Genomic DNA, 288358 nt, shown 5'->3' on the forward strand with positions numbered 1-288358 from the left:
ACAGGGGCAGTGGGTGAGAGAAGAAGAAAGACAGGGCAGTGGGTGAGAGAGAGAGAGAAGACAGGACAGTGGGTGAGAGAAAGAAAGACAGGGGCATGGAGAGACAAACAATCACACAGTGGTCTAAGAGAAAACTGAATGGACCAAGAAAGACAATCACATGGGTGGAGAGAAAGACAGATACACTGAATGAGACCAAACAAGACAATCACATGGGTGAGGAGAGAGAAAGACAGACTGGACATGGACCAAGAAATCACATAGTGGTCTGAGAAAGCAAACAACTGAATGGACCAGCAAACAATCACATAGTGGTGAGAGCTAACTGAGAAAGACAGGGACAGTGGGTGAGAGAGAGACCAAACAATGGACAGTAGTGGAGAGAGAAAGACAACTGGAATGAGACCAAGAAAACAATCACATAGTGAGAGAGCTAAGAAAGACAAATGGACAGTGGGTGACATAGAGAAAGAGCAAACAATCACAGATGGACAGTGGGTGGAGAGAAAGACAGGGACAGTGAAACCAAAGACTAGGGACAGCTGAAACCAAACAATCACATAGTGAGAGAGAAAGCTAGGGAATGGGTGAAACAGAGTGAAAAAGACAGATGGACAGTGGGTGAGAAGAGAAAGACAGGGACATGTGACCAAGCAAGACAACAGACATAGTGAATGGAGAAAGACAACTGAATGAGACCAAACAAACAGGGGCAGTGGGTGAGAGAGAAAGACAGGGGCAGTGGGTGGAGAGACAAACAGATCAGGGGCATAGTGGTCTAAAGCTAACTGAATGGACCAAACAAACAATCACATAGTGGTCTAAGAGCTAACTGGACATGAGACAGAAAACAATCACAGTGGGTGAGAGAGAGACAAAAAGGGCTAACTGAATGGAGTGAGAAGAAAAGACATAGTGGGTCTAAGAGAATGAAAAAGACAAACAATCACATAGTGGAGAGAAAGACAACTGAAGAGAGACCAAACAAACAATCACAGAGTGGAAAGACAACTGAATGGAGAGAGAGAAAATCACAGTGGTCTAAAGGAAGACAGGGACAGTGGGTGACCAAGAAAACAATCAGTGGGTGAGTGGTCTAAAGACAACTGAATGGAGAAAAACAGGGACATAGTGAGAGAGAGAAAGACAGAACTGAATGAACCAAAAAACAATCACATAGTGGAGAGAGAAAGACTAACAGTGGGTGAAGAGACCAAACAGGGACAGTGGGTGAGAGAGAGAAAGACTAACTGGGTGAGAGAGAAAGCTAGGGAAGACTGAACCAAAAAGACAAACAATCACATAGTGGTCTAAACTAACTGACATGAGAACTAAGAAACACACAATCACATAGTGGTCTAAAGCTAACTGAATGAGACCAAAAAGACAATCACATGAGAGTGGAGAAAACAACTGGAATGGACCAAACAAACAATCACATGGGTGAGAGGTCTAAAGACAACTGGGTGAGACCAAACAAACAAAAGACAGTGGTCAAAGCTAACTGAATGGACCAAGACAAACAATCACATAGTGGTCTAAAGCTAACTGAATGAGACCAAACAAACAATCACATGGGTGGTCTAAAGACTAACAGTGGGTGAATGAGACCAAACAAACAATCACATAGTGGTCAGAACAAGACAACTGAATGAGAGAAACAAACAATCACATAGTGGTCTAAAGAAAGACTGAATGGGTGAGAGAAGACAAACAGGGGCACATAGTGGTCTAAAGACAACAGTGGGTGACCAAAGAAAGACATCACAGTAGTGGAGAGAGAAAGACAGATGGACAGTGGGTGAGAAGACAAACAATCACATAGTGGTCTAAAGAAAACTGAATGGACCAAACAAAAGACAGGACAGTGGTCTAAAGCTAGAAAACAGATGGACAAACAAGACAAGACAGATGGACAGTGGTGAAGACAGATGGACTGAATGGACCAAACAAACAGGGACAGTGGGTGAGAGAGAGAAAGACAGGGACTGAATGGACCAAGAGAAAGACAGGGACAGTGGGTGAGAAAGAAAACAGGACAGTGGGTGAAGAAGAAAGACAGGGACAGTGGGTGAGAGAGAGAAAGACAGGGACAGTGGGTGAGAAGAGAAAACAGGGACAAGACAAGACAGGGACAGTGAGTAACTGAGGAGAGAAAGACAGGGGCAGTGGGTGAGACCAGAGAAAGACAGGGGCAGTGGGTGAGAAGAGAGAGAAAGACAGGGACAGTGGGTGAGAGAGAGAGACAAAGACATAGGGCAAACAAACAGTGGGTGAGAGAATGGACAGGGGCAGTGGGTGAGAAGACAAAGACAGGGGCAGTGGGTGAGAGAGAGAGAAAGACAGGGGCAGTGGGTGAATGGAGAAGAAAGACAGGGGCAGTGGGTGAGAGAGAGAGAAAGACAGGGGCAGTGTGACCAGAGACAGAAAAGACAGGGGCAGTGGGTGAGAGAGAGAGAGAAAGACAGGGGCAGTGGGTGAGAGACAAGACAAAGACAGGGGCAGTGGGTGAGAAGAGAGAGAAAGACAGGGGCAGTGGGTGAGAGAAACAATCAGGGGCAGTGGGTGAAAGAGAGGGACAGGGGCAGTGGGTGAGAGAGAGATGAAAGACAGGGCAGTGGGTGAGAGATGGAGAAAGACAGAGAAAGACAGAGGGACAGTGGGTGAGAGAGAGAAAGACAGATGGACAGTGGGTGAGAGAGAGAAAGACAGATGGACAGTGGGTGAGAGAGAGAAAGACAGATGGACAGTGGGTGAGAGACAGAAAGACAGGGACAGTGGGTGAGAGAGAGAAAGACAGGGACAGTGGGTGAGAGAGAGAAAGACAGGGACAGTGGGTGAGAGAGAGAAAGACAGGGACAGTGGGTGAGAGACAGGGACAGTGGGTGAGAGGAGAAATGGACAGGGACAGTGGGTGAGAAAGACAGAGAAAGACAGGGGCAGTGGGTGAGAGACAGAAAGACCAAACAGGGACAGTGGGTGAGAGAGAGAAAGACAGGGCAGTGGGTGAGAGAGAGATGGACAGGGACAGTGGGTGAGAGACAGATGGACAGGGGCAGTGGGTGAGAGAGAGAAAGACAGGGACAGTGGGTGAGAGAGAGAGAAACAGGGCAGTGGGTGAGAGAGAGAGACAGACAGACAGGGGCAGTGGGTGAGAGAGAGAGAAAGACAGGGGCAGTGGGTGAGAGAGAGAAAGACACAGGGGACAGGGGCAGTGGGTGAGAGAGAGAAAGACAGGGGCAGTGGGTGAGAGAGAGAAAAAAGACAGGGCAGTGGGTGAGAGAGAGAGAAAAGACAGGGGCAGTGGGTGAGAGAGAGAGAAAGACAGGGGCAGTGGGTGAGAGAAAGACAGGGGCAGTGGGTGAGCTAGAGAGAAAGACAGGGACAGTGGGTGAGAGAGAGAGAAAGACAGGGACAGTGGGTGAGAGAGAGAAAGACAGATGGACAGTGGGTGGGTGAAAGACAGGGACAGTGGGTGAGAAGAGACAGACAGGGACAGTGGGTGAGGAGAAAGACAGGGACAGTGGGTGAGAGAAAGACAGATGGACAGTGGGTGAGAGAGAGAAAGACAGATGGACAGTGGGTGAGAGAGAGAAAGACAGATGGACAGTGGGTGAGAGAGAGAAAGACAGATGGACAGTGGTGAGAGAGAGAAAGACAGATGGACAGTGGGAGAGAGAGAGACAGATGGACAAGACAGATGAAAGACAGATGGACAGTGGGTGAGAGAGAGAAAGACAGATGGACAGTGGGTGAGAGAGAGAAAGACAGATGGACAGTGGGTGAGAGAGAGAAAGACAGATGGACAGTGGGTGAGAGAGAGAAAGACAGATGGACAGTGGGTGAGAGAGAGAAAGACAGATGGACAGTGGGTGAGAGAGAGAAAGACAGATGGACAGTGGGTGAGAGAGAGAAAGACAGGGACAGTGGGTGAGAGAGAGAAAGACAGGGACAGTGGGTGAGAGAGAGAAAGACAGGGACAGTGGGTGAGAGAGAGAAAGACAGGGACAGTGGGTGAGAGAGAGAAAGACAGGGACAGTGGGTGAGAGAGAGAAAGACAGGGACAGTGGGTGAGAGAGAGAGAAAGACAGGGACAGTGGGTGAGAGAGAGAAAGACAGGGACAGTGGGTGAGAGAGAGAAAGACAGGGACAGTGGGTGAGAGAGAGAGAGAAAGACAGGGACAGTGGGTGAGAGAGAGAGAAAGACAGGGGCAGTGGGTGAGAGAGAGAGAGAAAGACAGGGGCAGTGGGTGAGAGAGAGAGAGAAAGACAGGGGCAGTGGGTGAGAGAGAGAGAGAAAGACAGGGGCAGTGGGTGAGAGAGAGAGAAAAAGACAGGGGCAGTGGGTGAGAGAGAGAGAAAGACAGGGGCAGTGGGTGAGAGAGAGAGAAAGACAGGGGCAGTGGGTGAGAGAGAGAAAGACAGATAGACAGTGGGTGAGAGAAAGAAAGACAGGGACAGTGGGTGAGAGAGAGAAAGACAGATGGGTGAGAGAGAGAAAGACAGATGGGTGAGAGAGAGAAAGACAGGGACAGTGGGTGAGAGAGAGAAAGACAGGGACAGTGGGTGAGAGAGAGAAAGACAGGGACAGTGGGTGAGAGAGAGAAAGACAGATGGACAGTGGGTGAGAGAGAGAAAGACAGATGGACAGTGGGTGAAAGACAGATGGACAGAGAAAGACAGATGGACAGTGGGTGAGAGAGAGAAAGACAGGGACAGTGGGTGAGAGAGACAGGGACAGAAAGACAGGGACAGTGGGTGAGAGAGAGAAAGACAGGGACAGTGGGTGAGAGAGAGAGAAAGACAGGGACAGTGGGTGAGAGAGAGAAAGAAGACAGATGGACAGTGGGTGAGAGAGAGAAAGACAGATGGACAGTGGGTGAGAGAGAGAAAGACAGATGGACAGTGGGTGAGAGAGAGAAAGACAGGGACAGTGGGTGAGAGAGAAAGACAGGGACAGTGGGTGAGAGAGAGAAAGACAGACATGAGAGAGAGAAAGACAGGGACAGTGGGTGAGAGAGAGAAAGACAGGGACAGTGGGTGAGAGAAAGACAGGGACAGTGGGTGAGAGAGAAGAGAGAGAGAAAGACAGGGACAGTGGGTGAGAGAGAGAAAGACAGACAGATGGACAGTGGGTGAGAGAGAGAAAGACAGATGGACAGTGGGTGAGAGACCGAGAGAAAGACAGATGGACAGTGGGTGAGAGAGAAAGACAGATGGACAGTGGGTGAGAGAGAGAAAGACAGACAGGGACAGTGGGTGAGAGAGAGAGAAAGACAGATGGACAGTGGGTGAGAGAGAAAGACAGGGACAGTGGGTGAGAGACAGAAAGACAGGGACAGTGGGTGAGAGAGAGAAAGACAGGGACAGTGGGTGAGAGAGAGAAAGACAGGGACAGTGGGTGAGAGAGAGAAAGACAGGGACAGTGGGTGAGAGAGAGAGAAAGAGAGACAGGGACAGTGGGTGAGAGAGAAGACAGACAGACAGACAGGGACAGTGGGTGAGAGAGAGAGAAAGACAGATGGACAGTGGGTGAGAGAGAGAAAGACAGATGGACAGTGGGTGAGAGAGAGAAAGACAGGGACAGTGGGTGAGAGAGAGAAAGACAGGGACAGTGGGTGAGAGAGAGAAAGACAGGGACAGTGGGTGAGAGAGAGAAAGACAGGGACAGTGGGTGAGAGAGAGAAAAAGACACAGGGACAGTGGGTGAGAGAGAAAGACAGACAGACAGGGACAGTGGGTGAGAGAGGGAAAGACAGACAGGGACAGTGGGTGAGAGACCGAGAGAAAGACAGATGGACAGTGGGTGAGAGAGAAAGACAGATGGACAGTGGGTGAGAGACAGAAAGACAGACAGGGACAGTGGGTGAGAGACGAGAGAAAGACAGATGGACAGTGGGTGAGAGAGAAAGACAGGGACAGTGGGTGAGAGAGAAAGACAGGGACAGTGGGTGAGAGAGAGAAAGACAGGGACAGTGGGTGAGAGAGAGAAAGACAGATGGACAGTGGGTGAGAGAGAGAAAGACAGATGGACAGTGGGTGAGAGAGAGAAAGACAGATGGACAGTGGGTGAGAGAGAGAAAGACAGGGACAGTGGGTGAGAGAGAGAAAGACAGATGGACAGTGGGTGAGAGAGAGAAAGACAGGGACAGTGGGTGAGAGAGAGAGAAAGACAGGGACAGTGGGTGAGAGAGAGAGAAAGACAGATGGGCAGTGGGTGAGAGAGAGAGAGAAAGACAGGGACAGTGGGTGAGAGAGAGAAAGACAGGGACAGTGGGTGAGAGACAGAAAGGGACAGTGGGTGAGAGAGAGAGAAAGACAGGGGCAGTGGACAGTGGGTGAGAGAGAGAAAGACAGGGGCAGTGGGTGAGAGAGAGAGAAAGACAGGGGCAGTGGTGAGAGAAAAGACAGGGGCAGTGGGTGAGAGAGAGAGAAAGACAGGGGCAGTGGGTGAGAGAGAGAAAGACAGGGCAGTGGGTGAGAGAGAGAGAAAGACAGGGGCAGTGGGTGAGAGAGAGAAAGACAGATGGGTGAGAGAGAGAAAGACAGGGACAGTGGGTGAGAGAGAGAAAGACAGATGGACAGTGGGTGAGAGAGAGAAAGACAGGGACAGTGGGTGAGAGAGAGAAAGACAGGGCAGTGGGTGAGAGAGAGAAAGACAGGGGCAGTGGGTGAGAGAGAGAGAAAGACAGGGGCAGTGGGTGAGAGAGAGAGAAAGACAGGGGCAGTGGGTGAGAGAGAGAGAGAAAGACAGGGGCAGTGGGTGAGAGAGAGAGAAAGACAGGGACAGTGGGTGAGAGAGAGAGAAAGACAGGGACAGTGGGTGAGAGAGAGAAAGACAGGGACAGTGGGTGAGAGAGAGAAAGACAGGGACAGTGGGTGAGAGAGAGAAAGACAGGGACAGTGGGTGAGAGAGAGAAAGACAGATGGACAGTGGGTGAGAGAGAGAAAGACAGATGGACAGTGGGTGAGAGAGAGAAAGACAGATGGACAGTGGGTGAGAGAGAGAAAGACAGATGGACAGTGGGTGAGAGAGAGAAAGACAGATGGACAGTGGGTGAGAGAGAGAAAGACAGATGGACAGTGGGTGAGAGAGAGAAAGACAGATGGACAGTGGGTGAGAGAGAGAAAGACAGATGGACAGTGGGTGAGAGAGAAAGACAGGGACAGTGGGTGAGAGAGAAAGACAGGGACAGTGGGTGAGAGAGAGAAAGACAGGGACAGTGGGTGAGAGAGAAAGACAGGGACAGTGGGTGAGAGAGAGAAAGACAGGGACAGTGGGTGAGAGAGAGAAAGACAGGGACAGTGGGTGAGAGAGAGAAAGACAGGGACAGTGGGTGAGAGAGAGAAAGACAGATGGACAGTGGGTGAGACAGAGAAAGACAGATGGACAGTGGGTGAGAGAAGAAAGACAGATGGACAGTGGGTGAGAGAGAGAAAGACAGATGGGTGAGAGAGAGAAAGACAGATGGGTGAGAGAGAGAAAGACAGGGACAGTGGGTGAGAGAGAGAAAGACAGGGACAGTGGGTGAGAGAGAGAAAGACAGGGACAGTGGGTGAGAGAGAGAAAGACAGATGGACAGTGGGTGAGAGAGAGAAAGACAGATGGACAGTGGGTGAGAGAGAGAAAGACAGATGGACAGTGGGTGAGAGAGAGAAAGACAGATGGACAGTGGGTGAGAGAGAGAAAGACAGATGGACAGTGGGTGAGAGAGAGAAAGACAGGGACAGTGGGTGAGAGAGAGAAAGACAGGGACAGTGGGTGAGAGAGAGAAAGACAGGGACAGTGGGTGAGAGAGAGAAAGACAGGGACAGTGGGTGAGAGAGAGAGAAAGAGAGACGGACAGGGACAGTGGGTGAGAGAGAGAAAGACAGACAGACAGGGACAGTGGGTGAGAGAGGGAAAGACAGACAGGGACAGTGGGTGAGAGACCGAGAGAAAGACAGATGGACAGTGGGTGAGAGAGAAAGACAGATGGACAGTGGGTGAGAGAGGGAAAGACAGACAGGGACAGTGGGTGAGAGACCGAGAGAAAGACAGATGGACAGTGGGTGAGAGAGAAAGACAGATGGACAGTGGGTGAGAGAGAAAGACAGGGACAGTGGGTGAGAGAGGGAAAGACAGACAGGGACAGTGGGTGAGAGACCGAGAGAAAGACAGATGGACAGTGGGTGAGAGAGAAAGACAGATGGACAGTGGGTGAGAAAGACAGGGACAGTGGGTGAGAGAGAGAGAAAGACAGACGGACAGGGACAGTGGGTGAGAGACCGAGAGAAAGAGAAAATAAAGTAGTGAGACAGGCAGGCAGCACCTGGCTCCCTGAGTCCAGTAGAAACAGGAGGATCAGGACTCCTCTGACCCCCACTCCTACCCCTACAGGACATACAGCTGGGGGAGCTGGGGATGGAGGGAGGAGAGGGGACAGGGAGGAAGAAAGGAGATACAGAGAGGAGTAGATGAAAGAGTCAAAGAAGAGAGGACAGATTGAGAGAGAAAAAAAACATGCTCAGGCAGTTCTCAAAAGAACATACAGGTCCTATCTAGATGATGAGCCATTCTCCCTTCTATTTGATGAACGGTGTGACTGGCAAGACAGCTCATCAATGACAAGCTCTTCCAGACAGAGTCTCTTAGTTTTGTGAGCGGTGATTGGTTCAGGCAGCTGAGATGGGTTGGAGACAGAAAGAACTGTGCATTCAGCATTCCATTGTACACCTACAGTACAAATGACAGGGAGGCAATTCAATCTCTTACATACACTGCATTGCACATGCACTTTGTGTAATATGTCCTATGGTGTGTAATCACACACACACACACAAAATATCCCGCTCCAAGGCACCATTGGAGCTGTAGTTGAGGAAACCTGTGAACTCTTGTGGCCAGTTACTCATCATTGGCGAAGGCACAGACATAGAAGTGGAGGCGGAGGTATGGAGCTGAAGGACCAGGCCGAGAGGTGGAGTCGGGTAAGACACCTGAGAACCCTCACCTCCCCAACCCCATCCTGGGAAGTTTCCATGGGGGTCCCCCCCCCCAACGTACCCCCTCTGACACTCTCCTGACAGGCACACTGAAACACAGCCCCCTCTCTGCCTCTTCCCCCCCAGCACCTAGTCAGGTGCTGCAGCCCCAAGTCAGGTGCTGCAGCCCCAAGTCAGGTGCTGCAGTCCCAAGTCAGGTGCTGCAGTCCCAAGTCAGGTGCTGCAGTCCCAAGTCAGGTGCTGCAGCCCCAAGTCAGGTGCTGCAGCCCCAAGTCAGGTGCTGCAGCCCCAAGTCAGGTGCTGCAGTCCCAAGTCAGGTGCTGCAGTCCCAAGTCAGGTGCTGCAGCCCCAAGTCAGGTGCTGCAGCCCCAAGTCAGGTGCTGCAGCCCCAAGTCAGGTGCTGCAGCCCCAAGTCAGGTGCTGCAGCCCCAGAGGACGACTTGCTCTACTGTTACATTTCCCCACCAGAAGATTTTTAGTCCACCCTCTGGACCAGGGGTCCCGGGGACTCAGTAGCCAACCTCCAGAATTAAACTCTTCAAAAGGGAGAGGGGAGGTCTGCGCATGGCACTCCCATGGCTTGCTTCACGTGGACACAGGGAGTGACGGAATTGGAAACCTTTTTGGAGAGGGTGTTGGTCAGAACAGCGGCCCTGGCCTGTCCTTTCACCCTGGGCGTGGCGACCGGTGGGCAAGACGAGATCCTGAGGTCCATTGTCGTGCCAGTCCTCCGCCGCCATCGCCTCACGTTTCAGCATGGTAATGCACGGCCCCATGTCGCAAGGATCCGTACACAATTCCTGGAAAGCTGAAAATGGACCAGTTCTTCCAAGGCCTGCATATTGACCAGACACGGCACCCATTGATCATGACTGGGATGCTCAGGATCGACGTGTATGACAGCGTGTCCCAGTTCCCACCAACTTCACAAGGCCATTATAGAGTGGGAGAACAGTCCACAATCAACAGCCTGATCAGCTCTATGCCAAGGAGATGTCACACTGCATGAGGCAAATACTGACTGGTGTTCTGATCAACCGTAACAACAACAAACAAAAAAAGGTATCCGTGACCAATAGATGTGTTCTCAGTCACGTGAAATCCATAGATTATGGCCCAACACATTCTTCATTTGACTGGTTTTCTTAGATGAACTGTAACTCAGTAGCATCTTTGAAATGGTTGCATTTATATATATATTTGTTCGTTTATACACGTAGTTCATACATTCATGTTCAACAGCTTGTGTCAAAAGGTTCTGTACTGTAGGTAGGCCTGCTCTGTTCAATTATTCCAGTTTCTGCTACCAACACGTGTTCTGATTTCAAAAATCACTGGATCTGAACATTACATGTAAACAAAGCTCATTGTAAACAAAAAACAACATTTAATTGCAAGACTGAACCAAGCTCACATCAAGCGGTTTTAAATACAGCAACAAGAACAGTGAAGAGAAATATGAACCGTTCCCACAAGCAGTGTTTATACGCATCAGCATTTTAATGGGACAAAGCAAGAACATGTTGTAGCATCAACATAACCCCCAAAAACACCGCCTCGAAACACAAGGTCGGAAAATAACCTGACTTTATGAGCCGTTAATGATAATAGGTTGGTTCAAATGAAATTAACTCAAAATAAGGCAAAACAAGGGTCTCGACCAACGGTATTATTAAATCAACTCCATAGGGGGAACCAGTTCAAAATTCTGATCCGGTCAAGTTTTTTTTCCGTTTTTTTATAACTATTTACTACTTTATCATAGAAAAAAAGTTAAAAAGCAAAAAAAAAAAGTTCAATATTTAGGTTTTATACACAGAATAACTTTAAGTCTACATGACTTTTCGGTCTAGCTCATTTTGCAATGCTGTTCTCTCCTCACAGGCCCCTGGAAGAATCAAATGTTGTACTGTCCTTACATTGTCCTGAACCAGCATTAGACAGTGATGCTAATATGCCCACGTCTACTGTTAATGATCCCTTACCTCCGGGCCGCCAGTCAAAAAAAAACAAGCAAGCTTCCATAATTAACATGAGGTTTCTTCCCCCTCTAGACCTTGTCAGAACAGTTTAACAGACTGTTTGGTTATTTACATACAAAACAGTATAGTATGTAAGCCCTCCTAAAATAAACTTTTCAAAAGGAAAAATAAAGTGGAATGCAAAACAATTCAAAATACCTAGAATTTTTGTAACATCAAATTGTGTGAAAAGATAACTAAGAGTAATAGTATTGTGCAATATGTCTGCCTCGTAAAGAAAGAACAGTGGCAGTAATCCCTGCAATTGGTTTTTAGTTGAGATTGAAAATCGTATTTTAAAAAAATTCCACAGTTGATATCCATTTGATCAAAAAAAATAATTAAACGAAAAAAGGTTCTTACATTTCACATGATTCCACGGTGTCCTTGCTATAAACATTCCTTTAAAATGACAGTCCCGAAACAAAAACAGGCAAAGAGTCGTTCCTTAAACGATATCAGCAGTTGAAATTGTTCTTAAACAAACCAACAAGAAAAAGCAAATCCAAAAGAAGTCGCATTTTCTTGTTTACCGTGTATTTTATTTATTTAATAGTACTTTAATTAAAAATGGCATAGTCCTTTCTGATTCTTGAGTCAATCGATCTGACACGGAGCCAAAGACCTTTGTAAGGTATGTGTGTGTCTGTGTGGACATGGGTGTGTGTTTGTGTGCATATATCTATATGCATGTATCTTATATCCCAGGACTGGGAAACGCTCCGACCTCCGATGGATGACACACAAGCCTCATCTCCTCCTCCTTTAAACTTACATGTAAAAACCAGGATTGGGGGAACTGGACAGGAAGAGGTCACGCATCCCCGCCATAGAGTTCTTAAATGGTGTTGTAAAAGACGGGGAACATGTCCGCCCCGTGTGATCCCTGCGGTGGTGGTGGGAGGGTAGGAGGCCGACACTGAGCTGCCGGGCCGGCGTTGATCAGTGGGTGTGGTAGCCAGCGGTGCCCATGACCGACTGGTTGGCCAGCACCGCGCCGTTGACTCCGTGTCCAGGCTCCACCACGCCGCCATTACTGACCGCTCCAACGCCCGTCCACCCTGCACCCGCCTGTAAATGACTGCACACAGACAAGAGGTCAGAGGTCAGATGAACAACAACAAAGACTGCTCTTTGAGGGCGGCTGTCACTTCATAGTAGTCTCATCCTGACATCAGGGCTGCATTTCAATCCAACACTTTATTTTTGTTTACCCCTCTTCGGTACTTCATGAGTACTCACTTGAAGCCCTGCTGGTTCCAGGCCTGTCCGTAGACTCCGTAGGTCGGCACCTGCCACCCGTTGGGCACGTACTGGCCAATCTGCTGGGCGTTACCGTACCACTGGGCATACTGGCCGTAGGGCTGCGCTGCAAAGCCAATTTTGTTCGGCTGTGGAGACAACGCTTAGAGATCAACTATGTTTATCGGTTTCCCTTAGCAGGCCCACTTTGAACTCTCACACACATACACACAGTTGAAGTCATTAAAACTCGTTCTTCAACCACTCCACACATTTCTTGTTATCAAACTATAGTTTTGGCAAGTCAATTAGAACATCTACTTTGTGCATGAAACAAGTAATTTTTCCAACAATTGTTTACAGACAGATGATTTAACTTACAATTCACTATCAGAATTCCAGTGGGTAAGAAGTTTACATACATTAAGTTGACTGTGCCTTTAAACAGCTTGGAAAATTCCCGAAAATTATGTCATGGCTTTAGAAGCTTCTGATAGGCTAATTGACATCATTTGAGTCAATTGGAGGTGAACGTGTGGATATATTTCAAGGCCTACCATCAAGCTCAGTGCTTCTTTGCTTGACATCATTTGAAAATCAAAAGAAATCAGCCAAGAACCCAGAATAAAAAGTGTAGACCTCCACAAGTCTGTTCATCTGTACAAACAAGAGTTCGCAAGTATAAACACGTAGCCGTCAAACAGCTCAGGAAGGAGATGCGTTCCGTCTCCTAGAGATGAATGTACTTTGGTGTGAAAAGGTCAAATCAATCCCAGAACAGCAGCAAAGGACCTTGTGAAGATGCTGGAGGAAACGGGTATGAAAGTATCTATATCCACAGTAAAACGAGTCCAATATCGACATAACCTGAAAGGCCGCTCAGCAAGGAAGAAGCCACTGCTCCAAAACTGCCATAAAAAAGCCAGATTACAGTTTGCAACTGCACATGGGGACAAAGATCGTACTTTTTTGGAGAAATATCTTTTGGTCTGACGAAACGAAAATAGAACTGTTTGCCAATAATCACCCTCGTTGTGTTTGGCGGAAAAAGGGGGAGGCTTGCAAGCCGAAGAACACCATCCCATCCGTGAAGCACGGGGGTGGCAGCATCATGTTGTGGGGGTTCTTTGCTGCATGGGGGACTGGTGCACTTCAAAATAGATGGCATCATGAGGGAGGAAAATTATGTGGATATATTGAAGCAACATCTCAAGACATCAGTCAGGAAGTTAAAGCTTGGTCGCAAATGGGTCTTCCAAATGGACAATGACCCCAAGCATGCTTCCAAAGTACTGGCAAAATGGCTTAAGGACAACAAAGCCCTGGCCTCAATCCTATTGAAAATGTGTGAGCAGAACTGAAAAAGAGTGTGCGAGCAAGGAGGCCTACAAACCTGACTCAGTTACACCAGCTCTGTCACCAGAAATGGGGTAAAATTCACCAAACTTTTCACCAAACTTTTTGTGGGAAGCTTGTAGAAGGCTACACACGTTTAACCCAAGTTGAACAACTTAAAGGCAAGGCTACCAAATACTAATTGAGTGCATGTAAACTTCTGACCCACTGGCAATGTGATGAAAGAAATAAAATCTGAAATAAAAACACTACTATTATTCAGACATTTCACATTCTTAAAATAAAGTGGTGATCCTAACTGACCTAAGACAGGGAATTTTTACTAGGACGAAATGTCAGGAATTGTGGAAAAACTGAGTTTAAATGTATTTGGCTAAGGTGCATGTAAACTTCAACTGTATATATTATATACACATACACCTACACGTGTTATAACATACAATATACAGATATGTAATAGACAGTAATGGACGTTGTATGAGAAAGGGAGATGTTACCTGCGGTGTGAGCTGAGGCACCTGAACCTGCTGCATGGGGCTGACCATGTCTGTGGTCTCCTTCCCCCAGTAACACTTCACCACGTGGCCCTCTATGGACGTCCCGTTCACTGACACTATGGCGTGGGCCGCTCCCTCGTGGGAGTTGAACCTAAGCCAGGTAGAGACGTGCGAGGACAAGGGCGGAAGGAGACAAGGGTGAGACAAGGGTGAGACGGGGTCAGAGTGAGCAGTCACATGGCAATGACTGCAGTCCAACTGCAATAAGGGTCAATCTCAAAACACACTCTGAGTCTGTGGTCTTACCTCACAAACGAGTAGCCTTTGTCTGGGAAAACTCTGATCTCCATGATCTGACCGAAGGGGGTGAAGGTCTGCCTCATCAGTTGTTCTAAGGAGAAATAGAGGACAGTTATATACCCGCCAGTCCTATATTAAACACGATCACAGTGATACTGTAGAGAGGAGCGATACTAGTTATACAGTAGAGAGGAGAGATACTAGTGATACTGTAGAGGAGAGATACTAGTGATACTGTAGAGAGGAGAGATACTGTAGAGAGGAGAGATACTGTAGAGAGGAGAGATACTGTAGAGGAGAGATACTAGTGATACTGTAGAGAGGAGAGATACTGTAGAGAGGAGAGATACTGTAGAGAGGAGAGATACTAGAGAGAGAGATACTGTAGAGAGGAGAGATACTGTAGAGAGGAGAGATACTGTAGAGAGGAGAGATACTGTAGAGAGGAGAGATACTGTAGGAGAGATACTGTAGAGAGGAGAGATACTAGAGATACTGTAGAGAGGAGAGATACTAGTGATACTGTAGAGAGGAGAGATACTAGTGATACTGTAGAGAGGAGAGATACTAGTGATACTGTAGAGAGGAGAGATACTAGTGATACTGTAGAGAGGAGAGATACTAGTTATACTGTAGAGAGGAGAGATACTAGTGATACTGTAGAGAGGAGAGATACTGTAGAGAGGAGAGATACTGTAGAGAGGAGAGATACTGTAGAGAGGAGAGATACTAGTGATACTGTAGAGAGGAGAGATACTAGTGATACTGTAGAGAGGAGAGATACTGTAGAGAGGAGAGATACTAGTGATACTGTAGAGAGGAGAGATACTGTAGAGAGGAGAGATACTAGTGATACTGCAGAGAGGAGAGATACTGCAGAGAGGAGAGATACTGCAGAGAGGAGAGATACTGCAGAGAGGAGAGATACTGTAGAGAGGAGAGATACTGTAGAGAGGAGAGATACTAGTGATACTGTAGAGAGGAGAGATACTAGTGATACTGTAGAGAGGAGAGATACTAGTGATACTGTAGAGAGGAGAGATACTAGTGATACTGTAGAGAGGAGAGATACTGTAGAGAGGAGAGATACTAGTGATACTGTAGAGAGGAGAGATACTGTAGAGAGGAGAGATACTAGTGATACTGTAGAGAGGAGAGATACTAGTGATACTGTAGAGAGGAGAGATACTGTAGAGAGGAGAGATACTAGTGATACTGCAGAGAGGAGAGATACTGCAGAGAGGAGAGATACTGCAGAGAGGAGAGATACTGCAGAGAGGAGAGATACTGCAGAGAGGAGAGATACTGCAGAGAGGAGAGATACTGTAGAGAGGAGAGATACTGTAGAGAGGAGAGATACTGTAGAGAGGAGAGATACTAGTGATACTGTAGAGAGGAGAGATACTGTAGAGAGGAGAGATACTGTAGAGAGGAGAGATACTGTAGAGAGGAGAGATACTAGTGATACTGCAGAGAGGAGAGATACTGCAGAGAGGAGAGATACTGCAGAGAGGAGAGATACTGCAGAGAGGAGAGATACTGCAGAGAGGAGAGATACTGCAGAGAGGAGAGATACTGCAGAGAGGAGAGATACTGTAGAGAGGAGAGATACTGTAGAGAGGAGAGATACTAGTGATACTGTAGAGAGGAGTGATACTGTAGAGAGGAGAGATACTAGTTATACTGTAGAGAGGAGAGATACTGTAGAGAGGAGAGATACTAGTGATACTGTAGAGAGGAGATACTGTATAGAGGAGAGATACTAGTGATACTGTAGAGAGGAGAGATACTAGTGATACTGTAGAGAGGAGAGATACTGTAGAGAGGAGAGATACTGTAGAGAGGAGAGATACTAGTGATACTGCAGAGAGGAGAGATACTGCAGAGAGGAGAGATACTGCAGAGAGGAGAGATACTGTAGAGAGGAGAGATACTGTAGAGAGGAGAGATACTGTAGAGAGGAGAGATACTGTAGAGAGGAGAGATACTGTAGAGAGGAGAGATACTAGTGATACTGTAGAGAGGAGAGATACTGTAGAGAGGAGAGATACTGTAGAGAGGAGAGATACTGTAGAGAGGAGAGATACTGTAGAGAGGAGAGATACTAGTGATACTGTAGAGAGGAGAGATACTAGTGATACTGTAGAGAGGAGAGATACTAGTGATACTGTAGAGAGGAGAGATACTGCAGACAGGAGAGATACTGCAGAGAGGAGAGATACTGTAGAGAGGAGAGATACTGCAGAGAGGAGAGATACTGCAGAGAGGAGAGATACTGCAGAGAGGAGAGATACTAGTTATACTGTAGAGAGGAGAGATACTAGTTATACTGTAGAGAAGAGAGATACTAGGTTCTACTGTAGAGAAGAGATACTAGGTTATACTGTAGAGAAGAGATACTAGTTATACTGTAGAGAAGAGATACTAGTTATACTGTAGAGAGGAGAGATACTAGTTATACTGTAGAGAGGAGAGATACTAGTTATACTGTAGAGAGGAGAGATACTAGTGATACTGTAGAGGAGAGATACTAGTGATACTGTAGAGATACTAGTGATACTGTAGAGAGGAGAGATACTAGTGATACTGTAGAGAGGAGAGATACTAGTTATACTGTAGAGAGGAGAGATACTAGTGATACTGTAGAGAGGAGAGATACTAGTTATACTGTAGAGAGGAGAGATACTAGTTATACTGTAGAGAGGAGAGATACTAGTTATACTGTAGAGAGGAGAGATACTAGTGATACTGTAGAGAGGAGAGATACTAGTGATACTGTAGAGAGGAGAGACACTAGTGATACTGTAGAGAGGAGAGACACTAGTTATACTGTAGAGAGGAGAGATACTAGTGATACTGTAGAGAGGAGAGATACTGTAGAGAGAGAGATACTAGTGATACTGTAGAGAGGAGAGATACTAGTGATACTGTAGAGAGGAGAGATACTGCAGACAGAGATACTGCAGACAGAGATACTGCAGAGAGGAGAGATACTGTAGAGAGGAGAGATACTGCAGAGAGGAGAGATAATGTAGAGGAGAGATACTAGTTATACTGTAGAGAGGAGAGATACTAGTGATACTGTAGAGAGAGAGATACTAGGTAGAGAGAAGAGATACTAGTTATACTGTAGAGAAGAGATACTAGGTTATACTGTAGAGAGGAGAGATACTAGTTATACTGTAGAGAGAGAGATACTGTATAGAGGAGAGATACTAGTGATACTGTAGAGAGGAGAGATACTAGTGATACTGTAGAGGAGAGATACTAGTGATACTGTAGAGAGGAGAGATACTAGTGATACTGTAGAGGAGAGATACTGTGAGACTGTAGAGATACTAGTGATACTGTAGAGAGGAGAGATACTGTTATAGAGAGGAGAGATACTAGTGATACTGTAGAGAGGAGAGATACTAGTTATACTGGAGAGATACTGTAGAGAGGAGAGATACTGTAGAGAGGAGAGATACTAGTTATACTGTAGAGAGGAGAGATACTAGTTATACTGCAGAGGAGAGATACTAGTTATACTGCAGAGAGAGATACTAGTTATACTGTAGAGAGGAGAGATACTGTAGAGAGGAGAGATACTAGTGATACTGTAGAGGAGAGATACTAGTGATACTGTAGAGGAGAGATACTAGTGATACTGTAGAGAGGAGAGATACTGCAGAGAGGAGAGATACTGTAGAGAGGAGAGATACTAGTGATACTGTAGAGAGGAGAGATAGAGACAGGAGAGATACTGTAGAGAGGAGAGATACTGATAGAGAGGAGAGATACTAGTTATACTGTAGAGAGGAGAGATACTGTTATACTGAGAGGAGAGATACTAGTTATACTGTAGAGAGAGAGATACTTGTACTGTAGAGGAGAGATACTAGTTATACTGTAGAGAAGAGATACTAGTTATACTGTAGAGAAGAGATACTAGTTATACTGTAGAGAAGAGATACTAGTTGATACTGTAGAGATACTAGTTATACTGTAGAGATACTAGTGATACTGCAGAGACTAGAGATACTGCAGAGAGGAGAGATACTAGTTATACTGTAGAGAGGAGAGATACTAGTTATACTGTAGAGAGGAGAGATACTAGTTATACTGTAGAGAGGAGATACTAGTTATACTGTAGAGAGGAGAGATACTAGTTATACTGTAGAGGAGAGATACTAGTTATACTGTAGAGAGGAGAGATACTAGTTATACTGTAGAGAAGAGAGATACTAGTGATACTGTAGAGAGGAGAGATACTAGTGATACTGTAGAGAGGAGAGATACTGTAGAGAGGAGAGATACTAGTGATACTGTAGAGAGGAGAGATACTAGTGATACTGTAGAGAGGAGAGATACTGTAGAGAGGAGAGATACTGCAGAGAGGAGAGATACTGTAGAGAGGAGAGATACTGTAGAGAGGAGAGATACTAGTGATACTGTAGAGAGGAGAGATACTGCAGACAGGAGAGATACTGCAGAGAGGAGAGATACTGTAGAGAGGAGAGATACTAGTTATACAGAGAGGAGAGATACTAGTTATACAGAGAAGAGAGATACTAGGTTCAGAGAGAAGATATACTAGGTTATACTGTAGAGAAGAGATACTAGTTATACTGTAGAGAAGAGAGATACTAGTTATACTGTAGAGAAGAGATACTAGTTATACTGTAGAGGAAGAGATACTAGATACTTGATACTGTAGAGATACTAGTGATACTGTAGAGAGAGAGATACTTATACTGTAGAGAGGAGAGATACTAGTTATACTGTAGAGAGGAGAGATACTAGTTATACTGTAGAGAGGAGAGATACTAGTTATACTGTAGAGAGGAGAGATACTAGTGATACTGTAGAGATACTAGTGATACTGTAGAGAGGAGAGATACTAGTTATACTGTAGAGAGGAGAGATACTAGTTATACTGTAGCGAGGAGAGATACTAGTTATACTGTAGAGAGGAGAGATACTAGTTATACTGTAGAGAGGAGAGATACTAGTTATACTGTAGAGAGGAGAGATACTAGTTATACTGTAGCGAGGAGAGATACTTGTTATACTGTAGAGAGGAGAGATACTAGTTATACTGTAGCGAGGAGAGATACTAGTTATACTGTAGCGAGGAGAGATACTAGTTATACTGTAGAGAGGAGAGAGGGGCTTCTAGTTATACTGCAGTTAGAATAGTTTAGAATGTCATTGTTGGCTGTCGCGTTAAGATTTCCCTTCACTTGAACTAAGAGGCCTAGCCCGAACAATGAAAAACAGCCCCAGAACATTATTCCTCATCCTCCAAACTTTACAGTTGGCACTATGCATTGGGGCAGGTAGCGTTCTCCTGGCATCGGCCAAAACCAGTTCTTCCGTTGGACTGCCAGATGGTGTAGCGTGAGTCATCACTCCAGAGAACGTGTTTTCATTGCTCCAGAGTTGGCGGCAAGCATTACACCATTCCAGCCAAAGCTTGTAGATCCACTGTAGATTATTTCACATTGAAAATCACAGTAGCAGGGGGTTTAGAAACCATCACACCTACTCCATACCAGTTGGTGATCTTAGGCTTGTGTGCTGCTGCTCGGCCATGGAAACCCATTTCACGAAGCTTCCGATGAACAGTTCTTGTGCTGGCGTTGCTTCCAGAGGCAGCAACTGGGTAGTGAGTGTTACAGAGGATCTTTACACGCTACGCGCTTCAGGGGTCCCGCTCTGTGAGCTTGTCTGGCCTACCACTTCGCGGCTGAGCCGTGGTTACTTCGACGTTTCCACTTCACAATAACTACACTTACAGTTGACCGGGGCAGCTCTAGCAGGGCTGGAATTTGACAAACTGACTTGTTGGAAAGGTACCATCCTATGACGGTGCCACGTTGAAAGTCACTGAGCTCTTCAGTAAGGGCCATTCTTCGGTCATTGTTTGTCTATGGCGATTGCATGGCGGTGTGCTCGATTTCACACACCTCAGCAACAGTTGTGGCTGAAATAGTCGAAGCCACTAATTTGAAGGTGTGTCCACATACTTTTGGTCATGTAGTGAATGTAATGGGGAATTGATCAAAAGAAATAAACAAATGGCAAGAATAGGCTGGAAACAGCTGAGGAGTCTGGAGAGCAAGAGCGCATGCATATTGGAGAGAGATGCCTATAGGCTATATTCGCCACAAACCCCTCCCCCTTGAGTTGCGACTGCCACGCGCTCCCTATGAAAGACTTCTTCATTCGCCAATTGTCTCCAGTTCTATAAGAAAACCTTCTTTCATTGTCCAAAAGCACAAACGCATCATCATATTAGCAACCCATCCTAGTTTGTTGCATCTTTAGATTCACCCAAGTGTCTAACGGAGATGATCATCTCGGTCACATACCGCGTGCATCAGGTGCGCCCTTTCGAATAGTTTCCCCCTGTCGGCAAACCCTTCTGGTCACGTCGTCCATTTTCCTAAAGGAAACCCCCGGGGTAGTTCTATACCTGTAAGCCCTGCAGTGACTCCTCCACAGTAGACGGTACAGTTGCTGGGGCTGGACTGGTTCACTACCTCCTCAAACGACAGGTGCTTTGTGTTCGCTGCTCAACAAGTTGGGGAGGAATAGAAGATGCATTTAAAACTTCAATGACAATAGATGGACAATCTTTTTGTTGTTGTTGTTGTATTCAATAACCAACAGGTGTGTGCAGGTCATTCTTTGGAGCCGTGAGAGGGGTGTGTCTAACTCACTCTCGTAGGTGGCTTTGGGTGCAGGGGGCTTCCTGGTGGCCCAGTTGGTCCTGATCTGCCGTCCTCCCAACCACTGACCTCCCATCTGTTGGATGGCATTCTCTGCATCCTACACACACACACACACACACACACACACACAGTTCCAATATCCACAGACTTTATAAAGCATGGTGGTAGTAATCACGGTATAACCTAGAATCTAAACCTTATACAGAGTGGTATTTGCTTGGCTAAACATTGCTGGCTGTTGTTTAGGGGGGACAACAACAAAGGATTGGAGGCTCACACTCTTCGCGCCGACGATAATGATTTCTTACAAGCCACAAACAGCAGTAGGCCGAGGGTGGTGGGGGACACTCACCCATTTGTTGAAGAAGGACACAAAGCCATAGCCTTTAGATTTGCCAGTAGCCATGTCTTTCACCACCCGGGCATCACTACGAACAGACAGAAAAACACTGGTTGGCAAGACGAGAGCACAGAATCAATCCTACGGAGCAGTGTTTCCAGGGAGCATTTTCCTTGCCACCAGCTCCCTGGGTTTCTGTCCGGGGAGGCTGCAAAGCACTTGACAAGTAGGATTCTAAGAAGTTCGGTTGTGCATATTTGCTTCTTGAGAGATACGCGGAAAAAGATCTGTAGAGAACATATTTGACAGATGAATGCTGTGAGGACAGGTTGTTGTTCTCTTCTGTTCAATCACTACAGTCACAATCTTTGTAGTGTTTTGAATAAGCATAACCGAGATAATAACTTTGGGTAAGGAGAAGCAGAGAGAACACTCACGATATCCTCCCAAAGGGGGCGAAGGCAGCTTTGATGTCATCCGTGGTGATTTCAGGACTGAGGTCTCCGACGAAAACGTGGAAGTGATCTGAACACAGAATCATATGTATCATACGTTTTTTTTATATAGCCAACTCATTTTAGGCACCAATGCTAACAATTCTTGGAATATTCTTGGGATAACATAAATGTGCTCTGAATGCACCAAGCAGTCTAGCCCCCCCTCCCCCCCATGCGTTATACAGGCGCTACACTCCTTAAAAACAGTTGGGTATGGGCCGTGTCAAAGTATCAAGAGAGATCATGCTCACTGCTTGTGTCTTTCTTCTGGCTGCTAGGGGTTGTGGCCCAGTTCACTTTGACCTCCTGAAGAAAAGAAAGAAAGAGAAAGAGAGAGAGAAAGAGAGAGAGAGCCGGAAAGAGGGGTGAAAAGCGAGCCTTACTTGGACAGCACACGTGTCTGTCTGTTTGCCGATCAGAGGGCTTGTTGTAGTCACACAATGATAAGAGGGAAAGCCTGCTCACACTATGTCACAATTCAGTCTCACTGTCTAATCAATCAAATTTGGAACAAAACGTCTAGGAAGTTTTTTTAAAAAGGGTCCAAATAACAAGGGACTTACAAACAAGTGAATTTTACGAACTTGTATTACTCCTCAAATGGTCCTTCATTACCTGTTGAGGATAAAATATTTTCAACTGAATGTGTCTTTAGAGATATAGTATAGTTATTATCTGGATTCTTTATGCAAAGGAATTTGCAAAAGAACACATTGTACACAATAATAATAATTATAATAAAGACCGGCAGTGTAGAAGTAGAGGTTATTTGAAACAGGTTAATGGGGGGGCACTACTTAGAAAGATTACACAACCCAACCAGGTTTAAAGTCATGGGACGTGCTGCCAATACTAATTGGCTATGACTTCTCTTCTGAGCGTGAACCCGTTTACAGGGCGGCGTCCAGGGGCTCTGTCTACCAGCAGGAGCGACAACTCCGACCACAGAGGGTAAGGACAGAGGATGAGCTACAATCGAGGACGGCAGGGTCAGGGGAACGGCACAGAATCCGTAAAAAAAATTCAATCACTACCAAGCTACATTTTATAGTTAAATAACTCGAAACATTTTTTTGGGGGTATCCATAACATCTTATCAACAGGTGTTTCATACAGTGTTTGAATTCAAGTGCAATCCCTCCTCCACGCTCGTTCAGCATTTCCCCCCAGGCCAAAGGAACAAGACGTTTTACTTCCAGTGAGACATCGGCAGGCTTCAAACCTAAAACAAATGGCACCATCTAATTCAGTCAAATTACACCGCGTCAAATGTCCCTGTTAATTTGAGATTGGGGCCTGCAGTGTTTTTCTAATGTATATAGGACGCCATCTACGGAATATGTAGTATTCTCTAAAAACCAGAGCAGAATGGAGAAAGCTAGATTTTGGGGTGAAGAACATAGTACCCTATCGTTGGAAGACATCCTGCCACCCACTCAAACCGAACCTAAGTACCCTACAAAACCTCCTGATGTTGTGGTATTATTGACCAATCACAAAAAAAACCTTTCCATTCATGTCATACTTACTGAGGTTTAATGTAAATGGTTGGGGTTGAACGGACAACAGTGCGCAGTGCGATACCCATGATGCAATGTGATACCCAGTCAATGGGCCTCAGTCACTACCCCTAGACACTTCTCATAGGTCTGCCATAATGTTCGCACACATCAGACCTTTCCAGACCTGCATCAAGTCAAGTGTCTGGGGATAGGGGCTGATTTGAACTTGGCTTCAATTCCTTCCTCCTGTCTTTTGGCCAAACCTCCCCTCCCCAAGCCGACTCACCCTGTAGATACGATAGCTTACCTTACCCATTATTTTACGACCGTTCATGGCTGCGAGTGACGCGGCAGCGTGCCTGTGTTCGTAGAACTCCACAAAGCAGTAGGGGTCATTACCTGCCGTCTGGAGGGGGACAAGAACGGGGACTTTTTAACGTCACAACTGGGAATTTCATCCTACCATTGTAAAAAAGGTAGGCCTAGTTGAGTCTCCCTCCTTGCAATGTAAATGGGCAGCTCTAGCTAGCCCATGCAACTCCAACCCGTGACCATCCGTCATCATTAAGAGATTGGCCAAACAACACGTCTCTCTTCTATTTCGAGTGACAGACTCAGGATCCTAATATGAATCAATCCCAGAGGTAAGACTCACAGCAGTACAATGTGTTCTTAAAACAGGCTCCTGGCTAATATTGGTCACCGCTGTTGTCCTATTGGGCTAATCAGTCCTGGGGCTCATTCTGTGGGGTTTCAGATAAAGCAGCCTTGTATAGACATTCCTCTCCGTCATGTTCAACAGGGAATTGTGTGGTCACGTTTGTTTTCTTATAGACTCGACACATTACATTTCTGCAATGTTCTATGTGCTGCAGACCACTGAATAGGCCCCTAGTCATGGTCAACGTTTGAGTTGGCACAAAACTAGAGACATTTTTTTTTAAGCGGAGGTAATGCCCTCACTTTAATATAATGCTAATATTTTAAAATATTAAAAAAACAAACATTTTCTCCGGGTTTGTTCTAACTGAACATGGCGCAGCGTTAAGTCATTCTGAGCAGAATCATAGGGGAATCTGATTGGAGAAGGTTCATTCCCAGACAACAGAAAGGTTGATTTCTGACTCACATCTACTATCATTTTACAGCTCTTGCAGGGTCCGATCTGGCCGAACAGCTGCATGATGAGGGCTTCGGTCACATCCCGGGACAGGTTTCCCACATACCTGCAGCACAGTGACAACACATCAGCATGGACACCCTGGGCTCAGCTCAGCAAAAAGAAGAGAAATGGATGCTCCACTCAGCAGAAAATAAATAGACAAGGAAGTGTGGTTAAGAAGATCTGGATTTAAGGGGATGGTTCACCACCATCCACAATGTTGCTGAGGTGTGAAACCGTCTGGAATCGTTTGTTATTTTAGGGATGAACTGTTCCTTTAAACCACACTATTTTACCTCACAACTAACCATTTGGAAGAGGTTGTATTGAATGATTCCGTTTTACATTGGGTAAATCCATTTTAATTCAATTACTTTTGGCAGCATCCCTTTTGAACAAAACCGTGCACACATATTTGCTGAGTGTAGAAGTGCTCAGAAAGTGACTTTTTGGGTGGGACCTGAATGAAAATATTCAAGAGATAAAGGTGCTCAAAGTTGACAATGTTGCATACACCACCATACAGTGAAACATCCATGTCTTCATCACTGGAAAACATAAACGGTTGAGATTAGTATCATTTAAAAATCTTACAAACAGGGTTGTCAAATTATTTTAAAATCACATTTTATTGGCCACATACACCTGGTTAGCAGATGTTATTGCGAGTGTAGTGAAATGCTTGTACTTTTAGTTCCGACAGTGCAGCAATATCTAACAATTCCACAACCACTACCTAATACTAGAGGTCGACCAATTATGATTTTTCAACGCCGAAACCAATTATTGGAGGACCATAAAAGCCAATACCGATTTTTATTTATTTATAATAATGACAATTACAACAATACTGAATGAACACTTATTTTAACTTAATATAATACATCAATAAAATTCCATTTAGCCTCAAATAAATAATGAAACATGTTCAATTTGGTTTAAATAATGCAAAAACAAAGTGTTGGAGAAGTAAAAGTGCAATATGTGCCATGTAAAAAAGCTAACGTTTGAGTTCCTTGCTCAGAACATATGAAAGTTGGTGGTTCCTTTTAACATGAGACTTCAATATTCCAAGGTAAGAGGTTGTAGTTTGTAGTTAATATAGTATTTATAGGACTATTTCTCTCCATACCATTTGTATTTCATATACCTTTGACTATTGGATGTTCTTATAGGCACTATAGTATTGCCAGTGTAACAGTATAGCCTCCGTCCCTCTTCTCGCCCCTACCTGGGCTCGAACCAGGAACACATCGACAACAGCCACACTCTAAGCAGCGCTACCCATCGCTCCACAAAAGCCGCGGCCCTTGCAGAGAAAGTGGAATAACTACTCCAAGTCTCAGAGCGAGTGACGTTAGAAATGCTATACGCGCGCACTCAGCTAACTAGCTAGCCATTTCACATCGGTTACACCAGCCATAAACAGCGCTGTGCTTGCGAAGAGCTGCTGGCAAAACACACGAAAGTGCTGTTTGAATTAATGCTTACGAGCCTGCTGCTGCCTACCACCGCTCAGTCAGACTGCTCTAAAAAAATCATAGACTTGATTATAACATAATAACACACAGAAATACGAGCCGTTGGTCGAATCCAGAAACTACCGTTTCGAAAACAAAACGTTTATTATTTCAGTGAAATACAGAACCGTTCGGTATTTATCTAACGGGTGACATCCCTAAGTCTAAATATTTTGCCTAGTTAAATAAAGGTACAAAAAATAAAAATATGCGCCCAAAAATACAGATTTACAATTGTTATGAAAACTTGAAATCGGCCCCAATTAAAAATCGGCCATTCCGATTAAATCGGTCGACCTCTCCATAATACACACATAACTAAGTAAAGGGAAGGAATAATGTTTCATAGAAATTGTCATTTAACTTCAAGTATCTACAATCTTGTAAACTCCTAATTTTTACATAATCACATTTGTAACTTAGACCCAATTTTACATTGACGTTTTTTGTGATTTGCACGCCATTGGTTGAGACAGAACATGCTCTTGAATACAGGGTGGGTGTCATGTTTTCACTGATCAAAATGTTTAAATGTCAACTTTCAAACATGGTACCACAAAGATGGTTGGAGGTCCAAGCGTCAGAGAATGTTGACTTGAAATCGGAATATCTGTTTCAAATTATACTGTCAATCTTCTATAGGAAACCTATTGAAATCATATGAACACAGATACATGGTCATGTATATTCTAAGTTGCCATTCGACAGTGGGTGGACCGACAGTCATCTTTGTGGTAGTACTTACAAGTTATTTCAATAACAACTCAATTGTGTACCAGCTAAATTGCAGTGGTCTGAAGGGTCCATTCTATGAATTATATTTCTATGATTGAAATTACCCACTGTATTCAAGATCATGTTGTCTCAACACAAAAACACTAACATTTCAGATGTGAAATATGGTCTCTAAGCTACACTACAACATATACAAATATGAATTTGCTGATTGTGCAAGATATGCAGACATCATTATTAAAGTGGCATTAATAAAGTGACTAGGGATCCATTTGGCCACTAACAAACGGATCACTAGTCACTTTATTAATGCCACTTTAATAATGATGTTTACATATCTTGCACTACTCATCCCAGATGTATATACTGTATATACCATCCATTGCATCTCATGGCCCAGCCGTACATATTCCTCATTCCTTCCCTTAGATTTGTGTATATTAAGGTAGTGGTTGTGGAATTGTTAGATTATTTGTTACTTGCACTGTCAGAACAAGAAGCACAAGCATTTCGCTACACTCGCAATAACATCTGTTAACCAGGTGTATGTGGCCAATAAAATGGGATTTAAAAAAATAAAATGGGATTTACAGTGCTCTAGAGTGCGACTGTTTTACTCGCATATGCCCCTAATTACTTTGCTGTGCGACCTGGAATTTTAATTTAGGAGCACCAGTGTGCCTAGAAAAACAAAGGACTCCAGTGTCATTACCTCAAATATTTTTCATTGCATGCCTAAATATTTGTGCCCACCTACATTTTCCAACTTAGGCACATACCCTGTAAAAAAAATTAAAAAAACATCAGCATAGAGCCTTGGTTTACATGTTTTTAGATAATTGATCTTAAAGGTGTAAAAATATATTACTATTCAACAAAAAAAAATTATCAAAAAATTTAAATCAAAAGTTGAATGGTTTGTAAGTGTTTAAATGATATGGAACTAAACCGTTTCGTTCCAGTGATGAAGACATGGATGTGTGGAAGGCCATTCCCATCACCCACATTATAATTTTATTTTTTTATGACTAGGAGTTTTGAGATATAATTATGAGTTACTGACTTAATAAGTCATTATCATGAGATAGTAAGTCTGGATCATGGACATTGAACAGTCCTGCAGGGGCAATCTGGGATTCAAACAACAAAGCACATCCTCACCACTAAGAACGGGGCAGGAGAAATGTAGTCAACCATATACTACATAGACACAAGGACTTTCACATATGGATGCAAGTACTGACCACCCACGACATCAAAAGTACAGTTTTAACCATGTTTTGAAGCTAAACAGTATTTGTTTACAACTACATTGTTTAAAAAAAAACATGAGTAAAACAAGACTATTTTGGGTTCTGATGGGGTAAGACTGTTGCTCCCAGTCCCCTAACTTACACTCAAGGTCTGTCTATATGAACAACTTAAAAGTCAAAAAAAAAAAAGTCAAAAAAAATGTACCAATCCCAGTTTGCCCTTTTAAAAACAGATACTGTATAACTTCAAAAAGTGGTTAAAACTATAATTTCAGGGTCTTTGCGTCTATGTATTTGAGAACGGTTACGTTTCTCCCGCCCCATTCCTCAACTTAACCAAATAAAGTAGCAGGGAAATGCATTGTTATTGTTTCAATCCCAGACTATTCAATGTCCATGATCCAGACTTGCACATCTCATAATGACTTAGTATCTCAATTATGACTTACTACTAAAGCTGGATGATATGGCCTAAAAATCGTCGTTTTTTTTTTAAAGTTAGGGGCAATTCACCTTTCGGAAAGTATTCAGACCCCTCGACCATTTCCACATTATGTTCCAGCCTTATTCTAAAATGGATTAAATTGTTTTTGTCCCTCAATCTACACAAAAAAAAACATAATGACAAAGCAAAAACTGGTATGCAGAATATTTAACTTTATATTTAAAAAAAAAAAAAAACATTTACGCAAGTATTCATACCCTTTACTCAGTACTTTGAAACACCTTTGGCAGCGATTACTGCATTGAGTGTCCTTGAGTATGATGCTACAAGCTTGGCACACCTATATTTGAGGGTTTTCTCAAATTCTTCTGTGCTGATCTCAAGCTCTGTCAGGTTGGATGGGGAGCTTTGCTTGAGGTCTCTCCAGAGATGTTCGATCGGGTTCAAGTCTGGGTCACTCGAGAACATTCAGAGACTTGTCCCAAAGTCACTCCTGTGTTGTCTTGGCTATGCACTTAGGGCCGTTGTCCTGTTGGAAAATGAACCTTCACACCCAGTCGGAGGTCCTGAGCGCTCTTTGCTCCGTTCATCTTTGCCTCAATCCTGACTAGGTGTCCCAGTCCCTGACGTGGAAAAAAAATCCACACAGCATGATGCTGCCACCACGACTCACCGTAGGGATGGTGCCAGGTTTCAGATGTGACACTTGGCATTCAGGCCAAAGAGTTCTTGGTTACATCAGACCAGAGAATCTTGTTTCTCATGGTCTGAGAGTCCTTGAGGTACCTTTTGGCAAACTCCAAGGAGGGTTTCATGTGCATTTTACGAAGGAGTGGCTTCTGACTGGCCACTAACAAAGGCCTGATTGGTGGAGTGCTGCAGAGAAAGTTGTCCTTCTGGAAGGTTCTCCCATCTCCACAGAAGAACTCTAGAGCTCTGTTAGTGACCATCGGGTTCTTGGTCACCTCCCTGACCAAGGCCTTTCTCCCCCGACTGCACAGTTTGGCCAGGTGGCCAGCTCTAGTAAGAGTCTTGGTAGTTCCAAACTTCTTCCAATTAAGAATGAAGGAGGCCACTGTTCTTGGGGACCTTCAGTGCTGCAGAAATGTTTTGGTACACCTCCCCCAGATCTGTGCCTCGACACAATCCTGTCTCGGAGCTCTACGGACAATACTTTGACCTCGTGACTTGGTTTTTGCTCTGACATGCACTGTCAACCTTATATAACAGGTTTGCCATTCCAAATCATCTCCAATCAATTGAATTTAGCACAGGAGGACTCCAATCAAGTTGTAGAAACAGCTCAAGGATGATCAATGGAAACAGGATGCACCAGAGCTCAATTGAATCTCATAGCAAAGGGCCATACAGTACCAGTCAAAAGTTTGGACACCTACTCATTCAAGGGTTTCTTTAGTTTTACTATTTTCTACATTGTAGAATAGTGAAGACATCAAAACTATGAAACTATGACACATGGAATCATGTATTAACCAAAAAAAAGTGTAACCTACTTTGATTTATATGTTCTAGCTGTCTAGTCTGCAATGGGCATAAAAATAAGTCTTGCCAACTTGGATATGTTTGCTTGCTAACAAGGTAGAACAGTTGAACTGTTATGAATACACCCTTCTCTTCATCTCCAACTGTTTGAACAACAGTCTGTTCACTTTGTTTAGATGTTGAAATCAAGTGGCCCACCTGGATAAGAAGATACTTATTTCTCAGAATTAAAACTAGTTCCCAATTCCTTATATCAACATGTCTTTTTATTCTCATTGCAGACTAGACGGCTAGCACACTAGTCTGTGGCTAAAACGCTGCCAGTGGTACATGGTACTGCAATGCTTCGAGCAAAAGAACTGTGCATACACTTTCCACAATCATGTTCATTGTTACTCTAGTTTTAGTAGGGTCTGCTCTGTTCTACGTTTTGGGAGTTAACACATAAAAAGAGCATCATTATAAACGTTAAATTCTCATCCATTACAGTAAAATAATGTATCTAAGTGTTTCGGTGTGCATATAACTGATTCTGTTGGACCAAATCTCAAACACAAATAGCGACTTTAAGTTGATTGTTGTCAGAGAGGAAGAGGTCATCTTTCGTCGTTAGTTGTGAGTGACAGGTGGAGGGGCTTGGTGTCTGTGCGTGAAGGTGCACACCGGCACAGAAGGAGCGAAGACCAAAAAGACAGAACACTCAACAACAAAAAGTGTTTCTTGCGATACAGGCATTTGGCACATTGCACTAAAACATTCATTCGATAGACTTACTACCTCATAATTTTGTCTGATAATTTTTTTTTTTTGGGGGGGTGCCGGCTTCCATAGATGTGCTCAAAGTTGACATACCATGAGACCTTTATCTCCTGAACGTTTTGGCACACAGGTCCAAAAATCCACTTTCTGAAAACGTATTCTATGGGCAAACATGTATGTAAAGTGTTGTTTAAAATCAAAGTGGAGGTTGTCCAAAAAAAAAGTTATTGATTTCAAACGGATTTACCCATTTGGGATATTGGGAGTTCACGTAAAATGGATACCAGCCCAAGCAAGGCACGGTATAACCAGTGGCCACATGAAGAAGCCAACTGAGGTGATATTGAAACCAAGACGGGGATGCGCCATACAAAGAAGAAAAACAGTGAAGTAAAGTCAGCTGGGCTGTTTGGAAACAGTAAACACCCGACCGTATTTTACAGCCACTGTACATATTATTTGTAACATTGTCACACCTGAATTTACGTGACTGTAACAGCAACATAATACAGTAACATTCGCGGTTATAATTTCCTTGAGATAGTAACGTTAGGCGCCTATAGGCCTCAGAAACTAAAACTCGGCATCCGACAAGACTAGGCCACGCTTTCACATTGCATTACATGTATTATGTTCCTTAACTAACTAATAGGTACGTGCATTCGCTATCATTACATGGCAGTGTTTTAGTAACAACACCGACATACAAATGGTAGCTGACAAACCCCATTTGAATCTCAGATTTGTAGCGGTATGATGAACGGTAAGTTAGGGAACGTTGGTTAATTAAGTTAGCAAACCAACATAACACGGTCGTCTGATTGTTGGTGTACGCCGAGTAGTTAAAATGTAGCTAACTAGCCAATGTTAGCAGGTAGGTTATGATTTCACAGACATTGTAGAGTATGGCCACCGGTGTGGAAAGGTATCAGACTGATGACAACCGTATTGCTTCGCATAATACAGAAACTAGAGGCCCGACATGCTGCCGACAAGAGTTACCGTTAGTTAGCAAGCATGCTAGTCTTTCTCGAATAGCCGCTATTACCAAAATATACAACCATTAACAGTTAACTCCCGTAGTATAGGCTAAGAAGAACATCGCAATATCAATAAATGTTGAGATTTTAAAAAGGTGGCTTTCGAAATTATTGTGCAGTGGCAAAAGTGCTCGCAACAAAATACAGCCTTTGCTTTGTCTAATAAAAAAAAATGGACACGTCTGACATGTTGTTAACTAGCTAAGTTAGCCAGTGCGGCTGTCTCACAACTAGAAGACAGGAGGGTGGAGAACTGACTGACATGACTATTTCGGACCACATATTAAGAAAATGCAATTGATACATGCACGGCTACATGACGATACTTAAAATAAACGGTCAGTCGGCTCGTTCGCTTGCCGCTATTCATACATACAGGGTCTTGGGTTGTTCGTCGTCCATCATGTTTCCCGACGAGGTGTGAGATCGAACCCTGAGCGATAAATCCGCGCGTGTCACGTATTCTATGATGACCTTGGATTCGTTCTCCTTCCCCCTATTTTGCTGATGTCAACTGAACAATATCCCCGAAATGTTTTAATGTGCAGCAAATAGCTCCGCCGCCCCTGCTAACTTCAATGAACAATGGAAAGGCGACATAAGATGGCGGAGAAAGAGAGCGGATATACGGCTTCGCATGCGCACTGTGGCTTCGTTGAAAGCACTGGCGGAATGACCAAACTCATATTTGTGCTACAGATGGCATGGTTTACATTCGGTTTGATGTGCATCCAAAATGTAGGAGAAAATTGGGATAAAATGTACCAAAATGCTTGCGCCGCCCGGGAATCGAACCCGGATCGCAAGAATGGGAATCTTGCATGATACCACTACACCAGCGGCGCGATGCACTGTCCTACCTTTTTCTGTTAAAACATCAGTCTTTCCCGCGCGCTCTCAGGTGCGCGAACTGCGCCAGTCGCAGTCCTTTAGTTCACATGCAGCGTTCCATCACAATGTTTTACATAATCAAATAGGACATCAGTCACTTTTCTTATTCATAATTTATTTCAACATATGTATAAAAACAAATAAAATATCATTTAAAATAACCACACATTGGATTGGAAATATGGAGGTAGCCAGCATAGATATAAAACAGTTATATTTATAAGCCATTTAGCAGACGCTTTTATCCAAAGCGACTTACAGTCATGTGTGCATACATTCTACGTATGGGTGGTCCCGGGAATCGAACCCACTATCCTGGCGTTACAAGCGCCATGCTCTACCAACTGCGCTACAGAAGGACCACATATATCTTCTATGGTAGCCACACCATGCACTCTGATCCAATTATTTTAAAGGTGAACTATGCAGAAATCACTTCTCTATTTCCTGGTTGGTAAAATTCTAATAGTTTGCCTAATGTCAGTTTATGTGAAAAAACAAGCAAGTGTAGTGTATAGAGTCATTGTACCATTTAAACCACTATGAAATATATTTTCCATAACCACAAATATTGTATTTTCATCTGTTTGAAGCTGGTGTTCAAAACCGAAAGTAAAACTTAAGAATGGGAAGCATAGACATAACACACATAGAACAGGTATACTACTTCTGGGATGTGCTTTAAATGAAAATGACAGATCTATAACTCACATTTCTATGTGAATTTTGTAAGATCACACAAAAAGTTACATATTGCAGCTTTAAATCCTTGAGGGAGCCTGAATTGGCAGTGTACTGCACAAACATCTGGGAAAAGTGGAAGAAATGAACTGAAATTGCATTCAGGTCAAAAGTAGTGAACTACATGAGGGATAGGCCAGGGTGTCCATTCCTTTCAGACACAACCTAGTAGTCCCTCATCTAGGGCAGCTGTGGTGGACCTGGGCCCCTTGCTGCAGCTGGAAGGAGTACAGAGCCTGCAGAGGCTTCAACGGAACCCGGAGGAGACAGGAAGAGGAAATGATAAGTCACATACAGTGACAGGAGCACAGGGAAACACTCCCTGGACCTAGCCCTGTTCAGGAAGGTTGTTTGTAAAGCCCCGGCATCATGGTGTGGGTCTGTGGCGGCCTTATGCGCAGAAGGTTAAGGCTGCCCTCAGAACAGCCTGAATTCGTCAGGGAATGGACTCTACGTGCCACGGGGATGCTGGTCCATGTTGACTCCAATGCACTGGATGTCCTTTGAGTGGTGGATCATTCTTGATACACACAGGAAATTATTGAGTGTGAAAAATCCAGCAGCGTTGCAGTTCTTGACATTAACCAGCGAGTCTGGCACCTACTACCATACCCAGATCAAAGGCACTTCAATTTGTTGTCTTGCCCATTCACCCTGTGAACGGCAGACATACACAATATATGTCTCAATTGCCTCAAGGCTTAAAGATCCTTATTAACCTGTCTCCTTCAATGCACTAAAGAGGCCTTTCTACTGACACCAAAAGAAAGATGCCCAGGGTCCCTGCTCATCTGCATGAACGTGCCTTAGGCATGCTGCAAGGAGGCATGAGTACTGCAGATGTGGCCAGGGCAATAAATTGCAATGTCCATACTGCGAGACACCTAAGACAGCGGTACATGGAGACAGGACGGACAGCTGATCATCCTCACAGTGGCAGACCATGTGTAACAACACCTGCACAGGATCGGTACATCCGAACATCACACCTGCAGGACAGGTACAGGATGGTAACAACAACTGCACAAGTTACACCAGGAACGCACAATCCCTCCATCAATGCTTAGACTGTCCGCAATAGGCTAAGAGAGGCTGGACCTGAGGGCTTGTAGGCCTGATGGGCACTCACCCCAGACAGGACTGACAAAAAGTGCCCTTCGCTGACGAGTCATGGATTTGTCTCACCAAGGGTGATGGTCAGATTCGCGTTTATCATCGAAAGAATGAGTGTTACACCGAGGCCTGTACTCTGGAGCGGGATCGATTTGGAGGTGGAGGGTCCGTCATGGTCTGGGGCGATGTCATTGCAGGCAATCTCAACGCTGTGCGTTACAGGGAAGACATCCTCCTCCCTCATGTGGTACCCTTCCTGCAGGCTCATCCTGACAGGACCCTCCAGCATGACAAGCCATACTGCTCGTTCTGTGCTTGATTTCCTACAAGACAGGAATGTCAGTGTTCTGCCATGGCCAGCGAAGAGTCCAGATCTCAATCCTATTGAGCACGTCTGGGACCTGTTGGATCAGAGGGTGAGGGTAAGTGCTAGGGCCATTCCCCACAGAAATGTCCCCAGAAACTTGTAGGTGCCTTGGTGGAAGAGTGGGGTAACATCTCACAGCAAGAACTGGCAAATCTGGTGCAGTCCATGAGGTGGAGATGCACTACAGTTCTTAATGCAGCTGGTGGCCACTACATATACTGACTTTTACTTTTGATTTTGACCCCCCTTTGTTAAGGGACACATTATTCCATAGCTGTTAGTCACATGTCTATGGAACTTGTTCAGTTCATGTCTCAGTTGTTGTTTTTTGTTATGTTCATACAAATATTGACTTACTTGCTGAAAATAAACGCAGTTGACAGTGAGAGGACGTTTCTTTTTTTGCTGAGTTTATATACCTGAAAGCGCTTGATTTAGCTTGTAGTTTGCACTTTTGGGACTATTAAATTGGTTTCATTGTACTTAATCAATACTTCCCCAGTGTAAAGTACCCTGCGTCCATTATACTTACTTACCCTGGTTACATTGTACTAAATACATTGTGCCCTATTGGACTGTTGCAATTCCACCTCTTTGGGCTGGTTGAGAATGGTGTTTCTCAGGAAAATGTCTTTGGCCTGGCTCCAGGTGCTGTCGAGGATGATGATGATGATGATGATGATGATGATGATGATGATGATGATGTTGTGTCCCACTGTCCTCATGTCCTGGTCTCCCTGGTTCTGTTCTTCCCGTTTCAGGACTTGGTTCTGGACTAGCTCCTGGTCCTGGGTACAGGATCAGCATTCTGCTGTGTCTGCACACTGCAGCCACCGCAGCCAGACTGTTAAATAGTCCATCCAGTACCCTTCCCTGAACTTAGTCACTGTCCCTAGCCAACTACCACCCGGTTACTCACCCCTGCACATTAGAGGCTGCTGCCCTATGTACATAGACATAGTATTACTGGTCACTTTAATAATGGAACGCTGGTCACATAGTGTTTACATACTGTTTTACTAATTTCATATGTATATACTGTATTCTATTCAATGCCACTCTGACATTGCTCGTCCTAATATTTCTATATTTCTTAATTCCTTTCTTGTAAATTGTTAGATACTACTGCACTGTTTGAGCTAGGAACACAAGCATTTCACTACACCCGCAATAACATCTGCTCAAATCTCATCTTGTTAGAAGCAGCAGAATAGCAAAGACAGAGGGTACAGTTTGAAAACTCTGAGTGTGAGAATAGTTTGTGGTGAGAATGAATATCCTCCGGTGGCTAGCTAATCCTAAATATTCAACTATGATAACAAGCGTGGGTCAAGAAAACACAAACTCCCAGCCTCCCACTGAACTCACCAACATGTAGCCAGCACGGCTGACAGCTGCACTAGGGTCGGACAGGCTCCCTGTGTAGATTAAGACACCGGGGGAGCCAGCACGAGGTATGGCTCAGGAAACATAACTCAATCCAAAGAGGAGAAATGCAATGTACTCAGAATTGTCCCATTATCCCAACTGTTACACAAGAAGATTGACTGACTGCTCGTTTTTAAGTGAACTGTCACAACAGTAGCCACGGCAGTCATTATGGAATGGTTGAACAACAAAGGAGCTGATTGGCTGACGCTGCCATTCCAAAATTGGAAATCTTCGTCACCAGATAGCTGATGTTCTGAAAGAGCTGCAAAATATGGACCCCTACAAATCAGCCGGGCTAGACAATCTGGGCCCTCTCTTTCTAAAAAGATCTGCAGAAATGGTTGCAACCCCTATTACTAGCCTGTTCAACCTCTCTTTCGTATCGTCTGAGATTCCCAAAGATTGGAAAGCTGCCGCGGTCATCCCCCTCTTCAAAGGGGGTGACATTCTAGACCCAAACTGCTACAGACCTATATCTATCCTACCCTGTCTTTCTAAGGTCTTCGAAAGCCAAGTTAACAAACAGATGACTGACCAATTCGAATCCCACCATACCTTCTCCGCTATGCAATCTGGTTTCAGAGCTGGTCATGGGTGCACCTCAGCCACACTCAAGGTTCTAAAGGACATCATAACCGCCATCAATAAGAAACAATACTGTGCAGCCGTATTCATCGACCTGGCCAAGGCTTTCGACTCTGTCAATCACAACATTCTTATTGGCAGACTCGACAGCCTTGGTTTCTCAAATGATTGCCTCGCCTGGTTTACCAACTACTTCTCTGATAGAGTTCAGTGTGTCAAATCGGAGGGACTGTTATCTGGTCCTTTGACAGTCTCTATGGGTGTGCTACAGGGTTCAATTCTCGGACCGACTCTCTTTTCTGTATACATCAATGATGTTGCTCTTGCTGCTGGTGATTCTCTGATCCACCTCTATGCAGACGACAACATTCTGTATACTTCTGGCCCCTCCTTGGACACTGTGTTAACTAACCTCCAGACGAGCTTCAATGCCATACAACTCTCCTTCCGTGGCCTCCAACTGCTCTTAAACGCAAATAAAACAAAATGCATGCTATTCAATCGATCACTGCCCGCACCTGCCCGCCCGTCCAGACGGCTCTGACTTAGAATATGTGGACAACTACAAATAACTGGGTGTTTGGTTAGACTGTAAACTCTCATTCCAGACTCACATTAAGCATCTCCAATTCAAACTTAAATCTAGAATCGGCTTCCTATATCGCAACAAAGCATCCTTCACTCATGCTGCCAAACATACCCTCGTAAAACTGACCATCCTACCGATCCTCGACTTCGGTGATGTCATCTATAAAATAGCCTCCAACACTCTACTCAACAAACTGGATGCAGTCTATCACAGTGCCATCCGTTTTGTCACCAAAGCCCCATACACTACCCACCATTGCGACCTGTACGCTCTCGTTGGTTGGCCCTCGCTTCATACTCGTTGCCAAATCCACTGGCTACAGGTTATCTACAAGTCTCTGCTAGGTAAAGCCCCGCCTTATCTCAGTTCACTGGTCACCATAGCAGCACCCACTCGTAGCATGCGCTCCAGCAGATATATCTCACTGGTCACCCCCAAAGCCAATTCCTCCTTTGGTCGTCTTTCCTTCCAGTTCTCTGCTGCACATGACTGGAACGAATTGCAAAAATCTCTGAAGCTGGAGACTCACATCTCCCTCACTAGCTTTAAGCACCAGCTGTCAGAGCAGCTCACAGATCACTGCACCTGTACATAGCCCATCTGTAAACAGCCCATCTATCTACCTACCTCATCCCCATACTGGTATTTATTTATTTATTTTGTTCCTTTGCACCCCAGTCTCTCTACCTGCACATTCATCTTCTGCTGATCTACCATTCCAGTGTTTAATTGCTATATTGTAATTACTTCGCCACCATGGCCTATTTATTTCCTTAACTTACCTCATTTGCACTCACTGTATATAGACATTTTGTTTTCTTTTGTTCTACTTTATTATTGACTGTATGTTTTGTTTCCATGTGTAAATCTGTGTTGTTGTATGTGTCGAATTGCTACGCTTTATCTTGGCCAGGTCACAGTTGCAAATGAGAACTTGTTCTCAACTAGCCTACCTGGTTAAATAAAGGTGAAATAAAATAAAAATCAATAAAAAATAGCAAAATTAGTGCAGTTAGCTTGGAATCTATGGAGTATCTATGGAGCTTTGGAGTATTTTAAGGTCTTTGCGGTGTGAACACAAAGGAGATTGACTGTTGACACTGTTCAGAGGTGCTAAGTACTGTCGGCAGGCAAACGTGACAATCCTATCGTTGTGTCTGAGGTATTACAGCGACACAGTGTCAAGATGGGGGTTGTCATGCTCAACGCCAGTGACAATTATTTATAAGTGGAGGCAAGGGGTGGAATTTAGATCCCCCTCTCACACGCACACACACACGCGCACACGCACACGCACACACACCCTTCCTATTAAGTAGTGTGTCATTTTGTCGAATGATTTGAAATATGTCACCTTTGGAGGCTATCGCATGTGTATCTTGGCAACATTGGTATTTGCATTTAGTGAAAATTGTTTGTCAATTTCAGTTAATAGTTTATGTCACTCTAGTTGTTGGCGCTATCTGTTGTATGGTGAACTTTTTAGCTAGTGGTTACCCAGCCACTGACCATCACTGCCCCTATTTCTCAAACACACTCACAAAGCTATACCTCAACCAGCTACCATCCATCAACACAGAGGGGACTGGCTGATCTGGAGCAGCGGGTGTATTCCTCTCTTAGGCACAAAAGGAGAGGAACACACCTAGCACTTTATTTTACAGCACAGAAATGATCAGGTGTTTACTTAGACATTACATGATGAAATGGTAATAACCTAACAATTACTGCTCAATGGAGAATCTCCATTGAAAGTGCTTGTAAGTCCAGTAGTAGGCTTTATCTGGCCAAAAAAGGGGCCCAAAAGGTGTTATTGATTTAAAATGTAAAACAAACACTTATGCATGACAATATCCAGAAAAAAGGTGACATTCTGTCATTTTTGCATCAATACATAATTTGACCTCTCCATTCCAAATTGCTGTGGCATAATGCCAAGAAGACTAAAAAGACATTGTATTTTCCCCCTAAACTATAAGGGCACAAGGTGAGACCCAATTGCAGACACAGGAGGCAGATGGTAGAGCTCCGATATTTATTATAACAAAGGGAGTAGGCAAAGGCGGGTCGGGGACAGGCGAGAGTTCATAAACCAGGTCAGAGTCAAAACAGAACCAGACGATAGGCAGTCTCGAGGTCAGACCAGGCAGGGGTCAGAAACCAGATCCAAAACAGTACAAGGGGATAGGCAGGCTGGTAGTCAGAACAGGCAGAGTGGTCAGGCAGGTGGGTTCGTAGTCAGGACAGGCAAGAGTCGAAACCAGGAGGACTAGAAACAAACAAAGACTGGGAAAAATAGGAGCAAGGAAAACCGCTGGTTGACTTGGCAAACAAGACGAACTGGCACAGAGAGACAGGAAACACAGGGATATATATACACCGGGGATAGTGAACGACACCTGGAGGGATGGAGACAATCACAAGGACAGGTGAACCAGATCAGGGTGTGACACTGAACAAGGCTAAAGGAGGATGCATCTTCTGCTATCTTTGTCTGGTTCAGTCACTGTGGCAGGCATTAGGGCAGTAGCAGGTGGAGTAGCTGGGTCTGTGGGGGGCTCAGTGACACTCCCCTCACCAGCCACCTCAGAGGAAGACTCTGGGTCAGACAGTGGACGCTCATTTATGTCTGTGACGATGCCCTGTGTCTCGCTCCCAATTCCGTGGTATTCCCTTCTTCCACCACTTGAGGCTGAGGCGCTTCCTGCACTGTCTCTAAAACATTGTTCTTTTCTTTATCCAGTGATGGAATGTACCGATCATCGGATGGAGAGAACCTGGCGCTCGTCAGGAAGAAATCTGTCATGTCATGCTCAGACTCAGTGTGTGAGAAAAAGCTGTCCAGCGTATATGATTCCTGGGCCCAAGTTCTGAAGCCTTCCTCTACAGCTAGTTACCCTTCCAGCTCCACCACGGGAGTCTCATCCTTCAGGACAAACTTCTCCAGGTACCCACTGGCCTTCCAGTCTGAGTGTCTGCTGTGGAAAGACCACTCAGAGGTCATACTCTCTGTGTCTTCATACTTCACTCCTTCCTTGCTGCCTCCCGCCTCTTCATACAGGTCTGTGTAGCAGGTCGGTGCTGTTTAAGATGAGGGAAGACCATTTTTTATTTTTTTATGAGCATGGCCTTATTTCAGTTACAGCACATTCATATTCCATTTGCCCAGTTCAATGTAACAGTAATAGGTTTAGGCTACTACATGATACTCACATTTTCCCTATTCCCATCATGAGGTTGCTAGAACATAGACTGAATGAAAGTTTACAACGTAGGTGCACACAGGTCGAGATAAAAATTTGAGGTGACAGACAGTGACAGACAGTGACACATTCAATACCGCCTTGCACACCCTTGCCTGTATCTAGCTGATTTAGGGTGTAATCATTCGTCATGTTTACATATCACCACAGTCAGAGATTGGCACTAAGATAGAATGCGCTGTATTCCACCATAAGCAAACAAGAAAACACTCACCCAGAGGCGGCGCATCTCGTAGCCGGGGACTTTAATGCAGGGAAACTTAAATCAGTTTTACCAAATTTCTATCAGCATGTTAAATGGGCAACCAGAGGGGAAAGAACTCTGGAGCACCTATACTCCTCACACACAGAGATGCATACAAAAGCTCGCCCTCCATTTGGCAAATCTGACCATAATTCTATCCTCCTGATTCCTGCTTACAAGCAAAAATTAAAGCAGGAAGCACCAGTGACTAGATCAATAAAAAAGTGGTCAGATGAAACAGATGCTAAGCTACGGGACTGTTTTGCTAGCACAGACTGGAATACGTTACGGGATTCCTCTAATGGCATTGAGGAGTACACCACATCTGTCATTGGCTTCATCAATAAGTGCATCGATGACGTCGTCCGTCCCCACAGTACATTCCCCAACCAGAAGCCATGGATTACCGGCAGCATCGCACTGAGCTAAAGGCTTGAGTTGCCGCTGTCAAGGAGTGGAACTCTAACCCGGAAGCTTATAAGAAATCCCGCTATGTCCTCTGACGAACCATTAAACAGGCAAAGCGTCAATATAGGACTAAAATAGAGTCGCACTACACCGGGTCTGACGCTCGTCGGATGTGGCAGGGCCTCCAAACCGTTACAGACTACAAAGGGAAGCACAGCCGAGAGCTACAAAGAGAAGCACAGCCGAGTGACATGTGCCTACTGGACGAGCTAAACTACTTCTATGCTAGCTTTGAGGCAAATAACACTGAAACGTGCATAAGAGCACCAGCTGTAACGGAAGACTGTGTAATCACGCTCTCCGCTGCTGATGTGAGTAATACCTTTAGACAGGTCAACATTCACAAGGCCGCAGGGCCAGACAGATTACCAGGGTGTGTACTGCGAGCATGCGCTGACCAACTAGCAAGTGTCTTCACTGACATTTTCAACCTCTCCCTGTCCGAGTCTGTAATACCAACATGTTTTAAGCAGACCACCATAGTGTGCCAAAGAACACTAAGGTAACCTGCCTAAATGACTACTGACCCCTAGCACTCACGTCTGTAACCATGAAGTGCTTTGAAAGGCTGGTCATGGCTCACATCAATACCATTATCCCAGAAACCCTAGACCCACTCCAATTTGCATACCGCCCCAACAGATTCACAGATTTTATTTTACCTTTATTTAACTAGGCAAGTCAGTTAAGAACAAATTCTTATTTTCAATGACAGCCTAGGAACAGTGGGTTAACTGCCTGTTCAGGAGCTGAACGACAGATTTGTACCTTGTCAGCTCGGAGGTTTGAACTTGCAACCTTCCGGTTACTAGTCCAACGCTCTAAACACTAGGCTACCCTGCCGCCCCGATGATGCAGTGTCTATTGAACTCCACACTGCCCTTTCCACCTGGACAAAAAGAACACCTATGTGAGAATGCTATTCATTGACTACAGCTCAGCGTTCAACACCATAGTGCCCTCAAAGCTCATCAATAAGCTAAGGACCCTGGGACTAAACACCCCCCTCTGCAACTGGATCCTGGACTTCCAGACGGGTCGCCCCCATGTGATGAGGGTAGATAACAACACATCCGCCACGCTGATCCTCAACACAGGGGCCCTTCAAGGGTGCGTGCTCAGCCCCCTCCTGTGCTCCCTGTTCACTCATGACGGCCAGGCACGACTCCAACACGATAAAATTAGCCGATGACACAACAGGGATAGGCCTGATCACCGACAACAACGAGACAGCCTATAGGGAGGAGGTCAGAGACATGGCTGTGTGGTGCCAGGACAAAAACCTCTCCCTCAATGGGATCAAGACAAAGGAGATGATTGTGGACTACAGGAAAAAGACGAACGAGCACGCCCCCATTCTCATCGACGGAGCTGTAGTGGAGCAGGTTGAGAGCTTCAAGTTCCTTGGGTTTACCATGACAGTCGTGAAGTGGGCATGAGAAAACCTATTCCCCCTCAGGAGACTGAAAAGATTTGGCATGGGTCCTCAAATCCTCAAAAGATACTAGCTGCGCCATCAATACACTGTATTTCCGATGAATTTGATGTTATTTTAATGGATAAAAAAATGTGCTTTTCTTTCAAAAACTAGGACATTTCTAAGTGACCCCAAACTTTTGAAAGGTGGTGTATATATAAGCAGGTAACTGCCAAAGTAAAGGAAACACCAACAAAGTATTTTAATAGGGAATTGGGCCACCGTGAGCCGGCAGAACAGCTTCAATGCACCTTGTCATAGATTCTACAACTGTCTGGAACTCTATCAAAGGGATGTGACACCATTCTTCCGCGAGAAATTCTATAATTTGGTGTTTTGTTGATGGTGGCACCACACCAGAATCTCCCATAAGTGTTCAGTTGGGTTGAGATCTGGTGACTGAGATGGTCGTGGCATATGCTTTACGTCGTTTTCATGCTCATCAAACCATTCAGTGACCACTCGTGCCCTGTGGATGGGGGCATTGCCATGGCAGCCAAAATAATGGCCTGCCCAGCATTTTTATATATGACCCTAAGCATGATGGGATGTTAATTTCTTAATTAATCACACCTGTGTGGAAGCACCTGCTTTCAATATACTTTTTTTTTTTTTATTCATTTACAGAAGTGTTTCCAATATTTTGCCAATTACCTGTATATAGCCATGTTCCCTGCTCACTCTCTTCTCAGGTGGTAAATCAGATGTGAGGTGAGGATTGTAAGGGACAGGGCAGGAGAATGTTATGTTTCAGTGAAATTCCATTAGCACAAGGGCACCCTCAAAATCTGTGATTTATTTGAAGCGATGAACAGCCCGGGAACTATTTGATAACAGCCAGGTCCGGTAACAGTGTTTGATAATTAGATTGAGTCATCTGATAACACATCTGATAACAGACATGCCATATTGCATGCAAGCATCCTCTTGATGCCAAAGAGGGAATGGCAAGCATGCAACAAGCCCTTTAACACGGGTCTAAAACTAAAGGCCAATATGCCACTGTTGTCTGGTTGAAAAGAAAACAAGGTGAGGGGTGGGAATCGGAGTTCAATAACAGTAAATAGTCACACTGCAGTGGCCACATTTGCCACTGACATCCAATGTCCACAAGGTGTCCACCATCCATTGCACAATAATCTAACTGGAACAAGTCAGTGATGTGTACACTGCATCGATTATCATTCGGTGTATGCTTTTAATGTATACAGGGTAGGAGATCTGTGCAGTGTGCTGACTTAGTGGATGCTTTGGAAAGGTCATATCCATATATATAATGTAGGTCCGAATTCTCATCCAATCCATGGTCACAAAACATACCGCAATGAAAAACTTAAACGTAATATTGCATTACATGTTTATGGCAGGTTTATTATACGGCCCATAATAAACTGCAGGTTGCTACAATGGTAAGAGGTATAATACGAGTTTTTCCTCAGTCGCTAAGCGGAAATGACGGAACTATTTTATTGCGTCAGATTTCTAAGGATACGGTGACGTTGTGCGGAGAGGCGGCGTGATCACGTAGGGCCGATTTCATGCTTTCAGTGAACAGAACGAGAGGATGGGTTGAGAGAGGTGATGAATGGAGAGATCAGACACTACACAGACGGATGGAGAGAAAGGGAGGCGTTCGATGGAGCAAAGACTGGCCGTGATTTGACATTTAAAATCCCTGTCTGATGAATAAAATCAAGGAATTGGCTATTTTTCTTATTTGAACTTAATTCAGCATAGCATTTCATAGTCGGCCTTATTTGACCAGACGTTGAAGATGCCGGTAGCTGGTTTGGTCTGACTAGAGGAGACGATGGAGCCATGAGAATGTACCCAGTCTTTCCGCGAAAATAGATGGGAGATGAAACCTATTCGACATAAAAATTGATATTTTCCCCTGTAGCTAAAATGAGTTTAGTATTGCTGCAGATGTATGCGTTTTGATAAACTGCAGTAGGATAGCTGCTAGAGGAATTTTGATGGCACTTACGACGCCAGGGATTGAGCAACGAGTAACGTTACATTTCGGAACGTTGAACAGTCGGGCCTTTCAAAGTGAGAAGCAAGAATGAATGTTAAGCATTTTTCTCGCCCGAGGATAACTGCGGTGCACGCAGCTGGTCACATTTTGAGAGCGGTGTCATCTTTGGAGAGTAGCGAAATGCAAGTCAACGGAGAGGAGCGCCGTGCGGAGCTGTAATAGTAATACCCAAATCCGTCTAGAACCAAGTGGATGTTTTAAGCATTTTTTTTCCGCAGACGAGAAGATGGTGTGCTGCCAATATCAATGCAAGTGGTCCCTATTTTCCCTGCCTTTTTAAGTGTAAAAGGAGCTCGCGCTACTTTGGAATTAAGAAGTGTCAGTCACGTATGCGCGCCTCGGTAGCCAACGTTATTTTAGCTGCTATATCCTCCGTGCTTTAGCTTCCCATTGAGCATGATTGAAGAGTGCGTTTAATTTCGCTAACGTCAACACCGATGTTTTCGGTCGTCATGAATCCACCGACACGTTTGTTTGGGTGAACTTTGAACCAACACCCCATAGCGTAGAACAGACTAGCAAGACATGTCGGCGTGAAGGGAACCGCACTGACTGTCTCGAATCTCCTGTCAAGCCACAGACGTCAACAGCGCTGTGAAGAGCTGCTTATCGGAGAGGGGGAAAAAAAACACATTACCTAGATTGTTCACTCCGCCTTTTGGAGCTCTGCGCCCACGGACTGAATCCCTTCCCTTCGATTTAACAACCAAGCAAAATGGGGTACGTATCGCGCAATGTAGTGCCATTTAGTCTGTGCTAATCTTCCCTGGCAATAATTGTATTCATGGGTGTGTTATGATTTCTAAGAAGCTTGGTTTGTTTCGAGATAGATAAGTGGGGGTAGAAGGTTGACAGAAACAATACGCTGTTTGGCGACATGATTTACCTGACGTTGGGTTGCCTTGTGTTGATAGCCTCACCATCAGCCCATGGCCTGAGCTTTAGGTCATTTACATGTAAAAGGACCCAACATATGAAGTTCATAGGAGCATATCGATTTGGCAGGCAAATGAAAAAGTATTTATTTATTATCATGAAAAAAAAAAATGTGGCAGAGGTAATGGGTTTTATTTAAAGTCAAACAGAAATATGAATACGGAAGCTTGTTTCCCCCATCCAAACAATTCAGACCCCCGAGTTATGAGATTGTACTAAAACAAACATATACTGTATTTTAGTTTCTGATGGGGTAAGACCATTGCTCATGAGCCATTTTTAAGTTGCATTCTTCAAGAATCAATAGCTATATATTAAATGAAGTCCAAAAATGGGTGTACCAATCCCAGATTGTCCCTTTAATGGATTTAATTGAATTAAATCTGATGTCAACCAGATGTCATCAAACAGGCACCAACTCACATCAACAAAACATTGTCACCACAAACTCTCTTGCTCCCTCGCTCTCACTTGCACACAAACAATGTGAGATTACGTAAAGCCAATAAAACAATAGAAATATCTATATACAGTGTGTGCAAATGTAGTAGGATTAGGGCGGTAAAGGCAATAAATAGGCCATAGTGGCGAAATAATTACAGTTGAGCAATTAAACACTGGAGTGATAGATTTGCAGAAGATGAATGTGCAAGTAGAGATACTGGGGTGCAAAGGAGCTAAACAATATGGGGATGAGGTAGTTGGGTGGGCTATTTACAGATGTATACAGGTGCAATGATCGGTAAGCTGCTCTGACAGCTGATGCTTAAAGTTAGTGGGGGAGATATAAGACTCCGGCTTCAGTGATTTTTTGCAATTCATTCCAGTCATTGGCAGCAGAGAACTGGAAGGAAAGGCAGCCAAAGGAGGAGTTTGCTTTGGGGATGATCAGTGAAATATACCTGCTGGAGCGCGTGCTACGGGTGGGTGCTGCTATGGTGACCAGTGAGCTGAGATGAGGCAGGGCTTTACCTAGCAAAGACTTATAGATGACCTGGAGCCAGTGAGTTTGGAGACAAATATGAAGTGAGGGCCAGCCAATGAGAGCATACAGGTTGCAGTGGTGGGTAGTATATGGGGCTTTGGTTTTGAGGAAGCGTGCAATTGGCATGCTGACAGCAGGAATGTCCACCAGAGCTGTTTCCAGTTAATTTTATGTTAATTTCTCTACCATAAGCCACCTCCAACAGCGTTATAGAGCATTTGGCTGTATGTCTAACCGGTCTCACAACCACAGACTGTGTAACCACGCCAGCCCAGGACCTCCACATCCGGCTTCTTCACCTGCGGGATCATCTGAGACCAGCCATCGGACAGCTGATGAAACGGTGGGTTTAAACAACCGAAGAATTTCTGCACAAACTGTCCGATTACGTCTTAAGGAAGCTCGTCTGCGTGTTCGTCGTTCTCGCCAGGGTCTTGACCTGACTGCATTTCGGCTTGTAACTGACTTCAGTGGGCAAATGCTCACCTTCAATGACTACTGACACGCTGGAGAAGTGTGCTCTTTATGGATGAATCCCGGTTTCAACTGTACCAGGCAGATGGTAGACGGCGTGTATGGCGTTGTCTTGGCAAGTGGTTTGCTCAGATACTGCTTATGAAGGAGCCCCTTCAGCTTGAGCTCCTATATCACAGAGGGAGAGAGAGAGAGACTGTCACCATACAATCATGGAAGCCAACAGTGAATACAATGTTGAATGTAGCCAATCAGCGATCCTGATTCACAGCTAATTCACAAGGGGCACGTGCCAGCATGGCACTGACTGGTTGGCATTACTCCCTGGGACCAGCAGTAATCCATTGATGCAGTGGAAGGGGGCACCTCCTTACAACATACAAAATACACACAGTACTGATTACATTATAAATGGTGGTTTGGTGAATTCCAGGACAGATGGTATTTTGACCATTGACCAGGTCAAATGAGAGCAACCTGATTCAAGTGTCCTCCATTACCCTGAAGCGGGACTGGTGACTGGCCACTGCCTCATCCTTCAGTAATGGCTATGATATGGTAAGGGGATTCCCACAACCCTGCTGAACAAATCCACCAGGTCTTTTACATAGCCTGTGAATGAAATAAAATATCCTAAGTCAATCAACAGCAAACAATTTTTACTTTCTGTAGTTTGGAAGTAATGTATATGCTATTAAAGGGACTGTAACTACAGAATAGATTCAAGCCGGTGACGCTGACACTTACTATGCAACCAACTGTGTACGTTGCTGAATGCTTGCCGATACGTTTTGCTATTTGCTGCTACAGTTGGATGTTAACAAGGTAGCTAGTTAACTTGAGCTATGCACATCTTCCTCTGACATGCTACACCACTTTACATGTTAGCTTGATGTATTCAGCTAGCTACAATGTCATTCCCTTTTCATCTGTGGTATCATAGCTAGCCTTCATCTTCTTCTTTAAGGTTTTTATGGCAGACTACACTTATTGGTGCATTGCCGCCACTCGCTGTACGGGATATTGCGGGAAGAGAAGGGGGGGGGGGGGAACCCGACATAATATAAAAATAAAACACCCCACTCCTTCAGTCACAGTTCAAATGAGAAAAAAAGTTATATCAACACATTGACTGTAGTACTCGCGCTGCTAAAACACTCGACCACTGCTACTCCAACTTCCGGGATGTCTACAAGGCCCTCCCATGCCCTCCTTTTGACAAATCTGACCTTCCTATAGGCAGAAACTCAAACAGGAAGTACCTGTGCTAAGGACTATTCAACGCGGGTCTGACTATTCAGAATCCATGATTCAAGATTGCTTTGATCACGTAGACTGGGAAATGTTCTGGGTAGCCTAACATTGACAAATATACTGATAACGGTGACTGAGTTTATCAGGAGCTGTATAGGAGATATTGTGCCCACTGTGACTATTAAAACACCCTAACCAGAAACCGTGGATAGATGTCAGTATTCACGTAAAACTGAAAGCGCGAACCACCGCATTTAACCATGGCAAGGTGACTGGGAATATGGCAGAATACAAACGGTGTGTTTGTTATTCACTCCGCAAGGCAATCAAACAGGCAAAACATCAGAATAGGGACAAAGTGGAGTTGTAATTCACCGGCTCAGACACGAGACGTATGTGGCAGGGTCTACATACAATTCCGGACTACAAAAGACAAACCAGCTCTGTCGAGGACACACCGACGTCTTGCTTCCGGGACAAGCTAAACACCTTCACCCGCTTTGAGGATAAAACAGTGCCCGCTACCAAGGACTGTGGGCGGTGTGAGTAAGAAATTTAAGCGTGTTAACCCTCGCTAGGCTGCCGGCCCAGACGGCATTCCAAACCGCTTCCTCAGAGCATAGGCAGACGAGCTGTCTGGTGTGTTTACGGACATATTCAATCTCTTTCTATCCCAGTCTGCTGTCCCCACATGCTTCAAGATGGCCACCATTGTTCCTGTACCCAAGAAAACAAAGGTAACTCACTTCTGTCATCATGAAGTGCTTTGAGAAACTAGTCAAACTAGTCACCCTAGACCCACTTCAATTTGCTTACTGCACCAATAGATCCATAGATGATGCAATTTCCATCACACTGCACAATCCCATCTGGACAAGAGGAATACCTATGTAAGAATGCTGGATCCTGGACTAGGAAACAACACCTCCACGTCGTTGCTCCTCAACACTGGGGCCCCACAAGGGTGCGTACTCAGCCCCCTCATGTACTCCCCATTCACCAATGACTGCGTGGCCACGCACGCCTCCAACTCAATCATCAAGTTTGCAGATGACACAACAGTAGTAGGCTTGATTACCAACAATGATGAGACAACCTACAGGGAGGAGGTGAGGGCTCTGAGTGTGGTGCCAGGAAAATAACTTATCACTCAACATCAACAAAACAAAGGAGATGATCGTGGACTTCAGGAAACCGCAGAGGGACACCCTCCAATCCACATTGACGGGACCGCAGTGGAGAAGTTGGAAAGCTTCAAGTTCCTAGGCGTACATATCACTGACATTCTGAAATGGTACACCCTCACAGACAGTGTTGGGAAGGAGGCTGAAGAAATTTGGCTTGTCACCTAAAACCCTCAAACTTTTACAGATGCACAATCGAGAGCATCCTGTCGGGCTGTACCACCACCTGGTATGGCAGCTGTACTGCCCGCAACCACAGGGCTCTCCAGAGGGTGGTGCGAACTGCCCAACGCATCACCGTGGGCAAACTACATGCCCTCCAGGACACCTACTGCACCCGATGTCACAGGAAGGCCAAAAAGATTATCAAGGACAACAAGCAACTGAGCCACTGCCTGTTCACCCCGCTATCATCCAGAAGGCGAGGTCAGTACAGGAGCATCAAAGCTGGGACCGAGAGACTGAAAAACAGCTTCTATCGCAAGGCCATCAGGCTTAATAAATACTCATCTCATATGTACAGTGGGGCAAAAGTATTTAGTCAGCCACCAATTGTGCAAGTTCTCCCACTTAAAAAACATGAGGCCTGTAATTTTAATCATATGTACACTTCAACTATGACAGACAAAATGAGAAGAAAAAAAATCCAGAAAATCACATTGTAGGATTTTTTATGAATTTATTTGCAAATTATGGTGGAAAATATGTATTTGGTCACCTACAAACAAGCAAGATTTCTGGCTCTCACAGACCTGTAACTTCTTCTTTAAGAGGCTCCTCTGTCCTCCACTCGTTACCTGTACTAATGGCACCTGTTTGAACTTGTTATCAGTATAAAAGACACCGGTCCACAACCTCAAAGAGTCTGTCAAAGGAGCTGTCAAAGGACACCAGAAACAGAATTGTAGAACTGCACCAGGCTGAGAAGACTGAATCTGCTATAGGTACGCAGCTTGGTTTGAAGAAATCAACTGTGGGAGCAATTATTAGGAAATGGAAGACATAAGACCACTGATAATCTCCCTCGATCTGGGGCTCCACGCAAGATCTCACCCCGTGGGGTCAAAATGATCACAAGAACGGTGAGCAAAAATCCCAGAACCACACGGGGGGACCTAGTGAATGACCTGCAGAGAGCTGGGACCAAAGTAACAAAGCCTACCATCAGCAAGGGCATTGAAGATGAAATGTGGCTGGGTCTTTCTGCATGACAATGATCCCAAACACACCGCCCGGGCAAAGAAGGAGTGGCTTCGTAAGAAGCATTTCAAGGTCCTGGAGTGGCCTAGCCAGTCTCCAGATCTCAACCCCATAGAAAATCTTTGGAGGGAGTTGAAAGTCCATGTTGCCCAGCAACAGCCCCAAAACATCACTGCTCTAGAGGAGATCTGCATGGAGGATTGGGCCAAAATGTGAAAACCTTGAAGACTTACAGAAAACGTTTGACCTCTGTCATTGCCAACAAAGGGTATATAACAAAGTATTGAGAAACTTTTATTGACCAAATACTTATTTTCCACCATAATTTGCAAATAAATTCATAAAAAATCATACAATGTGATTTTTCTGGATTTTCTTTCTCATGTTGTCTGTCATAGTTGAAGTGTACCTATGATGAAAATTACAGGTCTCATCTTTTTAAGTGGGAGAACTTGCACTTGTACTGTATTCTATTTTACTGTATCTTAGTCTATGCTGCTCTGACATTGCTCGTCCATATATTCATACATTCTAAATTCCATTCCTTTTAGATTTGTATGTATTTGGTATATGTTGTGAAATTGTTGGATATTACTTGTTTGATATTAATGCACTGTCGGAGCTAGAAACAAGCATTTCGCTACACACGCAATAACATCTGCTAAACATGTATGTGACCAACAAATTTTGATTTGATCCCTAAACAGGCTCGTGCCTGCATCTGCTGCAAAATCCCCTAAAACGCCCAGCCTTACTCACAATGCCTATTTTCTCTGTTTGCTCTATGCGGTTGATAACCAATGAAATAAACGCTACAAAGTAGGGGTCGACTGATTATGATTTTTCAACACTGATACCGATTATTGGAGGACCAAAAAAAGCCGATACAGATTAATCGGCCAAATTATTATTTTTACTTTAAAAAAATATATTTTTGTAATAATGACAATTACAACAATACTGAATGAACACTTATTTTAACTTAATATAATACTTAAATAAAATCTAGTCTGAAATAATGAAACATGCCTAATTTGGTTTAAATAATGCAAAAACAAAGTGTTGGAGAAGAAGGTAAAAGTGCAATGTGCAATATGTGCCATGTAAAAAAGCTAACATTTAAGTTCCTTGCTCAGAACATGAGAACATATTAAAGTGGGTGTTCAATATTCCCAGTTCTTCAATATTCCAAGTTAAGAAGTTTTAGGTTGTAGTTATTATAGGAACTATGACGCGTCGACTATTTATCTCTATACCATTTGACTATTGGGTGTTCTAATAGGCTGACATTACTAATCTCGGGAGTTGATAGACTTGAAGTCATAAACAGCGCTGTAAAGCAAGCCTGCTACCGCCTACCACCGCTCAGTCAGACTGCTCTATCAAATCATAGACTTAATTATAATATAATAAACACAGATACCAGCCGTTGTTCATTACTATGGTAAAACCCGGAAACTATAATTTCGAAAACAAATGTTTATTCTTTCAGTGAAATACGGAACCGTTCCGTCTAAATATCGCTGTTACATTGCACAACTTTCAATGTTAAGTCATAATTACGTAAAATTCTGGCAAATTAGTTCGCAATGAGCCAGGGGGCCCAAACTGTTGCATATATCCTGACTCTGCGATGAACGCAAGAGAAGTGAGACAATTCCCCGAGTTAATATTGCCTGCTAACGTGAATTACTTTTAACTAAATATGCAGGATTAAAAAAATACTTCTGTGTATTGATTTTGAAGAAAGGCATTGATGTTTATGGTTAGGTACATTTCATGCAACGGTTGTGCTTTTTTCGCGAATGTGCTTTTGTGAAATCATCCCGTTTGGTGAAGTAGCCTGTGATTTGATGATAAATGAACAGGCAATGCAGAACAAGTTAGTTAACTACACATGGTTGATATAACTAGGTTAACTAGTGATTGTGAAGATTGATTGTTTTTATAAGAGAAGTTTAATGGTAGCTAGCAACTTGCACTCGCGTAACAGGTGGTCAGCCTGTCACGCAGTTTTCTCGTGGAATGCAATGTAATCGGCTTCCAAAAATGCCGATTACCGATTTGGTATAAAAACTTGAAATCAGCCCGAATTAAATCGGCCATGCCGATTATCGGTCGGCCTCTAATACAAAGTCCACTTTCTTCACATGCACCATGTCAGGATCCCTCTGTTGACAAGGAATATTATCTGGTGTCTCTACTCCTCCTACCATTTATTTATTCAACTTCACTCCTTTCTTCTCACCGCCTCCGCAGAAGAGACATGCTGGACGGCCCTTATTCTTACCACCTCCGTCTCCTTCAGCCTAACAGGACACTTCACAATTGCAGCATTTAGGCCCAGCTGGCAATCGATACCCCTCCCATCTACATCAGTGGATACTGCTGAGGGGAGCAAATGAAATGGCATCAAAAACATGGAAACCAAATGTAAAAAAATATATACACTGCTCAAAAAAATAAGGGGAACACTAAAATAACACATTCTCGATCCGAATGAGAGAAGTGGTCTGTGGTCACCACCTGCAGAACCACTCCTTTATTGGGGGTGTCTTTCTAATTGCCTATAATTTCCACCTGTTGTCTATTCCATTTTGCACAACAGCATGTGAAATTTATTGTCAATCAGTGTTGCTTCCTCAGTGGACAGTTTGATTTCACAGAAGTGTGATTGACTTGGAGTTACATTGTGTTGTTTAAGTGTTCCCTTTATTTTTTTGAGCAGTGTATATGTACAGTGGGGAGAACAAGTATTTGATACACTGCCGATTTTGCAGGTTTTCCTACTTACAAAGCATGTAGAGGTCTGTAATTTTTATCATAGGTACACTTCAACTGTGAGATGGAATCTAAAACAAAAATCCAGAAAATCACTTTGTATGATTTTTAAGTAATTAATTTGCATTTTATTGCATGACAAGTATTTGATCACCTACCAACCAGTAAGAATTCCGGCTCTCACAGACCTGTTAGTTTTTCTTTAAGAATCCCTCCTGTTCTCCACTCATTACCTGTATTAACTGAACATGTATGAACTCCTTACCTTTATAAAAGACCTGTTCAAACACTCAAACAAACAGACTCCAACCTCTCCATAATGGCCAAGACCAGAGAGCTGTGTAAGGACATCAGGGATACAATTCTAGACCTGCACAAGGCTGGGATGGGCTACAGGACAATAGGCAAGCAGCTTGGTGAGAAGGCAACAACTGTTGGCACAATTATTAGGAAATGGAAGAAGTTCAAGATGACAGTCAATCACCCTCGGTCTGGGGCTCCATGCAAGATCTCACCTCGTAGGGAATCAATGATCATGAGGAAGGTGAGGGATCAGCCCAGAACTACATGGCAGGTGGTCAGGACCTGGTCAATGACCTGAAGAGAGCTGGGACCACTGTCTCAAATAAAATTAGTAACACACTACGCCATCATGGATTAAAATCCTGCAGCGTACGCAAGGTCCCCCTGCTCAAGCCAGCGCATGTCTAGGCCCGTCTGATGTTAGCCAATGACCATCTGGATGATCCAGAGGAGGAATGGGAGAAGGTCATGTGGTCTGATGAGACAAATAGAGCTTTCTGGTCTAAACTCCACTCGACATGTTTGGAGGAAGAAGAAGGATGAGTACAACCCCAAGAACACCATCCCAACCGTGAAGCATGGAGGTGGAAACATCATTCTTTGGGTATACTTTTCTGCAAAAGGGACAGGACGACTGCACCATATTGAGGGGAGGATGGATGGGGCCATGTATGGCGAGATCTTGGCCAACAACCTCCTTCCCTCAGTAAGAGCATTGAAGATGGGTCATGGCTGGGTCTTCCAACATGACAACAACCCGAAACACACAGCCAGGGCAACTAAGGAGTGGCTCCATAAGAAGCATCTCAAGGTCCTGGAGTGGCCTAGCCAGTCTCCAAACCTGAACCCAATAGACAATCTTTGGAGGGAGCTGAAAGTCCGTATTGCCCAGCGACAGCCCCAATACTGAAGGATCTGGAGAAGGTCTGTATGGAGGAGTGGGCCAAAATCCCTGCTGCAGTGTGTGCAAACCTGGTCAAGAACTACAGGAAATGTATGATCACTGTAATTGCAAACAAAGGTTTCTGTACCAAATATTAAGTTCTGCTTTTCTGATGTATCAAATACTTATGTCATGCAATGAAATGCTAATTAATTACTTAAAAATCATAGAATGTGATTTTCTGGATTTTTGTTTTAGATTCCGTCTCTCACAGTTGAAGTGTACCTATGATACAAATTACAGACCTCTACATGCTTTGTAAGTAGGAAAACCTGCAAAATCGTCAGTGTATCAAACACTTGTTCTCCCCACTGTATGTGTGTGTCTATCTGTCCTCTGTTGCAATACTCAATACACTTAAGTTCCAAACTGCCTCTGGAAGCAACGTCAGCACAATAACGGTTTGTTGGGAGCTTCATGAAATGGGTTTCCTTGACCGTGCTGCCGCATACAAGCCCAAGATCATCATGCGCAATGCCAAGCATCGGCTGGAGTGGTGTAAAACTCGCCGCCATTGGACTCTGGAGCTGTTGAAACGCTTTCTCTGGTGTGATGAATCACCCTTCACCATCGGGCAATCTGACGGATGAATCTGGGTTTGGATGCCAGACAAATGCTACCTGCCCGAATGCATAGTGCCAACTGTAAAGTTTGGTGAAGGAGGAATAATAGTCTGGGGCTGTTTTTCATGGTTCAGGGTCCTTAATTCCAGTGAAGGGCAATCTTAACACTACAGCATACAATGACGTTCTATACGATTCTGTACTTCCAACTTTGTGGCAACTGGTTGGGGAAGGCCCTTTCCTGTTTCAACACGACATTGCCCCCGTCCACAAAGCGAGGTCCATACAGAAATGGTTTGTCTTGATTGGGGTGGAAGAACTTGGCTGGCCTTCTCAGAGCCCTGACCTCAACCCCATCGAACACCTTTGGTATAAATTGGAACGTCGACAGCGAGCCAGACCTAATCGCCCAACATCAGTGCCCGACCTCACTAATGCTTTTGTGGCTGAATGGAAGCAAGTCCCCGCAGCAATGTTCCAACATCTAGTGAAAAGCCTTTCCAGAAGAGTGGAGGATGTTATAGCGGCAAAGGGGAGACCAACTCCATATTAATGCCCATGATTTTGAAATGAGATATTCGACGAGCAGGTGTCCAAATCCTTTTGGTCATGTAGTGTATATCCTTTGCATAACAGGACACATTCCTATCCTATATCTTCTTGAAGCGCAGAGTACGCTCCTTCTGTTCCATAGATACACAAAACCCTTACTCAGAACCAAAAAATAATCAGAACTTTGCTTGGATTTCTTATTTCCTTTTGTAATCCAATTCTTCTCACTCTCATCTCCACCCGACACACCATCTGATTCATCCACTTCTGCCATTTTCTCCGTCCAGACAGTTTGTTCCAAGAAGACCCCACTGGACATTGTTATTGATCTTCTCATAGCTAGCCTGGCTCGCTAACATGATCAAATAATGTTGTATAACCAAAAGTAGCTACTAGCTAGCTAGTACCAGCTATCTACTTAGCTAACGTACTCACCAACACCAGTGGTTTGACGGTTTTCAATCCGTTTCTGGCAATATTGTTGAAATGCATTGGAAGTTTGTGCAAACTTTATGGAAGCCCATTTTCACTCCTATTTGTTGAGTGAAATGTGCGTGCGCTGCATCCATATGCAGACTTGACGACAAAATGTCCACTTGGCAGCTGGGAGCATACCACGTGTTGTCTATGGGCAATTTGGGCATCGTTGGAAAAAATGAGTATGTAAATAATAAGTCGTGACAAACTCACTTACAAAACTCAGTTTGGGCGAGACTCACTATGACAAATGATCCTATTCATATTTTGTGGTCAATTTTGACACGAACGTTTCTGACTCATATTGATGCCACATACGCCGTTTAAAACCAGAGGAGTTGGTTTTAAGGGGCAGTTGGCCTTTAAACTTTGAAATCAATGTTTTTTGTTGTTGTTTAGCATACATTTTTAAAGTGGCCCTGCACAATTCCTTTGCAGTGGAATTGCCCTGTAGCTTCCAAATGCCCACTGAACAATTGATCAAACCGCGGTTACTCCTGGTGAATAGGCTACTCCTCCCTTTTTTTTTTCTAGTTTTCTAAGATTATACACATAGACATATGGCTTTAAGTGTTATGTGTTTTGATTCAATACATTTGTGCAGTGTTTTCCCATAAGTGCCAGCTACCGGCTAAACAGCAGTTAACAGGCTCATTGTAAGCCGGCTACTGTTCCACTTCATAAATTTAACTAGGCTCCTTTCAATTTAAAAGTTTAAATTTGCTAGTCAAAAGTCTGTATGGCCTTTCCCTGCGAGAATGAACGTTATCATCGTCTAGTGATCTATTGATAGGACAGGTGCCTGTCTGCTGTCTGTCCCGCCTCTCGGTACCTGTGGTTTTTTTGTTGTTGAGCCCTGTGTTTGACTGCAGTCAAATTTCTTTTCACGGATGGGGGAGAACATGCTTTTTCATCGTCTCCTGTGAGTGAATTTACACGTGTCATGTAAGTGGTAACGATGAGTTGAAATCCACTTAATTCTTGTTTTGTGGCACATTCATGTATTCTCTTTGGCGTTTTCCTAGGCCTATAGCCAGCCACGGAGTCGGTTTGACGACGGAACAGCTTGTGTTGACTAGTTTATAAAAGGTGTCGAACTGACTGAATAAATCAATCTCCTATATCCCTTTTGATATTCGTAAATGTTACACAGGAGTCATGTCCATGGTATCACATCGGTACAAGTAAACCAAAGATCTTGTTTGCATTTTCCTAGGATTCGAAGCCCATGTCGAGATTTGCCAGTGACTGCTAAAGTGACTCGTTGGTGTAGCCTAGTGGTTCGTAGTTCGTGAACGAACAGCTCTTTTTGATCAAGAGAGCCATTCATTTGGCTCCCTAATGTGCATACTGGAAGGCTACTACTGCACAATATATTTACTTAAGTTGTTGCCACAGTGAACTCAATTGAAAGAGTAGACTATTTAGTTTCGTGACGTAGTCACAATCTACCACCTTTCCTCAGTCTCGCCCACGTTGATTGACAGGTCTGAAACCCTACCAACTGTGTGACTCACAAACATCCTGCCGCCTCCCCTGACAATTCCAAAGGACACATTGGTTTGCTTACCCTAAGTGTCCACAGCAGCAGAGCCAATAAAATACATAATTTGAATAACAAACACTTGTGGCAATTCATATCTTGCATGTAAATATGTAGGCCTACATACTGATTTCTTACATTTTCAATACCACAACTAATTTGACCAATCTGGGAGGTAAAGTTAAAGTATTCAGTAGTTTAGCTGTGTATTTCAGGTGGAACCAAGGCCATATAATGTACCAGAAGCCACCAAAATAGAGCTTGTTCGAGGAAGATAATAATACATCTATGTGGTATCATTGGAAAGTGATAATCTTATCCACGACTGGAGTGATGGCCTTGTGACACTGTCTCCATTGAAATGGATCAATTAATTCATACATTTGTCTAATATTTGTTCCGGTGGCTAAGCAAAAGCTAAGAACTACTGTAGAATGAGGCTGTCATACCCGGACATAATATACTTTCTGAAGATACACTACCGGTCAAAAGTTTTAGAACAGCTACTCTTTCAAGGGTTTTTCTTTGTTTTTACTCTGTTCTACATTGCAGAATAATAGTGAAGGCATCAACACTTTGAAATAACACTAATGGAACCATGTAGTAACCAAAAAAGTGTTAAATCAAAATATATTTGAGATTCTTCAAATAACCACCCTTTACCTTGATGACAGCTTTGCACATGCTTGTCATTCTCTCAACCAGCTTCACCTGGAATGCGTTTCCAACAGTTTTGAAGGAGTACCCACATATGCTGAGCACTTGTTGGCTGCTTTTCCTTCACTCTGCGTTACGACTCCCAAACCATCTCAATTTGGTTGATGTCGGGGGATTGTGGAGGCCAGGTCATCTGATGCAGCACTCCATCACTCTCCTTCTTGGTCAAATAACCCTTACACAGCCTGGAGGTGTGTTGGGTCATTGTCCTGTTGAAAAACAAATGGTAGTCACAATAAGCCCAGACCACAGTGCTTTCAGAAAGTATTCACACCCCTTGACTTTTTGTTGTTGTGTTACAGCCTGAATTGAACATGGATTAAATTGAAATTGTGTATCACTGGCCTCCACACAATACCCCACAATGTCCAAGTGGAATTATGTTTTTAGAAATGTGTACAAATTTATTATGGGCTGAAACGTCTTGAGTCAATACAGTTGAAGTCATAAGTTTACACCTTAGCCAAAGGTACAAAGATGACATCCATCCTGTTTGCAATAAGGCACTAAAGTAAAACTACAACAATTGTGGCAAATAAATTAGCTTTATGTCCTGAATGCAAAGCGTTATGTTTGGGGCAAATCCAACACATCAGTACCACTTTTAATATTTTCAAGCAAGGGTGGTGGCTGCATCATGTTATGGGTATGCTTGTCAATCTTGAGCTAAGCATGGGCAATATCCTAGAGGAAAACCTGGTTCAGTCTGCTTCCCAACAGACACTGGGAGACAGTAACCTGAGATTTTTTTTTGATTGAATCCATTTTGAATTCAGGCTGTAACACAAGAAAATGTGGAATAAGTCAGTACATTCTGAAGGCACTGTACTGATACCAGAAAATAACCCAGAAGTCATTAAGTTAAATGACAGTTCAGACTAATCATGGGAATATGGAATACCCATCGCAGAGGCCCCTGTTATCTTATGTAGCCTTAACTATGCCTGATGCATCTGCCTATAGCTACACGGCAGACTGGGATAAATAGGGACTAAATTCGACTTTATATGACCAACTTTGATTTTAGGGTGAACTGTGACGAACCCATAAAGAGCCTAACTAAAAAGAGCCCGACAAAAACAAAAAGTAAAATAAAATGTGTCTTTCTTCAAAGTGTGCCCTCTTCTTAAATTAGGCCTGTCTGAGAGTTGGCTGCTACAGCGTTTTAGTGCAAGGCTTCTGTTCTGCGTAACGAATGAATGAATGTAAACCAGCCTGAAACTTGGCACCTCAGCAGCCTAAAGTACTCTCTGGAGGTGTCATAAACAGTCAGATATATTGGATTAATAATAATTATTATACCGTAGTTGTATTGATATAGTGAGGTGACGAGTGTGTTCTAATTTCGTATGTTGGCATAACTTTCTTACTATTCTGGAGGGTAAAGTGTTCCACGAATGATTCCTCAAACTATGATTCCTCCATCATCAACGGAACTAAATTCACATTGTCTGCCCTTATCTGGTTCAGCTACTTCAACCCAAACCTTATTATGTTGTTCATATGTGCAGAAGTATGTCAGTGCTGCCTGTCCTGCCTTTTTTTAAAACCTTCCCTCCTGTCCTCAGACTGAGTAGAAATGATCTCCAAATCCTCTCATCGTACAGGGTGCCAGTGTTGGACAAGGCAGTTACTGTCAGACGCTAAGTGAATGGTCAGAGTCGGGAGCACTTTGTTTTGAAAACCCCACTGTGTCCTTACTGAAAACGGACATCACAACCAGACTTACCACAGCTACACTAGGCATAGCCAAGGTCCTTCCTGGCTCCTGCCCTGTGTCAATCATCTTACCCATGGCTAATGCCGGTCTGAAGCTGAGGATGCCGAATGGTGCACTTTTAGAAGCATAAAAGTACAGTTTCATTGACGAAACGGGAAGAGATTGCACTGTGAAGGTATTAAGAAGGAAACCTCCGAGCAGATCCCTCCTGACTACTACCCATGGCAGTGTCCCCCAGGGGTCGAACACTCAACTACAGGTGGTGGAATTAAGAGCGAGAGTGTCATATTTCAATACAGGATTTGCCCCAGACTTTTCTTTTTCCATCTATGCTGGCTGGCACCCGTGTCTCGCTGGGCCATGGCTCCGGCGGACCGGATTTCACCTGGGGCCGAAGCCAGGCCACTGGTCCTATTCAGCTACTATTTACATAACAATGGCTAACTGAACTTAACACCTTCTGATCAAGCGACTGTCTTGATGCTGCAGAGGCTGTTGATTCTGCTCTCCCCCAGGTCCTAGCGTCACTCCTAATAGAAACACAATTACACTGGAGCGTACAGTAACAGAAAAACACTGGCGACACGCCGGTGTGGGGGTAAGTCTCCATGGAAATGCGACATTATTGGAGGAAAGCCAGACATCTTCACTGGGCTCCAGCTGTCAATACTCCACTGACCCTGAGCAAACGACAGGAGAGATGGAGAGAGCGAGAGAGACTATCGGGAGAGAGAGAGAGATCAGATGAGTCCACACAAACTACCCGCCGTGTGTGTGTGTGTGTGTGTGTGTGTGTGTGTGTGTGTGTGTGTGTGTGTGTGTGTGTGTGTGTGTGTGTGTGTGTGTGTGTGTGTGTGTGTGTGTGTGTGTCACCAGAACCACACAGATCACAAACCGGGCCTTAGCATATGGGTATTTTAAACCAGAGGTTGTGCCAATGTCTTCAGCCTGTGTATCCACAGGCCAGGCCTTAGCCTGTCATATGGGTATTTTAAACCGCAGGCTGCGCCAAGCAAAGCCCCATACTCTCCCTCTGTGAGTGGGTTTATCGTGTATGGGACATGCTGCCTTGTGATTGGCTTAGAGAGCATGTGGGAGGGAGAGAGGGGGTTGGAGGATGCTAGCAGCTCCTGACCGGCCCTGAGTCATGTGGACGTTGCCTTGGCAACCAGGCAGCAGCTACATTTGTAATGCAGGGATATTGCAACCCGTCTTTAACACAGCCACACTGCCTAGTGCAGATGATCAGATCTCGCAATTTCCTTGGAGAAGTGTTTCAACATCTCAGGAAGCCCATTTAATATGATCTAGTAATCCTGTTCATATGTGCCGTATGACTTTTCTAAATATGACCAGGATTTCTGAAGGCAACTTCAGAAAATAGCCAGGGAGTGAATGATGTGGACATCCGGCTCGATAAGGATTTAGTGTGAAAGGGATTCTAAACGGTGGTAACTGGACTGCTGATTTGATTACATCGTCTGTGGTCAAGATTCCTCTGGTACAGCTCCCGTCATTGAGCTTTGCATGCCACAAAACTGACAAGAGGCCCTCGCACGAAAACACACACCTGGGCACTGATGGATAGATAACAGGGAGAGTCTGCTTCAGGAGGAAGTGGGTGTAATGGCAATTGATGCCGGTATGTTGAGTCTCTGTATGAAAACAAGTTGTGGACTCTTGAGTGTTCAGTGAGTTGAAACATTAAGGACAACAGAGAGACGTGGCGATGGGGAAAAGGGTAATGAAGGCCATGGGTTCGTACCCAGAACGACACGTCAATATTATATTTCCATTGGCTCTACATTACTGCTCACGGACCTTCCATACACAGCCTGACTCCACTGTAGCTGTGCTCTGCAGTCTGATCTAGTGTGAGTCATAAAGTAGAGTTAACAGTCCACCCTCCCATCACATATCACCACTCTGATTACACCAGTCTGTGTTAAATGACAGGCTGCCAAACCCCCACCATTCCACTCTGCTAACTTAATTAACTAGTTAAAACAGGGAGGCGAACATTCACGCTGTCCTACAGAAGAAGCCTGGTATGCCGTGAGAATGAGACCCGCTCTGAGCCACCGCCGAGCAATTAATTGGGCTTTCCCCTGCAGACTTCTCTTCTCACCCAGCAGATAGTCATCGAAGGACCGAATCGCTATGAAATGAGACCCGTTTTTAAAGGCACAACGCCTGGCTGCCATACTGGAGGCTTCATTTGTGGGGGTTTTATTGCAGACACAAGAATCTGAGCTATAATAGTGTTTGTCTTTGTTGAGTGACTGCTGGCTTGGACGGTGAGGCTGAGCTGTGTGAAAGTTCCAGAGGGGAGGAGAGACCCTGAGGCTTGCAAGCCCAGGATGAGCTCACTTTGGCCAGGCCAGGGCTGCTCCCCAGGGGCACTCTCACTCATGGTTCAGTCAACTTAGTCCAACCAGGTTTTTTTTTTTTTTTCAATGCCAAGTATATTTTTTATTTTTATGTCAGTGTTCATTAGAGAGGACTATAGATGGAAATCACAACCCGAATGTGTCTCAAACTGTTACTCTTGACTGCTTCTCAACCTCTGGTCTGTGGATCTGCACCCATCCCTCAGATTGTCTGACACTATCAAGTTGTATTTGTCACATGCGCTGAATACAAGTGTGGACTTCACTGGGAAATGCTTACTTATGAGCCCTTCCCCAACAATGCAGTTAGAAAGTATGAAAATGAACAAATAAAGAAACCTAATAAAACAACAATAACGAGGCTATGTACAAGGAGTACCGGTACCAGGTTAGTGCACTGCGTTACGAGGTAATTGGGATGATTGATTGAGGTAATATTGTACATGTTAGGTAGGGGGTGAAAAGCAGAAAGTCTTGGTATCCGTTACAAAGTCTGCTCTCAATAGTGAGTTTTAATGTAAGCGGCTCTACAAGAAGAATCGTGGCGTTGCCGCTCCAGTCAAGGCTAACGTGAGGAGAAAGGGGATGTACAGCTGAATGCATTCAACTGAAATGTGTCTTCCGCGTTTAACTCGACCTCTGAATCAGAGAGTGCCATAATCGACATCCACGTCTTCGTCGCCCGGGGAGCAGTGGGTTGACTGCCTTGCTCAGGGGCAGAACAAAATCTATTTTTTTTTTTACCTTGTCTGCTCGGGGATTCGATCGCTCTAACCACTATGGTTACCTGCCGAGTAGCCTACAGCTAAGACTGGCAGATTTGGTAGGCGGTTTGAGTTGAGCTGATTTTGTAGGGATGACTGATACTACACCAGGACGAGGAAGTCATTATGCTTTGCATGTTGTGATCATCATCCGTGGGTAACCAAAGGATGCAGGGACATTACGCCATGTCCCAAAGGACAGACGGACACAAGCCTGGCGCTTTCCTGTTTTTAGTATGCTGGCAAACTGGCCAGCAGAGTTCAGGCGTTGGCCTGTCATACGCACATGACAACCGTGTCGTCCCCGTAGAGAAGCTCTCCTGTTTGATCGTCAACACAGTGATAATATCCACTGGCTTGTTGTTTTTTCAACAGTGTTTGTTTTACCTCAAAACAAGGTTTTCATTACAAACAACAACACCATGTTTTGGTATTTTTCCCTTCATTCAACCAGAAAGGCTTTGTGTGTGTGTGTGTGTGTGTGTGTGTGTGTGTGTGTGTGTGTGTGTGTGTGTGTGTATGTGTGTATGTGTATGTGTTGGTACTATGTCCGTGCTTTCTTAACTGGGGCTCCTGCTCCTCACTTCTCTCTTATCGAGGAGAATACATTCAAATGGCTCGTGATTGAGGTGCAGTTTGCTGCCATGATGAAATGCGATCCATAATAAAACAAGTTAGGCCTCTACATCTCCTAACAGAACCAATTATGACAACAATGTGGTCTTTCATGTCCAGAGGTTTTAATTTTTTTAATACTAGTTCAGTTTTACACAGGGGTCTCGAAGAGTGCAGTCACATTATCTGAAATGAACACTTGCTCTCTTTTCTTCTAGCTCTCTCTGTTCCTCTCCATCTCACTCTTCATCATGCTCTTAATATACACTGAGTATACAAAGCATTAGGTAAACCTGCTCTTTCCATGACATAGACTGACCAGGTGAATCCAGGTGAAAGCTATGATCCCTTATCGATGTCACGTGTTAAATCCACTTCAATCAGTGTAGACAATTTTCATTGTTGGACATTTTTTAAACACCAGGAAATCAGTGATTTTTTTCATTTATTTTCTTCCCAAGTATTCCCACCCCAATAAAGAGACACGTGGTCGTATACAAATGTGAGCAAGGTTTGAAATTATTATGTTTTAGTCAAATATTTGCAGTCTACAAATTTGTCATCCTTGAGACAATTGAGACATAGAATGTGTGCCATTCAGAGGGTATTGAAGTTCCTTTGAACGGCGTATGGTAGTAGGTGCCAGGCACACCGGTTTGATTGTGTCAAGAACTGCACCGCTGCAGGGTTTTTCACCCTCGACAGTTTCCTGTGTGTATCAAGAATGGTCCACTTCCCAAAAGAGCATCCAGCCAACTTGCCACTCGATGTTGGAACATTGCTATGGGGACTTGCTTCCATTCAAACACAAGAGCATTAGTGAGGTCGGGCACTGATGTTGGGCAATTAGGGCTGGCTCGCTGTCTGTGGTCCAGTTTATCCCAAAGGTGTTCGATGGGGTTAAGGTCAGGGCTCTGTGCAGTCCAGTCATGGTTGTTCCACACAGATCTCGACAAACCATTTCTGTATGGACCTCGCTTTGTGTACTGGGACATTGTCGTGCTGAAACAGGAAAGGGCCTTCCCCAAACAGTTGCCACATAGTTGAAAGCACCGAAATTTTCTAGAATATCATTGTTTGCTGTAGCGTTAAGATTTCCCTTCGCTGGAACTAAGGGGCCTCGCCCGAACCATGAAAAACAACCCCAGACCATTATTCCTCCTCCACCAAACTTTACAGTTGGCACTATGCATTGGGGCAGGTAGCGTTCTCCTGGCATCCGCCAAACCCAGATTCGTCCTTTGGACTGCCTGGTGGTGAAGTGTGATTCATCACTCCAGAGAACGCGTTTCCACTGCTCCCGAGTTGGCGGCGAGCTTTACACCACTCTAGCCGACGCTTGGCATTGCTCATGGTGATGTTAGGCTTGTGTGTGGCTGCTCGGCCATGGAAACCCATTTCTAAAAGCTCCCGACGAACAGTTATTGTTCTGACGTTGCTTCCAGAGGCAGTTTGGAACTCGGTAGTGGGTGTTGCAACCAAGGACATACGATATTTACACGCTTCAGCACTGTGCTGCCCCATTCTGTGAGCTTGTGTGGCCTACCACTTCGCGGCTGAGCCGTTGTTGCTCCTAGACGTTTCCACTTCACAATAACAGTACTTACAGTTGACCCGGGCAGCTCTAGCAGGGCAGAAATTTGACCAAATGACTTGTTGGAAAGGTGGCGTCCTATGACGGTACCACGTTGAAAGTCACTGAGCTCTTCAGTAAGGCCATTCTACTGCCAATGTTTGTCTATGGAGATTGCATGGGTGTGTGCTCGATTTTATACACCTGTCAACAACAGGTGTGACTGAAATGGCCAAATCCACTTATTTGAAGGGGTGACCACATACTTTTGTATATGTAGTGTATGTTATGTTTGGAAGCGGGGCAGGGCCACAGGGTCTGGCGAGTTGTCTGATCTGTGTATGTGGGCCCAGGTACTCCCAGGTCACTTCTTCTGTTATATCACGTTACCGTACTTCAGCTTTACTCATATGGACATCTGCCCCCTGCTGGACTGTTTGCATAACCACATTCACTCATTCACTTGGGAGATATGTAACAGAGGTGGTTTTGTGAACCAGACTTGCATTAGCTCCCAGGCCTAATGCCGAGGCTTTCGCTCAGCGGGCTAACACGGTCCTATGGTGCGTAGGAGACCCAGATTAAAACCAAGTCAATCACAAACATAACAGTAATGGCCTTTATCCTTGTAATCTGTATTGTCCTTTTTCTGTGTAAAAGCTCCACCTTACTTTTAACTATGGCAGAATCAGTGCTCAGCCTTCATACCTTAAATTGGCCATATTTCCCCCATTCTCCTGTGTGTAGTAGGGGGTGTGGTGATGGAGGAGCGATGTGTGTCTGTGTGTGGGCTCTCGTTGTTCATCCATCTTCTTAAAAGTGGAGGGAAATGTGCATATCTGCCTTCACTTCGGTTGCTTTTAAAACTGCGGAATATCTGCCTTATCTTATCACCACCCACCCACACACACACACACACGCGCACACACACACATACACAAGTTCGTTTAACTGTCCTTGTGGGGACCAAACAATTGATTCCCATTCAAAATCCTATTTTCCCTTAACCTAATCCCAACCCCCTAAATCTTAACCTAACCCTAACTTCTAAACCTAACCATAATTGTAAACCTTAAACCTAACCCTTAAGCCTAAAATAGCCTTACAAAGTACTGAGTAAAGGGTCTGAACACTTGCCTGTGTGTGTGTTTGGTTTTACTATCCTTTTGGGGACCGGCGAAATGTCTGAATTCTGCTTGTTTTACTGTCATTTTGAGGACTTCTGGTCCCCACAAGGATAGTAAAACCAAACACACACACACAGGCAAGTGTTCAGACCCTTTACTCAGTACTTTGTTGAAGCACCTTTGGCAGCGATTACAGCCTCGAGTCTTCTTGGGTATGGTGCTACAAGCTTAGCACACCTGTATTTGGGGAGTTTCTCCCATGCTTCTCTGCAGATCCTTTCAAGCTCTGTCAGGTTGGATGGCTATTTTCAGGTCTCTCCAGAGATGTTAGATCGGGCTCAAGTCCGGACTCTGGCTGGGCCACTCAAGGACATTCAGGGACTTGTCCCGAAACCACTCCTGTGTTGTCTTGGCTGTGTGCTTAGGGCCATTGTCCTGTTGGAATGTGAACCTTCACCCCAGTCTGAGCTCCTGAGTGCTCTGGAGCAGGTTTTCATCAAGGATCTCTCTGTACTTTGCTCTGCTCATCTTTCCCTCGATCCTGACTAGTCTCCCAGTCCCTGCTGCTGAAAAACATCCCCACAGCATGATGCTGCCACCACCATGCTGCAGCATACGGATGGTATTGGCCAGGTGATGAGTGGTGCCTGGTTTCCTCCAGATGTGATGCTTGTTATTCAGGCTAAAGAGTTGAATCTTGGTTTCATCAGACCCAGAGAATATTGTATCGCATGGTCTGAGAGTCCTTTAGGTGCTTTTTGGCAAACTCCAAGTGGGAGTTTGTGTGCCTTTTACTGAGGGGTGGCTACCGTCTGGTCATTCTACCATAAAGGCCTGATTGGTGGAGTGCTGCAGAGATGGTTATCCTTCTGGAAGGTTCTCACATCTCCACAGAGGAACTGGATCCCTGTCAGAATGACCATCGGGTTCTTGGTCACCTCCCTGACCAAGGTCCTTCACCCTCGATTGCTCAGTTTGTCAGGGTGGCCAGCTCTAGCAAGAGTCTTGGTGGTTCCGAACTTCTTCCATTTTAATAATGATGCAGGCCTCTGTGTTCTTGGTGACCTTCAATGCTGCAGAAATATTTTGGTACCCAGATCTTTGCCTCCACACATCATGGCTTGGAGCTCTACAGACATTTCCTTCGACCTCATGGCTTGGTTTTTGCTCTGACATGCACCGTCAACTGTGGGAACTTATATAGACAGGTGTGTGCCTTTTTCAAATCCTGTCCAATCAATTGAATTTACCAGAGGCGGACTCCAATCAAGTTGTAGAAACATCTCAAAGATGATCAATGGAAACAGGATGCATCTGAGCTCAATTTCAAGTCTCACAGCAAAGAATCCGAATACATATGTAAATAAGGTATTTCTGTCTTCTATAAACATGTTTTCACTTTTTCATTATGGGATGTTGTCTGTAGATTGATGAGGAAACACATTTATTCAAGGCTGTAACACAACACAATGTGGAAAAGGTGAAGGGGTCTGAAAACTTTCCAAATGCACTGTATGTTTACATTGCCATAGCAAGTGAAATATATAATCAACAAAAGTGAAATAAACGATGTAAAATGTACAGTAAACATTACACTCACAGAAGTTCCAAAAGAATAAAGACATTTCAAATACCATATTATGTTTATATACAGTGTTGTAACAATGTGCAAATAGTTAAAGTACAAAAGGGAAAATAAATCAGCATAAATATTGGTTGTATTTATACTGGTGTTTGTTCTTCACTGGTTGACCTTTTCTCGTGGCAACAGGTCACTAATCTTGCTGCTGTGATGGCACACTGTGGAATTTCACCCAGTAGATACGGGAGTTTATCAAAATTGGGTTTTGATAAATCTGAGGGAAATATGTGTCTCTAATATGGTCATACATTTGGCACGCGGTTAGGAAGTGCAGCTCAGTTTCCACCTCATTTTGTGGGCATTGAGCACATAGCCTGTCTTCTCTTGAGAACCAAGTTTGCCTACGGCAGCCTTTCTCAATAGCAAGGCTATGCTCACTGAGCCTGTACATAGTCAAAGCTTTCCTTAAGTTTGGGTCAGTCACAGTGGTCAGGTATTCTGCCGCTGTGTACTCTCTGTTTAGGGCCAAATACCATTCTCGTTTTGTTCCTTCTTTCCAATGTGTCAAGTAATTATCTTTTTGTTTTCTCATGATTTGGTTGGGTCTAATTGTGTTGCTGTCCTGGGGTTCTGTTTGTGTTTGTGAACAGAGCCCCAGGACCAGCTTGCTCAGGGGCCTCGTTTCCAGATAGATGCCATCTATCTCTCTGTAGGTGATGGCTTGTTATGGAAGGTTTGGGAATCTTCAATTACATTGCGCTGATTTCTGACGTGCTTTTCCTTTTTCCGTAGTCTATTTCTGTATTGTTTTAGTGATTCAACATAGTGAAGTCGTAGACTCAGGTTTTCTGGGTCTCTCTGTTTGTGGTTGGACAGGTTTCTCAATTTCTTTCTTAGGTTTTTGTGTTCTTCATCAAACCATTTGTCATTATTGTTAATTTTCTTCAGTTTTCTGTTTGAAATGTTTAGATTTGACAGGGAAGCTGAGAGGTCAAATATACTGTTTAGGTTTTCTACTACCAAGTTTACACCTTCTGGACATAGATACTTTTGTACCTGTTTCCTCCAACATCTTCACAAGGTCCTTTGCTGTTGTTCTGGGATTGACTTGCGCTTTTCACACCAAAGTACGTTCATCTCTAGGAGACAGAACGCGTCTCCTTCCTGAGCGGTATAATGGCTGCGTGGTCCCATGGTGTTTATACTTACGTACTATTGTTTGTACAGATGAACGTGGTACCTTCAGGCGTTTGGAAATTGCCACCCAAGGATGAACCAGACTTGTGGGGGTCTACAATTTTTTTTCTGAGGTCTTGGCTGATTTCTTTTGATTTTCCCATGTCAAGCAAATGCATCCACAGGTACACCTCCAATTGACTCAAATGATGTCAATTAGCTGACCCACGGGAATTGTGATACAGTGAAATATTCTGTCTGTAAACAATTGTTGGAAATTTTCTTGTGTCATGCACAAAGTCGATATCCTAACCGACTTGCCAAAACTATAGTTTGTTAACAAGAAATGTGTGGAGTGGTTGAAAAGCGAGTTTTAACAAGAAATGTGTGGAGTGGTTGAAAAGCGAGTTTTAACAAGAAATGTGTGGAGTGGTTGAAAAGCGAGTTTTAATGACTCCAACCTAAGTGTATGTAAACTTCCGAGCTGAAGGAGTTGTGACCAGTTTTTTTTCCGTTATATTGTCATAGTTGTGCCTAGAGGGGCATATGGGGGAGGGAATGCTGTCACCTCCAGGCAGGTGTTTGTCCCCCTGTGTGCTGAGGGTGTCAGGTTCTTGTGCGGTTCTGGCATTTAGGTCCCCACAGACTAGTACATGTCCCTGGGCCTGGAAATGATTGATTTCCCCCTCCAGGATGGAGGAGCTGTCTTGCTTAAGGTATGGGGATTCTAGTTGGGGGGTATATGTAGCACACAGGAGAACATTTTCCTCTGTTAAGATCATTTCCTTTTGAATTTCAAGCCAAATGTAAAATGTTCCTGTTTTGATTAATTTAATTAAGTGAGTTAGGTCTGCTCTATACCAAATTAGCACACCCTCTGAGTCCCTTCCCTGTTTCACACCTGGCAGTTTGATGGATGGGACTACCAGCTCTCTGTAACCTAGAGGGCAACCAGTCTTGTTTCTTGTAGGATGACAATGTCTGTATTTTTATTTGATGAAGTCCAGGTTCCTGCTCTTTAGGCTAAAGGCAGATGACCTCAGGCCTTGTATATTCCAGGATGAGATAGTGAAGGCTTTGTGTTCCATAAAGTGGCCAATGTTGTTGGTCATGTGATTTGGCCTAAGGCCAGTAAGTGTGAGCAGAGCCTGCTGAGCATCTGGAGCATCTGGTATACATGCCATTGGCTTGGGTTAGTGTTAGTGGCTTGGGTTACTGTTTGCCTGCTCACGGCCTGGGCATTTATGTGACTTGTTGAGGCCCTCCTCATGCCCTGGAGTGGGGGGCATGGGGAGGGCAGGAGGGGCATAGGTCTTATCTGAGGTGGCCTAAATGGAGTATGGGCATGATTGACTTGGGGGGGGGTTGATTGACTGACTGGGATGTGGCTGGTGGTGGTGTGGTCTGGATGTGTAGGTCCTCTAGGCGTGGGTCCTCTATGTGTAGGTCCGGGGGGGGTCTTGCTGGTCTGGGCGTGGTGTCTAATCTGCTCCTGTGTGAAGTGTTGGGGCTGCGTTTGAGAGCGATGTCCTTTAGCGTCCGGGCTAAGGTGGGCACTGCTGCCTTGTATAGGTGGACCTGGTTATAAAGGCTGTTCAAGTCCAGGGTGGAGTGGTGGGCCAGGTAAACATTTGGTTCTGAGGCACAGTCATGGGAAATACTTGCATTTTTACCTGATGTTTGGTAGCAGGGTGGAAGTCTTTTTGTGGTAGCAGGGTGGATATAACCACTTGTGCATTGGGGAAAGTGGAAGAAGCTTTTTCAATCATTCTCCTGAGTGCTGTGGCCACCCTTTCCTGCTTTGTTCTCAGATCGTTTGTGCCTGTGTGTATTATTATGTGGCTGGGTGAACCTAGTTGGTCTTCAGACAGAAGGTCTAGGGCACACTGGGTGTTTGGACACCAAACTTTAGACACTCTTGTATATATTTTCCGTTTGAGTCCATAAGGATCACAATCTGTGTCTTGTGTATATCCTCAGTGGGTGTGAGGGGGTTGTAAGGAGGGCTATCAGGGTGGCACAGCCCCGGGGGGTGGGATCCCTTGGGCTTGGGGTTCTTCATTTGTCTGTCCCGCTGTGTTATCGACGTGGTCTTGGTTGGACGGTTCTGCTGTGGTGTTGAGACATTTGTCGTGGGCTGTTCTGCCGGCTTCTCTGCGGGGGTGGCCACCTCTCTAATGGGTTGTTCTCTGTCACATGCCATCCCCCTCAACCTCTCCTCCAGCAGTCTGATCCTCTCCTCTAGTGCTCTGTTCTTATCCTGCTCTTTCTCCTGTTGATGGTGTCTCACCACAGTCCAGATATGTCTCTCTCCACCTCCAGCTCTCCAGGTCTAGTTAAGGGGGTGTTGTTGTGCTGGACTGTTGTCTGAGTCTGTGCTGACTGGAGTGTAATCAACTGCTGTTCCAGCTCCACCTGCCTTACCTCCAGCTGGGTGAATTTATCCCGCATTTCAATGAGTACTCTGTGATTGGAGGTTGACTTCCCGCTTTGGGATGCTCGTCTGTGGGTAGAGGTCTGGTCTGACCCGCTCGGGGTCTGGGTATTTTTCTCAAGAGAGAGCTTCTCCTGCTGAGCTGATTCTTTGATTAGGTGAAAGTCCAGCTGAAACTGTTTGTGGTTGCCCTGTACCAATACTGTGTCCTGAGTCCTGAGTTTCCACCCATCGTGGAGGGGTAGTGTGTTAATATAGCACTGTGCCATGCCAGGGAATAATCTGTATGGAAGATACGGTTGCTTATGTTCCCATTTTTTATAATAGTTACCAAAAGTGTCTTGATTTTCCATATGTAGCTTCATTTTTTACTCTTTTCTTGTCTTATTATTCTTTACATACAGTGGGTCATGTATTTTAATTACCTCTGAACAGCGAGAGGGTGCATCTAGAGCCTCTCCATTTGGTTGGGACTCTATTGCCATTGTTGGGCTCAAGGGCTTTGACACCTCTCGTTTCACACGTCAGTGCTAATTGAAGTTGTAGTTATTTGTCCTACCAAGCTTGGTAGCCTTAGCATTCAGTCCTTATAAAGTCAAATACACTGCTAACAAAAACAACAACACAATGTAACTCCCAAGTCAATCACACTTCTGTGAAATCAAACTGTCCACTTAGGAAGCAACACTGATTGACAATACATTTCACATGCTGTTGTGCAAATAGAATAGAAAACAGGTGGAAATTATAGGCAATTAAACAAGACACCCCCAATAAAGGAGTGGTTCTGCAGGTGGTGACCACAGACCACTTCTCAGTTCCTATGCTTCCTGGCTGATGTTTTGGTCACTTTTGAATGCTGGCGGTGCTTTCACTCTAGTGGTAGCATGAGACGGAGTCTACAACCCACACAAGTGGCTCAGGTAGTGCAGCTCATCCAGGATGGCACATCAATGCGAGCTGTGGCAAGAAGGTTTGCTGTGTCTGTCAGCATAGTGTCCAGAGCATGGAGGCGCTACCAGGAGACAGGCCAGTACATCAGGAGATGTGGAGGAGGCCGTAGGAGGGCAACAACCCAGCAGCAGGACCGCTACCTCTGCCTTTGTGCAAGGAGGAGCAGAAGGAGCACTGCCAGAGCCCTGCAAAATGACCTCCAGCAGGACACAAATGTGCATTTGTCTGCTCAAACGGCCAGAAACAGACTCCATGAGGGTGGTATGAGGGCCCGACGTCCACAGGTGGGGGTTGTGCTTACAGCCCAACACCGTGCAGGACGTTTGGCATTTGATTGATTGGCAAATTCGCCACTGGCGCCCTGTGCTCTTCACAGATGAAAGCAGGTTCACACTGAGCACATGTGACAGACGTGACAGAGTCTGGAGACGCCGTGGAGAACGTTCTGCTGCCTGCAGCATAACCGGTTTGGCGGTGGGTCAGTCATGGTGTGGGGTGGCATTTCTTTGGGGGGCCGCACAACCCTCCATGTGCTTGCCAGAGGTAGCCTGACTGCCATTAGGTACTGAGATGAGATCCTCAGACCCCTTGTGAGACCATATGCTGGTGCGGTTGGCCCTGGGTTCCTCCTAATGCAAGACAATGCTAGACCTCATGTGGCTGGAGTGTGTCAGCAGTTCCTGCAAGAGGAAGGCATTGATGCTATGGACTGGCCCGCCCGTTCCCCAGACCTGAATCCAATTGAGCACATCTGGGACCTCATGTCTCGCTCCCTCCACCAACGCCACGTTGCACCACAGACTGTCCAGGAGTTGGCGGATGCTTTAGTCCAGGTCTGGGAGGAGATCCCTCAGGAGACCATCCGCCACCTCATCAGGAGCATGCCCAGGCATTGTAGGGAGGTCATACAGGCACGTGGAGGCCACACACAACTGAGCCTCATTTTGACTTGTTTTAAGGACATTACATCAAAGTTGGATCAGCCTGTAGTGTGGTTTTCCACTTTAATTTTGAGTGTGACTCCAAATCCAGACCTCCATGGGTTGATAAATTTGATTTCCATTGATAATTTTTGTGTGATTTTGTTGTCAGCACATTCAACTATGTAAAGAAAAAAGTATTTAATAAGAATATTTCATTCATTCAGATCTAGGATGTGTTATTTTTTTGAGCAGTGTATATCATTGTAATGTACTTTTCTTCTTGGCTTTTGAAAGTGAAAAATAGTTTCGGACTAAGCATTACTCACTCAGTTCCAGGTTGGATGGTGGTTTTCAGGTTTGTGTTTGATTGACAGAGCATTTGATGTTTAGTTTGGGAATCATAATCCTTGGGTGTAGGAAACATTCCAGGTAATTCCGTTCAAAATCAGGTTGTAGGTTTGGACTTTTGATTTGGAGTGAAGGTTATGTTGTTTACGGTAGAATCCTGCATATGTGCCTGCCAAAAAAATCCAAGTTTGTCTGTCTATTTTTTTTAAAACATGCAAAAAAATGTGGGAGCTCATCTGCTCATGACCTGTCTGTCTGTCTGTCTGTCTGTCTGTCTGTCTGTCTGTCTGTCTGTCTGTCTGTCTGTCTGTCTGTCTGTCTCTGTCTCTGTCTCTGTCTCTGTCTCTGTCTCTGTCTCTGTCTCTGTCTCTGTCTGTCCCTCACCCCCCCCCCCCTCTATCTCTCATAGAGGGGGACAATAGAGATAATAGAATTCACCCAGTACTCAGTCTTTCTCCCTCTGACTCAGCAGTTTCCCCTCTCTGTCTCTGTCAATTCAATGTGCTTTATTGGCATGACGTAAACAATGTACAGATTGCCAAAGCTTACTTTGGATATTTACAATATTAAAATAATTAGAATCAAAATTGTCAATGGGACAACAGTAACAACAATAACCAAGGGTCAAAATAACATTAACCATAGAGGACATGTGCAGGTTGGTTGGTCAGTCAGACACTGTCCCTCATCTTACGGCAGGCAGCAATGTAGTGAAGTACGCTGCCAACCCACAGCTCTGTGTCCTCCCTCGACAGGACAGGTAGGTTTCCTCATCAGAGACGTCTTTGAAACCTTGAATAAGACTTTCAAATTTGGGGAAATGAAACAAATAGTTTTATATTTCTGACACTTTGTCAGGAAATGCAGCGCCGTCTCAGGTTCTGCGGTGGTCGCCTTTCCTCTGCGTCTCTCTCTCTCTCTCTCTCTCTCTCATCCTCTGAGTACCACACGGAGACCAACAATCCAGTCCGCTTCTATGGGTTGAACGTACATGCTACTTTCCTGTACATTATATCAAAGTAAAAAAGAGGCACTTTAACATTGAATCATTTTCATCAGGCAGCTTTAACAGTTTAAATGGCCCTGTACTGGGAATGCATCATCTTTAATGACCCACTTCTCTATCATCTTAGCAGGGGCACATTAGCTGCAATGAATAGACTAGTGGAACATCATTTATCCCTGTTGCCCCTGTTTTACTACCTTAATGTACCCAGCAAGTCAGTTTGATTAACGTAAACGTAACGTCCATTCGTTTCTAGGAAATGATTTCTGTCTGTGGCGAGGTGATGTTTGTCTTTCTCCTGCTGGGATTAAAACTCCTTGCTAATGTTAATTGAGGTCCATCTGGATTGAAGAGAATGCACATCCATACTGGAACTGAAGTGTGTGTGTGTGTTTTCTCCCCTCCCAGTCATGGCCAGTGCAGTGCGCTGCAGGAGAGTGTGAATAATGGATGTTTCGTCGAGATCTCTGGAGGCTGTGTGTGTGTCTCTCACCTACCACACACGCTCCACACTCCTACCTCAGCCCTCACACACTCCCAGCACTTTTGTTTCGCATGGCTCAGGGTGGTGAGTTTAATTCCCGTGTATATGCAGACTCTCCCACTCGCTCTCTCCCTCTCCCCTGCAGAGAGCAGCCTATCTTCAGTACGAGGGCCCATGTCTTCCAGATCGACCCCACCACCAAGAAGAACTGGGTTCCCACCAGTAAACACGCCGTCACAGTCTCCTACTTCTACGACAGCACGCGCAACGTCTACCGCATCATCAGCCTCGACGGCTCCAAGGTGTGTGTGTGTTAAAGATTTGTAATTAGGAAAGGGAAGATATTAGAGGTTGCACGTGGTTCCCCTCTCAGCAAAGGTGATTTTATGGGGAGCGAATTAGAGGTGGCACCAGGCTGGCTGGGCTGGTGCCACCTCAGGCTCTGGGCTGGTAGAACTATAGATCAGTTAGAATCAATCATGGATTGATTTACGTGAAACATGTGCTTGTGTACTCTACTCCCTCTTCCCCTTCACAAATATTTAATCGTCCCCTCGCCCACGGACACGGACAGAACCAGAAATTGAGCTGCAGTCTCACTCAACACACACCCCCTACATTTCCCACCAGTGTGTGTGTGTGTGTGTGTGTGTGTGTGTGTGTGTGTGTGTGTGTGTGTGTGTTTCCATGGCCAACGGTAGCAGCAGCAGTAGCAGCAGAGCCCGTGGTTGGTAATGGCGTGGGGGCGTTGTAGCCTGTTATGTTCTGTACGTCATAACAACGATTATTTTTGTCTTCAGAGGGGTGCAGGGGAGGAGGAACTATTTCAGCACCGCAACGGTTATGTAATGCTCACCACACACACACACACACACACACACACACACACACACACACACACACACACACACACACACACACACACACACACACACAGAGTCCTCTGCTTCTCTCTCCACTGCTGTGTATGTGACCCTTGGTGGTGTGGAGCTACTGTAGCCAGCTAGCGAGTGGGTGAACTCAACTGTGGGGTTACCGTTACTGTGCTGTGTTAAGCTTGAAACAGCAGGGAGAGGGTGGGCTGCACAGTGGCGCTGGCTACCTGCCTGCCGCTCTAGGATACACTCATCATTAACATCAACACAAGCCCACTGTGAGACACGCATAGACAAACACGGAATTTCACACACACACACAACTTTCCGTAGAAAGTACATGCAGTAGTCCCTCTGTCCTGGCGCCAGGCCTGGTTCTAAAGGGGCAGTTGAAATGGGCTTTCTTGCATTGGAATTATATTCTGCTTATATCACACTGTACCACAGTAAACATAACGTTCACATGCAGAGACTCTGAGACCATTGAGTGCTTTTTGATGTGGCGGGTTGGCGCGGAATCTGTAGGTCATCTCTGCTGCGCTGTATCAGCACGGTGGACAGCACCCTACACATTAAAGCGAGGCCGGTAGTAATGAATATAGGCTACAAGATGGATAGGCTGTTTTGTAATAGGCGAATTACCCCTATGTGAATGCAGCCATACACACAGCTACCAAAAATAATGCAAACTAAACGCTGAAAGTAGTAGCCTACATATTCATGCACGCCAACAAAAACACTGAGTAGCAGTTTGGCTTCGAATAACGCCAGCCTATCAAAAACACTGAGTAGCAGTTTGGCTTTGAATAACGCCAGCCTATCAAAAACACTGAGTGGCAGTTTAGGCTGGCGTTATTCGAAGCCATCAAAAACACTGAGTAGCAGTTTGGCTTTGAATAACGCCAGCCTATCAAAAACACTGAGTAGCAGTGTTCGCTTCGAATAACGGCAGCCTATCAAAAACACTGAGTAGCAGTGTTGGCTTCGAATAACGGCAGCCTATCAAAAACACTGAGTGGCAGTTTGGCTTTGAATAACGCCAGCCTATCAAAAACACTGAGTAGCAGTGTTCGCTTCGAATAACGGCAGCCTATCAAAAACACTGAGTGGCAGTGTTGGCTTCGAATAACGCCAGCCTATCAAAAACACTGAGTAGCAGTGTTGGCTTCGAATAATGGCAGCCTATCAAAAACACGCTTCCAATACGTGCAGTTCTATTTAAAACCACAGAAACCAATATGAAACCATCATAGAATGTATCTATTTCTATGATGAACCGATATGTAGCTATACCCAGGGGTGTCATTTGGAAATCATTTTGCCATTCCGTACCCTGTCTATACCACCTAGATCTCTATAAAACCCAACCAGCTACACATGTAAAGTGTTGGTCTCATGTTTCGTGAGCTGAAATAAAAGATCCCCAAAAATGTTCCATATGCACAGAAAGCTGATTTCTCTCACATGTTGTACACAAATGTGTTTTACGGCCCTGTTCGTGAGCATTTCTCCTTTGCCAAGATAATCCATCCACATCCGGCTTCTTCACCTGCGGGATCAACTGAGACCAGCCACCCGGACAGCTGATGAAACTGTGGGGTTGCACTACCGAATAATTTCTGCACAAACTGTCAGAAACCGTCTCAGGGAAGCTCATCTGAGTGCTCGTCATGACCCGATTGCACTTCGTCACCGACTTCAGTGGGCAAGTGCTCACCTTCAATGATCCACGCCTCTACCTTTTTTAAAGGTATCTGTGACCAACAGATGCAAATCTGTATTCCCAGTCATGTGAAATCCATAGATTAGGGCCTAATGAATTTATTTCAATTGACTGATTTCCTTATATGAACGGTAACTCTGTAAAATCTTTTAATTCGTTGCGTTTTTATGTTTTTGTTCAGTCTAGATTATTTTTTAAAAACCTTTTTCAGAAGAGTTGCAGCCTCCTTGATCATTCCAATCTCCCCGAAATATTTTTGTAAGATCCACCCTCAAATGCCAGTCGGATTAGTTGAGCTTTCCTTTGCAGCCTCCTTGATCATTCCAAGGATGATTAGTTGAGCTTTCCTTTGCAGCCTCCTTGATCATTCCAAGGATGATTAGTTGAGCTTTCCTTTGCAGCCTCCTTGATCATTCCAAGGATGATTAGTTGAGCTTTCCTTTGCAGCCTCCTTGATCATTCCAAGGATGATTAGTTGAGCTTTCCTTTGCAGCCTCCTTGATCATTCCAAGGATGATTAGTTGAGCTTTCCTTTGCAGCCTCCTTGATCATTCCAAGGATGATTAGTTGAGCTTTCCTTTGCAGCCTCCTTGATCATTCCAAGGATGATTAGTTGAGCTTTCCTTTGCAGCCTCCTTGATCATTCCAAGGATGATTAGTTGAGCTTTCCTTTGCAGCCTCCTTGATCATTCCAAGGATGATTAGTTGAGCTTTCCTTGGGTGAAGCATGTTTCTTCTGTACTGACTGAACACATTTGTCAAAGTGGAAAAGTGAATTCTCGCAGTGTGCGATTTCAGTCTGCAAAAACTGGCAAGCGATACTAAACTCAGCTGCCACCAAATCAGTTTTGCTTAGATCCAGCAGTGGTTTCACTTTCCCCCCCCCCACATCTAGAAAGTCATGGTTCTCTGGGTCAAGGGCACACAGGGCCTCCACCAGTTGGCTGTTGCTTTCGCTGAATCATTCGGACATTTCACCAGTGACAGTATCCGACGTGCTGAAGACCAGTCTTTTACACTCAGTCTCTTCTCCTCTGTCCTGCCGGCCTACTGTACTGTCTGACACACATTGCTGGAGATTTGTACGTGCATATCGTCGTCGTTTGCTTGGAGCTGGAGGAGCGTCAGTGCCACTTGGCCACTGTGCCCAAATGGCTTGGAACTCGCTGTCACACCTCAGCTTCTAGATGCTCTCCAACGCACTGCGGACCTCTTTGACTCCAGTGTAAAGATCAGTTGCTTTTGCCTGGAGTCTTTTGTTTGGAGGATGGAGAAGACTGAGGATTCTGTGCACCATGGTGGCTTCAAACTTACAGCCAGGGTTCCGTCACCGCCTTCAGAAGTCCTTTAGCCTCGAGTCTTAATGCTGTGTTGTAAGAACACGTGCATTCGCTGCCAACTTCACAATGCTGTCACAAGTTTTAAAAACCACTGACAATGTAGCCAGGTGTCCCCTCCTCATTTCTGATATCCATCCTGGCAGTGGCAGATTAGCTGATTCGAGCTAGCTAAATAGGCTAAGGCTAATAACACTAATGCTTTTTACAGCTAGCTAAGAAGCTATCTAAAATCTGTAGGCGTGAGACAGAGTGGAGGGAAGCATCTTCAACGGTAAACTTGACCCCACACCTCCCACCCTCTCCCTCACCCACTACCCTCACCCCTCTCCCCAGTCAATGTGGATGACACACCACACACACACACACACACACACACAGCCAGGCACAGATAGCTAATTCATATTCAGTCGTTACTGTTGCTGTAGGCAACCATCCAGAATACAAGCCCACTCATCTTAGACAAATGGGCTTCTACATAAAATGATCAGCATTGCTTTTGTGACTCATATAACTCTTCTTCCTTTCCCAGGCAATCATCAACAGCACCATCACCCCCAACATGACCTTCACCAAGACCTCCCAGAAGTTTGGCCAGTGGGCCGACAGCCGAGCCAACACCGTCTACGGTCTAGGCTTCTCCTCAGAGAACAACCTGCTCAAGGTACACACACACACACACACACACAGCTAGCACACATTGTATTTGTCATGTGCACAGTTTTACAGCAGGTATAAAAGGTGCAGTAAAATGCTTGTGTGCTAGCTCCCTCAGAATTGCATTACAATAAGCAATAATCAATATCAATAATAGTCCATTCAAATAAAAAAATAAGTAATAGAAGAGGTATTATGCAAATTAATAGCCCGATATGTACACAATATGATATACAGAATAGGTAGCACATTCACTATGTCAAGTACTGTAATTACAATATAGGGGATAGTGGGGTACGTTGAGCCACCCTTGTTTCTAGGAAACTATACACAAAATGAATAATTTGACCAAGTATTTAGGAAGAGGTCAGTTCATGGAGTCTGTGAAGGAAGAAACCTCTTGAGAAAAGTGGTAAGCAAGTTAGGTCCAAAACCTTTTCTATAGCTATGCTTGTATCTAAACCAAAGTAGATCATCATTTTAAGATCATTTTCAGTTGGCATTCCATAAGCTTCAATATGAGGTCCTAAAAGTGCATCCTTCTAGCTGTGTGGGCTAATATAGTCAAAATGTTTCACTTGGGGTAAGTTCAGCCAATGGTTGAGCTAATGGCAAGTGTTTTCTTCTCGGGCATAAGGCAAGGCATTATTGCTGGGATACGAGGTAACAGCAGGGCCTGGCCCATGTTAGAAGTGTTAAAAAAAAAAAGCTAAGTGTGTTTTAGGTGTTAAAACTGTGTAACCTTTTCACACATGCCAACACGCCGATGTGATCGTTCTACAGTGGTCCCTGTAGCATACGATCAAACCTGTGTGATTAGAACACTTATTTAGAATGTCCAGTTTTGGAATGACACAACAACCAGCATTCGAGCTGGCCACACTGTTTACTTCAGAAACATTTAGCACAAACACAGTCCTTACGTAGTTATGTCCAGAATGTGAGCAGTTTATTTTTGGATGCAATGTTCAGACATTCACCGAAGTAGCTACAGCATAACACCATCATCCAAACAGGATAAATGTAGGCTACATTCGTCCTAGAGTTTACCAGATTGACATAACACAAGCGGTCATATTTGTATAACTCTCGGCTGACATAAAGTACAGTATGAATTAGCTAATAGCAATTGCTATTTACAATTAATCACATCGCGGGTGAAATAACTGAGTAAAACACTTTCTCGAAATCTAAAGTTGGTCCGACGATGGGTAGTTTCCGCGCGCCGCCATGCTTGTTTTTTTCCGCATCAACCAAAGATAATAAGAGGAGACAAGATGAGTTTGGTCTGTTTGCAATATGCATGTTGAAGGGGGTGTGTCGTCTACGATCATCCACTTCCCTTCATTCACTTCCGCAAATGTACTCGAAAGATGAGTGAACCATTCCTTCACCTCATTACAACCTCTTTGGTCTGACAGATTACGTGACACCTAGAATGCATTGTATAATGTCAGCAAACATGGCACCACACATAGCTGGCCAATATCGTAGCTCATTATAATCGGTACAACCTTCAAAAAAGTGTTTTACACACATCATAGGTGTCCATTACAATATATGCAATAATCGGAATGCATTATTTGTCACCAGTAATTGAAAACATGTGAATAAAACTGTAAATACATTATGCTCTATACATGTATACAGTGAGGCAAAAAAGTATTTAGTCAGCCACCAATTGTGCAAGTTCTCCCACTTAAAAAGATGAGAGAGGCCTGTAATTTTCATCTTAGGTACACTTCAACTATGACAGACAAAATTAGAGAAAAAAATCCAGAAAATCACATTGTAGGATTTTTAATGAATTTATTTGCAAATTATGGTGGAAATGTGCAAATAAATGTTTTGCCCCACTGTACATACTGTATGCGCCTACAGTAGATACGACAACACGATATACAGAAAATAAGGAACTTACTTTGATAGGAACGCACACATGTACAAAGTTATTATGTATTAGAAAAACAACAAGGAAGGCAAAGCGAACAGCAGCAAGAAAATGTTCCAATTCTTGCAAGACTGCGCAAATATATCAAACATGAGTGAAGCGCGGTGGGCTCTTTTCGAAGAGAGAAGTTTATCCGGCTCAGTAAAGCCTCAAACATAAATAGTCCAAAACGCAGAAATGGGCTACTTCTGTGTGAATTTTTACATTTTTTAATTTCACCTTTATTTAACCAGGTAGGCAAGTTGAGAACAACTTCTCATTTACAATTGCGACCTGGCCAAGATAAAGCAAAGCAGTTCGACACATACAATGACACAGAGTTACACATGGAGTAAAACAAACATACAGTCGATAATACAGTAGAAAAATAAGTATATACAATGTGAGCAAGTGAGGTGAGATAAGGGAGGTAAAGGCAAAAAAAGGCCATGGTGGCAAAGTAAATACAATATAGCAAGTAAAACACTGGAATGGTAGATTTGCAGTGGAAGAATGTGCAAGTAGAGATATAAATAATGTGGTGCAAAGGAGCAAAATAAATAAATAAATTAATGACTAGGAACACACCTCAATTCAATCTGTTGTTAGAAAATACAACTTGTTAAATCCGTTAGAGATATTTGGAACCCTACTCCACTATTTAAATATATTTAGTCCTACCTCAGGTCAAAAATGGGACACCACCACTTAACACACCCTGTAACTCTTCTGATGTCAAGTCTTGCACACCCAAATACCTCTCTGCAGCTGCCACCACAACCTCAATTCTCTGTGACTTACTTTCCATCCCTGCAGTTCAGTTGATAACCATCGTTAGAAACGCAAAAAAAAATCCAATCTTACTGAAACATACAGTACCAGTCAAAAGTTTGGACACAGCTACTCATTCAAGGGTTTTTCTTTATTTTCACTATTTTTTACATTGTAGAATAATAGTGACGACATCAAAACTGTGGAAGAACACATATCATGTCATGTAGTATATCGTGTAGTAACCAAAAAAGTGTTAAATTAATCATAATATATTTTATATTTGAGATTCTTCAAAGTAGCCAAACTTTGCCTTGATGACAGCTTTGCACACTCTTGGAATTCTCTCAAACAGCTTCACCTGGAATGCTTTTCCAACAGTCTTGAAGGAGTTCCCACATATGCTGAGCACTTGTTGGCTGCTTTTCCTTCACCCTGCGGTCCAACTCATCCCAAACCATCTCAATTGGGTTGAGGTCGGGTGATGGTGGAGGCCAGGTCATCTGATGCAGCGCTCCATCACGCTCCTTCTTGATCAAATAGCCCTTACACAGCCTGGAGGTGTGTTGGATCATTGTCCTGTTGAAAAACAAATGATAGTCCCACTAAGCGCAAACCAGATGGGATGGCGTATCTCTGCAGAATGTTGTGGTAGCCATGCTGGTTAAGTGTGCCTTGAATTCTAAATAAATCACTGACGGTGTCACCGGCAAAGCACCCCCACACCATCACACCTCCTCCTCCATGCTTCACAGTGGGAACCACACGTTCACTTACTCTGCATCTCATAAAGACATGGCAGTTGGAACCAAAAACCTAATTTGGACTCATCAGGCCAAAGGACAGATTTCCACCGGTCTAATGTCCATTGCTCGTGTTTCTTGGCCCAAGAAAGTCTCTTCTTCTTATTGGTGTCCTTTAGTAGGGGTTTCTTTGCAGAAATTTGACCATGAAGGCCTAATTCACGCAGTCTCCTCTGAACAGTTGATGTTGAGATGTGTCTTTTATTTTAACTCTGTGAAGCATTTATTTGGGCTGCAATTTCTGAGGCTGGTAACTTTAATGAACGTATCCTCTGCAGCAGAGGTAACTCTGGGTCTTCCTTTCCTGTGGCGGTCCTCATGAGAGCCAGTTTCATCAGAGCACTTGATGAGTTTTGCGACTGCAAATTTTCCACACTGACTGACCTTCATGTCTTAAAGTAATGATGGACTGTCGTTTCTCTTTGCTTTTCTGAACTGTTCATAATTTGGACTTGGTCTTTTACCAAATAGGGCTACCTTGTCACAACACAACTGATTGGCTCAAATGCATTACTACATGATTTCATGTGTTATTTCATAGTTTTGATGTATTCACTATTATTTTACAATGTAGAAAATAGAGAAAAACCCTTGAATGAGTAGGTGTGTCCAAGCTGTTGACTGGCACTGTGTATGACTTGCTGGCCTATCCCTCTGTACTGGTACAGATCTACTACTCACACCACTCCTCTCAGGATCCCTCCCCCTTGACCCATCGTTCTCTCCTTTCTTCCCTGCCTCAGCATATGACAACTTCTGCACTACCTGCCTATCTCGCACCAGACATTTCTGATCCCCAGCCCCATGGGCACCCCTACAATTAACACATACCACTACTTTCCCCAATGCTACACATTCCTTTGTCTCATGCTCTTCTGCACACTTCTCACACCTAGGAACCTCCCTCATAGACATTGCTGCCACATGCCCATAAGCTTGACACCTGTAACAACATAATATATTCGGCACAAAAGCTCGTACAGGATAAACTTATATATCCTAACATCGGGCAAAGAATCAAAACTCAAAATGGCAGACAACTCTTCTGTTCCACCACTCACGCCACCCTGTCTGTGTCTCGCCAAACGACGTCTCACCACCGGGAATGTCTCACCACCGGGAATGTCTCACCACCGGGAATGTCTCACCACCGGGAATGTCTCACCACCGGGAATGTCTCACCACCGGGAATGTCTCACCACCGGGAATGTCTCACCACCGGGAATGTCTCACCACCGGGAATGTCTCACCACCGGGAATGTCTCACCACCGGGAATGTCTCACCACCGGGAATGTTCCCCTTCATTTGGTCAACTTTTACATGTCCCACTATCCCAGTAATCACTTCTTTCAATGGCGCCCTCTTCTTGAGAGTGAAACAATTGACATTTCTCGCGTTTGTTTAACCTGGAGCGTCTTCTACCTCAGACCAGCAGAAACACAAACAATTACCACCCTCTTCCTCCCTCTCTCTCTCTTAAACCTCCTCTGCCTCTCTTTTTCCCTCCATTCCTCCTCCGTATTCCAAGTATACATCTCCTTATGATAATACTGCACTTCTCCTGATATACATCTTGTTCATGCCTTTAAATCGGCTTTCACAATCTTCGTACAATCAGCACGAACCCCTTAGGATGTATCGCTCAACAGTGCATCCCACTTATAAAGCAGCTGCTTCGTCTTGATGTTCTTCTTCATCAAAAGCTACCACAACGCTTTTCCATTTCAAACAAGCGCGCTCTTCCAACCACCATCCACCGTCTCACTTCATGTGCTTGATACCCCCCACCGTAAATTATGTATGTCTATGCTTTATACAATTTAGGCACCTGATCTGAGCCAAAGGGAAGACGAGGCATCTACCACTATCAGATTAGGGGGGGTTGGCAGGCAATGTAGCCCATGTTTTGTTTTTTTTATCCCCAGTTTGGTGCTGAAATCACCCACTAAATTAACTTGTCATTTTTTGCAGATTGTGTTTGAGCTAGTAATGTATCAAAATTATTTTTGACAAATTAGCTATGACAATTTTTGGATTTCACCCCCATCTCAAAATCAAATGGTTTTGACTGTTTGGATGTTATTAGTGAGCTTCTTTCTTCCTCCCACTTTGGCCATGCAGTGAGTGATGGGACGTCCGTCTCTTTTTACTGACTCAAATCTTTTCGACTTGTTCAGACAAAAGAACAAATCTTTCAACTAATTTCACTATTTTGTGTCGGCAATGCCCAGAGCATGACCCTCTACCGGGGAATGATGAACTGAAAACTTGAAAGTGTCATGATTCTACAAAACTCTTGTTCACCATATGGGGCTTATTGGAGTGGTCATTTGAGACTAAGATTTGTCAAAGTGCGCTTTAAACAATGTACCTTTTCTTGATTGCTTGGCATACAAATACAATTATTTCTTGATACATTTTAAACGAGGTCTAGTTGTGGCCAGGACTAGATTGTGAGCGACTCATGACGTGAGAGTGTTAAGTACAATAATGTTTTGCGAACTGCAGCACCCCAAACGATTTAGTTTTCAAGTTTGTTTAGCAGAGGCTGTGTATGTTTTGGTTCTACAAAGCTGTGTTTATATGTTTATATAGGACAGCCTGTTGGTGGTTGGAGCACCTCTCTGGAGCCGCTGAGCCGGAGGAGAGTGTATCAATCCTGCTACAGCTTTTTATAGTCCCGTACCCCGTCAAACATTCGACCTCCAGCTGCGTACCCCCTCTAGCACCAGGGTCGGCGCACTCTCACGTTGTTTTTTTGCCATCATTGTAAACATGCCACACACTTTTTAACCATATCTACATGTACATACTACCTCAATCAGCCTGACTAACCGGTGTCTGTATGTAGCCTCGCTACTTTTATAGCCTTTACTGTATATAACATGTCTTTTTACTGTTGTTTTATATCTTTACCTACCTATTGTTCACCTAATATCTTTTTTGCACTATTGGTTAGAGCCTGTAAGTAAGCATTTCACTGTAAGGTTGTATTCGGCGCACGTGACAAATAAACTTTGATTTGACACACACACACACACACACACACACACACACACACACACACACACACACACACACACACACACACACACACACACACACACACACACACACACACACACACACACACACACACACACACACACACACACACACACACACACACACACACACACACACACACACACACACACACACACACACACACACACACACACACACACACACACACACACACACACACACACACACACACACACACACACACACACACACACACACACACACACACACACACACTGTACGATACACTCATTCTTATGTTTTAATAAGTGTGCGTTTTTGTCACAACCTGGTTGGTGGGAAGTGACAAAGCGCTCTTATAGGTCCAGGGCACAAATAATAATAATAATAATAATCAGTAATTTTGCTATTTTATTTAACCATCTTACATATAAAACCTTATTTGTTCATCGAAAATTGTGAATAGCTCACCAGAGGTTGATGAGAAGGGTGTGCTTGAAAGGATGCACACAACTCTGCACTGTTGGGTTGTATTGGAGAGAGTCTCAGTTTTAAATCATTTTCCACCCACAGTCTGTGCCTGTATTTAGTTTTCATGCTAGTGAGGGCCGGGAATCCACTCTCACATAGTTACGTGGTTGCAAAGGGCATCAGTGTCTTAACAGCGAGATTTGCCAAGGCAGGATACTCTGAGTGCAGCCCTATCCAGACATCTGACAGTGGCTATTTTCACAGAGCTGCTTGTTGCAATTTCCATGAGGCTCTCTTGTTCAGATATCGGTAAGTGGACTGGAGGCAGGGCATGAAAGGGATAACAAATCCAGTTTGTGTCATCTGTTTCGGGAAAGTACCTGCGTAATTGTGCACTCAACTCTCTCAGGTGCATCTGTGTGTTGTCCTTGTTACTGCAGACCGAGAAGAGCTCCAACTTCTTAGGCATAGCCTCAATTTTGTCCCGCACATTGAATATAGTTGCAGAGAGTCCCTGTAATCCTAGATTCAGATTATTTAGGCGAGTAAAAACATCACCCAGGTGGGCCAGTCGTGTGAGAAACTCGTCATCATGCAAGCGGTCAGACAAGTGAAAATGATGGTCAGTAAAGAAACCTTTAAGCTCGTCTCTCAATTTAAAAATGTGTCAATAATTTGCCACTTGGTAACCAGCGCACTTGTGTGTGTATTATTATTATTTTTTCAGAGGGTGGATCAGCTTTTAATATTGCAGATAGATTGTTGCTCCCATCAATGTAACTGTCTGCATCATTTCCAATCCCCCATATATTTTTGGGATATATATATACACACACACACACACACACACACACACACACACACACACACACACACACACACACACACACACACACACACACACACACACACACACACACACACACACACACACACACACACACACACACACACAGTGGGGAGAACAAGTATTTGATACACTGACGATTTTGCAGGTTTTCCTACTTACAAAGCATGTAGAGGTCTGTAATTTGTATCATAGGTACACTTCAACTGTGAGAGACGGAATCTAAAACAAAAATCCAGAAAATCACATTCTATGGTTTTTAAGTAATTAATTTGCATTTTATTGCATGACATAAGTATTTGATACATCAGAAAAGCAGAACTTAATATTTGGTACAGAAACCTTTGTTTGCAATTACAGAGATCATACTTTTCCTGACCAGGTTTGCAGACACTGCAGCAGGGATTTTGGCACACTCCTCCATACAGACCTTCTCCAGACTCAGATTCCAGACTCAGATTCTCAACAGTTGCACCATCCCAGAGCCCAACTCAAGAAAGGTCTTGATTTACGAATGCATATATAGTATACTGTATGAGAAGGCCTGCAAGACTGAGCAGAGAAATGGGGAGATTTGATTAACCATCGTCACATCCTGATGGAGGTCCGATATACCCCCTTACCCCTTACCCCTTACCCTGAAACACCCACACACGGTCTCTCGTAGTAACCATATTCCCAAGCGTCTCCATGCAGTCAGACCTTTGATTTTGTGCCACCATGACCACAATAATATGCCCCATCGCTGAATGTCCGAGTGTGACCCCCCTCCCCATGGGTTACTGCAGCTAGTGTTGCCAGCACTGCCACTACCTGGGTGGGGGCACCCCACCGGAATCCCCACCGGCTAGGTACAAGGTCATCAAGGTTCTCATTAGCAGCTTTGAGAATGACCTTGTATATCATGCTCTCCCATCAGGGGGCTTTGGCTTTGCAGGACCAACCCTGCCAGTTAGGCTCATAAACTTGAGGGGGCAGTGCTGCTCTAAGTCTCTGACAACATTTTGGCTGCATACAGACCGCTTACAGCAGGTCCATAAAACAGATAGGGACTTCTTAGTATCTGGGTCGTTCAGGTGGGAGTCTAGGGTAAAGGGTTGTGGACCGTTCCATCAATATAGGACCATAAAGAAATACATTAGATGCATAATTGATTTTTAAAAATGTAGTTCCCCATGATAGGACAATAAATCAATTAGATGTATAATTTATTTTAAAATGCTGTTCCACCATGATAGGACAATATATAAATAAGATTTATAATTTGTTTATAAAATGTACATCCCTCATCTGCACAACATTGAAAGCTCTCTCACAACCCCTGCTCACAGAAATACATTGGTTCTGGGGTATACAACCATTTCCTTTCTCACTCACTCAATGCCACACTTTCCCAAACACCAAAAAACACACACCACACCATCCATCTCAATACATCCACACATACCCACATACTGTGCCTTCTGTCTGCTGTTATTATCTCCACCATGCTGAATTAGTGCTTTTGTGTTCCAATTAGTTATTTGAAGATAGATTGTATTTTTAGTATTAATGCAGTCCATAACAGGGCTAGAATTGTGTCATTATTTGCCTCCTCTGAGAACTTTGTAATTATTAGAAGAGCCTTGGAGTAGCCTTTGTGTCTCTGAACAACTGGTTATCAATATACAGTTCGTCGACTACGAGAGCTACGCGTTTCCCTTTCAATCGATTCTCCGTGAAGATTGGATGCAGAACTTTGCGCCGTTCTGCAATTTCCTTCGGGAACTGGTCATACATGCCTATTTTCGTGCCAACAAGTATTTTACCCAGGCTTTTAACCATTATTTCTGTCTTTAAAGAAAGCAAATTTGGCAACGATTTGGTCGTTTATACCTCTGCACTCTCTGTCCGAAGTGGTGTACACGTTCGAGTTGGACTTTGTCGATAGCTTTGCTTGGGATCTGAAGCGCTGTAAGGAGGAACTCTCTAACTACAGATTCAGGAGCTTCTCTTTCTTTCTCTTGGATACCTGTAAGTAGCAGATTCTCTCTCATGGATCTAGTCTGTATGTCAAGGCTTCTCTCAGAATGTTCTCCTTTTTAAAGGTCATTAACTTCGGTTTCAATCTTATTGACTGTCCCTTTTTAGCTTGTTTGTCTTTCTCCAATGTCGCAGCTTCTTTGTCACTCATCTCGAGGCCTTCAACTCATTTATATCCTTACCGACTAGTTCAAGTATGCCCAGTTTGTCATTTATTGATTTTTAACAGATCGGTTTCGACCTTTACCATTCCGGGTAGTGAAAAGATGAACACGTCTGTGTGTGTAGAAGAGTCACGTTTTGGTTTTGAAATAGTTCCCCTGTCTTACTCTCAGTCATGTTTTTGGTGTTGCTTGTTTTTGTAATATTTTTCGATACATTTCTCTCGTCTTATGATTTGTTTTGTGGTGTTTTTAGATTGAAGGTTATTACTCACCAGATTGTGTAGTGCTCATATTTAGTCTAACTTACCAATATTGAATATTACGTGTTTATCTTGAGGTGGTCTACATACCTGCGTTCAGTCCGCAATCTTCCTTCTAGGCAGGTAGATTCTGGGAGCTCTTCTGTATGTTGTAAAAGCGTTACATGGTCGCTGCCCATGTCATTGCATAGTGCAGAAAATACACAAGAGTTCAGGGGCCTTGCTTTAAATCCAATCAAAGTTTATTTATCACGTGCACCGAATACAACAGGTGTAGACTTCACAGTGAAATGCTTACTTACAGGCTCTAACCAATAGTGCAAAAAAAGGTGTTAGGTGAACAATAGGTAAGTAAAGAAATAAACAGTAAAAAGAGGCTATATGCAGTAGCGAGGCTATAAAAGTAGCGAGAGACAGCGCTTAGTCAGGCTGATTTGAGGTAGTATGTACATGTAGATATGGTTAAAGTGACTATGCGTATATGATGAACAGAGAGTAGCAGTAGCGTAAAAACTTTTAACAAAGTTAAGGAATTTCACTGTAGTGCCTAAAACGTCTTTCAAGCTGCCAGGCATCCCTTTGGCAGCAAGAGCCTCTCGGTGGATGCTGCAGTGGCGTCGGGAGCAACTGCTTGCGTTACCATTCCACTATGTCTCCCTGTCATGGCTTTTGCGCCATCAGTAAGGATACCAACACATCTTGACCACCAACGTCCATTTGATGACACAAAGCTGTCCAGTACTTTAAAAAATATCCTCTCATGTTGTCCTGGTTTCCAGTGGTTTGCAGAAGAGGATGTCTTCCTTAATTGACCCCACATAAACGTAACGGACTTATACCAGGAGCTGTGCCAGGCCGGCCACGTCTGTTGACTCATCCAGCAGTAACGCATATAATTGACTGGCTTGGATGCCAAGCAGTAATTGTTTCAAAACATCTTCTGCCATGTCACTGATGCATCGTGGAACAGTGTTGTTTGATGAAGGCATTGTCTGTATAGTTTTTTGGGCCTTTTCCCCCAGCATTGTTCCAGCCATATCCGCAGCAGCAGGAAGAATGAAGTCCTCTACTATAGTATGGTGCTTGCCTGTCCTAGCCACTCGGTAGCTCACCATAAAATATGTTTCTAGCCCCTTTTTATTAATGGTATCTGTTGCTTTCATACATGTCTTACTACCCGAAAGTCGCCTTATTTCTCGCTCAAAAAACTCCCGTGGCTTATTTTCCAAATTGGCATGTTTTTTCTTTCTTCTAAATGTCTGTGCAAGAGGGAAGATTTCATCGAGTTGTGAGATGGTACTTTTGCACATATAACACACTGTGGCTAAGGAAAGGCACTACTCCCAGTATAAATGAACCCCAAATCAATGTAGTTCTCATCATATGTGCACCTCTTTGATGGTCTGTTGTTCGGTGCTTTCCCGGATAAGGGGGCAGTAGCTCTTCGGCTACATCATATTCACAACTGTCAGTGTCCATGCTAGCTGGGCTAACAACAAATGTAGAATTACTGATGTTAGCATTGGATGTGCTCGTGGAAGCAGAACAACTTGTCGACAGGTGCAGGTGTAGTACTGCTGGTAGTAGCAGTACTTCCAGTAGAGCTGGTATGTGTCTCTATGGACACGGGCCTTACTTAAAAAAAAACATTTATCCATTTTCGAGCAAACGGAATGAGCAGCAGCTACGATTGGCTACGTACGGACCGTTAGTGGAATTCCCGCGAGAGAGTAACGGTTAATGTGTCAAGTTCTAACCATAGTTCTTTTGTGTTTTCCTTGTTTTAGTGTTGGTCAGGACGTGAGCTGGGTGGGCATTCTATGTTGTGTGTCTGGTTTGTCTATTTCTATGTTTGGCCTGATATGGTTCTCAATCAGAGGCAGGTGTTAGTCATTGTCTCTGATTGGGAACCATATTTAGGTAGCCTGTTTTGTGTTGTGTTTTGTGGGTGGTAGTTTCCTGTCTTTGTGTTCGCTGCACCAGATAGGGCTGTTTCGGTTTTTCCACATTTATTGTTTTGTAGTTTGTTAATGTTAAGTTTCTCTTATTAAAGAACCATGAACTTTAAACACGCTGCGTTTTGGTCTGCCTCTCCTTCCCAGGAAGAAAACTGTTACATAATGTGATTTGCATGTTAATTATTTCTCTAGGCTCCCTGTATTTGACATTGTTTTGTTTCGCTGAACACCAGATGGTTTCATTTTATTTTTGGCAGTGAAATGAGGCTACTCAGGCGAGAGAAAAAAACGAACCCAAATGTATATCCCCGTTGGAAAATATAAATGGACTGTTATAAAAATTTAAAAAAGTAAAGCGCATTTTTATTTGGCGTACCCCGACGGCATTGAGAATACCCCAGTTTGAGAATACCCCAGTTTGAGAATACCCCAGTTTGAGAATACCCCAGTTTGAGAATACCCCAGTTTGAGAATAACCCAGTTTGAGAATACCCGTGCTATAGGACTCATTGCAGCCAGCGGGTCAAATGAACAAGTCACTGAGAAAAACTAATCATGACTCTCGACCCAAGAAAACGACTCCAAAAAAGAGGGAAACGTAGCGGTCTTCTGGTCAGACTCCGAACAAGGGCACATCGCGCACCACTCCCCAGCATTCTTCTTGCCAATGTCCAGTCTCTTGACAACAAGGTTGACGAAATCCGAGCAAGGGTAGCATTCCAGAGGGACATCAGAGACTGCAACGTTCTCTGCTTCATGGAAACATGGCTTACTGGGAAGACGCTATCCGATGCGGTGCAGCCAATGGGTTTCTCCACGCATCGCGCCGACAGAAACAAACATCTTTCTGGTAAGAAGAGTGGCGGGGGCGTATGCCTCATGACTAACGAGACATGGTGTGATGAAGGAAACATACAGGAACTCAAATCCTTCTGTTCACATGATTTAGAATTCCTCACAATCAAATGTAGACCGCATTATCTTCCAAGAGAATTCTCTTCGATTATAATCACAGCCGTATATATCCCCCCCCAAGCAGACACATCGATGGCTCTGAACGAACTTTATTTAACTCTTTGCAAACTGGAAACCATTTATCCGGAGGCTGCATTCATTGTAGCTGGGGATTTTAACAAAGCTAATCTGAAAACAAGACTCCCTAAATTTTATCAGCATATCGATTGCGCAACCAGGGGTGGTAAAACCCTGGATCATTGTTACTCTAACTTCCGCGACGCATATAAGGCCCTGCCCCGCCCCCCTTTCGGAAAAGCTGACCAAGCTGACCATTTTGTTGATCCCTGCCTACAGACAGAAACTAAAACAAGAGGCTCCCACGCTGAGGTCTGTCCAACGCTGGTCAGACCAAGCTGACTCCACCCTCCAAGACTGCTTCCATCACGTGGACTGGGACATGTTTCGTATTGCGTCAAATAAAAATATTGACGAATACGCTGATTCGGTGTGCGAGTTCATTAGAACGTGCGTCGAAGATGTCGTTCCCATAGCAAAGATAAAAACATTCCCTAACCAGAAACCGTGGATTGATGGCAGCATTCGCGTGAAACTGAAAGCGCGAACCACTGCTTTTAATCAGGGCAAGGTGTCTGGCAACATGACTGAATACAAACAGTGCAGCTATTCCCTCCGCAAGGCTATTAAACAAGCTAAGCGTCAGTACAGAGACAAAGTGGAATCTCAATTCAACGGCTCAGACACAAGAGGCATGTGGCAGGGTCTACAGTCAATCACGGACTACAAGAAGAAACCCAGCCCAGTCACGGACCAGGATGTCTTGCTCCCAGGCAGACTAAATAACTTTTTTGCCCGCTTTGAGGACAATACAGTGCCACTGACACGGCCTGCAACGAAAACATGCGGTCTCTCCTTCACTGCAGCCGAGGTGAGTAAGACATTTAAACGTGTTAACCCTCGCAAGGCTGCAGGCCCAGACGGCATCCCCAGCCGCGCCCTCAGAGCATGCGCAGACCAGCTGGCCGGTGTGTTTACGGACATATTCAATCAATCCCTATACCAGTCTGCTGTTCCCACATGCTTCAAGAGGGCCACCATTGTTCCTGTTCCCAAGAAAGCTAAGATAACTGAGCTAAACGACTACCGCCCCGTAGCACTCACTTCCGTCATCATGAAGTGCTTTGAGAGACTAGTCAAGGACCATATCACCTCCACCCTACCTGACACCCTAGACCCACTCCAATTTGCTTACCGCCCAAATAGGTCCACAGACGATGCAATCTCAACCACACTGCACACTGCCCTAACCCACCTGGACAAGAGGAATACCTATGTGAGAATGCTGTTCATCGACTACAGCTCGGCATTCAACACCATAGTACCCTCCAAGCTCGTCATCAAGCTCGAGACCCTGGGTCTCGACCCCGCCCTGTGCAACTGGGTACTGGACTTCCTGACGGGCCGCCCCCAGGTGGTGAGGGTAGGCAACAACATCTCCTCCCCGCTGATCCTCAACACGGGGCCCCACAAGGGTGCGTTCTGAGCCCTCTCCTGTACTCCCTGTTCACCCACGACTGCGTGGCCACGCACGCCTCCAACTCAATCATCAAGTTTGCGGACGACACAACAGTGGTAGGCTTGATTACCAACAACGACGAGACGGCCTACAGGGAGGAGGTGAGGGCCCTCGGAGTGTGGTGTCAGGAAAATAACCTCACACTCAACGTCAACAAAACCTAAGGACATGATTGTGGACTTCAGGAAACAGCAGAGGGAACACCCCCCTATCCACATCGATGGAACAGTAGTGGAGAGGGTAGCTAGTTTTAAGTTCCTCGGCATACACATCACAGACAAACTGAATTGGTCCACTCACACTGACAGCGTCGTGAAGAAGGCGCAGCAGCGCCTATTCAACCTCAGGAGGCTGAAGAAATTCGGCTTGTCACCAAAAGCACTCACAAACTTCTACAGATGCACAATCGAGAGCATCCTGGCGGGCTGTATCACCGCCTGGTACGGCAACTGCTCGACCCTCAACCGTAAGGCTCTCCAGAGGGTAGTGAGGTCTGCACAACGCATCACCGGGGGCAAACTACCTGCCCTCCAGGACACCTACACCACCCGATGTTACAGGAAGGCCATAAAGATCATCAAGGACATCAACCACCCGAACTACTGCCTGTTCACCCCGCTATCATCCAGAAGGCGAGGTCAGTACAGGTGCATCAAAGCTGGGACCGAGAGACTGAAAAACAGCTTCTATCTCAAGGCCATCAGACTGTTAAACAGCCACCACTAACATTGAGTGGCTGCTGCCAACACACTGTCATTGACACTGACCCAACTCCAGCCACTTTAATAATGGGAATTGATGGGAAATGATGTAAATATATCACTAGCCACTTTAAACAATGCTACCTTATATAATGTTACTTACCCTACATTATTCATCTCATATGCATACGTATATACTGTACTCTACATCATCGACTACATCCTTATGTAATACATGTATCACTAGCCACTTTAACTATGCCACTTTGTTTACTTTGTCTACATACTCATCTCATATGTATATACTGTACTCGATACCATCTACTGTAGGCTGCTCTGTACCATCACTCATTCATATATCCTTATGTACATATTCTTTATCCCCTTACACTGTGTATAAGACAGTAGTTTTGGAATTGTTAGTTAGATTACTTGTTGGTTATCACTGCATTGTCGGAACTAGAAGCACAAGCGTTTCGCTACACTCGCATTAACATCTGCTAACCATGTGTATGTGACAAATAACATTTGATTTGAGTCAGTAAAAATAGTAGTTCAAACAGGACGTATCGTTTGCGAACTGCACATCACTACACGCAGTGTGCCTCACAAAAGTGATTCCTCATTATGAAATCATCAAGTTGAACGTGTATATCTAAAAATGACCATATGCACTGATAGTTTAAGGCAAAACTATTACCTGGACAATCTAAATCAAATCTATTGTAAGCCCCGTTCAGCATGTATAGCCAGATGAGAGTTGTGTCTCCGTTAGCTCACTTTTTTATACCGGTAAAATACCATTTTCAACAGTGCATAGATAACAATAACCTAGAACATGACGTGGGTTGTCACTCATCTAATGAAGCCTAATATTGCGCAAGATATTTTAGCATTTGAATGCTGAAGGTGCCGCGCAGATGTGAAAGATCAGGAACAGGCCGACTACATCTCGCGAAGCTGGGCACAGTGCGCAGTTTGACACTGAAGATGTCACAAAAGGTGAGGTATTTTTTGGGATGGTAGAGAGAAAGTAATATGAGCAAAACCATGTTATTGAATCTGCGATTTGTAACGTTTCAATACATTTTTTGACCGATGCATGCTACATTAGGATCGGTTTGGGACCGACGCAGTCATATCCTAAACATTTGAAACCATCACATCCGTACTATATTTCCCTTGACTGAGTGATGCTGAATGTTAAAAATGGCTCAACTTACCACTCATATACTAGAGCAGCTGTGTGTGTTCTTGTGGGTGGTTATGTGTGTGTGCTTGTGTGTAATAGTCACTAAGGTCTGTGCAGACTGAGAGACCGATAGGGTTAGCTGTTTTGCATTCTGATGGCCTGGTGGTAGAAGCTGTCTCGGAGCCTGTTGTTCCGAGGTACTGTTGTCTTGTCGGCAAACTTAATGATGGTGTTTGAGTCATGGCCACGCAGTCATGGGTGTACAGGGAATACAGAAGGGGTCTGAGCACACACCCCTGGGGGCCCCCATGTTGAAAGTCACCATGGGGGAGGTTGTCGTTGCCTATGCTCACCGCCTGCGGTCTGCGTGTCAGGAAGTCCAGGATTCAGTTGCAGAGAGAGGAGTTCAGCGATGAGCTTTGGAGGGACTGTGTTGAAAACTGAACTGTAGCCGATGAATCGTATTCTCACAGAAGGTATTCCTCTTGTCCAGGTCCATGGGGGAGGTTGTTGTTGCCTGTGGTCTGCGTATTCCTCTTGTCCAGGTGGGATCAAAGCACTTCATGATGACATAAGTTAGTGCTACAGGGCGATTAGTCATTTAGGCAGGTTACCTTTGTTTACTTGGATACAGGGACAATAGAGCTCGCCAGCGTGTCGTCCTAAAACCAGGAAATGAGTTACCTCTGGTTCGTTCAGCCTTCCCTATGGGGAAAGTTTAATGAGGAAAGAATAGGGTTTTTAGGATAAACACCCCCCAAAAAGTTCTGAGGTTAACACAGGCTTAGGAGATCTTCTATGTTTTGTTCTGTGAGATATCAGTCAGTTAACATGACCTTTATGAATTATGACGCCTTCGTGTGCTTATTTTCTCATTATATAAATGCTTCAAAGTTCACAAAAAGTTTCGCTGATGAAGATCACAGAACAAAACGTATAAGATCTCCTAAGCCTGTGTTTACCACAGACCTTATTTTCTGCGTAGGAAAAATCCTACTGAAACGCCATTCATTTCACCATAGGCTTTGTCCAACGAACCTTGGCGGAGTTGGTGCCTACAAAAAGACGCCATTACTATTTCTGTCTATGGTGGACGTCCTGAAGCATGTGGGGGATCACAGACTTGGACAGGGAGACACATACGCAAGCTTGCGCTCACAAACACGCGTGTGCGTACAGACACACACACATCACAAACACACGGACTGGTTTAGTCAGTTTGGTCTGTGTCTTTTGTGGTTCTTTCACAGTTTGCAGAGAAGTTTGCTGAGTTTAAAGAGGCAGCTCGGTTAGCCAAGGAGAAATCCCAGGAGAAGATGGAACTCACCAGCACCCCTTCTCAGGTAATCCCAACCACAAACACCCCTAATCCTAACCCCATCCTCATGGTGTCTTTGGACCAGGATAACCCTTCCCTTATATATTTTATTTATTTATTTTTACCGGAAAACACTGGGAGTGAATGGACCTTAAATGATATAAGTATCATAGGAAGCGATTGGAAACACGACCCTGCAAAAGCGTCAAGTCCCCTGGATGAGACGTTAAACTGATTCCTAATGGGAGTGTACGTGGTCAAAACTCCCATAGCAAGAGTAGTGTGTTCACTCCAGTTTCCTGCCTAAACTCCCAACCTGGCCACCCAACCACCCCCAGCTTTCAATTGGCTCATTCAAACCCATCTCTTCTCCCCTGCAACTCTTTCCCAGGTCGCTGCAGTTAAAAAGAATGTGCTCCCAGTACCTCCCAAAGTACCTGTAAGAAAGAAGGTCAAATTAAATCAAAATCATTGTCATCTGACCCCAGTCTCAGATAACCCTCCTGCGTCGCCTCCTACCCCAGTCCAGCGTTGACACCTCCATCTTCCACCCAACCCCAGGCTAACACACTCCAGCCCTTCAGGGGGTCTCCCCAGAATATTGTCACGGCAGTATCTTATAAAAATGGATGTACCGTATATATTTAAACCAGAATTGAACATGGTGTTGAATGGCACTGTTCCACTCTTTGGGGAGAACCCTGCCCTCCGCCGTGGATTAACAACCCCTCTCTCTCTCCCATCCTAATATCAGATTAACACCCAGATTAACATCTCAGTCTCAGATGAACGCTCCTATCTCCCAATGTCAGATATTTATGCTCCCATAAAGTGATGTTTCAGGCTCACTTAAAAACACAGTCCTACTCACTTGGAAAAAAACCTAAATGTGACATCACTTTCTGTGGAGTATGAATCATTTTTGCAGATATTCTCTCCACATTACACCAGTCTTTTCTTTACCCAGCGCATGAGAACATACAACAACAGTTTATGGGTATTTTTGTTCCTTTAACCTTCTGGTTTACGTCATTCCAGGAGTCGGCCACCGGCGACCTGCAGTCACCTTTGACCCCGGAGAGCATCAACGGCACTGATGACGAGAGGGGCACCACCCCCGAAACGCCGCAGTACCTCCCCGAGCCCCGCGCCGAGCCGTCTCAGAACCAACTGCCCTTCTCTCACAGGTAAGAACCAGGCTCTAAAACTGGGGGCAGGAGTAGGGTGCCAAGCCCAAAGAGAGTGCACCTTATTGGGCAACGCACGGTCGGACAGTGGACGAAGGCTGAAGAAATGAACACATTCAGTTCTGTGGAAATGTTAAGCTAACACCAATTTAATTACAAAAACTGTCTTCCAATTCCCTCATTTAAAATTCCCTCATCTTCCTCTGTTACACGCTGAACAGACGCAGTGCTCCCATGTTCAGCCTGGTAATGGGGGGGTGGGGGGTTTAACTGTCCACTGGGACCTCTCTTTAGAGTGATGGTTTAAAGTGAAATTGGCACAGCAGCAGTACCGTGCGTGCGGTTCGCCCGGCCAGGCCTTGGATGTGTCTATTTATCCATCTCTTATTCATGTGGTCCCAGAGCCCCTGGACAGCAGTAAAGCATTACAGTAAAACACTGTGTGGCTCTGATTTAATTATGAATTACTCAATGAATGGAAATGCATTTGGTCCCCCCAGCTCTCCATATTCACTATACGTGGTTCCCCTTATGTGACCTCTGCCCTCTGAGCTTGGTAATGCTGATGAACAGGAAGTTGACCGTGTATCATTTGTACATTGCTGCTGGAATGGTTTAGTTTTCTACCCAGGAGTCAAATGATAGCATTTCTATTCTTCAGGGAGACAATTATGACGTTTTATCAGAGATGGAGTGTTAATCTTGTGGTCTTAAGACCACTCAAGACTACAAAAAAAAGCATTCATGTCCTGGTCTAAATCAGTCTGGATCTTGGTCTCCACTCATGGTCACCTAAACACTTCTGAAGTTTATGGTTGGCTGTCTGTCTGTCCCCAGTTCGTCCAGTATAAACAAGCACTGGGAGGCCGAGCTGGCAGCCCTGAAGGGCAACAATGCCAAGCTGACAGCAGCTCTGCTGGAGTCCACAGCCAATGTCAAACAGTGGAAACAACAACTGGCTGCTTACCAGGAGGAGGCTGAGAGACTACATACACGCGTAAGACTGACTAACTTTATAGAATACACATCTGGCTGCTTACCAGGAGGAGGCTGAGAGACTACATATACATGTAAGACTGACTAACTTTATAGAATACACAACTGGCTGCTTACCAGGAGGAGGCTGAGAGACTACATACACATGTAAGACTGACTAACTTTATAGAATACACAACTGGCTGCTTACCAGGAGGAGGCTGAGAGACTACATACACATACATGTAAGACTGACTAACTTTATAGAATACACAACTGGCTGCTTACCAGGAGGAGGCTGAGAGACTACATACACATGTAAGACTGACTAACTTTATAGAATACACAACTGGCTGCTTACCAGGAGGAGGCTGAGAGACTACATACACATGTAAGACTGACTAACTTTATAAAGTAATAGAGAGAGAATACACAAATGGCTAAGATACATTAACTATACAAACTAGTAAGACTGAGTTTATAAATGGGTAGAAGAGTAGACCTGGTTTTCAATACATGTGTATTTGATGATCTGTTATTTAAATACTTATTTTCTGTTTTTTTTTATTTTTTATTTTTTTTTATAATATGGCCCGAATCAACAACTTGTATTGGAACTTTTTGAAAGTATTTTCAAATACTTATTTTTCAAATTATTTCCAAATGCTTGCGAGTGTTTTTGAGTCAGTGTATTTGACTCTTATTAAATACATGCCAATACTTTCCAAGTGTATTTTCAAATACATTCCAATATTCAACTACTTGCCTTTACAAATAAAACATATCGGAATACTTACTTCGAAGTGCAATGTGAACGTAATTGAGATATTAGAAATAGAATTGGAGCCCAGGTCTGTAATACAGAGAGGCTGAACAAACGGATCAGAATGGTTACACAAAGAACATTTAAAAAAAAATGTCAAACAAATGTATGATTACCCACACTGTGTATGTCCTCAGGTGACAGAGCTGGAGTGTGTGAGTGGTCAGATGACCGTCATCAAATCCCAGAAGACTGAGCTCAACCAGACGATAGAAGAACTGGAGTCGGCATTGAAGTCCAAGGAGGAGGTAAGGAGTGTGTGTGCGCAAGTGCTTGTGGCATGTAAACTGCATTTGTGTGAGGGAGAAACGCATACATGTAAGCCCTGTGTCTTTAGAGCCATTCCAGTATCCCTGCACATTGTACGTTTGGTACTGGCACTGACCCTGTATGTAGCTTACATTCTCCTGTTTTTTTGTCTTTTTGTTGGTTAAACTATTTTGATATTGAATACTGCACTGTTGGGAAGGGCTTGCAAGATAAGCGTTTCACTGTACTTGTGCATGTGACAAATACAACTTGAAACTTGTAAATGTATCTTTTCCCTCCCTGCAGGAACTGGAGAGGCTGAAAGAGGAAGTGGAGAGCGCCAATGAGTTCCAGACTCAAAAGGAATCACTAACACAGAAACTGCAGGCGAGACGAATGAACACACCACACTGGGCCTTTACACACCTGTTCTCTTTCAGTCAGTCAGCTTCGGTACAACATAGTGTGGGCAGTGGCACTCTCGTGACTTCAGTTGAAGGATCTAAAATTACACCTGACAAGGCCAATGAAATCTGCGCCTCGCTGGAAGCCCCGCCTTCCACAGGAGATAAGCTTGAGGCATCAGATTCATTGATTCAATTATTCCTCTCTTCACCTCGGTGGTGACAGGAACGATTCACGCTGCCAAAACAAACATTTGGAACACGGGACTGTCTTATGTTGCACTAACTAAACGGTCCCTTAGCGGTTGAGCGTGCTCATCCCTTCGATAATGATTGGAGAAAAAATTGATACAGTTACATATCGGGATATTCTTTTTGACGATATATCGTATAGTTTTGACAATATTACAATATCATTTTTGTGCTTGTTGGCTGTACCTGCACAAAAACTTTGGCATAGCTTGTTCTCCATCTTTCTAAATGGGAAACCAATTTGTTTCAGCACTTTTATTTCCATGACTGATCAAAACTCGTTTTCTCTCATGGCTCTCTCTTGTCCCTCTGCAGCAGACAAACAGTGCCTTCAGGAAGTATTCATAGGCTTTGACTGTATTTTTAAGTAGATTTACCTCAAAACTGCAACTCGGCCACTCGGGAACATTCACCGTCTTCTTGGTAAGCAACTCCAGTGTAGATTTGTCCTTGTATTTTGTCCTGCTGAAAGGGGAATCAATCTCTTTCTGGTGGAAAGCAGACTGAACTAGATTTTCCTCTATGATTTTACCTGCACTTAGCGCCATTCCATTTCTTTATTATCCGGATAGTCTCCCCTCTCCTTAACGACAAGCATACCCATAACATGATTCAGCTACCACTATGCTTGAAAATACGGAGAGTGGTACTCAGTAATGTGCTGTGTTGGATTTGCCCCAAACATAACACTTTTTATTCAGGACAAATAGTAAATTGCTTTGCCAATTTTTTTGGAGTATTACTTTAGTGCCTTGTTGCAGACAGGATGCAGGTTTTGGAGAACAATAAATATTCTGTACAGGCTTCCTTCTTTTCACTCTGTCAATTAGGTTAGTATTGTGGAGTAAATACAATGTTGTTGATCCTCAGTTTTCTCCTATCACAGCCATTAAACTCTATAACTGTTTTAAAGTCCCCATTTGCCTCATGGTGAACTCCCTGACCGGTTTCCTTCCTCTCCGGCAACTGAGTTAGGAAGCACGTCTGTATCTTTGTAGTGACTGTGTATTGACACCATCCAAAGTGTAATTAATAACATCACCATGCTCAAATGGGTATTCATTCTGTTTTTTTTTAAACGAACATTTTTTATCCACCCTTCTTTGCGAGGTATTGGAAAACCCCCCTTAGCTACGTATACTAAATAAAAGAGAGACCCAATTCCACCGTTAGACGGGTTAAAATTAAAAAGCAGACACTGAATTTCCCTTTTGAGCATTATGAAGTTATTAATTACACTTTGGATGGTGTATCAATACACCGTCACTACAAAGATACAGGCGTCATTCCTAACTCAGTTGCCGGAGAGGAAGGAAACCGCTCAGGGAGTTCACCATGAGGCCAATGGTGACTTTAAAACAGTTACAGAGCTTATTGGCTTTAATAGGAGAAAACTGAGGATTGCCAACGACATTGTATATACTCCACAATACTAACCTAAATGACAGAGGGAAAAGTAGAAAGCCTGTACAGAATACAAAATATTCTAAAACATGCATCCTGTTTGCAGCAAGGTACTAAAGTAATACATTTTTGTCTTGAAAACTAAGTGTTATGTTTGTGGAAAATCCAATTACGGAATACTACTCTCAATATTTTCAAGACCGGAAAATGGTTGTCTAGCAATGATCAACAACCAATTTGACAGAGCTTGAATAATTTTGAAAAGAGTAGTGGGCAAAAGTTGCACAATCAGGTGTGGAAAGCTCTTAGAAACGTACCCAGAAAGATTCACTGCTGTAGGTAGGTATCGACTTAGGGGTGTGAATACTTGCAGTACCAGTCAAAAGTTTGGACACACCTACTCATTCAAGGGTTTTTCTTTATTTTACTATTTTCTACATTGTAGAATAATATGGAATACATCAAAACTATGGAATAACACATATGGAATCATGTAGTAACCAAAACAATTGTTAAATCAAAATATATTTTAGATTCTTCAAAGTAGCCAGCCACCCTTTTCCTTGAACCAGCTTCACCTGGAATGCTTTTCCAACAGTCTTGAAGGAGTTCCCACATATGATGAGCACTTGTTGGCTGCTTTTCCTTCACTCTGTGGTACAACTCATCCCAAACCATCTCAATTGGGTTGAGGATGGATGATTGTGGAGGCCAGGTCATCTGATGCAGCACCCCATTCTTCTGATGCAGCACCCCATTCTTCTCCTTCTTGGTCAAATAGCCCTTACACGGCCTGGAGCTGTGGGACATTGATGGAATATTTTCCTAACCCAAAGAAAACTGAACCCATGAATGTTCTAGCAATGTTCCCCTGAAACTTGCCTAGAACATTCATATCTTATGTTCTGAGAACATGGCAACCAGATGGGATGGCTTATCGCTGCAGAATGCTGTGGTAGCCATGCTGGTTAAGTGTGCCTTGAATTATAAATACAGTTGAGGTCATTATAAATTGTTTTGCAAACACTCCACAAATGTTTTGTTAACTTACTATAGTTTTGGCAAGTCAGTTAGTGCAGGACACAAGTAATTTTTTCCAACAATTGTTTACAGATGGATTATTTCACTTATAATTCACTGTATCACAATTCCAGTGGGTCAGAGGTTTACATACACTAAGTTGACTGTGCCTATAAACAACTAGGACAATTCCAGAAAATTATGTCATGGCTTTAAAAGCTTCTGATATGCTAATTTACATCATTTGAATCAATTTGAAGTGTGCCTGTGGATGTATTTCAAGGCCTACCTTCAAACTCTGTGCCTCTTTGATTGACATCATTGGAAAATCAAAAGAAATCCACCAAGACCTCAGAAAACAATTGTAGACCTCCACAAGTCTGGTTCATCCTTGGGAGCAATTTCAAAACGCCTGAAGGTACCACGTTCATCTGTACAAACAATAGTACGCAAGTATAAACACCATGGGACCACACAGCCGTCATATTGCTCAGGAACGAGATACATTCTGTCTCCTAGAGATGAACGTCATTTGGTGTGACGAGTGCAAAACAATCCCAGAACAACAGCAAAGGACCTTGTGAAGATGCTGGAGAAAACGGGTGCAAAAGTATCTGTATCCACAGTAAAATGAGTCCTATATCGACATAACCTGAGGGGCCGCTCAGCAAGGAAGAAGCCACTGCTCCAAAACGGCCATAAAAAAGCCAGACTACGGTTTGCAACTGCACATGGGGACAAAGATCATACTTTTTGGAGAAATGTCCTCTGGTTTGATGAAACAAAAATAGAACTGTTTGGCCACAATGACCATCGTTATGTTTGGAGGAAAAAGGGAGGCTTGCAAACCGAAGAACACCATCCCAACCGTGAAGCGTGGGGGTCGCAGCATCATGTTGTGGGGGTGCTTTGCTGCAGGAGGGACTGGTGCATTTCACAAAATAGATGGCATCAAGAGGGAGGAAAATGATGTGGATATATTGAAGCAACATCTCAAGATATCAGTCAAGAAGTAAAAAGCTTGGTCCCAAATGGGTCTTCCAAATGGACAATGACTGTGTGCGTGCGAGCAAGGAGGCCTACAAACCTGACTCATTTACACCAGCTCTGTCATGAGGAATGGGCCAAAATGCACCCAACTTATTGTGGGAAGCTTGTGGAAGGCTACTCAAAACGTTTGACCCAAGTTAAACAATTTAAAGGCAATGCTACCAAATACTAATTGAGTGTATGTAAACTTCTGACCAGCTGGGAATGTGATGAAATAAATAAAAGCTGAAATAAATCCTTCTCAATACTATTATACTGACATTTCACATTCTTAAAATAAAGTGGTGGTCCTAATTTACCTAAGACGGGGATTTTTTACTCTGATTAAATGTCAGGAATTGTGAAATACTGAGTTTTTAAATGTATTTGGCTAAGGTGTATGCAAACTTCCGACTTCAATTATAAATCACTGACAGTGTCACCAGCTAAGCACCATCACACTACCTCCTCCATGCTTCAGGGTGGGAACCACATATGCGGAGATCGTTCATTCACCTTCTCTGCGTCTCACAAAGACACGGCAGTTGGAACCAAAAATGTAAAATTTGGACTCATTAAAGGACAGATTTCCACCGGTCTAATGTCCATTGCTCGTGTTTCTTGGCCCAAGCAAGTCTCTTCTTATTGGTGTCCTTTAGTAGTGGTTTCTTTGCAGAAATTCAACCATGAAGGCCTGATTCACGCAGTCCCCTCTGAACAGTTTGGGCTGCAATTTCTGAGGCTGGTAATTCTAATGAACTTATCCTCTGCAACAGAGGTAACTCTGAGTCTTCCATTCCTGTGGCGGTCCTCATGAGAGCCAGTTTCATCATAGCACTTTATGGTTTTTGCAACTGCAAATTTTCCACACTGACTGACCTTCATGTCTTAAAGTAATGATGGACTGTCGCTTCTCTTTGCTTATTTGAGCCATAATTTGGACTTGAGCTATTATTTTGATTGGTTTAACACTTTTTTTCGGTTATTACATGATTCCATATGTGTTATTTCATTGCTTTGATGTCTTCACTAGAAAATAGTAAAAATAAAGAAAATGATAGCGGTTTTGCTGGGTCTATTTTTAATGCGTACGGGTCCAGCGCTGGGTGCCAGCCGGTCCCCGGCTAAAACCGTGGCAGGCTCGCTGTGACAGAAGTACCATCAAGGGGCACTGCCAATCGGGGTACGTCACTGATTGCCGGAGTCCGTGAACACAGCCTGGCCCGGGTTCCAGGCAAACCTTGGCGCATAAACACAGTTGTGTCAACTCAAAGTTCCACAGTGTTCACGGGTACCAAATGTGTTGCGTCTCCCACACGTGGGTTCAATAAAGTGTCCCTTCTCCACGTTCAGACACATGGTGGTCGAAACCCAAAAATATCCCATCTCTTCCAGTCCACAAGATGGCGTAGCGCCCCTTCAGATGCCACTTGACAGGAGGCTTGCTGTCTGCTCTGACCAATGGCGTGCATGCACAGTGTTGCTCTGGATCATGCGAACGGTGATGTCGGGTTACAGGCTACAATTTATTGGCCGCCCCTCACGCTCCTGGGGCGTCATCACGTCGACTGTTCCCAAGGCCTTGGTGTCCGTTTTGGGGGAGGCAATATCCTGCCGTCTCCAGACGCGGGCAATCCGAGTGGTTTCTTTGTCGGATCCAGGACGGCTGGTACAGACGGTATTTCCTTTCTTCGAAAAGGGGTCGGGACTTCTCAGCTAACAACAAACATTCCCACAACTTTAGAGAACATTCCCGTAGTTCCCATTAGGTCATTAACTAAAATCTTCATAGGAATGTTCCTGGGATGTGCAATAAATATGTCCAAGAGACCATTCCCGTAATGTCCAATTGTAACCGATGTGAAATGGCTAGCTAGTTAGCGGTGGTGTGCGCTAATAGCGTTTCAATCGGTGACATCACTCGCTCTGAGACCTTGAAGTAGTTGTTCCCCTTGCGCTGCAAGGGCCGCGGCTTTTGTGGAGCGATGGGTAACGCTGCTTCGAGGGTGACTGTTGACGTGTGCAGAGCGTCCCTGGTTCGCGTCCAGGTCGGGGAGAGGGGACGGACGTAAAGTCTATACTGTTACACAAAGTAACTTACCCAGAACGTAGTTACTATGTTCTCAGAACTTATGACATGAATGTTCTAGACACGTTTCATGGGAAGGTTGCAAGAACATTCATGTGTCCAGTTTTCTGTTGGGTTAGGAAAACATTCCATCAATGTCCCACCAAATGTACACAGAACATGGTTGCCATGTTCTCGGAACATAAGATATGAATGTTCTAGACACGTTTCATGGGACCGTTGATGGGATATTCTCCCCACCCTCGGAAAACTGGACACGTGAATGTTCTCGCAACGTTCTCATGAATCGCGTCTCGAACATGAATATGTTATGTTCTGAGAATATGGCAATCATGTTCTGTGTATACTGTTCACTGAAGGAGGGAAACGAGGTACAACACCGACATGAACCCGCTTCGGCCCATCCCGGTGCAAGGTGAAGAGCCGTGTTAAATTAAAGGAATGAATCCGAGCCTGACGCTTATCACCTGGGGAATGCAGGGCTTCCAGCAAGGCACAGATTTCATTGGCCTTGTCAGGCGTGATTTTAGATCCCTCAACTGAAGTCGCGAGAGTGCGACGCCCCCCATAGTATGTTGTACCTCGTTCCCCTCCTTCAGGGAACAGTAGTTATAATCATAATGTTACGTTTTCACTGGAACGAGTGAGTGTTTTATGAATGTGTGTGTGTGCACATGTTAACACCTGCCCCCCCCCCTCCACTCCCAGGAGACGGAGGAGAGGAACCAGACGTTGGAAGCTCAGCTGGTGGAGTTAGAGCAGCGTCTGGAGGGCAGTCAGCTGGAGAGAGAGGCCTTCAGGAAGAGTCTGCGCACCCTGCTGGAGCTGCTGGACGGGAAGATCTTTGAGCTGACAGAACTCCGAGACAGCCTGGCCAGACTCATTGAGGGCAGCAGCAGCTAGAGGAGAGAAGTGCTCCCCCTGGTGGAGCTTCAGTACTCCTACACCATCACCACCATTATAACAACACAGTGATGGGAGAATATTGCTAGTCAGTGCACAAAGGCACTGCACGGAAATATTCACTCTGTTATTACTACACATATAGTCATTATGCTCCACTCTACTGAAAACGTGCACATTGGTAGTAAATAGATAGACTTGCTCGCTTGGATTTAGTTTTGGCTAATGTTCACAACGTGCATAATGCTGGTACACCTGTATACTGTATGCACATACACTCACTCAATTCACAGAGATCCTGTTGAGGCTTTGCTTACACCCTGCCTTTCCTGCCTTCCATCTCTTCTTCTCCCTCCCTGTGGAATGTTCTTTACGCTCTGACTACAAACTGCTCAAATATTTACAATGCATTCAGAAAGTATTCAGACCCCTTGATTATTTCCACATTTTGTTACGTTACAGCCTTATAAAAAATTTAAAAATAATTTCGCCATCGATCTACACGCAATACTCCATAATGACAAAGCCAAAAAAGTTTTTTTTGCAAAAAAAAATGAATATCACAATTACGTAAGTATTCAGACCCTTTCTCAGTACTTTGTTGAAGCACCTTCAAATTGGGTATGACACTACAAGCTTGGCACACCTGTATTTGGCGAGTTTCTCCCATTATTCTCTGCAGATCCTCTCAAGCTCTGTCAGGTTGGATGGGGAGGGTCACTACGCAGCTATTTTCAGGTCTCCAGAGATGTTCGAGCCCAGGTTCAAGTCCAGGCTCTCGCTGGGCCACTCAAGGACATTCAGACTTGTCCCGAAACAACTCCTGCGTTGTCTTGGCTGTGTGCTTAGGTCCGTTGTCCTGTTGGAAGATGAACCTTCGGCCCAGTCTGAGGTTCTGAGCGCTCTTGAGCGGATTTACATCAAGGGTCTCTCTGTACTTTGCTACAATCATCTTTCTTTTGATCCTGACTAGTCTCCCAGTACCTGCCGCTGAAAAACATCCCCACAGCATGATGCTGCCACCACCACGCTTCACTGTAGTGATGGTGCCAGGTTTCCTCCAGACTTCAAGTGCGCTGTCATGTGCTTTTACTGAGGAGAGACTTCTGTCTGGCAACTCTACCATAAAGGCCTGATTGGTGGAGTGCTGCAGAGACGGTTGTCCTTCTAGAAGGTTCTCCCATCTCCACATAGGCACTGTGGAGCTCTGTCAGAGTGACCATCGGGTTCTCCCTGACCAAGGCCCTCCTCCCCTGATTGCTCAGTTTGGCAGGGCGGCCAGCTCTAGGAAGAGTCTTGGGGACCTTCAATGCAGGCACTGTGTTCTTAGAGACCTTCAATGCAGCAGACATTTTGTGGTACCCTTTCCCAGATCTGTGCCTCAACACAATCCTGTCTCGGAGCTCTACGGACAGTTCCTTTGACCTCATGGCTTGGTTTTGCTTTGACCTGCACTGTCAACTGTGGGACCTTATATAGACAGGGGTGTGCCTTTCCAAATCATGTCCAATCAATTGAATTTACCACAGGTGGACTCCAAGTTGTAGAAACATCTGAAAGATGATGCACCTGAGGTTAATTTTGAGTCTCATAGCAAAGGATCTGAATACGTATGTAAATTCTGTTTTTTATATTTAATACATTTGCAAAATTTGTCAATCTTTTTTTCGCTTTGTTATTATGGGTTATTGTGGGTAGATTGATGAGTAACATTTTTTATATAATCCATTTTAGAATAAGGCTGTAACGTAACAACATGTGGAAAAAGCCAAGGGGCCTGAATACTCTTGACTAGCATTCCATAGGAGGGGATGTTGAATATGGTTATTTTGCTTCAGGGTTGTCTTCCATCACAGACTTTGAACAGGTACAAGGAAACGCTCATTTTCTACATTTTATTTGGTGCAAAGTTCAGTTCAGTCATCCAGTCGCTCGCTGGTGGATGTTTTGCTATTATTGTTTACTCTTCACTGTCGTCCGCCACACATTCAGGTCTGTTTTTGAACTATTCTTATTCCGTTATTACTACTATTGCTCTGTTTACTATGGAGATATCAATGTCAGCCAAAAGGACGATCAGATGTCATGGAAATGGAGTCAGACTCACTGGTCTTTACAGCGTTTCACTGGACTCTATGGCCGTTCCCTCTGAGGCCCCATCTGACACTGGACTAAGGGTCAGAGGTCAGACAGATGACCTCCCAGTCACTTTATTAAATGCTCCCAATGTCCTCCCTCCTATCACAATGTTACCATGGAGATTGAAGAAGAATCTGGCATATTGTCCGAGATTGAGAACAGATCTTGCTTGGACAACCTTCTATACTAAATGAGCAATACAAAGAGGGAGCATCCAGAAGAAAAATAAACATGTTGAAGTCTCACTTTCAGGTATTTTCCTCTTCTTCTGGGAAATGTAAGGAGAGACAACGCTACTTCAGACGCTGGGGTTTGGCTCAGCAGCGACTACAAGTCTTTCCTTTCTATTCACTTTTTATTACAAATACTAATATAACACATTTATAGTCTTGTGAAAATGGAATTGTGTTTGGGTGAATCCAAAACAATGATTTTTTTTCTTCTTTATTTCCCCTCCCCTTGTTTCTGTTGCGACTTGGAAGTGCAATGATTGATTGGTTCATGGTGTTCCCTTTATTTATTATTCCAGATATATTATAACCACAGATTTTAACGAGAATTGTATCAAACAAAGATGTTTGTCACTTACTCTTGTTTTTTTTTATGTCTGATATGTGGGTATCAAGGTTGGTTGTTTTTTTTTAGGTATGAGAAAGACTGGCAATATGTTTGAACTATTTAAAAAGCTAATGGATTTATAGTAATTTGTGCAGGTGAGGTTTGCAGAGACTTTCTTTCCTTTTGCCAAAATATTTTCCTGTACAGAATGTGAATTTAGTTGACGTTGCCTTTGGTACAAATATGGATCAATGGTAACTAACTACGGTACTTTTGTGGGATTTACTATTGCCAAAAATCTGTGATAATGTATAAAAAATTCTAACTATATGTGAAGAACACTATTTAAAGGTCAACTTTGGGCACGAAAAGTGGTCAGACACGGCCCCTTTCTCAAACAGAAATGGGGTGTGCCTTTGGTGGTTCGTTGATGTGTCGTGCGCTGCGACCGGTTTGTTTTGGATGGAAGCTGTAGAGATTGGTAAGAAATGGCACTTCTTTAGCCAAATATCTTATTCATCCAATTATTTACGTTTTTAAGCATTGACCTGGTATGATGGCGCAGTGATCAGTTATACAGTTTAAAGCCATTATTTTTCAGTTTTTGCCCAACGTCGACCTTTAAGGGCTTGTTGTTGGTTCTAGTATCTTTGGGAGACTTAAATGGGGTGTCTGGGTGAGTTGGCTTTATAGCGTTTCATTTATGATCTGTACTTCTACAGTTTGAAAGGAGAGAAACATTTGAGTAATCATTTTAAATGTTGATTATGCCACATGCTTAAACACAATTGTAATTTTCAGTTTATAGTAAAATAAAATAAAAACAATTTAAACAAATGAGGGTTGTGTAATATTTTCCCCATTTTCACTCATCTGAATGTTGCTCGTTTCTTTGGTTGTCTAATCTGTACATTCTTCTCTGTAGAGACCAGTTAAGATCCCATGCAGTCCTGTTGCTTGTATAAAATCACATCCACTTACTGCCTAAAGGGGTTCATCTGGCAGTATTTTTATGAATGACTATTTGTGGTTGACGTGGATGTGCTAGGCCCAACAGAAGGCTGGCTGGTTTGGCCAAACGCTGAGTTCTAATGGCTCTGTGATGCCAAGTCAAAGAACAGGACAGGGAGACATTTTGGTACTTTGTTTTATTTTGAAGGGAAAAAATAACTGGGATATATATAAAGCAGTTAGGAATGCGATGACGGGAAAAGACGAGTCAAATGCAAAAAAAAAGCACATTAAAGTGTGGTATTGCTTTATAAATCCTTAAAACAAAAGTTACTCAATAAATATGTTTTTAAGCATGCCAATGTATTTTCAGGATGTACACTTGATTACATTATAATACATTTTTCAGTTTAATATTGCACTTATCTAGTGACAGATTCATCTTCAAATCAGAACAGGCCAGCCACATGCATAAGGTCATAGGTCAAACTGTAGAGTTAGCTGAAGACAGAAATAAGATTAGATGGCTAAAAATGGAAACTAATAATACATTTGGATTATACAAAGATATGTATAAAAGAAAACATACATAAATACAATGATGAAAATGAGTGATTTCCCAACAGATATACATACTGTAAAAACCTGTCTACCGAGAACATGAGACAGGACGAGGAGGGCATCTCATAACTAAAATGACTGCCTCTAGACTCCTAAACTTCTCTCCATCTGCACTAAGTGGAAAGCTAATTCCACTGAGTCATTCCACTATGTTGCTGTCACCTACCCACGCGTTATAGATCAGTGCAGATGGAGAGGAGACGAGGAACCCACTTCATACTGAGACGCAGCCAGAGATCTGGATGCTGCAGAAAGTCACATGATTGGATTTTGACCACTTGCCATAAAGACACAGCATGAGCTCCATATGCTCAGTCCACTAACTCACTGAGGTTAGTTACCACACCACTGGTGGATTCAGTGAGGTAAACACACAGATAGAAATATGATGAATGGAGCTGACAGGATCCCTATTCTATGACAGACAATCATATCAGCACCATACATTTCTATGTGACTGTTTTTCAAGACCACTGAAGATGGTGCTGGAAAAATACAGTACTACGACCTTTGACCTGGCCAAACAATTTGGACAGCAGTTGTGCACTCTCAGTCCTTCAGTTCCTAACAGTACAGCATTCTTTCTTCATTGTGTCCTTCATACAGTGCAAGAATCGTTTCAGTTTTGACAACTCTTAGATATAAAAACGGATAAAATAGTCAAACGTAGATAAAAACATGAAGCGACTCCTGGTAAAACCGCTACTAGTGGACTCGCTTGGAAAATAATAGCAGTAAAAACAAGGCAGTAAAAAAAAAAAACACTCCTTTCGAAATAAAAATGACCGTAAAAGGTAAAAGCACACTTAAAAAATGTCAACAGAAACAACACACTTCATGAATATTAATATGGTATATGGAATGAATGACACCTGTGTAGAGCTGGATACTTCGGCTGGCTGTCAGGGCTCCGATCTTACAGAGAACATCATCATGACTTCTCAACCCCAATACCAGGGGTGGCCAAGCGCACCCATGTGGGTGCAAGCTTTTGTTCCAGCCAAGCAATAACACACCTTATTCTGCAGGGGGTTGAAGAAAACGCTCAATCCTGTCACATGTAAAAGCAAACGCACCACAGCAACCTACAGTTCAACTCTCCAACCTCATAGTTCAGTCTACATACGGGATCCCAGAACCCCAGCTTTCTAGTCGGTGCACTGACAAGGGGCCCTTATTCCCCCACTTGGTACAGGACAATGAAGGAATATCATTTCCATAGTGACTTCCATCACAAGGATCTCAATGTGCTTGACTTGGGATAGAGCAGGAGGAGCACAACATAGAAAAGCAGGAGGAAAGGCTAGTGGTCCATTTCAAAGACGAGAAGAAACTGTAAGAAAAAGTTACTTCTGACCTATTTTCTGAAGAAAAAAAAGATCAGGAAACATCTCACCGCTTTCTGGGTCTGTCCGTGTGGAGCCAGAAATAGTAGATAGTAGCAGGCTGAGATCAAAGGTCAGAGTCCCAGTCGGTGCAGGGCAGGCCCTCGTCCTCAGACTCGGACTCAGGCGAAGCCTCCTTGATGCGTCTCAGGGCTTCGTGGATGGAGCGGGTCAGAGCGTCGGCAGAGTGGGGGAACGAGCCCTTGGGGTGCCGCTGCTGGTCCGGTCGCGTCCGCACCTTCCTCAGCCTAACGCCCTGCCTGATCTGGGCCAGGATGTTGTTGCTCTCGTCATCGTCTGGATCGGGGGCTAGGACCCGGAGCTCTGCCTTCCGCAGGTGGAAGCTGCCTCGCTTGAGGGAGTTCAGGACCTCGTCCATAGGGGAACTCGCTGTACAGATGGGAGAATGGAACCATGTCAGAGGAAAAATCTAGTCAATTTCTCATTCAGAAATATTCCTTTAAAATACATTATTAGTAATAGTATGTTGTCATGACTCACCTCTCCTCCACTGTGAGGAGTCCAGTGAGGCGGTCTTCTTCAGTTTCTTCCTGGCTGTCTGCAGCTGACTGCTGTCAAAGAACCGTGGGGAGAAAGGAGCCAGAGGGAGAGGCTCTGAATCCAACCCAGCCTTGGACTGCCGAACTGGGCTAGTAGGGTGAGCTTGCTCCCCTCCTTCACTGGAGAGGTCCTCTAAGGAGGGAGGGGGTGGAGGAGGAGGAGGTGGTGGAGGTGCAGAGGACGGGAGCGCTGAGAGAGGAGTTAGAGAGGAGGGGGCAGAGAGAGGCCCAGTGGCACCACCTAGCAGGGTTAGAGACACACTCTGGTGACCACAGGCATCAGAGGAAGGGGCAGAGAGCTCTGAGAGGTCAGCGGTGTCTGTCTGGACGCTGGCAGCTAGGGTCTCAGGCCTCCCCGCAGGGGAGAGGGGGGAGGAGGAGATGGTTTTCTTCCGGGACTGGCTGTGAGACATGAGCAGTCTGCTGGACTTCAGAGTCACCTGACCAGGGAAACGCTGCAACAGACAGAACCAACAGTTACAACATGACCCGAGTCTAAACACAGCATGAGAGTTTGAGTGTTCTTCAGAGGTAGCGGCGACCTCACCTGTTTGAAGCTGCGTAGTCTGTCCAGAGTTCTTGATCTATCCAGACTCATTTTGGTGTTACTCCTCTCCTCCTCCTCTTCCTCCTGCTCCTCCCCTCGCTACGGAGAAACACAGATAGGATGAAGAACAATACTCACCATCATCCCTGTTATACTGAATCAACACAAACGGGACTCCTTGAAAACACGCCACTTCGATACAGTTATGACCAGAAGTGACTTTTCGCAGAAGGTTAGGAAAGCATCTTCGCTAACCCTAACCCTTTTCCTAAACTTAACCTAATTCTCCTAACCTGCCACATTAATTATCCTAACCTGCTACGCAAGTTCTCCTAACCTGCCACATACGTCACATACAGTTGAAGTCAGAAGTTTACATACTTTAAATGTATTTGGCTCAGGTGTAAGTATTTCACAATTCCTGACATTTAATCCTAGTAAAAATTCCCTGTCTTAGGTCAGTTAGGATCACCACTTTATTTTAAGAATGTGAAATGTCAGAATAATAGTAGAGAATGATTTATTTCAGCTTTTATTTCTTTCATCGCATTCCCAGTGGGTCAGAAGTTTACATACAGTCATGGCCAAAAGTTTTGAGAATGACACAAATATTATATTCCGCAAAGTTTGCTGTTTCAGCATCTTTAGATATTTTTGTCAGATGTTACTATGGAACATTGACGTATAATTACAAGCATTTCATAAGTGTCAAAGGCTTTTATTGACAATTACATGAAGTTGATGCAAAGAGTCAATATTTGCAGTGTTGACCCTTTTTCAAGACCTCTGCAATCCTCCCTGGCATGCTGTCAATTAACTTCTGAGCAACATCCTGACTGATGGCAGCCCATTCTTGCATAATCAATGCTTGGAGTTTGTCAGAATTTGTGGGTTTCTGTTTGTCCACCCGTCTCTTGAGGATTGACCACAAGTTCTCAATGGGATAAAGGTCGGGTTGTGGGTTCCTAAGCCATGGACCCAAAATATCAATGTTTTGTTCCTCGAGCCACTTAGTTATCACTTTTACCTTATGGCAAGGTGCTCCATCATGCTGGAAAATGCATTGTTTGTCACCAAACTGTTCCTGGATGGTTGGGAGAAGTTGCTCTCTGATGATGTATTGGTACCATTCTCTATTCATAGCTGTGTTCTTAGGCAAAATTATGAGTGAGCCCACTCCCTTGGCTGAGAAGCAACCCCACACAAGAATGGTCTCAGGATGCTTTACTGTTGTATGCTTTACCACAGGACTGATGGTAGTGCTCACCTTGTCTTCTGTGGTCCTTCTGTGGCTCAGTTGGTAGAGCATGGCGCTTGTAACGCCAGGGTAGTGGGTTCGATTCCCGGGACCACCCATACGTAGAATGTATGCACACATGACTGTAAGTCGCTTTGGATAAAAGCGTCAGCTAAATGGCATATATTATTATTATATTATTCTCCGGACAAGCTTTTTTCCAGATGCCCCAAACAATCGGAAAGGGGATTCATCAGTGAAAAATGACTTTACCCCAGTCCTCGGCAGTCCAATCCATGTACCTTTCGCAAAATATCAGTCTGTCCCTGATGTTTTTCCTGAAGAGAAGTGGCTCCTTTGCTGCCCTTCTTGACACCAGGCCATCCTCCAAAAGTCTTCGCCTCACTGTGCGTGCAGATGCACCCACACCTGCCTGCTGCCATTCCTGAGCAAGCTCTGTACTGGTGGCGCCCCGATCCCGCAGCCGAATCAACTTTAGGAGACGGTCCTGGCGCTTGCTGGACTTTCTTGGGTGTCCTGAAGCCTTCTTCACAACAATTTAACCGCTCTCCATGAAGTTCTTGATGATCCGATAAATGGTTGATTTAGGTGCAATCTTACTGGCAGCAATATCCTTGCCTGTGAAGCCCTTTTTGTGCAAATCAATGATGACGGCATGTGTTTCCTTGCAGGTAACCATGATTGACAGAGGAAGAACAATGATTCCAAGCACCACCCTCCTTTTGAAGCTTCCAGTCTGTTATTCGAACTCAATCAGCATGACAGAGTGATCTCCAGCCTTGTCCTCGTCAACACTCACACCTGTGTTAACAAGAGAATCAATCAGCTGGTCCATTTGTGGCAGGGCTGAAATGCAGTGGAAATGTTTTTGGGGATTCAGTTCATTTGCATGGCAAAGGACATTGCAAATAATTGCAATTCATCTGATCAATCTTCGTAACATTCTGGAGTATATGCAAATTGCCATCATACAGACTTGGTGAAAATTAATATTTGTGTCATTCTCAAAACTTTTGGCCATGACTGTACACTCAATTAGTATTTGGTAGCATTGCCTTTGAATTGTTTAACTTGGGTCAAACATTTCGGGTAGCCTTCCACAAGCTTCCCACAATAAGTTGGGTGAATTTTGGACAATTCCTCCTGACAGAGCTGGTGTAACTGAGTCAGGTTTGTAGGCCTCCTTGCTCGCACACTCTTTTTCAGTTCTGCCCACACATTTGCTATAGGATTGAAGTCAGGGCTTTGTGATGGCGACTCCAATACCTTGACTTTGTTGTCCTTAAGCCATTTTGCCACAACTTTGGAAGTATGCTTGGGGTCATTGTCCATTTGGAAGACCCATTTGCGACCAAGCTTTAACTCCCTGACTGATGTCTTGAGATGTTGCTTCAATATATCCACATAATTTTCCTCCCTCATGAAGTGCACCAATCCCTCCTGCAACAAAGAACCCCCACAACATGATGCTGCCACCACCGTGCTTCACGGTTGGGATGTTGTTCTTCGGTTTGCAAACCTCACCCTTTTTCCACAAACATGACAATGGTCATTATGGCCAAACAGTTCTATTTTTGTTTCATCAGACCAGAGGACATTTCTCCAAAAAGCATGATCTTTGTCCCGATGTGCAGTTGCAAAACGTCGTCTGGCTTTTTATGGCGGTTTTGGAGCAGTGGCTTCTTCCTTGCTGAGCAGCCTTTCAGGTTATGTCAATATAGGACTCGTTTAACTGTGGATATAGATAATTTTGTACCTGTTTCCTCCAGCATCTTCCCAAGTTCCTTTGCTGTTGCTCTGGGATTGATTTGCACTTTTCGCACCACAGTACGTTCATCTCTAGGAGACAGAACGCATCTCCTTCCTGAGCGGTATGACAGCTGTGTGGTCCCATGGTGTTTATACTTGTGTACTATTGTTTGTACAGATGAACGTGGTGCCTTCAGGCGTTTGGAAATTGCTCCCAAGGATGAACCAGACTTGTGGAGGTCTACAATTTTTTTCCTGAGGTCTTGGCTGATTTCTTTTGATTTTCCCATGATGTCAAGCAAAGAGGCACTGAGTTTGAAGGTAGGCCTTGAAATACATCCACAGGTACACCTCCAATTGGCTCAAATTATGTCAATTAAAAGCTTCTAAAGCCATGACATCATTTCTCTGGAATTTTCCAAGCTGTTTAAAGGCACAGTCGACTTATGTAAACTTCTGACCCACTGGAATTGTGATACAGTGACTGATAAGTGAAATGGGCGGCAGGGTAGCCTAGTGGTTAGAGCGTTGGACTAGTAACCGGAAGGTTGCAAGTTCAAACCCCCGAGCTGACAAGGTACAAATCTGTCGTTCTGCCCCTGAACAGGCAGTTAACCCACTGTTCCTAGGCCGTCATTGAAAGTAAGAATTTGTTCTTAACTGACTTGCCTGGTTAAAGAAAGCTAAAAAAAATAATAATAATCAAAAATGGCTGTAAACAATTGTTGGAAAAATTACTTGTGTCATGCACAAAGTAGATGTCCTAACAGCATTTGGAATTTTGGATGAAAAGCGTGCCCAAATTAAACTGCCTGCTACTCAGGCCGAGAAGCTAGGATATGCATATAATTAGTAGATTTGGATAGAAACGCTCTAAAAAGTTTCCAAAACTGTTAAAAATAGTGTCTGTGAGTATAATAGAACTGATATGGCAGGCGAAAACCAGAGGAAAATCCAACCAGGAAGTACTATTATTTTGAAAGGCTGTTTTTCCATTGAAAGCCTATCCACCATACAAAGACTTAGGACCCAGTTCACGGTATCTGTGGCTTCTTCTACATGTGGCCAGTCTTTAGGCATTGTTTCAGGCTTTTACTCTGAAAAATGAGGGAGATATAGCACTTTCAATGAGTGGACAGTGGAAATTTCCAGCCATGAGCCCAGCGCGTGATCGGGAGTGCGCATTTCTTATTTACCTTTTTTCTTTTTCTTTTGTCCGATTGAAATATTATTGATTATTTATGACAAAAACAACATGAGGATTGATTTTAAACATCGTTTGACATGTTTCTACGAACTTTTATTGTACTTTTTAAAAACCTTTCGTCTGGATGTTGTGAGCGCGCATTGTGCCTTTGGATTACTGATCTGAGGTTTTTGGACATAAAGATGGACATTATCAAACAAAACTAACATTTATTGTCTAGACCTGGGAATGCCACCAGATGAAGATCATCAAAGGTAAGTGATTAATTTTAATGACTTTTGTGACACCTCTCCTTGGCTGGAAAATGGCTGTATGGTTTTCTGTGGCTAGGCGCTGACCAAACATAATCGCATGGTGTGCCTTTGCCGTAAAGCCTTTTTGAAATCTGACACAGCGGTTGCATTAAGGAGAAGTTTATCTTTAATCGTATGTTAAACCCTTGTATCTTTCATCAATGTTTATGATGAGTATTTCTGTAATTTGATGTGAATCTCTGCACTTTCAACAGATGTTTGTTTGAGACAATGATTACTGTACATAATGCGCCAATTTCAACTGAGGTTTTTGGACATAAAGATGAACTTTATCGAACAAAACACACATTTATTTTGTAACATGAAGTCCTGTGAGTGCCATCTGATGAAGATCATCAAAGGTTAGTGATTAATTTAATCGCTATTTCTGACTTTTGTGAGCCCTCTCCTTGGCTGGACAATGGCTGTATGGTTTTCTGTGACTAGGCGCTGACCTAACATAATCAGATGGTGTGCTTTCACCGTAAAGCCTTTTTGAAATCGGACACTGTGGTTGGATTTACAAGAAGTTTATCTTTAAAGTGGTGTATAATACTTGTATGTTTGAGGAATAATTATGGGATTTCTGTTGTTTTGAATTTGGCGCCCTGCAATTTCACTTGCTGTTGTTGAGGTGGGGCGCTACCGTCCCACTGGTGCCAGAGAGGTTAACAAGAAATTTGCGGAGTGGTTAAAAAACAAGTTTTAATGACTCAAACCTGAGCGTACGAAAACTTCCGACTTCAACTGTAGCTATATCGAAGTGGCGAGTTTATAGGGAATCTCAAACACAAACACTAATGAAAGACAACGTACCTGTTGCAGCGCTTGATGTGATGTCTGGTCGTCCTGACTACCCTGTCGTTGCTGTATCTTCTGGTTGTGGTTGACGATACAGATCTCCTGGTTTTAGGTAAAAAATACATATTAGAGCCAAAACATTACATTATTGGTTTTCTGCTTCCTTTTTGTTCTCGGGGCAGGCTTTCATGGCTTTGATTGGTTAGCAAGTCCAGAGGTAAGCGTGTGATTGGTTGCTAATTACCTTTTTGTTCTTAAGGTAGACCTTCTTGGTGGTGATGCGTCCCCTGCGTGCCTCTAGCTGTCTGGTCCTCTGCTGCAGCTGGCTAAACTCGTCTCGGAGGGACGGAGGGGGAGCTGAGGGTTCCTCCACCCCCTGCATGGCATCAGGACTCTCATACGCATCATAATACACCACCTCGTCCTGGCGCTCTGTGGGAGAGAGGACACAGAGAGGATCACTGTTTAGTACAGTAGGCCACAGTCTTTCTACAGAGGCTCTGGAGCTGAGCGGTTATAACAGGCAGAAGTGTTGATTAACAGCAACAGGTATATGTGTATAGTAGTGTTGTCACGATATCTGTATCGCGATACTAGGAAGTAAGGAAGCAAAGGAAACAAAACATGAAGTGGACTAAATTTCATGAAGAAAACAGAAAAAATGACCTTGTGTTGTCGCCCAGAGTCACATTTGTTTATTTGATGAGCTCAATATTTTACAAAAGTAGGTTTTAAAGGACCATAGAGTTAAGTGCTGAAGTGCTGACTTGCTGCACCCTCGACAACTACTGTGATTATTATTATTTGACCATGCTGGTCATTTATGAACATTTGAACATCTTGGCCATGTTCTGTTATAACCTCCACCCGGCACAGCCAGAAGAGGATTGGCCACCCCTCATAGCCTGGTTCCTCTCTAGGTTTCTTCCTAGGTTTTGGCCTTTCTAGGGAGATTTTCCTAGCCACTGTGCTTCTACACCTGCATTGCTTGCTGTTTGGGGTTTTAGGCTGGGTTTCTGTACAGCACTTTGAGATATCAGCTGATGTACGAAGGGCTATACAAATACTTTTGATTTGAAGTCTGCTTTGTGTTTTCGTTTTCGACAAGGAAAATCTGGTACTGTAGTATGGCTATTGTATAATATTATTGTCCACCAGTGATCTGTCTGCGTAGACCTGTGCGCTGGCCATTAAGCAGCAGTTCCTAGTCTGAATGTTCGTTAGCAGCAACAGGTATAACGTGTGTAGTATTACCAGTGATCTGTCTGCGTAGACTCGTGAGCTGGGCATTGAGCAGCAGTTCCTCACAGCGCAGCACCTCAGCCTGGATGTCATAGAGCTGCAGCTGGAGCTCATAGTACAGCGCCTCCATCTGGTCCAACCGCAACATGGCATCCTCTCCCTCCTGCAGGTTTTGCATCTGAGACACCCAGAGAGAGAGAAAGAGATGGTCAGAAAGACAGAGTATTGTGTACCTAGGGTAGCTGGTGTGCGTTGAGATATCTGGTGTAAAATGGCTGCCGTGGCATTGGTGGTGGATGAGGAGTGACTCCCCAATACAATGTGCTTTGAGAGTCTGGAAAAGTGCTATAGCATTAGTAGTACCTCCGGTTTCAGGCTGTTTCCTCTGCTCCAGTCAGATCTCCTTTATTACTTTTATAACAGTAGTAGTATAGTAGTAGTGCTGTAGTAGTGCTGTAGTAGTACTGTAGTAGTGGTAGTGGTGGTAGTAGTAGTAGTAGTACCTCCTGTTTCAGGCCATGTTTCCTCTGCTCCAGTTAGATCACCTTTATTACTTTTATAACAGTAGTAGTATAGTAGTAGTACTGTAGTAGTGGTAGTAGCAGTAGTAGTAGTACCTCCTGTTTCAGGCCATGTTTCCTCTGCTCCAGTCAGATCTCCTTTATTACTTTTATAACAGTAGTAGTATTGTAGTAGTACTGTAGTAGTGGTAGTAGTAGTACCTCCTGTTTCAGGCCATGTTTCCTCTGCTCCAGTTAGATCACCTTTATTACTTTTATAACAGTAGTAGTATAGTAGTAGTACTGTAGTAGTGGTAGTAGCAGTAGTAGTAGTACCTCCTGTTTCAGGCCATGTTTCCTCTGCTCCAGTCAGATCTCCTTTATTACTTTTATAACAGTAGTAGTATTGTAGTAGTACTGTAGTAGTGGTAGTAGTAGTACCTCCTGTTTCAGGCCATGTTTCCTCTGCTCCAGTCAGATCTCCTTTATTACTTTTATAACAGTAGTAGTATTGTAGTAGTACTGTAGTAGTGGTAGTAGTAGTACCTCCTGTTTCAGGCCATGTTTCCTCTGCTCCAGGCAGATCTCCTTGGCCCTCATCAGCTGCAGTGTTTCCTTGGACACGGCGTACTGCAGACGCTCCATGCGGTCCACGGCTGCAGCCCACGCCGCCTTACCAAACTTCCTCTGGTCCACACGCATCCGCTCGTAAACCGCTGGAACACAAACAGATTTTTTTTTTTTTAAATACAAAGGCCCAAAGGTAGACAAAATATGTTTGAGGTTTTAACCCGAGTGTGAGCCAGTTGATTGTTGGGTTAAGGTGATTGGGGGAAGAGTTTAGACAAAGCAATTTAAAGCATGGAGATTCGGGTCTGACTCGGAGGGAGTGCCGGTATAATAGTCTGTCTATAGGCGATGCATAGCTCTGGAGTTTGCCTCTACAGAGTGTTGTGTGTGTAACTTACCTTTCTGAGCCCTGGCGGTGGTCTCGAAGAACTTGACGGTGAGATCCTGTATGGAGAGGACGGCAGCGTGAGCCTTTCTCGTCCACTCCTCATCCTCCCTCCTCAGCCCCTCCACGCGACGAGGCCCCAGACGCTCCGTCTCCAGGGAGATCTGACCCAGAGGGGACACAGGTCAACAGGGGTCACGCAAAGGTCAAATCAACTCCATTCTTTTTGTTTGTCTAAGATTTTATTTGACATAAACAATGAATTAAAAAACATACACATACAAACAAATATATCATACAAACATCACTCCTGCCGAGACCCACTAGCCCCCATATCCAGTAGCCTTATATCCTTTTTGCCACAAACTGCACAATTTACCTTCTCTCCATCGCCGCGCTCTTTCAATTCTTAAATAATAAAGCATTTGACCTTTCCATTGCATGAACGGCAGAGGATTGGCAATTTTTTGGGGGTACAAGTGTTTTTTAAAAGGTAAATCGATGAGAAGAGTACTGTCCAACCCATCGGGTAGCTCGCTGCCCCCTCATATGTCATGTCTTGGAATATACAGACAGATGAATTAAAAGCACATTTACATTGCAATACCTCTGACACCCATCTTTCTAACTCCGACCCATGGCTTTGGAATTTTGTAACATTCCCAGAAGGCATTAATTATTTACTCATTATAGTTTTACACTTCAGACATGACTGCAATGGTGCTGTAGAATTTGAGAATTTTGTCTCTTGTATAATACATTCGATACATTCATTTATACTGGATTAAGCGTACATTTTCATGAACTGTAATTGTGTCAGTTATGTTCAAGCATTTCCTCCATCTTGTGCCAACGTCAGTTATTTTTAAGTCTTGGTTCCAGTAGTTTATATTTTTTTCTAAAGAGATTGTCAGTTGGATATTCTCTCTGCAAGGTTTTGCATAATCTTCCCTGTCATATGAACATCATTTTCGGACTCAAATACGATTCCCTCAAGGTTGCTCTGGTGTCCAAAAGATTTAAAATCAACATTTGGTGATATAAAACTTCCCAGTTGGATCTATTTTAAAATATCTACTCAAATTGCTTTTTAAAGCTGTAATGGGAATAAATGTATTTCCTGTCACCAAGTCATTTATGGTTTCTATGCCTTTAGTTTACCATGTGGGCCAACTTATCGATGAATTCTGAAAAGCTATCCAGCGATAGTTCCATAAGGTTGTGTTTTTAGGAAGTGATATTTGTTCTTGTAGAATATGTTTAATTTCCTATGAAGTTGTTAATGTTCTTATCTTTATCTTTTGAAAATAGACACGTGAAACGATTCTGCAGACGAGCATTTTCAATATTTACCCATTGTTCCTCTATAGTGTATTTAACGTTATGTCACAAGTAAAAGCCCTGGGTGGCGAGTTGATACAATTCCAAGTCTGGAAGGTGAAAACCACCCTCTGACTTAGGAAGAAGTAAAACGTTCCTTTTAAATCTATGAATTTGATTTGCCCATATAAAGTCTGTTATAACTGAGTATACTTTTTAAAGAATGTTTTCGGTGGGGTAATTGGTATTACTGAAAATAAATACAAAAACTTTAGCAGCCACACCATTCTAAAAGAAGTTTATTTTACCTGAAAGATTTACAGAAATATTATTCCATTTAATTAGATCTGCTTTCATAGTGTTGAGTCATTTTTTGTAGTCTACTTAAAGGAATGCTGCAGATCTGGGAGTTATTGTTTTTCCCGGTTGCCATTATTTTGAATTTGTCCATGTTAATTTTATAACCTTCCAGGTGAATCAACAGCCTGATCAACTCTATGCGAAGGAGATGTGTCGCGCTGCATGAGGCAAATGGTGGTCACACCAGATACTGACTGGTTTTCTGATCCAAGGCCCTAGCTTTTTTTCTTTTCTTTTTTTGTTGGTATTTGTGACCAACAGATGCATAGCTGTATTCCCAGTCATGTGAAATCCATAGATTAGGGCCTAATGAATTTATTTCAATTGATTGATGTCCTTTTATGAACTGTAACTCAACAAAATCTTTAAAAATATTGCCTGTTTGTTCAGTGTATTATATCATTCAAGTATATTTTTGCTTTAGGACATCTATACAATATTTGTATTGAATGTTGTAACGTCTGCTTCCAACTCACACTCTCAAACACGTAGATCCTCTAAACGCAGCCCACTTTCCAGCTCACACTCTCAAACTCATAGATCCCCTGAAAGCAGCTCACTCTCCAGATCCCAATCACCTGAATTCTAATCACCTGTTCACACACCTGTATGTCATTATCACACACGATTTAGTTCAGTTCTTTATACCCCATCACTGTGAGGTATTGTTTGTTTTGTGACACTTCTTTCGTAGCTCTGTTTTTCCCGTGATTTACTTCTCCTGTGTATGATAGTTTTTGCCTGCCTCACTAACGACGCCTTTTGCCTATTCCCTGCATGTACTTTAGGATTTCCTGTTATCTACCTATTGCCTGATCTCCCGGATGACGTTACTAGCCTTTTCCCTGCCTGTACTGTTGCCCTTTTGGACCCCCTGTGTGTGACCCCCTGCCTGCCCCTGGACCCAGCTACCTGCCTCCTCCTGTGGTCCTGTACAATAAACAGCTGCTGCTCCCTGCGCTTGAAACCAGCTCTCTGTCTCCCGTCGTGTTCAATACAAGTGTATTATTTCAGCTGGAAAGTTGAATAGAAATGGCAATTCCAGACAATCAAAAGTGTTTTCGGGCATTATTAATATATTGTTTTATTGTTTTGCATATTGTATTAAACTGAAACATGTTCATGTCTATTTTTATCACGTCTTTTAAGACTTTTGCTTATAAGATTTATAATTTTATTGTTACAATTTATTCAACTTATGGGTCTAACTTCTTTGGGACTGGGGGGCAGTATTGAGTAGCTTAGATAAGATGCCCAGAGTAAACTAGGTGCTACTCAGGCCCAAAAGCTAGAATGTGCATAATATAGATTTGGATAGAAAACACTGAAGTTTTTAAAACTGTTTCAATGATGTCTGTGAGTATAACGGCAGGCAAAAACCTGAGAAAAAAATCCAACCAGGAAGTGGGAAATCTGAAGTTTGTCATTTTTCAAGTCACTGCCTATTGAATATACAGTGTCTATGGGGTCATCTTGCACTTCCTAAGGCTTCCACTAGATGTCAACAGTCTTTGGAACCTTGTTTGAGGCTTCTACTGTGAAGGGGGAGAGAAAGAGAGCTGTTTCAGCTAAGTGTCATGCCATGAGCTGATAACTTGCGCTCCCGTGAGAGGTAGCTGCGTTCCATTGCATTTCTAAAGACAAAGGAATTCTCCGGTTGGAACATTAGTGAAGATTTATGTTAAAAACATCCTGAAGATTGATTCTATACATCGTTTGACATGTTTCTACAAACTGTAATGTAACTTTTTTGACATTTCGTCTGAACAAGTGATCGTGCATTATGCATTTGGATTACTGGGCTAAACGTTCGAACAAAAAGGGGGTATTTGGACATAAATGATGGACTTTATCGAACAAAACAAACATTTATTCTGTAACATGAAGTCCTGTGAGTGCCATCTGAGGAAGATCATCAAAGGTTAGTGATTAATGTAATCGCCATTTCTGATTTTTGTGAGCCCTCTCCTTGACTGGAAAATGGCTGTATGGTTTTCTGTGACTAGGTGCTGACCTAACAATCGTTTGGTGTGCTTTCGGCGTAACGCCTATTTGAAATCAGACACTGTGGCTGGATTTACAAGAAGTTTATCTTTAAAATGGTGTAAAATACTTGTATGTTTGAGAAATTTTAATTATGGGATTTCTGTTGTTTTGAATTTGGCGCCCTGCAATTTCACTGGCAGTTGGCGAGGTGGGACGCTACCGTCCCACATATCCCAGAGAAGTTATTAATCAGCAGGGGACTCTCCAGATTTGAATATAACTGTTTGATGCAGTGAACTAGGAAGTACTGAATTAAGCGACGTGTGTTGTCATTTGTGTACATAGGGGGCTACTTTGTCCAAATGGTTGAATAGAATTCTACGGGAAAACCATCCATTCCTGGTGCTTTTCTCCGTGCGAAAATTTTAACAGCAATTCAGATTTATTCTTGGGTGATATCTGTTTTTTATGAAAAAATGTTGTATGCTGATAGTTGCTGCAGAGTTAGAGTCTTAGATGGCTATAGTTCCTGTGGGCTGTTTAATTCTGATTTATATACATTTTCATAATAACTTGTGATTAAATTGCATTGTTGCTTTAAATTACTGCTTCTGTATCTTTATCTTGTAAAATTATAACTGGTTTAACATTTATTAGTTTTGTGAGAGCTGCGAGATATTTCCCAGGTTTATTTACCATTAAGTAGTTATTTGAGTTTAACCTTTTATTTTCTTCTTCACCTTGTAAATACTTTTTATGGGATACTTTTTATGGGATACTTTTTAAGATAGAAAGAAAGAAAAAAAATACAAAAAAAATACTAAACAAAATTGAACTTTTAGCGATGATGTGATGGTGTGAGATTATAATTCCCCTAATGTACGCCTTAAAGGCATCCCAAATTATATTGGGGGTCGGCTTTTTTCTGTCCTCTATGTCCATATTTGTAAGGGTTTACATTTTATCGTCTTAAGTTTTGAATCAAGTTCTGGTATAGAAGACTCACTCTGTTCATTCTCCAAATTCTGTTGCTAAATGTATTTTACATTGGTGTAATTAAGCATGATACTAGAGAATGATTCGACATCACCATTTCATGATTTGTTGGAAATAAAAAATGTCAATTCTTGAATAGCTCTTCTTACTTTGAGAAAAAAAGGAACAGTATTTTGTAGTCTGCCTCTTTGGAGACTCCCTAAATGTGCCTTTTTTATTACTATGTCTGTCAATCTTATCGAACGTGAAAAACAGCTTCTATCTCAAGGCTAAATAGTCATCACTGGACGGGTACCACCCGGCTACTCAACCCTGCACCTTAGAGGCTGATGCCCTATACACAGTTGAAGCCGGAAGTTTTCATACACCTTAGCCAAATACATTTAAACTCAGTTTTTCACAATTACTGACATTTAATCCGAGTTAAAATTCACTGTATTAGGTCAGGTAAGATCACCACTTTATTTTAAGAATGTGAAATGTGAGAATAATATCAGAGAGAATAATTTTTTCAGCTTTTCATCACATTCCTAGTGGGTCAGAAATTTACATACACTCAATTAGTATTAGGTAGCCTTCCACAAGCTTTCCACAATAAATTGGGTGAATTTTGGTCCATTCCTCCTGACAGAGCTGGTGTAACTGAGTCAGGTTTGTAGGCCTCCTGGCTCGCACACGTTTTTTCAGTTTTTCCACACATTGTCTATAGGATTGAGGTCAGGGCTTTGTGATGGCCACTCCAATACCTTGACTTTGTTGTCCTTAAACCATTTTTCCACACCTTTGGAAGTATACTTGAGGTCATTGTCCATTTGGAAGACCCATTTGCGACCAAGCTTTAACTTCCTGCCTGATGTCTTGAGATGTTGCTTCAATATATATACACAACATGATCCCACTGGATTTGTGATACAATGAATTATAAGTGAAATAATCTGTCTGTAAACAATTGTTGGAAAAATGACTTGTGTCACGCACAAAGTAGATGTCCTAACCGACTTGCCAAAACTATAGTTTGTTAAAACAAGAAATTTGTGGAGTGGTTGAAAATCGAATTTTAAATGACTCCAACCTAAACATATGTATGTAAACTTCCGACTTCAACTGTATATCTACAGAAGTAAAAACAGATCTTGGTTCTGTTGCCTTTGAGTGTTTGTATAATAACCTACTGATTCCGTGAGCACCAAGCCTCACCCAACATGTCAGATAAATCTTTGCTATGCGCCGCTTGCTCCTTACCTTCGTTTTCTTGATCTCCAGTATCGTCAAATGTCTTCCACACATTCGACTTCCTCCTGAGCAACCAAACATTCCCCCGTTTTGAGTTTATTTGTCATCTGCATCCCATTGGCTGTCATGTATTACAGTGACCCTGGTCATTGGTGACTCTTATTACCCGTAGTATTAGACTTAAAACGAATCATCCAGCGATCATACACTGTTTACCAGGGGGCAGGGCTACCGACGTTAAGGCTAATCTGAAGATGGTGCTGGCTAAAGCTAAAACTGGAGAGTGTAGAGAGTATAGGGATATTGTTATCCACGTTGGCACCAACGATGTTAGGATGAAACAGTCAGAGGTCACCAAGCGCAACATAACTTCAGCGTGTAAATCAGCTAGAACGATGTGTCGGCATCGAGTAATTGTCTCTGGCCCCCTCCCAGTTAGGGGGGGAGTGATGAGCTCTACAGCAGTCTCACACCTCAATCGCTGGTTGAAAACTGTTTTCTGTAGCTCCCAAAATATAGAATTTATAGATAATTGGCCCTCTTTCTGGGACTCACCCACAAACAGGACCAAACCTGGCCTGTTGAGGAGTGACGGACTCCATCCTAGCTGGAGGGGTGCTCTTATCTTATTGACGAACATAGACAGGGCTTTAACTCCCCTAGCTCCACAATGAAATAGGGTGCAGGCCAGGCAGCAGGCTGTTAGCCAGCCTGCCAGCTCAGTAGAGTCTGCCATTAGCACAGTCAGTGTAGTCAGCTCAACTATCCCCATTGGGACAGTGTCTGTGCCTAGACTTAGGTTGGGCAAAACTAAACATGGCAGTGTTCGCCTTAGCAATATCACTGGAATAAAGACCTCCTCCATTCCTGACATTATTGAAAGAGATTGTGATACCTCACATCTCAAAATAGGGCTACTTAATGTTAGATCCCTCACTTCCAATGCAGTTATGGTCAATGAACGAATCACTGATCATAATCTTGATGTGATTGGCCTGACTGAAACATGGTTTAAGCCTGATGGATTTACTGTGTTAAATGAGGCCTCATCTCCTGGTTAAACTCCTGGTTAAACTAGTGACCATATCCCCCGCGCATCCCCCAAAGGCGGAGGTGTTGCTAACATTTCTGATAGCAAATTTCAATTTACCAACAACAAAAAAATGACATTTTTGTAGCCTCTATGTAGCCTCGTCAATCACTTTTCATAGCTACTGTTTACAGGCCTCCTGGGCCATATGCAGCGTTTCTCATGGAGTTCCCTGAACTCCTTTCGGACCTTGTAGTCATGGCAGATAATAATGACATTTTTGGTGACTAATATTCACGTGGAAAAGTCCACAGACCCACTCCAAAAGGCTTTCGGAGCCATCATCGACTCGGTGGGTTCTGTCCAACATGTCTCTGGACCTACTCATTGCCACAGTCACACTCTGGACCTAGTTTTGTCCCGTGGAATAAATGTTGTGGATCTTAATGTTTTTCCTCATAATCCTGGACTATCGGACCACCATTTTATTATTTTTGCAATCAAAACAAATAATCTGCTCAGACCCAAACCAAGGATCATCAAAAGTCGTGCTATAAATTCTCAGACAACACAAAGATTCCTAGATGCCCTTCTAGACTCCCTCCGCCTACCCAAGGACGTCAAAGTACAAAAATCAGTTAACCACCTAACTGAGGAACTCAATTTAACTTTGTGCAATACCCTAGATGCAGTTGCACCCCTAAAAACAAAAAAACATTTGTCACAAGAAACTAGCTCCCTGGTATATAGTAAAATACCTGAGCTCTGGAACGGAAATGGCGCAACACAAAACTGGAAGTCTTCCGACTAGCTTGGAAAGACAGTACCATGCAGTATCGAAGAGCCCTCACCGCTGCTCGATCACCCTGTTTTACCAACATTATTGAGGAAAATAAGAACAATCCAAAATATATTTTTGATACTGTTGCAAAGCTAACTAAAAAGCAGCATTCCCCATGAGAGGATGGCTTTCACTTCAGCAGTGATAAATTCATTAACTTCTTTGAGGAAAAGATCATCATCAATAGAAAGCAAATTACAGACTCCTCTTTAATTAAGGCAAGGGCTGATTTCAAGGTTTTACTGCTAACCTACAACGCATTACATGGACTTGCTACTACCCATCTTTCTGATTTGGTCCTGCCGTACATACCTACACATACGCTACGGTCACAAGACGCAGGCCTCCTTACTGTCCCTAGAATTTCTAAACAAACAGCTGGAGGCAGGGCTTTCTCCTATAGAGCTCCAATGTGAGAGACGCAGACTCTGTCTCAACCTTTAAGTCTTTATTGAAGACTCATCTCTTCAGTATGATTAAGTGAAGTCTGGCCCAGGAGTTTGAAGGTGAACGGAAAACCACTGGAGCAACGAACCGCCATTGCTGTCTCTGCCTTGTGGTCCTTCTGTGGCTCAGTTGGTAGAGCATGGCGCTTGTAACGCCAGGGTAGTGGGTTCGATTTCCGGGACCACCCATACGTAGAATGTATGCACACATGACTGTAAGTCGCTTTGGATAAAAGCGTCAGCTAAATGGCATATATTATTATTATTATTATATTATTATTATTATTATTATTATTATATATTATCTGCCTGGCCTGTTCCCCTCTCTCCACTGGGATTCTCTGCCTCTAACCCTGTTACAGGGGCTGAGTCACTGGCTTATTGGTGCTCTTCCATGCTGTCCCTGGGAGGGGTACATCACTTGAGTGGGTTGAGTCATTGACGTGATCTTCCTGTCTGCCCCCTTGGGTTGTGTCATGGCGGAGATCTTTATGGGCTATACTCGGCCTTGTCTCAGGATGGTAAGTTGGTGGTTGAAGATATCCCTCTAGTGGTGTGGGGGCTGTGCCTTGGCAAAGTGGGTGTGGTTATATTCTGCCTGTTTGCCACTGTCCGGGGGTATCATCGGATGGAGCCACAGTGTCACCTGACCACTCCTGTCTCAGCCTCCAGTATATATGCTGCAGTAGTTTATGTGTCGGGGGGGCTAGGGTTAGTCTGTTATATCTGGAGTATTTCTCCTGTCTTACCCAGTGTCCTGTGTGAATTTAAGTATGCTCTCTCTAGCTCTCTCTTTCTTTCTTTCTCTCGGAGGACCTGAGCCCTAGGACCATGCCTCAGGATTATCTGGCCTGATGACTCCTTGTTGTCCCCAGTCCACCTGGCCATGCTGCTGCTCCAGTTTCAACTGTTCTGCATGCGGTTATGGAATCCTGACCTGTTCACCGGACGTGCTACCTCCCAGACCTGCTGTTTTCAACTCTCTAGAGACAGCAGGAGCGGTAGAGATACTTTGAATGATCAGCTATGAAAAGCCAACTGACATTTACTCCTGAGGTGCTGACTTGCTGCACCCTCGACATCCACTGTGATTATTATTATTTTGACCCTGCTGGTCACCTATGAACATTTGAACATCTTGGCCATGTTCTGTTGTAATCTCTGCCTAACACAGCCAGAAGAGGACTGGCCACCCCTCATAGCCTGGTTCCTCTCTAGGTTTCTTCCTAGGTTCGGGCCTTTCTAGGGAGTTTTTCCTAGCCACCGTGCTTCTACACCTGCATTGCTTGCTGTTTGGGGTTTTAGGCTGGGTTTCTGTACAGCACTTTGAGATATCAGCTGATGTAAGAAGGGCTTTATAAATAAATTTGATTTCCCCCCAGCTTCAGCAACATGGACAGGGCGATAAACACTGTTGATGTTCTGTGGTGGTCGCTGCAGCAGGGAGGACAGAGAAACACAACGGGTGCTAGCCACACAGTCACTCGCTGTTATTTATTTTTTAACACAGCACAGCATGTCTGAGCACGGCCCAGCACAATCAAATTAACTAAGGTCGGACTCCATCTTTAGTCATTTGCGTGTCTTAATTATTGAGATGTAATGAGTGGAAGCCCCACGCACACCTCAGTAAAGTGCCTTCCCAGCAACCCATCCCAATCCACCGGATATAGCCCCTCTCCATCAACCACCATTAAATCTTAATTGTAATGACAAAGAAGGAATAATAATGATTTGACATCCTTAATCTGTCCAGTACGGTTATTCATTTAAAAATATATAACTACATTGTAGTATAATAAAGTCCTTCCTTCTCGCTCTCTCTCCACCACCCCCTCCCTGTTCTCCCCCATTTATCCCACCCAAGCCAAGCTTATTCCCACCTCCCATCTTTAACACGATGGTGTTCTCCGTTTTGCTCGACAACCCCCACAAGTGTCTTGGAACTCGTCTGAAGTCGGTACAACCGATCTGCCAACTTCTGTCTGTAGCGTCCGAATAGTTTCGGCAACACACTAATATGGTTCATCTGTGCAAAGGTGAGACCCTCGCAAACATGTCAGTTGTTTTGCTCTAGGACACACAAATAGCAAAATAATCTTGGTATTACCTTCTTAACCTCTTCAACCTATGGGGGCGCTATGTCATTATTGGATTTTTAAAAAACGTGCCCGTTTTAAGCGCAATATTTTGTCACGAAAAGATGCTCGACTATGCATATAATTGCCAGCTTTGGAAAGAAAACACTCGGACGTTTTCAAAACTGCAAAGATATTATCTGCGAGTGCCCCAGAACTGATCTTACAGGCGAAACCAAGATGAAACTTCAAACAGGAAATGAGCAGGATTTTTGACGCTCTGTTTACTATCGTCTCCTTATATGGCTGTGAATATGCTGTGAACGAGCTTATGCGCTCTGCCGTTCGTCCAAGATGTCTGCAGCATTGTGACGTATTTGTAGGCATATCATTGGAAGATTGGCCTTAAGAGACTACATTTGCCACGGGGCCGTCCGGTGTCCTTTGTCTAAATTGGTGCGTAATTCCCAGTGGCAATCATTTTACCATGCGATACAGAAGGAGACGCATACTTCCAGGAACGATACATCATTGAAGAGATATGTGAAAAACACCTTGAGGATTGGTTCTAAACAACTTATGCCATGTTTCAGTCGATATTATGGAGTTAATTTGGAAAAAAGTTTGGCGTTTGGATAACAGAATCTTCGTTTTTTTTTGGTAGCCAAACGTGACGCACCAAACGAACCGATTTCTCCTGCACAAAAAATCTTTCAGGAAAAACTGAACATTCGCTATCTAACTGAGAGTCTCTTCATTGAAAACATCCGAAGTTCTTCAAAGGTAAATTATTTATTAAATGTTTTTGCGAAAATTTTGCCTGCTAATGCTAACGCTAAATGCTAATGCTAAATGCTAACGCTAAATTGCTATGGTAGAGAAGCATATTTTTTTAAATCTGAGATGACAGTGTTGTTAACAAAAGGCTAAGCTTGAGAGCTAGCATATTGATTTCATTTCATTTGCGATTTTCATGAATAGTTAACGTTGCGTTATGGTAATGGTTATCGTAATGGGCTTGAGGCTGTAGTCATGATACCGGATCCGGGTTGGCTCGACGCAAGAAGTTAAAGCAATTCCATATAGCTTAATAGAACGCCACTGTTCACATTTCCATAAACGTAAACATTTCCATAAACGTATTTCCTTTCAAATAGTATCAATAATATGCATATCCTTGCGTCAGGTCCTGAGCTACAGGCAGTTAGATTTGGGTATGTCATTTTAGGCAAAAATGTAAAAAATGTAGAAAATAAATAAAAAAGGGTCCGATCCTTGAGAGGCAAATAAATAGTAGAACCCCCCCCCCCCCGAGGGGTTAGACTCTTATGGGCACCTCAAATCACCTGGCATCATGTAGTACCAATGTTTAACAGCAGGCGGTGCAGTGGTGCAAGTCAGGGACATAGAGCTACATGCCTGGATGTGTTTACTGTACTACTAACCCAGTGTCCTCCTTTGTTTTCTTTTCATAGCCGTGGGACATTCTCTATGCATAAGAGGACCTGATTTAACCCAACCTACTGAGGCAATGGCAATCGAGTGTTCCAGTGTCTCACTTCTCAGGCTTAGTCCTATACATGGAAGTGACTTGGGTCTGTTACACCGTCTTTGTAGCTAGCTAACCAGCCCTGGATAAGCCCTGGGTGAGTTAGTAAGACAGCTGATCATTGTTCTAGGTGTGTTTAGACTAGACGGCAGCAGCTGGAACAGATTGTACAGTGAGAGTAGCTTACTTCCTAAGGACACACACACCCCCCCCCCACTACATACATACACTCACATGTCAGCCTAATATCTCAATGCAAAACAGATGTGTCTGTATGAGCGCCCACACGCACGCACACACACAGTAATCAACAGCATGCCTCACAGAACCTGAGTGGTTTAAATCAACCAACAAACTGGATGTTTAGTGTCTGTGCGAGGGAGGAAGAGAAAGAGTGTGAGTTAGATAGAGGAAGGAGAGAGAGAGAGAGAGAAAAGAGAGAGAGAGAGAGAGAGAGAGAGAGAGAGAGAGAGAGAGAGAGAGAGAGAGAGAGAGAGAGAGAGAGAGAGAGAGAGAGAGAGAAATAGTGTGTGTGTTAAGAGGCAGAGAAGGCTAGATGAGGAGAAAGACGTAACTCAGTCAGTCACACAACGTTAGACATGACCTTAGTGCGGAGGTTTCCATTCTCCAATAGAGAGGGCATATTGGCCCGCTACACAAATGATTTTGAATGATTGTAACATCTGGGCCTAGCACAGCTCCTACCCAGCAGACGAGTCACACATCCTGCTCTATGGAACTATGAAACACCCTAACAATGAGGAGGTCCATCATATCTACGTGGAATAGAGACATAATGTAAACACTACTAGTCTCTCCCCAGTGGCGCAGCGGGCCACGCCCAGGAGACGGCACACAATTGGTTAAGCGAGCAGTGTTTCAAGAACCAGTGCGGCTTGGCGGGGTCGTTGTTTCTGAGGACACATGGTCTTAACCTTCGGCTCGCCCGAGTCCGTACGAGAGTTGCAACGATGGGACAAGAGTAACTATCAACTAGATATCATGAAATTGGGTAAAAGTACAACAAAACACTTTTTTTTTTACTACTAGTATCACTTCACAGTGGGAATGTCTTTGACAGGGGCTGTTGACAAAATGTAAAATATGCCATTTCTAGTATGCCATTGTTCTCCGTTTCCCTGATACTGTGGTTGACTCAGTGTTTCCCCTATATGCGCCACTAAATTGTTGCCGCCACTGCAAAACAATTATATACAGTATACACATTTCTGCCGAGACATGATTTTAAGATCAGTGACACCAACGACTGTATATATGAATGGACAAAAGCCATAGATCACGTGACATTCCTATGTAATGGCTCAATAGCGCATTGAAGCCAAATGAAGTTGGTTAAGATGGCGTCTCAAGGAGATAACATGCGCAGTTTGAGCTACGCCAGGAGGTGATGTTGCAGGCTTGTTCAGTGCTGCCCCCTCTCATTAAGGAATTTGGTTCTTGTTAGGTGTCCTTGCAGTGAAAAGGCTATATGTGAGAAATAAGTATGAATAGAACACAGTATTGGAATAGAATGTTGCTGAGAATTGAACAATGAGATAAGAATAGTGAATGCGATGGTGCCAGAGTGCCTTAGTGGTGTCCTCTGGCCAGTCTGCCACCTGGTCCAGTAACCCCCCCCCCAACCCCCCACCCCCTTTCTTCTGTCACTTCCTGGTTGCTGTGCTGTGTCATGGTCTCATCTCAGACGCGACACCCTATACAGCCATGACCTAACCCTACACCACTAAATTATACACACACTGACACTGCCTCTCTCTGCATACAGTAACAGTACTACACCTCCATCCTTCTGTCCATCTTTCCACACCTCCTCTACAGCCCACTCTGTAATCTGCAGCTCCAGACAGCTGGTGTCAGAGTGAGTGAGGCAGGAATAACAGCCTGGTCTGTTCTCAAGGCCAGGGGGCCACAGGCTGAAATAACTACAGAGATGGACCAGTGTCACAGTTCTTATCACAGCCTTCTATCACCTACGGGAGTGAGGAACGTCACCACATGCGCAAACACACGCGCGCACACACTTTTTATCATACACGCCTTTTAGGTTCTACCTACTAACTACCTATGGTACTTAGCCACCATTTCATAAGTTACAGAAGCAACATGACTTATTAATGTATGCCCTTTGAACCTGGCTGTAACAGAATACCCATGCTGCATCACTCTGACACAAGATAGGGCTGACCCACAATGCATCATTCATCCTATACCTGCTCTCCTTTGTCCCGGACACTCATCCACTTCATCCCTTCATTAATCTATTCATCTGTTCCCTCTTTCGCCTGTTCCTTTTGGCATGTTGACAGGGTTCTGCCCAGGGGTGGGCAACTCCAGTGCTCGTGGGACGCAGTGTGTGCATGTTTTTGTTCCAGCCCAGCTCTAACATATGTCGAAATTGCAGACCATGTTTGGTTGATGACTTGAATTAGGTGAGGTAGTGCTGGGCTTGAACAAAAGCCTGCATGGACTGCAGGGTTCTCGGGTTGAGTTCTATCCAGATTTTCATATCGTCAGACCGCCCATCGCTCATCCCGGGATTTACGGTATTACCGGTTTAGTACACAAGAGGGAGCCAAATAGACACACAAAAAAGCCAATTGGGCATCTACAAGAAAGCTAACAAAATGAGCACAAATAATAGCGAATTTCCATGAAGGCTGCTAGCTAAATATGCTAACGAGCATAAATCAAAATAAATGAATTGCAAAGACAGGCAATCCAGCTCATAAAGCTATACATATATATAGGTAAGAGCTACTGAATGTAATATTTTGTGAGTTACAAGCGAATGTGAACAAGAGACATTGTGCAAATGAACAGAGTTTTGACGCATGCTAGTCTGAAGGAAGAACAGTACTGGCTCTGGAGAAGCATGTGTACACGCTGTGTCTGTGTGGAGCCTGGAGTTGCTAGGGCAACAGCTCTGAGAGAGCAGCTCTGCCTGCTCTGCTCGGAGAAGAGAGGAGCAGATGGGTCGAGAAAAGCGCATCAAGATGGCAGTGTCAGCTGTACAGATTTCTCAAACATCGCAGAAAGCTAACACTATATGATGCCCCGTCTCCTTATTAATTCACCCACTTAGCAAGTTAAACTTGGGGGTCACGTTAATGCAGAATTCTGCGTTTTTCCCGCTGATTTTTTTTTTTTAGCTTGCTGGGTTTTGTAAACGCAAAAGCATCTTATTGTAATTTTTGCTGGGTTTAGTTGCACTTCTCCACTCAGACGAGAATTCACGAACGGGCAGAATAATTCTTCGCAAAACATTAGGAGTAAAAAAAATCCTTGGTTTTCATTGTAAGCTCATTTACTTGTGTGGCTGCCAGCCAAATAGTTTTGCACCTCTGTTGTCATCCGATGAAAATGTAGCTATTTTCTGACAAATGTGTTGCACAAATGTATTTTCTGTGAAGGAAAACTATATTTGCACGACCCTGATCACTCCATTGCTGCAAAATAAAACAGATAAAACGCAACCCGTCAATACACATTTGAACTCACCTGCTCCCGTTTCCCCCCCCCCCGTTGTGCTATTTACAAACAAACACGTGACTGACGCAACTGTTCTGGGGAACTGCGGTAAGCTTCATAATGTAAAATAATGTGACAAGTGAAATGAAGAACGCAATTTGCTTCATCTCCTAACAAATTGGACAAGTTGACTGCAAGTATTTACTTAGAAAGCAGTTACAAGTCTAAAAACGTATTGAAAAACTTCAAAGAAATAGTTTCAACGGTATAGAAAAACCATCCGTGGCTATTTCCAAATACCCCGGCATATGGCATTCCGCCCAAGCCTACGGGGTTCCCACCCCTAGTTCAGAAGGTTCCAGAAAGAAAATAACCATGTGAAATGGATACTGTTCCCAAATTCTCATCGTAAGAGTATATCTCCCGTCTACTCGTACAAGCTAAATAACGGTGCATTCGGAAAGTATCCCGTTTTATTTCATCCTTTTTTAGAATAAGGCTGTAACGTTAACAAAATGTGGGAAAAGTCCAGAGGTCTGAATATCTTCCGAATGCACTGTATAGCTTAACCCATTGTCAGCTCCTCCCTTCTAAAAAAGGTGACAGGATTCATTTACACCTTCCACTAGGTCCTAGGACAATTGGCATCAGTGCAGTATGTGTGTGTGTGTGTGTTCACACTCCCAGGAGGTAAGAGGAGGCTATAACTTTATCAGGTTCTCATCTCCTTTGGGGCACTGATAGTAGTCTATTGAAAGACTACCTAGCCTACCCTCATCTGTCCACGTGACAATTCTCGCCTCACCTTACTCGCAACATTTACCCACTTGAACATCAAGGACAATGCAGAGCACATGCAAATACCCTATCTTTCCCCTTTCTCCTCTCCCTCGCCCTTTCCTCGCTCATCCTTCCTCTCAGTGACACACTCCTACTCCCAGCTGTATAATGTAGGGCTGTTCTACTGACTCATCAGTTTTATGAGAAAACAAGCAACATCCAAACGACCGACCAACTGACTGGCCCGTCTGATATTTGGGTTAATTTGCATACAGCTTTGTTTCCAGCCGTTGGTTTCCCCTCAGGGCAACAGGTGGTTGAGCTGAATCACAATCATAGCATCAAACAGACCTACTGACCAACTATCCTAGACGGATCTCCTTAGCTCACAAAATAGCAAAGCTTAGGGAACATTTTGCTGTTGTCTTCAGGAATAAGAACAAGCGTGTGGAAACAGTGGACATGAAGTAATAGGACTGGGAATTGCCAGGGGCTTCGTGATACGATATCATCATACCTCGGTGCTGATACGACATGTGATTTTTACAAGTCTATGTATTGCGACTCGATATTGTGATTTCATGTTTCACACATATTGTTCTCTCTGCAACCCAGTAGGCAGGCAGGATTACTGAGCCATATCATTGCTCCAGGTTCTGGACATCTGGCAGGCATACTAGAGGAGAGCAGATCAGTGGAGCAGCTTTGACCATACTGGCAGGATTATCAAACAAGCCCAGAGACTAGATCTCTCCTTCATGTTTCACAGTGTTGGAAGGCTTAATAAGCGAGCCCAGACACAGCGAGCAACGACGAGAGGATTAAGGATTAAGACACCCTAGATGCCGATTCAAGATCAGTTCATAATTTCCCCCCCTAATGGTTTGTGTTAGGGTTTCAAAAGGTAAACTGATCCTACATCTGTACCTACCGGGAACCAGGTCCTATCCGAAGTTCATAATGCTGCATTGTGTTCTGAAGAAACTCCACTCACACACAGTCGTGTGTGTGTGTGTGTGTGTGTGTGTGTGTGTGTGTGTGTGTGTGTGTGTGTGTGTGTGTGTGTGTGTGTGTGTGTGTGTGTGTGTGTGTGTGTCATCAACACAGCACCACAGACAGGCATGCTGGGTAAGGAATGTGGTGTGGGGAAAAGGCAAATAGTGGGAAATCACCCCCAACGCCATGACTACGAGCTACAGACTGGACCCTCACAAGAGATGACTGAAATAACACACAACCCTCACTAACACAACAGCCTCAGAGAGAGTGAACGAGAAGGGAAGGAGAGAGGGGAGAGTGAGAGGAGAGGTGTCTGCTGAGACTGCAGTATTCCAGGCTGGTCTGGTTTAGAGGCTGAGTACAAACTGCTGTACTAATACTGTAGGTTAAGCTGCTCTGGGCAGGGAGGCAGGAGGACTGAAGGGGGGGAAAGCCTCTCTAGCTGATCTGATCCTCTACCCCCCCCCCAACCCCCATACACACACGACTGCCCATCATATTGTGGGAAGAGTTTAGCCTTCACCACAGCTCTAGAATCAGCTTAGCCATTAGAGAAGGAACAACTTAAAACTCACCTGTCATTTATTGCACTTCCACATTCATGTCACTCCCGCTATCTCTGCCGTGTAGTCCAGTTACCCACCAGGAGCTAACCCTAATGTCATTAGATAGGACTTAAGAAATACTGGGTATTAGAGTGTATGCTGCTGTCTGTCAAAGGGCTTTAGGCCCACTGCTCCGCTAACCTTGACCGTAGCCCAGACTGCCAGAGACAGCTAATGTGTGTGTGTATGTATACAGTGCGTGTATGTGTGTATACAGTGCGTGTGTGTGTACAGTGTGTGTGTATACAGTGCTTCTACTCCCAAGCCATAAAACTGCTGAACAACTAATCAAATGGCCACCCAGACTATATACATTGAGCCCCCCTGTTTTTATACTGTCGCTACTTGCTGTTAACTATCTACTTTACAAATGACCTGAACTAACCTGTACCCCTGCACATTGACCTGTATACAGCCTCCTTATTGTTATGTACATTTATTCTGTTCTATTTTTCATTGATTAGATTTTATTTATTTTTTACTTTAGTTTATTTAGTCAATGTTTTATCAACTATTTCTTGAACTGCATTGTTAGTTAAGGGCTTGTAAGTAGGCATTTCTACACCTGTCGTATTCGGCGGCATGTGACAAATACAATTGGATTGGATTTGTTACCTTGATCTGCTGTTTGCGCAGCATGGCCAGTTCTCTCATGTCTCTGAAGGGCTGCAGTAGGTAGTGGTAGAGTTGTGTTGTAGCCTCCAGTAACTCTCCATAGGCCTCGTCCTCCTCTGGATACACCTGCAGCAGCTCCACCATACTCTCCATGGCCCGGTGCCTCTCCAGCAGCTACAGAAAACAAAATAATTTAGCAATTCAGAAAAACATCAAAGCAACTAAAATAATTAAACCATTTACAGCATCATGGCAGAGTTAGGAGGATTCGGTCGGCCTAGACGGCTAGGCCTGTACCAAAGAAAGAAAGTAGGGAACATGGTTTGAAGAACGTGTGTTTCTTCTGTGCTTCTGAATAAGGTGCTATAGGAGAGGTGCTACTAACGTTCAGGAATAGCTAACATTTTTGAGACTAGTAGCAGCGTTGATTCACAGGAGTGACTAGATCAGTGTGTGTGTGTGTGTGTAGTGGCCCCAGTCTCAGCCCAGACTCCAGACCATTTGATGATGGCTGCCTCAACAGAAAGCTCTTTCAACATCTGGAGAAAAAAATTACAATACGTATTTACCAAATGTTACAGTACCGGTAAAATGAGAAGGTTTGAGTATTTGTGCAGTCAGTGCATAAGCATGATAATGTGCGTGTGTGTGTGTGTGTGTGTGTGTGTGTGTGTGTGTGTGTGTGTGTGAGGTGTAATTGCTCACAAATACACGTTTCGGTATGTATTGTGGTTTTAGGGTCATGGTTTGGTTTCGGTACAGCGGGAAAATGAAATGCCAACAGTTACTGTAGTTAAAGACTAAATTAAGTGTTGGTAATTCCTGACTCCATATAAAGATCATTAGTCATATAATGCCTGGTGAGAGCACCATCAGGATTAACACTTTGGATTTTCTTAAATGAAAACACATGATTACTCATTAACAACAACACTAAAATCAAGTAGAAAATGCCTGTGAAATCAATATGTAAACAGGGCTCAGACATTTATAGGCCTATGCTATGTTTTCTTACAAAGAGAAAAATATGTGCACTTCTGTGTCTCTAATAAAGGGCCGTGTCTGTAGCGCTTCAAAATATACTGAATAAAAATATAAACGCAACACGTAAAGTGTTGGTTCCATGTTTCATGAGCTGAAATAAAAGATCCCAGATATGTTCAATACGCACAAAAAGCATATTTCTCTCAAATTCTGTGCACACATTTGTTGACATCCCTGTTAGTGAGCATTTCTCCTTTGCCAAGATAATCCAACCACCTGACAGATGTGGCATGATTATTAATTACACAGGTGCACCTTGTGCTGGGAAAAATAAAAGGCCACTCTGAAATGTGCAGTTTTGTCACACAACACAATGCCACAGATGTCTCAAGTTGAAGGAGAGTGCAAATGCCATGCTGATTGCAGGAATATCTACCAGAGCTGTTGTCAGAGAATTTAAAGTTAATTTCTCTACCACAGGCCACCTCCAACAGTGTTTTACAGAATTTGGCAGTATGATCAACCAGCCTCACAACCGCAAACCACGTGTAACCACGCCAGCATAGGCTCTCCACGTCGGGCTTCTTCATCTGCGGGATCATCTGAGACCAGCCACCCAGATAGCTGATGAAACTGTGTTTGCACAACTGAAGAATTTCCACAGAAACTGTCTTAGGGAAACTCATCTGCGTGCTCGTCGTCTAGGATCTTGACCTGACTGCAGTTCTGCGTTGTAACTGACCTCAGTGAGAAAATGCTCACCTTCGATTGCCACTGGCACGCTGAAGAAGTGTGCTCTTCACAGATTAATCCCAGTTTCAACTGTACCGGGCAGATGGCAGACAGCGTGTATGGCGCCGTGTAGACGAGAGGTTTTCTGATGTCAATGTTGTAAACAGAGTGCCCCATGGTGGCGATGAGGTTGTGGTATGGACAGTCATAAGCTACGGGCAATTAACACAATTGCATTTTATCTATGGCGATTTGAATGCACAGAGATACAGTGACGAGATCCTCAGGTCCATTGTCGTGCCATTCATCCGGCACCATCACCTCATGTTTCAGCATGATAATGCATGGCCCCATGTCGGATCTATACACATTTCCTGGAAGTTGAAAATGTCCCAGTTCTTCCATGGCCTACATACTCACCCATTGAGCATGTCACCCATGGACCATGTTTGGGATGCCCTGGATCGACGTGTACCAGTGTGTTCCAGTTCCCGCCAAAATATCTAGCAACTTCCAACAGCCCTTGAGGAGGAGTGGGACAATATTCCACAGGCCACAATCAACAGCCTGATCAACTCTATGAGAAGGAGAGGTGTCACACTGCATAAGGCAAATAAATGGTGGTCACACCAGATACTGACTGGTTTTCGGATCCACGTCCCTACCTTATGTTTTAAGGCATCTGTAACAAACCGATGCATATCTGTATTCCCAGTCATGTGAAATCCATAGATTGTGGCTAATGAATTTACTTCTTATTTCCTTATTAGAACTAAATCAGTCATATCTTTGAAATTGTTGCATGTTGCGTTTATATTTTCTGTTCTGTTCACCGTATATAGAGTGGGTACTAACGGTTTACTGAAATGGGTGCGAGAGGGCATAACGTGGTGCTAAAACCCTCTATTCTGCTCAACCATCAAGAATGGGCGCATTTCCACGGCTATAAACATGCGTATCGCTCTTCTAATTTGTTTGGCCCGGTCAGATGGGAGACAGTGTTGCAGATGGGAGACGGTGTTGTGTTGTTGTTTTTTTGGCGTTTCCGTCTTGCTCCGGTAGCAGGAATACTGGTGTGATGTCGTCGTAAATATGTCAACATGTTTGAGGCGTTGGCAGCTACATAGGCTATTCTCGTTGAACAGTGGAGACATACTCTCTCTGTCCATTGTCGCTGTAATCTACAGGGAAGCCGAAATGGTCCCAAACTGGAGATTAAATCAACGGGTGGAGAATCCTCCCGGTTTACAATCCCACCACTCGCCATCATACAGAACTAGTTCCCGGCTGCGCCTCGCAAAAAGACAGTTTGAAATGAGCCCGTTAAGATTCAGCTTTTGTTGACAACGTGAGCATACCCTGAAGAAAAAAAAGTCCACTCAGCTTTACTCGAGGCATACAATGTAGCATAGGCATTGCCTATAGCCCTAGCGTTTTTAATTGTCAGGTATTTTATTCAGGTTCAGTGCAGACCGAACCGAGGTCCCCTTACTGAACAGTTCAGAGAGAATACGTGTACCGTTACACCCCTAGTGTGTAGGTGTGTGGCCATATCATAACAATCCATTCAATATAAATTAGAAAGAGAAAACCAGCAACTGCTGCTGATACAGAACATACTGTATGTCTAGGAGTCCAGACAACTATAGCATTGTTTCCCTGATAACACTATCAAAGTAACCATTGTCCACACCTCACAACCATCAAATTAATCATGTACTAGCCTAGGAACCACTCGCTTCATTCAGTACAACTCTCCTTAAGTTCTCCCAGGGATAACATTGAATGCGTAAATGTATAACCAGCCTATCTAAGCAGTGAATAGCCTGAGCAGTACTCTTCTGCTCTGTCTGGCGTGGATTGAAAACAGTGGAGGAGCTGTAGATGGGATGAATAGGGGCTCTTATTTGTTAACCCTAGCCAGGCTTTCCATAGCCACGCGCACACACAGAGAGACACAAGTCCACTCTAGGGACCAGAGGCTAGAGACAGACACTGTTCCATTCAGCTCCAACACTGCTCCTACTGTTAACCCTAGCCAGGCTTTCCATAGCCACGCGCACACACAGAGAGACACAAGTCCACTCTAGGGACCAGAGGCTAGAGACAGACACTGTTCGATTCAGCTCCAACACTGCTCCTACTGTTAACCCTAGCCAGGCTTTCCATAGTCACACGCACACACAGAGAGACACAAGTCCACTCTAGGGACCAGAGGCTAGAGACAGACACTGTTCCATTCAGCTCCAACACTGCTCCTACTGTTAACCCTAGCCAGGCTTTCCATAGCCACGCGCACACACAGAGAGACACAAGTCCACTCTAGGGACCAGAGGCTAGAGACAGACACTGTTCGATTCAGCTCCAACACTGCTCCTACTGTTAACCCTAGCCAGGCTTTCCATAGTCACACGCACACACAGAGAGACACAAGTCCACTCTAGGGACCAGAGGCTAGAGACAGACACTGTTCGATTCAGCTCCAACACTGCTCCTACTGTTAACCCTAGCCAGGCTTTCCATAGCCACGCGCACACACAGAGAGACACAAGTCCACTCTAGGGACCAGAGGCTAGAGACAGACACTGTTCGATTCAGCTCCAACACTGCTCCTACTGTTAACCCTAGCCAGGCTTTCCATAGCCACGCGCACACACAGAGAGACACAAGTCCACTCTAGGGACCAGAGGCTAGAGACAGACACTGTTCCATTCAGCTTCAACACTGCTCCTACTGTTAACCCTAGCCAGGCTTTCCATAGCCACGCGCACACACAGAGAGACACAAGTCCACTCTAGGGACCAGAGGCTAGAGACAGACACTGTTCGATTCAGCTCCAACACTGCTCCTACTGTTAACCCTAGCCAGGCTTTCCATAGCCACGCGCACACACAGAGAGACACAAGTCCACTCTAGGGACCAGAGGCTAGAGACAGACACTGTTCGATTCAGCTCCAACACTGCTCCTACTGTTAACCCTAGCCAGGCTTTCCATAGCCACGCGCACACACAGAGAGACACAAGTCCACTCTAGGGACCAGAGGCTAGAGACAGACACTGTTCGATTCAGCTCCAACACTGCTCCTGCTGTTTACCTTGGCCAGGCATCTCCATGGTAACCACAGACAGGCCAGCCCTGCACTAGTTGACTGTCTACCCCTGCAGCTGCTGAGAGCTCCAGAGAAACACCTTAGCTACTGTAAGTGTGGGTTGGCTGAGAGGGAGAGAGCTACAGTAGCAGCATAGCTGATTTAGTAGGAAGGTACAAGTTGCCCATAGGCACAAATGACCAAATCCTGTCAGTGGGAACAATGCAACCTCCGGGGCAAGAATGGAAAATGTTGTCTGTTGAGTGACATCATTTCCTGTGACCTCTGACCCAGGTGTGATTAAGGCAGGAGGCAGCTGAGTGTAATTACAGCCCTGGGAGCACTCCCGACCATGTTTGTGTTTGTGTGTGGTACTTGATCTCAGGTCAGTGCTAACATTATCATCACAGGGATTGGCTATCTCTTCTCGACGTACAGCTCTGATTGGCTGGGGGGGGGATATCCGTTCTAGGCCTATTATCAAACCGAACTCTTCCAGTCCGTCAGTGTGAAATCTGCCTTGTCTTGCTATAGTGTGATGCCAGTAGGCCCGGCAGGCAGGAAACACCTTTCCTATGAAGGGAAACACCAGTCCTGTCTTTCAAAGAACACATCCCTTTTTGAGTTAAGCTGTCAGCTATTTATGAGTTACATAAAATGAGTCCGCCATTACAAAATTATTCGTAAGGGAACAAGGCTGCAACACCTTCCACAGAGCTGTGTGTGTGTTTGACTTTAACAACATACACTGTATTGTATTCATCATTTCACTAGCTGTATATGGGTGTACACTCCTCTACGTATGTATTTGGACAGAGATGCTAAAATGTTACATTTGGATATATACTCCAACATTTTGGATTTCAGATCAAATGTTTCATCTGAGGTGACCGTTTGGAATGTAACATTTTATTTTAGGGTATTTTCCATCCGATTTGCCATTTAGAAATCAAAGCACTTTATACAGTTGAAGTCAGAAGTGTACATACACCTCAGTCAAATACATTTTATCTCAGTTTTTCACCATTCCTGACATTTAATCTTCATAAGAATTTCCTGTTTTTAGGTCAGTTAAGATCACCACTTTATTTTAAGAATGTATAATAGTATAGAGAATAATTTACTTCAGCTTTTATTACTATCATCACATTCCCAGTCGGTCAGAAGTTTACATACACTCAATTAGTATTTGGAAGCATTGCCTTTAAATTGTTTAACTTGGGTTAAACGTTTTGGGTAGCCTTCCACAAGCTCCCCGCAATAGGCCTCCTTGCTCGCACACGCTTTTTCAGTTCTGCCCACAAATGTTCCATAGGATTGAGGTCAGGGCTTTGTGATGGCCACTCCAATACCCTGACTTTGTTGTACTTAAACAGCTTGGAAATTTCCAGAAAACGATGTCATGGCTATAGAAGCCTCTGATAAGCTAATTGACAATTGGAGTCAATTGGAGGTGTACCTGTGGATGTATTTCAAGGCCTACCTCCAAACTCAGTGCCTGTTTGACATCATGGGAAAATCCACCAAGACCTCAGAAAAAAATTGTAGACCTCCACAAGTCTGGTTCATCCTTGGGAGCAATTTCCAAATGCCTGAAGGTACTACGTTCATCTGTACAAACAATAGTACGCAAGTATAAACACCATGGGACCACGCAGCCGTCATACCGCTCAGGAAGGCGACGCGTTCTGTCCCCTAGAGATGAACGTACTGTGGTGCGAAAAGTGCAACAGCAATGGACCCTATGAAGATGCTGGAGGAAACCGGTACAAAAGTATCTATATCCACAGTAAAACGAGTCCTATATCGACATAACCTGAAGGCCGATAGGCAAGGAAGAAGCCACTGCTCCAAAACCGCCATAAAAAACCCAGACTACGGTTTGCAACTGCACATGGGGACAAAGATCGTTCTTTTTGGAGAAATGTCCACTGGTCTGATGAAACAAAAACAGAACTTTCTGGCCATAATGACCATCGTTATGTTTGGAGGGAAAAGGGGGAGCCTTGCAAGCCGAAGAACACCATCCCAACCGTGAAGCACGGGGGTGGCAGCATCATGTTGTGGGGGATGCTTTGCTGCATTAGGGACTGGTGCACTTCACAAAATAGATGGCGTCATGAGGGTGGAAAATTATGTGGATATATTGAAGCAACATCTCAAGACATCAGTCAGGAAGTTAAAGCTTGGTCGCAAATGGGTCTTCCAAATGAACAATGACCCCAAGCATACTTCCAAAGTTGTGGTAAAATGGCTTAACAAGAAATTTGTGGAGTGGTTGAAAAGAGTTTAAATGACTCCAATCTAGGTGTATGTAAACTTCCGACTTCAACTGAATATCTAGTCTCCCCCGTTTGAAGATGTCATAAGTATTTAGATACATTTCACTTATAGTGTATTAAAGCTAGAGGTCGACCGATTATGATTTTTCAAAGCCGATACCGATTATTGGAGGACCATAAAAGCCGATATCGATTAATCGACCAATTTGTTTTACATTTATTTGTAATAATGACAATTACAACAATACTGAATGAACATTTTAACTTAATATAATAAATCAATAAAATCAATTTAGCCTCAAGTAAATAATGAAACATGTTCAATTTGGTTTAAATAATGCAAAAACAAAGTGTTGGAGAAGAAAGTAAAAGTGCAATATGTGCCATGTAAGAAAGCTAATGTTTAAGTTCCTTCCAGAACATATGAAAGCTGGTGGTTCCTTTTAACATGAGTCTTCAATATTCACAGGTAAGAAGTTTTAGGTTGTAGTTATTATAGGAATTATAGGACTATTTCCCTCTATACCATTTGTATTTCATTAACCTTTGACTATTGGATGTTCTTATCGGCACTTTAGTATTGCCAGTGTAACTTCCGTCCTTCTCCTCGCTCCTCCCTGGGCTCGAACCAGCAACACAACGACGCAGCGCGCGCTAACTAGCTAGCCATTTCACTTCAGTTACACGAGCCTCATCTCAGGAGTTGATAGGCTTGAAGTCATAAACAGCGCAATGCTTCACGCACAACGAAGAGCTGCTGGCAAAACGCACAAAAGTGCTGTTTGAATGAACGTTTACACGCCTGCTTCTGCCTACCACTGCTCAGTCAGTAGGAAAGAGTGCCTCCTACTGGCCCTCCAACACCACTTCCAGCAGCATCTGGTCTCCCATCCAGGAACTGACCAGGACCAACCCTGCTTAGCTTCAGAAGCAAGCCAGCAGTGGTATGTATGCAGGGTGGTATGCTGCTGGATGGGAGACCAGATGCTGCTGGAAGTGGTGCTGGAGGGCCAGTAGGAGGCACTCTTTCCTCTGGTCTAAAAAAATATCCCAATGCCCTAGGGCAGTGATTGGGGACACTACCCTGTGTAGGGTGCCGTCTTTCGGTAGATAACATGTATTGTGATGTAGCATGTCAGGGGAAGATGTGCATAGCTCACATTAGCTAGATAAGTTTCTAATAACAGCTAACTGTAGCCCATTGACCTTTAGGGGGTCAATACAGAGCAGGTACCTGAATACTAGCACAAAATGTAAAATCCTCAAGTTGTTACGGGAAACCTGTGCTGCTATGTCAACAGAACTGACTATCATCACATCATTAGAAGCCTACTGTTGACAGAGCTAGATCAAGCAATCAAAATCAATGTCATATGCGCAAAATACCTTGAAATGCTTACATACACGCCTTTTCCCAACAATGCAGAGTAAAAATAGTAGCACAATAGATAATAATAACAAGACTATATGCAAGAAGTACCGGTACCGAATCAATGTGCAGGGGTATGAGGCAGCTGAGGTAATATGTACATGTAATCAGGACGGAAAATAAACAGAGTAGCAGCAGCGTATGTGAAGTGTAAAAGTGTGTGTGGCATCAATATCCGCGGGTGAGTGTAAGAAGTGTGTGTGACCGTGTGTAAGTAAACACAGCAAAAAAAGAAACGTCCTCTCACTGTCAACTGCATTTATTTTCAGCAAACTTAACATGTGTAAATATTTGTATGAACATAACAAGATTCAAGAACTGAGACACAGACTGAACAACTTCCACAGACATGAGACTAACAGAAAATTGAATAATGTGTCCCTGGACAAAGGGGGGGTCAATATCAAAAGTCAATGCAGCTGGTGGCCACACCAGATACTAAGTACTGCAATGCATCTCCTCCTCATGGACTGCACCAGATTTGCCAGTTCTTGCTGTGAGATGTTACTCCACTCTTCTACCAAGGCACCTGCAAGTTCCCAGATATTTCTGGGGGAATGGCCATGGCCCTAGCCCTCAGATCCAACAGGTCCCATATGTGCTCAATGGGATTGAGATACGGGCTCTTCGCTGGCCATGGCAGAACACTGACATTCCTGTCTTGCAGGAAATCACACAGAGAACGAGCAGTATGGCTGGTGGCATTGTCATGCTGGAGAGTCATGTCAGGATGAACCTGCAGGAAGGGTACCACATGAGGGAGGAGGACGTCTTCCCTGTAACGCACAGTGTAGAGATTGCCTGCAATGACAACAAACTCAGTCCGATGATGCTTTGACACACCTCCCCAGACCATGACGGACCCTCCACCTCCAAATTGATCCCGCTCCAGAGTACAAGCCTCGGTGTAACGCTCATCCCTTCGTCCATTAACGCGAATCTGACCATCACCCCTGGTGAGACAACCATGACTCGTCAGCGAAGAGCACTTTTTGCCAGTCCTGTCTAGTCCAGCGACGGTTTGAGTTTGTACTCATAGGCGACGTTGTTGCTGATGATGTCTGGTGAGGACCTGCCTTACAACAGGCCTACAAGCCCTCAGTCCAGTCTCTCTCAGCCTGTTGCGGACAGTCTGAGCATTGATGGAGGGATTGTGCATTCCTGGTGTAACTTGGGCAGTTGTTGTTAACATCCTGTACCTGTCCCGCAGGTGTGATGTTCGGATATACCGATCCTGTGCAGGTGTTGTTACACATGGTCTGCCACTGTGAGGACGATCAGCTGTCCGTCCTGTCTCCCTGTAGCGCTGTCTTTAGGCGTTTCTCACTAAGGACATTGCAATTTATTGCCCCGGCCACATCTGCAGTCCTCGTGCCTCCTTGCAGCATGCCTAAGGCACATTCACGTATATAAGCAGGGACCCTGTGCATCTTTCTTTTGGTGTTTTTCAGAGTCAGTAGAAAGGCCGCTTCAGTGTCCTAAGTTGTCATAACTCTGACCTTAATTGCCTCTAAGCTGTTAGTGTCTTAACGACCGTTCCACAGGTGCATGTTCATTAATTGTTTATGGTTCATTGAACAAGCATGGGAAACAGTGTTAAAACCCTTTACAATGAAGATCTGTGAGGTTATTCGGATTTTACGAATTATCTTTGAAAGACAGGGTCCTGAAAAAGGGACATTTCTTTTTTTGCTGAGTTTGTGTGAGTGTGTGGGTAGAGTCCAGTGAGTGTGCATAAAGTCAGTGCAAGAGAGTTCATGCAAAAAAGGGTCAATGCAAATACTCTGGGTTGCTATTTGATGAACTATTCAGTAGTCTTATGGCTTGGTGGTAGAAGCTGTTCAGGAGCCTTTCGGTCCCAGACTTAGCGCTCCGGTGACATTTGTCGTGAGGTAGCAGAGTGAATGGCTTAGCTGGCTGGGATCTTTGACAATTTTCCAGGCTTCCTCTGACACCGCCTGGTAAAGAGGTCCTGGATGGCAGGGAGCTCGGCTCCAGTGATGTACTCTGTAGTGTCTTGCAGTCGGATGCTAAGCGGTGATGCAGTCAGTCAAAATGCTGGTGCAGCTCTAGAACTTTTTGAGGATTTGAGGGCCCATGCCAAATGTTGTCAGCCTCCTGAGGGGGAAGAGATGTTGTCATGCCTTGTTTACGACTGTGTTGGTGTATGTGGACCAAGTTAATTCCTCAGTGATGCGGACAGAGGAACTTCAAGCTCTTTAACCGCTCCACTACAGCGCTGTCAATGTGAATGGGGGCGTGCTTGGCCGTCCGTTTCCACGATCAGCTCCTTTGTCTTGCTGACATTGAGGGAGAGGTTGTTGTCACTAATCTCCTCCCTATAGGCTGTCACATCGTCATCGATGATCAGGCCTACCACCGTTGTGTCATCAGCAAACTTAGTGATGTGTTGGAGTCATGCGTGGCCATGCAGTCATGGGTGAACAAGGAGTACAGGAGGGGACTGATCATGCACCCCTGAGGGGCCCCCGTGTTAAGGGTCAGCGTGGCGGATGTGTTTTTGCTTACCCTCACCACTTGCGGACGGCCCATCAGGATCCAGTTGCAGAGTGGGGGTGCTCATTCCCAGGGTCCTGAGCTCAGTGATGAGCAAAGAGGGCACTATGGTGTTGAACATGGAGATATAGTCAATGAACAGCATTCTCACATAGGTGTTCCTCTTACTCAGGTTGGATTGGCAGTGTGGAGTGCAATAGAGATAGCATCATCTGTTGGTCTGTTGGGGCGGTATGCAAATTGTAGTGGGTCCAGTGGGTCTGGTATGATGGTGTTGATGTGAGCCATGACCCGCCTTTCATGGCTACAGATGTTAGTGCTACAAGGCGATAGTCATATACACTGGTTACCTTGGCATTCTTGGGCACAGGAACTATGGTGGTCTGCTTGAAACATGTAGATTACAGACTGGGTTAGGGAGAGGTGAAAATGTCAGTGAAGACACTTGCCAGCTGGTCAGCGCATGCTCTGAGTACAAGTCCTGGTAATCCGTCTGGCCCTGCAGCCTTGTGAATGTTAACCTGCTTAAGGTCTTACATTAGCTACTGAGAGCGAGATCACACAGCCGTCGAGAACAGCTGGTGCTTTCGTGCATGGTTCAGTGTTGCTAGCCTCAAACCAAGCATAGAAGTTATTTAGCTCATCTGTTCGGCTTGTGTCACTGGGCGATTTTTGTCCTGTATTGATGCTTTTCCTGTTTTCATGGCTTGTAGGGTGATTTTTTATAAGTGTCCGGATTAGTGTCCCGCTCCTTGAAAGGGGCAGCTCTAGCCTTTAGCTCAGTGTGAATATTGCCTGTAATCCATGACTTATGGTTGGGATATGTACATACAGTCACTGGGGGAACAACTTGTTACTGAAGCCGGTGACTGATTTGGTAAACTCTTCAATGTTATCGGATGAATCCCGGAATATATTCCAGCTTTATCGGACCACTTCCGTAATTGAAAGAGTCACTGGTACCTCCTGTTTGAGTTTTTGCTTGTAAGCAGGAATCAGGAGGATACAGTTATGGTCAGATTTGCCGAAGGGAGGGCAGGGGATGCTTTACTCTGTGTGTGGAGTAAAGGTGGTCTAGAGTTGTCGCCTCTGGTTGCACAGGGAAGCTGGATTTCAAAATATAGAGACTTCCTTAACTTCTTCGAGATAGGGGGCGCTCTTTTAATTTTTGGATAAAAAACGTTCCCGTTTTAAACAAGATATTTTGTCACGAAAAGATGCTCGACTATGCATGTAATTGACAGCTTTGGAAAGAAAAAAACTCTGACGTTTCGAAAACTGCAAAGATATTATCTGTGAGTGCCCCAGAACTAATGCTACAGGCGAAACCAAGATGAAGTTTCAAACAGGAAATGCCCCAGATTCTGAAGGCGCTGTGTTCCAATGTCTCCTTATATGGCTGTGAATGCGCCAGGAATGAGCCTACCCTTTCTGTCGTTTCTCCAAGGTGTCTGCAGCATTGTGACGTATTTGTAGGCATATCATTGGAAGATTGACCATAAGAGACTACATTTACCAGGTATCCGCCCGGTGTCCTGTGTCGAAATTATTGCGTAATATCTAGGTCCATGCGCGTTCCATTTCTTCAGAAGAGAAAGTCAACTGCCACAAAGGATGTATCATCGATAGATATGTGAAAAACACCTTGAGGATTGATTCTAAACATCGTTTGCCATGTTTCTGTTGATATTATGGAGTTAATTTGGAAAAAAGTTCGCATTTTAATGACTTTTAAAAAATTAAAAAAACCTTGGCCCCATTTAATGTGGTTCACCTTTATCAATCGGTTGAAGTGGCGCATGGATATATTTTTCCATTTTCAGTGATCAGATTTTCCTGCACTTTTCGATGAAACGCACATTCTGTTATAGTCACAGCCGTGATTTAACCAGTTTTATAAACGTCTGAGTGTTTTCTATCCACACATACTAATCATATGCATATACTATATTCCCGGCATGAGTACCAGGGCGCTGAAATGTTGCTCGATTTTTAACAGAATGTTCGAAAAAGTAGAGGGTCGGCTTAAGAGGTTAACAAAAGGCTAAGCTTGAGAGCAAATAGATTTATTTCATTTCATTTGCGATTTTCATGAATAGTTAACGGTGCGTTATGCTAATGAGCTTGCGGATAGATTTACACAATCCTGGATACAGGTTTTTTTCGTGGCTAAACGTGACGCAGAAAACGGAGCGATTTGTCCTAAACAAATAATCTTTCAGGAAAAACTGAACATTTGCTATCTAACTGAGAGTCTCCTCATTGAAAACATCTGAAGTTCTTCAAAGGTAAATGATTTTATTTGAATGCTTTTCTGGTTTTTGTGAAAATGTTGCCTGCTGAATGCTAACGCTAAATGCTACGCTAGCTATCAATACTGTTACACAAATGCTTGTTTTGCTATGGTTGAGAAGCATATTTTGAAAATCTGAGATGACAGTGTTGTTTACAAAAGGCTAAGCTTGAGAGCTAGCATATTGATTTCATTTCATTTGCGATTTTCATGAATAGTTAACGTTGCGTTATGGTAATGGAATTGAGGCTGTAGTCACGATCCCGGATCCGGGATGGCTCGACGCAAGAAGTTAACATTAGAGATTGCGCACCAGCTGTTGTTAACCTCTCTAGGGTAGGGGGCAGCATTTGGAATTTTGGATGAAAAGCATGCCCAAATTAAACCGCCTACTACTCAGGCCCAGAAGATATGATATGTATATAAGTAGATTTGGTTGTAGATTTGGATATAAAAAAAACTGTAAAGTTTCCAAAACTGTTAAAATAGTGTCTGTGAGTATAACAGAACTGATTTGGCAGGAGAAAACCTGAGAAATATCCATTCAGGAAGTTTATATTTTTTTGTGGTTTTGTAGTTCTATTCAATGCCATTTCAGTATCCATTGACTTAGGACTCAATTTGCAGTTCCTATGCCTCCCACTAGATGTCAACAGAAATGGTTTCAGGCTTGTATTCTTATAAATGAGGGAGCAAGACCAGCCTGAATGAGTGGACCCTGACGTGTCACAGAGCTTTTTCATGCGCAATCCCGAGAGAGTGCATTTCTTGTTTACCTTTTATATTGACAACGTTATTGTCCGGTTGAAATATTAGATAATTTAGGCTAAAAACAACCTGAGGATTGAATATAAACATCGCTTGACATGTTTCTATGAACTTTACGAATACAATTTTGATTTTTTTGTCTGCCTGTTTTGACTGCGTTTGAGCCTGTGGAATTCTGAAGAAAATGTGCAAAACAAATGGAGGTTTTTGAATATAAAGACACTTTATCGAACAAAAGGAACATTTGAGTAAATTAATATCTTCTGAGTGCCACCATATGAAGATCATCAAAGGTAAGGGATTCATTTTTCTCTCTATTTCTGAGTTGTGTAACGCTTCTGCTTGGCTGGTTACTGTTTGTAATAATTTGTCAACTGGGCTGTTCTGGGCTAGGTATTCTTTCGCCGAAAAGCATGTTATAAATCTGACACCGTGATTGGATTAACATTAAATGAATCTTTAAACCTATGTAAAATATGATTTGTTTTCTGAATTTTTATAATAAGGATTTCTGTTTTTGAATTTGGAGCTCTGCAATCTCACTGGATGTTGGACAGATGGGACGTTAGCGTCCCACATACCCTAGAAAGGTTACCCTAGAAAGGTAACCGTACCTGACGGTGCTGTACATTATTGACGGCACATAGAAAACCTAGGTAGATGTATATTATCCATGACCTTGTTCAAGAGGACAGATCAATAAATTATTAATTTATCCACAATTTTTGATAGTACTACGACTATGGAGGGCGGGCAAGAGAGGAGCGCTAGAGATTTTTTCTTCTCGACCAAGTCCTCTGATTGGTTCAGCTCCAACTTCACACAGTTGAGTGCAAAAACCACAAAGTGCCAACTAGATGCCTATTTTTGCATATTTTATGATAGTTTTTATTTTATGGCAGCCATGTTAAGGGTTCATACACATTTTGACAAGTCTCTGAATGTCCTTGAATGGCCCAGGCAGAGCCTGGACTTAAACCTGATTAAACATCTCTGGAGAGACCTGAAAATAGCTGTGCCGCAACGCTCCCCATCCAACCTGACAGAGCTTGAGAAGATCTGCAGAGAAGAATGGGATAACCTCCCCAAATACAGGTGTTCCAAGCTTGTAGCATCATACCCATGAAGACTCGATGATGTAATTAATAGCTGCCAAAAGGTGCTGTGTATTTTATTGTACTGATCAACAACATATGCATAGAAGTAGCTTATTTCTTCAAGTGCACACTGTCTCTTTAAACAGTAATGATGTCATTTATGAGGAAAAAGGGGGGCAGTTTGCTGAGGCAATAGACCATCTTTGGAATTGATGTGAGAGAGAGAGAACAATTATGTGAATTAATAAAGTTTTGGTGGCAATTAGCTTTGAAATCAGCATATTTTGCATTATCACAAACACGGTACTAGGGTAGTGAATTGATGCTGGCTTCAGCTGTACGCTAGCAAGGATAGTTAGCCTACCAAGCTGGAAGCTACCGGTATCTTTTTGCATTGTAATGTATTCTAGCCTGTATGGACATTGTTTTGCGAACAATAATGAACATTTTCAACATTTCTACATGCCGTGTCGCATTATTCAAGTGTGTTATTCAGAAGTTTCGGTATACTGTGCAACACTAGTGCGCATAGTCTTTAGTTGTTTTAAAGGAATTACCCAAAATGATACTTTTTTTCAGCTCAGATTTACTCAAGGCATACAACACAGCGCACGCATAACCTAGTGTTTATTTTGTAAAAATATATATTTTTTAATGTATGTATTTGGGTTCAGTGTGGCCCAAACTTGGTCCCTGTACCGAATGGTTCGGTACGAATATGTGTACTATTACACCCCTATTAAATACCTTTTAGAAATATAGGACAGATTCGCTCTGACTCGACAGGGCTAAAACCCATAGCAACCAACCCGAGCTGTCTCTCTACACTCACGTCAAAAACACTCCACAGACAAGGTCTGAAAAGGGTTAGGATAGCTATCGAAGCTGTATCTTGGGCTGTGCAGATGTAAAAACTTCTCAGACTGAGTGGGGTGTGTAGGACTGGGAGCGAGGGAGGTTTGCCGTAATTACAGGAGTCTCGATGACTTTTACAGACTGGGAGTGTCCATCTTACTGTAAACCCTTTCTATGACAAACTAATGTTACTCTGACTCAAAACTCGGATCAAACTTTAAATCCCAGAGAAAGTAGACTTTTTGTTTTAATTCGGTACAGATAACCTCTGGTAATAACGTTCAAACTAATAGACTATAAAATCCTTCTTTGAATTTTACATGTTGTAGCCTACTTTTGAAGTCCCATGTTATTTTTGACAAGTGCTATTGATGTTCTGATGGTTATGTTTAGGCAAATATCTGGATCAAAGTGTATGAAGCCAAAGACAAGTTTCCATATTGTGTGTGGACATTGAACAAGACTATTGCTCTATTCATTATATTCCATAAATGCTTAGCACAGTGTTGCTCTCTCTTCTCAAGCAGTGCATCCCACAACAATCATTTTACATAGTGCAGGCAGGCAGACAGGCAGGGCAGAGGTTGAGATAAGGACACAGTGAGTTAACCCAGTGATTCTCTGACTCGTATCCCAGCTGGTCCTATGGCCTTCTCACTATCAGCATGGAGGCCTGCACAAAGTCAGTGACTGTCTCCCCTCAATGACATCATCACCCAATGACTGACAGAGGTTGGAGCTCAATCAACTGTGACATTCTCATCATAGCCCACAGCCTCAGTCAGAGGAAGCTATTGTGTGTCCATTGAGTTTCTGCTCTCTTACTCCCCTCTGTCCTTGGCCTTCACCACCAACCCACACTACTAATATACAATGGCCTCCTCTCCCTGTTTCCTCCTCTTTTACTGCACTGTATTCAGAGAGGAGTTCTCTTTGTCCTACTCTGTGAGATGTCTGTCTGGCCTGTCGTGAATTATTATTAGGTGTGGTGTGCATTCTCTTGGGCCACGAACCACTGGCTACAGCTCAAGCAAAATCAACCCATGGAATCCCCCGAAAGAAAACACAAAAAAAACATGCTCGAGCACACAGGCAACACACGATTACGCTCAAATTGTATTATGTTTGTGGCAGAGGATGTGATGTCAGTTTCAGCAACCTCCACACACACCTGCCAGTACCTACAATATGAAAACACAGTGTGTCTCCCTCTCCCCATCTCTCTGAGGAGGAAACACCTTACGGAGTCAAACCAGGTCACCACAGCAACAGGGAATCACACACGGTCTCCAGTAATAGACTCATTTGCTATAAGGATGCACATTTCAGTCAATTTTGCTACCAACTAACTGAACCTCATTAACCGGTAAAATGACGTGGCCAACAAAAAACACTATCAGAGATTTGTATATATAATGACGAGATGCTTATGTTTCCAGCCTAACAATTGGAGTCGTACCAAGGCGATAAGGCGGGCGACAAGCTTAGGCCCAAAATAACTTTATTTGCAGGAAAACACAGCTTTAATGTGAGCAGACCTAATGTGAACAGGTCCATATCTGACAGAGTTGAACATCTGTTAGAAACTTGGAAAGAGGAGGACTCTAATAGCAACTACTATGATGGGTATCTAATATGACTAGGATTGTGCCTTTGGCGTCTGGACAATGGAAGAAAGTTGATATGAAAATCAATAGGACAAGAAAGAAATGGCATGAGGAAGTCTTTATAAAATAACTGCCTCCACATTTCTATGGTTGGATTTTGGCCAGGCTACTTTGAAGCAAGGTAAGACATGCCTCGTTATCTGAAGTGAAGTAAACCGTTCAGGTTTCAAACAATTATACTGCCTCAAGATCACGTTGCAAAGTGGTGGGTGACGCGCTGATAGTCAATGGTAGGCAGGCTATAGCCTATGCAGCCGAATGGCGAATGGGTGGAGCACGTTACGAGTTGAAAATGAGAAATAAAAATAGCTCCTTTTTAAATCGTGGCCACCAAAGTTAACACACGATTTCATTTAGAATTGTTATTTGTTGCGCAATGACTGGGCTTCACTCCAGTAGCCTACAGGCTTATTGAGGAGCTACTTTCGCACTGTCTGACAGGTGGTAGGCTATTCCGCTCTTCAAACTAGGGTATGCTGTGCGCGTGTGATAAATAAAACACATGACGTCTAACAAAAATACACACACGCCAATTGAATTCCACAAAATGATGCAAACTAACCTATAGACTGATAAGCATTATAAATGTATTTTTGATGGCTAACCGATTTACATTCCTAATTGCTATCCTCATCCTGCCATCATTCTTATCCAGGTTTCTCCATCATATAAAAGGCTGGGAATTGGCAGGGACCTCACGATACAAAATTCTCACGATACTTAGTAGGGATGCAGGACATATCGGTGAACACATCGGATGTCTAGTTTAACGGCCGATGTGCAAAACCGATGTCAAAGCTGACGTGCATACCTACATAACGAAGGTACATGACGTAATGACGCCACGTAGCATTCCTAAACTAGCCCACCACCGTCTGCTGTGTGGTTCGAGCAGTCAACAAGTCAAACAGTCATTTGAAAGAATAACACATTTTCAGCGAGACAACTCAAAGGCGAAATCCTTTAAAGCCAAGATAATGGAATTCATTGCCCTTGACAATCAACCGTTCTTTGTCCTGGGTGATGTTGGCTTTCACGGCTTTCGCCGACTGGTCGAGCATCGGTTACACTACCAGGTGCGCTATTTTTCCGATGTTGCCCTACCGGAGTTACGCAGTAATAGCATTACTGCTATTAGGTTCACGGCATTCATACTATGGAACGCCGTTTGGGTCTTTGCGTGTCAAAAAAGATACAGTAGCACTGTCAAAGCTGTGCAAAAAAGTCTGGAAATAAAAGTGCTGAAAACTAATTGGATCCCTATTAAAAAAGAAGATGGAGAACAGGCGATGAAGAAAAAAAATATGGAATTTGGTGCAGGTACATTCCACTAGCACAAAAAATGATCTTGCAATATTGTCAAAATTACGTTATGATAGGCATATGGTAAAAAAAAAAATCATATCCCGATATGTAACTGTATAGACCCCCCCCCCCCCCCCACTCTTCATATAACACAATTCAGTCCAGGTTTAGACAACACGCTATTTCAAGGGAATCATTTGTTTATTACCCTGTAACGGGACAGGATGGCTGTGATGTAGCCTACTGTAAACAACCTAGTCCTCATAAACCAGAGCTGAGTGTGAGAGAAAGCCAAGGCAATAGCCTGCTTGTTTTTATGAATAACATTGAGAGTAACAGTGATTCTTAAATACTCTTATCCTCACTTGTTAGTTATGACCTGACTTAGCCCCGTCCTAGCCTGCCCAGCTGCTCTGTGGTCTCTGACTCAAACAATCACACAATGACAGAGAGATGAGAAGACAAAGAAAAAAGGGATGGAGAGATAAAGGGAGAGCAATAGATAGAGGAAGGCACAGATTGTTGATTGTCCTTTCTTTGGTCCCTTGTTTGGAACTTTTGGTGTTATCATTCAAATTCTCACTCTCAAATCGCATTTGCTGAAACTCCATGACTCCAGTGTGGAGGATTCCCTACCCCATTATCCAACAGTAACAATGAACTCCTCTCCCCTAAAACAGCCAAATGGAGTGTCAGGGCAGGGGCCAGATCATATTACAGGCCTGGGACTGAGGCTTGTAGAGCAACAGATGGTTGCTCTGAGGCTACATAAAAACAAAGGGAAAGGTGGAGAAAGAGAGGGAGGAGAGGGAGAGACGACCATGTGGTCGAGTGCCCCTGACATGCACTTTGGACCTCATCAGCCAATGGAAACAATGTGTGTGTTTGTGTGTGTGTGTGTGTGTGTGTGTGTGTTTGTGTGTGTGTGTGTGTGTGTGTTCAAAGTACAGGCCTGCATGTGCATTTAAGCTGGACTGGGAAACAAAGTGATCAACATGTTCCTTGTATAGTAATGCCAGATTAACAAAATAATAACAGTAAAGAGTGTCAGGAATTTCTCCAGGCATTTTCCTACATGTGGAACAATAACTATTATTCATTGTGAGACTCAGAATGTCTGCTGGTGGTATGATGGCATCAAATCAATTATCTTGTTATTTAATGTTGAATGTCAACAATTTTCTAGTGTTTATCTGAACCATAATCTGGGTTTACAGGAGACGCTGAACATGGAGATTCTACTTTAAGCCCAGAAAGCAGCCGTTCAACTTGCCATTCAGCAGCATGTCAAGCTGTATGTGCTTCCCAAAAAAGGTTTAAATAAAAAGTTACATGCTTTGTTAGAAAATAATATAAGTATGGTTTTTGACCAAGTGCGCATGCACCAAATCCACCTTTTCTGCACCTACTGCCATACTAGCATTGGAATTAAAATACACTAAATAAAGCCTATCTAGAAATATACAATCACTGTAAAAACATACGCTATATGGTATACTTATATAAAATATTATTGCATTACGTGTAGTGCGGGAGAAACAACAAATTAATATGACGTTCATACACTTATATTACCGTCTATTTTTTAATAAGTACCAAACTTATTTTGACATTATTAAGCTTGAAAAGCTGGTGAACGGCAAGTTGAATGGCTTCTTCCTGGGCTTAAAGGAGAATCGCCATATTCAACGTCTCCTGTGAAACCAGATTCTGGTTCAGTGTTTATCATGCTGAGCAGTAGAAGATTAATGTAGCTACTCTTGCCATGTTATTTTTGTCTGGAGACTAGCCATTCCCCATAAACACTTGAGTGCCGGGAGATTGGTGTGTGGTTGAATTTACTTACCTCTTGGAGCCGTTTCTTGGCCCGCTGGAGAGCCTCCTCATATCCCTTCTGTCTCAGCTCACTCAAACTCTCATAGTACTCTTCTGTGTCATCACTCTCTGTAAATAGCACCTGGGCAAGAATCTTCCAGCCGCAGGTGTCCAGAGCATGGCCCAGGTACACCTGTAGTTGGTAACACAGAGCGTCTGTCTCCCGTTGAGATACCTCAGGGGCCCCAAATAGCACCGTCCACATGCCTGACTGCTCCTCGGGGAAAGGGGGCAGACAGGGCTCCAGGTCCGAGTTGACAGCGCAGAGCTGGGCGTGGGCTGCCCGCACGTCCTGGAAGGCGAACAGACCTGCCCAGCTGTAGCCCTCTCGGCTGCTATCAGACTCCTCTCCGTCGCCATCGTCCGAGGAGCGAGGCAACCCAGAGACATCCGCTGGTTCCAAGACCTCGATGTCGGTCATCTTAGAGGGCACGATGTCCCACGACCCTAACGTAAGTGTTTTGATAACACACTCGGCTGGCCTTGATGAGGAACCTACCGCGGCTGTATTCTCTCGAATGGGGCTCTTTGTCGGACTTTTCCCTTTCGGTTTGACATTAGATCTAACTTTAATCAATGCGGAGATGTCATCTTTTCTTTTGGTGGGACTTTTTAGTGGAGTTTTGCGTTTGTCTGCCTCGGGCGCTAGTGTGGCGGGGGATGCGAGGTCGCATTCGACGTCTTCCAAGAGCGAATCCCGAAACGCAGATCGTTTCTGTACTGTTCTATTGTGGCAGGTTATGGCGAACTTTCCCTCGATCTCGTTCCAAGCGACGATAAAAACGAATTTGTGTCTTTCCTTTTCGTCGAAAACATTTGGTCGAACGGCCACCCAGTCCGACTCTACAGAATCCTCCATCATGAATGACATCTCATCCAGCCAGTAAAAACGGAGCTAAAGAGCTCACACACGAATACCGGTACCCCTTATCACAGTGAGGCTAAAAAGAGGCTAAAAAGACTAGCTAACCGAGAGGAATACAACAACCAAAAACGTGTCTCGCTTTGTTTAGAAGCTTGGAGAGTTGATTAGCTACCCTCTGAACGTTGCGCAGAATTCTCTCAAATCAAACGTCAAGTTGAAGATATGCCCGTTAAATTGCTCGACTAACGTTACACCCATAAGAACCAAACAGCCACGAACGGCGTAAGAGTCGAATTATTATTGTTAGTTGCCAGGCTTGTCATCGCTTCCACCTGGCTCGCTCACCTGTCTGCTACATTCGTTGTCTGGCTCCCTTTGTGCGACTAACGTTACAGACAATCAATGCAGAGAGCCGCGGTTCCCATCGACGTCAAGAGAGGAGGATCTGTTTACAAGCAGTAAACGCCAGAGAGATGCGTGCAGTCGAATTCGGGGGAGGACTTTTATGAACAAAACACCCCTTCGGAAATACTGTTTTTACCGTGTCGGAGATGTTGTTAGTCTAAAGACAGTCGGGTGATATTGTCCAGGAACTGTCCCTTTGTTCGGTGACGACAAATGTGTTGTTGTTTCGATGTGCCATCTTTCCCTCTTTCCAACGTTTTTCTTCGAACTGCGAATTAATATGACGTGGTTCTGCACGAGGAGCGTAAACATCTGCACGTGGGACACGCAGTGGACGTGGTGACGCAGAATTAAGAAAAAAAAGTCAACGTACAAATCCCTATTTCATTTAATCAAACCACTGTTAATAGAACCCTTTATTAATGTGTTATAAATACATAATACAATTAGTAACAGTTGCATCCCCTGGCAAGCAATCATTTGTTGTCATGACAATATATATGCTTTTTTTTTACTGATCTATTTTTTACTTTACAGTTATTTTTCTTAAAACTGCGTTGTTGGTTAAGGGCTTGTAAGTAAGCATTTCACTGAGGCCTACACCTGTTGTATTCGGCGCATGTGACAAATAACATTTGATTTGATAACACTTTCACTCTATAATAAGTCAATGTAGCCTATAGGCCTACATTGAACAAATACGTAAAATAACAAAGGCACTATGACATAAAAGAGTCATATCAAGTATGGTGGTGATTATTTGGGTGTCTGAGCTGTGTGTTAGATAGGTACATACCGTCTATAGATCGGTTTTGCATTGACTTCAGACCATTTGTTGCCAGTGACAGAGTCAGCCAAATGGTTAGGTTACTCCCACTTGATTTATTGAGGAGTCTCCATTCAACAGCAGTTGTATTTCTTTATTTGGGGGGTATTTAAATGAGAGAGGTTTCCACCTATCTTTTCGCCCCCTTCTTCTTTGGTCACAAGGCTACCAGTGTATCTATGTACACTGATGGCTCAACATTATACACGTCAGCTACCACAAAGTGAAATCACTGCAACACTTAACAAAGAGTTGCAGTCCATTTTAGAATGGGTGAAAAGTAATAAGCTACTCCTAAATATATCAAAAAACTGAAAGGATTGTATTTGGGACAAATCAGTTGCGAAGCCCTAAACTTCATCTAAATCTTGTACTGAATAATGTGGCAATTGAGCAAGTTGAGTGTAAACTGAAATGGTCAAAACATATTGACGTAATGGTGACTGGGGAGAGGTCTGTCCGTGATAAAGCGCTGCTCTGCTGTTTTGACATCACAATCAACAAAACAAGTCCTACAGGCCCTGGTTTTATCACACCTGAACTACTGCCCAGTTACAGTCATAGCCAAAAATATTGGCACCCTTGCACTTATTTCAAGTAACTCACAATTTCCCCTAAAAATGAGATTAACCAAAGTATTTGGTCTCCACAATTTTTTTTTCACTGTTAATATTACAGAACCTTTCTTTTGAATTCAGAACTGAATATATCCATTTAAATAAGAAAATAAACAGAAATGGCATTGACAAAATTACTGACACCCTTGACTTAATATTTGGTAGCACTGCCTTTGGTCAAAATAACTGCAATCAAGTGCCTCTGTACTGGCAGTTTGGCCTGGTCCTCTTGTGCAAACTGCTACAGTTCTCCCAGATTTGAAGGGTGCCTTCTCCCAACTGCTGTTTTCACAACTCTCCACAAGTTTAATGGGATTTAGGTCCGGACTCATTGCTGGCCACGTCAGAACAGTCATGAACCATTCCTGGGTGTTTTTTTAAAGTGTTTTTGGGGTCATTGTCCTGCTGGAAGACCCATGACCTTCGACGGAGAACCAGCTTTCTGACACTTGGTCTGACATAGCACTCCAAAATGACTTGGTATTCTCCTGATTTCATGATGCCAAGCACACGTTCAAGGTACCCAGTGCCAGTGGCAGCAAAGCAACTACAAAACATCACTGGTACCTCGTCCATGTTTGACTGTACGGAAGGTGATCTTTAGGTCTCATCTGTCCACAGGACATTCTCTCAGAAGGATTTTGGCATGTTCAGGTGTGTTTTGACAAATTGCAGTCATGTCACGCTGTATAATGATAGGAGACAGGCGGAGGAATACGTATAAGGTTTTTTTATTTCTCCACCCAAACTAAAGTACGTCATGAAAACGTCATGAAAACGACAGGGACTAAGCCCAAAACAAACGTGTGTGTTTGTTTTGGGCTTAGTCCCTGTTGTATATATATACAGTGCCTTGCGAAAGTATTCGGCCCCCTTGAACTTTGCGACCTTTTGCCACATTTCAGGCTTCAAACATAAAGATATAAAACTGTATTTTTTTGTGAAGAATCAACAACAAGTGGGACACAATCATGAAGTGGAACGGCATTTATTGGATATTTCAAACTTTTTTAACAAATAAAAAACTGAAAAATTGGGCGAACCCCTGCTTGAAATCTAATTATTTCTAACTACTTCTAGAAGGTGACAATAATATTGTCTGAGCCATTTTAGGATTTATTTTTGGAATAAGCTAACATTTAGTAAATGATTCAGAGGTTTTTGTTTTGTTCAACTGCAAAGCAAAGACATACAGTTGAAGTTGGAAGATTACATACACTTAGGTTGGAGTGATTAACTCGTTTTTCAACCACTCCACAAATGTCTTGTTAACAAACTATAGGTTTTTTTGCAAGTCGGTTAGGACATCTACTTTGTGCGTGACACAAGTAATTTTTCCAACAATTGTTTACAGATGGGATATAGATATTACGCTATTTCACTTATAATTCACTGTATCACAATTCCAGTGGGTCAGAAGTTTACATACACTAAGTTGACTGTGCCTTTAAAAAGCTTGGAAAATTCCAGAAAATGATGTCATGGCTTTAGAAGCTTCTGAGAGGTACCTGTGGATGTATTTCAAGGCCTACCTTCAAACTCAGTGCCTCTTTGCTTGACATCATGGGAAAATCAAATTAAATCAGCCAAGACCTCAGAAAAAAATGGTAGACCTCCACAGGTCTGGTTCATCCTTGGGAGCAATTTCCATACACCTGAAGGTACCACGTTTATCTGTACAAACAATAGTATGCAAGTAAAACACCATGGGACCACGCAGCCATCATGCCGCTCAGGAAGGAGACGCGTTCTGTCTCCTAGAGATGAATGTACTTTGGTGCGAAAAGTGCAAATCAATCCCAGAACAACAGCAAAGGACCTTGTGAAGATGCTGGAGGAAACAGGTACAAAATTATCTATATCCACAGTTTAACGAGTCCTATATCTGAATGGCCGCTCAGCAAGGAAGAAGCCACTGCTCCAAAACCAACATAAAAAACCCAGACTATGGTTCGCAGCTACACATGGGGACAAAGATAGTACTTTTTTGGAGAAATGTCCTCTGGTCTGACGAAACGAAAATAGAATTGTTTGCCAATAATGACCATCATTATGTTTGGAGGAAAAGGGGGAGCCTTGCAAACTGAAGAACACCATCCCAACCGTGACGCACAGGGGTGGCAGCATCATGTTGTGGGGATGCTTTGCTGCAAGAGGGACTGGTGCACTTCACAAAATAGATGGCATCATGGAGGTAGAAAATTGTGTGGATATATTGAAGCAACATCTCAAGAGTTCAGTCAAGAAGTTAAAGCTTGGTCAAGTATACTTCCAAAGTTGTGGCAAAATGGTTTAAGGACAACAAAGTCAAGGTATTGGAGTGGCCATCACAAAGCCCTGACCTCAATCCCATAGAACATTTGTGGGCAGAACTGAAAAAGTGTTTGTTTGCAAGGAGGCCGACAAACCTGACTCAGTTACACCAGCTCTGTTCGGAGGAATGGGCAAAAAAATCACCCAATTTATTGTGGGAAGCTTGTGGAAGGCTACCCGAAATGTTTGACCCAAGTTAAACAATTTAAAGGCAGTGCGACCAAATACTAATTGAGTGTGTGTAAACTTCTGACCGACTGGGAATGTAAATGAAAGAAATAAAAGCTGAAATAAATCATTCTCTCTACTATTATTCTGACATTTCATATTCTTAAAATAAAGTGGTGATCCTAACTGACCTATGACAGGGAATTTTTACTAGGATTAAATGTCAGGAATTGTGAAAAACTGAGTTTAAATGTATTTGGCTGAGGTGTATGTAAACTTCCGACTTCAACTGTACATGTGGATACCAAAATATGTTTCCATTTCAACAGTTTTCTGGAAGAAATGGTGCATTATTTTTTTTAAATGCAAGGGTGCCAATACTTTTGGCCATGGCTGTATACGGTCAAGTGCCAGAACAGAACAGCGCGGCTGGCCATTAAATTTACACTGAGGGCTAATAATAACATGCATGACAATCTCTCCTGGCTCAAAGTGGAGGAGCGATTGACTACATCACTACTTGTCTTTGTGAGAGGTATTGACTTGTTGAAAGCATCGAACTGTCTGTTCAAACTGCTAACACACAGCTCAGACACCCTTACATTCCCCACGAGAGCAGATCAGCACGTGCTGGTCATTAAATTTACACTGAGGGCTAATAATATCATGCATGTCAATCTCTCCTGGCTGAAAGTAGAGGAGAGATTGACTGCATCACTACTTGTCTTGGTGAGAGGTATTGACTTGTTGAAAGCATCGAACTGTCTGTTCAAACAGCTAACACACGGCTCAGACACCCATACGTACCCCACGAGACATGCCACCAGGGGTCTCTTCACATTCCCCAAGTCCAGAACCGACTCTGGGAATTGCACAGTACTATATAGAGCCACGACTACATGGAACTCTCTTCCACATCAAGTATATCAAGCTATCAGTCAAATCAGGTTGAAACAGACAAAACAACACCTCACGGCACAACGCAAACTGTGAAGAGACCACAGGAGGCTGCTGAAGGGAGAACGGCTCATAATAATGGCCGGAACGGAGCAAATGGAATTTGATACGAATCCACTAATTCCACTCCAGCCGTTACCACGAGCCCGTTCTCCCCAATTAAGGTGCTACCAACCTCCTGTGGAAGAGACACACATACGCACACGCACTCTAAAATAGACACACACACACACTCTAAAATAGACACACACACACACACTCTAAAATAGACACACACACACACTCTAAAATAGACACACACACACTCTAAAATAGACACACACACACTCTAAAATAGACCCACACACACTCTAAAATAGACGCACACACACTCTAAAATAGATCGCACACACACTCTAAAATAGACACACACACACTCTAAAATAGACGCACACACACATTGTATTATTGTAAATGTTATATTGTACATTTTTATAACCGAGTAATAATGTAATAGTGTATTGAATTATGTATTGTTTCATTTAGGATGTAGGCTGCTGCTGTTGTTTTGTTGTGATGTAATTGTTATATTCCTGTTTGGACCCCGGGAGGCATAGGAATACTAATAAATAGTGAAAGTACTACAATACATTTAGTAAGTCATGAATTAATTATTTTGTACTTGTTTTTGCCTTTGTTTGATACAGTCAGTATTAGTTATGATGATACAACAGTAGCCTCCTGGGGATGAAAGTGGGCCAGATCAGATGGCACAACACTGACACCTACAGATTGTGGTTTATTACAAAGTAGGATATTACAAGGTGATTTACATTTTGTCCACTTGATGGCATACTTTGCTTGTAAAATGTATGCTGCCAAACTGTTTAAGTTTAAACCAAGCAGTCACACTATGGCTGTGTAAACCAAGGGGTGTCAAACATTCCACAGAGGGACAGTTTTTGTTTTTTCCTTTCAATTAAGACCTAGTCAACCAGGTGAGGGGAATTCCTAACTATTTATTGACCTTAAGTCATAAAGTAAGTATAAGGGAGGAGCGAAAATCTGCAGACACTCTGCACTCCATGGAATGTGTTTGACATGTGCTGTATGTGAATGGACAAAGCCATTGATCACTTGACACCATTCATTGCTATGTGAAGACTCATTAGCGCCACAGATGATCCATTATATTTGTCACACCCTGATCTGTTTTACCTGTCCTTGTGTTTGTCGCCACCCCCTTCCAGGTATCACCCGTCTTCCCCATTATCCCCTGTGTTTTTATACCTATGTTCTCTCTCTGTTGCCAGTTCGTTTTGTTTGTGGAACCTACCAGCGTTTGTTCCCCTGCTCCTGCCTGTTTCTTGCTCCTGTTTTCTAGTCCCTCCCGGTTTTGACTGTTCTGCTTTCACTGACCCTGAACTTGCCTGCCGTTCTGGACCTTGCCCCACCTCACTGGATTATTGACCCCTGCCTGCCTTTGACCTGTCGTTTGCCTGCCCATGTATTAGAAATAACTTTTGTTTCTTCGACACTGTCTACATCTGGGTCATACCTGAAACGGGATAGTACGAACTGGCCATGACTGACCCAGCAGACTCTGACCAGCTCCGCAATGCCCTCTCCTCCCAGGGAGCCACCATTGAAAGGCATGAGGAGTTGCTTCGCGGTCTTATGGAAGGGTTCCAGACCTTGGCCGAATGCCACGACCAAGCATTGAACACATCGCTGGAGCAATTTCGTGGGTTGTCTACTATGCAGCCTACCACGACGGTAACCTCCCAGCCCCTCAGCAACCCTGCTGTTAGCAGCGCCGTCACCCCGGTTTCCCAGGAACCCTGCTTACCTCCCTCGGAGCACTTTGATAGAGTTGGGCACCTCTCGGGTGTTTCTCGCTCAGTGTCCCTCATCATCAAGCTGCAGTCCTACTCCTTCATCACGTTGATGTCTAGGAGGGCTCTCGCCTGGGCTACGGCAGTATGGGAACAACAACCGGCCGTATGCTCCAGTCTGGAGTAGTTCATGGCAGAGGTAAAGAAGGTTTTCGATGCTCTATTGTCCGGGAGAGAGGTTGCCTAGAAAATACTCCAGCTTCTGCAAAGCTCTCTCTCCCGCACTCCATGCATCGCTACCTGTTACCTCTCACCTCCTCGGCCTTCTAGCCGCTCCAGGGGGCCACCGTGTTCTCCAAGTTGGACCTATGGAACGCCTACCATCTGGTGCGGATACGGGACGGGGAAGAGTGGAAGACTGCCTTCAACATGACCAGCGGCCATTACGAGTACCTAGTCATGCCCTTTGGCCTTACCTAAGCCCCTGCTATGATCCAGGATATGGTTAATGATGTTCTCGTCTTGTCCCGCTCCACCCAAGAACACGTGCTCCACATCCGACAGGTTCTCCAATGCCTCCTGGATAAGAGCAGAGAAGTGTGAAATCCATCTCTTCACCATCCCCATTCTGGGTTACATCATTGCTGCAGGGAGCATACATATGGATCCTGGGAAGGTGAGAGCAGTGGTGGGTTGGCCCCAGCCTACATCCAGAGTACAGCTGCATAGCGGAGAAGGTACGGTGGGATTCGATATGGTCGGTGATCTGTTTATTAACTTTGCTTTCGAAGACCTTAGAAAGGCAGTGTAGGATAGATATTGGTCTGTGACAGTTTGGGTCTAGAGTGTCACCCCCTTTGAAGAAGGGGATGACTGCGGCAGCTTTCCAATCTTTGGGGGTCTTTGGTAGGAGGTGCTCTTATTCTCCACTTTACAGTGTTCAAGAACTTTTTGGAGTTTGTGCTACAGGATGCAAATGTCTGTTTGAAAAAGCTAGCCTTTGCGTTCCTAACTTCTGTGAAAAGTTGCATATCGCAGGGGATATTCAATGCTAATTCAGTACGCCACAGGATGTTTTTGTGCTGGTCAAGGGCAGTCAGGTCTGGAGTGAACCAAGGGCTATATCTGTTCCTGGTTCTACATTTTTTGAATGGGGCGTGTTTATTTAAGATGGTGAGGAAAGCACTTTTAAAGTGAAAAAAATATAGAGAATGGAATCTTCTGTGTGTGAATTTTAAATAATCAGTTCAAGGACATATGTTTTATTTACACAAAGATTGACCATGAAGATAGTAATTTTTCCATTCACAATAATGGGGGGGATCCTGTTTTCGGCAAACAACGCCTGCAGTTCCACTGTCGGCCTTGAACTTCCGTGGCTTCAATGAGAGGGGGGGAGCCGCTTTCCCCTGGTGTAAAAGCAGGCTTTAATGACACAGTTAGGTAGAGAATGCCTACCCTGTAATATTGCAGATAACAAAAATATCAACATTCTGAAAACTAAAAGAGGAATGTTTGCCTTTGTGAATGAATTGTGTAGGTGACCTATAAGAATATTGTAGGCTTGATGAAATCGTGCAGGAAAACGTATATAGATGTCCCTGTCAGAAGTCAAGGCAACTGCTGTAATTCAGGAATTTCTCTTATCATGCAGGAAAAAGGATCTTGCACATCCCAGGTAAATTACTGCAGGATCTGTAGGAACAGAATTTACAGAATGTTTGATATTCCTGCAGGACTTGGGCTGCATTTACACAGACAGCCCAATTCTGGCTGTAACGCAGGGCGGAGCAGGTGAACCCAAGTGTAGACTCAGACGAGGGGACAGGGATAAGGTAGCTAAGGTATTTATTGAAAAGCGGGAGGGAGTGGGGGTGGGGTGCAGGCCAGGTAGCAGGGAACCAGGAACTGAGGAAAGCGGAGTAAGGGCAGGGTAAGCAGGTCTGGAGCGGAATCCAAGGAAGCAGTAGAGTGGGGGTCCAGGGCAGGGAAGCATGGCTGACGAGACGAGGGACTGGAGAAAGGGAACAGAGTCAGAGCAGCCGGAATTGTAGCAGAGAGAAAAGCAGCGTCAGGCTAGGGAAAAACAGGCACAGCGGGATAAGATCTATGCAGGAACAAGCGGCTAGACCCGCAGACTGACTGAGCAGAGACTACAAACTGACAGTGTGGAAGTCGCAGGGCTGAGTATTTGTAGAGGCCTTGATCATGGAACAGGTTGCAGCTGGTGGTGATCTGCTCCACCTCTAGCACACCTGTCTCCACACACAATTACATACACAGAGAGGGAGAGAGCACTGGGGGAGTGGTGACAGGTTAGGGAGACAGGATGAGAAGTAGAGGGCGTGGCAGGAGCAGATGTAACGCTGCCATTCATTGGTCTTTTGACTAATCAGATCTGAAAAGATCTGACTTATGTAATTGGTCCAAATACCAATTAGTGGACAACATATCAGAATTGGGCTGCCTGTGTAAATGCAGCCAAAGTCATTCCTGCAGGGTCAGGGTCAGGTAAATTCTTGCAGGAATCCAACAGAACCTGCAGGATTATTGAAAAGTCTTGCAGGACTTTTTTGTAAGGGTAGAATGACAGTGAAATAGCTTTTTCGTACTCATTTGGATTGTACTTTGAAGCTATTTCGTTGTCATTTCAGAAACATTTACAATAATGTTTTGGAAATAAATCAATTCAGATTTTGCTGCGATTGTCTTTATTTCAATAGTTTTATCTTGATATTCTTTGTATGTAAAGTACTTTGGAGATTGAGGTTTCAAAACACAGGATACCCCACACAATGAAGAAATGTCATCACATACAAGGTCAAGTGGAAGTTTATTGAATCAAACTACAGTTATGAAGTCAACTTTCATTTGGTATAGATCATTTTTTTGGCACTAGATGTAACTAGGCTATGCTACATTCTTTACTAGCTATTTAACATTGTGGTCACAGTAGTTTCGGTAACACGCTTTCACTGTTATTTCTAATCTTATGCGTTTCAATAGTCACAAGATCAGCAGCACACTCTGGAGGTATGTGGGACGCACCACCGGGGGCAATGTTTTGGTTTGTTTGTTTAACTCACAGTACGGATCAACGGCTCGACGATTGCTGTCACATTATATTTGAGTAAGGCACATATCAAGTTTGAAATCCAGTTATTTAGAAATTAGATGCATATATACCATAATCACTTTAGAATGATGACAGAAGAGAATTACAATGAAGCTATACCATCTAGAGATGCTGCAAATCTGAATGAAATCATAAGAATAACATTTGGTTCACAAGAAGATGGTCCTAGAAATCAAAACAGAACAATAAGACTTCCATCTAATTATTTTTGATATGTAAACTTCTTTAAAAAGGGAATGTGTGAGAGTTCTCCCCTCTGCCTTTATCAAACCACAACACACCACTCCTTCGGAGTGCACGCCACTCCTTCGGTTTTCCTCCAGGGGGCTCCACCTCCCTCTCCTACCCCAGGAGGAGTGCTCAGTGGCTGGCCTTGGCCTTCTCAAACAGGGGCTTGAGCTCTTCCTGGCTGGTGGCCTCTTTGTGCTGCATCAGGTCGGCATGGCCCTTGGTGACACCCCAGCTATCAGGGGTGGACATGGAGGGACACCTGGGACGGCCGGATGCTGGCTTCAACTTCTCCCAGTAGTCACGGCGAGCCCTGGGGGAGAGAGAAGAACGGAGGGGGAAGGGAGAGGTGGGGGATTGAAAATGTAAAATGTCAAATGTATACTCCGGACATGGGAGTAATAAGCTGGTAATAAAATGGTACAGTAATATGTCTAACCTCATGTATCTTACAGTAACCATTTAAGTTAAGTAACTTAACTTTTGCGATTTTGGACTAGAGTCATATAAGGACACTCTTTGTGGTTCTTGGTATCTAACTCATTTGTACCCGTGTTGTGTATACGGTCTCCTTACCTGGCACGGACCCATGGCTTGGTGTGCATCTCCAGACCAGCACCCCAGTTACCGTGCTTCTCTGAGGCAGCGGGCAGGCAGCCTCTTTCTGTGGCCAGCTCCTCAGCCACAGCCCTGATGTGGTAGGGCTCGAAGCCGCAGCAGCCGCCGATGAAACGGATGCCAACGTTGAAGGCCTCCCTGGCGTACTTATGCATGTCCCACCTGGTCAGAATCCTGGGTTCCAGACCTGGGGGAGAGGCAGACATGCAGTCAGAGAGAGGGAGTTGGAAAAGGGAAGAGAAATTAGGAGAAAGGAAGGAGGAAAGAGAAACAGAGAAAGACGACCTAGTGGGCAGGAGAGAGAGATGGCGATGGAGATCTGTGTACGTACCGAAGGGGAACTCTGGCAGGTCGATGAATCCCTGGCAGTTGCAGTCAGGGGTGTGGAAGGCCAGAGGCTGGACCATGTAGTGGGCTTTCAGCCCCGCCTTCTCCACACCCTCCTTCATCATTTTCACCGTATTCACACAGGTCATGGGGTCAAAGTGACAGTTGATACCCACAATATTGGCTCCTATTGGCAGAGAGAGAGAGAGTGTGTGTGTATATAAACTCACTGTCAACTGCGTTTATGTTCAGCAAACTTAACATGTGTAAATATTTGTATGAACATAAGATTCAACAACTGAGACATAAACTTCACAAGTTCCACAGACATGTGACTAACAGAAATGGAATAATGTGTCCCTGAACAAAGGGGGGGTTCACAAGTCAGTATCTGGTGTGGCCACCAGCTGCATTAAGTACTGCAGTGCGTCTCCTCCACATGGACTGTACCAGCTTTGCCAGTTCTTGCTGTGAGATGTTACCCCACTCTTCCACTAGGCATCTGCAAGTTCCCAGACATTTCTGGGGGAAATGGACCTCACCCTCAGATCCAACAGGTCCCAGACGTGCTCAATGGGATTGAGATCAGGGCTCGTCGCTGGCCATGGCAGAACACTGACATTCCTGTCTTGCTGGAAATCACACACAGAACGAGCAGTATGGCTGGTGGCATTGTCATGCTGGAGGGTCATGTCAGGATGAGCCTGCAGGAAGGGTACCACATGAGGGAGGAGGATGTCTTCCCTGTAACGCACAGCGTTGAGATTGCCTGCTATGACAACAAGCTCAGTCCGATGATGCTTTGACACACCTCCCCAGACCATGACGGACCCTCCACCTCCAAATTGATCCCGCTCCAGAGTACAGGCCTCGGTGTAACGCTCATTCCTTCGACGATAAACGTGAATCCGACCATCACCCCTGGTGAGACAAAACCCTGACTTGTCAGTGAAGAGCACTTTTTGCCAGTCCTGTCTGGTCCAGCGACGGTGGCTTTGTGGCCATAGGAGACGTTGTTGCTGGTGATGTCTGGTGAGGACCTGCCTTACAACAGGCCAACAAGCCCTCAGTCCAGCCTCGCTCTGCCTATTGCGAACAGTCTAAGCATATATATATATATATATAAATGAAGTCCCATACCAGCTTTGACCAGCCGGACGGCACAGTCTCCAGGGCTGATTCCGTTGAGGTCTCCGTCAGGGCCGATACACAGAGAGGCACACACTGGCTTGCCGGAGGTCTTCAGCACCTGCACGGCCCACTCTGCCTCCTCCACATGCTCAAAGTACTGCACAAACACACGGGGTAAAAAAAGTGACAACCCAAGCAATACAGAAACCAGCATTGTCCAAGTGAAGATCCGTTGCACGTAGAATCGGTCAGGTCAAAAATCAGATTTACGGTATCAGTATGCCATGTGGGCAAGAAGTGGATCTACTATATGTGCGTACATCATGCCATTCCTACCTCTGCAATCATGAAATCCACGTTTTTCTTGACGAAGACATCGAGCTGCCTCTTGAAGATGCCCTTGACCTCGTCCTCGCACTTGCAGCTCAAGTAAGAGGGGGTCTGGGAGACCCCGCCCGCCACCATCGCGTCGCCCTCATTGGCCACCTCCCTGGCCAGGTCACAGGCGGCCTCGTTGATTTGTGTGCCCTGGTGTCAATCAAGTATTGATGAGTGTACAACCCTATTGATGTAGTTTGAGGTAGCCTACAATGGTTGTGTTCCCCTGCTCAGACGTTGCATGCGTCAACCAATGTTTCAGTGTCACGTGATTGACTGACAGATTGCTATAACATACGACGTGATTAGCTGATACAACAAAATACCTAACCAGGCGTTGTAAGATCTGGCAGGCATCAGCAACGCCTGGGCAGAGGAACACACCCAATGTCTTCTACATCACCATTGTGAAACCTGCCAAGTAGGTTCAACACCAAGTTGGGAAATAAATCAGTGCTGAACAGAAGAACAGGCGTCGAGAGATTTATAGGAAACCTGATTTATAGATGGAATAATTATTTTTATAAACTCTTATCCCATTCAGTCATTGAAAAATCTTGCTTAGAAATGCATGGCCAAACTGTAACAGTAGAATGGGGTCTGGCATTCTTATTTCTTCCTCTTGGTGAGTTTTCCCAACAGCTGCAGACGGATACTCACGGTGAAGCGCTGAGCGTTACCCCTGTTCTCCAGTTTATCGTCGCTGGCGTAGAAGGTGAAAGTCTGCATGACATTTGACCCCGCCCGCAGGAATTCTCGGTGCAGCTGTCTCACTGGAAACGAGAAGAGTAAGTGTCACTCACTCATATGGCTATTTGCTGAGTATTTACAACTTCGCGACTTCACGCTCTCTCAACTTCATCTGGTTGAAAAATGTGCGTCTGATGGACAAGTTGGAGAGGCTTCGCTAAACTAAATGCTATGTAGGCTAGCCTATGACTGGTGCACAGGGTCCAGGGAGCCAAAGATTAGATATTGTTTACCAGCCTCGGGGTGCTCGGCGGCAGCCTCGGGAGTCCAGGGACCCGCCTTCACATAGCCCCTCTTCTCCAGGGCGAAGACGAAACCTCCATCCCCAATAACAATCTCGCCTGCATCCAGGCGCTCCAGAATGTTCTGCACAAACATTGCATAATTATCTCTCCATTTTACAAGTATGAAATATGCACCTGCAATAAATGCGTAAAAAGCTCCCTGAATAACATACGCAACGGGTAGACGATTGCATTGTTTCCCAAACTGGGTCCTGGGGACACCAATGGGAGAACATCGCACCCCATGGGGTCCCGAGGACCGTGTTCAGGAAACGCTGATCTAAGGTTATATAATACAGTTGTAGTAGAAGTCAGACCATTCTGTTAACTAAAGTAAATGAAGCATGCACAATGGATTTTTATTAATATATTGTACCAAACAAGACCAAGGGGTTCAGATGAAGTTAGAACTAAAATAAGCATTTTGATCCCTATAATAACATACTCTAAACACCAAAGCAATACATACATTAGCACATCTGCAATAGTTCTGCAAAAGGCTAAGTGTATTATGCAATAGGCACGCATGCCTTTACAGCCATAATGATGGTCATAAGTCTTGACTTACTCTCTTAGCTCCAGCTGGTGCCATGATCATTGGTGATTGCACTTGTACTTGAGACACTCCTTCTCAAACACAGGCTTCCTCTAGATTTGGAGAGGGTTTGATACCGTGATCCGTTTGCCTTTATATGCCGAAGGAGGGGTGTGGTGTGCACTGATGTCACTAACAGTCACACAGATCCGCCTGCTCCTGCTTGTTAAATAATCTATTTTTCTCTGCATCTACAGTGTATTCGAAAAGTATTCAGACCCCTTCACTTTTTTACAGCCTTATTCTAAAATGGAAAAAAAATGTAAGACAGAAATACCTTATTTCTGTCATAAAGCCCTTTCACTACATGAACAACAAAAAAGAACCAAATTCCTCATTGAGAGGGGGGAGCACTGAGCAACCTCACTTACTGGAGTAGTTCAAACTGAGCATGTTATGTCTCCATGAGAGGCCATCTTAACCGACTTCATTTGGCTTCAATGCGCTATTGAGCCATTACATAGGAATGAATGGTGTTACGTGATCAATGGCTTTGTCCAATCATATATACAGTCGTTGGTGTCACTCTGATCTTAAAATCGTGTCTCGGCAGAAAAGTGTATACAGTGCATTCGGAAAAGTATTCAGACCCCTTCCTTTTTTCACATTCTGTTACAATACAAATGTTACGAGGTTAGCATGTTTTTTTGCGGCATGATCTTTGTGCATCTGTATCTTTCTCACTCATTATTATTCTCGATTCATTCATGATTATCCGTAAACATGATAGCATCCACATGAATGTAGAAGTGTTCAGAAACATATTGGAATCTTATTTACAATAAAAGTAAATAATGACACAATATCAGGAACAGTGGAGATCTGCCTTATGTTAGTGTTGTGCTCTTGGTTTTGTTGTTTTATTAAAATGTTTCACCTTCTTCTGACACACCGCCCCGTCATTACAGAATACCAACTCAAAATATGGAAGCAGCAGGACAAACCGGACATCTCCCAGATGATCGATGAACAAGGTCGTCTTCGTCAACACCATGATCAGCTGGCTCAACTGGGGACGGCCATGGAAGATGTTCTCAGCAGTCTACAACGTCTCAACAGTGGAGGATATTCTAGAGCCAGTCTACCCAAGGAGTCAGCACACCAGCCCATCCAGCAACCCGCTCAGGTCAGTCATGCCCGTCTATCCCTCCTGGAGAAATAAGACGGGACAACATCCAAATGCCGTGGCTTCCTCCTTCAGTGCTCCCTCTATTTTGCTAATCAAATGGGAGCCCCCACATCCGAGAGGTCTAAGGTTACCACGGTTATTTCTCTGCCGACTGGGCGGGCATTGGAATGGGCTACGGCCATCTGGGAGAGAGGAGAGTAGGAGCTTGAGTCTTATGAGGGGTTCATGGCTCTGTTTAAATGTATTTTTGATCATCCCGCGGAGGGCAGAGATGGTGGTGAGCATCTACTTCAGCTCCAGCAGGGGAATCAGATGGCTGCTGAGTATACGCTTACCTTCCGGACAGTAGCAGCTTCCAGTGGATGGAATGAGCCGACGCTGAGCACGTTATTTAGAAGAGGTCTGCGCAAGGAGGCCCAGACGGAACTGGCCTGCCGAGATGACAATATCACCCTGGACGCACTCATTGCGATGGCCATCTGTCTGGATAACCTCCCCTACATCGCTTCTCTCCATCCTTCGGGGAGTGTTCGGGATCAGAGCCTGAACCCATGGAGGTAGGGGTCACACGCCTTCCTGTGGAAGAACGACTCAAATGGATACAGCTGGGGCTCTGTCCGTTCTGCGGCCAGGGAAGGCACACGTGCCAGCGGTGTCCATTACTTCAGTATCCGGGATCCACTACAACAGAGGGATGGTCACGTGATGTTACATCCCCTGGACCAGGAGTGAGTATTCCATCTACTGCTCTTCCTGTTAGACTCATTTTAGTACCCATCACTCTGGCTGACTGTCCCTCATGCCCTGTGTCTACAGCTTTAGTGGATTCCGGTGGCGCGGGGAACTTTATGGATCGGACCCTTGCCTCCTCTCGCAATATTACTACCTACCTGCTCTCCTCTCCTTTTCCGGTTCAAGGTCTCGACTGTCGACCTCTAGGATCCGGAACCATCACACACATCACCCAACCACTCACCCGCACCGTGGAGCCCAATCACCAGGAAAACATCCCCTTCTTCATCACCAGTTCACAAGATCATCCTCTGCCTACCTTGGCTTCAGCTCCATAACCCTACCATCTCATGGTCGAGGATGAGAATCACCGTCTGGTCACCTGAATTCCGGAAGACCTGCTTCCCTGTCCCCTGTGGTTCCACATCGGTTGAGAGTCCTGTGGTTGCCCTCCAGCCCAACATCCCAAAGAAATATCAGTATCTAAAGGGAGGTATTCTCCAAGACCCGCACTACCTGTCTCCCTCCTCATCGCCCCTGGGACTGTGCCATTGACCTGTTTTCCAGTGCTACACCTCCGCGCAGATGCAACTACCATCTGTTGGTGGCTGAGACCCAGGCCATGGAGGTCAACATTCAAGAGGCACTCCTACAGGGTTTCATCCACAGGTCCATGTCCCCTGCATCGGCTGGTTTATTCTTAGGGGGCCAAGGGAGGATTACGTCCTTGTATCGATTAATGTGACATCACCACGAAGTATCGGTATCCTCTCCTGCTGGTGCCATCAGCCATTGAGCAGCTCCATGGGGCCTGGTTCTTCACCAAACTGGACCTGGGAGTGCCTACAATCTCATTCGCATCCGGGAGGGGGATGAGTGGAAGATGGCGCTCGGCACGATGTCTGGTCAATACGAGCACCGTCACTGCCCCTCTCACCTCCCTCCTCAAGGGTGGGTTGGCCTGCAGCAGCCGACGAGGCCTTTCGTCTCCTCAAGTGGTGTTTCACCACCGCCCCCTTGCTGAAACACCCAGATCCCATGCTACCTTTTGTGGTTGAGGTGGACGCATCGGAGGTAGGTGTGGGGGGATTTTGTCACAAAGTGTGTCCTTGTGCGTTCTTCTCCAAGAAACTGTCCCAGGGAGGAATTACGACACCGGCGATCGGGAGCTCTTGGCGGTGAAGTTGGCACTAGAGGAGTGGAGACACTGGCTGGAGGGCGCCAAGGAAACATTCGTCATCCTCACCAACCATCGGAACCTTGCACATATGGACAGCGAGGATAATGAATCTGCACATAGCCAGTTGGGCCCTCTTCTTCACCAGGTTCAACTTCACGCTGACCTATCGCCTAGTTTCTAAGAACATCAAGGCCGATGCCCTGTCCCGTATCTACAAGAGAGAGGGTCTTGTCCAGAGGGCACGCATAATCCCATCCTCCCGTGGTTCGTGGGTCCAGTGATCTAGGACGTAGAAGCCATTTGCCAGGCTCTAGAGAGGGAGCCCGTACCCCGGAATTGTCCTCCCGCGTGCATCTACGTTCCCACAGGGGTAAGGGATTGGCTGCTGACCTGGGCACACACATCTATGTTCCCACAGGGGTAAGGGATCGGCAGCTGACCTGGGCACACACATCTACGTTCCCACAGGGGTAAGGGATTGGCTGCTGACCTGGGCACACACATCTACGTTCCCACAGGGGTAAGGGATTGGCAGCTGACCTGGGCACACATATCTACGTTCCCACAGGGGTAAGGGATTGGCTGCCGACCTGGGCACACACATCTACGTTCCCACAGGGCTAAGGGATTGGCTGCTGACCTGGGCACACAGCTGTCGTCGCTGGACATCCAGGGATTACTCGCACCATCCATTCCCTCACTGAGAAATACTGGTGGCCCACCTTGGTGTAGGATGTTAAGCGGTATGTCAACTCCTGTTCCGTGTGTGCTCAAACCAAGTCCCCTTGGAATGCTCCAGTAGGGAAGCTCAAGCCGCATCCCGTGCCTCAGCGACCTTGGTCCCATCTATCCATTGACTTTGTTACTGATCTTCCCCCTTCTGATGGTTTCATCCCCATTCTGGTGGTAGTGGGTAGATTTTCCAAGTCATGTCGTTTAATCCCTCTTCCTGGTCTCCCCACTGCTCTCAAGGTCACTCTTCCAGCAGGTCTTCTGGCATTAAGGCCTTTCAGAGGACCTCGTCTCGGACCGTGGCCCCCAATTCACATCCCGAGAATGGAGGGCCTTCTTAAAGAAGCTTGGGGTCACTGTTAACCTCACATCCGGGTATTGGCCTCAGTCTAACGGGCAGGTGGAGAGGACGAATGAGGAGCTGGGGATGTTCCCGAGGAGTCACTGTCAGGACGGGCCGGGTAAGTGGGCACGTTTCCTTCCTTGGGCAGAGTTCGCCCAGAACTCTCTACTTCACTCCTTCACTGGGTTGACCTCCTTCTAGTGTGTTTTGGGTTACCAGCCGGCCCTGGCCCAGTGGTCCTCAGGCCAGACCAAGGCTCCTGTGGTAGATGAGGGGTTCCGGAGCATGGAGGAAGTGTGGAACAATGCGCACATGAGACTACAGCGCGTGTCCATCGTCAGAAGGAACAGGCAGACCGTCACCGCAATGAAACCCCGGTGATCCATCCTGGGGATTGTGTCTGGCTCTATACCAGGGATCTCCCACTCTACCTGCCCTGCAAGAAACTGAGCCCCCGGTTTGTGGGGCCGTTCAAGGTTCTCCGGAGGGTCAATGAGGTGAAATACAGGACACAATTACCCCCTCACTGCCGTATCTCACCCCTTTTCCATGTTTCCCTTCTCAAGCCGGTGGTTCCTGGTCCCCCACAGCTGACGCTGTCCCCCACGACACACCTCCACCCCCCCTGGACATCGAGGGGGGCCCGGCGTACGCTGTTAGATCCCTATTGGACTCCTGACGTCGTGGGGGTCAGCTCCAGTATCTGGTGGACTGGGAGGGTATGGCCCAGAGGAGCGGTGTTGGGTTCCGGTGGAAGACATTCTGGACCCAAACATCCTCCGCGATTTCCACCTTTGGCGCCCGGACCGACCCGCTCCTCGCCCTTGGGGTCGTCCCCCTGGTTGGCATACGACGCCAGAGTACGAACCACCGGTCCTGGGATTCATCATTACGCACACCTAGCACTCATCATTATGCGCACATGTTAATATTATGATTCACACCTGGACTCCATTACCTTCATAATTTCCTCCCCTTTATGTCACTCTCCCATGTTCACTCACCAGTTGGTATTGTTCTTGTGTATTGGCATTCTGCCATATGTTAGTGTCCTGTTCCTGGTTTTGTTGTTTTATTTAAACTTTTAACCTGCACCTGCTTCTGACTCAACACCCCATCATTACAGTATAGAGACAAAGTGGAGTTGCAATTCAACGGCTTAGACACGAGACGTATGTGGCAGGGTCTACAGACAATCACGGAATACAAGACAAGCTAAACACCTTCTTTGCCCGCTTTGAGGATAACACAGTGCCACAGACACGGCCCGCTACCAAGGACTGTGGGCTCCCCTTCTCCGTGGCCGATGTGAGTAAGACATTTTAATTTTTTTGTGTGTTAGGTTTCATGCATATTTTGGAAGTTAACAAAGTGTGTTTTGTGTTCTTTTATTTTTATTGTCAGAACTCTCTCACCTTGCATCCATTTTTTGTATTCTTCCATGCAACCCTTTTGTAATTGAACCCTCGCAAGGCTGTCGGCCCAGACGGCATCCCTAGACACGTCCTCAGAGCATGTTCAGACCAGATGGCTGGTGTGTTTACGGACATATTCAATCTCTCCCTACACCAGTCTGCTGTCCCCACATGCTTCAAGATGGCCACCATTGTTCCTGTACCCAAGAAAGCTTTGAGAGACTAGTAAAGGATAATATCACCTCCACCTTACCCGTCATCCTAGACCCACTTCAATTTGCTTACCGCCCCAATAGATCTACAGACAATGCAATCACCATCACACTGCCCTATCCCATCTAGACAAGAGCAATACATATGTAAGAATTCTGTTAATTGACTATAGCTCAGCATTCAACAACATAGTCCCCTCCAAGCTCATCATTAACCTCGAGGCCCTGGGACTGAACTCCGCCGTGTGCAACTGGGTCCTGGACTTCCTGACGGGCCGCCCCCAGGTGGTGAAGGTAGAAAACATCACCTCCACTCCGCTGATCCTCAACACTGGGGCCCCACAAGGTGAATGCTCAGTCCCATCCTGTACTCCCTGTTCACCCATGACTGCATGGCCAAGCACACCCAATCATCAAGTTTGCAGATGACACAACAGTAGTAAGCTTGATTAGCAACAATTACGAGACAGGGAGGAGGTGAGGGCTCTGGGATTGTGGTGCCAGGAAAGCAACTTCTCACTCAATGTCAACAAAACAAAGATGATCATGGACTTCAGGAAACAGCAGAGGGAGCACTCCAATATCCACAGACGGGACCACAGTGGAGAAGGTGGAAAGCGTCAAGTTCCTTGACGTACACATCACTGACAAACTGAAATGGTCACCCACACAGACAGCGTGGTGAAGAAGGCGCAGCAGTGCCTCTTCAACCTCAATTTGGCTTGTCACCTAAAACCCTCAAACTTTTACAGATGCACAATCGGGAGCATCCTGTCGGGCTGTATCACCCCTTGGTACGGCAACTGCACCGCCCGCGGTCTGCCAAACGCATCACCGGGGGCAAACTACCTGTCCTTCAGGACACCTACTGCACCCGGTGTCACAGGAAGGCCAACAAGATCATCAAGGACAACAACCACCTGAGACACTGCCTGTTCACCCTGCTATCATCCAGAAGACGAGGTCAGTACAGGTGCATCAAAGCTGGGACGAGAGACTGAAAACAGCTTCTATCTCAAGGCCATCAGACTGTTAAACAGCCATCACTAGCATAGAGGCTGCTGCCTACAGTCATGGCCAAAAGCTTTGAAAATGACACAAATATTCATTTTCAAAGTCTGCTGCCTCAGTGTCTTTAGGTATTTTTGTCAGATGTTACTATGGAACTGAAGTATAATTACAGCTATTGTCAAAGGCTTTTATTGACAATTACATGAAGTTGATGCAAAGAGTCAATATTTGCAGTGTTGACCCTTCTTTTTCAAGACCTCTGCAATCCACCCTGGCATGCTGTCAATTAACTTCTGGGCCACATCCTGATGGTTGCCCATTCTTGCATAATCAATGTTTGGAGTTTGTCAGAATTTGTGGGTTTTTGTATGTCCACCCGCCTCTTGAGGATTGACCACAAATTCTCAATGGGATTAAGGTCTGGGCAGTTTCCTGGCCATGGACCCAAAATATTGATGTTTTGTTCACCAAGCCACTTAGTTATCACTTTTTCCTTATGGCACGGTGCTCCACCATGCTGGAAAAGGCATTGTTCGCCACTAAACTGTTCCTGGATGGTTGGGAGAAGTTGCTCACTAAGGATGTGTTGGCACCATTCTTTATTCATGGCTTTGTTCTTAGGCAAAATTGTGTGAGCCCACTCCCCTGGCTGAGAAGCAACCCCACACATGAATGGTCTTAGGATGCTTTACTGTTGTATGCTTTTACCACAGGACTGATGGTAGCGCTCACCTTGTCTTCTCCGGACAAGCTTTTTTCCAGATGCCCCAAACAATTGGAAAGGGGATTCATCAGGGAAAATGACTTTACCCCAGTCCTCAGCAGTCCAATCCCTGTACCTTTTGCAGAATATCAGTCTGTCCCTGATGTTTTTCCTGGAGAGAAGTGGCTTGCTTCTTTGCTGCCCTTCTTGACACCAGGCCAACCTCCAAAAGTCTTCGCCTCACTGTGCGTGCAGATGTACTCGCACATGCCTGCTGCCATTCCTGAGCAAGCTCTGTACTGGTGGTGCCCCGATCCCGCAGCTGAATCAACTTTAGGAGACGGTCCTGGCGCTTGCTGGACTTTCTTCACAACAATTGAACCGCTCTCCTTGAAGTTCTTGATGATCCGATAAGTGGTTGATTTAGGTGCAATCTTACTGGCAGCAATATCCTTGCCTTTGAAGCTCTTTTTGTGCAAAGCAATGATGACGGCACGTGTTTCCTTGCAGGTAACCATGATTGACAGAGGAAGAACAATGACTCCAAGCACCATCCTCCTTTTGAAGCTTCCAGTCTGTTATTCGAACTCAATCAGCATAACAGAGTGATCTCCAGCCTTGTCCTCGTCAACACTCACACCTGTGTTAACGAGAGAATCACTGACATGATGTCATTTTGATCCTTTTGTGGCAGGGCTGAAATGCAGTGGAAATGTTTTTGGGGGGATTCAGTTCATTTGCATGGCAAAGAGGGACTTTGCAATTAATTGCAATTCATCTGATCACTCTTCGTAACATTCTGGATTATATGCAAATTGCCATCATACAAACTGAGGCAGCAGACTTTGTGAAAATGTATATTTGTGTCATTCTCAAAACTTTTGCCCACCACTGTATATACAGTACATAGACTTGAAATCACAGTCCACAATAAATGGAACACTAGTCACTTTAATAATGTTTACATATTTTGCAATACCCATCTCATATGTATATACTGTATCTTATTCTATGCCACTCTGACATTGCTCCTCCATATTTTTTTATTTTCTTATTTCCATTCCTTTACTAGATTTATCTGTATTGGATATATGTTGTGTAACTGTTAGATATTACTGCACTGTCGGAGCTAGAAGCACAAGCATTTCACTACACCCGCAAAAACATCTGCTAAACACTTGTATGTGACCACTAAATAATGATTTGATTTGACTTGACATCCTTTATGTTATGTACTCAGTAGTTCCCTCAGGTCTTCTGGCTTTTTAACTATCCCAAAGCCTAGAACCGAGAGGCAGCTTTGAGTTACTATGCCCCCAGCCTCTGGAATAGCCTGCCTGTCACGTCTACTCCAACTCTCCGGTGCTCGACGTCGCTGGTTTACTAATCACGGACTCTGACAACTATTATTACGTGCCCCACCGCCTCATCATGAGACACACCTGGACTCCAACACTTCACTGATTACCTCCCTTATATCTTTCACTCCCTTGGTTTCATTCCCCAGGAAATATTGGTTGTGTTTTATGTCCAGACGCAACTCTTGTTTTTGTACCGTTCCATGTTCATTGCATTATTAAACTCACCAGCTGCACCTGCTTCTCGACTCCCAGCATCTATGTTACAATGACAGAGAATCTGGGGGGCAAAACTGTGGACATATTTACAAGATCTTAAAACAACTTTTTAACTTTTCTTTTTTTGTTCAGTTTTTGTCAATCTTTAGTTTTTATCCTCTTATGTTTTGTGTTGTAAATATTTCAGTTTTTGTTTTAATTTGTACTTTCCTGTGAAACACAGTGTTAGAAGTTAGAAGGTTATTGTATTTCAAAAGTTACATTGAATTGTGTTTGGTTGTGAACGGGACCAAGTATCAACGTTTCAATGAGATTAACCTTCCTGGATAGTTCCGTCTGGGCCATTGACTTAGTGTGGTTTTCATTTCTAGTTTGTCTACAAATTAATATGCACTATGTTGGATATATGTTGCATTCACGTCTCCATCTCAACCAAAAATCCAAGTTAAAGAATAGCACTAAATCAAAAGCAAATCATACTTTTAAATGCACTTCAAAACAAAGTTTGATTTGGTCGAATTCTTTAACTCCAATTTTAGGCTAGCTTTTCAAGCAGAAATTTGCTTCCTACAACACAAACTCAAAAGAGTTCTGGGACACTAAAGTCCATGGAGGATAAGAACACCTCCTCACAGCTGCCCACTGCACTGAAGATGGGAAACACTGTCACCACCGATAAATCCACTATAATTGAGAATTTCAATAAGCATTTTTCTACGACTGGCCATGCTTTCCACCTGGCTACCCCTACCCCGGACAACTGCACTGCACCCCCCACAGCAACTCGTCCAAGCCTTCCCCATTTCTCCTTCTCCCAAATCCAGTCAGGTGATGTTCTGAAAGAGCTGCAAAATCTGGACCCCTACAAATCAGCCGGGCTAGACAATCTGGACCCTTTCTTTCCAAAATTGTTGCCACTCCTATTACTTGCCTGTTCAACCTCTCTTTCGTGTAGACTAAGATTCCAAAAGATTGGAAAGCAGCTGCGGTCATCCCCCTCTTCAAAGGGGGACACACTCTTGACCCAAACTGCTACAGACCTACAGTATATCTATCCTACCCTGCCTTTCTAAGGTCTTCGAAAGCCAGGTCAACAAACAGATTACCGACCATTTATAATCCCACCATACCTTCGCCGCTATGCAATCTGGTTTCAGAGCTGGTCATGGGTGCACCTCAGCCACGCTCAAGGTCCTAAACGATATCTTAACCGCCATCGATAAGAAACAATACTGTGCAGCCGTATTCCTTGACCTGGCCAAGGCTTTCGACCGAATGATTGCCTCGTCTGGTTCACCAACCACTTCTCTGATAGAGTTCAGTGTGTCAAATTGGAGGGCCTGTTGTCCAGGCCTCTGGCAGTTTCTATGGGGGTGCCACAGGGTTCAATTCTTGGACCGACTCTCTTCTCTGTATACATTAATGATGTCATTCTTGCTGCTGGTGAGTCTCTGATCCACCTCTACGCAGACAACACCATTCTGTATACTTCTGGCCCTTCTTTGGACACTGTGTTAACAACCCTCCAGGCGAGCTTTAATGCCATACAACTCTCTTTCCGTGGCCTCCAATTGCTCTTAAATACAAGTAAAACTAAATGCATGCTCTTCAACTGATTGCTACCTGCCCGCCTGTCCAACATCACTACTCTGGACGGTTCTGACTTAGAATATGTGGACAATTACAAATACCTAGGTGTCTGATTAGACTGTAAACTCTCCTTCCAGACTCACATCAAACATCTCCAATCCAAAGTTAAATTTAGAATTGGCTTCCTATTTCGCAAAACAAAGCATCCTTCACTCATGCTGCCAAACATACCCCTGTAAAACTGACCATCCTACCGATCCTCGACTTCGGCGATGTCATTTACAAAATAGCCTCCAATACCTTACACAATAAATTGGATGCAGTCTATCACAGTGCAATCCGTTTTGTCAGCAAAGCCCCATATACTCACCACCACTGCGACCTGTACGCTTTCGTTGGCTGGCCCTCGCTTCATACTCGTCGCCAAACCCACTGGCTCCAGGTCATCTACAAGACCCTGCTAGGTAAAATCCCCCCTTATCTCAGCTCGCTGGTCACCATAGCAGCACCCACCTGTAGCACACGCTCCAGCAGGTATATCTCTCTAGTCACCCCCAAAACCAATTCTTCCTTTGGCCGCCTCTCCTTCCAGTTCTCTGCTGCCAATGACTGGAACTAACTACAAAAATCTCTGAAAATGGAAACACTTATCTCCCTCACTAGCTTTAAGCACCAGCTGTCAGAGCAGCTCACAGATTACTGCACCTGTACATAGCCCATCTATAATTTAGCCCAAACATCTACCTCTCCCCCTACTTTATTTATTTTGCTCCTTTGCACCCCATTATTTCTATCTCTACTTTGCACTTTCTTCCACTGCAAATCTACCATTCCAGTGTTTTACTTGCTATATTGTATTTACTTTGCCACCATGGATTTTTTTTTTGTTGTCTTCACCTCCCTTATCTCACCTCATTTGCTCACATCGTATATAGACTTGTTTATACTGTATTATTGACTGTATGTTTGTTTTGCTCCATGTTTAACTGTGTTGTTTTATGTGTCGAACTGCTTTGCTTTATCTTGGCCAGTTCGCAACTGTAAATGAGAACTTGTTCTCAACTTGCCTACCTGGTTAAATAAAGGTGAAATAAAAATCAAATAAAAAGCCATTTGCAGACAAACAGGAATTAACTAAATCAATGGCACAGATGGAACTATTCAAGCAGAAGATACATCTCCTTCAAATGTTGATATTTGGTTGCGTTGACAACCAAACACAACTCAATATCACTATTATGTAATTACACTTGAAATAAACTAAATTGAAACCCTAGGTTTATATGTATATTTGAGTTGTATCCTAAATAGCTGTTTATGATTTCGCAAATGCTATATAGGCCCAAATGGCATCATTGATGAAAGTGATAAAGTAGCCTACTATGGTTCCATTTCATTTACTCTGTTAAACCTACCCTTTGGAATGACTTCGATAGCACCAGGTCCCACCACAATCATTCTCACGATAGCACTTTGGTAATAGCCAGTGACATATATCAAAGGTAAGCAGGGCTGGGCTTTGTTAAAACCCTGGATGGGAGACCAAAGGATTGCTGTAGATACATTTAAGTATTGTCACGCCCTGGTCTAAGTATTTTGTGTTTTTCTTCATGTATTGGGTCAGGCCAGGGTGTGGCATGGAGTTTTTGTTTTGTGGTGTGTTTTGTCTTGGGGTTTTGGTGTGTATGTATTTGGGATTGTAGCTAGTGGGGTTATCTAGCAAAGTCTATGACTGTCTGGAGTGGTTCTCAATCAGAGGCAGGTGCTTATCGTTGTCTCTGATTGGGAACCATATTTAGGCAGCCATATTCTTTGAGTTTGTCGTGGGAGATCGTCCTGAGTGTCTTGATGTCCTTGGTTGATGTTAGTTGACACATGTATAGGCTGTTTTCGGTTTTCGTTTCGTTTATTGTTTTGTAGTGTTCGTGTTTAGTCGTGTTTACGTTTGTTTAAATAAACATGGATTGCAATCGACACGCTGCAGTTTGGTCCGACTCTCCTTCACCACACCTAGAAAACCGTGACAGAATCACCCACCGTAAACGGACCAAGCAGCGTGTCAACAGGCAGGAGCAGCCCAAAGAGGAGCTGCGTATTAAGGATTTCTGGACATGGAAGGAAATCCTTGACGGAAGAGGACCCTGGGCTACACCAGGGGAGTGTAGCCGCCCAAAGGTGCAGCAGGAGAAGAGGAAACAGGAGCAGCCCAAAGAGGAGTACAGTATGGACTATACTCCTTGGGAGGAGACAGGTGGGCGGTCGACCCAGGGAGAGTGCCGGAGCCCGCCTGGGATTCGATGGAGCAGTGCGCGGAAGGTTACAGGAGAATGAGGTTGGCGAAGCAAGCACGACGGCGCAGACGGAAGCCCGGAAATCAGCCCCAAAAATGTATTGGGGGGGGGGGCTTACAGGGAGTATGGCAAGGCCAGGTAGGAGACCTGCGCAAACTCACTGTGCTTACCGGGGGGCTAGAGAGACCGGGCAGGCACCGTGTTATGCAGTGGTGCGCACGGTGTCCCCAGTGCGGGTGCATAGCCCGGTGCGGTATATTCCAGCTCCGCATATCGGCCGGGCTAGATTGAGCGTCGAGCCAAATGCCATGAAGCCGGCTCTACGCATCTGATCCCCAGTGCTTCTCCTTGGGCCGGCTTACATGGCACCAGCCTTGCGCTCGGTGTCTCCGGTTCGCCTACATAGCCCAGTATGGGCTATTCCACCTCGCCGCACTGGCAGGGCGACCGAGAGTATTCAACCAGGTAAGGTTGGGCAGGCTCGGTGCTCAAGAGCTCCAGTGCGCCTGCACGGTCCGGTCTATCCAGTACCACCTCCACACCCCAGCCCTCCGGTAGCAGCTCCCCGCACCAGGCTTCCTGTGCGTATCCTCGGCCCAGTACCACCAGTGCCAGCACCACGCATCAGGCCTATAGTGCGCCTCGCCTCTCCTGCGCTGCCGGGGTCTCCCGCCCGTCCGGCGCCGCTGCCGGGGTCTCCCGCCCGTCCGGCGCCGCTGCCGGGGTCTCCCGCCCGTCCGGCGCCGCTGCCGGGGTCTCCCGCCCGTCCGGCGCCGCTGCCGGAGCCCCTCAGCCCAGAGGCGCCAGAGCCCCTCTGCCCAGCGCCGCCAGTCTGCCCAGCGCCGCCAGTCTGCCCAGCGTCGCCAGTCTGTCAGGATCAGTTAGATCCACCAGTCAGCCAGGATCCACCAGTCTGCCAGGATCCCCCAGAAGTGCCAGTCAGCCAGGATCCGCCAGTCAGCCAGGAGTCAGCCAGGATCCGCCAGTCAGCCAGGATCCGCCAGTCAGCCAGGATCTGCCAGATCTGCTTGTCAGCCAGGATCCGCCAGTCAGCCAGGATCTGCCAGATCTGCTAGTCAGCCAGGATCCGCCAGAAGTGCCCATCGGCCAGGATCCGCCAGTCGGCCAGGATCCGCCAGTCGGCCAGGATCCGCCAGTCGGCCAGGATCCGCCAGTCGGCCAGGATCTGCCGGAACCACCAGCAAGCCAGGATCTGGTAGATCCATCAACCTGCCTGAGCTTCCTCTCACTCCCGAGCTTCCTCTCACTCCCGAGCTTCCTCTCACTCCCGAGCTTCCTCTCACTCCCGAGCTTTCTCTCACTCCCGAGCTTCCCCTCAGTCCCGAGCTGTCCTTCAGTCCCGAGCTGTCCTTCAGTCCCGAGCTGTCCTTCAGTCCCGAGCTGTCCTTCAGTCCCGATCTGCTCCTCAGTCCCGATCTGCTCCTCAGTCCAGTGGGGTTCTGGGTGAGGACTACTAGGCCATGGTCGGCGGCGAGGGTGGTCTATCCAGGGACGCGAGGGGACTAAGACATTGACTGAGTGGGTTCCACGTCCTGCGCCGGAGCCGCCACCATGGACAGACGCCCACCCGGACCCTCCCTATTGTTTTGAGGTGCGTTCGGGAGTCCGCACCTTAGGGGGGTTCTGTCACACCCTGGTCTAAGTATTTTGTGTTTTTCTTCATGTATTGGGTCAGGCCAGGGTGTGGCATGGAGTTTTTGTATTGTGGTGTGTTTTGTCTTGGGGTTTTGGTGTGTATGTATTTGGGATTGTAGCTAGTGGGATTATCTAGCAAAGTCTATGGCTGTCTGGAGTGGTTCTCAATCAGAGGCAGGTGCTTATCGTTGTCTCTGATTGGGAACCATATTTAGGCAGCCATATTCTTTGAGTTTGTCGTGGGTGATTGTCCTGAGTGTCTTGATGTCCTTGTTTGATGTTAGTTGACACATGTATAGGCTGTTTTCGGTTTTCATTTCGTTTATTGTTTTGTAGTGTTCGTGTTTACGTTTGTTTAAATAAACATGGATCGCAATCGACACGCTGCAGTTTGGTCCGACTCTCCTTCACCACACCTAGAAAACCGTGACAAGTATTTCACTTTTCCACTTAAGAGTCCGAGTCACAATACGTAGAAAAAATGTTGTTGAAACAACGTTGATTCAAACAGTTTGTTCCCAATAGAGTGTTGCATTTCCCTCCTGGGGTATGTCATGTCCGAATTGTGCACAACAGGGTCAATTCTCTTCAAGATATTTTCGACTTAGTCACACAACGACTCCACACATCTTTAGCTGTATTGAAATGGATTCAAATCTCCCTCCTCCCAGGGACAGTCACACGGTCCTGGGGAAGATGTGGAAGGACACGGCTGAGACTGTGATCATCGAAGGGGGCTGTGTGGGAGTCAGTGTAGCCTATCACCTGGCCAAGGCTGGACAGAAGGATGTGGTTCTGCTGGAGAAGTCTGAACATACTGCTGGAATCACCGAGCACGCTGTAGGTCAACAACAAGAGATCTAGGATCAACTTGCCTGTCTCAAAACCTAATCTCATATGATGGGGAAAAAAAGACAGAACTGACCTGGGAACAACAAATGGCTTCAGAGGGTTTTTATGGATCGAGTCTGGTGTTAAACATATTGATTGATGGTCTGACACCTAGCACATGGCACAACAGCCACAGCAAAACCCCCAACAACACTTTTGCGTAACATTTGGAAAGGATTCAAAACACATGCTGCATTTCCACTGCAGCCCCGTTTCGACCGGAGACATTCCTCCACTACTACAGCAGTTAGCATGGCAACAGAGTTTTCACATTTCTCCTCATTAGAATGAAGTGTTATTACACACACTATCAGAGGGATATTCAACATGGCGAGACCGCAGTGAGAGACCCCACTCAAGATATTTACATTTTAATTTGAGCCATTGAGCAGACGCTCTTATCCAGAGCAACTTTACAGCTACCGGGAAGAGCCTAAGATACTACAGACATATCAGATAGTCCACTCGGCAGAAGGAGAGGTTGAGATTTCCAAGAAGTAGATGGAGGCATGTAAGAAGATCTGAGTTATGGTAGCTGTCAAAGACAGCTGCTGTCAAAAGAACCAGGCCTAGGTGGTTCTGCCGAGGAACTGATGGCCTAGGTCTGCCTCTTATCACCCTCAAAACAACTTCATCCTGTATAGCAGGGTTCTCCAACTGGCGAATTTGGTGAACATAAAAGACTTAAAAAACACCAGCAAATCGACTCCAAGTGATTGTAATTTTGGACATCTGTTCCACAGTATTCCCACCCATAACAAGGGATAAACTATGTGATCGCATACAAATGTAAGCTAGGTTTGAAATAATTATTTGTGAGTCAAATATTGTATCTGTTTGGGCTTCTTGCTGTCAATTTGCAGTCTACAAATGATTTGTAATTCGGTTCCCGGCCCCCTGACTCAAACAAATCAGTCGGCGGCTGAATCTAGTTGATGATCCCTGCTGTAGAGGTTAGTCTACATGCGATAGTAAACATGCTGCTCAAATGTCTTCCTTAGTAGTCTTATCTAACTTCTTCTCCATACTCCTTGACTTATTCCACATTTTGTTGTGCCTGAATTCAAAATGGATTACAGATTTTTTTTTTTTAAATCAACCGTCTACACACGTTTTAAAAAATTTTTTCTACATTTGTTGACAATGAAATACCTCATTTACATAACTATTCCCGTTCCTAAGTCAATGCTTTTTTAGAGAGCTAAAGGATGTAACTTGAAACCCCCCCGGACACTGTGGATTTGTAGTGTTTGACCAGTGCGGTAATGACACACACACACACACACACACACACACACACACACACACACACACACAGCCGTCTGAGAGTCTATCTGGGTGTTCAGTTACTACACCCCTTTTAAAACCACTCCTCCAGGACTTATTTTAACCTCGTTCTTCTACTGTGAAATGAGCCCACTGCTTTTGTGGTTGAGGTTTTTTTCCATTCTGAGAACAGTGTTTGGATTTGCTGGTATGATAATTACGATGGGAGCACTCACTGTCAGGTTTTCTGTTGTTTCCAGCCTCCCTCTCTATACATAACCTTGGGGAGTTCATATCTTTCATTACAATACAAATCTCTCTCGAACCCTCGGGTCAACCTCATCTCTCCTGTAGTGGGTGGGTGAGTTGTGTAAAGTTATTTTATTTATTTTTTATAACCTTTATTTTATTTTATAACCTTTATATGTGACCTTTATAACCTTTATTTCACTAGGCAAGTCAGTTAAGAACAAATTCTTATTTACAATGACGGCCTACACCGGCCAAACTCAGATGGCGCTGGGCCAATTGTGCACCATGGGACTCCCAGGGTGTCTGTAGTGACGCCTCAAGCACTGAGATGCAGTGCCTTGGACCGCTGCACCACTCGGGAGCCCTAAGTGTGGTGGGATTTGGGGGTTTAACCCTTGACATGCAGGTCAGGGAAGGGTACGTGATTTATGTTTGCTGGAGCTGTGGTCTGCAGAAATAACTCCATGTGAAAGCAGATCCTAAAGTGCTGCTGCAGCATTCCTCACAGACTCCATTCTCTCCAACGCTCCCTCCCTTTACTCTCACCCTATTCCATCTCTCTCTCCTTCCACTGTCTCACACTCACCCCATTCCATCTCTCTCTCCTTCCACTCTCACACTCACCCCATTCCATCTCTCTCTCCTTCCACTGTCTCACACTCACCCCATTCCATCTCTCTCCTTCCACTCACTCTCCCCATTCCCTTGTTTGACTCCCAACCACCTCTACCTCCCCCACATACCCTAATCCCTCCATTTACGCTCTCCTCGGCTCCTTCCCTTTACTCTCTCCTCGGCTCCTTCCCTCCCTCTCTATCAACTCTTCTTTCCTCCAACTTCAAACTCCCTGCTTGCCCTCCTCTCTCTCTCTCTCTCTCTTACCCCTTTTTCTAAACCCTTCAATTTTTCCTCCCTCTCATTGACTCTCGTCTTCTCTCCCAACCCCACTTGCCAGGCCTCGTCATCCCAAACGTTTCCTCTTTTGCTGCCCATCTCCTCTCTCTTTCTTCTTGGTCGCTGGTGACCAAGCCTGCTCACGGAGAGCTACTGGGTGTGCCGGCTGTTGCTTATGCTCCAACCCTGCTCTAACACAGTGGATTGAACAAATCAATGTCCCCAGGAGCAGCTGCTCCAGGGCTGGAGTAAAGTCCTGTATCCAGTCTTTTTATCTTCTCCTCCCCCACCTTCAAAACATGACACTCCCTCTTCCTGAAACCGTTTGGCACCTTGACCAATGAGAATCCCCCAGAGTAAGGTCAGGGGCTGCGGTTCTAGGAATGTGTCTCCCCCCCGAAGGATCGGTTTCACCATGTGGGCCGACCTACAAATGGAACCAAAAGGAGAACGGGCCGCTGAGACAACCAGTGAAAGGCCTCCACACAGAACCTCCTCAAATCACAGGTGAAACCTGTTATTCCTAAGTGGGAGCTATATGTACTGTGAACAGAAAATGGACAGTACTGTTTCACAGAGAGAGAGAGAAACAGTCTCTGGCCTTTAGAAATTATTTAGCTTACCACGCCATCACTGGTGCTCATAAATAAGGAGGAAAGGGAGTGAGTGCGTTAGTTATTTTACTGCTGCTCTTCAATTATTTGTCACTTAAAATTTTTACTTCACGTATTTTTCTTAAAACTGCGTTGTTGGTTAAAGGGCGTGTAAGTGAGCATTTCACTGTTGTATTCGGTGCATGCGAATACAAAAATGCGATTTTGATTTGGTTAGTTAACAGGTGCGTTGGGTGTACGTACTGTGGATATATGGGTAAGCCCAGATGTAAAGCCCCATTGGAAATGGATCAGAGTCAATTCATTGGAGGTTACTCCTGGGAGGGTTTGTGAATGACCTTGTGTGTATCCTGCTACAGTGAGCTGATAAACATGTGTGCTATCTACTCGGACCCCCCAGCAGCTCTGCTCTGGTCCTAACTGGCCATAGCCTACAGAAATAGGGAAAGGCAACCTTTTAAAAAAAGGTAGAGAGAGTATGTATCCCTCTGAGCTAAACATTTTTTAACAAAGCTGAAGTTATAATGCAGAACTCTGCTCAATTTGAGAGATACGCTGTAAAGCAGTATATATATAAAATGAGTGATTATATCAGACTTGCATACTCTGCCGTTACTCTACGTGTAACGGATGTGAAACGGCTAGCTTAGCGCGCTAAATAGCGTTTCAATCAGTGACGTCACTTGCTCTGAGACCTTGAAGTAGTAGTTCCCCTTGCTCTGCAAGGGCCGCGGCTTTTGTGGAGCGATGGGTAATGATGCTTCGTGGGTGACTGTTGTTGATGTGTGCAGAGGGTCCCTGGTTCGCACCCGGGTATGGGCGAGGGGACGGTCTGAAGTTATACGGTTACATACGCATACTCTACCATTACTCTACGCATACTCTACCTTTACTCTACGCATACTCTACCGTCACTCTACCGTCACTCTACGCATACTCTACCGCTACTCTACGCATACTCTACCGTTACTCTACGCATACTCTACCGTCACTCTACCGTCACTCTACGCATACTCTACCGCTACTCTACGCATACTCTACCGCTACTCTACGCATACTCTACGCATACTCTACCGATTCTCTACAGTTACTCTACGCATACTCTACCGTCACTCTACGCATACTCTACCGTCACTCTACGCATACTCTACCGCTACTCTACGCATACTCTACCGCTACTCTACGCATACTCTACCGTTACTCTACGCATACTCTACCGCTACTCTCTACGCATACTCTACCGTTACTCTACGCATACTCTACCGCTACTCTACCGCTACTCTACCGTTACTCTACGCATACTCTACGCATACTCTACCGCTACTCTACGCATACTCTACCGTTACTCTACGCATACTCTACGCATACTCTACCGTTACTCTACGCATACTCTACCGCTACTCTACGCATACTCTACCGTCACTCTACGCATACTCTACCGTCACTCTACGCATACTCTACCGTCACTCTACGCATACTCTACCGTCACTCTACGCATACTCTACCGTCACTCTACGCATACTCTACCGTCACTCTACGCATACTCTACCGTCACTCTACGCATACTCTACCGTCACTCTACCGTCACTCTACGCATACTCTATCGTCACTCTACGCATACTCTATCGTCACTCTACGCATACTCTATCGTCACTCTACGCATACTCTATCGTCACTCTACGCATACTCTACCGTCACTCTACGCATACTCTACCGTTACTCTACGCGTACTCTACCGCTACTCTACGCGTACTCTACCGTTAATCTACGCATACTCTACCGCCACTCTACGCATACTCTACGCATACTCTACCGCTACTCTACGCATACTCTACCGCTACTCTACGCATACTCTACCGCTACTCTACGCATACTCTACCGCTACTCTACGCATACTCTACCGCTACTCTACGCATACTCTACGCATACTCTACGCATACTCTACGCATACTCTACGCATACTCTACGCATACTCTACGCATACTCTACCGTTGCTCTACGCATACTCTACCGTCACTCTACGCATACTCTACCGTCACTCTACGCATACTCTACCGTCACTCTACGCATACTCTACCGTCACTCTACGCATACTCTACCGCACATATGTCAGAGTCAAGGCCCGCGGGCCACATCCGGCCCGCGAGAAGGTTTTTTACGGCCCCTGGGATGATCTTGATTTATTATTAGAACCGGCCCGCAGACCGCAGCAAGCCGGCAGCCCGCAGATCTTTTACACGCACCAATACTACATTTCCCACAATGCAACGGTGACGCACCGAGCAGTAGGCTGCTTCATTTCAATATTTATTGGCACAGTAGTTGTCAGCATCACAGTAAAATTAACTTTCAGATACCCATCAAAAATGGCAAAACGGAAGGTGGACACTGAGAACCGGGGTTTCAAACAAGGTGGGAGTCGGAGTATTTGTTCACGGAGGTAGCTGGAAAACCTGTGTGTCTTCTGTGTGGAGAAAGTGTGGCGGTACTGAAAGAGTATAATCTGAGACGACATTATGAAACGAAACACGCGGACAAAAACAAGAATATGGACATGGAACAAAGGCTACAAAAGGCAGAGGAATTAAAACGAGGCCTCAAATCTCGACAGGCTCTGTTCAAAAAAGCCAAATCACAAGGCCAGGCTGCTGTCAAGGCCAGTTTTATTTTGGCAGAAGAGATCGCTAAATCAGCCCGGCCATTTACGGAGGGGGATTTCATCAAAAACTGCATGATTAAAGTTTGTGACGAAGTTTGCCCAGAAAAAAGGCAACTCTTTTTAAATGTGAGTCTGAGCAGAAACACCATTGCCGAGAGAGTAGACCAGTTGTCCATCAATCTAAAAGAGCAGCTTGTGAAAAAGGGAAAAGATTTCATTGCATATTCCTTGGCTGTGGATGAGAGCACCGACATTTCTGACATTGCCCAGTTGTCAATTTTCATCCGCGGAGTGGACTCCAGCCTAAGCGTGACAGAGGAGTTTTTGGCTTTACGTCCTATGCATGGCACAACTACGGGGCATGATTTGTATGAAGAGGTGTCAAGATGTGTAAATGAGATGGAGCTGCCTTGGGAAAAACTCGTGGGTTTGACAACCGACGGAGCACCTGCGATGTGTGGACACAGGAGCGGACTGGTGGCGAAGATACGGGAAAAGATGCAAGAGGAAAACGCGACAGGTGAGCTGACAGCTTATCATTGTATCATACACCAGGAAGCGTTGTGCGGTAAAGCCTTGAAAATGGAGCATGTAATGAGCATCATCACGCGCACAGTTAACTTTATCAGAGCCAAAGGTTTGAATCACCGCCAGTTCAAGGCATTTCTGACGGAGTTAGAAACGGAGCATGGTGATTTGCCTTATCACACAGAGGTGCGATGGCTAAGCCAGGGAAAGGTGCTTCAAAGATGTTTCGAGCTTCGTGAGGAGATTTGTCTGTTCTTGGACAGCAAAGGGAAAGACACAACACAACTCCGAGACGAAATGTTTCTGTGTGAAATGGCTTTTCTGTGTGACATTACGAGTCATCTGAATGCAATGAACTTGCAGCTGCAGGGTCGGGATCGTGTCATCTCTGATATGTACAGTACAGTGAAGGCATTTAAAACCAAACTGACTCTGTGGGAGACGCAGATGCGGAAAGAAAATTTGAGCCACTTTCCCAGCTGCCAGACCATGAAAGAGAAGCTCTCTACCAGTGCGTTCCCGAGCGCACAGTTGGCTGATAAAATAGGTATGCTTGCCGCTGACTTTCGACGCCGATTTGCTGACTTTGAAGCACAAAAAAGCAGGTTGGAACTGCTCGGTAACCCATTTGCTGTTGACGTGGAAAGCTCACCACCAAACCTCCAAATGGAGTTGATTGACCTCCAATGCAATGATGCACTGAGGGCAAAATATGCGGCAGTGGGTGCTGCGGAGTTCGCCCGTTTCCTCCCGACACAATGCCCCAGCTGCGCATCCAGGCTGCTCAAACGTTGTCTATGTTTGGCAGCACATACCTGTGTGAACAACTGTTTTCTTTGATGAACTTGAACAAAACATCACACAGAAGTCGACTTACTGCTGAACACCTCCACTCAATTCTGAGGATTTCCTCAGCTCAGAGCCTTACCCCGAACATTGATGAACTTGTGGAAAAGATGGGACACCACCAAGTATCACCCTCAACCTCAAACAAGTGAACATTACTGTGCAATCACATATTTAGAGTTTTTACTCAGTTCAAGTTTAAAAGTTAAAGTTTAATATTTGTTTTCACTGCATGTTACTTCTCCTTAAACAAAGTGTTGTTTTTGATTAATAGATTTTTGCACTTTATTTTATTGTATTTCAATCCAATTATATTTTAAAAATATTTCAGTTGAGTGGATGATAGAAAATTGCTATTATTGTTTTTTTCTTTGAAGTAAATTTAGCCCACTTTTGCTAAAATAGAAAATATAGGCTACTGATGGTGCCTTGAATACCGGTTTCTTTCATTTAATGTTCATGTTATGGGGATTTTTATATAAAGGAAATTTGTCTTTTGTGTCTGTTGAAAATTAAAGATTACTGACAGAGCCATAAGAAAATATTGCTTTATTTATCTGATCATATTGGAATATATTTGTTAGGTTTTCAGTAGGTTCAATTAGGTTCACTAGACTATATGCGTCATTTAAAAAATTTTCAATGAACATTCGAACAGTCCGGCCCTCGGCTTGTAGCTAAATTTTTTATTTGGCCCTCCGTCCATTTGACTTTGACACCCCTGCTCTACCGTCACTCTACGCATACTCTATCGTCACTCTACGCATACTCTATCGTCACTCTACGCATACTCTACCGTCACTCTACGCATACTCTACCGTTACTCTACGCGTACTCTACCGCTACTCTACGCATACTCTACCGTTAATCTACGCATACTCTACCGCCACTCTACGCATACTCTACCGCTACTCTACGCATACTCTACCGCTACTCTACGCATACTCTACCGCTACTCTACGCATACTCTACCGCTACTCTACGCATACTCTACGCATACTCTACGCATACTCTACCGCTGCTCTACGCATACTCTACCGTTGCTCTACGCATACTCTACGCATACTCTACCGTTACTCTACGCATACTCTACCGTTACTCTACGCATACTCTACCGTTACTCTACGCATACTCTACCGTTACTCTACGCATACTCTACCGTTACTCTACGCATACTCTACCGTTACTCTACGCATACTCTACCGTTACTCTACGCATACTCTACCGTTACTCTTTTCCCTACTTGTACCTCAAGTATTTATGTACTTGACGCGGGGTGGTGAGGAACAGCTGCAACTCCGCAGAAAGTGGCAGAAGTCAACAAGTGGGGTTATGTGACATTTCTTTCAGCTGTCACCACAACTGGTTCCTGCAGGCCGTTACCAGCCTGTGCTCTGTAGGGACAAACAGCTGTAGTGTCAGCAGGGGTAATGGTGTGTGTGTTTGTCTGTGTGCAGAGGGAGGGCAGCTGACTCTTGCCCCGGAAATCAGAATATTGATCGGGCAAGAGGCTCGTAGCAACAGGCTTCCTCTACTGGTTAGTGGTCAGTCTACTGTGCACAGAGGCTATGCCATACATTATTTTAATGAATCTTTTATTTCATTTGTAAAAGTGTCTTTTTAAATCTTTGTGTTACAGTATATGAGTAAATGTATATACATGTTATGTAGGACTATGTGTTGACTGGGTTTGCGCTTGTCACGGTCAAGCAATAGTTCAGGTACTGCAGTGAGTAAATGTTCAGTTTTAGGGGGTATCCATGTCCCTGTGGATGTAGTGGCTGGTCGGTTTCCTTCCCTTTTAGAATGTTACGGAGTAGGAACATTCGTGTTTGTGCCAGTGTTTCGGTGGGGGAGCTAACAAGCAGGGAGACAGTTAAATGCTTAAGTGCTCCCAAGAAAAGCGTTAACGCACCTAAAATGTTGGTTTGCACGCTGCCATTAAACCCCAAAAGAAGAAGGCCTTAGAAAGAGTGGTCAGAAAACCCAAACATCAGATCGGATCAGATTGCATTATCACCAACAGCCAGGTGTTGGAATCTCAGCTGACCTCCTGAAATAGCTCCTAGAAAATGAAGTCCTTTGTAAATGAAGCCTTTGATGAAGTTTAAAACAAGACTAACCTTCTATGCAGTGTAACTCGATGTTCACTCTAAAGTGAATCAGCTGGTAGAACAGGGGGTCTCCTATCTTTGTCTTAAGATGTGGAGTCATAGTGTTGGAGCCACAGACAGACAGATAATTGTGTTAGTGTTAACTTTGACGGGCCCTTAACACCATGCCTCAGTCTGGAATGGTATCCTCTTCTCTATATAGGACACTACTTTTGGCCAGAGCCCCATGGTTTTTGCCAAAAGTAGTGCACCATCTAGGGAATATGGTATCATTTCAGACACAACCATGTCTAAGTGTCATAGAGTACACCATAGTACTGTAATAACAGTCGTGTTTTTACTCGACCCATCTACCGGCTTTCATACTCTGCATCTGAGATTCTACTAATTCTACAATTTTACGGCCATCTTCCGCTCCATTTCTGTCATTATCATTGCACAATCTGTGGGACCCAGCTGGCTATTTTGATCTGAGAAAGTGAAGGCTGGGTTAGTATTAGGCAGAAAGAGTCGGTGTGTGTGTGAGGCTCTGTTCTTAAACTTGTTTCGCTTTCCTTGCGGTGGAGACCGGGGCAGTTCAAGGATGGCTGTTTACACCCTACTGGCGTCTTTCTCCATACTCCTGTGTCTGCTTCCTGGTCTCCTCAAAACATCTATGCTAACCTAACCTAGGAGGCGTCAAATGAACACTTGAGCAGGATACCCCATATTCTGGTCATGACGAGGGGGAAACAGAAGGAGTTAAGATGGAATGTCGCCGTGTTTATTTTCCGCATGGAAACATCTTCAGAGAGCAAGCGAACACGTGCCGTAGCTAGCTGCTCACCAAATATTAGCTAGCTAGTTAGTTATATTATAGTTAGTTATATTATATCACCAAATATTAGCTAGCTAGTTATCTATAATGACATCAACAAAATTGGTATGTAGTGTCTTCATCTTGAAGAAAGACTGGCGCTATTTTTAGGCATCTGCTATGTTTCACTGGGGTGGGGACTGGAAACAGCAAGGCGCACGTCCAAAAGCGGAAGTCGCGTCACAGGCTCTCCTTCCTTTCCCCTGAAAAAAAACTGGATGTTTCTGGTTTCTATTGACCCCACTGAAGGTGCACCTTTTCAGACCATGAAATAATTACTTTGATTGGTCTATAGGAATCTGGGCCCGGGAAATTGGCCAGCTGATTGGCTTTGAGCACCCCACTAAAAATCAAATCAAATTTTATTTGTCACATACACATGGTTAGCAGATGTTAATGCGAGTGTAGCGAAATGCTTGTGCTTCTAGTTCCGACAATGCAGTGATAACCAACAAGTAATCTAACTAACAATTCCAAAACTACTGTCTTATACACAGTGTAAGGGGATAAGGAATATGTACATAAGGATATATGAATGAGTGATGGTACAGAGCAGCATACAGTAGATGGTATCGAGTACAGTATATACATATGAGAGATGAGTATGTAGACAAAGTAAACAAAGTGGCATAGTTAAAGTGGCTAGTGATACATGTATTACATAAGGATGCAGTCGATGATGTAGAGTACAGTATATACGTATGCATATGAGATGAATAATGTAGGGTAAGTAACATTATATAAGGTAGCATTGTTTAAAGTGGCTAGTGATATATTTACATCATTTCCCATCAATTCCCATTATTAAAGTGGCTGGAGTTGGGTCAGTGTCAATGACAGTGTGTTGGCAGCAGCCACTCAATGTTAGTGGTGGCTGTTTAACAGTCTGATGGCCTTGAGATAGAAGCTGTTTTTCAGCTGTTTTTCAGTCTCTCGGTCCCAGCTTTGATGCACCTGTACTGACCTCGCCTTCTGGATGATAGCGGGGTGAACAGTCAGTGGTTCGGGTGGTTGATGTCCTTGATGATCTTTATGGCCTTCCTGTAACATCGGGTGGTGTAGGTGTCCTGGAGGGCAGGTAGTTTGCCCCCGGTGATGCGTTGTGCAGACCTCACTACCCTCTGGAGAGCCTTACGGTTGAGGGCGGAGCAGTTGCCGTACCAGGCGGTGATACAGCCCGCCAGGATGCTCTCGATTGTGTATCTGTAGAAGTTTGTGAGTGCTTTTGGTGACAAGCCGAATTTCTTCAGCCTCCTGAGGTTGAAGAGGCGCTGCTGCGCCTTCTTCACGACGCTGTCAGTGTGAGTGGACCAATTCAGTTTGTCTGTGATGTGTATGCCGAGGAACTTAAAACTTGCTACCCTCTCCACTACTGTTCCATCGATGTGGATAGGGGGGTGTTCCCTCTGCTGTTTCCTGAAGTCCACAATCATCTCCTTAGTTTTGTTGACGTTGAGTGTGAGGTTATTTTCCTGACACCACACTCCGAGGGCCCTCACCTCCTCCCTGTAGGCCGTCTCGTCGTTGTTGGTAATCAAGCCTACCACTGTTGTGTCGTCTGCAAACTTGATGATTGAGTTGGAGGCGTGCGTGGCCACGCAGTCGTGGGTGAACAGGGAGTACAGGAGAGGGCTCAGAACGCACCCTTGTGGGGCCCCGTGTTGAGGATCAGCGGGGAGGAGATGTTGTTGCCTACCCTCACCACCTGGGGGCGGCCCGTCAGGAAGTCCAGTACCCAGTTGCACAGGGCGGGGTCGAGACCCAGGGTCTCGAGCTTGATGACGAGCTTGGAGGGTACTATGGTGTTGAATGCCGAGCTGTAGTCGATGAACAGCATTCTCACATAGGTATTCCTCTTGTCCAGGTGGGTTAGGGCAGTGTGCAGTGTGGTTGAGATTGCATCGTCTGTGGACCTATTTGGGCGGTAAGCAAATTGGAGTGGGTCTAGGGTGTCAGGTAGGGTGGAGGAGATATGGTCCTTGACTAGTCTCTCAATGCACTTCATGATGACGGAAGTGAGTGCTACGGGGCGGTAGTCGTTTAGCTCAGTTACCTTAGCTTTCTTGGGAACAGGAACAATGGTGGCCCTCTTGAAGCATGTGGGAACAGCAGACTGGTATAGGGATTGATTGAATATGTCCGTAAACACACCGGCCAGCTGGTCTGCGCATGCTATCCCTGTCCATCACCAGTATGCTGTCAAAGCAACAGTGCCTGAGGTACTCATTTAATTAAATTGTTTTAAAGTAACATGTGTTGTGATGTTTAATAAAGTTTAATTAGATGATTAATACATTTTGATATGTTTTGTTGTGCCTAGGTGAAAGGCCCTGAAGACAGAGCTGCCAGTGATCAGGGACCTGGAGGGCTCATAATACCTCAGACAGAAGAGAGAGAGAGACGGACTGCTGTTTGGGCCCTACGAGAGAGAGAAGATGGTGCTGCAGGACTCCTGGGTTACAAATGGAATACCACCAGGTCTGTCTGTCTATCTTGCTCTCTCTTTCACTCTGTCCCACTCTCTCTCACAAAGACTCTCTCTCTACCTAACCTCAGTTGTACTCCTCTGTGTGTGTGTGTGTGTGTGTGTGTGTGTGTGTGTGTGTGTGTGTGTGTGTGTGTGTGTGTGTGTGTGTGTGTGTGTGTGTGTGTGTGTGTGTGTGTGTGTGTGTGTGTGTGTGTGTGTGTGTGTGTGTGTGTGTGTGTAGCCATAAAGTGCTTTGAAAGGCTGGTCATGACTCACATCAACACCATTATCCCAGAAACCCTAGACCCACTCCAATTTGCATACCGCCCCAACAGATCTACAGATGATGCAGTCTCTATTGTATTTTACACTGCCCTTTCCGAACTGGGGAAAAGGAAGACATAGGTGAGAATGCTATTGACTGACTACAGCTCAGTGTTCAACACAATAGTGCTGTCAAAGCTCATCATTTAGCTAAGGACCCTGGGACTAAAAACCTCCCTCTGCAACTGGATCCTAGACTTCCTGACGGGTCGCCCCCAGGTGGTAAGGGTAGATAACAATACATCTGCCATGCTGATCCTCAACACGGGGGCCCCTCAGGGGTGCGTGCTCAGTCCCCTCCTGTACTCCTTGTTCACCCTTGACTGCATGGCCAGGCACAACTCCAACACCATCATTAAGTTTGCCGACAACACAATAGCGGTAGGCCTGATCACCGACAACGATGAGACAGCCTATAGGGAGGAGGTCAGAGACCTGGCCGTGTGGTGCCAGGATAACAACCTTTCCCTCAACGTGATCAAGACAAATAAGATGATTGTGGACTACAGGAAAAGGAGTGCGTACAGTGCGTACAGCCCAGTACATCACTGGGACAAAGCTTCCTGCCATCCAGGACCTCCAGGCGGTGTAAGAGGAAGGCCCTAAAAATTGTGAAAGACTCCAGCCACCCTACTCATAGACTGTTCTCTCTGCTACTGCAGGGCAAGCGGTACCTGAGCACCAAGTCTAGGCTTTTAAAATAAAAACTTACCCCCTTTTTTCACCCCAATTTCGTAGTATCCAATTGTTTTTAGTAGTTACTATCTTGTCTCATCTCTACAACTCCCGTACCGGCTTGGGAGAGACAAAGGTCGAGAGTCATGCATCCTCCGAAACACAACCCAACCAAGCCACACTGCTTCTTAACACAGCGCGTATCCAACCCGGAATTCAGCCGCACCAATGTGTCGGAGGAAACACCGTGCCCCTAGCGACCTGGTCAGCGCGCACTGCGCCCTGCCCGCCACAGGAGTTGCTAATGCGGGATAAGACAAGAATATCCCTACAGGCCAAACCCTCCCTAACCCGGACCACGCTAGGCAAATTGTGCATCGCCCCATGGACCTCCCGGTTGCAGCCGGCTGCGACAGAGCCTGGGCTCGAACCCAGAGTCTCTGGAGGCCAGAGTCTTAGACCACTGCACCACCCGGGAAGCCCCAAAAGGCTTTTTAACAGCTTCTACCCCCAAGCCATAAGACTCCTGAACAGCTAATCAAATGGCTCTGTACCAGTACAGCATGTATATAGCCTCGCTGCTGCTCTTTAACTATTTGTTATTTTTAACTAATCTATTTTTTGCTCAACAATTATTTTTCATAAAACTGCATTGTTGGTTAAGCTTGTAAGTAAGCCCCTGTTGTATGCGGCGCATGTGACAGATAACATTTAATTTGACGTTACACTACCACTGCTACTACTGGACCATCATGTTACACTACTACTGCTGCTACTGGACCATCATGTTACACTACTACTGCTACTACTGGACCATCATGTTACACTACTACTGGACCATCATCTTACACTACTACTGGACCATCATGTTACACTACTACTGCTACTACTGGACCATCATGTTACACTACTACTGCTGCTACTGGACCATCATGTTACACTACTACTGCTACTACTGTACCATCATGTTACACTACTACTGCTACTACTGGACCATCATGTTACACTACTACTACTGTACCATCATGTTACACTACTACTGCTGCTACTGGACCATCATGTTACACTACTACTGCTACTACTGGACCATCATGTTACACTACTACTGCTACTACTGGACCATCATGTTACACTACTACTGCTACTACTGTACCATCATGTTACACTACTACTGCTGCTACTGGACCATCATGTTACACTACTACTGCTGCTACTGGACCATCATGTTACACTACTACTGCTACTACTGGACCATCATGTTACACTACTACTGCTACTACTGTACCATCATGTTACACTACTACTGCTGCTACTGTACCATCATGTTACACTACTACTGCTACTACTGGACCATCATGTTACACTACTACTGCTGCTACTGGACCATCATGTTACACTACTACTGGACCATCATGTTACACTACTACTGCTACTACTGTACCATCATGTTACACTACTACTGCTACTACTGGACCATCATGTTACACTACTACTGCTGCTACTGGACCATCATGTTACACTACTACTGGACCATCATGTTACACTACTACTGCTACTACTGGACCATCATGTTACACTACTACTGCTACTACTGTACCATCATGTTACACTACTACTACTACTACTGGACCATCATGTTACACTACTACTGCTGTTACTGGACCATCATGTTACACTACTACTGCTACTACTGTACCATCATGTTACACTACTACTACTACTACTACTACTGGACCATCATGTTACACTACTACTGGACCATCATGTTACACTACTACTGGACCATCGTGTTACACTACTACTGATACCGCTACTACTGGACCATCATGTTACACTACTACTGGACCATCATGTTACACTACTACTGCTACTACTGGACCATCATGTTACACTACTACTGCTACTACTGTACCATCATGTTACACTACTACTGGACCACCATGTTACACTACTACTGGACCATCATGTTACACTACTACTGGACCATCGTGTTACACTACTACTGGACCATCATGTTACACTACTACTGGACCATCATGTTACACTACTACTGGACCATCATGTTACACTACTACTGGACCATCATGTTACACTACTACTGGACCATCATGTTACACTACTACTGGACCATCATGTTACACTACTACTGGACCATCGTGTTACACTACTACTGGACCATCATGTTACACTACTACTGGACCATCGTGTTACACTACTACTGCTACTACTGGACCATCATGTTACACTACTACTGGACCACCATTTTACACTACTACTGGACCATCATGTTACACTACTACTACTACTACTGGACCATCATGTTACACTACTACTGGACCATCGTGTTACACTACTACTGCTACTACTGGACCATCATGTTACACTACTACTGGACCACCATGTTACACTACTACTGGACCATCATGTTACACTACTACTGGACCATCGTGTTACACTACTACTGGACCATCATGTTACACTACTACTGGACCATCGTGTTACACTACTACTGCTACTACTGGACCATCATGTTACACTACTACTGGACCACCATTTTACACTACTACTGGACCATCATGTTACACTACTACTGTACCATCATGTTACACTACTACTGGACCATCATGTTACACTACTACTGGACCATCATGTTACACTACTACTGGACCATCATGTTACACTACTACTACTGCTACTACTGGACCATCATGTTACACTTCTACTACTACTACTGGACCATCATGTTACACTACTACTGGACCATCATGTTACACTACTACTACTACTACTACTGGACCATCATGTTACACTACTACTGGACCATCATGTTACACTACTACTGCTGCTACTGGACCATCATGTTACACTACTACTGCTACTACTGGACCATCATGTTACACTACTACTGGACCATCATGTTACACTACTACTGCTGCTACTGGACCATCATGTTACACTACTACTGGACCATCATGTTACACTACTACTGCTACTACTGGACCATCATGTAACACTACTATTGCTACTACTGGACCATCATGTTACACTACTACTGGACCATCATGTAACACTACTATTGCTACTACTGGACCATCATGTTACACTACTACTGGACCATCATGTTACACTACTACTGGACCATCATGTTACACTACTACTAGACCATCATGTTACACTACTACTAGACCATCATGTAACACTACTACTGCTACTACTGGACCATCATGTTACACTACTACTGCTGCTACTGGACCATCATGTTACACTACTACTAGACCATCATGTTACACTACTACTAGACCATCACGTTACACTACTACTAGACCATCATGTTACACTACTACTAGACCATCATGTTACACTACTACTGCTACTACTGGACCATCATGTTACACTACTACTGGACCATCATGTTACACTACTACTGGACCATCATGTAACACTACTATTGCTACTACTGGACCATCATGTTACACTACTACTGCTACTACTGGACCATCATTTAACACTACTACTGCTACTACTACTGGACCATCATGTTACACTACTACTGGACCATCATGTTACACTACTACTGCTACTACTGGACCATCATGTTACACTACTACTAGACCATCATCTTACACTACTACTGCTACTACTGGACCATCATGTTACACTACTACTGCTACTACTGGACCATCATGTTACACTACTACTGGACCATCATGTTACACTACCACTGGACCATCATGTTACACTACTACTGGACCATCATGGTACATTACTACTGGACCATCATGTAACACTACTATTGCTACTACTGGACCATCATGTTACACTACTACTGGACCATCATGTAACACTACTATTGCTACTACTGGACCATCATGTTACACTACTACTGGACCATCATGTTACACTACTACTGGACCATCATGTTACACTACTACTAGACCATCATGTAACACTACTACTGCTACTACTAGACCATCATGTTACACTACTACTAGACCATCACGTTACACTACTACTAGACCATCATGTTACACTACTACTAGACCATCATGTTACACTACTACTGCTACTACTGGACCATCATGTTACACTACTACTGGACCATCATGTTACACTACTACTTGACCATCATGTAACACTACTATTGCTACTACTGGACCATCATGTTACACTACTACTGCTACTACTGGACCATCATTTAACACTACTACTGCTACTACTACTGGACCATCATGTTACACTACTACTGGACCATCATGTTACACTACTACTGCTACTACTGGACCATCATGTTACACTACTACTAGACCATCATGTTACACTACTACTGCTACTACTGGACCATCATGTTACACTACTACTGGACCATCATGTTACACTACTACTGGACCATCATGTTACACTACTACTACTAGACCATCATGTTACACTACTACTACTAGACCATCATGTTACACTACTACTAGACCATCATGTTACACTACTACTAGACCATCATGTTACACTACTACTGGACCATCATGTTACACTACTACTGGACCATCGTGTTACATTACTACTGGACCATCGTGTTACATTACTACTGGACCATCATGTTACATTACTACTGGACAATCATGTTACACTACTACTGGACCATCGTGTTACACTACTACTGGACCATCATGTTACATTACTACTGGACAATCATGTTACACTACTACTAGACCATCATGTTACACTACTACTGGACCATCATGTTACATTACTACTGGACCATCGTGTTACATTACTACTGGACCATCATGTTACATTACTACTGGACAATCATGTTACACTACTACTGGACCATCGTGTTACACTACTACTGGACCATCATGTTACATTACTACTGGACAATCATGTTACACTACTACTAGACCATCATGTAACACTACTACTGCTACTACTGGACCATCATGTTACACTACTACTGCTGCTACTGGACCATCATGTTACACTACTACTAGACCATCATGTTACACTACTACTAGACCATCATGTAACACTACTACTGCTACTACTGGACCATCATGTTACACTACTACTGCTACTACTGTACCATCATGTTACACTACTACTACTACTGGACCATCATGTTACACTACTACTGGACCATCATGTTACACTACTACTGGACCATCGTGTTACACTACTACTGATACCGCTACTACTGGACCATCATGTTACACTACTACTGGACCATCATGTTACACTACTACTGCTACTACTGGACCATCATGTTACACTACTACTGCTACTACTGTACCATCATGTTACACTACTACTGGACCACCATGTTACACTACTACTGGACCATCATGTTACACTACTACTGGACCATCGTGTTACACTACTACTGGACCATCATGTTACACTACTACTGGACCATCGTGTTACACTACTACTGGACCACCATGTTACACTACTACTGGACCATCATGTTACACTACTACTGGACCATCATGTTACACTACTACTGGACCATCGTGTTACACTACTACTGGACCATCATGTTACACTACTACTACTACTACTGGACCATCGTGTTACACTACTACTGGACCATCGTGTTACACTACTACTGCTACTACTGGACCATCATGTTACACTACTACTGGACCACCATGTTACACTACTACTGGACCATCATGTTACACTACTACTGGACCATCGTGTTACACTACTACTGGACCATCATGTTACACTACTACTGGACCATCGTGTTACACTACTACTGCTACTACTGGACCATCATGTTACACTACTACTGGACCACCATTTTACACTACTACTGGACCATCATGTTACACTACTACTGTACCATCATGTTACACTACTACTGGACCATCATGTTACACTACTACTGGACCATCATGTTACACTACTACTGGACCATCATGTTACACTACTACTGGACCATCATGTTACACTACTACTACTGCTACTACTGGACCATCATGTTACACTTCTACTACTACTACTGGACCATCATGTTACACTACTACTGGACCATCATGTTACACTACTACTACTACTGGACCATCATGTTACACTACTACTGGACCATCATGTTACACTACTACTGCTGCTACTGGACCATCATGTTACACTACTACTGCTACTACTGGACCATCATGTTACACTACTACTGCTACTACTGGACCATCATGTTACACTACTACTGCTGCTACTGGACCATCATGTTACACTACTACTGGACCATCATGTTACACTACTACTGCTACTACTGGACCATCATGTAACACTACTATTGCTACTACTGGACCATCATGTTACACTACTACTGGACCATCATGTAACACTACTATTGCTACTACTGGACCATCATGTTACACTACTACTGGACCATCATGTTACACTACTACTGGACCATCATGTTACACTACTACTAGACCATCATGTAACACTACTACTGCTACTACTGGACCATCATGTTACACTACTACTGCTGCTACTGGACCATCATGTTACACTACTACTAGACCATCATGTTACACTACTACTAGACCATCATGTTACACTACTACTAGACCATCACGTTACACTACTACTAGACCATCATGTTACACTACTACTAGACCATCATGTTACACTACTACTGCTACTACTGGACCATCATGTTACACTACTACTGGACCATCATGTTACACTACTACTGGACCATCATGTAACACTACTATTGCTACTACTGGACCATCATGTTACACTACTACTGCTACTACTGGACCATCATTTAACACTACTACTGCTACTACTACTGGACCATCATGTTACACTACTACTGGACCATCATGTTACACTACTACTGCTACTACTGGACCATCATGTTACACTACTACTAGACCATCATCTTACACTACTACTGCTACTACTGGACCATCATGTTACACTACTACTGCTACTACTGGACCATCATGTTACACTACTACTGGACCATCATGTTACACTACTACTGGACCATCATGTTACACTACTACTGGACCATCATGGTACATTACTACTGGACCATCATGTAACACTACTATTGCTACTACTGGACCATCATGTTACACTACTACTGGACCATCATGTAACACTACTATTGCTACTACTGGACCATCATGTTACACTACTACTGGACCATCATGTTACACTACTACTGGACCATCATGTTACACTACTACTAGACCATCATGTAACACTACTACTGCTACTACTAGACCATCATGTTACACTACTACTAGACCATCACGTTACACTACTACTAGACCATCATGTTACACTACTACTAGACCATCATGTTACACTACTACTGCTACTACTGGACCATCATGTTACACTACTACTGGACCATCATGTTACACTACTACTTGACCATCATGTAACACTACTATTGCTACTACTGGACCATCATGTTACACTACTACTGCTACTACTGGACCATCATTTAACACTACTACTGCTACTACTACTGGACCATCATGTTACACTACTACTGGACCATCATGTTACACTACTACTGCTACTACTGGACCATCATGTTACACTACTACTAGACCATCATGTTACACTACTACTGCTACTACTGGACCATCATGTTACACTACTACTGGACCATCATGTTACACTACTACTGGACCATCATGTTACACTACTACTACTAGACCATCATGTTACACTACTACTACTAGACCATCATGTTACACTACTACTAGACCATCATGTTACACTACTACTAGACCATCATGTTACACTACTACTGGACCATCATGTTACACTACTACTGGACCATCGTGTTACATTACTACTGGACCATCGTGTTACATTACTACTGGACCATCATGTTACATTACTACTGGACAATCATGTTACACTACTACTGGACCATCGTGTTACACTACTACTGGACCATCGTGTTACATTACTACTGGACAATCATGTTACACTACTACTAGACCATCATGTTACACTACTACTAGACCATCATGTTACACTACTACTGGACCATCATGTTACATTACTACTGGACCATCGTGTTACATTACTACTGGACCATCATGTTACATTACTACTGGACAATCATGTTACACTACTACTGGACCATCGTGTTACACTACTACTGGACCATCATGTTACATTACTACTGGACAATCATGTTACACTACTACTAGACCATCATGTAACACTACTACTGCTACTACTGGACCATCATGTTACACTACTACTGCTGCTACTGGACCATCATGTTACACTACTACTAGACCATCATGTTACACTACTACTAGACCATCACGTTACACTACTACTAGACCATCATGTTACACTACTACTAGACCATCATGTTACACTACTACTGCTACTACTGGACCATCATGTTACACTACTACTGGACCATCATGTTACACTACTACTGGACCATCATGTTACACTACTATTGCTACTACTGGACTATCATTTAACACTACTACTGCTACTACTACTGGACCATCATGTTACACTACTACTGGACCATCATGTTACACTACTACTGCTACGACTGGACCGTCATGTTACACTACTACTAGACCATCATGTTACACTACTACTGCTACTACTGGACCATCATGTTACACTACTACTGGACCATCATGTTACACTACTACTGGACCATCATGTTACACTACTACTGGACCATCATGTTACACTACTACTGGACCATCATGTTACACTACTACTACTAGACCATCATGTTACACTACTACTACTAGACCATCATGTTACACTACTACTAGACCATCATGTTACACTACTACTAGACCATCATGTTACACTACTACTGGACCATCATGTTACACTACTACTGGACCATCGTGTTACATTACTACTGGACCATCGTGTTACATTACTACTGGACCATCATGTTACATTACTACTGGACCATCATGTTACACTACTACTACTACTACTGGACCATCATGTTACACTACTACTAGACCATCATGTTACATTACTACTGGACCATCATGTTACACTACTACTAGACCATCATGTTACACTACTACTGGACCATCATGTTACACTACTACTAGACCATCATGTTACACTACTACTAGACCATCATGTTACACTACTACTGCTACTACTGGACCATCATGTTACAATACTACTGGACCATCATGTTACACTACTACTACTGGACCATCATGTTACACTACTACTGGACCATGGTGTTACACTACTACTGGACCATCGTGTTACACTACTACTGGACCATCGTGTTACACTACTACTAGACCATCATGTTACACTACTACTAGACCATCATGTTACACTACTACTAGACCATCATGTTACACTACTACTGGACCATCATGTTACACTACTACTGGACCATCATGTTACACTACTACTACTACTACTGGACCATCATTTTACACTACTACTACTACTACTGGACCATCATGTTACACTACTACTAGACCATCATGTTACACTACTACTAGACCATCATGTTACACTACTACTAGACCATCATGTTACACTACTACTGCTACTACTGGACCATCACGTTACACTACTACTGCTACTACTGGACCATCATGTTACACTACTACTGGACCACCATGTTACACTACTACTGCTACTACTGGACCATCATGCCAGTGGACAGTAGTGAAGGAAGTTCAGGTTCATGTGTTTTATGGCGTGTACACATATGGAAAGCATAGTGTGGTTTAGGAATGTTTAATTCCTAGGCTGTCTGTCTAGCACATCACTATCTCCTTTGTGCCTGGAACTCTCTGCATCCTTGAGTGTGAAGACACTACACGCACACACATTGTAGCAATGTTGTGTGTGTGTGTGTGTGTGTGTGTGTGTGTGTGTGTGTGTGTGTGTGTGTGTGTGTGTGTGTGTGTGTGTGTGTGTGTGTGTGTGTGTGTGTGTGTGTGTGTGTGTGTGTGTGTGTGTGTGTGTGTGTGTGTGTGTGTGTGTGTGTGTGTGTGTGTGTGTGTGTGTGTGTGTGTGTGTGTGTGTGTGTGTGTGTGTGTGTGTGTGTGTGTGTGTGTGTGTGTGTGTGTGTGTGTGTGTGTGTGTGTGTGTGTGTGTGTGTGTGTGTGTGTGTGTGTGTGTGTGTGTGTGTGTGTGTGTGTGTGTGTGTGTGTGTGTGTGTGTGTGTGTGTGTGTTTTGTCCCAGTGCAGCTGTGTGTTCCTGTGTGTATTTTAGACTGTTTGAGGACTTGGTATTCTTTCCTTCTGGGATTGAGGGTGGGGAAAGGCTGGACAGCTTCCAGTTTTTATTCACATGTAATGCCTTGGGAAAATAGTGCTCTGTACTTACTGTTCAATACGCCATACGGTCTGATAATATCAGTCCCACGTCATCATCATGTGTTGGTCTGAAACCACTCTTGTTTTAAGAGATGGAGGCGATTGAGAGATCGAACTCAAGGTTAGATTCCAAATTGACATGTTCAAACTCCAGGTTAGGATCTAGTTTGCCAATCCAACTCACGGTTAGCTTTCAGTTGGCCATCTACCAGTGGCTGACTAAGCTTTTAATTGGCTCTGAGAATTTAGCACCATCTGTGGGATTTCTTTTTGAAATGATGCCCATGGTATATTAAAATACAGTTTTTCCATATGAAAACTATGAAACCTTCCGTGTAAGGGCCCAGTGACATAACATTATGTACGTACTTGCAGTGAATAGTCTCCTTCCTAGAGCCATCCTTGTATGACTGTTTTATTATAACACCGTGTTAAGTTTATCAAGAAACGCTAGTCCGTAAGCATCTCCTCTCCCCTGCACCTCCTCTGAAGTCATTACTGTGAATGTATTTTCACTTTCAGTCAACTTACTTACTCAAATATAATTGTTAAATATATGAAGTAACTAACCGCTGTCTCAGTTAATACTTTCAGTCATTACATTTGAAATAAACCAAGTAACTAACCCCCAAGTGTCTGTCTGTTCTCCCCAGGCCGAGTTTCAGGCATACCAACTGGTTCGGTCCAGTGGGGAGGGAGTCTAACCTGGTGATGGAGAAGGTTAAGGTCGTGGACCTTACACCCTTCGGCAAGTTCATGGTTAAAGGGAAGGACTCCCAAAAACAACTGGACAGACTGTTCGCTAACAGACTGTTCGCTAATGCCCAAGGTAAGGAAAGCACGATGCCAAAGGTAAGGAAAGCACTATGCCCAAGGTAAGGAAAGCACTATGCCAAAGGTAAGGAAAGCACGATGCCCAAGGTAAGGAAAGCACTATGCCCAAGGTAAGGAAAGCACGATGCCAAAGGTAAGGAAAGCACTATGCCCAAGGTAAGGAAAGCACTATGCCCAAGGTAAGGAAAGCACTATGCCCAAGGTAAGGAAAGCACTATGCCCAAGGATGCCCAAGGTAAGGAAAGCACTATGCCCAAGGAAAGTAAGGAAAGCACTATGCCCAAGGTAAGGATAACACTATGCCCAAGGTAAGGAAAGCACTATGCCCAAGGTAAGGAAAGCACTATGCCCAAGGTAAGGAAAGCACTATGCCCAAGGTAAGGAAAGCACTATGCCCAAGGTAAGGAAAGCACTATGCCCAAGGTAAGGAAAGCACTATGCCCAAGGTAAGGAAAGCACTATGCCCAAGGTAAGGAAAGCACGATGCCCAAGGTAAGGAAAGCACGATGCCCAAGGTAAGGAAAGCACGATGCCCAAGGTAAGGAAAGCACGATGCCCAAGGTAAGGAAAGCACTATGCCCAAGGTAAGGAAAGCACTATGCCCAAGGTAAGGAAAGCACTATGCCCAAGGTAAGGAAAGCACTATGCCCAAGGTAAGGAAAGCACTATGCCCAAGGTAAGGAAAGCACTATGCCCAAGGTAAGGAAAGCACTATGCCCAAGGTAAGGAAAGCACTATGCCCAAGGTAAGGAAAGCACTATGCCCAAGGTAAGGAAAGCACTATGCCCAAGGTAAGGAAAGCACTATGCCCAAGGTAAGGAAAGCACTATGCCCAAGGTAAGGAAAGCACTATGCCCAAGGTAAGGAAAGCACGATGCCCAAGGTAAGGAAAGCACGATGCCCAAGGTAAGGAAAGCACACGATGCCCAAGGTAAGGAAAGCACGATGCCCAAGGTAAGGAAAGCACGATGCCCAAGGTAAGGAAGCACGATGCCCAAGCACGATGCCCAAGGTAAGGAAAGCACGATGCCCAAGGTAAGGAAAGCACTATGCCCAAGGTAAGGAAAGCACTATGCCCAAGGTAAGGAAAGCACTATGCCCAAGGTAAGGAAAGCACTATGCCCAAGGTAAGGAAAGCACTATGCCCAAGGTAAGGAAAGCACTATGCCCAAGGTAAGGAAAGCACTATGCCCAAGGTAAGGAAAGCACTATGCCCAAGGTAAGGAAAGCACTATATACAACTCACTGTATTAGTACTCAATGTTCTCTTCTATCACATCTTACTGTATCTCACCAACACTATGCCCAAGGTGAGAGAAACTGAATGTGCCACTGCTTCACGCCAGGCTAAACTAATTCACTCTCATAGACAACTCACTGCACCACTGTATTACTCCCAGTCTCTATGAAACTCAATACTGCCAACAGGTGGCAGTGTTGAGTTTGAACATAATGGCCTGTTTGAGGCTGTTGGGCTTAGGAAGTATATTTATGTTCCTCTCTCTCCCCTGTCAAGTGGGCCTAATTAACATCAACCACATGTCGACCCCCACTCAGAGTCTACACTGAGGTCACCATTACCCCGCTCGCACCTGGAGAGTTCCTCCTCATCACAGGACCGGATCAGAACTGCACGACCTCAGGTAACACACAGAGACAGACGGACAGACTAAGCAGCTCAGGCCAGGTGTAGAGTCAAACCGTCCCATATAACATGATTCAATATCCCATTATATAACATTATTCTAACCCACATAGAAAACACTCTGTACTCCAACTCCTCACAGCAGCTGTTAATGTAACGCCCCCTCTCTCTGCTCCAATAGGGAACAGCACATTAAAAAACAAATTCATCTCCTATTCATTCAGCTCTCTCACACACCCTGAGACAGCTTAGTATTGTATTTCGCCCCCTAGTGGTATCAGGAGAACACTGACAGTCAGGAAATCTGCACTGCAGCCTTACGGCTTCTCCACCAAGGGCCCTGTGGGTCAATGGTTTTGCTCCAGCCCTGCAGTAGAACACCAGATTCAACTGATCAAGTCCTTAGTGGAGACTTTGATTGGTGGATTAATTGAGTCGACATTGTGCAGGCGTTTCTATTCCTTGAAATTGTAAGTTTAACCATATAACCCTATGGATCCCTCTCTAACCCCAGGTGGATAGGAGACAGAAGGAGGGATAACGTAGACATCTCTAACGTGACAGAGAGGACATTGGGGTGTTGGCTGTGGCTGGACCAAAGACTAGAGACGTCCTCCTGAGTGACTTTCTGTAGAACATGAGCGGCTCCCGTGTGGTGCAGTGGTCTAAGGCACTGCAACTCAGTGCAAGAGGCGTTAGTTACTACAGTCCCTGGTTCGAATCTAGGCTGTATCACATCCAGCCGTGATTGGGAGTCCTATAGGGAGGTGCACAATTGGCCCAGAGTCGTCCTGTTTTGGCCGGGGTAGGCCGTCATCGTAAATACGAATTTGTTCTGAACTGACTTGCTTGGTTAAATAAAAAGGTTCAATTAAATGTTGCCATTTTCTTTCTTTTTTTGATAAGTGATGCAGGCCTCAAGTTACTCCACTGCAAAAACCCCTTCAACTGGCTGGCATCAACCTCAGAGCTACCAGGATCTCCTACACAGGTGTGTGTGTGTGTGTGTGTGTGTGTGTGTGTGTGTGTGTGTGTGTGTGTGTGTGTGTGTGTGTGTGTGTGTGTGTGTGTGTGTGTGTGTGTGTGTGTGTGTGTGTGTGTGTGTGTGTGTGTTGGCTTACAACTGTTCAAGAGTACATGTGTAGCATGTACAGCGTAACTGACTGCGTGTGTTTCAGGCGAGTTGGGCTGGGAGCTGTATCTACCTCCGAAGGACATGGCAGCGGTGTACCTTGCTATCATGGAGGCAGGACAGGATGAGGGAATCGACAACTTTGGTACCTACGCCATGTCATCACTACGACTGGAGAAGGGCTTTAGGGGCTGGGGTGCAGAGGTACACACACACGTACTCTCATGCGGTATGGATTGACGGGATGTTTTTTTTTAATCAGATGAACTTTGACACCAACCCTCTGGAAGCTGGTCTGGACTACTTCATCAATCTCAACAAGGTAGACATTGTTACTCTCTCACCAGTCAGTCACCGTCTGTGGGTTCAAGTAGAGGTGTTCATATTCAAACCAGGTGGGTTATGTTTAGATGTTGTGAAATTGTGGCCATGTAGCCAGTATCCTAATTCTCCTACACACCTGTATTCTTTAATAAATGCTATGTTTAAATACAGTACACACACACACACACACACACACACACACACACACACACACACACACACACACACACACACACACACACACACACACACACCACTCTTCCTGTCTCCAGCCTGCAGAATTCGTCGGTAAGACAGCACTGCAGGAGATCAAAGCTAAAGGTCTGAAGAGGAAGCTGTCGACGGGACCATCTGGCTCAACGGCAAGGTGAGCTGTGTGTGTGAGCTGTGTGTGTGAGCTGTGTGTGTGAGCTGTCTGTGTGCGCCCGGTGGTAAAGAGGCAACACAACAGAGGCTTTCACTTACACCAACAGTGTTACCAACAATGCAGATGATGGAATGCATTATAGATGTTTCACAATGTGTTTTTTTTTTAGTGCGTAATATGTATTGTCAATAATTGTATCATTGTGGAGTGACACTTTAATAATTGTTTCTAAACTCTACACCACCCAGCATTTTCCTACAGTACCTGCAACCGTCCTATAGAAAAGCATATAGCTTATTGCCCTGTTCTCTCCTAGGTGGTTGGCAACACTACATCAGGGACCTACAGCTACACCGCCCAGAGGAGTCTGGCATTTGCCTATCTGCCAGTGGAGCTGTGTCCTGTGGGGCAGAGGGTGGAGGTGGAGATGTTGGGGAGGACATACCCTGCCATGGTAGTCTAGGAGCCACTGGTCCTCACTTAACCCACCAAGAACCGGCTGCAGAAGAAGGTTAAGATTAAAGGCCGACACAAAGTAACCCAGAATGTGCTCAACTCTAGGTTCCAATTTCCAATGTCCATACTAGCACGGACGGATTGTTTGGTTGGAGTCTTGAAACCATTCAACCCATAACTGCTTAGCATTACTGATAGGTGGCATTTTAATCTCTCAGTATTGCAGTGTTTTAAGTTGTTTTTATGTGAAGGAATTAAATAGCTTTTTTAAATGACAGGTATTAATGCTTATGGGGTTGAAAAGCAGAGACTTAGTAGAAGTGTTAGTGCAGCTGTCCTATCCCAACCAGAACCGGACAAATAGATTCTGTCTACTGTAGTCGTTTTGTACAGTACATTATATAGAAGAGACAATGAACTTTGATAATGCTTTGTACAAACCTCAGTCTTAAAAGCAAGGTGGGCATATAGCAGACGTGATAGCTTGTCCTACCTTGTGCTCAGGTTAACTAGCTAACGGGCAGTGATAACCAAAAGGAACAGTATTTTAAGAACACTATGTAAAATAAATTGTGCTAAATGTGTTTACATTATTTTGTCAAATTGTCTGTACATTTGAACTTTGGTTAATTAAAGCCAATGGTAAGCTTGGTCCTGTGCCGTCGTGCGTTTTATAATGATTCTGCATATTTCACACACTATAATTCATCCCTCTCGCCGTATGGAGCAACATCAAGCACACTGGTTACATTAACTTGGCTGAGTATTACAAGTGTCTCTCCACTATAACATAACTCAGAGTTACTTGCGTAACCCCGGGTTCTATGATACTACTAGTGAGACGTCTCACATTGGGATCCGCTTGGCGGATCACTGGGCTTGAAGAGCCAATCCCACAGCGACTGGCCCTCTGGTCATTCTCAAGCATGCCTCTCTTGCGAACAGGGAAACGAGGTGTAACCCCGAGTTCTATTCCAAATGCTTGTTCCAATGTCTCACATTAGGATATGGCCAACACCTGTATTGCAGAAATGCTCTCCATAGCCAGGTTAGTCCCAAAAACATCACTCCTCAGAGGCGCCGAGACTGAGCACCAACTGGTAAATAAATACCTTTTAAGCGTATGAGGGGTGGCCTAACATGCCATAACGCAAATCTCCTGTAAGGAGATGCCTTAGAACAGTGCCCAAGAGGTAGCCATACCTATGGTGGAACGAGTTTAAAAATGAGGGCGCTGCAGTGGATAGCTGCTGTCTTAAGGGCTCCAGACCAATTCACTTATTTAGTGTTTTTTTAAATATATATTTTACGCCTTAATATTTTTGTACACAATGTTTCCACCATCCTTTCCTATGACCTGAAAACAGCTTCTGGACGTCAGAGCAGGGATCACTAACCTCCATTTGGATTAACATTTCTACTTCAATGAGTCGGCAGCTCGGAGCATTCTGCGTACGCCGGACCAGGCCCTGATGCCCTGGGACTCGGCAGAGGAAGCGGCGGCGAAACGAGGAAAGCGAGGCGGCGTCATGACGAGACAACCTCGGCGAGCAAGTAGACCGCCTGTTTTTTTTGGCAAACGTGCAGTCAGATGAGCGCTGTTCGAGACTATCCTATCAACGGAACCTGAAAAAAACTGCAACATCCTATGTTTATCGGAGTCACGGCTGAACGAGGACATGGATATACAACTCGCTGGTTTTATCGATGCATCGTTAAGATCGGACGGCAGAATCGGGTAAGGCGAGTGGGGGAGGGGCGTGTTCCTTTGTTTAAAAAATGATCAAATAAAACATTGGATAGGTGCAGTGAAATGTGCTGTTTTACATGGTCAGCCATAGTAGTACGGTGCCCAAAGAGCAAGTTAAGGTTAAGTGCCTTCCTCAAGAGCACATCGGCAGATTTTCACCTATTCGGCTCGGGTATCCGAACCAGCGACTTTTTGGTTACTGGCCCAGCCCTCTAACCGCTAGGCTACCTGATGCCCTGGTAACAAAAGCTGGTGTGCAATCTCTAATGTTAAGGATGTCTTGAGTTTTTGCTCACCCGATTGGGTTTAAGTCCAGGCTCTGGCTGGGCCACTCAAGGACATTCAGAGACTTGTCCCGAAGCCACTCCTGTGATGACTTGGCTGTGTGCTTAGGGTCGTTGTCCCGTTGGAAGGTGTACCTTCACCCCAGTCTGAGGTCCTAAATACACTGGAGCAGGTTTTCATCAAGGATCTCTCTGTACTTTGCTCTGTTCATCTTTCCCTCCATATTGACTAGTCTCCCAGTCCCTACCACTGAAAAACATCCCCACTGTGATGCTGCCACCACCATGCTTTACCGTAGGGATGGTGCCAGGTTTCCTCCAGACGTGATGCTTGGCATTCAGGAGAGTCCTTTTGGTACATTTTGGCAAACTCCAACCTGGCTGTCGTGCCATTTACTACCTGATGCCCTGGTAACAAAAGCTGGTGTGCAATCTCCAATGTTACGGATGTCTAGAGTTTTTACTCACCCGAGTTAGAATACCTCATGATAAGCTGCAGACCATACTATATTTTTAGTAGCTGTCTTTTTACCACCACAAACCAATGTTGGCACGAAGACCGCACTCTGCGAGCAGTATAGGGCCACAAGGAAATGCACACTCAGAGGCAACATTTTTTTCTGGCCGGTGATTTTAATGCAGGAAAATTGAAATCTGTTTTACTTAATTTTTACCAGCATGTCACCTGTGCAACTAGAGACTAAAAAAAACCTCTAGATCACCTTGACTCCACACAAAGAAACGCATACAAGTTCTTTCCTCACCCTCCCTTTGGCAAATCATACCATAAATCTACCCTCCTGATCCCTGCTTACAAGCAAAAACTCAAACAGGAAGTACCAGTGATGCGCTCAATACGGAAGTGGTCCGACTAAGCGGATGCTAAGCTACAGGACTGTTTTGCACAGCGGAATGTGTTCCGGGATTCATCCGATAACATTGAGGAATTTACCACATCAGTCACCGGCTTCATTAATAAGTGCATTGACAATGTTGTTCCCACAGTGACAGCACGTACATACCACAAGTCATGGATTACAGGCTCCCTGGCATCCAGGACCTCTAGAATGTATGCACACATGACTGTAAGTCACTTTGGATAAAAGCGTCTGCTAAATGGCATATATTATTATTATTATTATTATTATACCAGGCGGTGTCAGAGAAAGGCCCCAAAAATTGTCAAAACACTCCAGCCACCCAAGTCATAGACTATTCTCTCTGCTACCTTACGGCTAGCGATACCAGTGCACCAAGTCTGGAATCAACAGGACCCTGAACAGCTTTTACCTGCAAGCCATAAGACTGATAAACAACTGCTTTAGAGCTAATCAAATGGCTATACGGACCTTCATTGACCCGTTTTTGCACTAGCTCTTGCACTGACTCTATACACACACATTGGACTACCCACACACTCATTCATACTGTACTTACACTGACATCCCAACACAGACACACACACACACACAATGCATACACATGCATACTGACGCCACAAATACACACACACAGCTGCTACTGTCTATTATCTATCCTGTTGCCTTGTCACTTTATCTATACAGTGCCTTAAACTTGTTAGGGATTAGCTCCCTCTGTGGGGATCAAATCAGTGGAAATTTCAAGAGCGCCACGTATAGTTTTTGATAAAAATCAAACTTTCATTAAAACACACGCAAGGTACTGAATTAAAGCTACACTCGTTGTGAATCTAGCCACCAAGTCAGATTTGTAAAATGCTTTTCGGTGAAAGCTTTTATCTGATAGCATGCACCCCCAAAGTACAGGAACGTCACCTAAAACGTCACCTAAAACGACAGATTTTGCGGTAGCCGGCGCTACCCAAAACGCAGAAATAAAATATAAAACATTCATTACCTTTGACGAGCTTCTTTCTTGGCACTCCTATATATCCCATAAACATCACAATTGGGTCTTTTTCCCGATTAAATCCGTCATTGTATAGCCAAAATGTCGTTTTCCTTAGACCGGTCTGATCCAGGAATATTCCCTTTTACAAGACGCAACGTCACTTTTTAAAATTACAAAAGTTGCCTATAAACTTTTACAAAACACTTCAAACTACTTTTCTAAACCAACTTTAGGTATTTCCATTTTAACAACATTTTAACAAACCTGTTGAGAGACTAAAACAGGAAAGGCCAAAACGTCATACAACCAAGGATTAAGTCTGCTAGAAATGCCAGCACTGGCGACATCGTGTGGAAGCTGTAGGCGTTTACAGGGCATCTTCATGTATTTGCAGTCGCCTTAAACAATACATTGACTGGCGGATTAATATATTTTTTGTGTTTTTGGAGAACAGTTTTTCGAGGGATTTTTACTCCTAAACACGTTATGTTATAGCCACAGACACGATTTAACCAGTTTTAGAGACTTCAGAGTGGGTTCTCCCATCTCCACAGAGGAACTCTGGAGCTCTGTCAGAGTGACCATCGGCTTCTTGGTCACATCCCTGACCAAGGCCCTTCTCCCCCGATTGATCAGTTTGGCTGGCAGCCAGCTCTAGGAAGAGTCTTGTTGGTTCCCAACTTCTTCAACTTGATGGAGGCCATTGTGTTTTTGGGGACCATCAATGCTGCAGAATTTATTTATTTTTTATTGAAAAATTGTGAAATTTGGGGAGTAAGTGGGTTAAAATCTTCTGGAAATTCACAGAGGGTGCACAGCGGGACAAAGTGCTGAATTTTGGCTATTTAGAAAGTTCTTATTTATATACACTACCGTTCAAAAGTTTGGGATCACTTAGAAATGTCCTTGTTGTTGAAAGAGAAGCTCATTATTTGTCCATTAAAATAACATAACATTTATCAGAAATACAATGTCGACATTCTTAATGTTGTAAATTACTATTGTAGCTGGAAACGACAGATTTTTAATGGAATACCTACATACATTTGGTGTACAGAGGCCCATTATCGGCAACCATCACTCCTGTGTTCCAATGACACATTGTGTTAGCTAATCCAAGTTTATCATTTTAAAAAGGCTAATTGATTATTAGAAAACCCTTTTGCAATCAGTTGTACACCGGGGCCTCCCACTCCTCTTTCTATTCTGGTTAGAGCCAGTTTGCGCTGTTCTGTGAAGGGAGCAGCACACAGCTTTGTATGAGATCTTCAGTTTCTTGGAAATTTCTCACATGGAATAGCATTAATTTCTCAGAACAACAATAGACTAACGAGTTTCAGAAGAAAGTTCTTTGTTTCTGGCCATTTTGAGCCTGTAATCGAATTCACAAATGCTGTTGCTCCAGATACTCAACTAGTCTAAAGAAGGCCAGTTTTATTGCTTCTTTAAATCAGGACAACAGTTTTCAGCTGTGCCAACATAATTGCAAAATGATTTTCTAAATGAACAATTAGCCTTTTAAAATTATAAACTTGGTTTAGCTAACACAACGTGCCATTGGAACACAGGAGTGACGGTTGCTGATAATGGGCCTCTAGATATTCCGTTTAAAAAAAAAATGTATCTAGCGTTTCCAGCTACAATAGTAATTTACAACATTGACAATGTCTACACTGTATTTCTGATCAATTTGATGTTATTTTAAATGGAGAAAAAAAAAGTGTTTTTCTTTCAAAAACAAGGACATTTCTAAGTGACCCCAAAATTTGAACAGTAGTGTATTTATTTTTAAATAGTCAATAAATCTATGTGGTGCATGTTAAAGGGCACTTCATTTCATATAACAGGCTTTTAAATTAAATACTGATGCACAATTTCTACTTCAATATCAAAGGCAAGCAAAAAGGACTCATTTTGTGGAATTATCCCAAAAATGTGAAAAGTCTATATAGAAATGCCCCTAGCCTTAACCTTAAAGCAGATTTTTCACTTTGAACGAAAACAAGGGGGTTGAACCTTGGTTTCCACTAGATAGCACATGCAAAAAGTCCAAATTGGCTATATTGTAAAAATTCATGAAAACAAATATGTGCATTTTGGTCTAAATTTAAGGTTAGTAGGGTTAGGCATAAGGTTAGCAGTGTGGTTGATGTAGGGGTTAAGGTTAGGTTTAAAATAAAATTTTTAGGAACATAAATTGTAGAAATAGGCAGGGTTTATTACTTTGTGTCTGTGGTAACTAGTCCCAACTGTTGAGCCCTGAGCCGCTTTGGGCTGGCCTTCTGGGAAAGGTGTGTCTTTATGCTAAATCCCGTCCACTCAAACGACCCTGCTGGAGCATGGCTCTGGAGATGGACACGAAGGGAAAGTCACTTGAAAGCTTAAGAGTTTTTTGAAAGGTCTTTCGGCCTGTTGTGGTGGGATGGAGTTTTGACCTGCTTGGTGACATCACCAGGCGGTAAATTACTTGAAACAGAGTTCCAAACCTCTCAGTTTCCCCCTCCCCACTCAGACCACTCCCAGAAAGTCCTACACTCTAAAAATGTGGGGTTCAACAAATAAAATAAATCAACAAGGGTTCTTCTAAGAGCATCTAAGAGCATTCTAAGAGCATTCTAAGAGCATCAAAATTATTTGAAGAACCTTAGGGTTCTTGGCACTGAACATGGCCCCCAAAAGGTTCTTCCAATAACCCCATAGGAGGTGGGGTTCATCGAGGAACCTTTGTTGGTGAGGGTTCTTGCAAGAACCTAACTGCCCAACTGAAACCTTTGGATTTGAATTTGATAGGACAGCAGGTGCAGGTACTTAACTGAAAAATGTAAAGATCTCAATTTAAAGTAAGGTTGTTCCTTCTATGATCTAAAGGGTTTCTTTGAAGAACTTATAGGGGTTCCCCCACAGTTAAATTTGAAGAACCCCTAAAGGATACGCCAGGAACCTTTTTTAGAGTGTACGAAGGTTCTGACAATAAACGTAGCATTAAGATGCTTTTGAGAAACTGGGGCCTGTTGTTTACGAAGTGTGTGACGAATACAATTTAATTTCATTTGAATAGCTCAGCCTTTCCAACATAGTGTAGCCTACAAACAGTGGTGGAAAAAGTACCCAATTGTCATACTCAAGTAAAATACGGTAAGGTTTGTTCATTGATGTTGTTTTATGATGATACCATCTATCTTTTCATATTTGTGCAAATCTTTCTAAAACAGAAAACTCAATGGATATCAATCAACAAAGAGGTAAGAATATGTAGGCTATAAGAACATGTTGAAGGCTGACTGTATTGGGTACAGATTACTGAACTGCTCACTTTTGTGTCTGTAGGTATACAGACAAGGAGGAGTTCAAAAGTAGGTCAATTGGTATGTTATGCAGATCACATTACCATCCTCCTTCCATACCTCGTCAATGACTATCCCATAGGCCTCTACATTATGGACGCCAGAGGATATATCCATTGGGCTTGGGGCTCTAATGGGAGTTTACCTCCTATTTGGATTTTTTAAAATCTGCTTTGCACTAAAACCATAATAAAAACTGAGAACAAAAAATATTGTTATTTTTGTTATTATACTGCGTATTATTATTAATAATAAAATAAGGTTATTCACTTAGGGGTTCCCCCACAGTTTTGATTTGATACTCCAGGGACCTTTTCTTTTTAGTGTGCTTGCTAGACAATACATTGAGGCGTGTGACTCATATGCCCATATAAAGACACTTACTCATGTGACCGGCAGTCATCTGATTGGTTACTGTCTAGGAAGTTAAAAATATTCAACCTGGAAGACAGCGAAACAATATTGCGCGTGCATTTCCTCATCAACACATCTTGTGATTTGTTGCTTTTTTAATTAAATAAACTACATTACCTTTCTGAATCATGCTTTCGACTGCCGTTCAGGCGTTGCAGATACTGTAGATCTGTACTGCTCTAGTACTTCCTTGTTTACATGAATAGTATAATTTCTTTCGAGGTCTTCGATTTGAGGAAGGGGGACAATGTTTCCTGTAACATTGAGTTGTATGATTGCCACTGCAATTATCTTGCTGTCATGCCCCCTGTTTTTAGAGGGTAAACAGCCGCCGCACATAGTATTCATTCTAGCTGACGACTTCGGCTGGAATGATGTTGGATACCACGGTTCAGAGATCAAGACGCCGAATCTGGACAAACTGTCGGCTAAAGGTGTCCGGCTGGAGAATTACTACGTTCAGCCTTTATGTACACCTTCCAGGAACCAATTTATGACCGGAAGATATCAGGTGAGACACCCCTGTGTGTAGGCAGTGGTGTAAAGTACTTAACTAAAAACCGTTACTCCAAAACATTCCTAAAATTAAATGTAAAAGTACTTTTTTTTTCTCCACACGTTTTCCCTGACACCCAAAAGTAGGCTTACACGTTACATTTGGAATGCTTAACAGAACAGCAAAATGGTCCATTTCACGCACTTATGAAGAGAACATCCCTGGTCATCCCTACTGCCTCTGGTGGACGCAAACGCGTCGTTTGTAAATTATGTCTGTGTTGGGAGTGTGCCCCTGCCTGTCCGTAAATAAAAATGCACTTACTTGAGACATTTTATATTAAAGTATATTTTATTTTACTTGAGTATGACAATTGGGTACTTTTTCCACCACTGTTTGTAGGCTACACTATGTTGGAAAGGCTGAGCTATTCAAATAAAATAAAATTGTATTCGTCACACACTTCGTAAACAACAGGCCCCAGTTTCTCAAAAGCATCTTAATGCTACGTTTATTGTTAGAACCTTCGTACACTCTAAAAAAGGTTCCTGGCGTATCCTTTAGGGGTTCTTCAAATTGAACTGTGGGGGAACTCCGATAAGTTCTTCAAAGAAACCCTTTTAATGGATCATCAAATGACCTTTTGAGGTACATTTTTGAACTCTCCTCCCCTCCCCTGATTATTAACAATACACACAACAACAATAACACTATATTTTAGTTCTCAGTGTTTTATTACGATTTTAGTGGCAAAGCAGAATTTAAAAATCCAAATATGAGGTAAACTCCCAGCAGAACCCCAAGTCCGATGGATATATCCTCTGGGGTGTTGACGTTCTCAGTATCCATAGTCAGAATGATCTTCCAGTGCATGGTGATCAAACAGGTCTCCTGTTATATTCATCAGAGGTGTAGGGAGGGTGAAGTCTGTGAATCCAAAAATAGTAATTATACAGATGATTAACAAAACACGCACACGACAGAATTCATACCTTGGTTTTTTTTGGTAAATGTGAATTAAAAAAAACTTTTTGATAATGGTTTTCATACATATACTATGTCCATAATGTAGAGGCCTATGGGATATTCATTGACAAATTAAGGGAGGTGGATGGTAATGTGATCTGCATAACATACCAATTGACATACCTTTTGTATGTCTACTTGTCTGTATACCTGCAGACACAAAGGTGAGCAGTTCAGTCATCTGCACCCAATACAGCCAGCCTTCAACGTGTTCTTATAGCCTACATATTCTTACCTCTTTGTTGATTGATATCCATTGAGTTGTGTCCATTTTCTGTTTTAGAAAGATCTGCACAAATATGAAAAGATGGATGGTATCATCACAAAACAATATCAATTTAGATCATAGAAGGAACAACCTTACTTTAAATTGAGGAGATCTTTTACATTTTTCAGTTAAGTACCTGCACCTGCTGTCCTATCAAATTCAAATCCAAAGGTTTCAGTCTGGCAGTTAGGTTCCTGCAAGAACCCTCACCAACAAAGGTTCCTCGATGAACCCCACCTCCTATGGGATTCTTGGAAGAACCTTTTCAGTGCCAAGAACCCTAAGGTTCTTCGAAGACCTGAGGATCTTAGAAGAACCCTTGTTGAACCCCTCATTTTTGTTGAGTGTCGGAGCATTGTTACATCTCTGAGCTGTTTCCCAAAACCATCCTTACGCCTCAATCACACCGACAGTGTTATTGCGTTTTGGTCAACCAGAAGTACATTAACTTCCAATGGAACGCCGCGTTTGCCTTGCAGCATTGCCTTGCAGCACAGTTGCAGTGCGTTCTGTGTGGCGAAAACATTGGATTTATCGAACGTATCCATCAAACTGTATGCGTATCTCCCTGGCGTATTGCAACATTTATGCAAGAGCATACAGTACAATTTTGGACTCACCTTGTGCTGTGCTCACTTGAACTGGAAGGTGGTGCGGCTGTCCTTTGGTGGGCAAACTTTTTTTCATCAAAGTCTGTCATTCTCTGGATTTAGGGTGCTTTCAAGACAACTGGGAACTCTGGAAGAAAAACCAGGTTGAATCACGACGACGTCAGTGATCTCAGGTCGAAGCTCTACAAAGAGGCCCGGGTTCTGGATTTACAATTCTGAGTTGAGTGACCGTTCAAAACATATCTTCCCAGTCGGAGCTCATTTTACCCGAGTTCCCAGTTGTCTTGAACTCACTGAAGTCAGATTTCCCAGTTCAGAGTTTCCAGTTGTTTTGAGCGCGGCACAAATCATTCTTCATTAACAGCATGGCCAATGTTGAATGTTTATCATTTTAAGCTTGGAAAAGAGTCCCTTAAACCCAGACTTGGGACCACACAGACACTCCACTGAATAGCAGGCTAGTGATTGCTTTTCAGTGCTTGCAGTTAGCCACGGATTCCTTCCAAACCACTCATTGTTGACTTTGCGATTTCCAACTTGTTGTGTAATGTTTGATTCCAATGGCCGATGAGCAACGATACATTTTATCTACGATTTCTCTTCTTCTGACAAGGATTAAAAATAATTTGCCAGGAGATGTCTGCTAGCTAAGATTTTGAAAGTATGATGTTGACATGATCAATCCAATCAAAGCTACTGTAAATATGACGTGATTTGACGTTATTTTACATTGAGCCTTCTTGGATGGGCACTTTAATGTAACTCTATGGCAGCGCCCAGGGGGCTTGAATTTTCGAGCTCTACCGTTAAGACTCGGTGGTGACGTAGTGTCCCCATGAGTGACAGAGCGCTGAGCCAATCACGGCACAACTAGAGAACATTACCAACACCTACGCTCCGTATTTTCCGCTGGCTGCCCCACCCACACAGAAAGAACTAGGCTGAAACACCTACCTTTTGCAGCTGCCTTACTCAAGACTGATATGTGACACGTATTAATGCCAAAATAACATGCAAAACAGGGCTAAAAATGTGTGGCTCAAAACAGGTGCCCTGAATGACAGGATGCCACTGGTTAAGGAAGGATCACATGATTTTATCTGGATCATCAGGGGGGATCGGCCAATGAATTCTACTCGCTGCAAACATTTCATAACTGCAGGTGGCAGTAAATCTCCAACCTTTATACCTTTATAACCAGTGATGGAGAAAGCACCCAATTGTCATACTTGAGGAAAATGGCTTGAAATACTATTTGGTTTAAAATGTACGTTAGTATCAAAAGTAAATGCAATTGCTCAAATACTTAAGTGTCAAAAGTAAAAGTATAAATGTTTTCAAATTCCTTATATTAAGCAAACCGACGGCACCATTTTCTTGTTTTTCTATTTTGCGTATAGCCAGGAGCACACTCGAACATCATTTACATAAGAAGCATGTGTGTTTAGTGAGTCCGCCAGATCAGAGGCAGTAGGGATGACCAGGGATGTTCTCTGTTTAGTGAGTCCGCCAGATCAGAGGCAGTAGGGATGACCAGGGATGTTCTCTGTTTAGTGAGTCCGCCAGATCAGAGGCAGTAGGGATGACCAGGGATGTTCTCTGTTTAGTGAGTCCACCAGATTAGAGGCAGTAGGGATGACCAGGGATGTTCTGTGTTGAGTGAGTCCTCCAGATCAGAGGCAGTAGGGATGACCAGGGATGTTCTCTGTTTAGTGAGTCCACCAGATTAGAGGCAGTAGGGATGACCAGGGATGTTCTCTGTTTAGTGAGTCCTCCAGATCAGAGGCAGTAGGGATGACCAGGGATGTTCTGTGTTGAGTGAGTCCACCAGATCAGAGGCAGTAGAGATGACCAGGGATGTTCTGTGTTTAGTGAGTCCGCCAGATCAGAGGCAGTAGGGATGACCAGGGATGTTCTCTGTTTAGTGAGTCTGCCAGATCAGAGGCAGTAGGGATGACCAGGGATGTTCTGTGTTTAGTGAGTCCGCCAGATCAGAGGCAGTAGGGATGACCAGGGATGTTCTCTTGATAAGTGAGTGAATTGGACCATTTCCTGTCCTGCTAAGCGTTCAAAATGTAACAAGTACTTTTGGGTTTCAGGGAAAATGTATGGAGTAAAAAGTACATTTATTTTCTTTAGGAATGTAGTGAAGTATGTTACCCCAAAAAACGACTTAAGTAGTACTTTAAAGTATTTTTTACCTACGCCACTGCAAACAACAAGTTTGTTTGCTAACTCTTACAAGTAGTAAAATAATAAAATTGACTATTTCAAAATGGAGTTGGCCTCAATGGCACTGCCAAGCTCTCGCAGACGCCATAATAGAACAGACACAATAATGTGATGTCTATCTAAGCCTGTGGCTTTGAATTGTCAGATCCACACAGGCATGCAGCACCAGATCATCTGGCCATGTCAGCCCTACTGTGTCCCTCTGGATGAGAAGCTGCTGCCACAGCTGATGAGAGAGACAGGCTATGCCACCCACATGGTGGGAAAGTGGCACCTGGGCATGTACCGCAAAGACTGCCTGCCAACACGCAGAGGGTTCGACTCCTATTTCGGTAGGTCGTCAGCTCACACACGCACACACACACACAGACACACACAGACACACAGACACAGACAGACCATGTTGCCTCTCTTAGGTATGCTACTGGGAATAAGAAACACACGGTAGGTCGTCAGCTCACACACAGACACAGACAGACACAGACAGACACAGACACACACACAGACACACACAGACACAGACAGACAGATACACACACACAGACACACACAGATACAGACAGACCATGTTGCCTCTCGTAGGTATGCTACTGGGAATAAGAAACACACGGTAGGTCATCAGCTCACACACAGACACAGACAGACACAGACACACACAGACACAGACAGACAGACACAGACACACACACAGACACACACAGATACAGACAGACACAGACAGACCATGTTGCCTCTCGTAGGTATGCTACTGGGAATAAGAAACACACGGTAGGTCGTCAGCTCACACACAGACACAGACAGACACACAGACAGACACAGACAGACACAGACAGACACATACACACACACAGACACACACAGATACAGACAGACCATGTTGCCTCTCGTAGGTATGCTACTGGGAATAAGAAACACACGGTAGGTCATCAGCTCACACACAGACACAGACAGACACAGACACACACAGACACAGACAGACAGACACAGACACACACACAGACACACACAGATACAGACAGACACAGACAGACCATGTTGCCTCTCGTAGGTATGCTACTGGGAATAAGAAACACACGGTAGGTCGTCAGCTCACACACAGACACAGACAGACACACACAGATACAGACAGACACAGACAGACACACACAGACAGACACAGACAGACACACGCAGACACACACAGACAGACACACACAGACACAGACAGACACACAGAGACACACAGACAGACACAGACAGACACACACAGACACACACAGACAGACACACATAGACACAGACAGACCATGTTGCCTCTCGTAGGTATGCTACTGGGAATAAGAAACACACGGTAGGTCGTCAGCTCACACAGACAGACACACACAGACAGACACACACAGACAGACACACACAGACAGACACACACAGACAGACAGACACAGACACACACAGACAGACACAGACAGACACAGACAGACACACACAGACACACACAGACAGACACACACAGACACAGACAGACACACACAGACACAGACAGACACACACAGACAGAGACACACAGACACAGACAGACAGACACAGACACACACAGACACAGACAGACACACACAGACAGACACAGACAGACACAGACAGACACACACAGACAGACACACACAGACACAGACAGACACAGACAGACACAGACAGACACACACAGACAGACACAGACAGAGACACACAGACAGACACAGACAGACACACACAGACACACACAGACAGACACACACAGACACACACAGACACACACACACAGACACAGACAGACCATGTTGCCTCTCTTAGGTATGCTACTGGGAATAAGAAACACCGGTAGGTCGTCAGCTCACACAGACACAGACAGACACAGACACAGACAGACCATGTTGCCTCTCGTAGGTATGCTACTGGGAATAAGAAACACCGACAGGTCAGACAGCTCACACAGACACAGACACACACAGACACAGACACAGACAGACCATGTTGCCTCTCTTAGGTATGCTACTGGGAATAAGAAACACCGACAGGACAGACAGACACACAGACACAGACAGACACAGACACACACAGACACAGACAGACCATGTTGCCTCTCGTAGGTATGCTACTGGGAATAAGAAACACCGGTAGGTCGTCAGCTCACACAGACACACACAGACACAGACAGACCATGTTGCCTCTCGTAGGTATGCTACTGGGAATAAGAAACACCGGTAGGTCAGACAGACAGCTCACACAGACACAGACACACACAGACAGACCATGTTGCCAGACAGGTATGCTACTGGGAATAAGAAACACCAGGTCAGACAGCTCACACAGACACAGACACACACAGACACAGACAGACCAGTTGCCTCTCGACAGGTATGCTACTGGGAATAAGAAACACCACAGGACAGACAGCACACACAGACACAGACAGACACAGACAGACACAGACAGACCATGTTGCCTCTCGTAGGTATGCTACTGGGAATAAGAAACACAGTAGGTCACAGACACACAGACACAGACACACACAGACACAGACAGACACAGACAGACCATGTTGCCTCTCGAGGTATGCTACTGGGAATAAGAAACACCAGACAGGACAGTCAGCTCACACAGACACAGACACACACAGACACAGACAGACCATGTTGCCAGACGTAGGTATGCTACTGGGAATAAGAAACACCGGTAGGTCGTCAGCTCACACAGACACAGACAGACACAGACACAGACAGACCATGTTGCCTCACAGGTATGCTACTGGGAATAAGAAACACCGACAGGTCGTCAGCAGACACAGACACAGACACACACAGACACAGACACAGACAGACCATGTTGCCTCTCTTAGGTATGCTACTGGGAATAAGAAACACCAGGTCGTCAGCTCACACAGACACAGACAGACAGACAGACACACACAGACAGACACACACAGACAGACAGACACAGACACACACAGACAGACACAGACAGACACAGACAGACACACACAGACACACACAGACAGACACACACAGACACAGACAGACACACACAGACACAGACAGACACACACAGACAGAGACACACAGACACAGACAGACAGACACAGACACACACAGACACAGACAGACACACACAGACAGACACAGACAGACACACGCAGACACACACAGACAGACACACACAGACACAGACAGACACACACAGACACAGACAGACACAGACACAGACAGAGACACACAGACAGACACAGACAGACACACACAGACACACACAGACAGACACACACAGACACACACAGACACACACAGACACAGACACAGACAGACCATGTTGCCTCTCTTAGGTATGCTACTGGGAATAAGAAACACCGGTAGGTCAGTCAGCTCACACAGACACAGACAGACACAGACACAGACAGACCATGTTGCCTCTCGTAGGTATGCTACTGGGAATAAGAAACACCAGGTCGTCAGCTCACACAGACACAGACAGACACAGACACACACAGACACAGACAGACCATGTTGCCTCTCGTAGGTATGCTACTGGGAATAAGAAACACCGGTAGGTCAGTCAGCTCACACAGACACACACAGACACAGACAGACCATGTTGCCTCTCGTAGGTATGCTACTGGGAATAAGAAACACCGGTAGGTCAGTCAGCTCACACAGACACAGACACACACAGACAGACCATGTTGCCTCTCGTAGGTATGCTACTGGGAATAAGAAACACCGGTAGGTCGTCAGCTCACACAGACACAGACACACACAGACACAGACAGACCATGTTGCCTCTCGTAGGTATGCTACTGGGAATAAGAAACACCGGTAGGTCGTCAGCTCACACAGACACAGACAGACACAGACAGACACAGACAGACCATGTTGCCTCTCGTAGGTATGCTACTGGGAATAAGAAACACCGGTAGGTCGTCAGCTCACACAGACACAGACACACACAGACACAGACACAGACAGACCATGTTGCCTCTCGTAGGTATGCTACTGGGAATAAGAAACACCGGTAGGTCGTCAGCTCACACAGACACAGACACACACAGACACAGACAGACCATGTTGCCTCTCGTAGGTATGCTACTGGGAATAAGAAACACCGGTAGGTCGTCAGCTCACACAGACACAGACAGACACAGACACAGACAGACCATGTTGCCTCTCGTAGGTATGCTACTGGGAATAAGAAACACCGGTAGGTCGTCAGCTCACACAGACACAGACACACACAGACACAGACACAGACAGACCATGTTGCCTCTCTTAGGTATGCTACTGGGAATAAGAAACACCGACAGGTCAGTCAGCTCACACAGACACAGACAGACACAGACACACACAGACAGACAGACACAGACAGACACACACAGACACACACAGACAGACACAGACAGACACAGACAGACACACACAGACACACACAGACAGACACACACAGACACAGACAGACACACACAGACACAGACAGACACACACAGACAGAGACACACAGACACAGACAGACAGACACAGACACACACAGACACAGACAGACACACACAGACAGACACAGACAGACACACGCAGACACACACAGACAGACACACACAGACACAGACAGACACACACAGACACAGACAGACACACACAGACAGACACAGACAGAGACACACAGACAGACACAGACAGACACACACAGACACACACAGACACACACAGACAGACACACACAGACACACACAGACACAGACACAGACAGACCATGTTGCCTCTCTTAGGTATGCTACTGGGAATAAGAAACACCGGTAGGTCGTCAGCTCACACAGACACAGACAGACACAGACACAGACAGACCATGTTGCCTCTCGTAGGTATGCTACTGGGAATAAGAAACACCGGTAGGTCGTCAGCTCACACAGACACAGACACACACAGACACAGACACAGACAGACCATGTTGCCTCTCTTAGGTATGCTACTGGGAATAAGAAACACCGGTAGGTCGTCAGCTCACACAGACACAGACACACACAGACACAGACAGACCATGTTGCCTCTCGTAGGTATGCTACTGGGAATAAGAAACACCGGTAGGTCGTCAGCTCACACAGACACAGACACACACAGACACAGACAGACCATGTTGCCTCTCGTAGGTATGCTACTGGGAATAAGAAACACCGGTAGGTCGTCAGCTCACACAGACACAGACACACACAGACAGACCATGTTGCCTCTCGTAGGTATGCTACTGGGAATAAGAAACACCGGTAGGTCGTCAGCTCACACAGACACAGACACACACAGACACAGACAGACCATGTTGCCTCTCGTAGGTATGCTACTGGGAATAAGAAACACCGGTAGGTCGTCAGCTCACACAGACACAGACAGACACAGACAGACACAGACAGACCATGTTGCCTCTCGTAGGTATGCTACTGGGAATAAGAAACACCGGTAGGTCGTCAGCTCACACAGACACAGACACACACAGACACAGACAGACACAGACAGACCATGTTGCCTCTCGTAGGTATGCTACTGGGAATAAGAAACACCGGTAGGTCGTCAGCTCACACAGACACAGACACACACAGACACAGACAGACCATGTTGCCTCTCGTAGGTATGCTACTGGGAATAAGAAACACCGGTAGGTCGTCAGCTCACACAGACACAGACACACACAGACACAGACAGACACAGACAGACCATGTTGCCTCTCGTAGGTATGCTACTGGGAATAAGAAACACCGGTAGGTCGTCAGCTCACACAGACACAGACACACACAGACACAGACACAGACAGACACAGACAGACCATGTTGCCTCTCGTAGGTATGCTACTGGGAATAAGAAACACCGGTAGGTCGTCAGCTCACACAGACACAGACACACACAGACACAGACAGACCATGTTGCCTCTCGTAGGTATGCTACTGGGAATAAGAAACACCGGTAGGTCGTCAGCTCACACAGACACAGACACACACAGACACAGACAGACCATGTTGCCTCTCGTAGGTATGCTACTGGGAATAAGAAACACCGGTAGGTCGTCAGCTCACACAGACACAGACACACACAGACACAGACAGACACAGACAGACCATGTTGCCTCTCGTAGGTATGCTACTGGGAATAAGAAACACCGGTAGGTCGTCAGCTCACACAGACACAGACACACACAGACACAGACACAGACAGACACAGACAGACCATGTTGCCTCTCGTAGGTATGCTACTGGGAATAAGAAACACCGGTAGGTCGTCAGCTCACACAGACACAGACACACACAGACACAGACACAGACAGACACAGACAGACCATGTTGCCTCTCGTAGGTACGCTACTGGGAATAAGAAACACCGGTAGGTCGTCAGCTCACACAGACACAGACACAGACAGACACAGACAGACACAGACACAGACAGACCATGTTGCCTCTCGTAGGTATGCTACTGGGAATAAGAAACAATGATTCTTGCGCACACGTTCACTTTTGCACACGGTCGTGTGAGCCGTCCTCCATTTCACTTCACTTACATCTCATGATCGGTTATGTCTTCATCAGGATGTGGCTCGCCACACGTCTGTGTGTAACATCAGATTCACACCATTGCACACTTGAAAGCACTGCGAACAGTTCAGGTACATCAAGATTGAACCATGTACTCAATATAGGGTATTTATTGTCTTACATTATTTCAGATATTGGACTAAACCTGTCTGTTCCACTTTTGTCCCCCTCTCCCCCCTGTGTCTGTCACTCCGTCCCCATCAGGCTATTTGACAGGCAGTGAGGACTACTTCAGTCACCAGCGCTGCAGTCATGTCCCTCTCCTGAACGTGACCCGCTGTGCCCTGGACCTGAGAGAGGGGGAGGAGGTTGCTACGGGATACACAGGGACCTACTCCACTCAGCTGTTTACTGACCGGGTTACCAGCATCATCGCTAAACACAACTCCAAAAAGGTACCGGTACACACACACACACACACGCATGCCCACACACTCTTTCTGTCCTTCTTCCTCTGTGTAGCCTTGAAAAATGAAGCGAGACTCGAATAATGTTCATGGCCGGTGTGTGTTCTCCTGCCCTGTCTTGTCCTGTCCTGCCCTGTCCTGTCCTGTCCTCTCCTGCCCTGTCCTAACCTCTCCTGCCCTGTCCTGCCCTGTCCTGTCCTCTCCTGCCCTGTCCTGCCCTGTCCTGCCCTGCCCTGTCCTGCCCTGTCCTGTCCTGCCCTGTCCTGTCCTGTCCTGCCCTGTCCTGTCCTGTCCTGCCCTGTCCTGTCCTCTCCTGCCCTGTCCTGTCCTGTCCTCTCCTGCCCTGTCCTGCCCTGTCCTGTCCTATCCTGTCCTGCCCTGTCCTGTCCTATCCTGTCCTGTCCTATCCTCTCCTGCCCTGTCCTATCCTCTCCTGCCCTGTCCTGCCCTGTCCTGTCCTCTCCTGCCCTGCCCTGCCCTGCCCTGCCCTGCCCTGTCCTGCCCTGCCCTGTCCTGCCCTGTCCTGCCCTGTCCTGCCCTGTCCTCTCCTGCCCTGCCCTGTCCTATCCTCTCCTGCCCTGTCCTGTCCTGCCCTGTCCTGTCCTGTCCTGTCCTGCCCTGTCCTGTCCTATCCTGCCCTGTCCTGTCCTATCCTCTCCTGCCCTGTCCTGTCCTGTCCTGCCCTATCCTCTCCTGCCCTGTCCTGTCCTATCCTCTCCTGTCCTGTCCTCTCCTGCCCTGTCCTGTCCTATCCTCTCCTCTCCTGCCCTGTCCTGTCCTGTCCTGTCCTATCCTCTCCTGCCCTGTCCTATCCTCTCCTGCCCTGTCCTGTCCTATCCTCTCCTGTCCTGTCCTCTCCTGCCCTGTCCTGTCCTATCCTCTCCTCCCCTGTCCTGTCCTGTCCTATCCTCTCCTGCCCTGTCCTGCCCTGTCCTATCCTGTCCTGTCCTGTCCTCTCCTGCCCTGTCCTGTCCTCTCCTGCCCTGTCCTGTCCTCTCCTGTCCTGTCCTGTCCTCTCCTGCCCTGTCCTGTCCTCTCCTGCCCTGTCCTGTCCTCTCCTGTCCTGTCCTCTCCTGCCCTGTCCTGTCCTATCCTCTCCTGCCCTGTCCTGTCCTCTCCTGCCCTGTCCTATCCTCTCCTGCCCTGTCCTGTCCTATCCTCTCCTGCCCTGTCCTGTCCTATCCTCTCCTGCCCTGTCCTGTCCTGTCCTGTCCTCTCCTGCCCTGTCCTGTCCTCTCCTGCCCTGTCCTGTCCTCTCCTGCCCCGTCTTGTCCTGTCCTCTCCTGCCCTGTCCTGTCCTATCCTCTCCTGCCCTGTCCTGTCCTGTCCTCTCCTCTCCTGCCCTGTCCTGTCCTCTCCTGCCCCGTCTTGTCCTGTCCTCTCCTGCCCTGTCCTGTCCTCTCCTGCCCTGTCCTGTCCTCTCCTGCCCTGTCCTATCCTCTCCTGCCCCGTCTTGTCCTGTCCTCTCCTGTCCTGTCCTGTCCTCTCCTGCCCTGTCCTGTCCTCTCCTCTCCTGCCCTGTCCTGTCCTCTCCTGCCCTGTCCTGTCCTCTCCTGCCCTGTCCTGTCCTCTCCTGTCCTCTCCTGCCCTGTCCTGCCCTGTCCTGTCCTATCCTGTCCTGTCCTGTCCTGTCCTCTCCTGTCCTGTCCTGTCCTGTCCTCTCCTGTCCTGTCCTGTCCTGTCCTATCCTCTCCTGTCCTATCCTCTCCTCTCCTGTCCTGTCCTGTCCTCTCCTGTCCTGTCCTGTCTTGCAGCCCCTCTTCCTCTACGTGGCTCTTCAAGCGGTCCACGCCCCTCTACAAGTTCCAGAGCGCTACGTCGCCCCCTACAGTTTCATAAAGGACCCAAACCGCAGGCTGTATGCTGGTATGGTGTCCGCCATGGACGAGGCTGTGGGCAACATTACGCTGGCACTGCAGGAGACCGGCCTCTGGGACAACACTGTACTGGTCTTCTCTACAGGTACATAACAAGAGCTTGTCTGCCTCATATCCTGTGAATGAATGTTTATAGGTCTGCTGTCGTCTCACTTATTCTGGCCCTCTCTCTTTCCCCATAGACAGTAACATGTTACTGGGGTGTGAGGTGTTATTCTGGCCCTCTCTCTTTCCCCATAGACAGTAACATGTTACTGGGGTGTGAGGTGTTATTCTGGCCCTCTCTCTTTCCCCATAGACAGTAACATGTTACTGGGGTGTGGGGTGTTATTCTGGCCCTCTCTCTTTCCCCATAGACAGTAACATGTTACTGGGGTGTGAGGTGTTATTCTGGCCCTCTCTCTTTCCCCATAGACAGTAACATGTTACTGGGGTGTGAGGTGTTAATCTGGCCCTCTCTCTTTCCCCATAGACAGTAACATGTTGCTGGGGTGTGAGGTGTTATTCTGGCCCTCTCTCTTTCCCCATAGACAGTAGTAACATGTTACTGGGGTGTGAGGTGTTAATCTGGCCCTCTCTCTTTCCCCATAGACAGTAACATGTTGCTGGGGTGTGAGGTGTTATTCTGGCCCTCTCTCTTTCCCCATAGACAGTAACATGTTACTGGGGTGTGAGGTGTTATTCTGGCCCTCTCTCTTTCCCCATAGACAGTAACATGTTACTGGGGTGTGAGGTGTTAATCTGGCCCTCTCTCTTTCCCCATAGACAGTAACATGTTACTGGGGTGTGAGGTGTTATTCTGGCCCTCTCTCTTTCCCCATAGACAGTAACATGTTACTGGGGTGTGAGGTGTTATTCTGGCCCTCTCTCTTTCCCCATAGACAGTAACATGTTACTGGGGTGTGAGGTGTTATTCTGGCCCTCTCTCTTTCCCCATAGACAGTAACATGTTACTGGGGTGTGAGGTGTTATTCTGGCCCTCTCTCTTTCCCCATCGACAGTAACATGTTACTGGGGTGTGAGGTGTTAATCTGGCCCCCTCTCTTTCCCCATAGACAGTAACATGTTACTGGGGTGTGAGGTGTTAATCTGGCCCTCTCTCTTTCCCCATAGACAGTAACATGTTACTGGGGTGTGAGGTGTTATTCTGGCCCTCTCTCTTTCCCCATAGACAGTAACATGTTACTGGGGTGTGAGGTGTTATTCTGGCCCTCTCTCTTTCCCCATAGACAGTAACATGTTACTGGGGTGTGAGGTGTTATTCTGGCCCTCTCTCTTTCCCCATAGACAGTAACATGTTACTGGGGTGTGAGGTGTTATTCTGGCCCTCTCTCTTTCCCCATAGACAGTAACATGTTACTGGGGTGTGGGGTGTTATTCTGGCCCTCTCTCTTTCCCCATCGACAGTAACATGTTACTGGGGTGTGGGGTGTTATTCTGGCCCTCTCTCTTTCCCCATAGACAGTAACATGTTACTGGGGTGTGAGGTGTTAATCTGGCCCTCTCTCTTTCCCCATAGACAGTAACATGTTACTGGGGTGTGAGGTGTTATTCTGGCCCTCTCTCTTTCCCCATAGACAGTAACATGTTACTGGGGTGTGAGGTGTTATTCTGGCCCTCTCTCTTTCCCCATAGACAGTAGTAACATGTTACTGGGGTGTGAGGTGTTATTCTGGCCCTCTCTCTTTCCCCATAGACAGTAACATGTTACTGGGGTGTGAGGTGTTATTCTGGCCCTCTCTCTTTCCCCATAGACAGTAACATGTTACTGGGGTGTGAGGTGTTATTCTGGCCCTCTCTCTTTCCCCATAGACAGTAACATGTTACTGGGGTGTGAGGTGTTATTCTGGCCCTCTCTCTTTCCCCATAGACAGTAGTAACATGTTACTGGGGTGTGAGGTGTTATTCTGGCCCTCTCTCTTTCCCCATAGACAGTAACATGTTACTGGGGTGTGAGGTGTTATTCTGGCCCTCTCTCTTTCCCCATAGACAGTAACATGTTACTAGGGTGTGAGGTGTTAATCTGGCCCTCTCTCTTTCCCCATAGACAGTAACATGTTACTAGGGTGTGAGGTGTTAATCTGGCCCTCTCTCTTTCCCCATAGACAGTAACATGTTGCTGGGGTGTGAGGTGTTATTCTGGCCCTCTCTCTTTCCCCATAGACAGTAACATGTTACTGGGGTGTGAGATGTTAATCTGGCCCTCTCTCTTTCCCCATAGACAGTAACATGTTACTGGGGTGTGAGGTGTTATTCTGGTCCTCTCTCTTCCCCCTGAATGCCAGTTGTTGTCTTCCCCCAGTGTGTACCGCTTATCTTTTAGGCTGTTTTCTTCTGCTTCGTGTGTGTGTGTGTGTGTGTGTGTGTGTGTGTGTGTGTGTGTGTGTGTGTGTGTGTGTGTGTGTGTGTGTGTGTGTGTGTGTGTGTGTGTGTGTGTGTGTGTGTGTGTGTGTGTGTGTGTGTGTGTGTGTGTGTGTGTGTGTGTGTGACTCTCTCCACTCTCTGTAGTTTACATGTGGTTGTGGAACACTAGGTTTTTATGAAGTGTCAGACGTGAACAGATCCCAACTCTGTGAGCAGTTAAAGACGGGGTAATCACTCTTAATGTCACCGGGCAGGACACAGAGAATTTTCCATCAGCACCACAGAGCCAGGTCACATGGAGGGACAGGAGTAGCTAGGAAGTTTGGCTTTAAAGTGACAGTGGATAAAGCCTATGTTGACTCTGTTCTCTGCACTGCGCTACACAGCCAGTTGAACGAGCCGCGTCGCACTTTTTGATTCACCAGAGCGGACGAGTCACCATCATCTGTGGTGTGTCATTAGTTCCAGCCAGTTGTTATTTTCAGCGCTTCAGGTGACTCGCACCCTAAACTCATACCATGCTGACAGTCAATTGCAGTCATTTCCAGAGTTGCCACTAGAGGTCAGCATGTCCTTGTATCTGACTGGTTTGTTCCGTCAGCCCCATCTCCTCTCTGTAGAGGAGCCTTATCACGCAGCTGGGAGCCATTTAGGAAACGGAAACAGTCCTGAGTTGAGCGGCTCCCAGCAGCCGCAGACCCTCAGACGAGTGTGAGCAGTGAGCAGGGGGAAGTCAAGATGTGCCGTGGAGGCCTACTGTTAAAGGCAATGGTGTGTAATCAGAAATCTACCAACATTGACCTAGTTTACCAGTGTAGAGGCCCCCTTTAACATTATGTCGGAGGAGCACTTGTCAATACATACCACTGTTCCCGGCACTGGGTTTCGGTTGATAGGAAGATGGATCCATATAACAATAGATGCTTGTGTCACCCATTGGTTCTATGTTGCCGTTTGAGTGTGTGATACCAGCAGAGAGGCTGGTTGGATTCCTCTAAATCTGGGCCTGTTAATGGCTTGTGTCTGAAGCTTCTGGTCAGATGCAGCTTCGAAGGTGGAGGAGGAGGAGGGGGGGGATAACGTTTTTTTTTCTTTCCTTCGGAGTAGCATGGCTTTACAGGATTATTAGAAGTTAGGAACGATGCTATAAGGGGTAGGGGAGAGGTGTGTGTCTGTGGTGGGCTCAGGTATGTGGCCTGCTTCACTAGTTCGCATCTTAACCCTTACCGTTAAACTCTGCTTGTTGGGCAAAGATCGTGAAAAGCTTTTACATGTAGAGAATGACGTTTGTGAGTGGAGGTGATAAAACCTGTATCTTCATGGTTTTGCTCTTTAGTCGAGAATATACTGTGAATGAATCATTACTATTTCATGCCCCACCAAGGCTTACTGCTTGCTGAGTCACAGTGTGTGAGCTAACTAACGGCCTACACAGTATGTCTCACCCCAGCCCTGTTCAGACATAAACACACGGTTTAGAAACGTTTGGAGGAGCACTCAGAGAGATTCCTTAGCGATGAAACTCTCTGTTAGCTAACTGGCGCACTGGGGTCTTACTGTAAGAGAGAGCTGGGGAGAGAGAAAGGATAGGAGCGAGTCTGTGAGAGAGAACGGGAAAGAGAGGGAGAGGGTGTGAGAGAGAAAGGATAGGAGCGAGTCTGTGAGGGAGAACGGGAAAGAGAGGGAGAGGGTGTGAGAGAGAAAGGATAGGAGCGAGTCTGTGAGGGAGAACGGGAAAGAGAGGGAGAGGGTGTGAGAGAGAACGGGAAAGAGAGGGAGAGGGTGTGAGAGAAAGGATAGGAGCGGGTGTCTGAGTAAGAGTTGGAGAGAAAGAAGGAAAGAGGGAGAGAGCTGGCATAGAGAAGGAGCAGAAACAGTTTGAAAATGAATTAGTGAAGAGAGGGCTCTCTTTTGAGAACGGCCTGGAAGCTGCAGGGACTACTTCCTGAACTCACATGGCGCTCCTCTCTTTTTCTTCCCCTCCTTTCCTCCCCCTCTCCTCTCTCTAGCGAAGGGAGAGCCCAGGGTGAATGGTCTATTTTGTTTATACTGGACTAGCCTCTAGGGAGGATGACTGTCTGTCTGTCTGAGAAGCATAGACAAATGAAAAGACACAGGAAGAGGGAGACAAATTTGTTTAATTTGAAAAAAAAAAACTTTTATGTATTTGCAAAGCTAGAACTTAGTCATCAAACAACCTTTTTTTGCATGGATCAGTTCCATGAACCCTAACCCCAAGAGCCGTGGCCATTGGTCGAACAACCCGCCATGACTCGCGGCTTGCAGGAAGTTCCTCAATCTAAGAGACGGTGGCCATGTTTCATCTCCACCTCCCTCCTGTCTCTCTGCCTTGGGGGAGTTCCTCTGGGAGCGTTGTGCTTCGGAGGTCTAACCACTGTGTTGTTCATGGGATGAATCCACTTGGCGTCACTGTTAAGCCTCACGATACGAATCCCCTCAGAACTCCTGGATCTCGTCATAGTGCTTATCAAGCACGCTGTACTCTTCATGGTGAATTCAATGTGTCGTCTTGGAATTGATGTGTCATTTGTGCATCAGTCAGTGGAAAGGGCAAAGAACAAACAGTGTTTTTATGAGGAGGAGTTGAAAGGTAGCTTTGGTTTGGCTCTCCAGTTACTTGACAATGACACCCATAATCTGTTCCCCTCACGTGTCATCAGTAATAAAATGGCTGCCTTGCTCTAATCGGTGGAGAGGGATTCTTTCTTACCCTCTGTCAGTGATATGCAATCAGAATCAAATGAAACTTTCTATAAAATGCATTTACGTAAACACCATAATACGCTTTTCAGTAGAATGACGTCCCTCTCTCTCTGCCTTTCTCTCTCTCTCTCTCTCTCTCTCTCTCTCTCTCTCTCTCTCTCTCTCTCTCTCTCTCTCTCTCTCCAGATAACGGGGGTCAGACTCTGGCGGGGGGTTCTAACTGGCCTCTGAGAGGCAGGAAGTGGTCACTGTGGGAGGGTGGGGTTAGGGGCGTTGGCTTCGTGACTAGCCCTCTGCTGAAACAACCTGGGACCGTCAGCCGCCAACTCATACACATCTCCGATTGGCTGCCGACACTGGTGGGCCTGGCCGGGGGATCGACCGATGGGACGAAGCCACTGGACGGCTATAATGTGTGGAACGCTATCAGGTAAGCCTGGAGTGGGGGCGGGGGGGTGGTGTGTGTGCACCTTGTCATCATTTCTGAGTTGTTTATGTGAGTCTGTCCTACACTCTGGCCAGACACTTCAGGAGTTTCATACGTCTCAGATCAGGTCAAATATTTCCTTGTGTTTGACAGCTCCTCTCCTCTCCCCTTTCCTCCACCTCTCTTTTTTCCCCCCCCTCCCTCCCACTGACCAATCTGTCTCCCTCTCTGGTCTTTCAATAAGCTCTTTGTTACCGGGACGATGGGACTTCAAAGAGAAGGAAATTCCATCACTCATTTTCACACAAAGTTGGAGTTGCTCCTTTTCTCTCTCTCTCTCTCTCTCTCTCTCTCTCTCTCTCTCTCTCTCTCTCTCTCTCTCTCTCTCTCTCTCTCTCTCTCTCTCTCTCTCTCTCTCTCTCTCCCCCACCTCCCTCCCTCTATAGCGCCTGTCCCTCTCTTGCTCTGTCACTCCTGACTTATCGTACAAGTCATAAAGTCATTGACCACTTAAAGGGGGGCCGGTGTCCAGGACAAGACTTACATAAGCGAGCCAGAAGCTTTCAAAATCACTAAGGCGATCATTGCCTTCATTCTGTGTGAGTGACACATTAGATTCGTAAACTAAAAGCAGACACAATGAAAGTGGGTTGAATTGAGGCCTGCAGCAGAAGCCCACAGCCTGTGGTTACCCACAAACAACTGCTCTCAGTCCAGCACTCTCTCCTATTGGCTGTGGCCGGCCACCTGGCTGTTTCATTACCTTTTGTCTGGTGTGTTTTGACTGTGTACGTGTCGTCGTGTGTCCTTAGCCCTATTGGCTACTGAAACACATTCCTGTTTGCTTGTCTTTTATGGTCCTAGTCTGCTTTGAGTGCTGTGTGATTGTTTGTTTGTGTGTGTGTGTGGGGGTGGGGACTAGTAGGGGTGTGGTCAAGTTTCTCCATGGAACTGTGAGATTGTTGCATATTTCATGCCATTCTACATACTGTGCAATGTAGCTGAGAGGACATTTAGCCGTTTTTTAAGCTCATTTCCTGCATTTCTATACATTTTGCATTGGCTAATCCTGCGTTCTTTTGCTCAAACGTAGTAACAAAATACATACTGTTTGTTTTTGGAATTTATTTATTCTCCCTGACTGGCTTTTATGTTGGTTCTCAAAGATGATCTTATTGAATTATTTTGGAGTAAGGCTGTAACGTAACAAAATGTGGACCAAGTGAAGGAGTGAAGGGGTTGGAATACTTTCCGAATACACTGCATAGCCAGTATCTTTTCTACATACTTTATATCATAAAAAATATATATATGTTTTTGGTCATTTAAGTTTACTCAGAAAAAAATGTTACCCTCCCAAAAAGCTCAGCAACATGTGAATTGAGAAAGTTATTCTTGCTGTGTATTAGCGCACGCTGCGGTCACTCTGTGGTCCAGTGTGGTCAAAGCCTGGGACCGCTTTATGAACGTAGATGTCTGCTTTAGATTTCCAGACCCTTCTGGGGTAGTCGAGAGACGGACTGAAAGTGTGTCGTGACTGTTGTTCTTTGTCTTCCAGTAAAGGTCACGCTTCACCCAGACTGGAGCTGCTACACAACATTGACCCTCTCTACGTTGACATCGCTCCATGTGAGTCACCTGCTCGATCACACCCACGCATTGCATGTTTCACTTTTACAGTCCTTATGGTCACCTTCATCCAGTACACAGTGGTTCATATTGACTGGACAACGCAACTACAGGCACAGAGCACTGAATTCAGTGTCCGTTGCAGTAGTATAAAGTACTTAAGTAAAAATACTTGAAGGTACTACTTAAGTAAAAATACTTGAAGGTACTACTTAAGTAAAAAATACTTGAAGGTACTACTTAAGTAAAAATACTTGAAGGTACTACTTAAGTAAAAATACTTGAAGGTACTACTTAAGTATAAATACTTGAAGGTACTATTTAAGTAAAAATACTTGAAGGTACTACTTAAGTAAAAATACTTGAAGGTACTACTTAAGTAAAAATACTTGAAGGTACTACTTAAGTAAAAATACTTGAAGGTACTACTTAAGTATAAATACTTGAAGGTACTACTTAAGTAAAAATACTTGAAGGTACTACTTAAGTAAAAATACTTGAAGGTACTACTTAAGTAAAAATACTTGAAGGTACTTCTTAAGTAAAAATACTTGAAGGTACTACTTAAGTAAAAATACTTGAAGGTACTACTTAAGTAAAAAATACTTGAAGGTACTACTTAAGTAAAAATACTTGAAGGTACTACTTAAGTAAAAATACTTGAAGGTACTACTTAAGTAAAAATACTTGAAGGTACTACTTAAGTAAAAATACTTGAAGGTACTACTTAAGTAAAAAATACTTGAAGGTACTACTTAAGTAAAAATACTTGAAGGTACTACTTAAGTTGTTTTTTGGGGGTTTCTGTACTTTACTTTACTATTTATATTTTTGCTTCACATTTAGTTTTACTTTATCACATTCCTAAAGAAAACGGTGTACTTTTTACTCCATACATTTTTCCTGACACCCAAAAGTGCTCGTTACATTTTGAATGCTTAGCAGGACAGAGAAATGCTCTAATTCACACACTGATCATGAAAACATCCCTGGTCGTCCCTACTGCCTCTGATCTGGAGGACTCACTAAACACATGCTTAGTTTGTAAATGATGTCTGAGTGTTGGAGCGTGCCCATGGCTATCCGTAAATGATATCTGAGTGTTGGAGCGTGCCCATGGCTATCCGTAAATGATATCTGAGTGTTGGAGCGTGCCCATGGCTATCCGTAAATGATATCTGAGTGTTGGAGCGTGCCCATGGCTATCCGTAAATGATATCTGAGTGTTGGAGCGTGCCCATGGCTATCCGTAAATGATATCTGAGTGTTGGAGCGTGCCCATGGCTATCCGTAAATGATATCTGAGTGTTGGAGCGTGCCCATGGCTATCCGTAAATGATATCTGAGTGTTGGAGCGTGCCCATGGCTATCCGTAAATGATATCTGAGTGTTGGAGCGTGCCCATGGCTATCCGTAAATGATATCTGAGTGTTGGAGCGTGCCCATGGCTATCCGTAAATGATATCTGAGTGTTGGAGCGTGCCCATGGCTATCCGTAAATGATATCTGAGTGTTGGAGCGTGCCCATGGCTATCCGTAAATGATATCTGAGTGTTGGAGCGTGCCCATGGCTATCCGTAAATGATATCTGAGTGTTGGAGCGTGCCCATGGCTATCCGTAAATGATATCTGAGTGTTGGAGCGTGCCCATGGCTATCCGTAAATGATATCTGAGTGTTGGAGCGTGCCCATGGCTATCCGTAAATGATATCTGAGTGTTGGAGCGTGCCCATGGCTATCCGTAAATGATATCTGAGTGTTGGAGCGTGCCCATGGCTATCCGTAAATTATATCTGAGTGTTGGAGCGTGCCCATGGCTATCCGTAAATGATATCTGAGTGTTGGAGCGTGCCCATGGCTATCCGTAAATGATATCTGAGTGTTGGAGCGTGCCCATGGCTATCCGTAAATGATATCTGAGTGTTGGAGCGTGCTCATGGCTATCCGTAAATGATATCTGAGTGTTGGAGCGTGCTCATGGCTATCCGTAAATGATATCTGAGTGTTGGAGCGTGCTCATGGCTATCCGTAAATGATATCTGAGTGTTGGAGCGTGCCCATGGCTATCCGTAAATGATATCTGAGTGTTGGAGCGTGCCCATGGCTATCCGTAAATGATATCTGAGTGTTGGAGCGTGCTCATGGCTATCCGTAAATGATATCTGAGTGTTGGAGCGTGCCCATGGCTATCCGTAAATGATATCTGAGTGTTGGAGCGTGCCCATGGCTATCCGTAAATGATATCTGAGTGTTGGAGCGTGCCCATGGCTATCCGTAAATGATATCTGAGTGTTGGAGCGTGCTCATGGCTATCCGTAAATGATATCTGAGTGTTGGAGCGTGCCCATGGCTATCCGTAAATGATATCTGAGTGTTGGAGCGTGCCCATGGCTATCCGTAAATTATATCTGAGTGTTTGAGCGTGCCCATGGCTATCCGTAACAAGGAAATGGTGCCGTCTGGTTTGCTTAACGTAAGGAATTTGAAATTATTTATACTTTTACTTAAGTATATTTGAGAAATTACATTTGACTTTTGATACTTAAGTATATTTAAAACCAAATACTTTTCAACTTTTACTCAAGTAGTACTTTACTGGGTGACCGTCACTTTTTCTTGAGTCATTTTCTATTAAGGTATCGTTACTTTAACTCAAGTATGACAGTTGGGTACTTGCTGGTAATGAAGTCGTCAGCACTACTTTGTTTAGTTTCAAATGATTCACATTGGACCGTTATATTATGATTTCATATTCCACACAAAACACAGCCAAGACACACTCGAACAGAAGTGTGTGTCCCGGTGCGTGAGCAGCACTGTACACACACACACACACACACACACACACACACACACACACACACACACACACACACACACACACACACACACACACACACACACACACACACACACACACACACACACACACACACACACACACACACACACACACACACACACACACACACACACACACACACACCACTGGACCCTTTCAAACGTTAAGGTCTGCTTGGTTCATAGAGAGATGATGTCATTCTCCTGTAATGGCTGCCTGATTCCCTAACACAAAGCCCAAATCTCCTTCAGTGTGTGTGTGTGATGTCTATAAAATTGTTAATTAATGCAGTGATGAAAAGGTGGGGGGGGGGGTGACGCAATTACATTCCTCCGAGCCAGAACGTGTGTGTGCGCGCGTGTGTGATTTCATGTTCGTTCTGCGTCTGATTCAGTCTAACCTAACCTCTGGTCTGCTTCCACTCTGACTACTACGTGATGTATCCGGCCACGTCATTTAGTGACAGCCGTGTTCCTATTTCCTAACACTTGAATCAAATGAACGTATCGTCAGGGGGGAGATTGATCACTGGAGTAGCCACTGCTCCGATGTGTAGATGATGTGTTGAGCATCAGTGAGTGATCAGGTGGCTGACTGACTGAGTGAATACGTGACTGGACATGAGGAGTCACAGCCTTTAGGGTCTCAGTCTCACTCTCTTCTGAAGGAGACAGACACTGAGTCCCATACGCAGGACTAGGAAGTTGAATAGATGCTGATCTAGGGTCGGTTTTGTGTTTACTCCTCCTCGTGGTAAATGTTGGGTTGTGGGAGGGACAGCCGGTCCTAAATCTGTGCCTGAGGGCAACTTATACCTGGAGCCATAAGTCATCAGACAGACTCTGACAGGAGCAAGACGATAAAACATGTTCAGACTGTGGTATCACCTGGGAACTTAACTGCCCTCGGGCTCTCTCTCTGTCTCTCAGAGGGGTTGGGTGAAATGCGGAAGGCACATTTCAGTAGAATACATTGTTGCACAACTGACTAGGTATCCCCCTTTCCCTTTCTGTATCTCACTATCTTCTCCCTTTCTCTCTCTCTGCCGTTGTCTCTCATTGCCGCTGTTGATCTCTCTCTCTCTCTCTCTTTCTGTGCCTCTCTCTTTCTGTGCCTCTCTCTTTCTGTGTCTCTCTCTTTCTGTGTCTCTCTCTTTCTGTGTCTCTCTCTTTCTGTGTCTCTCTCTTTCTGTGTCTCTCTCTCCCTGTGTCTCTCTCTCCCTGTGTCTGTCTCTTTCTGTGTCTCTCTATTTCTGTGTCTCTCTCTTTCTGTGTCTCTCTCTTTCTGTGTCTCTCTCTTTCTGTGTCTCTCTCTTTCTGTGTCTCTCTCTCCCTGTGTCTCTCTCTTTCTGTGTCTCTCTCTCCCTGTCTACCTCTCCCTGTCTACCTCTCCCTGTCTCTCTCTCCCTCTTTAGTGTGTTTGAGATTGGTCAGTGTGTGTGTTCTGTGTCTCTCTCTCCCTGTCTCTCTCTCCCTGTCTCTCTCTCCCTGTCTCTGTGTCTCTCTCTTTCTGTGTCTCTCTCTCCCTGTGTCTGTCTCTTTCTGTGTCTCTCTATTTCTGTGTCTCTCTCTTTCTGTGTCTCTCTCTTTCTGTGTCTCTCTCTTTCTGTGTCTCTCTCTTTCTGTGTCTCTCTCTCCCTGTGTCTCTCTCTTTCTGTGTCTCTCTCTCCCTGTCTACCTCTCCCTGTCTACCTCTCCCTGTCTCTCTCTCCCTCTTTAGTGTGTTTGAGATTGGTCAGTGTGTGTGTTCTGTGTCTCTCTCTCCCTGTCTCTCTCTCCCTGTCTCTCTCTCCCTGTCTCTCTCTCCCTGTCTCTCTCTCTCCCTGTCTCTCTCTCCCTGTCTCTCTCTCCCTCTTTAGTGTGTTTGAGATTGGTCAGTGTGTGTGTTCTATGTGAGGGGATATAGACTTGTGTTGTGTCCGGGTCTGGTCAGCATCACGTTGGTGTGTGTTTATCATTGTTGCCCTTTTGTGTGTTTTCCACTCACTCACCATCAGTACCACCTAGTACCCAGTCACCACCAGTACCACCTAGTACCCAGTCACCAATAACACCACCAAGTACCCAGTCACCATCAGTACCACCAAGTACCCAGTCACCATCAGTACCACCTAGTACCCAGTCACCCAGTCACCAATAACACCACCAGTACCACCTAGTATCCAGTCACCATCCGTACCACCTAGTACCCAGTCACCAATAACACCACCAAGTACCCAGTCACCATCAGTACCACCAAGTACCCAGTCACCATCAGTACCACCTAGTACCCAGTCACCAATAACACCACCAGTACCACCTAGTACCCAGTCACCAATAACACCACCAGTACCACCTAGTACCCAGTCACCAATAACACCACCAGTACCACCTAGTACCCAGTCACCAATAACACCACCAGTACCACCTAATACCCAGTCACCACCAGTACCACCTAGTACCCAGTCACCACCAGTACCACCTAGTACCCAATAACACCACCAGTACCATCTAGTACCCAGTCACCAATAACACCACCAGTACCACCTAGTACCCAGTCACCACCAGTACCACCTAGTACCCAGTCACCACCAGTACCAACTAGTACCCAGTCACCAACAACACCACCAGTACCACCTAGTACCCAGTCACCAACAACACCACCAGTACCACCTAGTACCCAGTCACCATCAGTACCACCTAGTACCCAGTCACCAATAACACCACCAGTACCACCTAGTATCCAGTCACCATCCGTACCACCTAGTATCCAGTCACCAGCAGTACCACCTAGTACCCAGTCACCAATAACACCACCAGTACCACCTAATACCCAGTCACCACCAGTACCACCTAGTACCCAGTCACCACCAGTACCACCTAGTACCCAATAACACCACCAGTACCATCTAGTACCCAGTCACCAATAACACCACCAGTACCACCTAGTACCCAGTCACCAATAACACCACCAGTACCATCTAGTACCCAGTCACCACCAGTACCACCTAGTACCCAGTCACCACCAGTACCACCTAGTACCCAGTCACCAACAACACCACCAGTACCACCTAGTACCCAGTCACCACCAGTACCACCTAGTACCCAGTCACCAACAACACCACCAGTACCACCTAGTACCCAGTCACCAATAACACCACCAGTACCACCTAGTACCCAGTCACCAATAACACCACCAATACCACCTAGTACCCAGTCACCAATAACACCACCAGTACCACCTAATACCCAGTCACCACCAGTACCACCTAGTACCCAATAACACCACCAGTACCATCTAGTACCCAGTCACCAATAACACCACCAGTACCACCTAGTACCCAGTCACCACCAGTACCACCTAGTACCCAATAACACCACCAGTACCAACTAGTACCCAGTCACCACCAGTACCATCTAGTACCCAGTCACCAATAACACCACCAGTACCATCTCGTACCCAGTCACCACCAGTACCATCTCGTACCCAGTCACCACCAGTACCAACTAGTACCCAATAACACCACCAGTACCATCTAGTACCCAGTCACCAATAACACCACCAGTACCACCTAGTACCCAGTCACCACCAGTACCACCTAGTACCCAGTCACCACCAGTACCATCTCGTACCCAATAACACCACCAGTACCATCTAGTACCCAGTCACCAATAACACCACCAGTACCACCTAGTACCCAGTCACCACCAGTACCAACTAGTACCCAGTCACCACCAGTACCAACTAGTACCCAATAACACCACCAGTACCATCTAGTACCCAGTCACCAATAACACCACCAGTACCACCTAGTACCCAGTCACCACCAGTACCAACTAGTACCCAGTCACCAACAACACCACCAGTACCACCTAGTACCCAGTCACCACCAGTACCAACTAATACCCAGTCACCACCAGTACCAACTAGTACCCAGTCACCACCAGTACCAACTAGTACCCAGTCACCACCAGTACCAACTAGTACCCAGTCACCACCAGTACCAACTAGTACCCAGTCACCACCAGTACCACCTTTTGTTTTGGATGCATGAATATTACATCTTGTCCTATTCCTAGTTGTTCCAGTTTCTGCTTCTGTCTTTGAGTTTGTTTTCTATGCATCATGATAAGCTGTAGACCATACTATTTACCAAGAGTTTATCTGTATTTTTCATAGCTGTCTACTTACCACCACAAACGTATGCTAGCATTAAGACTCAATGAGCTGTATAGAGCCATGGGCAAACAAGAAAATGCTCACCCAGAGGCGGCACTCCTCGTGGCCGGTGAATTTAATACAAGAAAACTGAAATCCGTCTTACCTCATTTCTACCAGCTTGTCATCTGTGCAACCAGAGGCGAAAAAACTCTAGATCACCCTTACTCCACACACAGAGACCCATACAAAGTTACAGGCAACATCCGCACTGAGCTAAAGGCTAGAGCTGCCAATTTCAAGGAGCGGGACATTAATCCGGACACTTATAAGAAGTCCCGCTATGCCTTCAGACAAACCATCAAACAGGCAAAGCTTCAATACAGGACTAAGATAGAATCCTTCTACACTGGTTCTGACGCTTGTTGGATGCGGCACGGCTTGCAAACTATCACCGATTTACAAATGGAAACCTAGCCGTGAGCTGCTCAGTGATGTGAACCTTCCAGATGAGCTAAAGGCATTTATGCTTGCTTCGAGGCTAACAACACTGAACCATGCATGTGAGTACCAGTTGTTCCGGACAACTGTGTGATCACGCTCTCCGTAGCTGATGTGAGTAAAACCTTTAAACAAGTTAACGTTCACAAGGCCGCAGGGCCAGACAGATTACCAGGAAGCGTACTCCGAGTATGCGCTGATCAGTTGGCAAGTGTCTTCACTGACATTTTCTCCCTGACCCAGTCTGTAATACCTACATGTTTCAAGCAGACCACCATAGTTTCTGTGTCCAAGAACACGAAGGTAACTTGTGTAAATGACTATAGCCCCGTAGCACTCACATCTGTGGCCATTAAATGTTTTGAAGGGCTGGTCATGGCTCACATCAACGTCATCATCCCAGACACCCTGGACCCACTCCGATTCGCATACCACCCCAACAGATCCACATTTGACGCAACCCTGGGACTGAAAACCTCCCTCTTTAACTCGATCCTGTACTTCCTGACGGGCCGCCCCCATTGGCTCAGTACCGGTACTCCTTCTATATAGCCTCGTTACTACCTGGTACTCCTGCACATTGACTCGGTCCCGGTACTACTGCACATTGACTCGGTCCCGGTACTCCTGCACATTGACTCGGTCCCGGTACTACTGCACATTGACTCGGTCCCGGTACTCTGAATAAAGTCTTGTTACTACCTGGTACTCCTGCACATTGACTCGGTCCCGGTACTCCTGCACATTGACTCGGTCCCGGTACTACTGCACATTAACTCGGTCCCGGTACTACTGCACATTGACTCGGTCCCGGTACTCCTGCACATTGACTCGGCCCCGGTACTCCTGCACATTGACTCGGTCCCGGTACTACTGCACATTGACTCGGTCCCGGTACTCCTGCACATTGACTCGGTCCCGGTACTCCTGCACATTGACTCGGTCCCGGTACTACTGCACATTGACTCGGTCCCGGTACTCCTGCACATTGACTCGGTCCCGGTACTCCTGCACATTGACTCGGTCCCGGTACTCCTGCACATTGACGGTACTCCTGCACATTGACTCGGTCCCGGTACTACTGCACATTCACTCGGTCCCGGTACTACTGCACATTGACTCAGTCCCGGTACTCCTTCTATATAGTCTTGTTACTACCCGGTACTCCTGCACATTGACTCGGTCCCGGTACTCCTGCACATTGACTCAGTCCCGGTACTCCTAATAAAGTCTTGTTACTACCGGGTACTCCTGCACATTGACTCAGTCCCGGTACTCCTGCACATTGACTCAGTCCCGGTACTCCTGCACATTGACTCGGTCCCGGTACTCCTGCACATTGACTCGGTCCCGGTACTCCTGCACATTGACTCGGTCCCGGTACTCCTGCACATTGACTCGGTCCCGGTACTCCTTCTATATAGTCTTGTTACTACCCGGTACTCCTGCACATTGACTCGGTCCCGGTACTCCTGCACATTGACTCGGTCCCGGTACTCCTAATAAAGTCTTGTTACTACCGGGTACTCCTGCACATTGACTCAGTCCCGGTACTCCTGCACATTGACTCAGTCCCGGTACTCCTGCACATTGACTCGGTCCCGGTACTCCTGCACATTGACTCGGTCCCGGTACTCCTGCACATTGACTCGGTCCCGGTACTCCTTCTATATAGTCTTGTTACTACCTGGTACTCCTGCACATTGACTCGGTCCCGGTACTCCTAATAAAGTCTTGTTAGGTATTTTATTGTGTTACTATTTCCTTTTTTCTTTTCCCTTTTTAACTCTGCATTGTTGGGAAAGTGTTTATAAGTCAGCATTTAACGGAAAACTCTACACCAGGTGCATTCGGCACATGTGACAAATAAAATGTGATTTGATTTGATCAATCAGTGTACACACACACACACACACACACACACACACACACACACACACACACACACACACACACACACACACACACACAGGGTAACAATGAAATCTCCAAAACAATGTAGAAACTTGATAAACTTGATGTTTGAGAAGGTGTGTGTGATTTGTTGGGGGGATTCCAGGAAATGGGTCTTGTGACTGCCGGACCCCCCCCCCCCCGCCTTGAACCACAATGGAGCACTCTCATTCTCATCTTAACCACTTAACATTAGGTGGCGCTAACCACTTCCTTCTCAGAGGGGTGTGGGGGTCCCTGGTCAGAGGTCAGGGTGTCTGACTGTGTTGAACAAAGGGCTGTGCAGTGGAGTAGAGATCGTGTTCTCTTCTTCTACACCTAGTTAGACAACAAGGGAGGCTACCTTGGCTTCACTCCCTTAAATACCCCCAGACTATTTTTGTCTGCCTGCCATTCAAGCATAAATGTTTCAATCACCAAACTGATAGGATACGCAACAATCTGCTGTATGTTACAGTACATCATCGCTTTAACTACTTTGTCAACTTAGGTCATCGCTTTCGCAGGAGAGTGTGAGTTAACCAGAAACATCCTTATTTGACTGTACTGTATGTGTATGTATGACATCATTGGAGTTGACCCCCTTTCTGGTGTTTCCGTGGAGATTTAGCGGCTCAGCTCATTGGCTCTTGGAGGTTCTACAGGAAACCAGCCAACTTTCAAGCCCCTGATTGTTATTAAGAGGCTTTTATTGTTTTCAGAACAGAGATCTGTTGAATAGCCACCGGTTCAAGGTTAGCGCTGCTTTCCTTGGCCCAGGGTGTCCCAGCCAGGCAAGGCCTCAAGCAATTGGCACATGATTGGTTTATACCTGCCTTGAGTCTAGAAATTACAACACTGAGGTGCCTGGGAGGTAGCAGCCATACTGACACAAGAACAGCTATACTGACATAAGCCAATTTACTTTCTGGTGATTTTGGCTTCCTCGCTGACTGATCCTGAAGTAAATGATGGAGTTCATGATACGGAGAGGAAATCCTTCACACCGTAACAATTCAGACTGATCCTACGACGTGTTCAGAAGAGTCATGTCGACGGCAGGTAGCAGATCTAAACGAGCTAGTAGCTCACCCTGGTGCACTTGCGTCACCTTGCCTGATATCTACAGTTGCTCACCAGAACGATGCACAACTCGGGGAGTCCGACCAATACACACACGCCCGATGTTGTGCCCCGAAGCTACACTTTTTGAGGGTTTGAACATCTCATACTATAATAACTTCTCTGCCAAATACATTCATGTATTTCATTAGTTAGTGGGAAGTTGGACTGTAACCACGGTGACCAGCACACTTCTCCCTGTGTTGTCTCTAGCAGGAGACCCCACTCTCCTTTTATTCATCACATTCTAGGGATTTCTTTCTTGTCTTTCATTCCACATCCTTCTCTTTCTTGCTCTATTTGACGAGGGATTCTGTCTCCCGTTTTCACTCCCTCATTCCTCTGTCAATCTCCCACCCCCTCTTTCTCTCTCCCCCTCTCTTCCTCTAATTCACATTTCCCCTCTCTTTCTCTCTCCCCCTCTCTTCCTCTAATTCACATTTCCCCTCTCTTTCTCTCTCCCCCTCTCTTCCTCTAATTCACATTTCCCCTCTCTTTCTCTCTCCCCCTCTCTTCCTCTAATTCACATTTCCCCTCTCTTTCTCTCTCCCCCTCTCTTCCTCTAATTCACATTCCCCCCCTCTTTCTCTCTCACCCTCTCTTCCTCTAATTCACATTTCCCCTCTCTTTCTCTCTCCCCCTCTCTTCCTCTAATTCACATTTCCCCTCTCTTTCTCTCTCCCCCTCTCTTCCTCTAATTCACATTTCCCCTCTCTTTCTCTCTCCCCCTCTCTTCCTCTAATTCACATTTCCCCTCTCTTTCTCTCTCCCCCTCTCTTCCTCTAATTCACATTTCCCCTCTCTTTCTCTCTCCCCCTCTCTTCCTCTAATTCACATTTCCCCCCTCTTTCTCTCTCACCCTCTCTTCCTCTAATTCACATTTCCCCTCTCTTTCTCTCTCCCCCTCTCTTCCTCTAATTCACATTTACGCTCTCTTTCTCTCTCCCCCTCTCTTCCTCTAATTCACATTTCCCCTCTCTTTCTCTCTCCCCCTCTCTTCCTCTAATTCACATTTACGCTCTCTTTCTCTGTCTGACAAGACAGATTACATCTTCCTCTTTCTCCCACTTCCTCTGTCGAATCCCTTCTTCCCAGTCTTTCTTTAAATCCCTCACTCCCCTCCCTCTTCCTATCTGACTGAGGGATTCCGTCTTTAAGTGGGGCAGAAAGAGGGAGGGGGTTCTCTAAACGTCTAGGCAGAGAAAGAGAGCGAGATCCTGGACTCCGTCCAAACCCCAAATCCCTCTGACTTCCCCTCTATTCCCTCTACTCCTCCGCTCCCCCTGTCCACCACCTTCCTTACGCCCCCCCGCTCTCCTCTTCACCCCCCCCGCTCTCCTCTTCACCTCCTCTCTCCCCGACACACTCCTCTCTCCCCCCGCTCTCCTCTCTCCCCCCGCTCTCCTCTCTCCCCCGCTCTCCTCTCTCCCCCGACGCGCTCCTCTCTCCCCCCGCTCTCCTCTTTACCCCCGCTCTCCTCTTTCCCATCTTTTCTCTCCCCCTCTTATCTCTCTCCATATCTCACCCTAACACCCTCCCTTCTCTCCTTCTCTTCCCTCCTTCTCTTCCCTCTCCGCCTGCTCTCCTTCTCTCCCTACCTCTTCCGCCTCCTTTCTTCCCCTTCTCCTCCCTCTTCTCCACCCCCTCTCCTCCTTTCTTCCCCCGTCCAATTTGGGACTGGTCCCGCTGTGCAGTTGGATCCAGATGTAGGGGCCCTGGCCGTCTGCTGCACTCTGTCGTTCCTGCGGAGAGAGGGGAAATAAGAGTAAACGAGTATGTTGGGGGGGGGAGTGGGGGAACACAGTGTGATGAGGGTAAAGGAGGGAACATCAAACTCTAGAACAGGCTGCTCTGGTCTCCTTAGTATTCTAAGTGTTCTCTCTATATAGGATTCAGGCTAATCCTTCATATTCATGTCCTCTACTATACAAGCCCATTACCCCTGTGACCCTTGATCTTCTCACCAACGTTCACCTTCACTTCTAACATGGTGATAGGCTACAGGTTCAGTTTCCACCATATTGCTTAAATCCCATCCTATCCTTTGGGTTGGAGATAATGGATATAACTGGGATGATTTGGGACTTTCCCGGGGCCTCTGTCTGCCTGTGAAGCACTGGCATTCTGGCACCAAACCGTAAAACTCTACCTCAAAATCACCCCAAACCCTTTCACATTTACTCAACCTCCGCTTGGCTGGATCCAATCAAATCTGCAATGCAGCACACTTAAGGATCTGGGCGGGGGTATTCACCAGTTGTCTAACTGAATGCATGTGATAACAATTAGCTTGTGAGGAAAGCCCACACATCATTCATAAGCGGATCAATAGATTTGAATGTCGCAATGCTCGTCATGTGGTCTGAGACGGGACGTGTTTTAAATGTCTGTCATGTTACAGCAGCGAAGGGAGCCATGAACTAAGAAATTAGTTTGTGCTTGTTGCATCTCAGAGAGAGGAGAACAAGGGCTTGTGGGTAGCTACACATACAAAATGAATGTTGGGAGGGTTGTTTTTAACAGCATTAAACCGACAGGCATTCTTTTCTAAGTAGTGGAGTGTCAGCCAAAAAAATAACTGGTACCCAGACTACAACAGAGCTCGCTACCAGCCTAATGTGGATGTACAGTGTGGGGGGGTATTTAGTCATCCATCAATTGTGCAAGTTCTCCCACTTAAAAAGATGAGAGAGGCCTGTAATTTTCATCATAGGTACACTTCAACTATGACGGAAAAAAATTAGAAAAGTAAAATCCAGAAAATCACATTGTTTTTAATGAATTTATTTGCAAATTATGGTGGAAAACAAGTATTTGGTCAATAACAAAAGTTTATCTCAATACTTTGTTATATACCCTTTGTTGGCAATAACAGAGGTCAAACGTTTTCTGTAAGTCTTCACAAGGTTTTCACACACTGTTGCTGGTATTTTGGCCCATTCCTCCATGCAGATCTCCTCAAGAGCAGTGATGTTTTGGGGCTGTTGCTGGGCAACACGGACTTTCAACTCCCTCCAAAGATTTTCTATGTGGTTGAGATCTGGAGACTGGCTAGGCCACTCCAGGACCTTGAAATGCTTCTTACGAAGCCACTCCTTCGTTGCCCGGGCGGTGTGTTTGGGATCATTGTCATGCTGAAAGACCCAGCCATGTTTTATCTTCAATGCCCTTGCTGATGGAAGGAGGTTTTCACTCAAAATCTCACGATACATGGCCCCATTCATTCTTTCCTTTACACAGATCAGTCGTCCTGGTCCCTTTGCAGAAAAACAGTCCCAAAGCATGATGTTTCCACCCCCATGCTTCACAGTAGGTATGGTGTTCTTTGGATGCAACTCAGCATTCTTTGTCCTCCACACACGACGAGTTGAGTTTTTACCAAAAAGTAATATTTTGGTTTCATCTGACCATATGACATTCTCCCAATCTTCTTCTGGATCATCCAAATGCTCTCGAGCAAACTTCAGACGGGCCTGGACATGTACTGGCTTAAGCAGGGGGACACGTCTGGCACTGCAGGATTTGAGTCCCTGGCGGCGTAGTGTGTTACTGATGGTAGGCTTTGTTACTTTGGTCCCAGCTCTCTGCAGGTCATTCACTAGGTCCCCCCCGTGTGGTTCTGGGATTTTTGCTCACCGTTCTTGTGATCATTTTGACCCCACGGGGTGAGATCTTGCGTGGAGCCCCAGATCGAGGGAGATTATCAGTGGTCTTGTATGTCTTCCATTTCCTAATAATTGCTCCCAGTTGATTTCTTCAAACCAAGCTGCTTACCTATTGCAGATTCAGTCTTCCCAGCCTGGTGCAGGTCTACAATTTTCTTTCTGGTGTCCTTTGACATCTCTTTGGTCTTGGCCATAGTGGAGTTTGGAGTGTGACTGTTTTTGAGGTTGTGGACAGGTGTCTTTTATACTGATAACAAGTTCAAGCAGGTGCCATTAATACAGGTAACGAGTGGAGGACAGAGGAACCTCTTAAAGAAGAAGTTACAGGTCTGTGAGAGCCAGAAATCTTGCTTGTTTGTAGGTGACCAAATACTTATTTTCCACCATAATTTGCAAATAAATTCATTAAAAATCCTACAATGTGATTTTCTGGATTTTCTTTTCTCATTTTGTCCGTCATAGTTGAAGTGTACCTATGATGAAAATTACAGGCCTCTCTCATATTTTTAAGTGGGAGAACTTGCACAATTTGGTGGCTGACTAAATACTTTTTTTGTCCCACTGTACCTCAGGAGTGGGGAAGTACTGCTGATGTGGTGAATCTGATGAGTCAAACCGAGGGCCGTTCGATCTTAACCTGAGGAGCAGTGAATCCGTTCTGTGTAAAATAAGGACTCTCTGGTCTCAATCCTTCTAATCATCAGTCTTCTCTCATTTGAAGCAAAACAAGTTGCCGTTTCTGTTTGAAGGGAGCAAAGCTGGTACTCCGACTGCCCACTCTGCTCTACCCAGTAGCTGACCTTGGCATCAAAGGGAAGGGCGAATTCTTCCCAGTCCAACCCCAGAAATTGTGCGAGTCCAGAGAGATCTCACACCTTGAATTCCACATTTTAGCCAACGTTCCAAGTACAAAAGCCTTCTCCATTCCTGCTGCTTCATTGTTTGGCCTGCGGGGAAGAAAGAGCTCTTTCTCATTGCTCTGTTTATTTTCACACGTCTTTCTATACGGCCTGCCTAGCCCACGTCTAGCCCATTCTCAGGTATGCTGCAGGGCTCAGTGTCTCGGCCTCTCTACTTTACTTCCTCTTTAGTCTCTCTTACAGTGAGCGCTTTGTGTCCAGCGGTCGACCACTGCTACGTTTTTCAGCAATTTCCACTTTCTCTCTCTTATTATTATACTAGAGTGTTTGGGGAAATATAGATTGGCTTCTGAAATCGTCCATCCCCTATTTCACTTCTGTTGATTCTCTCTCCCTCCTCTCCAACATCTCTCCCTCTCTCCCCTGCCCTCTCTCTCTCTCTCTCTCTCTCTCTCTCTCTCTCTCTCTCTCTCTCTCTCTCTCTCTCTCTCTCTCTCTCTCTCTCTCTCTCTCTCTCTCTCTCTCTCTCTCTCTCTCTCTCTCTCTCTCTCTCTCTCTCTCTCCTTTCCCACTCTCTCTCTCTCTCTCTCTCTCTCTCCTTTCCCCCTCTCTCTCTCTCTCTCTCTCTCTCTCTCTCTCTCTCTCTCTCTCTCTCTCTCTCTCTCTCTCTCTCTCTCTCTCTCTCTCTCTCTCTCTCTCTCTCTCTCTCTCTCTCTCTCTCTCTCTCTCTCTCTCTCTCTCCTTTCCCCTCTCTCTCTCTCTCTCTCTCTCTCTCTCTCTCTCCTTTCCCACTCTCTCTCTCTCTCTCTCTCTCTCTCTCCTTTCCCCTTTCTCCCACTCTCCTTCCTCCCGCTCCGTCCTCCCTCTTCCCAGGTCCAGGCAGTGCTTCCCAGGGGTTGCCTGTCTCTAATGCTCCAGTGAGGCGTGGAGGCTCCTCCTTCAACCCTTGGTCCTGGTCCAACTCAGGCTTCAACGTGTCTATCCACGCTGCCATCCGCAGCATGCAGTGGAAGCTGCTGACTGGCTACCCAGGTAACTAGCTTGTCTCTGTCAGTTTATGACACCTCATAGCTGACACATCATAACTGCCGGGTGCGTTTGGTCGGCGGAGGAAGTAAAGTGTGACTCCTGACTGGGTTTTTATTAGTTTCTCTGTAGCATGTAGCACTATAGCATGATTCACCGATTGTATGCGCACAGACACACACACAGCCACACACACACACGTCCCTTCTATATTTCAAATTTCTCCACCGTCCCTCCTCCAGGCTGTGACCGATGGTTCACCCGTCCAGGCTTGGAGAACAGTTCTAGAACCAACAGTTCTGCTTCTGTCAATCCCCTGAAGCCTGTGATGCTGTTTGATGTGGAGGCGGACCCAGAAGAAAGGGATGAGGTGTCTGACCAGCACCCCAACGTGGTGGACAACCTCCTCAGGAGACTAGGCCACTACTTGCAGAGGTCTCAGCCAATCACCTTCCCTGATGACGACCCCAGGTGTGACCCTGGCACTGGAGCCTGGGGGCCCTGGGAATAGACACAATGGTGGGGATGACGATGAAGGAGAAGTGTAAAGTGCCAGATTCCAGCTATGAAGAGACATGAAGAGTATTCAAGATCTCAATGATCACTTTTCCTCCGGGAGGGTGGGTGGGTGGGTAGGGTGGGTTGGTAAGGTGGGTTGGAAGGGTGGGTATACTGCATCCGTATATGCGTGTGCTGTTGTCTGTGTGAATCAGGCTGTCTGGTGTTTTTATCGAGTCACTTTAAAAGGTGCCATTTGATGTTTTCTGGTGCAACAAAACTCAAATCAGGTCATGATGTTCCTTAAGTACATTTCCCTTTCAGTTGTTTTACCAGACGCTCTTTATCCAGAGTTACGATAGGAATTAGGGTTAAGTGCCTCAAGGGCACATCGACAGATTTTTTTCCCCTAGTCAGCTTCGGGGATTTGAACCAGCAACCTTTCGGTTACTGGCCCAACGCTCTTAACTACTAGGCTGCCTGCCGAATAGAGTTTTTGATGTATTTCATGGATGGCCCAAGCAGGGAATACACAGTACCCGTCAAAGTGAAGATGTTTCCAACGTTACATCTGACTGTGCACTTCTTACATCAAAAGAAACCTTTTCATGTACAATAACTATTCCGTTATGTGTGCAGTAAAAAAGAAAGGCTAAACAAATATTTTGTAACACTTCATTAGTGCCTGAATGAATGTGACGTGTTTACTGTCCCTGTCGTTCATTAGGTAAGTTGAGTCCGAGTCGTTACGTCAACGGGGCGTAGCTACCACATGTCGCTGATTCGTCAGAACCCTCCTAAATGCTTCAGGTATTACCGCCAAAGCTCCAGTCCCCTCCTGTGTTGGTGTCAAACAGGGCCGTCAACAGGAAGAGACCCGCGGGCTTGTTCAGCCCCCATACTTAGCTGGTGAGATCATGGTATCAGCAACAGCTGGGTTGTGGGTTTGGTTCCCACTTTGACTTATCCCTGAATGTATGATTTATCGTGTGAATGTGTTTCATGTAAGTGGGTTTGGATATAAATACTGGTATGTGGTAACAGTAAGATCCTTTCGCTAGTTGTATAACTTAGCTTCATGTAATAACAAGCATATGATTGGGGTCAGTTAACTCCTGCTGTGGTTGTCTTAGGAGTTTATAAATAGGTGCTAAATGGGTTAGGAGTATTTTAGGGGTCAGAGGTTAGAAACATGAGGAATGTCCCAGATCCTGCCGGTATGGCCAGAGACATAACATCCACGCCCCAATCACACACACACTGTCTGTCTCACTATCAGAGAGCAGCCTTGTGTGTGTGTGATGTTTGGATTCACTTGAAGTTCTAACTCTGTGCTACAAGGTGTCTAAAGAGAATATGGTTCAACGAGCCAATGATATATTAATGTGAGACCCTCTCAGTGTAATATCATGTTAATATGTAGTACACTTGTTAGTGCAGAATGACAAACCGATGTACACACATTCCCCCCAGTGACCATTTCCATCTCTAAGAAATACATTTCCTCTACAGACACTTTATGACCCCTGCCCTTTGACCTCCCTCCGGCCAGCAGCATGCTGGGTAGTCACAGGAAACGCCGCCTGCGGAGGGCCGACGGCCTGGTCACCACCGTGACCGTTGACACTTGGCCTGTAATGTGAGCTGAGGGACCAACTGTACCGCTAGCGACGTTTAGAAATAACAAACGATGACAGTTGAATGGCCCGGATTTTTACGGCATCATATATATCCTTTGTCAAAGAGTAAACGGGAGAAAGACGTCCTCAAATATTCTGTATGTCAGAAGGGAGACGTACAGCACTTTGGTGGCTAAACATTGATTTAGTTTAGAGTGTAGTCCCTCCCACTTATCTCCTCAACGTTTCCATTACTCCAGTTTGGCAGCAGCAGCAGCAGCAGGCCTGTGATACCACTAACTACAGCACTAACCACAACCCCCTTTTCTCTCTCACACATCTCTCTCACTCTTAACTGTGCTGTTGACCCATCACCTCTTTCGTCCCTTTCTCCCTTCATTCATTAAGAGCTATTTTAAAACTGTAACTCTACCTGCCATTGTGTGTGAGTGTGAGTGTGAGAGTGAGAATGGGGTATACCGCCAGAGTGTGTGTCTGCTTTTCACAGCCGACACTCATCACTGCGAACAACTGGCAGAATAAAGGTGAAGGCCTCCTGTGGTGCAGCGGTCTAACTTGCTAACCACACCGCTCGCATTACAAAAATACATGTACACACAGTTGAAGTCGGAAGTTTACATACACTTAGGTTGGAGTCATTTAAAACAAATGTCTTGTTTAACAAACTATAGTTTTGGCAAGTCGGTTAGGACATCTACTTTGTGCATGACAAGTAATTTTCCCAACAATTGTTTACAGACAGATTATTTCACTTATAATTCACTGTATCACAATTCCAGTGGGTCAGAAGTTTACATACACTAAGTTGACTGTGCCTTTAAACAGCTTGGAAAATTCCAGAAAATGATGTCATGGCTTTAGAATCTTCTGATAGGCTAATTGACATCATTTGAGTCAATTGGAGGTTTATCTGTGGATGTATTTCAAAGCCTACCTTCAAACTCGGTGCCTCTTTGCTTGACATCATGGGAAATCAAAAGAAATCAGCCAAGACCTCCGCACTTGGTGGCAGCATCATGTTGTGGGGGTGCTTTGCTGCAGGAGGGACTGGTGCACTTCACAAAATAGATGGCATCATGAGGGAGGAAAATTATGTGGATATATTGAAGCAACATCTCAACACATCAGTCAGGAAGTTAAAGCTTGGTCGCAAATGGATCTTCCAAATGGACAATGACCCCAAGCATACTTCCAAAGTTGTGGCAAATGGCTAAGGACAACAAAGTCAAGTTACTGGAGTGGCCATCCCAAAGCCCTGACCTCAATCCTATAGAAAATGTATGGGCAGAACTGGAAAAAGTGTGTGCGAGCAAGGTCTACAAACCTGACTGTCAGGAGGAATGGGCCAAAATTCACCCAACTTATTGTGGGAAGCTCGTGGAAGGCTACCCAAAATGTTTGACCCAATTTAAACAATTTAAAGGCAATGCTACAAAATACTAATTGAGTGTATATAAACGTCTGACCCACTGGGAATGTGATAAAAGAAATAAAAGCTGAAATAAATCATTCTCTCTAATATTATTCTGACATTTCACATTCTTAAAATAAAGTGGTCGTCCTAACTGACCTAAGACAGGGAATTTTTACCCGGGTTAAATGTCAGGAATTGTGAAAAACTGAGTTTAAATGTATTTTGCTAAGGTGTATGTAAACTTCCGACTTCAACTGCACATGTTATTCAATCATTGCATACAAACTGCTCGCTCGCGCATGTCTACTTAGCTAGACACTAAAATAGAACTTGGTTCTATTTGTGACGCGCTGCAAGTCCCACCTATCCCATCTCCTCATTGGTTTTTTAGGGGCATATAACCACGTGGGGGATTGAAAGTTGAACTGAGGTCCACACCCCAGTCCAGTTGGTGGTGGTAATGCACCTTAAAGTTGGTTGCCCACTGTCATATAAAGTCCAAATAAGAAGTCTGACAGAAGAGATCAAATTGAAAATTTTATCTGTGGATTAATAACAACCCAATGTTTATGCCAGGAAAAATTTGCAACAGCAAGCTAGCTAGCTGAATTGCCATGAATGTTTCATGCTTTTCGACCTGTCCCCAAATGAATATAGTTGGTTCGGAGTATGTTTGGATGTTTCAACCTGCGTGTCTTGAGCACATCTGGTGTGGATAGACAAAATCAACTTGCGCACACCCAGTCTGGTCAGCAAGTAAGGCACTGCATCTCAGTGCTAGAGGTGTCACTGCAGACCCGGGTTTGATCCCGGGCTGTATCACAGCCAGCCGGAATGTCCTTATCCGTACGGAAGTTGCAGCGATGGGACAAGACTGTAACTACCAATTGGAGATCGTGAAATTAGGGAGAAAATGGAGTTAAAAGTACCACAAAAAAAAAATAGCGAAGATGAAGAATGTAGCAAGACAAGAGCGTTGTCGCGTTCTGCATGCTTGGGATTTTCCAAGACCGGCGCGGGATTCTGTCTGCTGCTCTCACAAAGGTCACAGGTCGTCTTCATGGTTCCTCTCATTACAAACCACCATACTGAAGCTAATAGCTTTGGACTGAAGAGTTGAGGTGTGGCGTGACATTTGAAAGTAGACTCTTTGCTCGTCCCAGACTCACTTGTGAATATTGTTACAAAGAGTTCCTCTGTAGTTTGGTCTGATTTCAAATCGTATTTTACATGCAGTTAGTAAGTTGTCCAATTCCTGGAAATTCACTAATAACCATGCTGCAGCGAATAACCTAAATCTACCTAAATCTTCTGCGGCATTAATTGTACATTTGACTCAACGTTTGCTCTGTTTTCTGATGTGAAGAGAATAGTTCATTGAAGTTGATGACGTACCTTTTTTGTTCAGGTCAACTTCAAACCACAGGTAGGAAAACATTTGGCAGACTTTATATGACACGTGTCAAACAAGGCAGAATCTATCCCGTGACACATTTCAGGCTCACGCAATGATTTGTATGGAAATTACATTAAATTCTCTGGCAACAGCTCTGGTGGACATTCCTACAGTCAGCATGCCAATTGCACACTCCCTCAAAACTTGACACTTCTGTGGCAATTGTGTTGTGTGACAACTGCACATTTTAGAGTGGCCTTTTGTCCCCAGCACAAGGTGCACCTGTGTAATGATCATTCTGTTAATCATCTTCTTGATATTCCAAGATAACATGGGTTATCTCGGCAAAGTAGAAATGCTCACTAACAGGGATTTTCTGTGAAAAATGTCTGGGATCTTTGATTTCAGCTCGAGAAACATGGGGCCAACACTTTACGTTTTGGGTTTATATTTTTGTTCAGTGGACATTATAAAGGGGCATATTTTTCAGAATAAAACAATGGCCGGTTTGGGTGGCAGTTGTATGCACTGTTTTTTTTTAAATAGCATAATAGGTGATACGTATCTGGGACGTGATTTTAAATATTTTTAAATATGGCCCTTGAGCTGACTGAGTTTGACACCCTTGTTGTACAGGAACTAGCTATCCCCTAAACAAAAACACAAAGCCCCTCCCTCTTCTCCTCGTCATTGTGAACAAGTGTTTCTCTGCATTGTCGTCATAGTCTGTCTCCTCCCCTCAGTGTCATTGATTCACACTGCTGCTGGCTGCCTTAGGGTGTGATAAACACACGTCTCTCCAATGTGGCCTCGCTGAATCAACCCCATCTGATTCACCCTGGCACACACACAATCTCTCTCTCTCTCTTTCTGATGTAGGCCCACCACTCACGTTTGTTTTATCAGCTGTGGTAACGCTAAGCCAGAGATCAGGTCCCCCTCCTCAGCCCCGATGCCCCTGATAGATATGACAGTGGCCCTCGTTGGCCTCTTTCCACGATGACTTCATGCGGAATAGAATGTGTGCCGCACCTTGATTCCATTCTGGAATGTCCACAAGGATGAAATCCACCAGCCTGGGGAAGTTCTCAGCTCTCGTATAGCGAAGTCAGACTGGGAGAGGAATTCCAAACGATATTTCTGTGTGTGTCTGTGCAGCCTGCCTGTGAAAACAGATTAGAAACCCTTTACTGACCAATGCAGGCAGGAATGTGTTGGACCTTGAGCCTCACTCGCTCGCAGGCCAGGGGAAATCCAAGTGCTCATCACACCCAACACTCAGAAAACATTATCCTACAGATCCATCAACTGGTTGACGCGCACACACACACACAGGGTCGGGGAGTAACTGATTACATGTAATCTGATTACAAAAAACGAATCAGTTACATTACCAGTAAAAATATTGTAATTGGATTACAGATACTTTCGAAACACTAGATGATTACATCTTGGATTACTTTTCAATTCAGAAAGGATGTTTGCAAAAAAATACATGGACACTTTTCTGTTTTCTCAATGACGTTCAGTCAAACATTGAAAAAAGGCACAAGTTTACGTTTGTTCCACATGAGCAAGTCTGAGCACAAGTCAGAGACCACTATGATGACACACCAAACACGGTTGATGGATTCTTTTTGTCTTCTTCTAATGCCTCTTAAACGGAAAGGGAACCAAAAGTAACTGAAAGTAATCAGATAATGTCACTAAATTTGGGTAATCTAACAATTCCATTACTGATTTCAATTTTGGACAGCTAACTAGTAACTAACGGATTACATTTCGAAAGTAATCTACCCGACCATACACAAACACACACACACACCATTGTGTGTGTTTGTCCTTCTGTAGCTCAGTTGGTAGAGCATGGCGCTTGTAACGCCAGGGTAGTGGGTTCGATCCCCGGGACCACCCATACGTAGAATGTATGCACACATGACTGTAAGTCGCTTTGGATAAAAGCGTCTGCTAAATGGCATATATATATATATAATTACCAGCAGTAAGGCTTTTTAGGATGAGGAACTTGCTCAGTGCTAGGTCGTCCAAGCCCTCCAGGTGTGTGTGTGTGTGTGTGTGTGTGTGTGTGTGTGTGTGTGTGTGTGTGTGTGTGTGTGTGTGTAGTCATAACAAAGACACAGAGCTCTGCTCCACTGTAAACAAACTGAGCTGGAGACAGCCCACTGCCCTTATCTCTCTGCTGTCACAAGGACTGTGTCAAGAATGCCCTTGAAGTGAGTGTGTGTGTCAACTTCTTCATCAAAAGTACTACTTACATGGTGGTTTTATTTCAAGCTAGTTTGAGGGTGTTGTATTTTATTTCATCAAAATATATACATGTTTTTAGGAAACTACTCAAAGTAGCTAACTATAAAAGCCTGTCAACCATTTTAATCTGGTGATGATGGTTTTAGGATGTGGTTTCCTCAAACCTCCTTGGTTGAATCTGCTCAGTAGTAAGTCCCTGTACCAGTAACTTTTTCCCAGCTTCATTCACATTTCAAGAAGCACAATTATACGTTTGAGAGTTCCTGGCACCAGTTGTCCCTTTCCCCAGTCGCAACAGCCCATTCTCCCTGCTCCTCTGCCCTGTAAACTTAACACAATGTCAACTAATACACAAAAGCTGTTATTTCTTCCTATTCCTGTTTTCCAATGTGGCGCATTCACAACCATGAACTGAGATATCTGCTATGAATGGGCTCCATCTCTCCATTCATTCGGACTAAAACGCACCAGACCACCAGACAACAAGCACTAGAGACTACGTGTGAATGGGAGATGGCACAGTACAACCATTCACATAAGTCAAGTAGGTTCAACTAGGATTTGAGTGTTGCCTTTTTCACTGCAGTAATACATGTAGTATGGCTATGACCTCTAACTACTCTGGCTCCTCTGAAGAACGTGAAGTGTTCAACCTGAATGACATTGGCTTGTGTTGACCACACAACTACGACATGAGTGTGCATGGCATAAAATCATGTAGGAATGGAGCAGGGTTAACCCACATGGGCACACAGAACAGGGCATAACTCCCCTCAAACGTCCTCCAGTAAAACTAGAAAGTTTTAATGAAACGTAGAGAGAGCGAGAGAGAGAGAGATTAAACGGTAACACGAGAATAACGTCACTCGCTCTCAGATGTAAGCAGACTGGTCCGGAGAAAACCGCTTGCGCCTCACTCATTCGTGGTCGAAGAGAGAAAGCGTGGGGTAGAAATAGACTTGGACCAAGGAATCGTGTGGGTAGAGGCAGCACACGGCATTATCCACAAAGAAACGTGTAACGCAAAAATAGTGGTTTTAAAAAGTTATTTCCGCAAGTTGGATTTTTTTTTTTATTGAAAAGCGCCCATATTCATCGCTGGACGTTTTGCAAAACGTGGAAAACCTACCCGTAAGTAGGGAGAATTATTTATTTTGCTTTTGCCATTCAATCCGTTTTTCACCTATAGCCTATTCCCGTTATTCACTTACACTGATTTCCTATACAATGTATTTTCAACAATGCTTAGATTACTTTAGAGAAAATGTCATAGTAAATGTAATTGTTTGCATTTGTCTGGGAGCGGCTGGTTCGGCGTTGTGGGGAAACCAGATTGACGAAAAGTTTGCCAGGCAAAGTTTCACATTCTACTCTTCCATTATTTTTCATGTTATTACAATGTTATTAGGCATGTGTATGTACGCCTGCTATTTCAGCGGTTTCCGTCAAATTAACTGTCAAATTAACTTTGAACAAATTACACGTCAATAATAGGACACATAGAAAAGGTATATATGCCTGCACAACAAAAAATAGTGCCCTTACAAAAAAAAGATAGCAGTTCGAAATTGCAGTAAAAGTGCAGTAACTGCAGTGGACTGTTGTATTTTAGATGCAGTTGATCTGCACTTATACTTCAACTGAAGTTACTGCAATAGAAACACACGTGTTATTTTGAAGGCAGTATTTGCTGCATACTGCAGTTATACTATGCTCTAATCTTTTTTCGTAAGGGAATGAACGATATCTGATTTTAAAAACACAGCTTATTTATACCTGGAAAACATCCAACTCATAATGTAAACAAATGCAGATGTGAGAGTTGTCACTGAGGCAGAAGTAGCTTTTTTTCCCCTCTGACCTAGTGGATGGCCAGTTTGGCTGATCTTAAATGGTCCAGAGGGAACTCCCTGAACTGTGATTTTGGTGGAATATCCCAACTAGAATGCTGACCTGTCAAACTGAAGGACAGAAAGGAGAGGACATATCTTTCCTGGAGGGGCTTTTGAGACTGAAGTGGATATAAATAGGCAACTTGCTAGAGTTTTTGTTGTTGTCGTTTCTGACCCTACTACTCCCCATCCCCCCTTTTAAAGCAACAACCTGGAACCATATCCCACCTGTGTGCGTGAGCACGTGCACTTCTGTAAGCCTATGTGTGGGAGAGCCCTGGGGGGTAAGAAATATTATATTACTGGCGAAGGTGAAGCCTTTGGACCCCTCTATTGTCAACCTCATAATAGCAGTGATACAGAGATTGTGTCCCATGAAAACCATCTCATATATGAGATCTGCTATATAGGCCAGCCTGGCCCTCTCCCCTTTCCTTAGTTAGCCATCACATAGCTCTGCAGGGGGAGTTGGCTGCCAATACAATTGTGTAAATAATCCAAACTGAAGTGCTGCAGTAAAATATTGATTTGTGTGAATAGTGGATGTGGCACTGTGTTGAATGAGAACGCTTGTTTTTGTCCCAAGGCTCAAGCCATTTAAGGAGTGTCTATAGCAGCAGTCGTTAGGGAATCAATAACTATTCACCGCAGAACAAATCAAATTCTATTAGTCACATGTGCTGAATACAACAGGTATTCTTACAGTGAAATGCTTACTTACAAGCCCCTAACTAGCAATGCAGTTTAAAAAATACAAATAAGAGTAAGAAATAAAAGGAACAAGTAATATAATAGCAGCAGTAAAATGACAATAGCGAGGCTTTATACAGGGGGTACTGGTACAGAGTCAATGTGGAGGCTATATACAGGGGGTACTGGTACAGAGTCAATGTGGAGCCTATATACAGGGGGTACTGGTACAGAGTCAATGTGGAGCCTATATACAGGGGGTACTGGTACAGAGTCAATGTGGAGGCTATATACAGGGGGTACTGGTACAGAGTCAATGTGGAGGCTATATACAGGGGGTACTGGTACAGAGTCAATGTGGAGGCTATATACAGGGGGTACTGGTACAGAGTCAATGTGGAGGCTATATACAGGGGGTACTGGTACAGAGTCAATGTGGAGGCTATATACAGGGGGTACTGGTACAGAGTCAATGTGGAGGTTATATACAGGGGGTACTGGTACAGAGTCAATAGCGAGGCTATATACTACAGGGGGTACTGGTACAGAGTCAATGTGTGCGGGCACTGGTTAGTTGAGGTAATTGAGGTAATATGTACAGGTAGGTAGAGTTATTAAAGTGACTACGCATAGATAATAACAGAGTGTAGCAGTTCTAGTCCTAGTGTTAAGTTTCTCTCTGTTACTTTTCTCTTGTCCTTTTCTATGTTTCCTCTCACAGTACTTGCACGAAATTCCCAAGACACATTTAGAAAGACCGGACCTTTAAAGTAAATAGCTAAACATGCTGCCATTCATTGTCACACTGTAGCCAACCCTGAAAGCGTGGCAGTGGCATGCTGCAGCACAGTCACTGTGTGGTCTTGGTCAGAAGTTGCCACATCATAGAATGGGGACTCACCTGTGTCTAACAATAAAGATGGCAGCCATTGGACGACCGGCTGTGGAGTGAAAGACTGGCTGTGGTTAATGCTGGAGGTCCGAAGAACGTGGCGTCCCTCAGAGCTCCATGTTTGGACCAATAAAAAACAAATTCAATCAAACAGGCAACAATCATTATAGGCCTGCTGGAGAAGGCTCCACTGTTCTGCTCGGTTCAGCTCTGGCCTCAGGAAAAGGGGAACATATCCACTTCCTCCTGCTGGCTGTCTGGGCAGGAGTGCAGCAGTCGGGAAAGTTCTTTTAATGTTATTGTTTTTTCTTCTTCTTCTTCTCCCTTTGCCTAAACAGAATGGTGAATTATCAAAGAGTGGAAAAAATCTTACCAGCCTCTGCTTTTTTTGCGGCCTGCCTGGTGCTGTGAGTGCAGTTGGCGATTCTTTTAACATCATATAAAAAACTCTGCGGACTTCGACTGGCAACCAGTTCATACAGACCACATAGTCTGCTCTCCAAACTTCAGCTTTTCTGCTCTTTGATGACATTGTCGACATGTGTGTGTCATCAGTCCAGGCCCCTGACCTCAGTTTATAGCTTTCGTCAATATGTTCCCCTTTGGCGTGGCGTCACTTAAAGCGACCTTCAATTGGAGGGTTTGGTGCGCACCTTTTTCATGCCCCCAGTGGTCGGGCCCTTTCCAAATATAAACATTTGCTCTAATGATTAAGTTAACATCAGTATTTCAAATCAAATCCAATTTTATTTGTCACGTGTCAAATACAGCAGTGAAATGCTTACTTTACAAGCCCTTAAACAACCATGCAGTTTTAAGAATACAAAAAAAATTAAAAATAATTACAGAGCAGCAGTAAAATAACAATAGCGAGGCTATATACAGGGGGTACTGGTAGAGAGTATTTGGAGACGGTTCTTAGCTGAAATCAGATCCTTTCTCTATCAGTGTGTGTGTGAAACCCGAGGCTGGACCACAGGCTCGGTGTGACAGGCCTGTGAAATTGGCTGATTAAATGGAATCTGTGGGGTCAGGGGTCAGGCTGTAGTGTGGAGGCAGGGATCCACATCTGGTGTACAGTTTGGCACAACAGGACCCCACTACTCACTACTAGAGGAGATGGGGCTTATAACATGGCTGTTTGGTTTGCGTCAGATTGCCTGAAGGGGAATGAAAAAGGTCGCAGTAACACGCCGTACTCGACTTGACTTCTTACTTTTTTTTCCATACCAGGGGTTGTGGTTTAGAGCTGGTGTTCTATAAGAGATGCTGTTACTCAAGCAGTAGGTTAGAGTTTCAGTACTGGTCAGCCCCTTCAACCACTGTTTGCATCACACTGCATCAAACTAACATGTTACAGATGCAGGAGGGGGACTAGAAGAGTAAAAGAAGAGATGTTTCACTTTCACTGATTCACTGCAGCATCTGGTTTTGACATAGTCTTTGTTTTTTTTCCCCCTTGTACCCTCTCTACGATATTCTTTGATGTTTGTGTGCAAGTCAGTGGAAGCCTTTCAACAACAACCCCCAGGAACCCTCTAAGCGATCCCAACACGCAAAAGGAAGATTTTTTTCAACGTCCTTTTGTTTCCCGAAAGATTAGTTAATTGACAGTAAAACCACCGGAGTGACTTTGAGGAGGGCTGCATGGAACACGGACAGGCGGAACCTACTGACTGACTAACTGGGTCACATTACGTTAGGAGGTTTTCCGTCACAGGCTCCCGAAAGGAGACTTTGGGGTTGAATTAAAAACAGCCGTCTGTCTGTACGAGGGAGGGTTGGGAGATGCTCTCCTACATTAGGCTCTGGATGGAAAAGTGTCACACGATTTTAGTCAGAGCACAGTGGAAAAGTAGGGCCTGGGTGTGTGTGTGTGTGTGTGTGTGTGTGTGTGTGTGTGTGTGTGTGTGTGTGTGTGTGTGTGTGTGTGTGTGTGTGTGTGTGTGTGTGTGTGTGTGTGTGTGTGTGTGTGTGTGTGTGTGTGTGTGTGTGTGTGTGTGTGTGTGTGTGTGTGCACACTGTGTGTAAATGCTTTACAGTGGTTGTATACCGGGGTCGTTGCTGTGTAAAGGGCCAAAGGAGTGGAAGCAGTTAAGGTGATGGAGTTTTTCCACGATGGTCAAAAGAAATAAAGAGTTTATTTTTAGATTTCATCCTCCTCAGAGCCATCTTCCGCAGATCATAGTAATGTGTAGCACTGTATAGAATAGTGAATACCACATTCTTTCTCTGTCTCAGCCGCTCAGTCTCTCTTCCTCTCTCTCTCTCTCGCTGTCTTTCTCCTCTGCTCTCTCTCTCTCAGTCACGCACACTGTTAAGATTAGGCAGCATCGGAGTGAATCTCTTCTCTCCTCTATTTCTCTCCCTTTCCCTGGGTGTACTTTGCTTTACACTCTTTCATACTCTGACACATTCTCCCTCCTCTCCCACTGTCCTTTGGGCTCATGTGGCTCCCAGAGATGAGGCTCTGCTGGGGGTACAACAGACACTCCCGACCTCCTCTTGGCGCCTACCGGCCCCCACCGGCCCCCAGCCTGGTCCCTTTACTGGGAAACCAGCAGGGAGGGGCCCACACAATAACAAAGAACTACCCCCTCTCTCTCTCTCTCTCTCTCTCTCTCTCTCTCTCTCTCTCTCTCGCTCTCTGTCTCGCTCTCGCTCTCTCTGTCTCTCTCTCGCTCTCTCTCTCTCTCTCTCTCGCTCTCTCTGTCTCTGTCTCTCTCTCTGTCTCTCTCTTTCAATTCAATTTTTGAAAGGGCTTTATTGGCATGAGAAACATATGTTTACATTGCCAAAGCAAGTGGAATTCACAATAAACAAGACACAAAATAATATCAACAAAATTTGGTTGGAAATTAACAGTAAACATTACATCACAAAGGTTTGAAAAAGATTAACACATTTCAAGTCTCTCTCTCTCTCTCCTCTCAATTCAATTCAATTCAAGGGCTTTATTGGCATGGGAAACATGTGTTAACATTGCCAAAGCAAGTGAGGTAGACAACATACAAAGTGAATATATAAAGTGAAAAACAACAAAAATTAACAGTAAACATTACACATACAACAGTTTCAAAACAGTAAAGACATTACAAATGTCATATTATATATTATATATATATATATATATATATGTACACAATGTAATCTCTCTCTCCTCTCTCTCTCTCTTCCTAAGAATAAGATATCCGGAGACTGACTGACAGGAGGGGAGGTGGGTGAGGGAGGAGGTTAGAGGGCAGGACCGGGGAGGTTCCAGTCTGTCTGGCTGAACAAGCAGAGGCGAGTTGGGGTTTTGTCCCATTGTGTCTGTCAATGGGTCAGTCTCAGGGAACTACGGACAGACGGACATCAGCCGTTCCCAGCTGGTCGATCATAGAAATTAGATTCAGATTCGCTGTTTGTATTCCCACTTTGTGTGGGAAGTAATGTGCCGATCTCTTATTTCTGCATGTAGCCAACATGTAACATACTAGTCTGGGGATCCACTAAAACTGGTTCCCTTTTTGCCGATGTGACACTTGAGGACAATGGACATTCTTTCCTTTACGGATTCTGAGTTCCCTGCAGAAGGATCCTTTCAGCCATCCTTAGGTTGCCGTGGCAGCAGACGTTCTGCCCGGGGTTTATGGATATTGATTGGCTGAAACTCAAGTGACCCGGGCCTCGGCCTCGCAGCTGTATGCTAATGAAAGAGAGAGATTACAGCCAATCAGAAACATCTGGCCCTCTCTGCGCATGGTGATAAGGAGATTATCATTTGGCGTGCGTCTGTTTACGAACAATGTGCTTTGAGTTGGGTTTGGTACAGGTGTTGAAGGTGACAGGCTACATGATTGTAGTGGTTCGTCAGGCTTTGTGATATGAGTGTTATGTGTTTTCGTTCGTAGCTGGGTAACATCTGAAAGATAGAACTGTTCACTGTGGTACAGAAATCAACCCCCCCCCCCTCCTGTAGAAGTCAAGAAGTCTGACCAAGCGCTGACCAAACTCTTTTCTAGCTAACAGTTAGTTTATGACTGATCTGTCCTCTTCTCTTTCCCTGTCACCAGGACTACTCCACTTCAGTTTGGATTAGCAAGGCTTCAGCGGTCATTATCACCAGCAGCTAGGGCCATCGTAGCGCCACAGACGGAAACCAACCGCCATAGCGGTCTCTGTCTTTCTCCTCCTCCTCCTCTGTTCAATTCAAATGGATTTATTGGCACGGAAAACACATGTTAACATTGCCAAAGCGAGTGAAATAGATCATGCAAAAGTGAAATAAACAATCAAAAATGAATAGTAAACATTACGCTCACAGAAGTTTCAAAGGAATAGAGACATTTCAAATGTCAGATTATGCATGTATACAGTGTATACAAATAGTTAAAGTACAAAAGGGAAAATAAATCTAAATAAATATGGGTTGTATTTACACTGGTGTTTGTTTTCTTGTTTGTTTAGGTCACAGATCTTGCTGTTGTGATGGTACACTGTGGTATTTTACCCAATAGACATGGGAGTTTATCGTAATTGTGTTTGTTTTCAAATCATTTGTGGTTCTGTGTAATCTGAGGGAAATATTGTGTCTCTAATATGGTCATACATTTGGCAGGAGGTTAGGAAGTGCAGCTCAGTTTTCACCTTGTTTTTTGGGCAGTGTGTACGTAGCCTGTCTTCTCTTGAGCTAAGTCTGCCTACAGTGGCCTCTCTCAATAGCAAGGCTAAGCTCACTGAGTCAGCACGTAGTCACAGTGGTCAGGTATTATTCCATTGTTTACTCTCTGTGTAGGGCCAAATAGCATTCCAGTTTGCTCTGTTTTTTTGTTAAATTCTTTCCAATGTGTAAAGTAATTATCTTTTTGTTTTCTCATGATTTGGTTGGGTCTAATTGTGTTGCTGTTGCCGTCCTGGGGCTCTGTGGGGTGTGTTTGTGTTTGTGAACAGAGCCCCAGGACCAGCTGCTTAAGGGACTGTTCTCTAGATCTCTCTGTAGGTGAGGGCTTTGTTATGGAAGGTTTGGGAATCGCTTCCTTTTAGGTGGTTGTAGTATTTAACGTCTCTTCTGGATTTTGATCATTAGCGGGGATTGGTCAAATTCTGCTCTGCATGCATTATTTGGTATTTTACATTGTACACGGAGGATGTTTTTGCAGAATTCATAGTCTCAATTTGGTGTTTGTTCCATTTTGTGAATTGTTGGTTGGTGAGCGAGCCCGGACATCACAACCATAAAGGGCAACAAAAAAAATCAGTATTTTTAGCCAGATTCAAATTTGATGTTCCTTTTGATGGCGTAGAAGGCCCTTCTTGCCATGTCTTTTAGATTGTTCTCAGCTTTGTGGGAGTTGCCTGTGGTGCTGGTGTTTTTTGGAACACCAGTCTTACTGAGATTTAACGCCAGGGCCCAGATCTGACAGAATCTGTGCAGAAGATCTAGGTGCTGCTATAGGCCATCCTTGGTTGGGTGATCTCTCTCTTTCTCTCTCTCCCCTTGGCCCACTAAGGTTGTGCTAAAGACGGGCTGTCCTCTTCCAGACTAGTGTTAGATGATTTTTCAAGCCATACGGTGTTTCAGGGAGATAGATGCGAGAGCTCTAAGTCTATGAGTTAGTTCCAACTGTAAACCAGGGTCTGCTAGTTAGGTGTTGAAGGGTATCTGACTCAATAGGTGATAATGACTTACACACACTGGGCACTATTCAATCAAAGGGTCGATGTGGAAGTGTCAGGGCTAAGGTTAACCAACCAACAGTCGTATATTGAATTAAAGTAGTTGAGGTGTGTTTAACCTGCCCAGGGACTGCGGTTGAAAATTAGCCGGCTGGCTAAAACCTGCACTTTTACTGAAACGTTGATTAATGTGCAATTGTGCACAGTTTTACATAGTTTCACATAGTTCATATTTTTCTATTGATTTCCTTTTATTATAGATAATCAATCCAAATATAATCATATTCTCAGTGCAAGAGGCATGGACAGCTAGTGTTTTGATATTGTATTTTGAGTGAATAAGGCCCACTGTTCGAATGGAAGCCAAGGGCCCCGGTCACTGTGTATAGGCCAGGTTAGTGGTGTGTGCCAGGTCTCTCTCTGTGTAATGAATAGTGTACGATTAATGGTGTGTGCAGCTGGGAACGCATTTGTTGCAGCACGAAAGAGTCTCCAGGGTTAGCTGCTGCTGCTGCAGGTGACTGGAGAGCTGTCACACTGGACCGGACAGGGGGCGGGATATAATGATACAGCACTCACACATGCGCATGCCGTAGCAGATTCAATGACATGAAGCGTGTTTTTATTGTCTCCCAATTGTTCATGTTAGTCTGCCCAAGGACAAAACTGTGAGCTCTGAACCAATAACCGACAGAGACAGATTCAGTCTGATTGTTTGGCAATGACCATACCTCCAGTTAAACCCACGTAAAACAGCACAGTGTCCCGAGGCCCCAGAACTCATATCCCTCTGTCTCTTGAATACAGGACTAATTGAATTCAGCTGGAATCAGCCAAAGCAGTTATATCACCACTGTACAGCCTCTCCTCTCCTAATCAACAGATGCGTCCTGTTTGGTGAAATCTCAGGTGCTGTGAAGGACAGCCGAGCACTGACACACGTTCAGTTACTAAACAAACACAGAATGAACTGACACAGTTTCAGCTTCACCTCCAAGCTCACCTTCCTCTCTCTCATTCCCTGTTAACCCCTCCCCCCTTCCATTGTCTATAAACCTGCAGTGCTCTACTCTACTTTGCTTCAATCCCTGGTCCTATCACACTTCGAGGACTGTCCAGTTATATGTTCATCTGCAGCGAAGAAAGATTTTAAAAAGCTCCAAATGGCTCAAAACAGGGCTGCCAGATTACCTCTTCAATTGGTCTATCTGAATGAATATTAGTCAAATGCATGAGAATCTCTCATGGCTTCACGTTGAAAACAAATGACTATCCAGTTTTCTGATTTTCTTTAGGAATGTTCTATTTTTCCAAAAAACACAGTATTTTTCAGGCAAGTTATTAGTTCATACTAGCAACACGCATAACCACCAAACCAGACAGGCAAACACAGGACTGCTAAGACCCAAGCCAAGGACAAATCTCATTAAATCTACAGTTTTATATAGAGCAATAGCTGAATGGAACTCTTTACCAATCCATGTTTTTCAGGCAAAAAGTAAATTGACCTTCAAGAAAAAAATAAAAGAACATCTAATGTGATAGATCATATGACTGGACAGGAAATAGACAGAACATCTAATGTGATAGATCATATGACTGGACAGGAAATAGACAGAACATCTAATGTGATAGATCATATGACTGGACAGGAAATAGACAGAACATCTAATGTGATAGATCATATGACTGGACAGGAAATAGAAAGAACATCTAATGTGATAGATCATATGACTGGACAGGAAATAGACAGAACATCTAATGTGATAGATCATATGACTGGACAGGAAATAGACAGAACATCTAATGTGATAGATCATATGACTGGACAGGAAATAGACAGAACATCTAATGTGATAGATCATATGACTGGACAGGAAATAGACAGAACATCTAATGTGATAGATCATATGACTGGACAGGAAATAGACAGAACATCTAATGTGATAGATCATATGACTGGACAGGAAATAGACAGAACATCTAATGTGATAGATCATATGACTGGACAGGAAATAGACAGAACATCTAATGTGATCGATCATATGACTGGACAGGAAATAGACAGAACATCTAATGTGATAGATCATATGACTGGACAGGAAATAGACAGAACATCTAATGTGATAGATCATATGACTGGACAGGAAATAGACAGAACATCTAATGTGATAGATCATATGACTGGACAGGAAATAGACAGAACATCTAATGTGATAGATCATATGACTGGACAGGAAATAGACAGAACATCTAATGTGATAGATCATATGACTGGACAGGAAATAGACAGAACATCTAATGTGATAGATCATATGACTGGACAGGAAATAGACAGAACATCTAATATGATAGATCATATGACTGGACAGGAAATAGACAGAACATCTAATGTGATAGATCATATGACTGGACAGGAAATAGACAGAACATCTAATGTGATAGATCATATGACTGGACAGGAAATAGACAGAACATCTAATGTGATAGATCATATGACTGGACAGGAAATAGACAGAACATCTAATGTGATAGATCATATGACTGGACAGGAAATAGACAGAACATCTAATGTGATAGATCATATGACTGGACAGGAAATAGACAGAACATCTAATATGATAGATCATATGACTGGACAGGAAATAGACAGAACATCTAATGTGATAGATCATATGACTGGACAGGAAATAGACAGAACATCTAATGTGATAGATCATATGACTGGACAGGACATAGACAGAACATCTAATGTGATAGATCATATGACTGGACAGGAAATAGACAGAACATCTAATGTGATAGATCATATGACTGGACAGGAAATAGACAGAACATCTAATGTGATAGATCATATGACTGGACAGGAAATAGACAGAACATCTAATGTGATAGATCATATGACTGGACAGGAAATAGACAGAACATCTAATGTGATAGATCATATGACTGGACAGGAAATAGACAGAACATCTAATGTGATAGATCATATCTAATGTGACTGGACAGGAAATAGACAGAACATCTAATGTGATAGATCATATGACTGGACAGGAAATAGACAGAACATCTAATGTGATAGATCATATGACTGGACAGGAAATAGACAGAACATCTAATGTGATAGATCATATGACTGGACAGGAAATAGACAGAACATCTAATGTGATAGATCATATGACTGGACAGGAAATAGACAGAACATCTAATATGATAGATCATATGACTGGACAGGAAATAGACAGAACATCTAATGTGATAGATCATATGACTGGACAGGAAATAGACAGAACATCTAATGTGATAGATCATATGACTGGACAGGAAATAGACAGAACATCTAATGTGATAGATCATATGACTGGACAGGAAATAGACAGAACATCTAATATGATAGATCATATGACTGGACAGGAAATAGACAGAACATCTAATGTGATAGATCATATGACTGGACAGGAAATAGACAGAACATCTAATGTGATAGATCATATGACTGGACAGGAAATAGACAGAACATCTAATGTGATAGATCATATGACTGGACAGGAAATAGACAGAACATCTAATGTGATAGATCATATGACTGGACAGGAAATAGACAGAACATCTAATGTGATAGATCATATGACTGGACAGGAAATAGACAGAACATCTAATATGATAGATCATATGACTGGACAGGAAATAGACAGAACATCTAATGTGATAGATCATATGACTGGACAGGAAATAGACAGAACATCTAATGTGATAGATCATATGACTGGACAGGAAATAGACAGAACATCTAATGTGATAGATCATATGACTGGACAGGAAATAGACAGAACATCTAATGTGATAGATCATATGACTGGACAGGAAATAGACAGAACATCTAATGTGATAGATCATATGACTGGACAGGAAATAGACAGAACATCTAATGTGATAGATCAAATGACTGGACAGGAAATAGACAGAACATCTAATGTGATAGATCATATGACTGGACAGGAAATAGACAGAACATCTAATGTGATAGATCATATGACTGGACAGGAAATAGACAGAACATCTAATGTGATAGATCAAATGACTGGACAGGAAATAGACAGAACATCTAATGTGATAGATCATATGACTGGACAGGAAATAGACAGAACATCTAATGTGATAGATCAAATGACTGGACAGGAAATAGACAGAACATCTAATGTGATAGATCATATGACTGGACAGGAAATAGACAGAACATCTAATGTGATAGATCAAATGACTGGACAGGAAATAGACAGAACATCTAATGTGATAGATCATATGACTGGACAGGAAATAGACAGAACATCTAATGTGATAGATCATATGACTGGACAGGAAATAGACAGAACATCTAATGTGATAGATCATATGACTGGACAGGAAATAGACAGAACATCTAATGTGATAGATCAAATGACTGGACAGGAAATAGACAGAACATCTAATGTGATAGATCATATGACTGGACAGGAAATAGACAGAACATCTAATGTGATAGATCATATGACTGGACAGGAAATAGACAGAACATCTAATGTGATAGATCATATGACTGGACAGGAAATAGACAGAACATCTAATACAGGGGTGTCAAACATACGGCCCGCGGGCCGGAACCGGCCCCCAAGGAGGTTCGATCAGGCCCGCAGGATAATTTGAAAGTGGAAAAAATGCATAAAAGACATGGAATTATTATTTTTTTTTTAAGACAAGCCGCATCACTGAGACAGACTGAAAACAGCAGACGGTATCAATGCGCCATCTGCTGCTTGTTACGACGTTGTTAAGATTGTTAATGTCTCTACCTCTCCACTACACCCTCATTAGCCAAAATGTCGTTATCCAAACGGAGAAAAGTAGATAAGGAGTGTAGAATTTTCAAAGAAAAATGGACCACGTCCTATTTATTTACAGAGATGCACGGAAAACCTTTGTGCTTGGTGTGTTTGCAACAAGTTTCGGTATTGAAGGAATATAATATTCGACGCCACTACGAGACTCATCACAGCGAAAAATATGACGGCTTGCAAGGACAACTGAGAAGAGATAAGATTAACGAATTGCTGGCGGGTCTGAGGAAACAGCAGTCAACTTTCATCCAGAGCCGAGAAGTCAGTGAAGCAGCGGTAAAA

At 44.6% G+C, this 288358-nt stretch overlaps 6 protein-coding genes, 1 long non-coding RNA gene, 1 other non-coding gene and 1 pseudogene across 10 annotated transcripts in view; 4 read left to right on the top strand and 5 right to left on the bottom strand.

The window, feature by feature from the left end:
* Positions 1-10349: 10349 nt before the first annotated feature.
* On the bottom strand, positions 10350-32506 carry LOC118385456 (cytotoxic granule associated RNA binding protein TIA1-like). Its single transcript, XM_035772595.2, has 12 exons — positions 32253-32506; positions 24589-24685; positions 23767-23865; positions 22209-22263; positions 21898-21985; positions 21473-21548; positions 21109-21217; positions 20862-20957; positions 14408-14492; positions 14102-14252; positions 12249-12397; positions 10350-12087 (listed from the first exon to the last, which is right to left on the bottom strand). The coding sequence occupies exons 1-12, from the start codon at positions 32279-32281 to the stop codon at positions 11949-11951; spliced, it is 1173 nt and encodes a 390-aa protein (XP_035628488.1). The 5' UTR covers positions 32282-32506; the 3' UTR covers positions 10350-11948.
* A 144-nt stretch (positions 32507-32650) lies between these two features.
* Positions 32651-32721, bottom strand: trnag-ccc (transfer RNA glycine (anticodon CCC)). Its single transcript has one exon. It is a non-coding gene; the product is annotated as a tRNA-Gly (tRNA).
* An 11867-nt stretch (positions 32722-44588) lies between these two features.
* Positions 44589-112568, top strand: LOC118385457 (homer protein homolog 1-like). The gene is made up of 9 exons (XM_035772596.2): positions 44589-45803; positions 76237-76393; positions 80559-80690; positions 98632-98724; positions 99738-99886; positions 100724-100883; positions 101822-101932; positions 102240-102320; positions 108840-112568. The coding sequence occupies exons 1-9, from the start codon at positions 45799-45801 to the stop codon at positions 109032-109034; spliced, it is 1083 nt and encodes a 360-aa protein (XP_035628489.1). The 5' UTR covers positions 44589-45798; the 3' UTR covers positions 109035-112568.
* Positions 112569-112860: 292 nt separating this feature from the next.
* LOC118385458 (junction-mediating and -regulatory protein-like) lies at positions 112861-164595 on the bottom strand. Its single transcript, XM_035772597.2, has 10 exons — positions 162992-164595; positions 142128-142301; positions 123814-123964; positions 123392-123561; positions 122358-122523; positions 121348-121535; positions 121119-121205; positions 115796-115894; positions 115190-115703; positions 112861-115078 (listed from the first exon to the last, which is right to left on the bottom strand). Exons 1-10 carry the CDS (start codon positions 163889-163891, stop codon positions 114756-114758), a joined length of 2772 nt encoding a protein of 923 aa, XP_035628490.1. The 5' UTR covers positions 163892-164595; the 3' UTR covers positions 112861-114755.
* Positions 164596-173801: 9206 nt separating this feature from the next.
* On the bottom strand, positions 173802-178527 carry LOC118385459 (betaine--homocysteine S-methyltransferase 1). Its single transcript, XM_035772598.2, has 8 exons — positions 178406-178527; positions 177787-177919; positions 177464-177576; positions 176762-176953; positions 176435-176582; positions 175299-175481; positions 174926-175154; positions 173802-174662 (listed from the first exon to the last, which is right to left on the bottom strand). Exons 1-8 carry the CDS (start codon positions 178433-178435, stop codon positions 174482-174484), a joined length of 1209 nt encoding a protein of 402 aa, XP_035628491.1. The 5' UTR covers positions 178436-178527; the 3' UTR covers positions 173802-174481.
* A 40990-nt stretch (positions 178528-219517) lies between these two features.
* On the top strand, positions 219518-223118 carry LOC118382365 (dimethylglycine dehydrogenase, mitochondrial-like; annotated as a pseudogene).
* Positions 223119-230131: 7013 nt separating this feature from the next.
* Positions 230132-267473, top strand: arsb (arylsulfatase B). Its single transcript, XM_052521417.1, has 8 exons — positions 230132-230648; positions 234916-235102; positions 241546-241736; positions 243503-243710; positions 248900-249143; positions 250699-250769; positions 266702-266860; positions 267097-267473. The coding sequence occupies exons 1-8, from the start codon at positions 230385-230387 to the stop codon at positions 267363-267365; spliced, it is 1593 nt and encodes a 530-aa protein (XP_052377377.1). The 5' UTR covers positions 230132-230384; the 3' UTR covers positions 267366-267473.
* On the bottom strand, positions 255850-256773 carry LOC127930778 (uncharacterized). Its single transcript, XR_008139440.1, has 3 exons — positions 256724-256773; positions 256137-256190; positions 255850-256017 (listed from the first exon to the last, which is right to left on the bottom strand). It is a non-coding gene; the product is annotated as an uncharacterized LOC127930778 (long non-coding RNA).
* Positions 267474-274594: 7121 nt separating the features above from the next.
* Positions 274595-288358, top strand: part of LOC118385460 (LHFPL tetraspan subfamily member 2a protein-like) — an 84980-nt gene continuing 71216 nt past the window's right edge. For all 3 annotated transcript variants that reach the window (XM_052521418.1, XM_035772600.2, XM_035772602.2), the window contains exon 1: positions 274595-275201. The gene's annotated coding sequence lies outside the window, so the exon portion shown is untranslated. The remainder of the gene's footprint in view (positions 275202-288358) is intronic.

Source organism: Oncorhynchus keta, chromosome 6 (genome assembly GCF_023373465.1).
Source record: "Oncorhynchus keta strain PuntledgeMale-10-30-2019 chromosome 6, Oket_V2, whole genome shotgun sequence".
NCBI lineage: Eukaryota > Metazoa > Chordata > Actinopteri > Salmoniformes > Salmonidae > Oncorhynchus > Oncorhynchus keta.

Bases quoted from the DNA above. Each gene is read 5' to 3' on its own strand.
- arsb (XM_052521417.1), top strand. From the start codon at position 230,385: ATGTTTCCTGTAACATTGAGTTGTATGATTGCCACTGCAATTATCTTG. The intron at 249,144-250,698 runs GTAAGCCTGGAG...TTTGTCTTCCAG, and splicing joins AATGTGTGGAACGCTATCAG to TAAAGGTCACGCTTCACCCA. The intron at 250,770-266,701 runs GTGAGTCACCTG...CCCTCTTCCCAG, and splicing joins CTACGTTGACATCGCTCCAT to GTCCAGGCAGTGCTTCCCAG.
- LOC118385458 (XM_035772597.2), bottom strand. From the start codon at position 163,891: ATGTCATTCATGATGGAGGATTCTGTAGAGTCGGACTGGGTGGCCGTT. The intron at 123,965-142,127 runs GTAACAAATCCA...CCTCTGGGTCAG, and splicing joins TGCGCAAACAGCAGATCAAG to ATCTCCCTGGAGACGGAGCG. The intron at 121,206-121,347 runs GTAATTAGCAAC...ACCTAAAACCAG, and splicing joins TCTACCTTAAGAACAAAAAG to GAGATCTGTATCGTCAACCA.
- LOC118385457 (XM_035772596.2), top strand. The intron at 99,887-100,723 runs GTAAGAACCAGG...GTCTGTCCCCAG, and splicing joins CAACTGCCCTTCTCTCACAG to TTCGTCCAGTATAAACAAGC. The intron at 100,884-101,821 runs GTAAGACTGACT...GTATGTCCTCAG, and splicing joins CTGAGAGACTACATACACGC to GTGACAGAGCTGGAGTGTGT.
- LOC118385459 (XM_035772598.2), bottom strand. From the start codon at position 178,435: ATGATCATGGCACCAGCTGGAGCTAAGAGA. The intron at 177,920-178,405 runs GTAAGTCAAGAC...ATGTTTGTGCAG, and splicing joins CACCAGCTGGAGCTAAGAGA to AACATTCTGGAGCGCCTGGA. The intron at 176,954-177,463 runs GTGAGTATCCGT...GATTGACACCAG, and splicing joins GTAACGCTCAGCGCTTCACC to GGCACACAAATCAACGAGGC.
- LOC118385456 (XM_035772595.2), bottom strand. From the start codon at position 32,281: ATGATGGACGACGAACAACCCAAGACCCT. The intron at 21,549-21,897 runs GTGAGTGTTCTC...GTCTGTTCGTAG, and splicing joins GCCCCCTTTGGGAGGATATC to TGATGCCCGGGTGGTGAAAG. The intron at 12,398-14,101 runs GTAACATCTCCC...TTGTCTCCACAG, and splicing joins TGCCTCAGCTCACACCGCAG to CCGAACAAAATTGGCTTTGC.